We start from the raw sequence: 288,358 nt of genomic DNA on the forward strand, positions 1-288,358 counted from the left end.
CCAGCCCTGTTATTGATATTTCTGATGTAAGTCAAGTTCACAGGTATGAGAATGGCAAAATAAAAAGACTTTTCTATATTTTTTGTGGGGGAATCCCCCTGGTGGTGCTCAGGGATTACTCCTGGTTCTGTGCTCAAGATCATTTCTGCCAATGTTGGGGGACCATATGGGGTACTGGGGATCAGATTTAGGTCAGTTGTATGCAAGGCAAGCGCTCTACCCTCTGTACTATCTCTCTGGCCCCTATAAAAACGTTTTTCTAGTGGAATTTTTGGGGAATTTCCCAGCACTGCTCACAGGCATAAGAATACTTCTAGAGGTACTATGCCAGACAGGGTGGGCTTGACCATCAGGTGCTTGGACCTGGAGATGTGATTGTCTTAAGCCCAGTAGTGTTGAATGGGGGTACTGAGTGGGGGAAGGGAGCATACATATTTACAGGAATTGAACTTGGGGCCTCAGATGTGCAATACAACTGTCTATCTCTTTGAATTATGTATCAGGATCCTATATGAAATTAAAATTAATTTAATTTAATTTATTCCCTTTTCCTCACCTCATTGTTTATTGTTTTTTTGGGGCGGTCCACACCAGCAGTGTTCAGGGGTTACTTCTGTTTCTTCACTCAGCAATTACTCCTGGCGGTGCAGAGGAAAGCCATATGTGTTGCCTGGGATCAAACGTGAATTGGTTGAATGCAAGGTAAGTGCCTTAGCCGCTATATTATTGCTCTGGACCCTCATCTCATTGTTGTCATGATGACAGGTATTCTCACACTTGGGTGCAGGTAGTGCTTATACATGTGCATGGCAGGGGGCTCATACTTTTTTAAAATTTGCGTTTGGACCACACTCAGTTATGTTCAGGGATTACTCCTGCCTCTGAGCTTGCAGATCACTCCTGGCTCCACTCTCAGCACCTCATGGCGGTGCTTGGGAAATCATGAGGGGGAGGGGCATGGATCAAACTTAGGTTTCCCATCACTGTCACTGTCCTCCCATTGTTCATCGATTTGCTCGAGCGGGCCCAGTAACATCTCCATTGTGACACTTGTTACTATGTTTGATATATCAAGTACATCATGGGTAGCTTGCAAGCGAGATACTCTCGGTAGCTTGGTGGGCTCTCCGAGAGGGGCAGAGGAACCGAACCTGTGTCAGCCAGGTCAGCAGTATGCAAGGCAAACACCCTACCCGCTGTGCTATTGCTCCAACCCAGGTTTCCCATGTGCAAAGTAAATTTCCTACCTGTTGCACTATGGGTCACACTTTAATTGCAGGGTCAGCACACACTTTATTGCAATTTGGCAGAGACCACGCCCTATTTTTGTGGCACTGGGTGGGTCCCAAACAGAAATGCCAACAGGATTGATGGGCTCATATAGGGTGGTGCTGGGGATAAAACTTATAGCCTTAAGCTTTCAAGGTAGGTGCTTGCCACTGAGCTATCCTTGTCCTCCCTAAATGAGTTTTTGACAATGCAGCTCTGCCTTCGTATGTATTTGTATTTTGTTTTCTACCTTTTGGTTTGGGGATCACCGGCAGTCCTCAGGGATTACTCCTGGCTCCGTGCTCAGGGGAACCCTATATAGTGTTGGTAATCAAACAAGTCCAGCTGCATGCAAAGCACACACCTTATCTGCATACTATCTCTCTGGTACTGGCTCCCTGTAGGATAGCATTGGTTTGTCATTTCTCCTCTGCTGCAAGGAGTTTAGGTTTATTGGATTACACCCATCACGGTGCTCCTGAGGCACTCCCATTCCTCTGTGTTTATATTTAACCTCTCCTCTGTGCTCTGCTTCCCCTATCTGTGAGTCACCACTATCCCCAAATCAGACACTATTTTTTGATTTTTTGGGTCATTCCAGGCAATGAACAGGGGTTACTCCTGGCTCATGCACTCAGGAATTACTCCTGGAGGTGCTGGGGGGACCATATGGGATGCTGGGAATCGAACCCGGGTCAGCCAAGTGCAAGGCAAATGCCTTATCCACAGTCCTATCGCTCCAGCCCCCAGGTCAGATTCTTCTAAGGATTATAAATTTTGTATCTGTAAGTGAAATATTGCTTTTCTCTTTCCCTTATGTTCTTTGCATAGTTTGCTTTAGAGCAATGACCTTTTTGTATAGACACAGGAAGACAGTTAATGCCATGCTTTTGTAATTTGGGAGTTAATTGACTCCAAACAATATTTACTCATGAGCATCTGTCATATTTACTCAACTTAAGCCTTAGTTGCCCTTTGTTCCTAGCACCCCAAAGCAGGGTCCCGACGAAGGGACTAGATGGATCCAGGGCAAGCTGTAAGGTAACCTGGCATTGGAATGGGACAGGTCAAGTGCCATAAAGCTTATAATAAGTTAAAGAGCACAGTTGTGGACGAATTCTGTCATGATTGAAAGAAAAGTGACTGGAGAAGGACCCTGCTAGGGTTAGGAAGGACTAATTTGGCCTAAGAACTGTAGCCTGGGATCTATAGTGAGATGTCCCCAGGAGAGCCACCCTATAAGCTTAATGTATCTCTTACTGGTTCATACAAAAATGACTAGAAAGATTATTAAGAAGTGAGTAAATCTAAGATGATTGTTTATGGACTAAGGAAAAGAGAAGTGTGTCCTTAGATGAAATTCTGCCCTTGAGCAGATCTCCCAGCAGGAGATCTTTGTCTTAGAAGAGCTTCCCCAGAAGAAAGGAAAGGGTTTCATAGGCTGACTGTGCTATCTGACCTAGATGCAGTTGCTACCCGCAATACTTGGAGGTTGGGCTCTAGATGAAGGCAGTGAGACTGGGTGCAGGGAGAGGAGCATGGGGGAAAGTAGGAGACAGGAATGAGGAGAAATATAGGAGTGAGTGAGACGGAAGGAGGCAGAGGGAGATGAGATTGGAATAAATGGCAACTTATCACCAACCAGCCTGGTGGCCCTGTTCCCTACTTCATGTGTCTGTTGGTGGTGGCAGTAGCAGGCCAGTGTGGGGAAGCAGCTCATGGCCACCGAATGAATGCATGTGGCAGGAGAGAGCGCTGTGTCACTCACTTATTTTGTGATTACACAGCTCCCCCTTTATTCCAAGTCAAGTTGTAAAAGCACACAGATGCTGTGTGCTTTGGCCTTGATTGCCTCCTTCCCTGGTCTTTTCAGTTTTCCTCAGGGATCACTATCTTCTTGGTTCATTGACTCAGTACTGCTAGGAGGAAGGCTTCCAGCCCCACTTCAGAAGGCTGTTTCCTCAGGCATCCCCATGACTCACTCGCTGGTTTTCTTTGAATGGTCTAAGGTCACTTTATTAGTGAGGAGGTCACTGATCACTGTCTGTAAGTTGTTATTCCAGGGCAGCAACTGGCTCAGGGTCTTAAAATACTTGCCCGCAACATTAGTCTATGAGCTCAGGCCTCGTGCTCCTTATGCGCTGAGGTCATCTCGCTAGCTCCAGTGTCTGGGGATTCCTGGAGAGGGAGGAAGATTGCATTTGCCACCTTCTTCCAGAAAACCTTCGGTTCCTTTCCCACTTCTTTTTACTCTATGGTGTTTACGACCTTCTAATATACAGCTTCTATTACCTTCAACTCCTCTTTTGCAAACCACAGCACCCAAAAGGAGAGAGAGAGAACAAAAGGGAGTGCCCTGCCACAGAGGCAGGGTGAAATGGGGGATGGGGGGGGGGTGGAAGGGATACTGGGATTAGTGGTGGTGGAAAATGGGCACTGGTGGTGGGATGGGTACTCGATCATTGTATAATTGAAACCCAAGCACAAAAATTTGTTAAGTCTACAACTGTACCTCATGGTGTTTCACTAATAAAAATTAAAAAAAAAAAACCCTAAACTTAGAGAGTCAGTGTTTCCTATTCATTCGACCAAATGCTCAGTATCTTCAAATTTCTAATGTTTCTCTTTTTCAGTTTTGGGGGCCCTACCTGTGAAGCTCAGGGAATACTCGAAGCTCAATGCTCAAGGGATGATCCTAGTGGTGCTCGGGGGACCACACAGTGTTAGGGATCAATTCTGGATTTCTTGCGTGAAAGGCATGCAATTCAACCTATTAAGTTATGTCTCTGGCCTCAGAGGGATAATTTTACTTGTCTCTTTTATTTGTTTGATTTTTGGCTTTTGGGGTCACACCTGGTGATGTTCAGGGACTACTCTTGGCTTTGCACTCACTTGAACTAAGGAATTACTCCTGACAGTGCCCGGGGAGAAGGGGGAACCATATGAGATGCTGGGATCAAACCCGGGTTGGCCAAATGGAAGGGAAATGTACTACCCACTGTACTATTGCTCTGGCCCCAAAACCTGTCTCTCTTTTGGGGGCATTGTTTTGTTTTAGTTTCCGAGCCACAAATGGTGATGCTCTGGGATCATTCTTAGTAATGCTTGGGAACCATTCGGCGCTAGGGATCTAATTTTTTGGAAGGGGCACAGGGAGCACACCTGAACGTTCTCAGGGCTTTATTCCTGGTTCTATGCTCAGGGATCACTTCTGACAGGGCTCGGGGTACCATTTGGGGTTTCAGGGTTTGAACCCAGATTGGTCACATTCAAGGCAAACATTCTACCTACTGTACTATTGCTCCTGCCCCAAGAAGATGAATTAAAAATTTTTATTATCATTTTGATTATCATTTGGGAGGATATGAGCTATGAGCCAACTTACTTCTGGCTCAGTGCTCAGGGATCACTCCTAGTGCTCCTCAGCCTATCATACCATCCTCGCTGGGGATTGAACCCTGCGAGGCCACGAGCAAGCTTGTCCCCTGTATTATCTCTCTGGCACCAGCATGCTGGGAATCTAATTTATGAAAACTGTTGACCTTGAGAAACAGCCAATAATTTGTAAGCTAATACTTAGGAATTGATTATGTGCCAAGCAGTGTTCTCAACACTTTAAAAATGTCATTTCATTTATACTACAGAACTCCTTAGACGTAGACATCATTATCATCATCATCATCATATCATCATCATCAACAACAACAACAACAACAATAACAACAACAGCATCAACACTTGCCAAGCTGAGGCAGTGAGACATGAGGGAACCCAAGCAGTCTGCATCTTCAGAGTGATTTTATTGGCTACGATGTCATACTTTCTATTTTCAGTGGGGGTGCTTTCCAAGTAGTGCCTAGAGGCCCTGAGGTCACTCCCAGAAATCCTTGGTCAATTGTGTCAGATGGTTCGATGTTCTGGCCAGATAATGCAATCCTTCTGGGACCCAGCACTATTGGTAGAATCCAGGGTGAACCCCGATGATTCTGGTGTGGGTGGGAATTCTATGTGTTCCCAGGGATTAAAGTGGTGACCTTGCATGCCAGCCCTTTCTTTTTTGAAATGCCTTTATTCAGTTACTATGAAATTACAAAGCTATTTGTGGTTGTGATTCAGGCATACAATGTTTCAACGCCTCTCCCTTAACCAATGTCCGCATCCCTCCACCAAAGCTCCACTCCATCCAACAGTTCGCTTCTACAAAAGAGAATTTTTTTATGTAGGAGTACTGCTATTTATTCAGCCACTGGTTAGCTGATTGAATTGTGCATGAACTCCACCTTACTTTTTTAATTTTTTATAATTTTATTTATTGAATCACAGTGAGAGCAGTTACAAAGCTTTCGGGTATAAGTCTCGGTCATACAATGAAACACCCATACCTTCACCAGTGCCCATTCTCCACCCCCAATAACCCAGTATACCCCCATCCCATACCCTCCCCCTACCTGTGGGGCAGATGATTTCCACATTACTCTCTCTCTACTTTGATCACATTCAATATTTTAACACCAGACCCACCATTATTATTTGAGATTTTACCCCAACACTCAGATCTGCTGAAAAGGCAACAGTAGACAATTTGTTTTCTTTTATTTATTTATTTATTGAATCGCTGTGGGAAAAGTTACAAAACTTTCAGGTTTAGGTCTCGGTCATGCAAATATCAATCACATTTCCCTTTACCAATACTTTCACCACGAAGTACCCCAATAAACACCCCCACCCCCCAATGCCTGTGGGGCAGATGAATTCTAGTTAACACTCTATCTACTTTGACTAGCTTCATTGTTTCGATAAAAGTTGCACCATTATTATTTAGACTTTACCCCCCCCCCCAATCAGTCATGCTGAAAAAGCATTGTGGAATGATTTGCTTTCTACAGCTGGGTTCAAGAATTAAATGATGTCGCGATAGCGGCCCGCGCTGTTTTGGATTTCTGCTATTTTATTTATTGACCCTGGAAGTATTTCTACTGAGAGTCAGATAATTAAGAGATTGGTTTCTGTGCTTCGACAATTTGGTTTCTATTGCTAGTTATGAATAACATGATGTCGCATGGCTGCAGCAGTGGCCGTGCGATTTTGAAATTCCAAAATTTTGACACTTAAATCTGGAGGGATTTATGCCAAAACCTGCTGGGTTCCAAGGTTTGCTCCTGAGTCTCTGGGATCATGGCCATTAAGCAGCTTGATCAGGAGCCAGAAAGGCCGTTTGTGAGCGATGACTTGGGGTCTCATTGGGGTGGGGAGGACAGGACCGGCTCCACCCCCATCCCATGAGGCCCAATAAGTTTCATCACTGCAGTTCCAAGCCTGACTTTCCAATGGCCTCTGGAGGATGATGGCCACTGAGCCACCAAGGGGGAGCAGGTGGAGTGACAACACCCTTTCCCCCCTGGGGTGGCATGGCAACAGTAACTTAGTGTGGGGTTCGACGCATTTCTGCCAAAAGCCACTGGGTTTTGAGATTTGTTTCTGAGTCTCTGAGATCATGGCCATTAAGCAGCTTGATCAGGAGCCAGAGAGGCCATTCGTGGGCGATGACTTGGGGTCTCATTGGGGTGGGGAGGACAGGACTGGCTCCACCTCCATACCATGAGGCCCTGCGTGTCTCGTTACTACGGGCCCAAACCTGACTGTCCAGTGGCCTCTGGAGGATGGCGGCCACCAGGCCGCCAGGGGGAACAGGCCAAGGCACAAAACCTATTCCCACCTGGAGTGGCCCAGTACCGTTAATCTACTGCAGGGACCGGACGCATTTCTTCAAAAAGCCGCTGGGTTTCGAGGTTTGTTTCTGAGCTTCTGGGATCATGGACATTAAGCAGTTCAATCAGGAACCAGAGAGGCCATGCGTCCAATTATATAGCTGAGTTGTGGGTGTGTTTCCCACATACCTAACTTTTGGCCGTTTACTTTCTTGGTAAACTTTGCCCCAAGTTTTTGGGGTCTGGCCAAAGGCACAGCAACAATTTTGGGGTATCTGGAAGTCTGAAGGCGCCTTCAGGCTGCTGATGCACTCGTCTCACAGGTACAGATTGACCTGCTGGTGGCATCATACCCCCAAAAAGGGAATGTTTTTTAAGTTAAATCATCTTTTTTTCCCCACAGTTATAAAGTCGTTCATGGTTGGGTTTCAGTCATATAGTGTTCCAACACCCATCCTTTCACCAGTGTACATTTCCCACCACCTATGTCTCTAGTTTCTCTCCCACAACCTCCACCCACCTGCCTCTATGGCAGGCACTTTCTTATCTCTCTCTCTCTCTCTCTCTCTCTCTCTCTCTCCCTCTCCACTCCTCCCTTTGGGCATTATGGTTTGCAATACAAATATTATTTATAAGATGTTTTTCATTGTGGTTTATAGTACTGTCAATGATAGGGTTTCAAACACAACAATTTCCCACCTTTCAGCACCACTTCCTCTTGGTTGAGTGCTCCCCTTCACCAAAGATGTTGTTCTCTCCCTGTCCTATCCAGCCCTCTCAAGTGACATGGCAGATTAGGGGGTTCTTTAATTTGCCCACATACCAAATTCCGCAGGATGGATATGTCGTTCCCAACTTTCTCCCTTCCACAATCCAACACACCATTTCGTTGGTAAAGAACCGAATAGCACCAGGCCCAGACAAGGTCAGACCTGAACACCTGAAGAACCTGCCATCAGTACTCATCAATACACTGGCTCAGCTCTTCACATGCTACCTGTCTGAATGCAAGGTTCAGTCCCAGTGGAAAACCAGTAGGGCTGTACTACTGTACAAGAAGGGAGACATCCATGACATTGGCAACTATCTCTTGATCTGCCTATTGTCTGTCATCTACAAGCTGTTCACTCGAGTCATCCTGAATAGGATTGGCAGAACACTGGATGAAGGGCAACCATGTGAGCAAGCTGGGTTCTGCAAAGGATTCAGCACGATCGACCATATCCACATGGTAACCAAGCTCATTTAGGTTTCTCGGGAGTTCAAGATGCCGCTCTGCCTAACGTTCATTGATTTAAAGAAGGCCTTTGATTCTGTTGAGACGGAAGCAGTCATCGAAGCCCTAGCCAATCAGGGCGTTCATACTCAATACATCAGGATCCTCCGTGAGCTGTATTACGAATTCAGTACCGGGATTTCACCATTATACAAAGAAGTGATCATCGATGTCAAGAGAGGTGTTCGGCAGGATGATACCATTTCACCAAAACTCTTCAGTGCCACCCTCGAGAACGTCATGCGGCGACTGGAATGGGAAGGATTAGGAGTGAAGAGAGATGGTTGGCAACTACAGCATCTCCGCTTTGCTGATGACATCATTCTAATAACACCAAACATTAGCCAAGCGGCACAAATGCTGACCAACTTCGACCGTGAGTGTGGAAAGGTCGGACTCCAGCTGAATCTCACGAAGACAATGTTTATGAGAAACAGTCTCGTTCCTGACATTCCATTCTCTCTTAGCGGAACGACCATCTCCAAATGCAACAATTATGTGTACCTAGGTCTAGAAGTCAACATGATGAATGACCTGGCACCTGAGTTGTGCAGGAGGAAGAGAGCAGCTTGGAATGCCTTCAAGAGTGTCGAAGAAATAGCTAAGAGGATGAAGAACCTCTAGCTCTGGGCACATCTCTTCGATTCCACTGTTCTTCCTGCATTAACATACGCCTCAGAGACCTGGGTCCTACGAAAACAGGATGAGAACTCTATTCCAAAGAGGAATTGAAAGAGCTATGCTTGGAGTATCATGTTTCACTGAAATGAGAGAAAGAATCTGGAGTTCCGACCTCCATTGACAGTCAAGAATCAGGGACGCTGTCTTGTTTGCCAAGGTTTCGAAAATCAGATGGGCTGGACACGTAATTATATTTGGAGACAACCACTGGACTAGAGCCATTACCAACTGGATTCCACGGGACATCAAAAGACCGCGTGGACGCCCACTTACAAGATGGTCAGACTCTTCGTCAAGACCCTGAATGATCGGTTTGAGACTCTTCGTGTTCCTAGAATAAACAGACGCCATTGGGCTACACTAGCACGTGACAGGGACAAACAGAGACGTTACTGGCGCCCGCTCGAGCAAATTGATGATTAACGGGAAGTCAAGTGATCAAGTGATCAGCACCACTTCCTCTTGGTTGACTGCTCTCCTTCACCACAGACGTTGTCCTCTCCCTGTCCTATCCAGCCCTCTCAAGTGACATGACAGATTAGGGGGTTCTTAAACTTTTTTGAATTTTATTTTGGAATTTTGGTCTACACCTAGCAGTGCTCAGGGACGGCTCCCTGTTCTGTGCTCAGGAGTTGCTCACAGCAGTGCTTAGGGGACCATGTATCAAGAGGGATAAAACCAGGCAAAGCAAGTGTGTTAGCCCCCGTACCATCTTTCTGGCCCCTAGTGTTATCTTTTAGGCTCAGAACCAGGAACAGAGTCCTTGCAAACTCATTTGCTCTGTCTGTGGAAGGTCACATATATTAGCAGAACCATATGGCTATTTACACCTTCGAGTTTCCAGGGGTAAATGGCTCATAACATCCGGCCATAACCTTTTCCTGGTGTTTATCAACTTCCATTGTCAATAATGACTTATTTATGTTTAACTCACATATCTCAATGCAATTCAATCCATTTCCTATTACTCTTTAGATATGGAGAACAGATGGTCAGTAGACTCCTTACAGAAAATAGAAGTTACTCATTGAAGCCCTCCTCCTCAGGTCACTTTTTTTTTCTCACCAAAGAATTCCAACTTCTTTCTTCTTTTATCTGCCCAAGTTTCTCTCTTATTGTCAATTATTTCATTTGCATTATACTATATTTTTGAACAAATCAGTGGCTTATCTTCAAAGAATGAACACATGCAAATGATAAAAATTCTAGCAGCACAAAAGCTGATATAGGAAAATGTTTCCCTCCAATTCAAGATTTCTCAGTCTCTCCTAGAATCAGATGTTCTCTCAACAGCATCTTCTTCCAGAGCACTCTCTTGACATGTCCAAGTATAGATTAATATATTTTTCTCTAAATTCTTATTTTCCTTTTAGTTTTTGTTCATGCCTGGTGGTGTTAAGGGGATATTCCTGACTCTGTGCTCAGGAGAATATTTGTCGTGTTGGGATTGCACTGGAGTCAGCAGCATTCAAGGTAAGCACCATAATTCATGTATTATTTCTCTGGCCCCTTCTCTTAAATTCTCTTCCTTTAACTTGAGATGTTTATGTTCATATATACATGGGGCATTTTGGGGGCCATATAATTTTTTTAAAAATATTTTTAATGAATCACTGTGATATGCAGTTACAGACTACAAACTTTTTTGATTATGTTTCAGTCATACAATGATCAAGTACCCATCCCTCCACCAGTGCCCATCTCCACCACCAATGTTCCCAGTATCCTTCCCACCATCCACTCCCATTCCCAACCCCGACTCTGTGGCAGGCATATTCCCTTTTACTCTCTCTCTCTCTCCTTTTGGGTGTTATGGTTTGCAATACAGGTAGTAAATGGCCATCATGTTTGGTCTATAGTGTACTTTTAGCACACATCTCCCATCCTGAGTGAGCCCTCCGAAGGTGGGGGGGCATATCTGGTGGCGCTTTGGGGCTGCTGCTGATGCTATGCTTTGGAGGCCAGAGGTGCCAGAGATTTAATCGAGGTTGGCACCTGCAAAGCAAAAGTCTTAATCCTTGTACTATTTTTCTGACCCATCAATTCAACAACTATTCGTTAACTACTTTTCTATGTACTAGGCACTGTGTTAACTCCTGGGGAAAGGTGTAGAATTTACTTGGGGAGAAAGGAATAGTCACTCATTTACCAAATATTGATTGAGAACTCTCTGTACCAGGAAGTGTGTGAAGCCCAAATACCAGGTAATTCCTGTCTATCCAGAGCTCAGAGTGTTATGGGGAAGAGGGAGACAGACCAATGAGTAGGGCATGGTGTGAAATGGAAACCAAGAACAGGGAAGTGCCAAAATGATCATTCTAAGTTATCCCACATGCTTCCCCTCTATAAGCTGTGTGGGGAGAGGGTGACAAAGGCCAAGCCTTATGCCCAGTGGAAAGGGAAGGAGTGAGGTTCTAGGTAACAGCAGTGGCAGCAGAGCCCTGTGCCAAGCCAGAGACTCAATGTTTCACATCCTGTATCTCGCATGATCTTTACACACACACACACAAATACGCACACACACATTCACACACGCGCTCCTGTGTGCATGCACACACATGAGTACCATCAGCCATACTTTACAAACGAGCACACTGGGGCTTCCTCTCATCCAATGATTGATGGTTGGGGACTGGTCCTGAGTCACACAACTAACATGCAGATTCAAGTCTGTTTCTGGACTCTTAGTCACCATGAGCTGAGCACCATTTCTGGGCTTGGGGATGAGTGGTGATTCTAAAACACTGCCTCTTATTCCTTTCATGACAGGGAATACGTTGACTCAACATCTTGTGAGGATGCAGTTTCCCATTGATATTGTGGAGGTGGAAAGGAAGATGTGGTGTCTGGAAGTATTTGGCCCTTGGCTCTAGCTCTTTTGCCAACTCCCAAACACTAGGATCTTGGATATGGGCCAGGTAGGATGCTTGCCTTGCATCTAACTGATCCTGATTTAACCCCCATCATCTGATATGGTTCCCAGAGCCCGCCAGGAGAGATTTCTGAGTGCAGAACCAGGAGTAACCCCTGAGCACTGTTGAGTGTGCCCCACTCCAAAAAAATTCAAACACTAGGGTCTTGAGCAAGTCTCTCTCCCCTCTGCAATTCTGGATTCTGACCTCAGAAGTGCAGAGGCTGGTGTGGATCATTGGTTGCTTAAAGGAACTTTAACATTTTACTTATTTATTTTATTCAAAAACTTCTTTGGGTTTTGGGGTAAATCTGGTGATGCTCAGGGGTTACTCCTGGCTCTGAATTCAGGAATTTCTCCTTGCAGTGGTTGGAAAACCATGCAGGATGCCGGGGATTTAACTCCTGTTGGCCTAATGCAAGACAAGTGTACTCTCTCTCCAGCCTCAAAGGATTTGATATTTTCTTTTTCCTTTTTTGCAGGGAGAGGGAATGGGTCATACTCAGTGGTACTCAGGGGGCTATTCCTGGCTCTCTGGTCAGTAATGACCCCAGGTATTGCTTAGGGGGCATATAAAGGGTTAGGGATCAAACCTGGCTTCACCACACAGAAGGCAAGCACTTTAACCCCTGTACTATCTTTGTGGCTCCAGGATTTTATATTTTTATCATTCTCTGAAGAGGTTTAATAATCCTTTCTGGGGAACAAACTACTATTCAGTTCAGGCCATCTATTTATTTTCAAGGCCACTTGAAGACTGGATAGGTGCTGAGGAGATAATAGGAGGCTCCCCCTGACTGAGCCTGGGCTGTGTGAAGTTTTCCTTGGCCTCCCCTTTCTGCTCAGAGTTCTATACACTTCCACCTCTCTAGCTTCTCAATAAAGTGGAAAGAGCCTTGGCTGAATGAGCAAGTGCCCGTTTAATAGATCCCAGGTAATTAAAGTGACAATCAACTAGTGAAGGGAGGTAATCCTTAGGGAGAACTGCAAAAGAGCCCTCAGAGTGATGGCTTATGGCAGGCATGTAATAACCCAGGAACTTTGCTCATGTTGATTTCATGCTTGAGAGAACAGCCCCATGACGTGTCATAAGCCACAAAAAGAGGATCTGCTCTGGTCAATCAGCCCCATAAACTCAGAGCAGAGAGGGTGGTTTGATCCAGAAAAGAGGGTGACGGGGCATGGCCAACGTATAACGAGTCTCTTGGGTTTTGTTTTGGTTTTATTTTACTTTTTTTTACATTTCTAATCAAACGAAGGACTTTGGATACCAGAGCTGCTTGACCATTTGCAAAGCAAAATCTTTGGAACCCCTGACAGTGACGTTAAAGGAGATCAAGTCTCAGGTGAGTGTCTTCCTCTCTTCCTCCCTTCCCTTTTCCCTTCCCCCCTTAAAATGTTCAAGAGGCTGGAAAGATAGTACAGGGAGTAATGTGTTTTCCTTGATTCAATCCTTTAGCACCGCATATAGTCCCCCAGAGCATTGCCAGGGGTGATCTCTGAGTACACAGCCAAGAATAAGCCCTGAGCACCATCAAGTGTGGTTCCACTCCCCTCTCTGCAATGTTCCTTTAGGATTGGGGATAGAAATGGAGCACATACTTTGCAGACAGGATGCCTGGATTTGATCCCTGGTACCGTACAGCTCTTTACTTCCAGGACTTGACCACCCTCCCCCCCAATCACTAGGCCAGAAGTGGTCTCTGAGCAATGCTTTGTGTGGTGGACCTGCCAATTGTTCAATGAGAAAATTAATAAATACTTGCTGACCTGGGTTTGATTCCTCCGCCCCTCTAGGAGAGCCTGGTGAGTTACCGAGAGTGTTCTGCCTGCGCTGCACCAAAGCCTGGCGAGCTCCTTGTGACATATTCGATATGCCAAAAACAGTAGCAACAAGTCTCACAATGGAGACGTTACTGGTGCCCTCTCGAGCAAATTGATGAACAACAGGAGGACAGTGCTACAGTGCAACTCATCATAAAAGAACCAAGTAGGGCTAGGCATGTAGCTGAGTGGTAGTACATGCTTCAAACATGTGATGTCCTGGGTTCCATTCCTGGAACCCTCCCTTTTAGAAATCTAAATCAAATTTTATATGCTTATCTGAGGTATAAAAGTTATTCTCTTTCCATCTACCTTACCTTTCATTTAAAAAATATAAAAGTGATAGATGCTAATCATGAAATTAATCAAAGAATAAATAATAGTATGAGGTATGAAGGAACCTATTAATCTTTTGCCTTTTCTAGATCTCTTTCCCCATCCTTCTTTGTTCCTTCCATTTCTTCCTTTCTAATGTCTTTCGAGTTTAAAAAATGCTACAAGTAACATGGGAACTGAAAGAATCAAGCAGTACATATTTTGGTGGCACATGAAGGAAAAGTGATCCAATCCCACTCCTGTTCCCTGGCCCACCCATTCATGCCTGAGCAACCTAGCGTCTTACTTTATTCTTTTTAATGGCTGCATAGTATTCTGTTGTATAAATATCCCATGATTTATTTCTCAGGTGCCAGGTAAATTTAGGAAACCTACCTTGGAAATTGTTATACAAGTTTATAGGAAATGCAGGAGAGATATAAATTGGATTTTTTGCGGCTGAAAATTCCATTTTATAGATAGTGATCATATCCATTTCTATAGCACTTTATACTCTGAAAATTGCCTTCAAAATATCACCTTATTTGATCCTCGTCTATAGGAGCTCGCGGAAATAGGAAGATCATTATCAATCTCAATTTTTACAGATAAGGAAACTGAGGCCCAGGGAAATGACGGCACAGAAACATGGTCTCACAGCTAGTTACAGATTCTGAGTTGGGTCCTCATACAGCACTGTAAATTTCAGCTGCATTTCATCTTGAAAGCCATAAAAGATTTAGATGCCCCCTTCCTTCTAAGCATGTGGTTTAGAAAATCCACCCAAATCATACAAATTCCCTTATTATTCTAATGAGAATGGCAGTAGAACACTTGGTAATATGAAAAGCCTTATTAATGGATAGTGCTCAGAGCAAACCCAAGATTCATTTGGCTTCCTAATTGGCTTCTGTTACTTTAAATGTAAAGCGAGTCTATTCACGCCAAAACCCACTTACAAGTGAAAGAAAATACAATATGTTGCTTGATCCTATAGGAAAAGAACATTTTCAATCAGCAGTAAATCATTTGGAAGTATATTTTATTTAAAATCAGAACCTGCCCAACAGCACCCTACTGCCAAGCTTCCCTAATAGCTTTCTTCCCTAATAGATTCGTAGTTTTAACACCACTTTGGTTGGAGAAAGGGGGCTTTCTAGTGTATTACCCAAATAAGCAGCTTTGCTCGGAATTCTTTAAGGAGAGAAGCTAGGTGAATGTAATGAGATGGTCAAATATCTGCTTTAAAAGTATAAAGGTTATGATGATAACATCTTAAATAGAGCTACCGTCACAAAGTTTCAGATTGGAATGGAGAGATAGTAAAACTGATAGTAAAACTGAGACACTTACACACAGCTGACCCCAGTTTGTTTCTTTCTCTTTATTTTGCTTTTTGAGTCAAACCCAGCCGATGAACAAGGGTTACTCCTGGCTTTGCACTCAGGAATTCCTCCTGGTAGTGCTTGGGGGTGGGGGAACCATATGGGATGCAGGGAATTGAACCAGGATCGGCCGCGTGCAAGACAAATGCCCTACCCGCTGTACTATAGCTCCAGTCCCAAAACTGACCCCAGTTTGATCCCTGCCTAGCACAATATATGGGAGTACCTCCAGGAGTGATCCCTGAGCATAGATACAGAAGTAAATCCTGAGAACTGCCAGGTGTAGCCCCCAAACCAAACTAAAACAAAACAAAAAGTAAGAATCATGAAAACTTTAAATTGTTAGGTTGAAGTGTGCATTCAAGTTGCAATGTTAATGACATTTTGTAGCTCTGCACTCAGTGTCCACATAATGCTTCTGATGTCCCAAGAAGGCACAGGTCTTTGCTTCCCACCACCCTATTCTCAGAGTATAGCAGTCTAGCATAGTAGCTACTCAGTAAAAATCATTTAATACAAAGGCAACAGAAACTGAGAACTGGTCTTTAGTAGGAAGCTACTACAGTGAATGGAAGGGGGAATAGTATGGAAGGGACACTGTGGCAATAGTGGAAGACTCTAGTCACTTTGGTGGAGGCTATGGTGCTGGTGTGTGTTAGGTACAAAACACTACCAGTAGCAATATACAATGCAAACCACAGTGCCTAATGGAAACAATTAAATACATAAATAAATAACTAGGTGTTGTCTTTCCTGGGTCCGAAAAAAAAAGTTGTTGAACAGATAATGCTGACAAATCAGCCAGTGAAGCTTTGGCTAGGCTGTGTAAATCAGGCAAGCATCTATTTGGCTGCAATATTTTTATACAATGAGCAAAAGCTTTGCATGGGTTGCATAAACACGTGGCTGCTGACACTTAGAAATTGTTCCGAGTCTGAGCCCCGTCATTATTTCTGATTTGTTGAACACAGGTTTGGACAATGAAAGAACACATCACATATCAGAGGCTTTCTGGATTCATTCTCATGTCCAGTTTTATCTTTCTTTCAGGTAAGAAAATGTATTTATTCTTTTTTTTTTTTTTGGCTTTTTGGGTAACACCCGACGACTCACAGGGCTTACTTCTGCCTCTGCACTCAGGAATTACTCCTGATGGTGCTCAGGGGACCATATGGGATGCTGGGAATTGAACCCTGGTTGGCTGCATGCAAGGCAAACACACTACCTGCTGTGCTACCGCTCCAGCCCCAGGAAAACGTATTTCTTATGCATTCTTTCAATGTCATCTGTGTCATCAGTTAGAGAAACAACCGACAATTAGAAAAATTTCTGGGCTGTCTCTCAGTGGCTTTCTTTGGGTCAGTGTAGCTCTAAGACAAGCTGGAGCATCAGCAAATTAATTCATTGACTCAGGACTGCAGCACTGTCCTCCCGTTGTTTATTGATTTGCTCCAGCAGGTCCAGTAACGTCTCCGTTGTGAGACTTGTTGTTACTGTGTTTGGCATATCAAATAAGTCACGGGTAGCTTGCCAGGCTTTGCTGTGTGGGCAAGATACTCTCGGTAGCTTGCAGGGCTCTCCGAGAGGGGTGGAGGAATCGAACACAGGTTGGCCTGGTCGGCCACTTGCAACGCAAACGCCCTACCCCCTGTGCTATTGCTCCATGACTCAGGACTATGCATGACTAATGGCAAACTGGTCTCAAGCAGACAGTGGCTTGGGCTACTGCCTTTGACATTTCTTAACGTGACTTTGAAGTGCCTTTTGGTGTCTAATGCACACCTCACAGGAGCTTTGGGTTTTCTTTGGGACTGTTTTCTCTTATGTGTAATGCTTTGCTGAAAGCCCCCTGGAACATTCTGATATCATCTTTCCCTCTCCATTATATGTATCTGACAACAATCATGGACTGTAGATGGGGAACTGAGGTGGCCTGAATGTTGGTGGCAGATTCGCCGTGATAACATCTGTTTCAGGGAGGCGCACACGTGCAATATTATTTAGGTTTCAGGTGTACCACACGATCATTCAGCATTTGTACACTTGTAAAGTGACCAACACAATCAATCTATTTCTCCTCTTTTTTTGTTGCAAGTTTCAAATGAAGAACACCCTATTATTGACCATGTTCCCCATCCTGTATCTTATGTTTCCTTAACTTAGTTACTACAAAAAGATTGTGCCACTTGTTCTCCTTCTTCTCTGTGTCTAACCCATCTGCTAGATTATTTGTTTCTATTTTGCATTATAGATGATTAAGACAGTTAAACAGAAGTAACTGGTGATTTGGAGGTTTAAAGACAGGGTTGTCTTAGAGTACTGCGATCTTGTCAATGTTAAATAGATTCTGTTGATAACATTCCTTATTTAGGACATCAGTCATGAGCTAAAAGGTCATACATGCCAGTGAGTGACAAGTCCTAATGAAATAGACCTGAGTTTTAATTTGAACAGCTCTCAGATTTGAGACTTAATCTTCTAGAAAAATACCAAATCATAGTCCCCCTCAGCCAGAAACACTGACTGGTGTCCTGTTGTGTGCAGAGCCTGATGGGAAATCATGTTTCTCATAATAAAGGTTGAAATGGGACCGATGGGGCACAGTGGCAACTCTGTCACCTGGCTTTGACTACCTGCTAAGATGTTGATTTATCTTTTCCCAGCCTGTTTCGTCAGATACCAGGAACTGTTTTCTTTATTTCTTTGGCCCAGACATCCAAAATTGGTCTTGACACATAGGTTAGGCACTCAGTACATAATCACTGATTTAAAAAGTGAATGTAGGGGCCGGAGTGATAGTACAGTGGGTAGGGCATTTGCCTTGCATGCAGCCTACCTGGGATTCAATCCCCGGCATCCCATATGGTCCGTCAAGCACTGCTAAGAATAATTACTGAGTGCAGAGCCAAGTAACCCCTGATCATTACTGGGTATAACTTCCAAAAAAAGAAAAAAGAAAAAAAATGAGTGAACTTTGAAATTCTAAAACTCAGGGATGCCTGTATTGTGGTGGGGTAGGTGATCCAAACCCTTGCGGGTTTTTCGTTTGTTTTGGGGTCATACTTGTCAGTTCTCAGGGCTGATTCCTGGCTCTGCACTCAGGGATCACTCCTAGAAGGGTTGCGGAACCATATAAGATGCTGGATATAAAACCTAGGTTGGCCGCATGCAAGACAAACACCCTACTCACTGTACTATTGCTCTGGCCCCTCTAGTGACTTTTTGGGTGAAGGATCCAGGACAAGGAATATAGGGTTCTCAATGAGGCAACTAGGGCTCTTAAGAGTGGTGATAGAAGAAAAGGTGGCAGACTAGGCTGCACTGGGAAGTTGTTAGGGTGAATTTTCTGAGGATTGTCGACTGGTGAATGAAAAGGATGACAGATGTAAAGATTCATTATGTGTGGTGCTGTGGACTGAACTCAGGACCTCATACAGGTAAGGTAGGTGCTTTTTCACTGAGCTTCCTGCCTTGTCCTGATGTGCAGATTCTTTTCGTTTATTTATTTATTCTTTAGTTTGGGGCCACAGATGAAAGTGCTCAGAAGCTCCTCCCAACTTTGTGCTCAGAGGTTTGCTCCTGGCCATGCCAAGGATCATGAAGTGCTGGGAAATCAAACCACAGTTAACTACATGCAGAGCAAAAGACTTAATTCCTATACTATCTCTTTAGCCCCTTATGTACAGATTTTAAACTTGAACAAATCTCTTTAAAATCTCTTTTACACTTTTGGAATAAAATGTGCTGTTTTTATTTCACATACAAAAACATAGTTTTAAGTATTAATCTCTCTGAAATAAAACCAAAATGATCTCATACCAATTGGTAATGAAAACCACGAAAGCGTATCTGAACAGGATGTTCTTGCTCATCCAGCAACAGGTAGAAGTTTTTAATGTTAGGTATTTCCAAGAAAAGAAGCATTTTGTTCCTTGAAAGTACTGTACAGAGAGAATTTCTAATATTAATTAAAAGCTCAGTGCACAGTGTAAAATGAAATTTTTATAGAAATAATCTTACGTTTTAATATACTCCATCCTTAGAAATGAATTGCATGCAAACAGTAGATACTAATTAGTGCTGCATCTTTATTTTTATTAGTGAATTACCGTGAGGTGCAGTTGCAAACTTACAAGCTTTCATGTTTGCATTTCAGTCAGACAATGATCGTTTACCCATCCCTCCATCAGTGCCCATTCTCCTCCATCAATGTTCCCAGTATCCCTCCCACCACCCTCACCCCATCCCCCACCACCCCACCCTGCCTCTGTGGCAGGGCATTCCCTTTTGTTCTCTGTCCTTTTGGGTGTTGTGGTTTGCAATAGAGGTATTGAGTGGCCATCATGTTCGGTCTACAGTCTACTTTTGGCACGCATCTTTCAACTCGAACAGGTCCTCTCAACATCCTTTACTTGGTGTTCCCTTCTCTGTCTGAGCTGCCTTTTCCCTCCAGCACGTGAGGCTGATTTCCAAAGTGCTCTAAATTTAAAAATAGGGAATACTTCAGAAATCTGCATGCCATCCTTGTGCAGGGCTGTGCTATTCTTCTCCATATAGTTCTTATATTAGTGTATGTGTTGCTGAAATGAGCGCAGTCACAAAGTAGTTGTCCTAATTGTTTTTATTGTGTGCTTTTGGGGTCTGTTAAGCAGTGCTAAAGGGTCTAGGGGTTATTACCGGCTCAGGATCAGCAGTGATAAGGGGCCATGGAACCACCTTGCTTGTACTCAGTGGGAGACCTTGTGGTACTAGGAATAGAACTCAGGGTTTCCTTATGGCACATAAGTTCTTCTACCCTTTGAGATATTTCCCTGATCTAAGGAAGTCACACAATTAAAAAAATATATTTATTTTCATTTATTTAGATTTTGGGGTCACACCTGGTGATGCTTCATGGTAATTCTTGGCTCTGTACTCAGAAATTAACCCTGTCGGTGCTGAGGGGACTATATGGGGTGTTGGGGATTGAACCCAGGTTGGTTGCATGTGAGACAAATCTACCTACCCACTGTACTATTGCTCTGGCTCCTAGGGAGTCACAAAATTTTGAGGCCAGGGTTGTGGCTAAACATTGGAGTGCTTGCCTTGCATATGTGAGACCCTGAGATTGAGCTCAAATGCTGCAAGAGAAAAAAGTCACAAAAAGTCACCATCCTGGGAGGATCCTCCCAACACCCTTTATTTGGTGCTCCCTTCGCTATCTGAACTCCCTTTTCCCCTAGCATGTATAGCTGGCCTCCAAGCCATGGAGCAAAATTCCTGGTACTAATCTCGGCCATTCTTGGGTGTTAGTCTCCTATTTTGTTACTTTATGTTCCCCAGATGAATGCAATATTTCTATGTCTATCCCTCTCTTTCTGACTCATTTCGCTTAACATGATACTTTCCATGTAGTACCACTTGTATGTAAATTTTATGACTTCATCTTTTCTAACAGCTACATAGTACTCCATTGTGTAAATGTACCAAAGTTTCTTTAACCAGTCATCTGTTCTAGGGCACTCAGGTTTTTTCCAGATTCTGGCTAGGGGAAAAGAGTTCAGATAGAGAAGGGAGCACCAAATAAAGGGTGTTGGGAGGATCCTCCCAGGATGGGAGAAGCATGCTGAAAGTAGACTATAGACCACACATGATTGCCACTCAATGCCTCTTTTGCAAACCACAACACCCAAAAGGAGAGAGAGAATAAAAGGGAATGCCCTGCCACAGAGTCAGGGTGGGATAGGGAGATGGGGGGTGGGAGGGATACTGGGATCCGTGGTGGTGGGATATGGGCACTGGTGGAGGGATGGGTATTTGATCATTGTATAATTGAAACCCAAGCACAAAAATTTGTAAGTCTACAACTGTACCTCATGGTGTCTCCCTAATAAAAAAAAGTCACCAAGATTTGGATTGATAGTACAATGGGTAAGGCATTTGCTTTGCATGCGGTTGACCTGTGTTAAATCCCTGGCAGCCCAATATGGTCCCTCCCACTGATCCTGAGCAAGAGCCAGAAGTAGACCTTGAGGACCACCCCTTGTGGCTGAAAAATCCCAAAAGAAAAAGTTACCCAGTTCTTTAGAAGGTTTTAAATCCCTGATTTAATGATTCTGTTCAAACAATAAGGCACAACTGTCTTTCATTTAGTGAGAAACTCATTATCTTTTTCCTGGCAAAGTGATGACGGCTGTGAAACAATAACTGAGATACAAGTTCTTTAGGTTCCAAACGAATTGCCAGCCTCCAACTGTGAAGGTCATGGTGGGGGAGATCTGCAGCCAGATTCTGGCAGAGGGTGACTCAGAGGTTCTAATCGAAAAGAAATGAAAAGAGTGGGAGGGAGCTACTTATTATGTACAGAGACAGAATAATCCCCAAAGTGAGCAGGTATGAGCCAAACGTGCCATGGGGTCTGAGGGCTGAGAGCAGGAGCCGTAAGAGTGGGTGAAGACCGAGGCTGGGAGGTGAAAATTTGCTAAATGAACCAAGGGTAAGAAGTAAACAGTGATGAGAGGGGAGGACCTAGTACCCTTGAATAGCAGGACTTAGCTCCCTCCTCAGTGATTTGTCTCAAAAATTAGTGCTACATTTTTAGCTTCCATTTATCTCCTTTGGTGGCGAAGGCACACACAACAGGTGTTCAGGGCTTTGATCTTCTTTTGTTTCTATTTTTTGGACCACACTCAGCAATGCTGAGGGGTTTTGCGCCCAGGAATCACTTCTGATGATGCTCAGCATCCATATGGAATGTTGGGGATCAAACTTAGGTCAGCGCATGCAAGGCAAGTGCCCTACCCTCTGTACTGTTGTGCCAGCCTCTTAGGGCTTATTTCTGACTTTGTGCTCAGAGATCACTCTTGGTGGTGCCTGGGGTGGACCGTATGTGGTTCCAGGGATCCAAGTGGCACCGGCCATATGTAAAGGAAGTGCTTTAACCCATGTACTGTCTCTCCAGCCCTGACTCTTTTCTTTTTATTTCTATAGATATATTTCCTTGAGCTGATACACTCTGATGCCATTGTAGCAGGCATAGTACAGATCAGAAAAACTCAACTTACCTATATGTTGTTTCAGTGACTGGGCCTGTCATTTTAGCAGGCAACAGACTGCAAACGCCCTACCTGCTGTGCTATTGCTCCAGCCCCTCTATTCTATCTTTGACACATACTACTATTTTACCCCGCTGCATAGATAAATTTTCCAGAGTCTCTTTGGCTTTATGAGTAAGAACATCTATTGTGTTGGGTGAGATATGGATCTTGAACCCAAGAGTTGAAGGAATGACCACATTGCCTCTACAGGGGTAATTCCTGTGCTGCTTATTCCAAGAAGAATGGTTAGCAGGTCCCATGTCTGGTCAGCAGTCAGCCGATGGGAAGTGTTGGATAACTGAATAATGACAGAAATGAAGTTAAAAGTTGAATGCTTTTCTAGAGGCGAATCTGTTCTATCCAAAGCTAAGCTGGTGACCCACGAGATCATTAGGAAGTACAGGTTGTTGGTGACAGATAGTGACTTATATTATCTGCTTTGTTTGCATTATGGCCATGTTGACTTGGGGCACAGAGCTCTCCAGTTTCAAACAATTTTAAAAAATGAAATACCCTTCAAATACATGCTGCTACACCAAGACCATCACCCAGGTAGCAATAACCCTCTACCATAGTAAAGAGGGAGATCTGGCGAGAAACGGAGAGAACGCCTTGTGATGAATTAAGGTGGGGATTGGGGTAACTGAATAGAAGCCATGGAACACCTGTGGAAAGATAATTAACTTACAGAAATAGAAATTATCAGAAGATAGGAGAGAGATCCAAAGCACATTTTCCCTCAGAAGGGAATCAATACTACTGATACTTTGTTTTCAGAGTTTCAGCCTTGGAAACGATGAGAGAAAAGCTCATGTGACCTGTGTTTGACTGCATAACAGTCACAGATTTGGGGCCAAGTTTTTGATAAAAAAATTGGGGGGGCCAACCATTATGTGAGGCTTAAAATCTTGTGTTAAAAACAGGATATGATGAGTTTGTGGTGGCGATGTTATTCAGTTAAATCTGGCAAACTCCCCAGTTTGTGCTACTCGGTTCTAGAAGCTGTAGCAAATGAATATACTCTGCCATGAATGCTCAAATAGGCTCTCTGGATCAGAAATCTGGGGTGAAAGAGAGGAAAGTCGGTCACCTAATTGGGAAGAAACAGTGTTTCTCCCATTGATCACATCCAATGTGATGCCTTTGCTTCCCCTCAGACAGCCAGAGAAATGCAGGGAGAAACACAATCCTTATACTCCATCTCTTAACACTTAAACACTAAAAGAGAAGCTTTGCCAAGAGGACAGAAATACAAGGCCAGAAAATACCAGGTGATTGCTTAGTGCTGTCTTCAAAAAATAAAGGGACAGGGGCTTTAGTGATCTTATAGAACGGAGGGCGCTTGCCTTGCATGCAGCCAACCTGGATTCCATCCTCATCATCCTGTATGGTCCCCAAGCACTGCCAGGAGTGATCCCTGAGCACAGAGCCAGGAGTCACCTCTGAACACTGCTCGAGGTGGCCCTGAAATGGAAAAAAATGAAACAAAGGTACCTTACTGAAATTTTAAAAAACATTGCTCAGTGACTTGGGGCTGGAGCAATAGCACAGCGGGTAGGGCATTTGCCTTGCATGCGGCCGACCCGAGTTCAATTCCTCCGCCCCTCTCGGAGAGCTCGGCAAGCTACTGAGAGTATCTCACCCACAGGCAAAGCCTGGCAAGCTACCCGTGATGTATTTGATATGCCAAACACAGTAACAACAAAGTCTCACAGTGGAGACACTACTAGGCCCGCTCCAGCAAATCCATGAACAACAGGAGGACAGTGCTACAGTGCAACAGTGCTCAGTGATGTAGAACACCTACCTTGCAGACATAAAGTCAGGAGTTGAATTCCTGGTACTCCTACAAGAATAATCTTGGTAGCTCTGCTGTCTGTGCTGCAAACCATTTTCTGGCACACAGCCAGGTATATATGAACACCTAAACAAATGGACACAATTCCCTGCAACCACCGTAAAGATGTGTGAGCATCAGGGCCAGAACATATGTGATCACTGAGAGATCCCAGTGAGTCCTACAACCGGAACGTGTGTGAGCAGCACAACTAGAGTCTGACCCCTAGAGAGTACATGTGCAAGCGCAACTGAAAAGGAGTACAAAGTTGGGAGAATACAATTGTGTGGGCATAGTCCCCAATGAGCACCACAATTTATTGTGTGAACACGGGGCAGGAGCAATAGTACAGTGAATAGGGAATTTGCTTCTCGTGTGACTGACCTGAGCTCCATCCCCTGGCACATTATTTGGTCCCTGAAGTTCCTCCAAGAGTGATCCTTGAATGCAGAGCCAGGAATAAGCCTGAAGTACCACCGGGTTTGACCCCATAACAAAATAAAGAAACAAAGGAAACAAAACTAAAAATAAATGTGTAAGTACTGCAGCCACGTCTGTGTGTATGTATGCGTATATGTGTGTGGTCAGCACAACACCATCATCAACAATAGGGGTTGGAGAGAAAATACAGTGGGTAGGGTGCTTGCCTTGCACATGGCCAGCCTGGGTTTAATCCTAAGCATGTCAAACGGTTCCCTGAACACCACTAGAAGTAATTCCTGAGTGCAGAGGTGGGAGTAACCCCCCAAAATCAAAGCCAAAAACAAAACCAAACCCCCACAACAATAGAGGGAAGGAGAGGGAAACAATGTCAAAAATGCAAAAGAAAATTTGGATTATAAGAGTTTTCAAACTTTTACTCATCGAATTTTTGTTCTGTTTTATTTTGTTTGTTTTAGCCACACTCATCAGTGCTTGCATGCTTTGGAGCTATGCCCAGCTCTGGGGTTGGAGTGTCAATCCTGGCGGTCTCAGGGCACCACGCAGTGCCAGGGATGGAACCCAGGCCTCTAACATGCAAAGCATGCATTCAGCCTTTGCAGCTCTCTCTCTTCCTGGCCCTCTCACTGACTTTTCCAACAAATTGTGGGTCCGTGGTAAAGTGCACACCTTACATGCATGAAAACCAAGTTCAATTTCAGCACAGTAAAAAAGCAAGAATTGCAATTTTTACTTTCTTTTGCCAATAGTTCTCTGAAACAAAAATTAAATTAGGTTAGTTTGACATCCAGAAGTGCCAGTGCAATGCCAAATAATCCACCCACATTCCTGATACCTTTGTACAAGGGGCAGAACTCCCAGCATCCTCCAATTTGCAGCCTTTTCAGTGATTATTTCAGTGGCTATTTATAAATTACCTTTAATGTGCTAACCATTATGTTGAGTATTAAGCACTGACAGTAGAAGCCAAGTCTCTGGTTGTGTCAAGCCTATTGCCTTTATCAGATAGAACAGCATATCTATAGGTACTTAAAGGGCAGTTTCTTGGCACATAGACAATCCTGGTTTTATCTCTAGCATCCCATCTGGTCCCCTGAACCCCTCCAGGAGTGATCCCTGAATGTAGAGCACCGTCGAGTGTGAACACCCACCAACAAATTACAATATCAGATAATACAAGGGTCCAGTGAGGTAGTAGAGCACTTGTCTTGCACATGCCAACCTCAACTTGATCCCTGGCACCACATATGGTCCCTCAAGTCACACTGGAGTCATCCCTGAGTACATAAAGGTAAAGGTAAAGACCCTCCCGTTGATCGTCAATTTGCTCGAGCGGGCCCAGTAACGTCTCCATTGGAGACTTTGTTGTTACTGTGTCTGGCATATCGAATACTCTCGGTAGCTTGCCGGGCTCTCCGAGAGGGGCGGAGGAATGAACTCGGGTCGGCCATGTTGGCCGCTTGTAAGGCGAACGCCCTACCCGCTGTGCTATCGCTCCAACCCTGAGTACATAGTCATGAGTAAACCCTGAGAACCATCAGCTTATCCCCCAAAAGATAACAGGAAGATTTTGGTGGAGGCTGGATATTTAGGGCCTGCGTGAGTAGCTCATTGGATTAGAATACCCAGCTTTCAAGTTTGAGATCCTGAGTTTTATCCCTGGTGTAGCCACATGTGCCCAGGGGAATAATGGAAATTCTTCTATTGTGATTCCTGGCACTTCAAGTTATTTATAGCCACACTGTTGTTGGGAGTATGTAGGAGTACAACAACAAAATGACAATGAGTGAAAGCTAAGTGAGCAACAGTGGTAGGAAGTGTGATGCCCGGTGAGCAACTAAGCAAGCACTACAGTGCCCCTTCTGTGAGCACTGCAGGCAAAATGTGCATGCGCAGAACTACCCAAGAGTGTGAGCCCAGCACCCCATTCCATTCCCTCACACAGTGGAAGTAGTACAATCCTCAGAGAGGATCCCAACAATCATTAGAGTGCCAATATTCTTGCACTATGGTTTCATTGATACGAATCCTCCAGAATACGCAAATCCACAGAGAAAGAAAGCAGAGTAGTGATTGCTAGGGGCTAAGGGAGGAGCAAAAGGAGAGTGACTACTTAAAAGGTATGGCATTTCCATGTCATTATAATCTTCCTTTTTTTGTTTTGTTTTGGGGCCACACAGTGATGCTTGGGGATTACTCCTGGCTCTGTACATAGGAATTACCCCAGGTGGTGCTCAGGGTGAACCCGGGTTGGCTGTGTGCATGACAACCTGTACTATTGCTCTAGACCCTTCATTATTATATTTCATTTATTTAATAAAATTGGGAGGGGCTGCAGCAATAGTACAGTGAGTAGAGCACTTGCCTTGCACACGACTGATCCAGCTTCAATCCCTGGCATCCCATATGGTTTCCTGAGCACTGACATGGGTGCAGAGTCAAGAGTAAGCCCTGGGAATCTCTGTGCATGACCCCCAAAACAAAAATAAAACAATTTTTTCTTTGGTTTATGGACAACCATTCTCAGTGCTCAGGGCTTCCTCTTGGTTCTGTGCTCAGGGGTCACTCCTGGTACGGGTATGCACTGTCTGAGCTCAAACCACATGCAAATAAAGTGTCTTACTCACTATATTATCTCTCCAATCTCAGTTTTATTATAATTAAGGTAACATGGTTGGTGATAGTCTTTTATGCACTTGGTGTAATAAGTTATTGCCCCTCCACCACCAAAGTGTTCAAGACCTCTCACTTCTTTCTTGTTACCACTTGTATTCAACCCCATTCCATTCCCTCCCAAACCCCAAATTTCCTCTCCACCTTTGGGGTTTCTGTTTTGGGGTGATGATGATGTCTGGGACTAGATAATGATGCTTTTCTTCAAACACCTATTTAACGCCACAGCATTGTACACTTGAAAATGGTGCAAAGGGTGTGTCTCATGATACACGAACTTTCACATTACAAATAAAATAGGGCCTGTGGGGGCAACATCAGCAGGTGGGGGTCAGTTGGATGGAAACTAGACCTTGGGGTGCCAGGAGTGGTGTAATCTTCTCAAGCGCTTTCGTGAAGTACTGGTGGATTGAGTTAAGACATTTGTTGCTAGGAGATCTGGGTGTTTTGTCAACCTCACAGACTATGGTTATTCAAACCAAGATGGCATAGCCCAGGACCCACCCAGATTTTATGTAGAGACCACAGTTGTACACTTGGTCACTGGGTGGTCAGTATGTTGATAAGTGGTGCATGGCTTGTATAGAGACGTAGAGTGGAATCTTAGTCAATCTTGTAAACTAGGGCCTGAAATATGGCTAAAAGCAGGAAGCCCCAGTCCATGTGGCCTCCCAAGCACCACTGGGAACAACCTGGAGGAATATGCCAAGAGTAACCCTAAACAATGCTGGGTGTGGCTCAAAAAAAGCCCAAAAGTGTGTAAATCAATGATATCTCAATTATAAAAAAAATTAGGGGGCTGGAGAGATGGCTTAAAGTTCTCATGCTTTGCTTGTTGAAGTCCTGTGTTTTATTCCTGGTACTGCATCTTTCCCTGAACACCTTCTAGAATTAACTCCAAGCACCAAGCTTAAGAGTCAACCCTGAACACAAAAACTAGGTGTGGATCTAAAAGCATTTAATTGTTGGTGCATGGAGTTAAAGTGGTAGAGCACATGCCCCTCATGCTCGGGACCTTGAGTTAGATTCCTGGCACTATGCCACTAGACCAAGCACTGAACCTTTACGCTCCCAGTGCCAGGTTAAATATTGGTGGGAGAGGGCCACCCGTTACCCCCTCTTATTAAAGGTGTCTGACACTGACACTCTTGAGATTGTATCAAGGCCTATTTTTTTTTTTGCTTTTTTGGGTCACACCTGTCAATGCACAGGGTCACTCCTGGCTCTGCACTCAGGAGTTACTCCTGGCGGTGCTCAGAGGACCATATGGGATGCTGGGAATCGAACCCGGGTTGGCCGCGTGCAAGGCAAACGCCCTACCCGCTGTGCTATCTCTCCAGCCCCATATCAAGGCCTATTTAAATGAAGGTTATGATAAGAATTTTTTTTCTAACCGAAGACACTTGCACTAGAGTGAAGTGAGGAAAGGGAGTACCAAGTTTATCCTACAGTGTGATCTCAGAAACATAAAAACAATAGAATCTTGTGTTCAAGGGGAATAAATCCCAAAGCACTATATTAAACACTGGAGAGATAGTACAGTGGGTAAGGCACTTGCCTTGCAAAGAACACACCTGAGTTGATTCCCTTTCTCTCCCCCTCTTCCCTGGGAGTGATCCCTGAGCTCAGAGCCAGGCATAAATGCAGAAAAGGGTCAGAAAAGTGCCAAGTGTGGCCCCAAACAAAAAAAATCCAAAAGAATGATACCAATATGCAGATAGTGGTTTTCCCTAGCTGGTGGAACTTTGGCAGTCTTTGTTTGCATCTGAATCATTTCTACATTTTCTTTCCAAAAGCAGATAGGATGTTACTTGTAGAATGGTAGTGGTGATGGGAGGGTTCAGTTGACTTTGTGTTAAGAGCTGAAACAATAACTGCAACCTAAAATGAAAAAGGATCTAGGATCGAGGTGAAGAGCTACTGAGGACCAAAATCGGGAGATAACATGCTTCAGGGGAGCAATCATGCAATTTGGACTTGAAAATTGCCAGGGAACAGATGGCTGCGTCCAAGCAGACATCTGCAATGGATAGTTAAATCGTATTCAAAGACACAAATGGCCTTTGGAGCAGACCCTGGAGAGGTCCCAGCACAGTTCCCTGCTTGCTTGACCAAAAAGGAGCACAAAGCCCCTGGTCCATCTTCTCACTGGCCAGCCTCCTCCAGCCCCCGCTGCAGGGATGGAGGCCGCTGCAGACTCAGTGGACATGCAAGGGTGTCACAGGGGCTGAGAGAGGCTTTTCGTGCTGACAAAGGTAAACATGGCAACTGACATTTACTCAGAGACTTGTGATTTATAAACAGTCTCACATTCCACAGCTCGTTCGTGATTATTGCTTCATCTTGCACAGTGGCCCTGTGACCCAGGTAATTAATTCTTCCATCTCCCCGGAGTTCAGAGCTCTGATGAACTTATTTATTGTTTCTATAGCGCTCAGTAGAAACCAACCACTGTCGTAATAGCACTCAGGTGCAGGAATTGCCCATGTACTTACATTCAGTAAGGGGCGGGTTTGGGATTTAAGTCAAATCTGATGTGTGTGTGTGTGTGTGTGTGTGTGTGTGTGTGTGTGTGTAGGGCATGGAACTCAGTTCTTCTTCTTTGCGAGGCATATGCCCTGACACTGAGTCACATCTCTGGCCCCTGTAGGCTGGCTCTTTGGACTCCACTGTTAACACACTCTGTTTGTATCTAAATAAAATTTACTCTGCAAAATCTCAAGAAGGGTAACTAGTGGTTCTCTCTCTCTCTCAGGAAATAGATAGTTAAGTCATATGCAAAGACACAACTAAAGCAGACCCTGGAGAGGCCTAGCACAGAACCCTACTTGCTTGACCAAACAGGAAGACAAAGTCTCTGGTCCACCTTTTCACCCTCAGACTCCTCTAGACTCTGCTGCAGGGCTAAATGCTATAGCAAACCCTCTCTTCTCCCACAGACCCTTTGACACCTTTGCACATTGCACATCTGGTATAATATGCATATCTATATGTGTGTATTAAAATACTCAAAGATTTATGTACCAATGTTTACAGTAGAAATATTTCAAGAGTGAAGAGTTGATGAGTATGTCATCAGTGGCCTTTTACATGATTATATTTTATAATGAAACTTTTTGAGTCACACCCGGCGATGCACAGGGGTTACTCCTGGCTCATGCACTCAGGAATTACTCCTGGCGGTGCTCAGGGGACCATATGGGATGCTGGGACTCAAACCCGGTCAGCCGTGTGCAAGGCAAACACCCTACCTTCTGTGCTGTTGCTCCAGCCCCTATAATGAAATTTTTATAGCTTAAGCATTGTGATCTACAAAACAGTTTATATTAGAGTTAATGATAGAGCCTATCCATCCATTTTATATATCACCTACCTATTTTTTATTTTTAAATTGTATTATTATTATTATTTAATGAATCACTGTGAGATACAGTTACAGACTTACAAACTTTCGCGATTATGTTTCAGTCATATAATGATCAAGTACTCATCCCTCCACCAGTACCCATTCTCCACCACCAATATTCCCAGTATCCCTCCCTCCATCCCCTTCCTCCTCCCCTACCCGTGTGCCTCTATGGCAGGCACATTCCCTTTTACTTTCTCTCCTTTTGTGTATTATGGTTTGCAATACAATACCTACATATCTATTATTTATCCATTTATCTTCTTCGCTCCAAGTATTCATTCTTAGTTTTCTGGTTCATTTCATTTCATTTCATTTCATTTCATTTCATTTCATTTCATTTCATTTCATCGTCCTGTTATTCGTCGATTGCCTCGAGCAGGCCCCAGTAACGTCTCTTTCATCCTAGCCCTGAGATTATATTCAAGGCTCTTTAGGAGAATGAGACCCATCATTGTTACTGGTATTTGGCATATTTGGTACGCCACGGGGAGTTTGCCAGACTCTGCCCTGTGGGCAGGCTACATTCTATAGCCTGCAAGTTTGTCCAAAGTAGGAATGAGATAATAAGATGTCATAAAAAGATGTCCTGAAAAGACGTCGGACTGGAGTCGAGCATCTTCCACCCAGATCCTCCAAATCCCAGTAGGCGGGGGTCACACCCACCACCTGGCCCCCTGGCGCCGTGTAATCCCATCAACGGCCAAGACTCAGAGACTATAAAATCCAGCTCCCGGACGAGAACAGTGCAGTCTTCTGCCTCCGCGCCTGGCTGTTCCTTGCCCAGACCCCTTGGAGGGGAGCGGGTTGAGCTTTCCTCCCCGCCCCGACCAGGGCTCCGGCAGCCGAAGACCTCCAGGACCAGCCACCACCATGCTGAGACCACTCTCCGCACACATGAAGGTACTGGCAGAGGACCAAAGCCACGCGGGTTCCGGGGCTGAGATCTCCAAGCCTACTCGGACTGGAGTCGAGTTTTCTGGTTATAAATACATAATTATATTAAACATGCAAATATTACCATAATAAGTTTTGTAAAAAGTGAAAATCCTTCAAATCACACTTTTAAAGATTCTCATTCCTTTCTTTCTTGGCGGGTTCTCATATGACGGTGCTCAAGTACTATTCCTGGCCCTGTGATCAGGGATCACTCTGGATACTGTGCTTGTAGACCCTGTGGTGTTGGGAATTGAACTAGGGTTCTCTACATGCAAGGCAAAGATCTTATGTTTTTTTTTAATTAGTGAAACACTATGAGGTACAGTTATAGACTTACAAGTTGTTGTGCTTGGGTTTCAGTTATACAATGATCGAGTACCCATCCCACCACCAGTGCCCATTCTCCACCCCCACCAATCCCAGTATCCCTCCCACCCCCCCATCCCCCATCCCACCATGCCTCTGTGTCAGGACACTCCCTTTTGTTCTATCTCTCCTTTTGGGTGCTGTGGTCTGCAGAAGAGACATTGGGTGGCAATCATGTTCGGTCCATAGACTACTTTCAGCAGGCATCTCCCATCCTGGGCAGATCTTCCCAGCACCCTTTGATTGGTGCTCCCTTTTCTGTCTGAGCTGAAAGGCCTTATGTTTTATACTATCCCTCCAACCCAAGATTCCCAACTTGAAAAACATTTTATATTGTTTTTTAATCCAAATTGATCATTAGATAATCTACTTGATAGGGCTGGAGCGATAGCACAGAGGGTAGGGAGTTTGCCTTGCACATGGCCAATCCGGGTTCAATTCCTTCATCCTGGCAAGCTACTGAGTGTATCCCGCCCACACGGCAGAGCCTGGCAAGCTCTCTGTGGCATATTCGATATGCCAAAAATATTAACAAGAAGTCTCAGGAGACGTTACTGATGCCTGCTCAAGCAAATCAATAAACAGCGGAAGGATAGTGCTAATTGATAGGGATTAGAGAAGGAAGCAAAAATAACTTATGTAAGATATATATTCATATATAAAGATGTTATAGATCAATGTTAATAGTAGAAATATGTTAAAAGTGAAGAGTTTTCTTCTTGTGGAGTTTAACCAGTATTTTGTATATCCTGGATATCAACCCCTTGTCAGATGTGTATTCGGCGAATATCCTTTCCCATTCTGTAGACTGTCTTTGTATTTTGGTCACTGTTTCTTTGGAGGTGCAGAAGCTTCTTAGTTTAAGATAGTCCCATTTATCTATCTCTGTTTTCACTTGCTTGGCCAGTGGCATGGCATCTTTGAAGATACCATTAGCTTCAATATCATGGAGGGTTTTGCCAACTTTATTTTCAATGTACCTTATGGTTTCTGGTCTGATGTTGAGGTCTTTAATCCATTTTGATCTTACTTTTGTACATGGTGTTAAGCAGAGTTCTGAGCCTATTTTTTTGCATGTAGCCGTCCAATGATGCCAACATAATTTATTAAAGAGGCTTTCCTTACTCCACTTCACATTACTCGCACCTTTATCAAAGATTAGATGATCATATGATTGAGGGGAGATGTCAGTGTATTCAACACTGTTCCATTGGTCCCATCCAAAAATGGGGCAATGAAATGAACAGAAACTTTCTCAAAGAAGAAATCCGAATGGCAAAAAAGCACATGAGAAAATGCTCTACATCATTAATCATCAGAGAGATGCAGATCAAAACCACAATGAGATACCATCTCACACCTCAGAGACTGGCCCACATTCAAAAGAACAAAAGCAACCAATGCTGGCGTGGATGTGGCGAGAAAGGGACACTCCTTCACTGTTGGTGGGAATGTCCACTGGTTCAGCCCTTCTGGACAACAGTATGGACGATTCTCAAAAAATTAGAAATTGAGCTCCCATTTGACCCAGCAATACCACTCCTGGGAATATATCCCAGAGAAGCAAAAATGTATAGTCGAAGTGACATCTGCACTTGTTTGTTCATTGCAGCACTCTTTACAATAGCCAGAAACTGGAAGAAACCTGAATGCCCAAGAACAGATGACTGGTTAAAGAAACTTTGGTACATCTACACAATGGAGTACTATGTAGCTCTTAGAAAAGATGAAGTCATGAAATTTACATACAAGTGGTACAATATGGAAAGTATCATGCTAAGCGAAATGAGTCAGAAAGAGAGGGATAGACATAGAAAGATTGCATTCATCTGGGGGATATAAAGTAACAAAGTATGAGATTAATACCCAAGAATAGCTGAGATCAGCACCAGGAGGATTACTCCATAACTTAGAGGCCAGCCGGGTATCCTAGAGGAAAGGGCAGTTCAGATAGAGAAGGGAGCACCAAATAAAGGATGTTTGGAGGATCCTCCCAGGAGGGGAGATGCATGTCGAAAGTAGACTATGGACTGAACATGTTTGCCACTCAATGCCTCTTTTGCAGACCACAACACCCAAACGGAGAGAGAGAACACAGGGGATTGTCCTGCCACAGAGGCAGGGGAGGATGGGGGGATGGGGGTGGGAGGGATATTATCCATGGTGGTGAAAAACGGGCACTGGTGGAGGGATGGGTATCTGATCATTGTATAATTGAAACCCAAGCACAAAAAAAATTGTAAATCTACAACTGTAAAAAAAAAAAAGTGAAGAGTTTTATGGGTATGTCACCAGTAGCTTTCTATGTGGTTATAGTTTATAATGAAAATTTTATAACCTTGGCATTGTAATTTACAAAACTGTTAATAATAGTTTCAGGAAAATAGTTTTCCAATTCTAAACCAACCATAGTTTCAGTGTCTCTCAATCAATCTCCAATGGTTCCTCCCCTTCTCCCCAGTCCACCTTCTTAACAGACTCATTTTAAGGTTTAATTATAGTCTGGGTTCCATGTTTGCAATAGGGTTGGCTCTAATAGTTCTGATGTATACAATTTACTCACCTCTACTACACATAGCTAAATATAGCTAAAGACCCTGACCATTGCCCCTATGTTATCTCCTATCTGCCACACTTCCTCATTTTACTTGTAGGCTTCACTTCTTTTTGTCCTTGATATTCTCATTTCTGTAAGGGCAATCAATTTAAACTGTTTTATTTGTATGCTCCTAGACCTTTCTGTGTATATGTTAAACATATTTTCTCTTAATTTTAATTAAGTTATTTATCTGTGGGGCTTAGGGGTGTACCTGACTGTGGGTGTGGCTTATTTCTGGCTCTGTCCTCATGATGGTGCTTGAGGGACCATGGTGCGGGGGTTTGAACCTGGTTGACTGCATTCAAGGCCAGCACCTTACCTGCTGTACTATTTCTCTGTTCTCTTATTTTATTTTTCAGTAGGAAAATACTGCATCAATACTTACACATCTACAATTTAAAATAATATTTAGCCCTGGACATGTCTCCATGACTACATAGATCTGCCTTGTTTGTTTGAGTAACAATTGCTTATCTAGTCGCTTATTGATAGGCATACAGATTTTTCTATTTTCTCAAATACAAACAAGGCTGCTATAAATATCCTGGTACTTGCATGTTTATATACTTTTGTGTATGTTTGTCCAGAATAAATCAATAGAAATGGAATTGTTGTATCAAAAGTACATACACAATTAGAAAGTTCATGGGTGTTGGCAAATTGCCAGACAGAGAGAGAGAGAGAGAGTGAGTGAGAGAGCAAACAAGCAAGAGAGAGTTCAGTAATTGGTACTCTCACCAGTAGTGTATAAAGGTGACTTGTTTCCGCATAGGTTCATCAATACTGGATATTGTCAACCTAAAATGCTATCATTCTATCGGGTCAAAAGGGCATCACTCACTGCTGCTGCATCATGTGCTTTAAAAATAATGAGGTCATCTTGTTATATTATTGATCTTACATTTCTGGGTTTGTAAGTTGTGAATTCAGGTTTTTTAGCACTTAGGTTTTCATGAGTGTGTTGCTATACAGTCTGGTAGACTATATAAAATTATAATGCATTCTTCCTGCCACAGAGGCAGGGTTGGATGGGGGGGATGGGGGTGGGAGGGATATTATCCATGGTGGTGGAAAATGGGCACTGGTGGAGGGATGGGTATTTGATCATTGTATAATCGAAACCCAAGCACAAAAAATTGTAAATCTACAAGTGTACCTCATGGTGTTTCACTAATAAAAATTTAAAAAAATACAGTAATAAATTTTGTTTGACAAATTGAAAAAAATTATAATGCATTCTTTTTTTTGCTTTTTGGGTCACACCTGGCAATGCTCAGGAGTTACTCCTGGCTTTGCACTCAGGAATTACTCCTGGTGGTGCTTGGGTGACCATATGGGATGTAGGGGATCGAACCTGGGTCAGCCATGTGCTAGTCCAATACCCTACCCATAGGCTAGGCAAATGCCCTACTTTCACTCTGGCCCCATGCATACTCTTTTAATGGACAAATAAGTCTTGAAGATTTATGCTCACAATAAAACTTCTTAAATGATATATTTGATGTCATTTTGCAGGTAGAGCATAGAAGCAATATTAAACAACCATAATGGAGACTTGAGATCCATAGAAGTTATGATTTTAAGGATTAACTTGTGATTGTGAAAGTTGATAAGATAATATTATCACGTAAGGCAGGAACAGACTTAAGGATTTGCTCATCTACCATGGACAATTCAGAAATAGGCTCCTGGCAGGTGGACAGTATGAATTCAAGCACATACATGTGTGATTGTGTGAACACATGCATATGTGTATATGTTTGCGAATGTGTGTGTGGAGGGCAGGAATATACTTGTTTGATTTTATAAGATGTTTAGAGAAGTGATGGAGGGAGAGAAGACCATAGAGCCAGAGAATATCTAGAATTTTTCAGTAGAGAGGAGCTTCTCCCAGAAACAAGGAAGAAGCCACTTTCTTCCAGCCTGTGTAGTGTGTTGGAAGCAGCAATATTTTTGAATGGCAATGCCTGGGTGGCAACCCTAATTCAGAGAGAGGTTGGAATCCTATTATGCCTTAACACCTTTTATGTTTCATCTTGGACAGTGCTGGCACTGGAATCAGGTCAATGTTTGTCAATCCTCAGATATTTGCCTGGTGGCCTGGTATATAAGGTTTGGGACAGTGACATCCCCATTCATCAATAATTTTCTATGAAAGGCCATAGATATAGATATTTTGTCCTTGCGCGCATTTGGACAAAATTCAATTCCTGGCACTGCATGGTCTCCTAAGCCAGGATTGATTACTAAGAATCACAGAGCGTGGTTTAAAATACACAAAAAATATTTTCCTGTGTAATACAGAGCATATGCAATTCTAGTTCTCCTAGGTATTGCCAAGTTGTCCACCAAAAGATTAACCATGGGCTGGTAATAGAGCTTAGTGGGGAGTAGATAGTTCATATGTATAAGATCCTTAGTTTGATACACTCCCCTCAAAAAAAACCCCTTACTCTTTGAGGATTTGTATACTCCATTGCAATCCATTTTCAAACAATCTTGTAAGGTCAGTAGCTAGGGGTTTTATGGAGCATCGAATCTAAAGTGACTGGTGGCCCCTTGTGCTGTGCATGCAGACTCTAGTGGCTCTGAAGTTCCATTTTTTTTTTTTGCTATTTGGGTCACACCTGGCGATGCTCAGGGGTTATTCCTGGCTAATGTACTCAGGAATTATTCCTGGCGGTGTTCGGGGGACCATATGGGATGCTGGGAATCGAACCTGGGTTGGCCATGTTGGCTGCGTGCAAGGCAAACACCCTAGCTTCTGTGCTATCGCTCCAGCCCCTGAAGTTCCATTTTTGGAAGCAAACATTGAGGCATGGGGAGATTAAATTACTTGCCCAAATTAACACTCTTGATGAGTCGGAGTTGGGATTTCAGCCCAGGCTGTCTGACTCAAGAGCCAGTGGGTAACTGGACCTCTGACCATTTATAACTGCTTCAAGCTGCCATAACCCCTCTGAAGGAGGGAATCAAGTTGTACTCGGTGTGATGCCTTTTCTCCCATTCCTGAGTACCAGCAGAAGTCCTGGGGTTTCAGTGTTGTCTAGTTGGTCATTCTTCAGGTCTTTGTCAGTATTTTCCATGAGTAACTGTCTCCAAGGACAAAATAAATCAGGTAATTTGACTCAGGCAAAGACATTGGAGAAATAAATTGCTGTTGTACCATGAATATAATAAGGCAGTTAGATAGATGGAAATAGTTATATTTTGATTATATGAGTGCAGATTATGTGTGACAAATTTTCAGTTGAAGCTGCCTCTTCATTGGCCTCTTCCCTGACCTCCCTACTAGTCACATACTTCTAACTGCTTCCACAAATTGTCCAGTTGGCGTGTGCTTTGGGAACACTAACTTTTCATATTAACCCAGGCAAAATATAGTTAATAAGAACAAAAATAGTACCAATGGTAATGTTAAGAGATTATTTTTTATATAAAAGCTAGTTTAACTCCTTTGCATTGTTATTCACTTAAAATAGTATGATATCACCTTGATTTAAAATATGATTAACAAATTATGACCTGAAATTTCTTTTGTTTTTTCTCTCTCTCTGCTTCCTGATATTTGGACAGATGCCCTTTCACTACAAGGGAAAAGGCTGGATTTTTATGGCAGAGCAGACACGTATGTAACCCTGACCAAAACAGTTCCTGAACTCTGTCGATTCACAGCATGCATTGATCTGGTGTTCATGAATGACACCCCAACTGATTGGATGGCCTTCTACTACATTATTAATAGTACCTTTCCGGGACAAGAAACCATTGACTTGGGACTTGCTGGTGACCATAAAAAGCTAATATTATACAACTTGGGCAGGGTCTTTTATATCCATTACCATCTGACTCCTTTACGGTGGCACAGGCTGTGCTTGATGTGGAATGGGGTGAAAGGCCGTTTAGAGCTGTTTCTGAACAAGAAAAGGATACTGGTCATGATGGATCAACCACAGAAGCTGACATCTAATGGGACTCTAGTTCTAGGACATTTTCTCAAAAACAAAGACAGCCTAATTAAGATGACGATGCGTACCTACACCAGCAGCTTGTACTATTTTCAACTCTGGGACCACATCCTGGACAGTGAGGATCTCATGAAGTGTATGGGCGGCAACATAGTCAGTTGGGAAGAAGATGTTTGGCTCGTCAACAAGATTGTTCCTACAGTTGACATGAAACTGCGTTGCTGTGAGTAACTTGTGCATTGGGATCCTTAGTGCAGATGATGGTATTGCGGAAGACTTCAAGTCAGTCACTCCTAACACAAGACTGTGTCTTCCTCAGAGGGCCCCCAGGTTTCCATAGTTTTGCCATTTGTTGGAGGAAGTTCCTAAGCAGTTTTAAAAGAGTTTGGAAGTCACTTTCAGTGGTATTCAGCTATATGGGCCAGATGTCCCAGTGCTTGGTCCCAGAAATGTGGTGTTGCTCCTGCTAGCAGGCACCAGGGCCATTTTAGTGGTTCTGGGGGGTGAAGGAGAGGCATGAGAGACTGGGAATTGAGTCCTAGGCCTGCACATGGAAAGTATTCACTCAGATCTCTGTATTATCATTTCAATCCCTGTCATCTTTTTTTGCCTTTTGGGCCATGCTCGGTGATGCTCATGGGTTATTCCTGGCTCTGCACTCAGTAATTACTCCTGGCAGTGCTCAGTGAACCATAGAGGATGCATGGGATCGAATCCAGGTTGAGCTCATGCAAGGAAAATGTCCTACCTGCTGTACTATCGCTCTGGCCCCTGCTGTCATCTACTTTTTTGGGTTTTTTTGGGGGGTCACACCCAGAAATGCACAGGGGTTACTCCTGGCTCTGCACTCGGGAATTACTCCTGGCGGTGCTCAGGGGACCATATGGGATGCTGGGAATTGAACCTGAGTCGGTCATGTGCAAGGTAAACGCCCTATCTGCTGTGCCCCATAATCTACTTTTTAAGTATAGAGAAAATACCATTCTTTTTTTAAATTTTAATTTGGGTTTGATTTAAAGCTTAGAGAACAATGGCAATATTAGGACAAAGAACTTCAATGTATACTTTACTCAGATTTCCCGACTGACAGTACTTTCCAAGGATATTTTATCATTCTTCTCTTTATTTTCTTCACCCTCATACAAACACATAGTAGGTACACAAACATGGGCACATGCATGGTTCTCAGTAACTTGAGAGTAAGATGCAGACATAATGCCTCATTAGTCTTACATACATCAGTATGAATTCCTAAGAATAAGGACGTTTTCATCCATAATCACAGTACAACGATTAAAATCAGGGAAGTGGGGCCAGAGTAGTAGTACAGCAGGTAGGGCACTTGCCTTGCATATGGCTGACCTGGGTTCAATCCCCAGCATCTCATATTGCCCCCTGAGCCCACCAGGAGTCATTTCTGATTAGAACCAAGAGTAACCACTGAGCACTGCGGGTATGGCATCCCCCTCCCCAAACAAACAAAGAAACAAGTAAATAAAATCTGGAAAGTTCACTTGGATGCAATACTCACAGCTAATTCAGTCGATATTCAAACTTGAGCAGTTGTTTTATAATGTCATTTATAGCTACCTAGTTTGGTCTCAGACTCAGTTCAGAACTAAATGGTGCATTTAGTTATTCTTATGTATCTTTGGTTTCTCATCTGGATAGCATCCTTGTTTTTTGTGTTTCATGATACCAGTTTGTCCCATTACTGCTGCTGATCTCTGATCAACAGAGATCTCTTGATTGAAGAGAATCAGTTAGATGTCTTCACTTTAAGGTTTCTGCTTTTTCCCTTGAAATGAATTAAGTAGTTTTCTGGGGAGATATTTGGAGGCTGTGTAAATATCTCATTCTTATCAAACTTTTTACCCAGTTGTGGTATATCTATTGATGGTTCTGGCCTCAATCACTTAGTACTATGATGATTGCAAAGACTGGCAGGGGGTTGTCTCATTAAGTGGTACTCATGGACTCTGTGCTCCTGGGTCACTCCTGGTGATACTCAGAGGACTATATATGGTGCAGGGGATCAGGCAGAAGTTGACCACATGAAAGGCTACATGAAAACTCTCACCCACTATGCTATCTCAGGCCCAAAGCAGTGATTGAAAAAACCTCTATTAGTTGGGCCTACTTAATAGTCAGTATTTTATTGTAAGGAAGGAAGTTCTTTTCCTTAACATCTCCTTATTTATTTATTCATTTTAAATATATTTATATTAGCATGAGTTAGTGAGTTCCAATTTTATTCAATGGGTTCCAATCTGTCACTGCTTTTTTCTTCTTATTTATTCATTTATTTTTGCTTTTTGGGTCACACCGGTAATGATCAGGGGATATACCTGGCTCTGCACTTAGGAATCACTCCTGGTGGTGCTCAGGGGACCATATGGGATGTCAGAGATTGAACCTGGGTCGGACACATGCAAGGCAAATGCCCTTCCCGTTGCACTGTCACTCCGGCCCCTGTCACTACTTTTGATGCTCAAATTGGCCCAGATATGGTTGCTGCGAGTCCTTAAATTTGGTGATTGTGTCATGTTGACATGTGCCCATAATTTTCTGAGCACTTCTTTACTTTCTAGTACTATGAAATGTGACAGGCTCATCTTCTACTGTCCCTGCTAGGCCTAAGAATCAGGCCTTTTACTAAAGAGCATAGGTTCCTTTTAGTGGGGAATGGTATTAATAAACTCATTTTTCTTTGGATAGCAATGATGATGTGGAGAACAGTTTAGAATGAAGTTCCTATAAGATAATGGATTTTTTTGGATGCGTACCCCCACCCCTATCAGTTTTAAGAAGAAAATGCAGAATCCCTCCTCCTCAAATTTAATCTTCTGTGAAATCAGCCGCAGAAATTCAGAAGTATCGGGAAAAGTTAGTGATAACAGCAACAAGATAGGACTTTTTTCTTATTTCCTGAAATATCCACTTTCTCTAAATGGGGGCTGATTTATTGCTTTAATGTATTTGGGGCTTAAATACATACCTAATGGGGTCTCACATTCTCTGGAGCTAAGTTTTTTAGGGGTTCTCACCTAGAGGTGTTCAGGGCTTACTCTTGGCTCTAGGCTCAGAGGTAGGTGTTTGGGCAACTATACATGGTGCTTGGGATCAAACTGGGATCACAAGGCAAGCATCTTAACTCTGTCCCCTGGAGGTGTGTTTTCATGAGTTAAAGGCAAGACACAATCCATGCAGTTTCCGTGTTTGAGATCAGGCTAATCCAAGCGCAGGAGAGAGTACAAGAGGGTAGGGTTCTTGTCTTGGACACAGTCAACCCGGGATCTATTCCCATCACCTCCAGGGGTGATTCCTAAGTGCAGCATCAGAGTAACCCCTGAGTACTGCCAGGTTTTGTTACCACCAAGAGTAATATCCTTAGTGCAGAGCCAGAAGTAACCCTGAGTACCACTGGGTGTTGTACCAAAACCAAAGATGAGGAAATCCTTTCTTTGATGCTACTACCTACAGGCATTTGTCTTTCCTCTTTTAGGTGATGAAACAGAGTACGTCTAGCTGACTCTGATTACAAAATTGAGCTAAGCATTAATAGGTTAAGCATGAAAGATTACCTCAAACAGTTTAAGAGTTACTTTATTATTATTTATTTGAAGAAGCATCTGCAAGCGGTGCTCAGGGGACCTGGGGGATACTTGCAATTCATGAAGTGCCAGAGGTTGAATGAGGGTTGGTTGCATGCAGGGCATTTGCCAAAACCTCTGCACTATATCTCTGGCCCCTAAAGTCACTTTTTTGATCCAAAGAATCAGAGGAATAGCCATGTTAAATCCACATACTAAGCAGTGGTCTTTGAAAATTGAATCTTACAAAAGAATTGATTACCATGGCTTTTCTTTTCACTTTGCTGGTAAATAGCTAAATTGAACTGATGTGTTCAAATGCTAAGTAATTATTTTACTGTTTTTTCCACTTCTTTGTTTAGGGCCACACTTGGAAGTCTTCAGGGACTACTTCCAACTGTGCTTGAGAGATCATGAGGTGATGAGGATCAACTAGAGGCTTTTGCGTACAAAGCAGGTGCTCTAGTCCTCTGAACCATCTCCTGGGCTCCCTCTTGTACACATTTTCATGTTCAACCCATCCTGTTCATCTGATTAGTTCCTGAAAGGAACAAGGGATATAAGTAACCCAATTTATAAGTAATCCAATAAGGATTCCAATTTAATAAACAAATAAGGTGGGAGAGTTGGGGCCACAGACATAGTACAATGGTAAAGCGCTTGCCTTATACTACAGCCAACACAGATTCAATCCCTGGCACCGGATATGGTACCTTAAGCCCATCTGATGTGACCCCTGAACACAGAACCAGGAGTAGGCCCTGAGTGTCATAGTGTGTGGCCAAAAAAAGAAGGGAAGGAAGAAAGAAGGAAAGCAAGAAAAAAAGGAAGGAGGGAGGGAAAGAAGAAAGTAAGGAAGAGAGGAAGAAAGGGAGGGAGGGAGGGAGGAAGGAAGGAAGGAAGGACGGAAGGAAGGAAGGGCCGGAGCAATAGTAGAACGGATAGGGTGCTTGCCTTGCATGTGGCCAACCCAAGTTTAATTCTCCAGCATCCCATATGGTCCCCTGAGCACTATCAAGAGTAATCTCTGAGTACAGACCCAGGAATAACCCCTGAGCCACACGGTGTGTGGCCCAGAACCCCCAAAAAATTTTGAAAGAGATACAAAAGAGATGGAGTGATAATATAGCATGTAGGGCAATTGCTGATCTGTGTATGGCTGATCTGTGTTTAATCTCCAGCATCCTATATGGTGCACCAAGCCCTGACAGAAGAGATCCCTAACTGCAGAGCCAGGAATATGCCCTTAGCACTGCCGGGTGTGGCTCAAAAAGCACACAAAAAAGAAAAAAGAGAGAGAAAAAGAGAAAGAAAAGGAAGAAAGGAAGGAAGGAAGGAAGAAAGAAAGAAAGAAAGAAAGAAAGAAAGAAAGAGAGAAAGAGAGAAAGAAAGAAAGAAATCTAAAATGGCAACCAAGCCGAAAGGTATAGGAAATTTTGACACTGTGAGTTTTAGGTCTCCTAAAGTGTTCTTTCCAAATCTTTGACCAGTGTCTCCTAATCTAAGGTTCAGAATGACTTTGAGGAGGCAGCATAGCCCTTGAAATTGTGTGTGTATTGCTGGAGATTGAACCCAGAGTCTCATATGTGCAAAGCAAGTGCTTTATCACTGATATAATCCCTGATCCAGTTGATAAAATTGTATACAATATGCTAAAAGTCTCTCCAGAGCGATAGCACAGCAGGTAGGGCGTTTGCCTTGCAAGCGGCCAACATGGTCGACCCGAGTTCGATTCCTTTGCCCCTCTCGGAGAGCCTGGCAAGCTACCGAGAGTATCTCGTCCGCATGGCAAAGCCGGGCAAGCTCCCCGTGACGTATTCGATATGCCAAACACAGTAACAATTGTCACAATGGAGACGTTACTGGGCCTGTTCGAGCAAATCGGTGAACAACGGGAGGACAGACAGTGAGTGACAGTGATGCTAAAAGTACAAAGTGAGAGGCCAGAATATTAGTGCGTGCATCCTGCCAACCCTAGTTTGAACCCTGAGTACTGCATATAATCCCTTAATCATCACCGGGGTTAGCCCCTGAACACAGAGCTAGAAATATTCCCAGAGCCCTGCTCGGTTTGGTTCCCCCAAAATACAAGGTTAATTTTTTTTTTTATCTGACGATTGCATTAGTCGGGCTGGAGCAATAGCACAGCTGGTAGGGTGTTTACCTTGCATGCGGCCCATATGGCCAACCTGAGTTCAATTCCTCTGCCCCTCTCGGAGAGCCTGGCAAGTTACTGAGAGTATCTCGCCTGCTTGTCAAAGCCTGGCAAGCTACCCGTGAAGTATTTGATATGCCAAACACAGTAACAAGTGTCACAATGGAGACATTACTGGGCCCGCTCGAGCAAACCGATGAACAAGGGGAGGACAGTGCTGTGCAGATTGAATTAGTAGTTTATATCACATTCTATCATAGTATGATAATTGCTGCCATTGCCTTTTTACTATGTTTCAGGTATTTGATTGATAGGGTTAGAGTGATTCCAAGAGATTAAATAAAACGTGTAAGTGTCTCCAATAAGTAGTAGATCTGGGGCATTTTTTTGTGGGGAGGGTCTGTTTACCCGGGGAAATTTGGTTCTCAACTGTAGTCACTGCCTGCTACCCACTGAGGGAGCTGTCACATCTAGAATTTCCCTTAACTCCATCTGGTCATATGACATCTGGGAAAAAGGGGAAAATTATATGAATAAATAGGAGTGATTACAACATGTCTAGCTTCAGCTTCTGCCTAATAAATTGCTGTTTATGATCTATAGAAGGATCATGACCTTTAAAAAATAAATTTTAATGAGCACATTTCTAGGATACAAATCTCAATAAATCTATTTACCCATGAATTATATATGTATATATTTATATATTCATGAGAGCAAGGCTTTGGGGGAACATTTGCTGAAAACCATGAACCCTACCGAGTTTAATAAACAAGTGTGACTATCTTTGGAGATGGCTCAAGAATTTTTAAACAGCACAGGTATAAAAAATAGTAATAGGAAAGTTGCTCATCATTAGTAACTTGATTTTAGAGTAACTTTTCTTTTTAAATATCACAGATGCACTATCATATTACAGTAGTGAATAAAATAAACTTAACTCAAAACTGCATGAAGTATCAAATAAAATTTATCCTGCATCTCTTCCACAGAGATGACTTTTCCCCAGATTCTTACCTATGGATTTATAAGTATGTGTAGATGGTTGTGAATAGATTTGAAAAGTAAAAATAACATATACATGCATATTGTGCAGAATTGGATTTATTTTAGTGTAATAATATTATGACCACATCACTGCATTTAGATCTACCACATACATTTTTAGGGCTGTGTATGTCTGCCCTACAGATATACTGTAATTTATTTAACTAACTCAACATTGGAGAGATCTCATATTGTTTACAATTTTGTGCAGTTAGAAATAACACATTTTGATATACATGAGCTTACCATTTCATAGGACACATCAGTAAAAGTATAATTTTAAGGTAAATAGATATAAACTTTCACAATTTAAGTTGATTTACCATTTGCACTAGCATATTAATATAACTATTCATTAAAATTGATTTTTAATACAAACATTTTAGATATGCATGATAAAATCCAAACAATATTTAAAGCTGTAAGTTAAAAGTGAAAGTCTCCTTTTTCTTAGATCCCTTACTTCAAGTGCCTCTTCCCCTGGACAAGGATTGTTAATATTTTCTGTTTTTATTTTTTGCTTTTTGGGCCACACCCAGCGATGCTCAGGGTTTACTCCTGGCTCTGCACTCAGGAATTACCCCTGGCGATGCTGGGGGACCATATGCGATACCGGGGATCGAACCCAGATCTGCTGCGTGCAAGGCAAACACTCTACCTGCTGTACTATAGCTCCGACCCAATAATTTCTTGAGTATTTTTGCAGAAATAATTTAAAACTTGATTTGACAAATTAATGTTTTTGTGATGCTGAGTATTAAACTGTGGGCCTCATGCATGCAAAGTAAGTAATCTTTGGCTGAACTATATCATTGGACCCCCTTCATGTAAACATTCTTTGATTTTCTTTTTTGGGAGAGGTATTTGGGTCACACCTGGCTGTGCTCAGGGCTTAATCCTGGCTTGGTGCTCAGAGATAACTCCCATAAGTGCTCAGGGGAGTATATGTGATACTAGGGATCGAACTTGGATTGGCTGCATGGAAATCATGCCTTGAATTTTTAAATAGTACAGTAATCATTACTAATATAAACAACAACAGCAGCAACAACAACAACAACAATAATAATAATAATAAGAAGAAGAAAGTTGGTATCTTAAAACTAAGCCCTATTAACTGTAATACCTCTCTGGACCTATATGTTTTTCTTTTTCACAGTTGGGATCATCATTATATATAGTCTTTTTTTCTTTATATTTAATAATATATTTTGGAAGCATTTCCATATTAGAAAATACAGAGCTGTCTGACTGTTGGAGAGAGATTCTAAGCAGTATGATCAAATTGGGATATGACATGATTTATTCCATAATCTTATTTAAAAGGGCTTTGAAATTGGTTCTGTTTTAAGCTGTGGCAAAAGTCTATAATATTTTTGTTGTGGGTATGGGTGTTTGTAATGTTGGGGATAAAACCAGGGCCTCATACATGCATGGCAAACATTCTACCACTGAGATTCATCCCTGACTCAGAAGCCTACAATATTTTATTATTATTTAGTAGGGAGTGTATTGGGCTACACCTGGCAGTGCTTAGGGGCTACTTCCAGTTTTGTGTTTGGGCATTGCTCCCAGTGATGCTGGAGATCAAACTAGCATCAGTCAAAATGCAAGGCAAGTGCCTTAACCTGCATACTATCCCTTTAGCCCCTACAGGATGTTTTTTTGCTTTTTGGGTCACACCTGGTGATGCTCAGGGGTTATTCCTGGTTCTGCACTCAGGAATCACTCTTGACAGTGCTCGAGGGACCATATGGGATGCTGGAGATCAAACCCGGGTGAGCTATGTGAAAGGCAAATGACCTACCCATTGTACTGTCACTCTGGCCTCCACAGGAATATTTTAATGGAGTATATGATGATGGATATTTTTTATAAGATCCAATAAGGGCTGTAGTTCCTTTTAACGTGGGTTGAGTGTAGTCTCCTAATCTCAGCTCAGACACATGATCTAATAAAAATGTTTGTTCTGATTTGCTACTGTCTTCAGAGGAAAAGTCTTCCTAAAGGTATGGGCAGAGTAAATTATGCTTAGGCATTTGAGAAGTCTTCTCTTTGAAAAGAGTAACAGTAACAGGAAGTGATCCATCTTGGAAGTCTCTACAGTCTCAAACCATAGGGTCCCTCTACCTGTGGAATTACTTATTTGCTAACACGTATTAGTAGATCTACTGTTCCAGACTCTTTGAATTACTTTATGAATTACCCATTTCCAAACTATTCAGACATTGATTACACAGTTTATATATTTTCTAGGGCCTTTGTTCAGTCCACTATTAAGTCCATCACGCAGTGATGAGATGATAAAACTTCTCTATTGATAGGCTCTCCCCAGCTAAGAGGCAATTTGATTTTGCCCTTGTACATTATTTCCCTTTGCTATCTCAGATTTTATCATAAAAGTCAGGCACGAGCTGTTTGTAGTGTGTGCAAACCTTCTTGTTTGTATTCTCTTGCACAGGTCCTCCTATAGATTTAGAGATGTAAACTCTTGTCCATTTCTCTTCCCATCACATAATTTATCATTTATTTTTCATGTCCTTGCCTGCAAACTGAATATACACATCATTCTGAAATGTTTTCCTGATCATCTTAAAGATGCTTATTTCATATTTTCCCCTACCCCACAGGGAGATCTGTCTGTGGCTGTTTCTGGTCACCATTATCTTGCCCAAATCTAATAAATATGCTCTAAATTATATTTACAAGGGTCGTGATTGAATGACAAACCAGATGCCAAACGTGGGCTAGAAAAACACAAAAAATTAATATGAGGTGATATACCCAAATCACAAGCCAAACTTGGTACCTTAGCAAATGTTCTACTTAATATTCTGTTGGCAGGTACATCTGCAACAAAGCGTCTTATAAATATTCAACTACTCTATACCTCTGTTCTCCAGCTCTAATGATTACAATAATACAATTTTGTCTAGAGTGAAAGAGCAAATGGCAATTAAACCCACAGGCCTCTGTGAATTAACATGGATTATCCCCACTTTAGAGTACAGAGACAACAAGTCGTTTGTGCAATGGATCTCTTGTTCATTAGTGAGAACATAGGGAATGTGGCACAATATATTCAAAGTTGGAGACCAGACCCCATGGCTCCTGTGGCCCCTCCAATATGACAAATGGACATTCAGTTATTGTCCAATTGCTACCATAGTATGGACTTTGGCATTTGCTTTTTGAAATTATCATTTTTGGCAGGGGTTTTTGGCCACACCTAGAGATTCTCAGAAGCGATTTCACGTTCTGTCCTTAGGGGCCATATGTGCTGTCAGGATCAAACCAGGACCGACTGCTTGCAAGGCAAGCCTCTTACCCTTTGTATTATCTTTCTAGCCCCACGAAATTAACTTTTAGTAGGATAATTATATATATGTATGAAACTGAGATCCCTTGAATATTTTTATATTTGGCCCCAATAGTATAATTTTGAAAAGATATAATTTATCAACCAGAATAATGACATTGATATAATCCACCAATCTTTTTTTTGTAGGAGTACTGCTATTTATTCAGCCACTGATTAGCTTAATCCACCAATCTTAATCAGAGTTTTCTAGCTTTACTTGTACTCATTTGTGTGTAGTAAGTGCTATACAATTTTATAACTTGTGTTATCTGTTATATCTTTTACCATAGAAATATATTGATTGGCTTCAACACAAGGATCCCTTGTATTGCCTTTTTATAAATATACCTCCCCCCATCCAACTCTTTCCTTGTTCTATATCCTTAAGCCTTACCACTAATCTGTCCTCAATTTCCAAAATTTTGTCATTTCATGGGATCCTAAGAGAGACTTTACTGGGTAGGGCACTTTCCTTGCATGTGGACCACTGGGGTTCAATCCCCGGCATCCCATATGGTCCCCCGTGCACCACCAGGAGTAATTCCTGAGTGCAGAGTCAGGAGTAATTCTTGAGCATCACTGGGTGTGTCCCTAAAACAGAAAAGTCATTTCAAAAATGTTTATTACATGATAGCTTTGGAATTATATAATATTTGTGGTATAATCAATGTTTTGAAATAATATAAATAAAATAAATAGATTGAATAATATTTATACTTATGCAATTAATTGTAATTGACTCTTTAAATTTCAGCATAGTTCTCAGAGAGTCATTCAGGTTGTTGCATGTATCAATAGTTTGTTCCTTTTGATTGCTGGGTAGTATTCCATGGCATAGATATATTATATTTTGATTAACCATTTGTTTGTTAAAAGGCATCTTGTGGGGCCAGGTATATAATTAGTGGTGCAGTACTTGCCTTGCTTTTGTGAGACGCTGGGTTCAGTTCATGGCATTCCCCAAAGGAACTGAGCAGATGTTAAAAATGGATAGGGTTCATTTGTATATGCAGGATCACCCAATTTGCTCACCAACACTTCAGAGTCTCATGAGCATTACTAGGTGTCTCCCTCTCCCAACAGTGAAAGGAGGTTTTTCAACTTTTTTTACTATTACTAAGAAAACTTCCTACTGTGAGCATTTGTTTATAGATTTTTGTATCAACATACATTTTTATTTCTCTAGGATAAATGCCCAAGAATGCAATTGCTGGATTGTATGCTAGTTGCACGTTTAATTTTACATGAAACTATTAGACTGTTTTCCAAGGTGACTTGCCATTTTATACTCTGATTAAGAATGTATGAGTGATACAGTTCCTATGCATCCTTGTCAGCATTTAGTGTTGTTACTATTTTTATTTTAGCCATTTTGGGCAGCACGCAGTGATGTTATGTTTGATTTGAATTTTCCTGAGTTCTATTGATGTTGAGCAGTTTTCCCTGTGATTATCTGCCACCTGCATCTCCTCTTGGGTATATTTTCTATTCATGTCTTTTGTTCATTTATTAGAAATTGGATATTTTGCTCTTGAGAATGTAAAAATATATATCATGGTCACTCATGGAATATTTTCAAAATGTTTTTCTTGTAGTTTGTAGATTTTTTCTTCCTTTTTACATGGGCTTTCACAGAACTATTAATTAATTAATTAATTAATTTTTGCTACACCATGTGGTATTCAAGATTATTCCTGTTTCTGTACTTAGGAGTGACCCCTGGAGGTGCTCAGGTGAACATATGCAGTGCCAGGGGTTGTAAAGCAGGGTTGCTCTCATGCAAGGCAAGCGCCTTAACTAGCCCTCACAAAGCTCCAGCCCTCACAAAGCTTTCAAGTTTTGATAATTTAAGTTTTTCAGATTATCTCTTTGTGAACCATGTGTTTGTTGTCAAGATTGAGAACTTTAGTGTCAGTTTTAATGTATCCTATGTCACCTTACTACATTCACTTTTAAGTTCCAGGAGGTTTTTGATTTTTGGGTTTTGCTCTTCTTGTTTATTCCCTTGGGATTTTCTACAAAGTAAATCGTGCAATCTGCAGTGCTTTTAATTTTTTTCTTTTAGGGTATTTTTATCTTCTAGTACTATGTGCTATCGCTGGAGCGATAGCACAGCGGTAGGGCGTTTGCCTTGAACGCAGCCAACATGGCCAACCGGAGTTCGATTCCTCTGCCCCTCTTGGAGAGCCCGGCAAGCTACTGAGAATATCTCGCCCGCGCGGCAAAGCCTGGCAAGCTCCCCGTGATGTATTCGATATGCCAAACATAGTAACAACAAAGTCTCCAATGGAGACATTACTGGGCCTGCTCGAGCAAATCGATGAACAACGGGAGGACAGTGACAGTGACAGTGACTATGTGAATAATACTTGTGAGAGTAGATATGCTTGCACAGTAATCAGTCTTAGAGGGAAGGCATTTAATCTTTCACCATTTTGGTTAATGTTAGCTATAGATTTCTTGGTAATGCTCTTTATCAAGTTAACATAAATACATTGTATTATGAACTTGCCAAAATTTTTTTACTTAGTATTTTAATTGTATTTATTTACTTTTGGTTCCTGGGTCATAACCATGTGTGCTTCAAAAATGCATATTTTGCTTTTGTTGATGAAGCATTTTATGAATGTCATCCAAATCCTGTCACATGATTGTACTGTTCAGAGCTTCTACCTGATGATTTTCTGTCTAGTAATTTTATGTTTCTGAAAGTGGAGTCTTCTAGTATTCCACTGTAACTAAATTTGTGTATTTCCCATTTCAGCTATTTGAGTTTTGCTTCACATATGTTGAGGTTCTACTCTTTGGAATCTGTGTGTGTGTGTGTGTGTGTGTGTGTGTGTGTGTGTGTGTGTGTGTGCACGCATGCGCACATATGGGCATTTAGGAGCATCATGTTTTTTCCTGGTAAATTATTTCTCTTATCATTACATAGTATCCTCCCCTTGTCTCAGATAATTTTCTTTGGCCCACATCTACTTCATCTGATAGTAGTGCAGCCATTTCTACTTTTCTTAAAATTACTCACAGCCTGGAATATCTTTTTCCATGCTTTTACTTTCAACTTACCTTTATCATCTTACTTGAAGTGCATTTTTATAAATAACAGCCTGTACCTTACTTGAACATATTTTTGGATGTATTTTCCCACTCAGGTAGTCATAACAAAGCAATACACACTGGGAGACTTTAACAATAGAAGTTTATTTTTTCACTGTTCTGGAGGTTGGAAATCTGAGATTAAGGTGCCTGATTTGGGATCGACAGTCAGGGGAGAAGATTGATTATTATTCTGCAGAGACAGAGGGACCTCCTGAATTTTCTTTTATTGGATCTCTTTTCCTACTTGTGCATTCTCTCCTAGGTGTTTCTGAGTGGGACAGTGCAAAAATAATCTTCGTAGCCCAGGTTCTGCTCTGTTCCTGGGCCTTCTGGTGGGAAGGGGAGACCCAGGCCTGGTTAGTATGTGGAACACTTCCTCTGGCCACTTATTAGCAAGTCTTCCTTGTCTACCCCACTTCCTGGCTCACACTGTCAGAGGAGTTGCTATTGGATCTATGGGAGAAATAAGTCTCCTTGGGCTGCCTTCTATCGCTAGACCGAGGGATAGAAATGTGCATTACCTTTTCATGTGGAAGAGGAAGAGCAAGATGTCCTGCTGCCCTAGGACTTCTAATCAGTGTACTTTCTTCTGACCACCTTTTATATTGTCTTTTATATCACTTCCAAGGCTTGTAGATGCATTTATTGGTGGAGGAGTGGAGGGAAATAGATTTATGCTGTTTCTTCAACCAGAAAGTCTATATTTCTTTTTGGTTTCTGGGCCACATCCAGAAATGCCTTGGGACTACTTCTAGCTCTGTGTTCAGGGGTATCTCCCTGTGGTGCTCCAGACCTCATGCAATGCCAGAGACCCAACAAATCTGCCCAAAAATCATATGCTCAACCTTTAAAATATCAACCTTCCCTTACATTTGTCTTGAGGGGGTCAGAGCCCCCACTTGTTGGTGCTCAGGGACTTTTGGCTTTATGTTCAAGAATGACTCCTTGTGGTGCCGGGGATTGATCCCGGGTTGGCCACATGCAAGATAAGTGCCTTAAGTCCTGTACTAGGTATCTTTGTATTTCTAGCCCCACTACATTTTAAATGAAAATTCTTGGCAGCAGAAGCATTTGTGTACATGTAGACAAATGAGGTGCAGCAAAATGACAGAGCCAAGAGCTGATATAATCATATTACAGTTGTTCCACTCTTCTTCACAAGTTTCTTTACTGGGTATAGCTATAGCATTTAAGTACAGCAGAAAAAAGGCAGAGCAGGAGAGATAGTTTAGCAGTTAGGGTGCTTGCCTTGCATGGGCCAACCCAAGTTCAATCTCTGGCATCCCATATGGTCCCCTGAGCATCTCCCAGGAGTAATTTCTGAGCGCAGAGCCAGGAGTAACCCCTGAGCATAGCTGAGTATGACTCTCTCTCTCTCTCAAAAAGACAACAAAAAGGAAAGAAAAGAAAGGAAAAGAAAAGAAGAGAGGAAAAAGGAATCCCCACCACATACAGAAAAAGAGTAATATTGACAAGTGGAGTGAATTGTGCTTTTTTTGAAATGATGAATGAATGAGCAGAAAGTTTGAGTTGCTGGATTTGGAAAAATTAAAGTTTATGAAGATTAAGATGAACAGTACACCAATAAGTACATTTTCCAGAAAACCTATAGTCATTATCAGCCTACAGTACACAATAGTGATCTTGAATTGGTATGCTAACTCTGTAATGAATTTCTAGATTTAAGGTTTGAAAGGATATTTAATTCTGATTGACACTGGTTCAAACACTACTGATATTTGACTAGCTTGCCTTTTATGGGGGGATATAAGTGATTCTTCAGGGTCAATGCTGTTCCAAGGATGATCACTATTTAAGATCCCCATTGAATCCTAGGGTTGCTAGGACAGTTTATTGCTTTGATTTAGCTCTGTGATGCTCTCTTCTCTGGGTTATGTCTTACCAGGCTGGGTGAGTGTTGTTCGTTCATTCATTCGTTCAGTCCTTCCCTTCTTCCTTTCCTCCCTCCCTCCCTCCCTCCCTCCCTCCCTCCCTCCCTCCCTCCCTCCTTCCCTCCCTCCCTTATTATGCTTCTTATTGAGAACCTTACTGGAAGAGTTAATAATAATTAGCATCTATTGTTCAACCCTCCCTCCCTCCCTCCTTCCTTCCTTCCTTCCTTTCTTTCTTTCTTTCTTTCTTTCTTTCTTTCTTTCTTTCTTTCTTTCTTGTTTTTGGACCAAACCTGAATGTAATCAGGGGCTAATCTTGGCTCTATGTGTGGAGGGACTGTATGGTGCTAGGAATCAAACCATGCCCCCATCCCAAAGCATAGTCTCTAGTCCTGTACTATCTCTCTGAGACTTAATTGCTGATTCATGAGTTTCTTCCGCACTTGCATAACTTGGTTTTTATTATCTAAGTTTGTCTTTCTTTGGTTCTTTTAGGTAGAGTCTCTTTTCCTGAGTATATGTTGGTTTCTGTGTAAAGTTAGAAAATGTACTTAGGGTACTAGATATTTCAGGCACTGTCACCTAATAGTTTACTTATTCTTCATATATTTCACTCATGGAAATACCATATTATCAACACAGAACTTTCTGGGGCCTCATCTTTAAATAAAAGGATTAAATACAATCTCCCAATCTGGTCTAAAATTATGTAATTCTAATTAAAGAGGACTTGAGTCTTTATTAAAAAACTTAAAGGAAAAACTCAATGCAGTAACTCCTCTGGGGGAAAAAACCTTTCACTTGAAATATTCAACAAGACGTTTGCCAAAGTATACAAAGCTGGATTTCATATTTAAAATGAAGCAACGTAAACTGCATTATTTCCTAAGAGATATCTAGCTCTTAAAATGCCACCTGCTAGTCAATTTTGTTCAGCTTATTTTTTTTTCTAAATCTTATGCTTCTTATTGAGAACCTTACTGGAAGAGTTAATAATAATTAGCATCTATTGTTCAACCCTCTCCAGATAAAATATCATGCTTCCCATACTTGTTTTCTAAAGGAATTTCCCACCACTCACTATGGATTGTCTAATAGTGCTTCTCGAGTGTTTCATCAAAGAAGACATTTTAGGCTTTTATAGTATTCAGTGTTTTATAGTTTTCCCCAAAAATGAATGCAGCTCAATCATCAATTCTTTGTAAAGGAGTGAGAACTGTGAACCCTTCTCTCAACAATTAGTACATTCAGAGTCATTCAATCTCTGGTATGCCACACTCCTTAAATGTGGTGTAAATACCACTTTAACAGGTTTGCTAAGGCAATTGGCTGTGGTAAAGCCATCTGCAAAAACCAATATGCTGGAAGTTTTCCTTTTATATAGTTGTAGACAAATATAAAGGCAGAATGCTTGAAATAAATATTGTGTCACTTAATTATGCCAGCTTCTTGATAAGGCCTAATGGAATGTGAATCTTTGGTAATTGAAACGTTGTAAAATTAAGCACAGAACTGCTTCTTTTGTAACTTGCACTTTGTCCTTATAAACACATATGATTTTGTCAACCTGTCTATTTAGTTAATTTCAGGCTCGTGATTAGCAGTCATTCTACTAACTAATGACCACAAAATCATAAAGAACAACCTACACATCACAGAATCTCTAGGTGTGTAAGCTGAAAGTTATTTTAATGCTTAAGACAGTGAAACAAGTTAGTAGTTTGTCTACCCACCATAGAAATTCTTACATCGCAGGTAATTTGCTTCTCAATCGAATAAATTCAAAATGTTAACTTCCCCCACCGACAATATGTATGATTTCATTTTGGGTAATTTAAACTGAGCTAAATTATGACTCAGTCTTGAATTTTCTCCACACCATTTTCACTTGGCTATCTAACTATCAAATTTCACTTATCCAACTTTGAACTAGATATTTTCTTTCTCTTTTGTGGGGAGTTTCGGCACCTCATCTGCCTGTGTTCAGGACTTAATCCTAAACATGTGCTCAGGGGTCACTCCTGACAATGTTCAACCCCTGTACTATCTCTCTGACCTCCCTTTTTGAGGTGGTGGGGCTTAGGCTGTACCCTGCAGTGTTCAGGGATTATTCCTGGCTTTGTATTTAGGTATCACTCCTGGATATGCATGGGGGACTATACGTGATGCTGGAGATTGAACTAAAAGGGTTGGCCACATGCAAGGCAAGTACCTTAACTCTGTACTATCTCTCTGATTCAGGACTGGGTATTTTTCTTCTGCATGAAACTGCTTTCTCATGTTTCCTATTTATATGTGTATCACTAATGTTCTCCAGGTTACGCAAAAGCAAATTTTGAGTTCTCTATCTTCTTGATCTCCCTTTGGTACCGTACCTTGTCAAATCTTCCTTTCCAATACTTATACAACTAAGAATATTCACAGTCCTCTCAACTTATTTAAAGTCCTCATAATCTCTCCTTACTTAGCTTTCACATTTATTAGGCATTTGCTCTGTTCCAGGCAATATATGAGGCACTGAGAATGCAATAATAAGCGAATAAAAATTAGATCTTTACTTATGCACTTGCAAGGCAGATATACATTAATATGCACACAAATAAAAATTGAAGTTGCGATAAATACTATGAAGAAGTATGAGGTTTATAAGAGTCTTGAATGGATGTTTAACCTAGCAACGGAAAGCAAGGGCATTGGTTTTCCTGAGGAAGCGATGCATGAGATGAGGTCTGAAGGGTGGGTAAGAGTTAATGAGATGAAGAGATTTGGAAGACCATTCTAAATAGAGGCAACAGAATATGCACTAATCTTGTGGTTGGAGAGAATGCCAGCCATTGGTAGAATAAACTAAGACTGGTAGGCTAAAGCTCAGAAAAGGGGGAGAAACCACACTTACTGTGGCTGGAAAGGAGGTAGGATCTAAACCATGCATACATTGTTTTATAAGAAAATGTCTGTATGGGTGTTAGAATTTTTTTATAATTTTATTTATTTATTTATTTATTTTTTCTTCTTATATTTATTTATTGAATCACTGTGGGAAAAGTTACAAAGCTTTCAGGTTTAAGTATGGGTCATACAATGATCAAACACCTTTCCCTTCACCAGTACTCATTTTTCACCACCAAGAACCCCGGGCTGGAGCGATAGCACAGCGGGTAGGGCGTTCGCCTTACAAGCGGCCAACATGGCCGACCCGAGTTCGATTCCTCCGCCCCTCTCGGAGAGCCCGGCAAGCTACCGAGAGTATTGGATATGCCAGACACAGTAACAACAAAGTCTCCAATGGAGACGTTACTGGGCCCGCTCGAGCAAATCGACGATCAACGGGAGGGCCTTTACCTTTACCTTTACCCTCCCAATGCCTGTGAAGCAGATGATTTCTACTTAACTCTTCTCTACATTGATTATATTCATTATTTCGACAAAAGATGCACCATTATTGTTTAGAATTTCCCCCCAAACAATCAAAATTGCTGAAAAGGCATTGTGAAATACTTTGTTTTCTATAGCTGGTTATGAGAGTCATATAATGTCAGGCAGCCGCGATTTCTGCAAAGAGCCAGATAATTATGAGATTGGTTTCTGTGCGTCTGGTATTATGGCCATGCCGAAAAGCCACTTGTGGGGGGCAACTCGTGACCTCGGTAGGGGGTGAAGGACGAGCTGGTACCACCTCCCTTCCCATGAGACTGCAGTTGCACCATCACCACTGGCTCATACCTGCCTTTCCTATAAGCTATGAGGTGGTGGCCACCTTGCTGTTGGGGAGGAAAAAGGCGGAAGGGAGCAACACCCTTTCCCTCCCAGGGAGGCATGGCGCCATAGTTTAACACATGGTTCATTCGCTTTTCTGCCGCAAGCTGCCAGGCTCAGGATTAAGTACTTTTGCCTCTGGAGCCATGGCCATGCCAGAGAGCCACTAGTGGGGGGCAACTTGTGACCTCAGTAGGGCATGAAGGATGAGCCAGTACCGCCCCCCTTCCCATGAGACTGCAGTTGCCCTGTCATCGCTGACTCATACCTGGCTTTCCTATAAGCTCTGAGGCGGCAGTCACCTTGCTGCTGGGGGTGTGGGGGGGAAAGGCGGAAGGGACCAACACCCTTTCCCTCCCAGGGAGGCATGGCACCGTAGTTTAATGCATGGTATATTTGCTTTTCTGCCACAAGCTGCCGGGCTCTGGATTAAGTCCTTTTGCCTCTGGAGCCATGGCTGTGCTGGAGAGCTGCTTGTCGTGACCTTGGTAGGGTGTGAAGGACAAGCCAGTACCATCCCCCTTCCCATGAGACTGCAGGTGCCCCATCACTGCTGGCTCATACTTGGCTTTCCAATAAGCTCTGAGGCTGCGGCCACCTTGTATGCAGTCCAGATGCATTTCCGCCAAATGCCACTGCGTTTTGAGATTTTTCTGTGAGCCTCTGGGATAATGGCCGTCAATCAGCTTGATCAGGAGCCAGAGAGGCCGTTTGTAGGTGGCTATTCGGGGTCTCGCTGGGATGGGGAGGAAAGGGCTGGCTCCACCCCCATCTGGTGAGGCCCCACAAGTCTCGTCGCAGCAGACCCAAACGTGACTGTCCAGTGGCCTCTAGAGAATCGTGCTCACCGGACTGCCAGGGGGAACAGGCCAAGGCACGAAACCTATTCCCACCTGGAGTGGCCTAGCGCCAGTAACCCACGGCAGTAACAGGATGCATTTCTGCCAAAAGCCTTTGGTTCTGAGATTTGTTTCTGAGTTTCTGGGATCATGGCTGTTAAGCAGTTCAATCAGAAACCAGAGAGGCCATGCCTCCAATTATATAGCTGAGCCGGAGTTGGTTTGTGGGTGTGTCCCCCACATACCTAACTTTTGGCTATTTACTTTCTTGGTAAACTTTGCCCCAAGTTCTTGTGGTCTGGCCAAAGGCACAGCAGCAATTTTGGGGTATTTGGAAGTCTGAAGGCGCCATCAGGCTGCTGATGCAATCACCCCACAGGTACAGATTGACCTGCTGGCGGCACCATACCTCCCGGGTGTTTGAATTTTGAGTTGAGTCTGAGGGTATAGCTCAAGTGGTAGTGCACATCCTGAATGTGTGTGAGGCTCTGAGTTAAATCTCCACAACTGCACACATTCTTGAGCACTGCTAGGAAGTGATGGCCCTTAAGTTCCATAAGGAGTAGCTCTCTGTGTCCACAGAACTGCCAGATGTGACTCTAATTAGAATTAATCAACATAATTCTATGAGTAATGGAAGGCCACTAAAGGGAGATGAGTGGGTGAATGTGTGGGTGACATGTTCAAACTTCCATCTGAAAAAGTCTTTGTGATTATCTTATGGAATAGACTGGAAGAGCTCTAAAAGTAGAGTCAGAGTCTAGTTGTGCGACAATGGCAGAAGTCCAGATGAAAGATGATGGTGTTTTGGTCAGGACGGTAAGTAATATAGATGAAAATAGATGATTTCAAGACATATATAGGAGATCAGATCTAAAGGACGAGATTATGGGTTGACTATGGCAGTTGACAGAACAAAGAGAGATGGTGGGGAATGGTTTTGCTTTGCACAATTGGATATCTAATAATGTCATTCACTCAAGAAAAAATAAAGGGATCCATATTGGAAATTTGCTTGAGCGGGCCCAGTAACGTCTCCATTGGAGACTTTGTTGTTACTGTGTCTGGCATATCGAATACTCTCGGTAACTTGCCGGGCTCTCCGAGAGGGGCGGAGGAATCGAACTCGGGTCGGCCATGTTGGCCGCGTGTAAGGCGAACGCCCTACCCGCTGTGCTATCGCTCCAACTATTAAAATTAAAATCTGTTAGACAATGAGTTTGAGTTGACGTATATTGAGCTTAAGGTGATCATGAGAGATACAAAACAGTATATCAAGCAAGCAATTGGTTATATAAATGTGGGGCTCAGAACAGAGATGTCCCTAAGGCTATAACCTTAGGATTCAGTTAGCTCTGTGAAAATTAAAATCTTGGATATGGAAAAAAATTATATAGACTAAGAAGAGAAAAGTTTTGCTGGGACCATCTTGGGAGAACACTGATGTTTACTCTTCAGCTCAAGTAAAAGAAAATCTGCATAAGACATAGAAGTGAATTGGCCAGAGAAGTAGAGTTGGAGAATACCCAAGAACATGTTATATCATGGAAGATAGAAGTCAATTCAAAGAGGACAACAAGAAGGGAGTGGTGAAAGTTGTCCAAAATTGTTGAGCAGTCAAGTAATACGATGACTGAAAATGGGTTCATAGTATTTATCTGTATGGACAACACTAGTGACCTTAGTGACTGCTGTTGACATTTCTACACAGCATAGATGGAAATGGAGTGAGTCACACTGTTTGAAGTTAATCCAAACAAGACAAGAGAATTGAAATAAGAGTATTTGGAGAATTTGAAATGAGTTCCCTTCTCCTGAACAACAGTCTATATGCCATCTAAAAAAGAAAAAAAATGAAGAAATTCGGGTGTGATGGGAGAGAGAGAAAGAACAATATGAAGGTATGCAGAAATTTAGCTTTTTATTGCAAGAGACTGGAGCATTATCAGGAGGGAAAAACTCCTTAGAACAAGGAAAGTTGGGGCTGTTAAGGCACTTGTCTTGCATGTGGCCAACCTGGGTTCAACCCCTCGCACCTCATATGATTCCCTGAACCCCACCAGAAAAGATTACTGATCACAGGAGTAAGCCCTGAGAATTTCTGGGCATGACCCCAAAACCAAAAACAACAAATAAAGATGGATGAGAGATAAAATAGAAAATAAGGTTCTTGTCTCACTCTCATCTGACTTTGGTCCATTCCCAGAGCACAGGCAAAGTTTATTTCTAAGCACAGAGCTAAAAGTAAGCTTCGAGGACAGTTGGGTATGCCCTCCAAACAAAACAAAAAAAAATAAAAGAGAAGGGTTATTAAAAAACGGAGAGGAACTGCTGCTGTATGATTTCTGAGATGCAACTAAGCTTCTGGCTGATGATTTCAATGATACTTTTTATTTAGTTATTTATTTTGCTTTCTGGGTCACACCTGGCGATGCACAGGGGTTACTCCTGGCTCTGCACTCAGGAGTTACTCCTGGCAGTGCTCAGGGGACCATATGGAATATTGGGAATCGAACCTGGGTCTGCTGCGTGCAAGGCAAATGCCCTACCCGCTGTGCTATTTCTCCAGCCCCGATACTTTTTCTTTCTTTTTAATTTTTTAAAATTTTTTTTATAGTTTTTCTTTAAAGAGGCCTGGGAAAACAATTTAAGAGTTATTGCTAAGAGCTGAAGGACAAATTGACCAGAGAAAAGTAGGCAGGGTAGTGTGAAATTCTTAATTTGAGGCTGGTCATTATGATTTTATAAACATATTAATTTCCATGTCCAACAATGCTTGCCTACTGAAGCACAAGTATATAGTTTGGAGAAAGAAGGAAGCATGAGAACTCTACTAGGCCCTTAAAGAGTCTTCTTAGATGAGAAGATAGCTTATAGGGCTGGAATTCATGCCTTGCAGTGCAAAGCCCAGAGTTTGATCATCGGCACTGCAAAGCCTCCCTCCTCATTCACTGTCACTCTCACTGTCATCCCATTAATCATCGATTACTCGAGATGGTGCCAGTAGCATCTCCATTTGTCCCAGCCCTGAGATTTTAGCATCGTAAACGTTATGGTCTCTCTCTGCAGATGCAGCACGCCAGCTGGATGTCCTCTTCCTTCCCAACTCAGCTGGAGACTCCTTCAGGGTTAGGGAAATGAGACCCATTTTAACTACTGTTGTTGGCATATTTGGTACGTCATGGATGGCGTGCGAGGCTCTGCTGTGCGGGCTGGATACTATCGGTATCTTGCCGGGCTCTCCGGGGGAAAGATGGATTCTTTTGGGGAGATCTCTAATCCTCCCTGCAGGTGTTCCCAGTCTACTGAATGTAAGCTCCTGGTGACCCGCCTGCTGTAACAATTTATATACTGACAATACGCATCTGCCTGAGTCTCCGGGCAGTATCTGGGTCATCTGTGGCCTCAGGTTGATCTCCTTGAGGTAGATGGGGTGTGCCCGGAGGTTGTCGAATAGCTAGCAGAGGAAGATCTCATCGCATAGGGTCTGTGTCAGGTCAAACACCTCTGCAGAGTCCCAAGTCACTCAGTGGTTGGCGGACAGCATCCTGCAGTGGACAAATCATTGCACGGTATCCCTCCGCAATATCATGTGTAATTTAGGACCAAACGGTATCACATTGCCTTTTGGTCTTGTTGCTATGTCCTGCAGGGAGTGATCCAGGACTGCCTGCCCACTGCTTGGGAGAACCCCTCTGCTTTTAAGTTCCTTTCCTTAGCCATGTTGTAGGCTGTCGAAAAATTAATTTTCCTTAAACAGTACTCTGGTCTGGAGACCCCACCAGTGATTGTCAATTGGATGCCAGGCTGCTCAGGTCCTGCTGTACCAAGGATTCTTGGGTCACTCTGGTGGTACTGGGGTCTTCAGAGCCACATTAAATGTTTCTCAAGGATCTCCAGAGCTGCACCCTGAGATATTCAAGGGTAACAGGTGATACCGGACATGAAACCTGGATTGGGCACATATTAGGCATGTGCCCTAACCACTGTACTATCTTCCAGGCCCTAAAGATTATTTTTTATCAACTTATTCTTCTTACCTAAGATTGTACACCCTTCCAAATAACATGGATGGAACCAGAAGGAATCATGCTAATTGAGATAAATTAGAACAAGACAGGCAAATGCTAGCTAATCAAACTCATATGTGGCATATTTAGAAATAAACCAAGTGAGTCAACACTGTTCAATGAAAACAAACCCTAAGACACGAGCCACAGAAATTAGGTTATCAATAGTGGGCAGAATGACTTGAAAGGGTCCAATAGACATTGTTGGAGGTATATTGGCATTTTGGTGGTAGGTGTAATGTGGTAACACTGTACTTTTAAAACATATATTTACACTCTTATAAACCAACAGTACCTTAATAAAATAAAATTTCAAAAGAAAGAATGTATACCCTTCCAAATGGTTTTAGTGGTTAAGAGCACAAAAGAAAGGCCTTGATTGAATTTCCAGTGTGAAATGAATAACTAAAATAGTATACATAAGACTTGCTAATTTAATTGACTTGAATTGAGGTATACATTATGGTCTAATGGTCTTCAAAGCAGGGTGAACAATTCTAGCGATCAGACTATATATACATATGTGTGTGTGTGTATAATTACATGTTAAGAAATTTTTGTTCTATCGTTAAAATTATTTTTATTTTTTATCATTCACTTCCCTTTTGTTGCCATTTCAATGAATGGAAGCTATCTGCACTTGGCTACAGTACTTACACACTTGATTGTAGTATTTCCCAGAGATTGTACTCTTTAGTTGTGGTGGGTAGGAGATTGCACTCGTAATTTTTACTTTTTTTTTTTTGGATTTGGAGCCACACCTGCCTTGAGGGTTACTGCTAGATCTGCCCACAGGAATTACTCTCGGAAGTGCTAAGGGACCATATGGGATGCCAGGGATCAATCCAGGGCTGGGCACGTGCAAGGGAAGTGCCCTACTCACTGTACTACGTCTCCAGCCCCAAGATCACACTCTTTATTGTGACAATGGGGATCTATTGAGAAATTTTGCTTTTTTGCTTTGTTTCCAGGGTCATACATGGCAAGTGCTCAGGGTTCACTACTCTCATTGATGTTCAGGGGACTATGTGTACTTGGGATCAAACCCTGAACTCCAGCATGCAAAGCATGTGCTCCAGTCCTTTGAATCATTGCCTCAAGCCCGTTGACAAATTTTCCTTTTTTAAAAATTTTTTAAATTTAATTTTCTTTTATAAGTTTTTTTACAATAATTTATTGCTTTCAATATTCCAACAACAATCCCACCACCACTATTTTGAATTTTCCCAAACACCAACCAAGCCTGCCCCAATAGCAGGCCATAAATAATTTATTTTCTATTGCTTGTTATGGATGATTCTCAAGAAAGGATCAAAAAATATTTCCTTAGAAGAAAGTGTGTAAAGATTGTTGTATCTCAAACCTGGAGCCATAGAACCCCTGTTTAAGAAATTACTAACATGTTGTTACAGGTTGAGCATTATGTGCTATTATTTTTTAATTGAGATTGATAGCCTTTTACCTTACATACTATATAACGTGTGTTACTCCCGGTGCTGACAATTTTTAATCTTGACATTCCACATAAAAATTTTTTAATCTGAATAGCAGAAATTTGACCAATTCTAAAGTGTCAAACTTTTATGAACAACACTTTTTGGAGTATTTACCTGTGTGTCAGTCACTATTGGAAGCAATTTAAATCCCTTAAATCACTTGATTATCAAAAAATTATAGGAAAACATTAGAAAAGAATAATTGAAGCTTGATATGTTGATTAAGAAATTAGTCTATTACATAATGAGTAAGTGACAGGACAAGGATTCTATTTATCATTCTTGTTTATTACGGTAGAGTGCTGCGTCTTATTTGGCAGTGCAGAGGGGCTACTCCTAGCTCTTTGTTCAGGCATAGGTTTTGATGGTGCTCATGGGACCATATGCAGTGCCAGGGATTGAACCAAAGTTGGCTGCATGAAAGTAAACAACTTAACCCGTGTATTATCTCTCTTGGCCTGAGCCAGGATTTTAAATTACAATTATTTTAATTCAAAGCTATTCTTTTTTGGATGAATTTTTACAATTCTGTCCAATTTCTTTAGTAGATATAGGACTATTTAAATTACCTACTTCTTTTTAAGTGGGCTTTGATGACTTTTCTCTTTAAAGAAATTGGCCCATTTCCCAAAGCTAATCTTTTTAATCAGCACACCATTCTAGCATTCATCCTCTTTCAGGAGTGCCTATTATTATTATACAGACACTGTGAAATGGCTGTTTTTTCTACTTGTTGCTTAACCAGGGCACTATGAGAGTCTCATAAAGATTCTTAAAAGTAGAAAATCACGTTAAGAAAGACCACGCAATCAAATGATTTGATTATATTCTATTTAAAATATGTGAAAAAAGCATAGGGCTCTTTCATAAAGAATTCTTTTTGATTTCTGTAGCTGAATCCAAATTAACACAAGTCCTAATTTTTCGGTTTTTTCTGAAAGTAAAACAATTAAATAAATACATTCTTCACAACAAATATATTTGAAAACTTCATCACTAATTAGTGGACTAAACTCACGCAAAGACTGTATTCTACAAAGATACCAAAATTAAAAGGATACCTGGGCCGAGGGAATAGTTTAAGCGTGAAAGCACATGCACTGCATGTGGAATACCCTGAGTTTGATCTCCAGTACCACATGGTCCCTGCTCCCATCTGTGGCCCCAGACCACAGTTAAAGTACCATACTGTCAATGAGCATGAGTCCTTATGTTAAAAGATCACTGTATCACTGTCATCCCGTTGTTCATTGATTTACTCGAGCGGACACCAGTAAATGTCTCCATTTGCCCCAGCCCTGAGATTTTAGTAGACTCTCCTTACTCGTCTTTCCCAACGATATTGGAGGCTCTTTCAGGGTCAGGGGAGTGAGACCCATTATTGTTACTGTTTTTGGCATATCGAATACATCACAGGTATGTTAAAAGATAATAACAAAAATGCATCTTTGTATTTGGAACTGATTATATTACCTTATCATATCTCAATACAGCATCGCCACTTTTGGAAGAAACAACTGCACCAACATCTTTAAAGACACCCACAACTGAAACAGCTATATTTACTGCAGATAGTTTATCTGCTTCAGCAGTCATCACCCTGCCTGCGAAGAGTACTTTGAAAGGAAGTACTACCAACTCCATGAAAATAACTAAATCCCCATCTTCTGTGGTAACAAGGACAACAAAAATGACTGAAATCATTGATACTGAGACTTTTTATCCAACCACAACTACTAATTTCTTACACACAACTGGATATGCCAAGAATTCATTTGCACCCAAACCTTCAGTGACTAGACCTCAGTCAATCCTTATAAAGACAACACCTTTGTTCTCATATATTGAGTCAAATTCCATGTCCACAACACCCTGGCATAAACAAAAATCCACAGATATGAGAACACTTCCTATCTCCACAGCTGGCCAGGAGTTCATGGCATCTACAGCTACTGAAACCAAACCTTGGTCTACGGTGGGAAAGATTTCAGCTATAAGTACTCACACTGGGACTGCATCAACATTACCACCCGAGTCTGTGCCCAGCTCTGCAGAGACTCCAGTGTCTACTGTATTTCCTAGAGATCACACAGCATCTATATTGGCAACATCAGATTCTGAAATAGCAGTAACAGTCCACTCAGTGACACACCCAACTAGGACCATTGACATGACATCTCAGCTAAGAACAGCTGAAACAGAATCAACCTCTGTGAATTTCCAGAAGGTCTCTTCACCTGAAGTAGAGGATATAAAATCTACTTTTGTACCCAAAGAAACCTCTACTACATCCCCTTCTTTTGGGAAATCCTCTCCCTTTACTAAAGCTCAGAGTGCACAGACAGTTACTAATGTTGAGACAACACATACAACCTTGACTCCTGGAGTCACACTTACACCTACAATGGTTGAAACTATGCTTCTCCCCACAACCAATGGGCCAGCATATACCCATAATACATCTCAAGGAAGTGACAACATGCTTCCTTTGCTTTCCACTAGATCAGTTTACACATCCATGACATCTGAATTTGGTTCCAAATCAATAAATTCCAAAGAACCCCATCAGTTTTCCACCAATGCAGCCACATGGACTTCCAAGCCTGACCAAACCCTGTTGACATCAGCATTTCATGGCAGTACTTCTAATATAGAACATTCATCTACAGTTACTAATATTATCATCTTACCAGAAGCAGCCACAAAGGGTGTGTCTACCACAACCACTGATACTATTGTTACTGCTGATGTTACTACAGACAGATATACAACTCTATCTAAATTACTGTCTCCATGGTTTGCTAATTTCTCCACAGTTTCTGAAACCACATCTATAACCAAACTTCCTGGATGTAAACTTAACACCACAATAGTAAAAACCACCCCTTTGTCCACATTAGCCAGGAATGAACTTTCAACATCAAGGGGGACAGTTATTCCACCAATAGATAGAGTATCTACTTTGACTAATGTTGAACTAAATTTTTCTTCTACTGAGAGTGCCTCTGAGACCACACAAACAAAGATAAATGGAACAATTGCATTTAGAGAGACATCGGTCCCTATTCCAGGGTCTGAAACAACACGAAGATTTGAAACTACTGTGACAAGGAAAGAAACAACAACCTCCCATCATCCTAATGAAACATCCACAATGGCCACAACAGCTGAGAATTCTCCATTCACAGCAATGATGGAAGCAACAGCAGATGAGTCTGTGCAAATAGTGACAGTTTCTGTCACTGTTTCTCCTTTTCCTGACATAGAGAAGTTGAGTACCCTGTTGAATAATAAAACTGCAATGACTGAAGTGAGAGAAAGTTGGCTTTCTACAAAATCAGTGAAAACCACACATAATAGCTCACACAGTAGAACTGAAGAAATCATTAATTCCCCTCAGACCTCCACCACATTTTGGGTCTCAGGGAGTGTACCTGATGAGAACTCAATTCCATCTATCACTTCTGGAAACAAGCATACATTCTCTGAATCCTTTGGTGATTCCACCACAAAAATATTTGGGACAAGTTTTGCCACTACCCCTACAGACAGGACAGTTATATCTTCAGCTGTTGGTGTCTTGCCTCCACAGCCTACGGCTCACCATTCTTCAGCAACTCCTGTGCCTATCACTCATATGTCCTCACTTTCAGCTAATGTCTCTTCTGTAACTTCTTTGCGGGTGTCTGAAGTTACTATGCCCGAATATTCTACACTGGCCAGGGCTGATTCTACATCACTGCCTTCATATGTCTCAATGGCTACAGTGACTGCAACATCAGTGCCACCATTGGCTCAGACTGTGTCCACAACCAGTAAAACTCCTACTCACAGAGACTCAAGTCCCACCATTTCAGAAGCCAAAGTTATCTCTGTCAGGATGACACCTACTGCAATTCCTTCTCATACAGAAATTCCAATCTCCTCAGTGACAGTGAGGCCTGTCACTCCCATAGCATTTAAGCCTGGAACCACACTCCCCTCCTCATCAGTTGACAGAGTAACCCCATATACACATACTCTTACCTGTTCCAAATCTCCCACTGACATTTCAGTTGTATCTGTCACTCATGTAACCTCAACAATGTCTATGCCAAAATCAAGCCAACCCACATCTCAAATGGAGGAGACTTCTACACATGCTTTCAGCTCTCCATATACTTTAAGTGGTGCTGGAGATGTTGGTTTGGTTATTGATACCACAGAAACTTCCATTGTTGATAATATCATGCCTTCACACACCTCTGCCAACAAGTTTACTGCTTCAGTTGGTGGTCATACATCTCAATTTTCCATAAGTCCTGTAAGCACACCAGTTCCCACAATATTAGTGACCAGCACCTCTACCTTATCTTCTGACAAAGAACAGATGACTACCATCCTAGGAAATACCCCCAGAACTATGAAGGTGACAGAAATAACCACATCAAAGAACCCTTTTATTTCAGATTCCCAGAGTACTTCACCCTTGGAAATAACAGATACAGGATTTTATAAGACCACAAAAATTCCCAGTCACCAAACACAATTACCTTCAGAGAGTCCACTTGTGACTCTACTTGAGCAGATTTCAGCTTCATCTACTTTGGGGAGTACAAAGACTATACCTAGCTCTACCTCAAGTAACACAGTAGATATATATAGTTCTGAAGCAGCTTCCAGTCTTGGGGAAACAGTTCTTTCTTCACAAGTTCCTGTCACAAGCACCACATTATCTCCTGAAAAAGGAAGCATGAGTGTCTTGTCAGGATATACTCAGAGTATTGACAAAATGATAGCAAGTTTCACATCTGTTACTAGCTCTGTCTCATACTCTGAGGATAGTTCATTCAAAGATACCACAACATCTGGGACAACAATAATATCAAATCCTGTAAGCAGCAACACAAGTCTTTCACACTTCCTTTCACCTATAACTCAACCTGATGTGACATCCATTGCCTCTCCTATCTCTGAAAACACACAAACTTCTTCAGAGTTCCTGTCTTATTCCACAACTGGACTATTTAGTGGAAATTTTACAGTGATCTCTACTGGTAAGACCACTATGACTCATCCTACTCAAAATGTACCTACAGTATTTCTTGGAAATACCTCTATGACAACATCCATTCCTATTTACCAGATGTCCTCATTGCCAGTTAATGTTGCTGCTTTCACCACCAAAAGAGTTTCTGACACATCCCCAACACTAATGACTAAGTCTTCTAAAACAACACACCCAGATTGTTTGAAAAGTTTCTCTACAGCTGCATCTAGATCTATGTCTGAAATGTCCCCAATGTCAGTTAATGACTCTGCTTTCTCACCCCCTGCTGTCTCTTCTGATTCTTCTACAACAGTTGGATTGTTCTCCAATTTATTGTCTTCAATCACTTCTAGGTCTACTATGACCATAAATCCATCTACATTGGATGTTATACCCATGGCATCTGCTGGACCTACTTCAAAAAGCACAATGATTTCCTCTGTATTCACTACCTCAGAAATGGCAGAGGTATCCTCCAGGATCACAGATACATCTTTTTCCTCTCCAACAGAGTCAATGTTTCCCTCTCCGACAGACGTCCCAGCCATTAGCATGACTGGGATAGTGACCCCTTTTTCAAGTATCATGGACTCCCCTCAATTCAGTTCTAAGACTACCGAAGTCATTCCTTCTGTTCCGAATAACACATTTTTACCACTTTTATCAACAACCAAACAATTATCCCAAGGAGATAAAGCTACAATTATGGGCATGTTATCTGGGATCACTAACAGCTCACAATCCACTGTACCCAGGAATAGAGGGACAGTTCTCACAAATCCCTGTTCTAGAACTACTACCCCAGAAACTGTACTTTCATCTACTTCTTCAGATGACCTCCATACTTCCACAAATACTCAGGTTTACCCATTTTTTACTACATTTAAGAGCACCCATGGACCCACAAAGGGTGTGAAAACTACCAGTTACTTTTCCTCAAATACAGAAAAGATGACTTTGTCAGAAAAAAACACAAAAGCTGAATTTACAAAGCGTGTCACATCTATTTCATATCCTCCGCAGGCACCATCCAGTACAGCTCCAGTGTCTTTGACATCATTTCACTTTTTACCAAATAGTACTGAAACTGAGCTCTCCTCTACAAAGACTTCTCTTCCTCCTACATCCCAAATGGCTGAATTCCCAGACCTGGGAGCAAGAACCACATCTAGGAATACCCAGTCTCTTATTATGACTTCTTGGAATGCCCCCACTAGTAAAGATTCTCAATTTCCAATTTCTACCTCTACTCATGAACCTACACTCAGCAAGATGGAAACAGAAAACCCATTTTTTGTTCCTGGGTTTCTGTCAACACACTCAACCTCTCAGATTGTAACTGAAGATATAGGAATGTCATCAATTTCCACATCAGAAATTTTTCCTACCCTTGGGATGCCTGAGAATCCATCTATATCATCAAGATCTACACCTACCACTTTGCCTAACATTAAACACACATTTGAGAAGACAACAACAACTTTAATGCCTGGGATCACACTCTCATCAGAATCTATAATTTCGAAGCCCACGGCTTCACCGATGCTTACATGGATCTTATCTAGTTTTCCCTCAGATTCTCCTCTGGTATCCATTTCTAATACTCCTCACATAACTTCTTCTACCCTAGAAGTGTCAAAACCCACATTTCTGACTTCAAACATGAGACCAACACACCAATTTACTAAGTTTACTTTGCAACCCTTTGACAGTGCAAGCACCATATTTACCAAAACCACTCCTACACCTATAGTGGGCACTATCCCTACTAGTTTCTTAGCTTCCATCCCTACATCTGTAAAAACTACAGATAATAGTATACATACTTCCAAATCTCCTGAGGCATCTTTCAGAACCACAAGGACTGTCAACTCCCAGACTATATCTCAACCTCCACCCATTACCCAAATGAGTAGGTCACCTCTTACACCTGATCACACATTATCGGTTGGTCACAAGCCTTTGACTAGTGCTACAATAACATCTGCTTGGAGCAGTAGAATCCCAGCTGCATCAGCATCCTCTACTTCAGTACTTCCTAATCCAGCACAGGATTCCTTTCCAAATATAACTACCACTACATCCAATATTACTGGAGTCTCATTTCCATTCACAGCTACTGGAGCTACACATCTCTCAACAGCTGTCTCTTCACTACTTTCCTCCTCTTTTGAGACGACTTGGCTTGACTCCACATCTTCCTTTCCATCTACGGAAGCATCAACTTCACTTATTCCTGAGGAGTTCGAAGGTATGTTCCTCAATGTATGCAGCATATAACTAAAAGAATTACATGCACAACAGTCCATGTGTTCACCAGGATGGCTCCTTCTCTGAAGGTACAAAAAGATAAAGAGGACTACTGGTGTTCATTATTTTGTTAAGACAGTGAGTAAAATGAGTACATTATCCAAATGGAATTTTTCAGTTAGCTTGCATATCTATGTGGATTTTTTGAAACATAATGCAAAAGCACATTTTCATTTTGGGTCACACCTGGCATTGCCCAGGAGTTACTCCTGGCTCATGCACTCAGAAATTACTCCTGGCAATGCTTGGGGGATCATATGGGATGTTGGGAATCGACCCCTGGTCGGCCGCCAGCAAGGCAAACACCCTACCCGCTGTGCTATTGCTCCAGCCCCTCATTCATAATTTTGTAATATATATATATATATATATATATATATATATATAAAGATTTATGGGATCAGATCCGGCATCTTTCAGGGCTTATTCCTGGCTCTGTGCTCAGGGATTACTCTGGTGGTGCTTAGAGGACCATATATGGTGCCAGCAGTCGAATCCTGGTTGGCTGTGTGCAGGGCAAAGGCTTTATCGACTGTACTATCCCTTCAGTAAGATATTTCTTTTTTAAATAGATTTTTTAAATAGAATCATTGTGAGACAGACCCTTACAAAGCTGTTCACGATTAGGTTTCAGTCACACAGTGTTCCAAAACCCATCACTCCAACAGTGTACGTTTACCAGCAACAGTGTCCCCAGTTTCCCTCCCTTCAACATCCCCTGCCCCCCCCCCCCCCCCCCCCCCGCACACATAGCCTGCCTCTATGGCAGGCAATTTCCTTCTATTTCTCTTTCTCTCTCTTTCTCACCTCTTTTGGGCATTCTGGTTTGCAATACAGATAGTAAATGGTTATCATTTATTATCATTTATATCCCTTTACCTACTTTTAACTCTTGGTTCTTGTTCAGTGTGATCATTTCCAACTATTATTATCACACTGGTCCCTTCTCTATCCTCTGCCCCACACATACTCATGGCAGATTCCCACCATTGACCAGTCCTCATAGGCCCTGTTTTCCTTGGACTTCTGTATTAATCTTCTACTATTTTTATGTACCACAAAGGAATGCAGTCATTCTATATCTGTCCCTCTTCTCTGACTCATTTCACTAATCATGATACTCTCCATGTCCATTCATTTATAGACAAGTTTCATGACTTCATTTTTCCCTAACAGCTGTGTAGTATTCCATTGTGCAGATATGTCATTGTTTCTTTATCAATTTGTCTGTTCTCAGGCACTCAGGTTTTGAACATGGAAGTAAAAATGGCATTTTTGCTGTGTGTTTTTAGGCCCCCAGAGTATATTCCCAGAAGCAATATTTCGGGTCAAATAGGAGCTTAATTTCTCACGTTTTGAGGAATGCCCATATTGTTTTCCAAAAATGCTGGGTCAATCAGCATTCCTACCAGCAATTATTTATAGTCCCTTTCTTCCCACATCCATGCCAGCACTGGTTTTTTTTTGCATTAGTAAGATATTTCTGAGCTTCCATTTCACTTGTTTCATTCCTGATGTCCTCACTTTTATTTTGTCAATGTGAACATGAATCAGGAAATTACCCTTTTATTTAGTGAAAGGATTAGGTGGTCTTAGAACCAACATGTTGACCATATTCTAGAAGACACCAGAAGTTTTTCAGCTTGCCATTTTAATTTCTTTGATGTAGGATTCAACCTTTTTCGGTCTTTATATCCAGCTGGTTAGGAAAGCTTATCATTGATCTAGGAATATATGTCTTCAGCTTTTAATAGCTTTTAACAACCTCTCTGGAAATTTGATAGGATAGATAAGAGAAATGAGGAAATAAAGGGAGAAAAACCTAATTCTGTAAAAAAAGTCATAGGAGTAAATTAATATTTTCTCAGTACAAATGATCTTGTGATAAAATGTTTATCATAGCCAATGATTGGACTAAAAATCTGTTGACCAATGAAAATTGAAGATTTGTAGAATGTCTGTGCACTGTGTAGAAACCAGAGAACTGTTAAAAATTAGAACAAAATGAGATGGTACATCTTGCTTTGCTTTTGAATATGGAGCCAAAGTATTACTTCTTAACTCTGTAGTTAAACAAAATTTAAAAGTTATACTTTATTGTTTGGTTTCCTTAAAATAAAGAGTACTTTTGACCAAATTTATAGAAGCTAAATTTCTTGAACTGCATAAATGAAATGAATCTCCTCATTTTACAGTTTCCTTCTACAATATTGAAATGAGCTTCTCTATCTTTGATGAAAAGCCAGGCATCATTATTACCAGTGTTGCAAAAGAATATGCAGAAAACTGGGTAAAATAATCTTTTGAATATTTATAGTACTTATAAAACATGCAAATAAAGATGATAGATACATGTACATATATATGAACTAAGTAGATTAGAACTGCATAATAATACAACAGCGAATGAATTTTGATTGGGGAGGGCAAGGTTTTGAACCATACCTGGTGATGTTTTAAAGCTTCTCTGAGTTCTATGTTCAGGAGTTCAGTATTCTTGGAGTTGCTTCAGGGACCATGTGCTGCTAGGTAATTGAAATGGGATCAATCACGACAAGGTAAAAGATTTTTAACCCCTGTACCATCTCTTTGATCCTAGTTTTGATTATTTTTCTGAAAATCTACCCACTCTTTAAGAGACATCATGAGGATGCATGTAGTCTCATAGTGCCAAGACTGAAGGTTTTTATGAGGTGTTATTATTTTAATTTGCTTAGAACTATGCAGTTTCTTCCACAAAACAAATTGCGAATCTCTACAACTTTGTCAAATTTTCCTATTTGAAGAAAGGAGGAGTGCAGTAACAACAAAGTCTATGTTATTGTATTGAAATAATTTTGGTAATTTTCTCTCTTTCCTACACACTGTTTTATTTGGGCTTACATTTTCCTGATCAGAAGACTAATATATTTCCTCTAAAACCTCAGATATTAGGGTTCAGTATTTAGCCCCATGGTAGAGCACAAATCTCACATGTGTAAAATCACTGTATTCTACCCTTGGCACCAAAAATATATTCAAAACTTGGCACCTGAAATTCGGTATATCCTCTCTAATATCATCCTTGTATAAAATTCTCTCAGTAGTTTGAGGTATAGTCTTTTATATTTTTGTATAAATATAATGACGTTGACACATGTATACTCCTTCATGGAAAAAATAGAATGATCTAGTTATGCCATTCTGTACATTTCCTTTTTTCATTTAACATACATCTTTGAGTATAATCATACTGGTAATTTTAGTTCTACTTCATACATTTTAGAATATACATAGGATTTTACTACATGACTATGATTTACTATTTTAATTTATTGGCTTTTGGGGTCATATCTGGAAATGCTCAGGGGCTATTTCTGGCTCTGTGCTCAGGAGTGACCTTTGGAGATTCTATGGGGGACCATACATAGTGTAATAGATTGAACTGGGTCACTTGCATGCAAGGTGTCTTAATCCCAGTACTATATTTATAGTCCCAAATTTGCCACTTTAAGTCTAAGCATCAATTGGTGTACACTGATTTTTTTTTATTTACCCTCTATTTGAAAGCAATATGTAGAAGAATATCTTCACAATAAGATGTGGAGTATTTGAACACTTCTATAGAATAACTTGCTGGAACTATGTCAGAGTACTTGAACATTCCACATTTTCTTAGTTATCACTAGGTGGCCTCCCCACATAGGTGATATAAAATGTGCAAACCGCCAGCAGTGAAGGATCACGTCTGCTTCCTCTTCTCCCCAGCAGTATTTATTTTCCAGTCCAAATGACATAATTATAAGGGTTTGAGAATCGTGGGTGTATGGGTCCACTCAAAGTGCCATAACAAAATACTACAAGCGAGAAGATTTACACAACAGACATTTATTTTCTCAGTCTGAGATTAAGGTATAGGCAAGGCGGGTTCTGTTGAAACCTTTCTCCTTGGCTTGTGGAATGGCAAACCACTCTTTCTTGCTGTAACCTATCCAAAAGAGATCTCTAATACATCGTCCTCTCATCTTACAAGAATCCCACTCCTGGGATTGAAGAGATAGTACAGGGGTTAAAGCACTTTCCTTGCTCATGGTCAATTCCAGTTCAACCATATAGTCCCCCAAGCACCACCAGGAGTGATCCCTGAGCACAGAGCTGGGATTAAGTGCCCTGAGCTCTGCTGCATGTCACTCAAGCTCCCTTACTTACTCCCCAAAAGAACTCCACTCCTTTGGGTTTAGGATCCTACTTTATGACTGCATTTAACTTTAATGAACTCTCCAAAGACAGATTTCCAAATTCCATTAGCTAGCTACCTAGAATATATGTATTTGGCAGAGGGTGGGGACACAACTCAGTCTTTACTGGTAGGTAACAAGCAAACTGATACTGAGTGGAGTAGATGGTAGTGTTGAAACCACTAAAGGAATGAAGACACCTTAGTGATGCTGTCAGCTTTGCTTGGATAACATAGAGAAATGGAACAAGGGAGTCTTGGGGAATCCCGAGAAGTACCCGGAGTGGCCCCCATAACTAACTACAACAGAGCCAGAGCTTGAAGAGTTAAACTAGGCATACTAAAACTCACCTTTTTCCCCATTTTGTTTTTTCAGTTGAATTCTGTATTTCGGGGTAGTGAATTTGCCCTTGCTAATCTAGCTGTTGAGCTGAAAAGCAGGTGAGTCTCATTTACTCTGGATCCAAGGTCAGTTTGAGGGCATTCTGTGTCTGTTCCCATCCCGGGAGGCTTTCCTTTGTTTTTGTCTAAGATTTGGGGGGTTGCTTTGTTTTGACTTGCATCTTCTCTTCTGAGTGTAGGTTCACTTTGTAATGAGGCAGAAATTGGTATTATTACTGTGGGGGTATAAAGCAAACAGGAGAACAAAACAGAAAGAAATGAGTAAAGAAAAACAGTAGAATTAGACTGAGTCACCTCAAATGTCCCTTCAGTGTTAGAATGCTGTTATTCTGCGACTTAGGAAAAAGCCATGCCTATGGAAAAGGGTGGAAATATAGGGATGGCCAAGAAAGAGGACTTAAAAATCATCCCTTTTTGTTTCAGTGAAGATAGTTTGAGGAATCTGAAATTCCAAGGGGACCTTGCAATGTGGAAAATGAAGAATGCTGACCAGAGCACAGCTTGCTGGGGGTTCTCATAAGGAGGGGCAGGTGGTAAAATTAACAGACGCTGAGTAGTATCAAGAAGGCCATGACAAAGGAATTTGGTCATCTGAAAAAGAATTCCTCTGCTATTGCCCTGATTTTTCGTACTGGTCCTCTGTTAAAGGAACATCCAAAAGTTTCCCTATGCAGAATAGATCTGGCTCTGGTATAGCATGCCAAGCTGGTTTTTAAAACATTAAATGTCACTGCTTATGTGACATTAGACTGGAATTTCGTTTATTCCTACAAGTTTAAATATAAATAGTTTCAAGAAGATTCATGGGAAATAATAGAAGTAAATCCATCGTAGGTTATTAAAAGAAAATTGGGGATGCTTGGAGTATACCGCATTCTTTTTAAAAATGTGTCTATTATCTTTCCTTATTACAAAAGCAATAGGCGACCATTCTAAAACTCTTAGAGTTTTACAGAAATATATAATACAGATAGTGAAAAACTCCAGAAGCCTGCTTTCACTCTCCTCCTCCAAGAAATCTGTTTAACAGCTTATTTTCTATTTCTCTAGATTTGTTGTCAAACATTTACCAAGCGAATGGGAGCCTATTCTACTGCTTTACAGCTTTCTTTTCTTCATTTAGAATGCTTCCTGTTCATCTTTTCAAGCCAATGCATAAAATTCTACCTTACTCATCTTTTTATTTGTTTGTTTTGGGGCCACACACCCGGCAGTGCTCAGGCTTACTCCTGGCTCTGTTCTCAGGAATTATTCCTGGTAGAGCTGGGGGTGTCAGAGATCAAAACCAGTTGGCCATGTGCAACGCAAATGCCCTACCTGCTGTACTATCACTACAGCCCCTCAACACCCCTCCATGAGCACATTCACTGCTACTATCTCAGTGAGCAAATGAGATCAAACCCAGGTTGGCCGCATGCAAGGCAAGCACTCTGAGAACTGCACTAACTCTGTGGCCCCTAGTTTATTCATCTTAAGGACTGATAAGAACCCTTTGGTATCAGTGCATCATGATGTATTTAACCAGTTACCTAGTGAATTACATTTCAATTATTTTCACCTTAGTACATATATTTAGTTGTGCATCAGTTGTGTTGATACTATTATGGACTAGGAAGTGGGACTGCCTGTCTATGGCCTGCTGTCATTTTAATATGCAAATAGTGACTATTGAATTAGACTCACAAGAGTCTGCTATTAAGCCTTGTAGTTGTCTTTCTTCTGAGCTTGTATCCTTTTGTGTTTGATACTGTATTTTATTTTTCTCTAAATCTGTGGTACTCTTGATACAGAGACTCTTCTGAAGAAGAAATAAACACAGATCGAACTTTTGTAAGTACTTTTTCAAAATAGATCTACTTGTAACCCACCTTATTTATACCTAAGCAGATGTGAGCTTTTCCACCCACATATAACTTATCAGACAAAGTTCAATTGTGCTAATTGAGGGTCAAATTACATTACTTTCTTTGGACTCCACACAAAAACCCATCAAGAAAACAAACCTCTGCTTTTCTGAGCTCTCTGTGTGACAATTTTTGAGGCATGTTTTATGGGCCATGTGTGTGTTGGGGGGAGGTAGAAAATCATTTGGGGATTGCAAATAGGAAATGGAATTTCTTGGTTGTAGACATCTTTTTAAAAATTAATTAATATTTTATTGAATCACCACGAGATACACAGTTACAAAAGTTGCTCACAATTGGGTTTCAGTCATACAATGTTCCAACACCAATCCGTTTTCCAACACTGATGTATCCAGTTTCCCTTCTGCCATGCACCCCATCTCTACAGCCTGCCTCTATGGCAGACATCTCTCTCTCTCTCTCTCTCTCTCTCTCTCTCTCTCTCTCTCTCTCTTTCTCTCTCTCTCTCTTCCTTTGGGCATTATGGTTTGCAATACAGGTGTGTAAAAAACTCTGAGGACGGCCAGGGGATGGCCCCGACGGCTCTTCCCCTGGCCGCCCAGGTTCTGGGGGGCCCAGGCCGCCCTCCAGCCGGTGCGGCCTGGGCCAAGGGACAAACGGAGGAGGAGACAAAGGCCAAGCAGGCTGATTGATCAGATGCCAGATGCCGTTTGTTCCATTCTTCCCATGCGCCTGCACCTGCCCTAGTCTCTCTGAGCCTCCCATTCTAGTCTCTCACTGCCTCTCATTCCCGTCTCCTTCTGTCTCTCCTGCCCATCTCTCTGAGCTCCATCTCGCAGCCTTGGCTCTCTCTCTCCACGTGCCTGCTCCTGTATTCTTCTACATTCTTCTCTCACTGTCCCCCTAGATATTCTCTCCGCGGTTTTTCTTGCCGCCCTGCTCTCTCTTACTCTCCAACTCTCTTGACGCTCCAACCCCCCAGCACTCTGGGCTGACTTGGCACCCAGTCAGGTAGCAAAATCAACATAAGAAAGCCCTTCCTGAGACCTGAGGTTCAAAGGGAACACCACTTAAGAGGTATTCCAAAGCCGTTCCTGAGTGCCCTAGGGCAAAATACCCCTTAAGGTGTTTTTCTCTTTTCCTTAGTCCATTAACTCTATCAACATCTTAATACTAGTTATTTTTGTATGGACACAGTAAGAAATACTTTAAGCTTATAAAATTGCTCTCCTGGGGCCATCTCAATCTCAGACTACAATGTTCGGGCCAGATAATCTTTCCTATCTCTAGCAGAGTCCTAGTCTCATTGTTACTTTTGGATCATGACAGCATTTGTCTATGATCAAACTCTTAACTTATGGTTAAGAATTGTGGCACTTTGGCCTGACCCATTTCGATGCCAGGATAGCTCACAGCTTGCCCTGGGTCCATTCAGTCCCTCGTCAGGACCCTGCTTTGGGGGTGCTAGGAACTAAGGGCAGCTGAGGCTTAGGTGAAAGAACAGATGCCCAGGAGAAAAATATCACTGAGAGTCACATAACAAAAGCATAGCATATACTGTCTTCTTGTGTCCATACAAAAAGTACAGTGCTCTGAATAAACTATATAAAGCACTTTGGGAGAAGAGAAAAACAATATTTACAAAGAAAGAAGTTACAAATAAACATAGAGGAATGAGTACTGTGATTGGAGCAACCCAATAAACCTAAATTACCTGAGGCTATGCAGGAAGGAGAAAACAGTTGTTATCCTACACAGGTGCTAATTTTTTTTTTTTGCTTTTTGGGTCACGCCCAGTGATGCTCAGGGGTTACTCCTGGCTCTCCACTCAGGAATTACTCCTGGAGGTGCTCAGGGGACCATATGGGATGCTGGGAATTGAACCCGGGTCGGCTGTGTGCAAGGCAAATGCTCCAGCCCCATAGGTGTTAAAATTTTATCATGTATATTCCTTTACCTCCTTTTAGCATTTGTTTCTGAGACATAAAAAACACTGTATGACAGTAATACTTACAGAAAGTAGAAACAAGGGTCATGAGGACTGGTCCATGGTTGGAAGCTTGCCACAACTGAGTGGACAGTTAGGACAGAAAAGAACCTCTATGACAATAATAGTTGGAAATGATCACTCTGTATATAGACATCTTGCTGAGCACCTTTGGTTCATGCCACTGTGACATGATTGTTCTAAGACTAAAATTCACATAATAAATCCACCCTCTAACTGTATAGATTTGATGAAATTTTTTTCTTGTTTGGGATCACTCCTGGCTGTGCTCAGGGCTTACTGCTGGTTCTGCACTCAGGAATCATTCCTGGTGGGGCTCGGGGGACCATGTGGAATTTCGGGGATTGAACCCAGGTCAGTAGCATGCAAGGAAAACTCCCTACCTATAGTACTATCGTTCGAGACCCAGATTTGATGGGATTTTTTTGTTTGTTTGTTTGGGGGCTTCACCTGGTGGAGCTCTGGGTCTATTCCTAACTTCGTCCTCAGGGGTCACATACTTCAGTACTAGGGAGACCATGCGGTGCCAAGGGATTGAACTTGGACCTCCTTCATGCAAAGCATGTGCTTAAGCCTATTGGGTTATATCTCCTGCCCAAATGTAGAGATTTGAAACCAGGGTGTGACAAATCTATCTCCCATCGCCTCACTCCAATTCTCCATTTTTTTCCTACTGCCACAAAGTTTTAATGTTAATCTTGGAAATTATTAGTGAGTACACAGTTTATTATTATTATTATTATTATTATTATTATTATTATTATTATCATGGGATGCCGGGGATCGAACCTGGGCCTGCTGCGTGCAAGGCAAATTCCCTCCCCGCTGTGTTACCGCTCAGGAGTGATAGCACCGTGGTAAGGCATTTGCCTTGCATGCAGCCAGCCCAGCCGAGGCGGGTTCGATTCCTCTGCCCCTCTCTGAGAGCCCGGCAAGCTACCGAGAGTATCTCGCCCACACGGCAAAGCCTGGCAAGCTACCCGTGACGTATTCGATATGCCAAACACAGTGACAACTCTCAAAATGGAGATGTTACTGGGCCTGCTTGAGCAAATCAATGAACAACGGGAAGACAGTGTTTGTTGTTGTTTGTTGTATTATCATCATCATCATCATCATCATCATCATCATCATCATCATCATCATATCATCATCATCATGTTTCCGCACTGTAATTTACAATACTGCCAATGACTTGGTTTTATGCATACCACACCCTCCTTCAGTGTTGCCACACCCTTGCCACTACCATTGTCTCAGTGTCTCCCTTAACTCATCCCCCTCATCTTCCTCTTCCCAGCCCCCACCCAAGAGAGATAAGCTCGTTTCTGTAGACCAGTTCTCAGTTCTTGTTGCCTTTGGCTATTTGTTACTTCCCTGTTATGCTTCTTTATATCCCACATATGGGAAAAATCATTCTGCATCTGCCTCTCTTCTTTTATTTCCTTCTGACAAGCACAGTTTTTAAGGTGTTTAAATAGGGGACACATATTTTTACTATACAAAATACAGTCTAATCTACAGCATATTCCAAATGTTCTGCCTCCTTTTAAAACAATTTCTGTAAATAGCTGGGCCTGAATTTGTTTAATTTAATACATTTTAGATATTGCGACACACCTAAACTTCCTCTTAAATAATAGAGGTGTCTTTTGGTAACTCTGAGGCACCTAGAATCAAGCTGAGTGGGTTGGAATCCCTACTCTTTCACTTTCTCCTGTGAGACCATGGGCAACTTAATTAACCTCTCTGTATTTGTTTCCCCACCTGTAATATGGGAATAATCATGGTAATGTTTCTTGCAGGGCTGTTGGACAGATGAAATGGAGTAATTTGTGTAAAGTGCAGAGCACAAAATAGAATGAGGAATATATGCTTGAGAGTGTTTACAATTGTCACCACCACATACCCATATATAAGGTTTCAGGATCCAGGCCCATAAAGTTTCGATTCTTTTCCAAGTTCTGTGACTTGTGAACTGTGTGATATGAGGCAGATTATAGAACTTTTCTGAAACTTAGCTTCCTCATCCAGGAAATGGTATGACAAGTCCCTGCATTATCCTACAGAGCTGGTGTGATGACTCACTGAATTAATTTTTGGGTTTTTTTTTTACTTTGGGGGGATACACCTGACAGTGCTCTGGGCCTATTTCTGGTTCTGTGCTCAGGGATCATTCCTGGAATTTCTCAGGGAATGATATGTGGTGCCTTGGATTGAACGAGGGCAAGGCAAGTGCCTTACCTCTTACTCTCTCTCCAGTCCCTGCATTAATGTTTTGAAAGTGGTTTGCAGAGGGCAATGTATTATCTAAGTATTAAGAATAATTACAAATGTTGTTAACAATAATCCCTATTGCCATCTGTGATGCCTTAAAAATGTCAATGACCTATACCTTTCTTTCGCATTATTTGGAACAGAGAGATGGACAAGAAATGATGACAATTCCTCATGTATCATACAGGTAGGAGCTGAGTTTATTCCTAGCAGGTACATTTGGTTCTGATTTTCCTTCCATTTAATTCTGTATGTGCAGCCTGTTGGTCAGACTTGTCAGAAGGAGATCAAAGTACCCAGTGGTTATTTTACAGATGCTGTAATTAGGCTCTTGCCTTCATGAAATAAGTTGTTTCATTTGGTCACGGCACAGACTAGCAGCTGCCTCTGCCTCTTTGTAGTGAAGAGAAAATGGGGTCCAAAGTGGGCCTAATTTGGGTATGGGGGGAATAAAGTATTTGTTGTCATAAAAAAAAGTCGATGAACTACTGAGCAGAGAAAATGCAAAACAACATGGAAAGCAGCCTCACTTCTGTTTAGACTTGTGCTCCAGCTCCTCCCAGAATCCTGGATACTATTGGTTGCCTTGATGTGACTTTAGAAGGACATATGCCAAACACAGTAACAACACGTCTCATGATGGAGACGTTACTGGGCCTGCTCGAGCAAATCGATGAAAAACGGGAGGACAGTGCATATAGTCTTTGACCATAGTTAAAGTCTTTGACTATAGTCAAAGACTATATGCACTGCCACCGAATTGTTCAGGATTCTGGATCAGAGGATCTTTGGAGCCACAGGAAGGGTCTTCTCGGACTGATAACATGAAAGTTGAGAAAAGGGTCTCTAAAGTAAAGGAAGGGGCGGGAAAACAGACAGGTCAGCAAAAGTGGAAGGGAGGCATGATTTAGGTTGGATCGAGAGAGAAGTTTTGAGTAAACACAGGCATATCTAATGTTTAACTACTCTTAGCACCTAAGAAATGTGTTCTTGAAAAGCTTTTGTCTACAAAGGCAAATGGAGAAAAAGTATAAATAGGTTTGTGAACCTTAAGTGTGCTCTATAGCAGAATATTAGGGGAATTTTGACTGTTGCAAGTTATCAATTCAGAGGTTGAGGTCATGAACAGCTCTCTTCATTCATAGGCAGAAAATTTCATGGGCAGAAATGAAATATGGAGGACTTGTTATCTTGATACACTTCATCTCTCTAAAGCTCAATTTTCTCATCTGTAGAATGGGGATGACAGTCGCTAGCTATTAGCTACCTTGTAAAGTCACTATGATGAGAGAATCAAAATACATTGAGAATGAGCTCTTCACAAATTCCTTTGTCTCATTATCATTACAACAGCTATTAATCTATTATAGAAATAGACCTTCTGCAAGGAACATCTTTCTAGATTAATTGAGCAAGTGCCTATTTGCCCTATTACAGGCAAATTGGAGATGGGAAGGATGAAAGTTTTTTTTTTCTGGAGTGGTGAGCCCTGAGTACCCTCCACCACTATCATTTTCTGCACTATTGGTCACAAAGTTGTAGACTTTTTTTTTAACATCATATGAATGCTGCTCCTCATTCTTTTTGTGTTGCTTGTTTTGGATAGAAAACATTTTTTAGGAGATTTCAATATGCTCTCTGCCATAATTTCTTTTGATAGTCACTAAAGAACTGTAAATTTTTTGCTATTCATGGGCAACTTATTACGTAATCTGTAAAGAATTTTAGTATCACAGGCCAAATTGCCTGGTTACATAATGGCAATGTATTTTTTCCTTTGCTTCGCTTTTCAGCTGTGTTTGGCAGGTCATTATAAAAGCCAATTCTTATTTACCATCCACCAAACTGATTCCCAGGATCAAAGGTAAAATAAAGAACAACCTCAAGCAAGGAAACTTTACATCACATAAGTTGAAGTTATCAGTAACATCTGAACATATTCTAGTGGAGAAATTAGGTAAGTTGGGGGAGAGTATTTTCATCTGAATCTATTCCCTTGAAAATAAGGTTCATAATGTTTATATAGTACGGGGTACTGGGTTCAGAGGGAAGAGAGGTTGTCTTCATCTTTTCTTTTCTTTTTTGGGGGGTGGGTGGGTCACACCTGGCTCTGCACTCAGGGATTACTCCTGCCAGTGCTCAGGGGACCACATGGGATGCTGGGAATTGAACTCTGTTGGCCGCTTGCAAAGCAAATGCCCTACCTGCTGTGCTATCACTCCAGCCCCTGTCTTCATCTTTTCTAAGCCTCAGTACCCACTTATCCTGACAACCTTTCTTCTAACATAAAGAACTGATGAAAATCCAGGGGATGACTCAAGGGGCTAAAGAACATACTTTGCATGAAGGAGATCCCCAGTGCTGTTGGCTCCCCTGAGTAGCACTGGGAGCTGCTCTCAAGCACTGAGCTGGAAATAGACCTTGAGTGTTGTTGGATGTGACCCCCAAACACAAGAAGAACTAAAAAAGAAAGTAGGAAACTAAAAAAAGAAACTCTACCCAAATTAGCAGCTAGACTTTGATAAAAACCATAGTGCTCACTGAAGGAAAAGGAGAAGGTAAGGGAGGACAAGTTGAGAGAATTTTTAGTAGTGAAAAATTTTGGTGGTGGATACACTGAGCCTTATACACACAGAGAACTGTGAAGTTATGTACCTGGAGTTCCATAATATTGTGTAAACCAATTAAGAAATGATTTTAATTGGGTCAAAGAGGTCAAGTATATGGTTTAAAATAGAATTGGATTTTTGATTATTTTGAATTATTGGGGAGGGGGTTGGGGCCACACCCAGTAGAGCTCACGACTCTGAGGTCGGGAGTGATCCCTGGAGGATCATATGTGGTTCCATAGATTTGACCCTGGATCAGTGGATTGCAAAGAAAGCACCTTATCTTTTGTTCTTTTTCAATTATTAAATCACAGTGAGATACAGTTACAAAGCTTTAATGTTTGACTTTCAATCATACAATGATCCAACACCCATCCTCCACCAGTGTACATTTTCCACCACCAATGTCCCCACCACCCCCACCCAATCCCACCCCCTGCCTCTATGGCAGACAATTTTCTTCTTACTCTCTCTCTCTACTCTTGGGCATTATGTTTTGAAATACAGATACTGAGAAGCCATCATGTTTGGTCCTTTTTCTACTTTCAGCACATGTCTTCCAGGCCGTTTGATATCTCTTTGGCTTCTAGAATGGAATGTTTAGTGGAAAAGTTAATATAGATTATGCAGATGGGCTGGAGCGATAGCACAGTGGGTAGGGCGTTTGCCTTGCATGCGGCTGACCTGGTCGGCCTAGGTTCGATTCCTCTGCCCCTCTTGGAAAGCCTGGCAAGCTACTGAGAGTATCTTGCCTGCACAGCAAAGCTTAGCAAGCTCCCCTTAACGTATTCGATATGCCAAACATAGTAGTAACAAGTGTCACAATGGAGATGTTACTGGGCCCGTTTGAGCAAATCGATGAACAATGGGAGGACAGTGACAGTGACACTGACATTATGCAGATATTGAATTAAAGAGAAGCGCACCTGAAACTTCTTTATGTTATCATGCAGTGTTGTGTCAGTAAAAAAGTACTTTTCAGAACAGTACCAGATATGTTACCAGAAATGGCTGGTCAGCTATGTATATAACCAATGGCTGGTAAGAGTTTTCTCGTCTGCAGAAATACCCAGAGACGAGAACAGATTTTGTATTGCCCAAAAGACATTTCCTAATTTATTGACTGATTCAATCAACCAATTACTGATGTGGCAATAGTCCAGAACTTCTATTGTGGGCATTTTCTTTGCAAATTAGCAAGACTCGAATGGTAAACCAAAAAGGTCACTCCACCTCCTTCACATTGCTTTCCAGCTTTCTTCCTTTTTGTTCTAGAGTCAGACACTGGTAGGGCACTGCTAGCCCAGATAATCTGCAGAGGCATCAGAGCACAGTTCTTACCGCAAAATGAATCTACTGGCAGAGGGTTGGCCATGACTACCAAAGGAAGTGAGGGAGATGGAAGACATCAAAGGGCTGAAGCCCTGGGCAGAGGCCATCAGGCCAAGGAAACAAGTGAAAGGTCATCCTGAAATCCAAGAGCAGGCCCCTTGCATCCTCTCAGATAAACAGTGGTGAGGCCAGAACAAATCTGAATGAGCCATTCCATGGGACAGTGTGAAATGGTTTCTGGAGTCAGAGTTCCACACTCATTGGCTGACGAATAAAAATTGGGAACTGAAGCCAGAGAGAGAGAGAGTACTGGAAATAATGCACTTGCCTTGCATGCGGTGCATCAGCTACCACCCAGTTCAAATCCCCATCACCACATATGGTCTTTGAGCATTGCCAGGGATCACTTCTGAGCACAAAGTCAGGAAAAGGCCTTGAGCATTGCCAGGTCTGCCACCTCCCCTCCGCCCCCAAAAGGAAGCTGAGAATATATCCCTAGACCTTGCCCAGGGGATAAATCCATCTATCCCTTCATGGGACAACACTTGGCAGCCAAACCTTGCCCTTGGCACTACTCTGTCAGAACAGGACACCCTTATCAGTACTGGTGATGGAATATATGCTAAATTAACTAAAGCTAAATTCATGGCAATCAGTCCATTAGGAAGAAAGGAACCATCCAGAAAGAGGAGTTAACCTTTCTCCTGCCATTGCCCCAACACTATTGATGATGACTACTTCAGATTTTTGGCTGGCTTGGCTTTTTGATTTTCACTCTAGACCCTTTTGGGTCTTGAACTTTCTCAATATATTTGTATCATTTTAAGAAACCAAACTCAAATCCTGTCCTATCCAACTGCTGATTTCAATGAAAAGGTCTAAATATTAGGATAAATTGGGAAGCTTTATTTTTTTTTAAAAAGGAGGAATCCATTTAATGTTATTTTCAGTGAAGCTGGGTAGGAAAAGTTTGCTCTTTTATTCACTGATGTTTATGTGCAGGGTAATAAGTGATGGGTTGTAATGGATGTTCTTGATACTTTTAAGTGCCTTTTGCCCTTTAAAATGTGCATACATTTTCTCTTACAGAGCCAGGGAAGTGCAAAGCTGATAAAACAGCCTCCAAATACAAAGGGACTTATAAATGGCTCTTAACCAACCCTACAGAGACAGCCCAAACTAGATGCATAAAGAATGAGGATGCAAATGCTACCAGAATCTGGTATGTACTGGCTATGTTTGAATTGATAACCCAGCAAAACCAAGTTCTGTTTCACAGAGGAAACTTGTGTTCTTGGGTCATTTGTCTAAGCAAGTTCTCGCCCTTCACCCCACCTACTTTGGTTTGTCTTTCTTCCTTACATTGTAAAAAAAAACATTTCAAGAACAAAATAGAACAAAACCCTTCACCCCTTAACTTCCCACTTGAAAACAGCTGCCTCTGTGGTGGATTCGGTCCTCTAGACTTTCCTTATATACCTCTAAGTTTCTTTTCGGTTTTTGTCTTAGTTCGGGGGGTGGGGGCATACCCAGCAATGCTCAGGGCTTACTCCTTGCTCTGATCTAAGGAATAACTCCTGGCAGTGCTCGAGGGACCACATGGGATGCTGGCAATCGTCAAATCCTGGTTGGCTACATACAAGGCAAACACCTTACCTACTGTTCTTCCTCTGGCCCCTATGTCTCCAAGTTCCACCTGGGGGGGGTCATTACCGTCCTCCTATCAATAATGTTCTTTTACCCTTTCACCAATGGCTCATCAAGCACTTCCCCTGTTTTGCATTTATCTCCTTAAGAACCATTTCGAAAAATTGCCCCCAAAGCTCCCCTGATGATGGAGCATAACAATTTGCCAACTCACTTTTACATTGCCACTTTTACCATTTTCCTCTTTAAAATCATCAGCCCCTCCTCCTTTACTCTCTGCTGTTTATCGCTTATGCCATTAACTTAAGTGGGGAGACCAGAGGGGCAGAGTCTTTGACAGAGGCTTACAAAACTCTCTCTGCCAAATAGATAAAAATTAATAAATCACTCTCTTTTCTGAGGTGACCTCTTGACATCCGTGGACCGTGCGGTTTTAAAGGTTGCATTCAGAGCTCGCGTGTAGCTTTTCCTTCCCGATGTCGCTAGTTGGTGCAGTCCCCTGCTGTTTCTTGCCTACTGGTAATTTTTTCTCTTGACCATGCTGGGGATCAAACCCAGAGTCTTAACCCCTCCCTACAAAGTGTGTGCTCTACCGCTGAGCAGCCTCACCCCTGGTCTGCCTGCTATTACTTTTCAGTGGTCTGCCTGCTTCTATGACCTCCCAACTAGACTTTCTGCTGCTGGCAAGATGGTTTCCCCTCAAGAATTAATTCCAACCCCCTAAGTAAAGTACTAAAACCCCACAGGCTCCTTACTTAGCGGTTCACATCAGCTCAAAGCGGCATTGCCATTCTGACCCAATGGGTGCTCCCGACGCTCTCCTCCGCTGGTGCTATTTGTTCTGTCTGCAGAGAAAGGATGGCTTACCCTATCTCTGTGTTTTTAGTGTCCCGCTCAGCTCCAACGCTGCAAAACGAAAGTTCTTCTTGGCTGGGTATTTGAATCAAGTTCGTTTTCTTTATTCAGCTCTTCTTCTCCCTTTCTTGCCTAAACAAGAAAGTTGCAGTTACAGTCTCCAATCATCAAGTTCCAAACTCTCTGAATAAGCCCCCTGTGTGTCTGCACATCCGATTACCGGTCCTAGAGCACAGTAGGCGCTCAGTAACGGGTTAGCGGGTTAGCGGACCTAACAGGAAACGAGCTGAATTGGATAAAGCCCCGGGGGTGGGTAGATGGATAATGAGGGCCAGTGAGCTACAGAGGGCGCTGTGCTAATTGTAGTGGATGAGTTAGAAATAGCATCCCGATGGGAATTTCCTCTTAAAATCCGTCTACGGAAAGGAAAGAGCACAAAGGGGCAAAATCTTTGCATGGAGACTTGCTAGGCTGAATATTGCGAGTCTTGTGCTAGACTCTCTCCGGTGTCTGTAAAACAAGCATGTTGCAACAAGCATATGCTTTTTTCCCATTCCTCTCTCCTCTCTTTCAGCTCAATCAGTATCAAAACTGGCAAATCTCGGTGGGAAAAACCCAAGTTTAAACAGTGCAGATTACTTCAAGGACTTCCTGATAGGATTGTGGATCTGGCTAATATTACTATAAGCGACGGTAAGTCGGTTTCGACACAGTTGAGAAATAATGAAATGTCTGTTAATTCGTCTCTTTCACCCAAGAATAGAACGGCTGGTCAAACCTCTAAAAAATCTACCTGACAACAATCCAATTTTAGAAGCTGTTGTTGATAATGGGAGCAAGGGAAGTTAGGATGGCTAGTGGCTTTGTTTAGCTTTATGGTGCTTTAAAGGGAGCTTCATAATGCTTTATATTTTAGACACTTCCGATACTTATTTTTCCTACGTAGGTTTTCATTTTATTTTCATTTTCTAATTTTTCGTGCTTAATCATAATCCCTCACACAACTCAAATATTACAAATAAAATGACATGCAATAAAGTGGCTACGGAGATAGCTAAAGCATCTGGAGCATATGTTTTGCTTCTAAGAGTCCAGGGTTTGATTCTTTGCACCACATGGGTGTTGGGCACCATAACGAAGGATCCCTGAGTGTAGAGACCATGAGCACGGCTAGGTGTGGCACCCCCAAACAAAAAAAGTATGATAGAGTATAACATCTCTCTACTGTTGACCTCAACCATTAAATTACTGTCCACAGAAATGTTTTGTTTATCTATAAGGAAATATATTTATATTGTATATAAACATGAATGCATATTTTTTTTTTGCTTTTTGGGTCACACCCAGCGATGCGCAGGGGTTACTCCTGGTTCATGCACTCAGGAATTACTCCTGGCCGTGCTCGGGGGACCATATGGGATGCTGGGGATTGAACCAGGGTCGGCCACGTGCAAGGCAAACGCCCTACCCGCTGTGCTATCACTCCAGTCCCGAATGTATATATTTTATATATGTATTTTCCCTCCCTTGTTTTGGACCATGGTGCAACATGCTATAATGCCATTCTGCACCTTTTGAATTTTCATCTTAACAATGTTACAGAAATCATCATATTAGTATATAAAAATCTTCTTCCGTCCTTTTCCTGCATTGTATAATATTGCAATGATATATCATAATTCATTCCTTTAACTTGTCTACTATGCATGGGTTTGTAATTTGTTAATATCATTATGAAATTAAAAAAATTATTTTGATGAATCACCGTGAGATATAGTTACAGACTTACAAACTTTCGTGATTATGTTTCAGTCATACAATGTCACTGCTGGTGAGAATGCTGACTGGTCCAGCCTTTTTGGAAAACAATATGAACGTTTCTCAAAAAACGAGAATTTGAGCTCCCATTTGACCCATTATGGAATTTTTTAGGGAAGATGTTATAATGGGCTTGGGACATGTGGGTTTATTTGAATCAAAAATTCTTAAAAGGAGAATTGTGTCAGTCATATCTTTAATGGTGTCAAAATGCTCTCTGTGATAGTTACACCAATTTGTACTTCCACTCTGCAAGATATGAAAGTGCCTGTTTCAGATCACTTTCATCATCACAGCATGTTATTAGACTTTTGGGTCTTTGATGATATTATAAACAGAAATTGCTATCTCAATGTAGTTGGGAACTTTTATGGAGATATTCACATATCATTAAATCCAACCATTTAGTGTATTTAACTCTGTGGTGTTTAGTATATTTACTAGCCTCTGCAGTAACATGTAAGTTCCAGAACATTGAAATCCCTCCAACAAGAAACTCATTATATGCTAGCACTTACGCTGCATTCTTTCCCTAGGTCACTAGAAATGTTGGACTTACTTTTTTTTCTTCTTTTAGTTTTTTATTATAAATTTATTTATTGAATCACAGTGAGAACAGTTACAAAGCTTTTGTGTTTAAGTCTCAGTCATACAATGATCAAAAACCCATTCCTTCACCAGTGCACATTTTCCACTACCAAACCCACAGTATACCCCCCCCATTCCACCCCTACCCCTACCTGTGTGGCAGATAACTTCCACATTTCTCTCTCTCTCTTTCTCTCTCTCCTTTGACTACATTCAATATTTTGACACGAGTCCTCCCATTATTATTTGGAATTTTCCCCCAACACAGACCTGCCAAAAAGGCAACATTAGAAAATTTGTTTTCTATTGCTGTTTATGATGTCACGAGGCCACAAGAGTGGCCGGGCGACCTTGGAATTCTAAAATTTTAATAATTAGGTCTGGAGAGATTTCTGCCAAGAGCTGCTCAGTTCCTAGATTTGGAGATTCGTTTGTGTGTCTCTGGGATCATGAGCGTTAAGGAGCTTAATACGTAGCCGGAGGGACCGTTAGTGGGCTGCATCTTGGGGTCTCATCGGGGTGCGGGAGGAGAGGGACCAGATCCACTCCTATCTCGTGAGGCCCCACGTGTCTCGTCACTGCTGGCCTGTACCTGGATTGTCCAATGAGCTCTGGAAGATGGTGGCTGCTGAGCTGTCAGGGGAATAGGCGAAGGGAGGACACCTTTTCCCACCTGGGGTGGCTCAGTGCAGGTGGCCTAATGCAAAGTCTGAAGGCATTTCTGCTAAAAGTTGCTTGGTTCCAAGATTCGTTTGTGTGTCTCTGGGATGATGACTGTTAAGGAGCTTAATAAGTAGCATCTCGAGGTCTCGTTGGGGTGAACTCTTCTTTTAGTTTTATCTTATCGTAATTAAAGCACTTTGCATGAGATCTGCTCTTGACAAATTTTTGAGTGTACAGAGTCTCCTGCCCCCGGGCCTGGCTGTCCTCGCTCGGGCCCCTTGGAGGGGAGCAGGTTGAGTTTCTGTCCTCGCCCCGACCAGGGCTCCGGCAGCTGAAGACCTCCAGAACCAGCCACCACCATGCTAAGACCACTCTCCACACGCATGAAGGTACCAGCAGAGGAGCACAGGCATGCGGGTCCCGGGGCTGAGATCTCCAAGCCGACTCGGATCGGGGTTGAGCATCCTCCACCCAGATCCTCCATATTCCAGTAGGTAGGGGTCACACCCACCAACTGGCCCCCTGGCGCCATGTAATCCCATCAACGGCCAAGACCCAGAGACTATAAAACCCAGCTCCCAGAAGCGCGCGGCCGCATTCTCGGCCGCGTGACATCTTTTTCTTTATATATATAATTTATTTATTTTATTGAATCACTGTGGGAAAAGTTACAAAGCTTTCAGGTTTAGGTCTCGGTCATGCAAATATCAAACACATTTCCCTTTACCAATACTTATTTTTCACCACGAAGAACCCCAATAAACCCCCAATCCCCACCCCTCCCAATGCCTGTGAGGCAGATGAATTCTAGTTAACACTCTATCTACTTTGACTAGATTCATTGTTTTGATAAAAGATGCACCATTATTATTTAGAGTTTACCCCCCACCCTAAATCAGACATGCTGAAAAAGCATTGTGAAATGATTTGCTTTCTACAGCTGGGTTCAAGAATTAAATGATGTCACGCAGCCACAATTGCGGCCACGCAGTTTTGGATTTCTGCTATTTTACTTATTAACCCTGGAAGTATTTCTACTGAAAGTCAGATAATTAAGAGATTGGTTTCTGTGCTCTGGAGTCGTGGCCGTGCTGGAATGCTGCTCGTGGGGGGCAACTGGTGACCTCGGTAGGGCATGAAGGACGGGCCGGAACGCCTCCCTTCCCATGAGGTTTTAGTCGCCCCAACACCCCCGGCTCATACCTGCTCTTCACAAGGCTCCCATGGGGCCGCCATCTTTCTTTCCAGAGGGGGGAGGGCAGAAGGGAGCAACACCCTTTCCCCTCGGCCGCATGACATCTTATTATCTCATTCCTACTTTGTAGAAACTGGCAGGCTACCAAATGTAACCTGCCCACACGGCAGAGTCTGGCAAACTCCCCGTGGCGTACCCAATATGCCAAATACCAGTATCAATGATGGGTCTCATTCTCCTAACCCTGAAAGAGCCTTGAATATGGCACTTTTTAAAAAATCTCAGGGCTAGGACGAAGGAGACGTTACTAGGGCCTGCTCGAGACAATTGATGAACAACAGGATGGCCGTGATAGTGATTGTGACATTACTATTGAATCTAGGTACTGTGTTGTTTAGCAGATCTGTAGAATGTATTCATCTTTTTTTTATTTTTGGGGAAGGGAATTGGCTACATCTGGCTATACTTGGAGGCTACTCTTGGCTCTTCCATGGGTCTTTGTGATACCAGGGATCAAACTGGGATCAGCAAGTGCCTTAACACCTATACTGTCTGACCCCTTCGCAATTTTGTTCTTGCTTATTTATTTAATTTATGATTTAGTCATCATGAAATTGCAAAGTTATTCATGACAGTGTTTCAACACCAATCTCTTCACTAGTGTCCACTTCCCTCCACCAACACCCATCTTTGCCTCCCACCTACCAGTCTGCCTCTATAAGAGGTGACATTTTTTTAATGTAGGAGTACTACTAATTATTCAGCCACTGATTACGCTGGTTGAATTGGGCATTAACTCCACCTTACTTTTTTTCTGTGAGAACAGTTACAAAGCTTTCGGGTTTAAGTTTCAGTCATACAATGATGAAACACCCGTCCCTTCACCAGTGCCCATTTCCCACCAACAAAACCCACAGTATACCCCCTATCCCATACCCTCCCCTTACCTGTGGAGCAGATGATTTCCACATTACTCTATCTCTCTTTGATTACATGAAATATTTCGACACCAGACCCACCATTATTATTTGGGATTTTACACCAACACTCAGATCTGACAAAAAGGCAACTGTAGACAATTTGTTTTCTATCACTGGTTTTGAATAACATATGATGTCACACGGCCTCAGTAGTGGATGCACGATTTTGGAATTCTGAAATTTTAACAATTAAATCCGGAGGGATTTTTGCCCAAACCTGCTGCGTTCTGAGATTTGTTCCTGAGTCTTTTGGATCATGGCTGTTAAGCAGCTTTATAAGAAGCCAGAGAGGTTGTTGGTGGCCGTTGGTGGTCAGGGTCTCCTTGGGGCAGGGAGGAAAGGGCCGGCTCAACCCCCATCCTGTTAGACCCTGTGTGCCTTATCTCTGCGGGCCCAACCTGGCTGTCCAATGGCCTCTGGAGGATGTGGCCACAGAGCCACCAAGAGGGAGCAGGAGGAGGGACAGCACCCTTTCCCCCTTGGGATGGCCTGGCACTGGTAATCTACTGTGGGGACCAGAAGCGTTTCTACCAAAACCTGCTGGGTTCTGAGATTTGTTTCTGAGTCTTTGGGATCATGACTGTTAAGCAGCTCTATCAGGAACCAGTGAGGCCTTGTCTCCAATTATATAGCTGAGCCAGAGGTGGTTTTTGGGTGTGTCTCCCACATACCTAACTTTTGGCCATTTACTTTCTTGGTGGGCTGGAGTGATAGCACAGCAGGTAGGGCATTTGCCTTGCATGCAGCCAACGTGGTTGACCCGAGTTCGATTCCTCCGCCCCTCTCAGAGAGCCTGGCAAGCTACTGAGAGTATCTTGCCCGCATGGCAAAGCCTGGCAAGCTACCCATGTTGTATTCGATATGCCAAACACAGTAACAATTCTCACAATGTTACTGGGCCTGCTTGAGCAAATCGAGGAACAGTGGAATGACAGTGACAGTGACAGTGACTTTCTTGGTAAACTTGGCCCCAAGTTGTTGGGGTATGGTTAAAGGCACAGTAGCAATTTTTAAAAATTTTTTTTTTAATTTTTTTTATTTTTTTCTTTTTTTATTAGTGAAAAACCATGAGGTACAGTTATAGGCTTACACATTTTGTGCTTGGGTTTCAGTTATACAATGATCAAGTGCCCATCCCTCCACCAGTGCCCGTCATCCATCCCCATGGGTCCCAGCATCCCCCCCATCCCCCCCCCGTCCCATCCCGCCTCTGTGGCAGGGTATTCCCCCTTGTTCTCTCTCTCTTCTTTTGGGTACTGTGTTTTGCAAGAGAGGCTTTGAGTGGCAATCATGTTTGGTCTATCGACTACTTTTAGCATGCTTCTCCCACCCTGGGAGGACCCTCACAACACCCTTCATTTGGTACTCTCTTCTCTATCTGAGCTTCCTTTTCACCTAGAGCCTGTGGCTGGCCTTCCATTCATGGAGCAAAATTCCTGGTACTAATCTCAGCCATTCCTGGGTGTTACTCTCCCTTTTTGTTGCTTTATGTTCCCCAGATGAATGCAATCTTTCTGTGTCTATCCCGCTCTTTCTGACTCATTTTGCTTAACATGATACTTTCCATGTAGTACCACTTGTATGTAAATTTCATAACTTTATCTTTTCTAACAGCTACATAGTACTCCATTGTGTAAATGTACCAAAGTTTCTTTAACCAGTCATCTGTTCTTGGGCACTCAGGTTTTCTCCAGATTCTGGCTATTGTAAAGAGTGCTGCAATGAACAAACAATTGCAGATGTCACTTCGACTATACCTTTTTGTCTCTCTGGGATATATTCCCAGGAGTGCTATAGCTGGGTCAAATGGCAGATCAAATTCTAATTTTTTGAGAGTCGTCCATACAGGCACAGTAGCAATTTTGGGGTATCTAGAAGTCTGAAAGTACTATCAGGCTGCAGATGCACTAGCCTCACAGGTACAGATTGACCTGGTGGAGGCAGCATACCCCTGTAAAAGGTGACTTTTAAGTAATTTTTTTGCACTGTGTTTTACAGTACTGTGACTGAAAGGGTTTTTCACAGAACAATTTATCACCTTTCATCACCACCTACTCCTCCCAGCACAATTCTCTCCACCATTGTCATTGCCTCATCTCTGTCCTATCCCCCAGAAACCCCCTCCAAATGGAGTGTTGTCTACTGAAAATCAGTTCTCATGTTCTTTGTTTTCATTGTCATTGGGCATTTGTTCTTTCACTATTATGTTTCTTCATATCCTGCATATGAGAGAGATAATTTTGTGTCCATATCTTTCCCTCTGACTAACTTCATTCAGCACAGTATGTTCCAGATCCTTCCATGTAGCAGAAAATTGCTTGATTTATATTTTTGATTATTGCTGAGTAATATTCCACTTTGTATATGCACCATAGTTTCTTTATCCAGTCATATATTTTTGTACACTTTGGTTGTTTCCAGATTTTGGCTATTGTGGATAGTGCTGCAAGGAACATACGGGTGCCGGCATCTTTTCTCCATTTTGTTTTTGGGCCCTTGGGTTATATTCCAAGAACTGGAATAGCTGGGTGAAGTGGTAGCTTATCTCCCAGATTTTTTAGGAATGTCCATATTATTTTCCAGAAATGCTGGATCAGTCGACATTATCACCAGCAGTGAATGAGGTTCCCTTTTTACCCCTTCATCTACACCAGCGCGCTGGTTGTTTCTGTTATTTTTGATATATGCCAGTGTCTTTGGCATGAGATGATATTTCATTGTTGTTTTAATTTGGATCTGTCCAATGATTAGTGACGCCGAGCATTTTTTCATGTGCCTTTTGACCATTTGTATTTCTTCTTTAAGGAAATTTCTGTTCATCTCTTCTCACCATTAGTAATCTTTCTTAATCAAATATTTAGGCCTATTGATTATTTTTATTGAATCACTGTGAGATACAGTTACGAAGCTTTCATGATTAAGTTTCAGTCATACAATGATGGAACACCCATCCCTCCACCAGTTATATTTTCCACCACCAATGTTCCCAGTATCCCTCCTGTCAACTCCACCCCACCCCACCTCCAGCCCTTATGGCATACATTTCCTTCTTTTTCTCTTTCTCCTTTTGGGCGTTATGGTTTGTAGTACAGATACTGAGATAGGCTTATTGGTTAGAAAATTCCATCTCCCCCTTCCTCAGCCTCTGGAAACTACCATTCTACTCTGTGCTTCTATGATTTTAACTATTTTTGACTCTACATATAAATGAGACCAAAGTAGATTTTTTCCTTGTCTGACTTACTTCACTTAGTGAAATTCCCGCATGGTCCTTGCAAATTGCAAGATTTCCTTCTTTCTGTGACTGAATAATATCCTTGCTTTTCTTTCTTTCTTTCTTTCTTTCTTTCTTTCTTTCTTTCTTTCTTTCCATCTTTCTCTCTATTAACTCACCCACTCATTGATCCATCTACTTATAACCTGTCATAATTTCTTTATCCATTCATCCTTGATGGCCATTAGGGTTTTTTTTTGTGCCTTGCCACTATAATTAACGCTGCAGTGAATTTTAAGGTACAGATGCTTTCAAGTAAGTGCTTACCTTTATTTCAGCTAAATACTCAGAGGCAGAATTGTTGGATCATATCAGTACTCATTTTTTCTTCAGGGAGGGGGATTGGGCCACATCTGGTACCGTTCACGTTTTACTCCTGGCTCTGTTCTCAGGGATCAGTCCTGGTGTTGCTCAGGGGACCATATGCTATGCTGGGATGGAATTAGAATTAGCCACATGCAAGGGAACTGTCTTAATAGCAGGACTATCTCTCCAGTTCAGTACTGATGCTTTAGTCTGTGTTTCCTACTGTATTGTAATTATGAACTATCAGTTTTATTGCTGATTAATAATAAAAGAATAGAGGGGGAAATGCTTAAATGAAGTATTTGTACTAAATGGAGGGCAAACGATAATATCACTTAATCACTTAACTTCCCGTTAATCGTCGGTTTGCTCGAGCGGGCACCAGTAACGTCTCCATTTGTCCCTGTCGCGTGCTAGTGTAGCCCAATGGCATCTGTTCGCTCTGGGAACATGAAGAGCCTCAAACCGATCATTTATGATCTTGACGAAGAAGTCTGACCATCTGGTAGGTGGGTGGCCACGCAGTCTTTTGACATTCCGTGGAATTCAGTCAGTAACAGCTCTAGTCCAGTGGTCATCTTTAAATCTCATTACGTGACCAGCCCATCTGATTTTTGACACCTTGGCAAATGAGACAGCGTCCCTGATTCTTGATCGTCCACGGATGTTGGAACTCCGGATTCTGTCTCTCATTTGAGTGAAATGTGATATTCCAAGCATAGCTCTTTCTATTCTTCTTTGGGAGACCTGAATAGCGTTCTCATCCTGTTTGCGTAGGGCCCAGGTCTCTGAGGCATATGTTAATGCAGGAAAAACAGTGGAATCAAAGAGATGTGCCCGGAGCCAGAGGTTCTTCGTCCTCTTAGCTATTTCTTCGACGTTCTTGAAGGTGTTCCAAGCCACTCTCTTCCTCCTGCGCAGCTCGGGTGCCAGGTCATTTGTCATGTTGACTTCTCGACCTAGGTACACATAGCTGTTGTATTCAGAGATGGTCGTTCCATTGAGAGCGGATGGGGCATCAGGAACGAAGCTGTTTCTCATAAACATTGTCTTCATAAGATTCAGCTGTAGTCCTACTTTTCCACACTCATGGTCAAAGTCGGCCAGCATTTGTGCCGCTTGGCTGATGTTTGCTGTTATTAAAACAATGTCATCAGCAAAGCGGAGGTGGTGTAATTGCCGACCATCTATCTTCACTCCCATTCCTTCCCATTCCAGTCGTCGCATGATATTCTCGAGGGTGGCACTGAAGAGTTTCGGTGAAATGGTATCACCCTGCCGAACCCCTCTCTTGACATCAACGATCACTTCTTTGTAGAATGGTGAGATCCTGGTAGTGAATCCGCAATACAGCTCACGGAGGATCTTGATGTATTGGGCTTGAATGCCCTGATTGGCTAGGGCTTCAATGACCGCTTCCATCTCAACAGAATCAAAGGCCTTCTTTAAATCAATGAACGTTAAACAGAGCGGCATCTTGAACTCCCGAGAAACCTCAATGAGCTTGGTTAATCATGTGGATATGGTCGATGGTGCTGAATCCTTTGCGGAACCCGGCTTGCTCGCATGGTTGTCCTTCATCTAGTGTTCTGCCAATCCTATTTAGGATGACTCGAGTGAACAACTTGTAGATGACAGACAATAGGCAGATCGGGCGATAGTTGCCAATGTCATGGATGTCTCCCTTCTTGAACAGTAGTACGTTCCTGCTGGTTTTCCACTGGGACGGAACCTTGCATTCAGACAGGTAGTGTGTGAAGAGCCGAGCCAGTGTATTGATGAGTACTGATGGCAGGTTCTTCAGGTGTTCAGGTCTGACTTGTCTGGGCCGGGTGCTGTTTGTTTCTTTACCAACGAAATGGCATGTCGGATTTCGGAAGGGAGAACGTTTGAAACGACATATCCATCCTGTGGAATTTGGTATGTCGGCAAGTGGACATGGCTATCGAAGAGATTTGAGTAGAAGTCATGGATAATCTTCTCCATTGCTGTTCTGATTGCGCACAGTTGACCCACCCTACCCAGATAAATACCCCACTGGCAGACTTCCACTATCGACACTTCCTCCACTACCCAGCCATCGCCACACTCCAGGACGCTTTCCGGACCCGCGTGGCAGCTCTGGCCAAGACTCACGCACGACTGAAGACCCACAGAACAAAATAAGCGGAACTCTCTGAGACCTTGGACTCCAGCTCGGCAGACCCAGGAACAGAGTTTCTCTGCTTGCTCCCACCAACCACAGGTGACAAAGGGATTCTAATCAGGAGCCCCACCCTACCCTGCTCTGTCTGCTTCCATCAACCACCCAGGGATCGGATTGCGCACAGAAGACCCACCCTACCCAGATAAATACCCCACTGGCAGACTTCCACTATCAATACTACCTCCACTACCCAGCTGTCGCCACACTCCAGGACGCTTTCCGGACACATCATAAGACACTAAATACCCATCTTCCGGAATTGTCATATCATATTTGATAGGGTTCAAATATGTTAACACCTACAAGGGTGATTAGAGGTCGCCCCAAAAGCCTCTATCCCTCTTGGAAAGACTGGCAAGCTACCGAGAGTATTCCGCCCGCACGGAAGAGCCTGGCAAGCTATCCGTTGTGTATTCGATATGCCAAAACCAGTAACTACAACTGGTCTCATTCACCTGACCCTGAAGGCTTCACTGACATGGCAGCACTGAGAAGGATGAGAAAGGAGAGGCCGACAAAATCTCAAGGCCGAACTAGGCTGCCACAATGAAGGAAGACAAAAATGATCGTCTGTACTTTCAATGCACGTATGCTAGCATCAGATGCATCCATCGAGGACCTGATGGTACAAGCGCGAATGATTAAGTGCGACATCATTGGTCTGACCGAGACAAAAAGGCACGAATCTCACCATGCCGTTTTCGACACTGGAGAAGAATTGTTCCTCGGAACATGCGATAAAAGAGGTGTCGGAGGCGTCGGTGTCCTTGTCAACACAAACTTGGCCATGAGCATTGATTCATTTGAATGCCTAACAACCCGAATCGGATGTTTACATTTGAATAGATGTGGCTCACTGCCTGCAGTTTCTATCTTCGTTGTCTACGCACCAACATCTCATTATGATGAAAGAGAAATCGAGAAGTTCTACATGGAGCTGGAGAAGTTCTATAAAGAAGACCACACCTTCTACAAGATCATTGTGGGTGATTTTAATGCCAAGATAGGGCCGAGAAGATCAGCTGAAGAACTTCACATCGGGACCCATGGCCTAGAATGGAACGAACATGGTGAGAGACTGTCTGAGTTCATCATTTCGACCAGGACCATCCATGGTAACTCACAGTTCCAGAAGGCATAATCTAAACGTTGGACATGGGAGTCTCCTGGTGGACGATTCCACAACAAAATTGACCACATCATATTCAATCGATGATTTTGCCTGACCGATGTTGCTGTTGTCCCAAAATTTCGAACGGGATCGGACCACCGTCTCCTTCGTGCAAAATTCTACTTCACAGAGCGGGGAGAAAGGGCTGCAAAGTTCAAAAAGAGAACTCCCAGAACGACCACCAACTGGGAACTCTTTGGCACTATTGCGGCAACATGGGAAGATGCCATTGTTGAGAACATTGACCAAGAGTATGATTGGTTCAGCACCTCCATGAATGTGCGAGAAACGCCAAGAGAGAGATAGCCACAAAAAAACGCCTGTCTTCGAAAACTCTTGAGCTAATTCGCCAGCGTGGTTTGGCACATTCCTCAGGCAACCGCAAGCTAACATCCGAGCTCGCAAAGCAGTGCAGAGATGCAATCAAGGAACACCTCAAAGAGAGAAGAGCAGAAGTACTGGTAGATGCGGCAAAAGCTGGGAAAATTATTCATAACGCCCGCCTGTCCTTCACCAATTACAAGACCAAGATGACTGCCCTCCGACATCCTGATGGATCCATCACATCCTCCAGAAACGATAATATGGATGGCAGTAAAACAAAAGTACAAATACAATTTTTAAGATTGTGATTTTATTTATTTATTTTATTTATTTCTTTGGGATAAGTATACACAAGTGAGGTTGTTGAATCATTATAGTATTTCTGCTTTTAGTTAGGGGGAGAGTTTGGGGCCATACCTGAGAGTGCTTAGGAGCTACTCCTGGCTCTATGCTTGAGGGATCAATGGGATGCTGGGTATCAAACTGGCATCAGCGACATGCAAGGCAAGTGCATTAACCCCTGTAACATCTCTCTGATCCATTTGCTTTTAAATTTTGTTTTTAGGCTGCTCTGTGGCAGTGCTCAGGGCTTACTCCTGGCTTTGTGCTTAGGGATGAATCCTAGCTGTGTGTGCTTGGGGGACCATATGGGTTAGTGAGATAGAACTGAATTGCAAGGCAAAAATCCTACCCTCTGTACCATCTCTCTGGCCCCTGCTTTTAATTTCCTTCCTTCCTTCCTTCCTTCCTTCCTTCCTTCCTTCCTTCCTTCCTTCCTTTTTCTCTTTCTTCTTTCCTCCATTTTTCCTTTCTTCCATTCTTTTCTCCTTCCTTCCTTCCTTCCTTCCTTCCTTCCTTCCTTCCTTCCTTCCTTCCCAACTGGATGTATTCAGGGATTGCTCCTGGCTCTGAGTTCAGGGATCACTCCTTGTGGTGCTTGGGGAACCACATAGGGTTCCCAGAATCAAATGCAGGACAGTCACATACAAGGCAACAGACTTCTCTGATGTACTATCTCTATGGTTCCCTTGCTCTTAATTTGTGAGGAATCTCTACGCTATTTTCCATAGTGGTTGCACCAATTTACATATGTTATCCCCAACAGTTCACAAGTATCACCATTTTTTTAAATGGGGAGGGATGAGGCAATACCACTGTCTAGTTCAATGCCGTCTATTTCCCCTATGGTGCACACCTCTGATACTGCACCTTAGAATATGGAGTCTTAATTGACCAAATATGATGGCCACTTACTAACTATATTGCGAACCAAAACACCCAAAAGGAGAGGGAGAGAGTAAAAGGGGATGTGCCTGCCAGAGAGGCAGGGGGGATGGGGTGGAGGTGGTGGGAGGGATACTGGGAATGTTGGTGGTGTAGAATGGGCACTGTTGGAGGGATGGGTACTTGATCATTGTATGACTGAAACGTAATCACGAAAGTTTGTAAGTCTGTAACTGTATCTCACGGCGATTCATAAAAAAAAAAAAGAATATGGAGTCTTGGGCATGCATGCATTTTCCTTGATCACCAGGGGAGTCTTTATAAAATTTATTTTTAAATTTTTTAATGAATCGCCGTGATATATAGTTACAAAGTTTTTATGATTGAGTTTCAGCCATACAGTGATCCAACACCCATCCCTCTACCAGTGGACATTTCCCACCACCAATATTCCCCATATCCCTCCCACCCCCTGCCTCTATGGCAGACAATTGCCTTCTTGCTCTCTCTCTACTTTTGGGTATTTATGGTTTGCAATACAGATACTGAGAGGCCATCATGTTTGGTGCTTTATCTACTTTCAGCACACATCTCCCATCCCGAGCAATCTCTCAACCATCATTGACTATGTGATACTTTCTTTATTCCAGCTGCCTTTTCCCCAAGCTCGCAAGGCAGGCTTCCAACTGTGGAGCAATCTCTCATACCAGAGGAGTCTTTGCTTCTGGGTTGACTCTCTCTCTCTCTCTCTCTCTCTCCTCTCTCTCTCTCTCCTCTCTCTGTCCTTTTCTCTGATCTTTCCATTAAGTTTCTGGCTGGTCTGCCTCTACAGGTGTCATACTCAACTGTTATCCTTAGAATTGCTCTTCTGTTTTTGACAAAAATTGCTTTGTAGTCTGGTTCAAATAAAGTCTGTTTTCTTGGCAGAAATCATACTGCCAAACTTTTATGGGGAAGGGGTCCACACCCAGCAGTGTTAGAGGGTTTGATGCTTGGGGGTTGCTCACTATTTTTCAGACTGTGTGATGCTAGGGACTGAAACTGGGGCTCTTAAATACCAAGCACATACTCAGCCCAGCCTGGGGCTGGAGCGAAAGCACAGCGGGTAGGGCGTTTGCCTTGCACGCAGCCAACATGGCTGACCTGAGTTCGATTCCTCTGCCCCTCAGAGAGCCCGGCAAGCTACTGAGAGTATCTTGCCCGCATTGCAAAGCCTGGCAAGCTACCCCTGACGTATTCAATATGCCAAACACAGTAACAAGTCTCATGATGGAGACGTTACTGGGCCTGCTTGAGCAAATCAATGAACAACGGGGAGGACCGTGACCGTGATACTCAGCCCATTGAGCTATCTTCCCGGCCCCTATTACTAGCCTTTGAAACCTTTTTCTACCCTCCTTTGAGCAAAGTATCTATTCAATCAGGCAAGAGCTTGAAGGAAAAGGTAATTAGGCAGTAAACTGTTCTTCTGAGTGGGGCTTTGAGGTCACACCCAGTGTCACTCAGGCTATTTCTGGCTCTGTGCTCAGGAGTGACCCCTGGTGGTGCTTGGGGGAATGCAGTTCTGGGGGTTGAATTCAGGTACTATCACAAGTGCCTTAAGTGTATTACCCCTGTACTCTCTCAGGTCCCTGAACAGTTCTCTTTATCAGAGAATTCACCAGAATCTTCCAGGGGCTGTGAGTGCATTAGGTGGGGGGCAGGGGGGAAGAGGGTGGTGTTACTGCTGGCATTCAATTGCCACCACTGCCCATTGTGAATCTTACACTATCCAGAGTTGAAAAGATAAGAACTGTCAATATTCGCTGGTTGACAAACCCACCACAGTAGTTCTTCCAAACCAGGAATCTAGGAAAAAATGGTAAGTGCCTCTCTTATCCAGCTGAAGGGTACAATTCTGTGACCTAGCAGAGCTGTGGAGAGTGGATCTGTAGCTCAAATGCATGCAATGAACTCCAGTGATCCTTAGCGAGTTTCTGGAGATTCCTGTTGAATAAATACATCTTGGCTTGTTACTAGCTCTCCAATTATCTTTTTCTCCAGAGACCTTGGATAATTGACTCATCTAATTTGTCCTGTGTCATAGATAGATATCTCTCTTGATAAATATTTTCATAAGTCCCTTTGTCTGACACCATTCAGAAAGTGTGTTCTGAATTCATTTCAGTGTTTTCTTCTTGGTCTTCTTTTGGGGCCACAGAGGATGGTGCCCCGGAGCTCAGTGCTCAGTGATGCTAGGAGATCATGTGGTGCTGAGGATTGAATCTGGGCCTCTCAAATGTAAAGCATGTACTCCAGCCCATGGAGTGATTACTCCAGCCCCTCATCAGTGTTTTTCTTTTAGAAGGTAAGGTAAAGGCCCTCCCGTTGATCGTCGATTTGCTCGAGCGGGCCCAGTAACGTCTCCATTGGAGACTTTGTTGTTACTGTGTCTGGCATATCGAATACTCTCGGTAGCTTGCCGGGCTCTCCGAGAGGGGCGGAGGAATCGAACTCGGGTCGGCCATGTTGGCCGCTTGTAAGGCGAACGCCCTACCCGCTGTGCTATCGCTCCAGCCAGCTCTGGTTTCTCTTCAGATCGTATAAATCTTACTTTTAGAAGTAAAAACAAATTTCATTTCGAAGTTTTTAAGATAGATAGATAGATAGATATATAGATAGATAGAAAGATAGATAGAATAACATACTCAAGTCAGTCCTACACTTGACCCAAGCCTTTCAGGTCCTTGATTTTTCCTCACAGGAAAGAATTTCAGGAAGAGATGAGCAATGAAGTAAAAACAGGTTTTATTTTGAAGTTCTGGGGATGAGGAGGGAGAGACAGGGCGAGAAAGAGAATAACACTCTCAAGAGAGAATTAAGACTTTTCCAAAGGCAGAGAGAGCCCCAGTCCACATCCCATCATTAAAATATAAAAGTTCAGATCTCAAAAGGGAAGATGTGAACAACATGTGCTCAGGCACCATGTCATAGACTGGCAACACCATGCACACCTTACATTATTTTTAAAAATTTTATTGAATCACCGTGAGATAGTTAAAAGCTTTCATGTTTGGGTTACAGTCACACAATGATCAAACACCCATTCCTCCACCAGTGCACATTCCCCACCACCAATATCCCCGGTATACACCCCTTTTCCCACCCTACCCCTGCTTCCATGGCAGACAATATTCCCCATACTCTCTCTCCTTTTGGGAGTTATGGTTTGCAATGCAGATACTGAAAGGTTATCATGTTTCGTCCATTATCTACTTTCAGCACACATCTCCCATCCCGACCTGTTCCTCAAGACATCATTTTGTTAGTGAGGCCTTCTCTATTCCAACTGCCTTTCCCCCTTTGCTCATGAGCCCTTAAGCTATGGAGAAATCTTCCTGTTCCATGTATCTACCATATGATCCTGCAATACCACTCCTGGGAATATACCTTGAGGATGCAAAAAAACACAGTAGAAATGACATACAGATGTATGTCTGTACCTGTATATTCATTGCAGCACTGTTCACAATAGCTAAAAATCTGGAAACAACCCAAGTGCCCTAGAACATATAACTGGTTAAAAATACTTTGGTACATCTATACAATGGAATACTATGCAGCTGTTAGGAGAGATGAAATTTTCTTATAAATGGATAGACATGGAGAGTATCATGCTAAGTGAAATGAGTCAGAAAGAGAGGGACAGACATAGAAGGACTGAACTCATTTGTGGAGTATAAAATAACAAAACATGAGGCTGACACCTAAGGATAGTTATCATTATTTTTTAAGTGCACAAAAATATTTACTTTCCTCCACACCTTCTCAGGCATAGTTTTACTGCACAAAGTGGGTTCCTCCCATGAGAGTCATAAGAAATTGAGGTGCAGTTACTTCTAGGTAGAAGGTCCAGGACATGGCCTCAAGGCCATGAGCTTCTTCAACTTGTCTTGTTTGCTGAAACTATGACTTGGAGATCTTTGCTAAGAGCGATCGAGGAGAATTAGAAAAGTCAGCCCTACTTCGATGGCTTCTAGCTCCGCAATCATGAGTCAGGGCAATAGAGGGGTTGCAGTTTGGAGGAAGTGGGAGGTGAGATAGACAGGGCTGTGTTTCCCGCTGACCTCCTCCTTCGGAGTGACACATTTTTCTTAGACACGCTAATAGATTTTTCTCTGAGGAAGAAAACGTTAACAAACAATCATGACAGCAAGAAAAGCTCCACATTGGGTTGAGATTTTTTAGAAAATTAACTGTCAGAAGTCACTTTGTAAAAAAAATGACTGCAGAGGAAGAGAGAAAATAGGTAGATGTTGACAGTAATGTAGTTAACTGGAAAATACACTCCCTAGTTTATCAGCTTTAGAGGAATTGTCTTTTTCCTAAGTTAGGAGTTTAATGAAAATGAGTACTATGTAAAGGCAAGAGAAATGTGCGGCCAGAGAGATAGTACAGATGGTAAGGCACTTGAGTTGCACGTGGCCATCCCTGGCTGGCTCCCTAGCACCCTGCTCCTGTACGACCAGGGGTCACTCCTGAGCACAGAGCCAGAAATAACTTCTGAATACCGCTGAGTATGACTTGAAATAAATAAATAAATAAATAAATAAATAAAACGAAAGTAAATCACATTCACTTTTTTCCCTTTTAGTTTTCAATGTGCTGGAGCGATAGCACAGCGGTAGGGCGTTTGCCTTGCACGCAGCCAACATGGCCGACCCGAGTTCGATTCCTCCGCCCCTCTCGGAGAGCCCGGCAAGCTACCGAGAGTATCTCGCCCGCACGGCAGAGCCTGGCAAGCTCCCCGTGACGTATTCGATATGCCAGACACAGTAACAACAAAGTCTCCAATGGAGATGTTACTGGGCCCGCTCGAGCAAATCGATGATCAACGGGAGGGCCTTTACCTTTACCTTTTTTTAGTTTTCAATGTTACTGGTGAGCATGGGAGATCTTGGTTGGAGCAGAGCTCTTTAGCTTCCCCATTTAAAAGCTCAGGTTTCTGGCCACCCCTCAATGTCACAGAGTTGGGAAAGGCAACCTTATTTCAAAATTATGTGGGGACTTTCCTAAGCTTAACTTTTTATCTCCGATGAAGATGCACCCCATGCTAAGGAAATTGGTAGAAAATGATCACAACATTGCCTCTTCTCTGTGTCACTCACCCTGTGTCTGGGCTGTAGGACAGGTATGATGGAGAACGAAAATGCAATTCCCAGAATGTCAGGGAACATTACTCCAAAGTACTCATTCCAGCCTCCCAAACCATGGGGGAAAGAGACAAAGGCACAGATGAGATGATAGGAAGTGTGACTGAAGAACCCAAGCTCTGGATTAAAATAGGCCAGGGTGTTGGAGAGATAGTTCAATGGGCTGGAGCACATGCTTTGTGTGCAAGGGGCCTTGGTACAGTCTGTGGCATTGCACAGCTGGGAGCAACTTTCCAGGAGAGCCAAGAATAGCCCCCAGAATTGCCAGGTATGTCTCACAAATATTTATTTATTTTAATAAATAAGTGGGCTGGAGCAATAGCACAGCGGTAGGGCGTTTGCCTTGCACGCAGCCAAAATGGCCAACCCGAGTTCGATTCCTCCACCCCTCTCAGAGAGCCCGGCAAGCTACCGAGAGTATCTCGCCCTCACGGCAGAGCCTGGCAAGCTACCCGTGATGTATTCGATATGCCAAACACAGTAACAACAAAGTCTCACAATGGAGATATTACTGGGCCCGCTCGAGAGGGAAATATGAACCAAATTATATAATAAATCTACAATATACAAAGTGTATAATATTCATATCCATCACTTAAAGTTACTCTGATCATTACATGGGAAAATACATAAAAAGTACCTTGTTATGAAATCTTGTATCCAAAATACCCACCTTCCTTCCTTGTCAATTAGGAGTTGATGAACCTGCTTTGTGACTTAGCCCGATAGAATGTGGTGGTAGTGACTCCGCCAACTATGGGGCTTAACTTGCTAAAGGACTGGGAATTTCTGCTTCCTTACTCTTGGATACCTTCACTCGGGATTCTTCTTCAACAGCCATCTCAATATATCAAAACAAAATAAGCAAGCAAAGACATTTGCAGATTTCCTTGGTATGCCACTGTCACATCCTCCCCTCCACATGGTGGAATCTCAGCTATAACATCAGTTACAGACCATGAAGTGGATAAGAAATGCACAGACAGATATAGTAGATGGAAATAATCGCAAAAGCATCCACTATTAAAATATAACAAAATAATGCCGGTCGTTAGTTTTGAGTGTTGCCATTGTCTGGGATATAATTTAATTAAACGTTTGTGTATTTTATTTATTTATTTATTTATTTTGGTTTGGGAGTCACCCCCAGCAGTATTCAGAGGCTATTCTTTCCTCTGTACTCTCGAGTGACCCTGGTGAAGATTGGGGAATAATTTGTGGTGCTGGGATCAAATCAGGGTCAATTACATGCAAGATCTACACCACACTTTCTGTATTATCTCTCTGACCCTCTCATTACATTTTGGAGGGGTCCTTTATATTTTTATTTTATTTTTTTGTTTCTGGAGCTGAACTTGACGATTCTCAAGGCTTATTGCTGGCTCTCTGCTGGGGGCCACTCCTGGTGATGCTTGGGGCACCTCATTTGGTACTGGGTATTCAAATTGGGATCCACCACATGCAAGGCAAGCACTTTAATCCCTGTCCTTTCTCTCCTACACCAAGTCTATGACTTTAATCTTGAATTATGCCTGTGTTTAACATCTATCATGTAAACTTCGTAGAAATTTCATGATTGGTTCTCAAGAGTTAGTACAAGCTCATTGTAGTACACTGTGAACTGGGTGGAGTCTTCCACTGAGCCCAAGTCATGAGGAGAGGCCAATTACAGGAAACAATCTCAGGCGATCCAAGTGAATCTCAAGTGAGAACAGTTCCAACTCACCAGTCCATGATCACATCCCATCCATCTTGTGGGTGAGCCTTCTTGAAGCTCCAGCCCAATTTAGTCCTCTGGTGGCTATACTCCCTCCCACTTGCCATTTGATTACAACTATGTGAGATCTCCAAGAGTTTCCCAGATAAACCAACACACAAAACCAGAAGGGTTAAGAACAGATTGTATATGAAGCTATTACATTTGAGGGTGATTTGCTCTGTGACAATAGGTCTCTAGACTATGGGTTCACAGAAATTTCTCAATAAATAACAGCTATGGGATAGATTGTTGCAATCACTGGCTGATTAATTGAAACTCTTTTAAGCATTGGAGACCTATTTATTTTCCAATGAATAAAAAAGGGCTCCCTTGATTGCTTTGCTTGGGGACATAGAATTTTGACATGTGCATAATTTGCCCTGATTTTTACTTAAAAACACATCACCCTAGATGAAATGTCTGTAGCTCCTTTCCATATTATAGTTCTTGTCCCTGACTAACTAAAACTGATCTCCAGCAATTGGCTGGTTGTTTACTTTATTCCTGCCACAGCAGGGGCTGTTGGAAGTGAAGTCACACCATCGAAGCCCAAAGAATAATGACCCCAGGTAGGCACCTCTGGCACTTCCATTTACAGCAAATCCTGTTCAATTTAATAAGAACAGTAGAAAGATCCGTGAAAGGCACACTATATTTTCCCCATACTAATCTTATTATTTCCTTGGTTTCTTTAATTGGCCAGAAGACAAATGTCACAGGGACTAAAGACTAATTTAGAAGTAATTACAACCCCATTTAATCTCCACCTTCCTTCCCTCTCCTCAGAGAGAATTCTTTGACAGAGTTGGAATGATAGTACAGCAGGCAAGATATTTGCCTTCCGTGTGACAGACTCATTTTCCATCCTCCTCACCCCCTTAGAGTCCCCAGAGCCAACTGGAAGTGAGCACTGAACACAGAATCGGGAGTAAACCCTGAGCACTACAGGGCATGATCCCCCAATTTTTCATTAAAGGAAGGGGAATTATTTGACAACAATTTATTTCCTATGTAAGACTTTTCTGGGAAGATTGGTAGGAATTGTGGGGGGCATTGAGAGGAGCTAGGTTTATGAGCACTTGATTCACAAAGACTAAGAGAGAGAGTTGTTTGCAAAATATACTTTATACTTTTTGTAGGCAGGCTGTATTGGGGTAAAGTTGTGGAAATCCGGGAGTAGAAGAAAATGATTTGGGAAGAAGCTATTAACTGTGATGGGTATTTTAAAGAGGGACTGGAAAGAGTATAAGGATTAATATGGTTGCCGTGCAGCTCAGTTCAAATCCCTGCACAGCACTGGATCCCCTGAGCTCCAGCACGGATCACTCCTGAGCACGAAAGCCAGGAATATTTTGGAGCACCATTGGAGGTAGCCCAGAAATGAAAGTGAAAGGAAGGAAGGAAGGAAGGAAGGAAGGAAGAGGGTAAGAAGAAAGGAAGGGAGGGAGGAAAAAGGAAGATAAAAGCTGGAAAGAAAGAATAAAAGAAAGAAAAAGAAAGAAGGAAGGAATCAAAGAAGGAAGAAGGGAGAGAAGGAGGGAGGGAGGAAAAAGGAAGATAAAAGTTGGAAAGAAAGAACAAAAGAAAGAAAGGAAGGAAGGAAGGAAGAAAGAAGCAAAGAAGGAAAAAGGGAGAGAAGGAGGGAGGAGAAAGGAATATAAAAGATGGAAAGAAAGAGAGAGGAAGAAATAAAGGAAGATAGAAAGAAGGGAGGGAGGAATGAAGGAAGGAAGAAAGGGAGGAAGAAAAAAGGAAGAAAGAAAAAAGAGAGAGAAAGAGGAAGGGAGCAAGAAAAGAAAGGAGGGAGGGAGGGAAGGAGGAAACAGTAAGATAAAAGATGGAAAGAAAGGAAGGAAGGAAGGAAGAACGAAGGAAAGAAAGAAAGAAAGAAAGAAAGAAAGAAAGAAAGAAAGAAAGAAAGAGATGGGCTGGAGCAATAGCACAGTGAGTAGGGCGTTTGCCTTGCACGTGGCCAACCTGGGTTCAATTCCCAGCATCCCATATGGTTCACCGAGCAACGCCAGGAGTAATTCATTAGTCAGGAGTAACCCCTGTGCATTGCCGGGTGTGACCCAAAGAGCAAAAAAAAAAAATAAGGAGAGAGAAATAAGAAGGAAGGAAGGAAGGAAGGAAGGAAGGAAGGAAGGAAGGAAGGAAGGAAGGTAGGAAGGAAGGGAGGGAGGGAGGGAGGAGGGAGAGAGGGAGGGAGGGAGGGAGGAAGGGAAGAAAAAGGAAGATAAAAGATGGAAAGAAAGAGAAAGAGAGAAAGATGAAGGGTGGAAGGGAGGAAGGAAGGAAGGAAGGAAGGAAGGAAGGAAGGAAGGAAGGAAGGAAGGAAGGGTTGCAGGGAGGGAGGAAGAGAGGAAGGGAGGGAAGGAGAGAAAGGAAGGAGGGAAGGAAGGAAGAAGGAAGGAAGGAAGGAAGGAAGGAAGGAAGGAAGGAAGGAAGGAGAATGGTTTATTTATTTGAGGGGAGGATTGAAGTTCATATTTGGCGTTACTCATCTATTCTCGGTTTTGTGCTCAGGAGTAACCCTTATCAGTACTTGGGGTATTATATTTAGTGCCTGGGGAAGGAATGTAGTGAGCTGTTTTACCCCCTATACTATAATCTCTGGCCCAAGAGAAAGATTGTTAAATTTATTTATTTATTTAGCTTTTTGGGTCACACCCAGCTATGCTCAGGGGTTATTCCTGGCTCTGCACTCAGGAATTATTCCTGGCGGTGCTTGGGGGACCATATGGGATGCCGGGGATTGAACCCAGGTCGGCTGCATGCAAGGCAAATGCCCTACCTGCTGTGCTATCACTCCAGCCCAAGATTGCTAAATTAAAAAAAAAAATTGTGGCTATGACAAATGTCCTTTGCTTTAGAGATACATGCTAAAGAATTTATAGATGAGAGTATGTGATGCCTGGGATTTGCTTTAAAATAATCTGGGGTTGGGGGAAGGTGGGTGGGAGTTTTGAGAAAATAAGATTAGCACTTCACTGCCACTTGTTGAAGCTAAGTGATTCATAAAGTACATCGGGATTCATTCTACTATTCTTTCTACCTTTGTTCCTGTTTGAAAATTTCCATAATAAAAAGTGAAGGAAATAGTGGGCGAGTTAATAGCTATTGTTCTTACTCCCTAGAAAAATTTAAAGTACGTTGCTTTTTATTGTTTTGTGGTCCAAATTTGCTTATTATCTGTGAGCTGCTATTTCTTAAGAGATAAAAACCATCATCACTACTCTTGATTATGGAAACATCGACTGAGTGTTTGCTGATATTTGAGTGCAGGTGGGACCTACTTAAATCAATACAATACTCAAAAGTCTTAACTCAATTAGAATCTAATTACAAGATAATTCTAGTGACACAACGTTTCCCTGGTGCATTTGAAAAAGGATTTGATGAATGAAAACTGGAGTATGCGTTACTTTCCAGGGCTCCATTTAGTACAGAAATTGAGTTCCAACAGTTTCTTTCTCTAAATTTTATTACCTTGATATTTCTGTTTTTCTTTACCGTTTTAATTTTTGTTAAGATAATTTAGGTAACACAGCTATAATAGTGTTAACAGTCTGTTTCTTTTCATGATTTCTTACTTCTCTTACTTTAAATATTTTTGACATTTTATTGTGTTGTATGATACTTTTTATCCCTTTGTTAGGGGTTGAGAAAGTGGGGTACACCCAGCAGTGCTCAGCCTTTACTTCTGACTCTGTGCTCAGTAATCACTCCTGGTGGGACTCAGGGGACCACACCGGGGATTGAACATGGGTCAGCCACATGCAAAGCAAGACTCTTGTCTGCTGCACTATCTCCCCAGCCTCTTAAAGTATATGATATTGATGTACAAAGCTACTATATTCTACCACCACCAAATGCCCAATACTTCAACATTTGTCCTTGTGTTCCTTCTAGTCCTCCTCTTTATTCATTCCTATTTCTACCTTCTGCTTGGTAACTGACTTTGTATTCCACGGTGAAGGTAATGATCTGTCCTCTTTCCCCTCTGCTCCCCTCCTGTATTCCCCTACCCTATTCTCCATTCTCTTCTCCTTCTCCTCTCCCTCCCCTCCCCTCCCCTTGCCTCCCCTCGCTATCCCTCTCATTCCCTCTCCTCCCCTCTCCTCTTTATCATCTTTGACCCCATTCAACTGCTGTGCTCAGAGGCTATTCCTTTTTTTTTTTTGGGCTTTTTTGGTCACACCTGCTGATGCACAGGGGTTACTCTTGGCTCTGTAGTCAGGAGCTACTCCTGGCGGTGCTCAGGGGATCATATGGGATGCTGAGAATCGAACCCGGGTCGGCCACGTGCAAGGCAAACGCCATACCCACTGTGCTATGGCTCCAGCCCCTCAGAGGTTATTCTTTTTTTTCCTTTATTTTTTTTATTAGTGAAACACCATGAGGTACAGTTGTAGATTTACAATTTTTTGTGCTTGGGTTTCGATTATACAATGATCAGATACCCATCCCTCCACCAGTGCCCATTTTCCACCACCATGGATAATATCCCCCACCCCCATCCCCCCATCCCCCCCTGCCTCTGTGGCAGGGCAATTCCTTGTGTTCTCTCTCTCCTTTTGGGTGTTGAGAAAGTGGGGTACACCCAGCAGTGCTCAGCCTTTACTTCTGACTCTGTGCTCAGTAATCACTCTCAACCCCAAAAGAGGCATTGAGTGGCAAACATGTTCAGTCCATAGTCTACTTTCAACATGCATCTCCCCTCCTGGGAGGATCCTCCAAACACCCTTTATTTGGTGCTCCCTTCTCTATCTGAGCTGCCCTTTCCCCTAGAATGCCCGGCTGGCCTCTGAGTTATGGAGTAATCCTCCTGGTGCTGATCTCAGCTATTCTTGGGTATTAATCTCATATTTTGTTACTTTATATCCCCCAGATGAATGCAATCTTTCTATGTCTATCCCTCTCTTTCTGACTCATTTCGCTTACCATGATACTTTCCATGTTGTACCACTTGTATGTAAATTTCATGACTTTTCTAACAGCTACATAGTACTCCATTGTGTAGATGTACCAAAGTTTCTTTAACCAGTCATCTGTTCTTGGGCATTCAGGTTTCTTCCAGTTTCTGGCTATTGTAAAGAGTGCTGCAATGAACAAACAAGTGCAGATGTCACTTCGACTATACATTTTTGCCTCTCTGGGATATATTCCCAGAAGTGGTATTGCTGGGTCAAATGGGAGCTCAATTTCTAATTTTTTGAGAATCGTCCATACTGTTTTCCAGAAGGGCTGAATCAGTCGACATTCCCACCAACAGTGAAGGAGTGTCCCTTTCTCGCCACATCCGCGCCAGCATCGGTTGCTTTTGTTCTTTTGAATGTGGGCCAGTCTCTGAGGTGTGAGATGGTATCTCATTGTGGTTTTGATCTGCATCTCACTGATGATTAATGATGTAGAGCATTTTCTCATGTGCTTTTTTGCCATTCGGATTTCTTCTTTGAGAACGTTTCTGTTCATTTCATTGCCCCATTTTTGGATGGGGTTGGATGTTTTCTTCTTGTGGAGTTTAACCAGTATTTTGTATATCCTGGATATCAACCCCTTGTCAGATGTGTATTTGGTGAATATCCTTTCCCATTCTGTGGACTGTCTTTGTATTTTGGTCACTGTTTCTTTGGAGGTGCAGAAGCTTCTTCGTTTAAGATAGTCCCATTTATCTATCTCTGTTTCACTTGCTTGGCCAGTGGCGTGGCATCTTTGAAGATACCATTAGCTTCAATATCATGGAGGGTTTTGCCAACTTTGTCTTCGATGTACCTTATGGTTTCTGGTCTGATGTTGAGGTCTTTAATCCATTTTGATCTTACTTTTGTACATGGTGTTAGGCAGAGTTCTGAGCCCATTTTTTTTGCATGTAGCCGTCCAGTGATGCCAGCACAATTTGTTAAAGAGGCTTTCCTTACTCCACTTCACAGTACTTGCACCTTTATCAAAGATTAGATGATCATATGATTGAGGGGAGATGTCAGTGTATTCAACCCTGCTCCATTGGTCTGCAGTTCTGCCTTTGTTCCAGTACCATGCTGTTTTAATTATTACTGCTTTGTAGTACAGTTTGAAGTTCGGGAGGTTGATTCCTCCCATTTTCTTTTTCCCAAGAATTGCTTTAGCTATTCGTGGGGGCTTATTGTTCCATATAAACTTCAGGAGTGTTTGCTCCATTTCTTTGAAGAATGTCATGGGTATCCTTATAGGGATTGCATTGAATTTATACAATGCTTTCGGTAGTATTGCCATTTTGACAATGTTAAGTCTCCCAACCCATGAGCAGAGGATATCTTTCCATTTCCTGATGTCCTCTTTTATTTCCTGAAGTAGCATTTTGTAGTTTTCTTTGTACAGGTCCTTTACTTCCTTAGTTAAGCTGATTCCTAGGTACTTGATTTTCTGGGGCACAATTGTGAACGGGATTGTTTTTTTCATGTTGCTTTCTTCTCTCAGAGGTTATTCTTGACTCTGTGCTCAGGCATCACTTCTGGCGTTGCTGTGTGGGTAGGGAGGGCTTGTCACTTGTCATCCTGTTGATCATCGATTTGCTCGAGCGGGCGCCAATAATGACTCCATTCATCCCTGTCCCGTCTAGCGTAGCCCAATGGCGTATTGGGAGCACTTTCAATGTCAGTTGAATGAGGTCCATTATTGTTACTGTTTTTGGCATATCGAATACGCCACTGGTATCTTGTCAGGCTCTGCCGTGTATAGGGAGGGCTATATGAAGGTAAAGAGCATGCAAGGCAAAAGCCTTAACCTCTCTACTACCTCTCTGGCCCACAGCTTTCTGTTTTAAAGCGACCAAGGCAGGCCATCCTGGCTACAAAGGAAAGAATACACATTTTACTTTCTATTTTGTTTCCTCAGAGAATGCGGATGATGTTGCAGAGCATATTTTAAATTTGATAAAAGAATCCCCCATTCTGGATGAAGAAGAAACAAAGATTATTGTTTCTAAAGTATCCGATATTTCACACTGTAATGAAATAAGTATGAATCTAACCCAAATGATATTACAAATAATCAATGCTGCTTTGGAAAAGCAGAACAATTCTGCTTCAGATCTGCATGAAGTGAGCAATGAGTAAGTACTTATACTTTGGTAAAATAAATTATTTCACAAAATTTCAAATATGTTCTCAGTTCTTTGGCGTATAATGCTTACTTTTAAAATGATCTGCTTAATTTATTTTTCCTATTCCTTTATTGCTGTCATTATTGCAATGTTGGTGGTCAAACAGTTGTTGTGATGCTCTAGGGAATCCCAAGCACTCTGTGATGTGGTGGAGTGCTGGGGTTGGGATATGTGGCCTCAGACATACAAGGCAGGTGCTCTACCACTGAACCACATCTCTGGGATTTGGATGCCCATCATCAATTTTGAAGCTCAGTTAGTATAATGCAATGGTTCATCCAACTCAAATTCCAGTTGTGAAAGAATACATTTAAATCATAACCGAATCTTGTTAATAACAACGTTTCAAATGAATAGTAACCCCAACTAAACCACTTATCCATTTCCCCTTCCTTGGTGCATTTCCCAGCGTATTCCATTTCTATAAAAAGTATACATTGGTGCTTAAATTTAATAAACTTAAGAACGCTAGCTTCCTCCTTGTATCTCAGAAGCCAATCAAAGTCTTCTATGAAGCGTTGTATTCAACCCATTTAAATGTTCCTGGAATTTTTCTCCTCCCCTCCAACATCACCATAGTCCTTACCCTTCATCGCCTTCTAAAAGAAGAAATTAATCTCTCTGTCTCTCCTCTGGCCAGTTTATGATATGTCTTCTAGATAGTAGTTGCAATAAGCTCAAAATGTATGCAGTATCTTAACACTTGAATATGTTCATGAAAAACAACTTTAAGGGAAACAATATGAATGAAAGCAGATCCTCCAGTAATATCCTTTGATTCAGTGTTAGCTGGGATTGCTTTCTCTCCTCAGTGCTGTAATAAGACAACATTATTGAAAGACCTGCTATAAATCATATCATGTCATTCTCTTACTTTTAAAACCACTCAGTGCCTTTCTATCACATGTAGAATTAAGCCTAAATTTCTTGGTCTATGAAGCCCTGTAGACAACAATTTTATTTAATCTTTAAATTAGTTTTCAGGGGTGAGTGCTAACATTACCTCTGCCTTTTCAGGTGAGGATACTGAAGCTCAGCGGGGCTATTTGATTTTTCCATACAGTTAGAAATGAGAAGAGTTAAGATTTAAACCTCAGTTAGTATGACTCCGAAGCCAGTCCTCTTTTATATAATAATTCAGAACAATATAACAATCATAGTTAAAACTCCAAGTCTTTAGTTTATGTGTACAATTGTCACCACTCTTCCAGCAAAGTTCCAGGGCCATCCCACCACCAAAAGACACCTCTCCTCATTCCTCCTACTTCCCTCTTTTTGCCTCTGAGAGAAAAATCATAATTTTTACTGAGGATAGGAGATGGTTTTGTTGTTTCCTGCCAGTTTCTTTGCTTTTGGAAGTCATGTTCCACATAGGAGTAAACACATCCAGTTTCACTTTCATCCTGGCTTACTGTTTCACTCATCATAATCACTTGCAGATTAATTCCTTTTGTCCCAATAGGAGGGCTGGAGTGATAGCACAGCGAGTAGGGCGTTTGCCTTGCACGCAGCCAACATGGCCAACCTGAGTTCGATTCCTCCGCCCCTCTCGGAGAGCCCAGCAAGCTACCGAGAGTATCTCGCCCGCACGGCAAAGCCTGGCAAGCTCCCCGTGATGTATTCGATATTCCAAACACAGTAACAAGTCTCACAATGTTACTGGGCTCGCTTGAGCAAATCGATGAACAACGGGAGGACAGTGACAGTGACAGTCCCAATAGGTTGATTTTATCTTTTTAAAATTTTATTTCCCCCTTACACCTTATATAAACACTGTGGTTTACGAAGTTGTTCATGACAATTTGCTGCAGACATTCAATATACCAACACAAACACCACCACCATTGCACCTTCCTGCCACCATTATGTCCAATTTTCCCAACCACCTCTTAAGCCTGCCCCCGTAGCACTGTATCACTGTATCACTGTCATCCTGTTGTTCATCAATTTCCTCGAGCAGGCACCAGTAACGTCTCCATTCGTCCTAACCCTGAGATTTTAGCAAGTGCCACATTGGAGGCTCTTTAAGGGTCAGGGGAATGAGACTCATCATTGTTACTGGGTTTTGGCATATCAAATACACCACGGGGAGGTTGCCAGACTCTGCCGTGCAGGCAGGATACTCTCGGTAGCCTGCCAGGTTCTCCAAGACTGAGAACTAGACAATAAGAGGTCGCATGGCTGTAAATGAGGCCACGCTTCCCAGAGCTGGGTTTAATAGTCTCTGGGTCTTGGCCATTGATGGGATTACACAGCACGAGGGCCAGTTGGTGGGTATAACGCCTAGCTACTGGAAGATGGGGGATCTGGGTGGAGGAAGCCAAGTCCTGAACTGAGCAGGCTTGGAGATCTCAGGCCTGATCTCGCACACCTGGGTTCCTCTGTGGGTTCCTTCATGCATGAGGTTCATCCCTCACTGTTTTATATTGATTGTTATAATTTTCTAAAAGAATGATCAAAAATGTTTCCTCAGTAGAAAGTTGGTGAAGATTGTGTATCTCTCCATGGAGTTATTAAGCCCTTGTATAAGAGATTACTAAGATGTTATTACAGGTTAAGCCTCTGTGTTGATATTTTGATAATCAAGATAGGATGCCTTCTACATTCCATTCCATCCAATCTGGTATACTACTCCTTCTTTATCAGTGTTGTAGAGTTCTAGTTGCTATAGAAAGTCCAAAATTTTTAATGAGGTGATACAACTGGAGTTAAAATTTTAATTGGGTGGTGTTTTGGGGGGTGTGTGTGACCTCAGGGACTTCCAGAAATATAGGAAGATGGGGGAGGCAGCACATGGGGGAGGCAGCCCATCCCTGACTCAGTGAAAGCCTGGAGATTTCAGTCACAAACCCTGCATACCTGAGATTTTCAACAGATTAATTTTTGGATTAGGTTCGTCCTGAATCAAACCTGTAGCATGGGGGGAGATTGTGAAGCGTGGGGCTCTGTTTGGGCAGGTGTTGGCCTCCCCCACACTCTCTGGGGTATTCCGGACAACTCAGACTTGTGCGGGTTCAGAAAGAATCTTGCAACTTGTTGATCTCTTTCGAGTTTATTTATGAATCTCTGATTTTATCTTTTTTTAAATGACAAAGGAATGTTCCATGAGTATTTAGACCACGGCTTCTTTGCCCAGTCATTGGTAGATGGGCCTTTAGGATGACATTTTATAAGGAAGATGGACTTTTAAAAATAAAACAGTAAAAATGACTCTTCTCTTCTGGTGGTTTCTTGTAGAATCCTTAGGATTATTGAACGTGTTGGTCACAAGATGGAATTTTCTGGGAGGATGGCGAATCTAACAGTGGCCAACCTTGCTATGGCTGTTCTGAGAGTGGACCACATTTTTGAAGGCATGACCTTTAATATTCGCTCTTATGAAAAAGGCACAGATCCTGAGGTGAGTGTTGCTCAGGGAATGGAGAGTCAGTCTCGGGAGGGAGAGGTGGTACTTTATATCACTTGTATCACTTGTCATCCCGTTGCTCATTGATTTGCTCAAGCAGGGGTCAGGAACGTCTCCATTCATCCCTGTTGCATGCTAACATAGCCCAATGATACTTTATATAGGTTTTAATTTTCAGGGCACCTTTATAAAATTAGTCACCATGGAATTCATGATTTGGTTTCAAGGCATACAATGTTTCAACACCAATCACTTCACGAGTTTCTGCTTCCCTCCACCAACGTTCACTCAACCCCATTTGCCTCCCACTCCCCAGTCTGCTTTTAAGAAAGGCATTTTTTGCTTTTTTAACACACCCAGCGATGCACAGGGGTTACTCCTGGCTCTGCACTCAGTAATTACTCCTGGCGGTGCTTGGGGGGCCATATGGGATGCTGGGAATCGAACTCGGCTCATCCGCCTACAAGGCAAATGCCCTACCCGCTGTGCTATCACTCCAGGCCCTGAGAGGCATTTTTAAAAATATGTTTTTGCACTGTGATACTGTTGCTGATAGGGTTTCATACCTAACACTTTACCACCTTTCAGTATCACCTCCTTCTCCTGGTTGAATGCTTCTCTCCACCATATATGTTGGCTCTTCCCTGTGCTATCTCCTGGCCTCCTCAAGTGGTATGTTTCCTACTGAGCACCAGTTCTCCATGTTCTTTATTTCCATCTTCCTTGGGTGTTTGTTATTCCACATTTATGTTTCTTTATATCTGGCAAATGATAGAGATCAAAATATACATATTTCTATGTATATATACCTCTGATTAACTTCATTCAACATGATACTCTCTAGATCCCTTTATGTAGCAGTAAATTTCATGCCTTTATCTTCTTCTGATGGCTGAGGAATATTCCATTGTATATATTGGAATATTGAAATTATGGTACCATAATTTCTTTATCTAGTCATGTATTCTTGGACACTGGGATGGTTTCCAGATTTTTGGCTATTGTGGGTAGCGTTGCAAGTAACATAGGGGTGAAATGTCTTTTCTCCATTTTGTTTGAGCCTTTGGGGGTATATTCCAAGGACTGAAATTGCTGCATCAAATGGAAGCTCATTTCCTAGATTTTTTAGGAATGTCTATATTGTTTTCCAGAAATATTGGACCAGTCAACATTCCTATCTGCAGTGATTGAGACTCGTTTTCTCCTCACAAACATTCCAAAATTGGTAGTTCATGTTCTTTTTTATGTGTACCAGTCTCTGTGGTGTGAGGTGATATTACATTGCTTTTCATTTTCATCTCCCTGATGATACAGAATGATGCAGAACATTTTTTCATGTGCACCCTATGAAAAATACAAATATCTCAGGGAAGATACATATATGAAAGACTAACACCTTGTTTGGAATTGTTATTAGAGTTGTGCATTTTGACCCTGTGACCGGAAATCGTCTCATGTCTATTTATTATTAGAAACCATTTATGGAATACTTATGCATGATGGAACTGCATCTGTTTCCCTTGTACAGATAAGCAAACAGAGAAGTAACTTTCTTAAAGACACATAGAGATGGCAGGATTCAAATATATGTCTTTGGCTTTAAAGTCTATATACTTTGCCAACCGCTGCTCAAAACAATTTGGGAGAACAACATTTTTATAGTTTTATAGTTAAAGACTATAAAACATGCATAATGGAAAATGCAAAGTTTCTATGTATATATTATATGTACATCTGCATGGGCTGGAGCGATAGCACAGTGGGTAAGGCATTTGCCTTGCACGTGGCAGATCCGGTAGACCCAGGTTCGATTCCTCCACCCCTCTCGGAGAGCCCAGCAAGCTACCAAGAGTATCTCACCCGCACGGCAAAGCCTGGCAAGCTACCCGTGACGTATTCAGTATGCCAAACACAGTAACAACAAGTCTCAAAATGGTGACATTACTGGGCCCGCTCGAGCAAATTGATGAACAACTGGAGGACAGTGCTACAGTGCTACATCTGCATAACTCAAACACCTATTAAGATACAGACCATGTCTACCTATGCTATAAATCTTCTCATGTCTCCTCACAGTCAATTCCTGTAAATCCTTCCTCCATTGGTAATCATTATTTATTTCTATTTCTGAAATTTAAGTAACTGGAATCATGTAATATGTACTCTCTAGTTTATTTTCTGCCATGTAGCATAATGATGGGTATTTGTGAGATGCATGCTTTTGATTTTATTGTTTGTTATCTTTTTCCCTGAATAATTGTCCGTTGCATGGATATGTCACAGGTCGTCTGTTCTTTTGTTGTTGAACTTTGCTTAGTTTTGAGCTATTTTAAATATCACTGAGATGAATATTTGTGTAACACATATGTTGAAACTTTGTGTGCACATATGTTTTCAATATATCTTGAGTAAATAAAATACCTGTTTAAATATGTAAAATCCCATAAAATGATTGTACAGTGGTTCATTCTATGATGTGGTTTTTCTTTTTTTGTGTTGGCTCCTTGCTCATCCCTATTAGTGAAGTACCTGTTAACATCTTTTCGCTAATTTTAAAACCGGGTTGTTTGTCTTCTAGCAATTGACTTGCAATTATTTTTTTACATATTCTGGATACAAGTCATTTATCAGAAAAAGTCAAAAAGTATTTTCTCTGGGGCAGTACAAGTGTTAAGGTACTTGCCTTGCAAGTGGCCAACTTTGGTTCAATCCCCATATTGGTTCAGAACCATATATAGTCCCCCTAACACTGACAGGAATGATCTCTGTTTGAGCCTTGAGCACTACTGGGTGTGATTTCAACACACACACACACACACACACACACACACACACACGTACACTACATTTTCCTCTGTGATTTGCCTATTCATTTTCTTTTTCAATTTTTTCCCTTTTTGGTTTTTGGGACATACCTGGCAGTATACTCCCAGAGTGATGCTTAGGGATCATTCCAGTTGGTGTTTCAGAGACCAAGTAGTTCTGGGATTGAACCTGGGTCTTGAGAATGCAATGCATGTGTACCAGCCCTTTATTTTTATTTTATTTTTGTTATTGATTCACCGTGAAGTACAGTAACAAAACTTCCATGTTTGAGCTTCGATCATACACCCATTCATTCACCAGTGCACATTTTCCACCACCAAAACCCTAGTATTCCACACCCCCCGCCCCATTCCACACCACTCACTGCCTGTGTGGCAGACAATTTGCACAATACTCTCTTTCTCTTCTTTAGTTACCTTCAACATTTTGAGAACAGTCCCACCACCACTCATACCTGCCAAAAATGCAATGCTCAGCAATGTGTTTTGTATTGTTTGTTATGAATAAAATACACCGTTGCACGGCTATGAAAGCAGATGTGCACACTCTAGGAATTCTTAAATTTTAATAATTAAGTTCTGAAGAGATCACTGCAGCAAGTTGCTCGGGTTCAAGATTCGTTCGTGTGTTTCTGGATCATGGCCTTGTGGGAGCTTAAGTAGATGGTGGCTGGATGTGGCATCATCTCAGAGTCCCATCAGGGTGTGGGGGAAGGAGAAGGGCCCACACTCCTCCCCGTCCCGTGAGGTTTGGCGTTTGCCTCCACTGCCACTGTACCTGGAGCTTTTCACTGACTTCTAGAAAATGGTGGCCGCCAGGGCCTAGTGGGCAGGTGGAAGGACAGACCTGCCCCCATCTGGAGAAGCCCAGGGGAAATGGCCTATTGCAAAGTCCAGAGCCATCTCTGCAGCAAGTTGCCTTGGGTCCGAGATTCGCTTGTGTGTCTTTGCTCCAACCCTTTAAACTCTTTCTCCAGACCCATATTTCTTTTCTTTTTATTGAATATTCATGAGATAGCCCCTTATAAACCGTTCGTGATTGGGTTTGAGTCATATAATGATCCAACACCCATCGCTCCACCAGTGTAAATTCCCACCACCAATGTCTCCAGCTTCCCTCGAACTACCCCCCATCCCCCCCCACACACACACCCAACTGTCGCTATGGCATGCCCTTTTCTTCTTTCTCTCTCTCTCCTTTTGTGCATTATGGTTTGCAATCAGGTACTAAGAAGTTATTGTGTTTTTTCGGGTATTTAGTATTTTTATTGGGATGGTAAGGTTGGAGTAGCTTTTTTTTAAAAAAACTGGATGGTAGCTTTGGGGTGTGGATGTGACTGCTAAGGTTTCCAGATGTACAGGAAGGTGGGGGAGGTATCCCATTCTGACCCCAGGAAAGCTTGGAGATTTCATTCACAAAATCAGCATACCTGAATTTTCAGCAGATTATGTTTCCGTGAGGTCCATCTGGAGTCGGCAGAGTCCAGCCGAGGGCAGAGCCGCAATTTTGGATTGTGGAGCAAGTGGCTGCCAGGGTCTCTGCTTTGGTGGGCACCAGGCTAATCAGCCCCCCTCTAATTTACCCTGGTCTATTCAGCCTTGTGCCGGTCTGAGATTAACTGTGGTTTTTGATCTCTTTCGAGATTTATTTATGGGTCTCTAAAGCAAGGCTGATAAATGAACTTGTATAGCTGAGCCGGAGGTGGTTTGTGGGCATGATTCCCACATACTCCCACATCCTAACTTTTGGCCTTTTTAATTTCTTGGGAAACTTGGTCCCAAGTTGTTGGGGTCCAACCAGAGAAACAGTGACAATTTTGTTGTATCAGGAAGTTTGAAGGCACCATCAGGCTGCTGATGCACTTGGCTGTGGGTACAAGTTCACTTGCTGGCAGCTCTGCACCCACTCATTTTTAATAGTGACTTTTGATGAACTTTTGATAGTATCCATTTTTCTCTTTTCTGAGTTTTCTAAGAAATCTTTGCCTTCCATCAGGTAACAAGAATAATATTTTGTGCTTTCCTATAGACGTTTTAATGCTTAGGACTCTATCCTAATTCATTTCATTACATGTTGTGGTTGGTATGAGATATTGTGTGATGTATGTGCTTTGGAGTTCTTTTTGTTTCACATAGATACCCATTTATTCCAGCACCGTTTATTAAAGACCTTTCTCCCCCCTCTAGAGTGCTTTGACTTTTTTGACAAAAGGGCTGAGAGTTTGTTTCAGTAGTAGTATATTTGTCTTGCATGTGTGAACCTCCCCCACTGAAAAGTACAAACAAATCTTAAACCAAAAAAAAGCAAATGAAGTGTAGCTTTATTTCTGAAATTTTTTGTTTAATTTATACTTATTTGTAGATTATTTTTTTAATTGAATCAGCATGAGATACATTAGTTACAATGTCATTCCTGATTGGGTTTCAGTCATCCAACAGGGTCTCTTTGTATACATTTCCCACCATCAATGCCCCTGTTTCCCTCCTTCCATTCCCTAAACCCCCCACCCCTCTGCCCCCAGCCTGTCTCTACTGCAAGCAAACACACACACACTCTCTCTCTCCCTCCCTCCCTCTCTCCCTCTCTCCCTCCTTTTGAGCATTATGGTTCACAGTACAGGTTTTTGTAGATCCTTATATCACATTGTCTTGATTGCTGTAGTCTTGAAGCCAGGTTCTTGAATCCTTCAAAATTCAGTTAATTTTTAAGATTGCATTGGTTATGCTAGGCCTTTGGCACAAACAAATGATTTTTTCTGGTTACAATTTTTTTGGGGGCACACCCTGTGGTGCTAGAACTTACTCTTGGCTCTAGGTTTAGGGGTCATTCCTGGTGGGCTCTAGGGCCCATATGGGGTGCTGAGGATTGAACCTGGGTTGGCCACATGCAAGGCAAATGCCCTTTCTGTATACTATTGCTTTGGTACTCGGTTATGAATTTGTACAAAAATCTTATTGAGATTATGATTAAAATTGAGTTGAAGTTATTGATTGTATTGGTTGGGGTAGAATTAATTCTTAATAATATGTGTCTTCTAATATAGGGACATTTATTTTGGTCTACTTTAATTTCTTTCAACATTTTGTTTGTAAGTGGAGAGGTGGTACACATGTTTTGTTAAATATATTTCTAAGTTTGTGGGTTTTTTTGCTTTTCCATCACACCCGGCAATGCTCAGAGGTTACTCCTGGCTCAGTACTGAGAAATTAATACAGTAGTTGCTCGGGGACAATATGGGATGCCAGGGATCAAACCCTAGTAGACCATGTGCAAGGCAAGTGCTCTACTCACTGTACTATGTCTCTGGTTCCATAAATGTATTTCTAAGTCTTTCTGTCTTTTGATGATGCAAGTGAAATAGTTTTATTTTAATTTAATTCTACAATTGTTCATTGCAAGCATATAAAATACAATTGATATTCTATGCCTATATCTATTTTTATTATCATTTTATTTTTGTATCTGACTGAACTTGCTAAACTCACCAATTCTAGTAGTTATTCTCATTTTTTTCCGGAGGGGGCACATTCAGCTGTACACAGGGCTTGCTTCTGGTTCTGTGCTGAGGGATCACTCCTTGTTGGGCTCGGAGGACTATATGGAGTGATGGGGATCAAACCTGTGTGGGGCACTTGCAAGGTAAATCACCTACCTGCTGTGCTGTTGCTCTGGCCCTTCTAGTAGTTATTTTAGAGATTCCTTGGGATTTTCTGTAAGCCAGCATTACCTGACAACAGAGTAACTTTTGTGTTTTCCTTGTGCTTTTTGTTTGTTTTTTCTTCTTTTTGGGTCACACCCAGCGATGCTCACGGGTTACTCCTGGCTCTACACTCAGGAATTACTCCTGGCGGTGCTTGGGGAACCATATGGGATGCTGGGGATGGAACCTGGTTCAGCTGAGTGAAGAGAAACGCCCTACCCACTGTACTTTCACTCCAGCCCCTTCCTTATGTTCTTTATTCCTTTCCCCCTTACTATGTTGTTAATATGTCCAATAGAATTTTGAATGGAAGCGGCTACAGTGGACATTGTCTAGTTCTCGATAGTAGGAAAAATTATTTTACCATTTAATGTGACATTAGACACTACTTTTGTTTGGCTTTTTAGGTGCTCTTTATTTGATTGAGGAAGTTACCTTCCTTTCTTGGTTGGTTGAAAAAAATCTTACTATAAATGGTTGTCAATTTTTTTCAAATCTTTTTCTATACCTCCTACATTAATCTTTTAACTTTTCTCCTTTATTCTTCTAATATGGTAAATGGTGTTGATTTTAAAATTTTAAACCAATCTTGTATTCCTGGAAGAAACCTTTCACCATTTTTAAATATTGCTATTTTCAACCTGTTTATATTTTCTTAAGTGTTTGGGCAGTTATGTTCATGAAAGATGTTCATCTGAAATGTTCTTTTTTCTAGTTGTTTTCTCCATCAGCTTTGGATTATGGTTTCGCTAACTTTATAAAAGCTAGATGGAAAATTGTACCTCTTCGACTTTTAGAATTTGTGGAATATTAGTGTTCTTTCTTCGTTTAATGCTTGATAATGTTCACAAAGAAACTCTCTGGGTCTGGAATTTTTGCAGGAAGTATTTTGATAGCAAATATAATTTAATTAGAGGATATAAAGCCATTCAGATATTCTGATTACATTTGTGTCTCATTTGATTGGTTTTATTTTTTCTAAGAATTTGTTCCATCTAACTTGTTGGGCTTTGTAGCAATACTTATTTACAATATTTCTTATTATTTATTAATGTCTGTAGGATTCACAGGAGTGATCAGCATTTTTTTCTCTAAACATCAGATAGTAAATATTTTAGGCTTATTTAACTTACAGGCGGGATCTGTCTGCTGCACATTTTATTTTCTTAGTCTCTTGTCTCTCTCTTTTCTCTTCGTTTTCTTTTTTTTTTGCTTTTTGGGTCACACCCAGCGATGCACAGGGGTTACTCCTGGCTATCCACTCAAGAATTACCCCTGGAGGTGCTCAGTGGACCATATGGGATGCTGGGAATTGAACCCGGGTCAGCCGCATTTAAGCAAACGCCTTACCCGCTGTGCTATTGCTGCAGCCCCTCTCTTCTTTTTCTTTACACTCTTTAAAAATTAAGTGCAAAAGTCATTTCCAGTGGATTTAGACCAAGTAACCAATCTGTCAAACTTTGTAGGAATTTTTAAAAGAATTCTTACCCCTTATATCATGTTGAGTGAAGTAATCCAGAAGAAAGACAAACACAGGATGATCTCACTTATCTGTAGTATATAGAATACTGGATGAGGAAAAGTATTGTACTAAAGGGGGCATATCTAGATCACCCTTGACCCCAGTGTTTACAGAAAAGGACAGAGAAGGGGGGAAAAGAGAACAGAAAGTAATAGGTGAACAGGCATTAGGGCTTCAGTTATACTGGTGATATGGGTGAGAGCTATAGCCATATATCCAAAACACAGACTTAACAACACTGAAAACATGAGATTTAAGCTGCAGTCACTGAGACTTTGTAATGTGTCTGTCAAGTTGACAGAGAGGGATGTGGTGGGGGTTTAGGATGAGGAGAGAATATGGGAACATTAGTAGATGGAAGTTGACACTAGTAGTGGGATCGGTGTTGAAATATTATCTGCCTAAAACTCAAGTATCAATACCTTAATAAATCAGTTTAATTAAATTAAAATTTTTATTTAAAAATAATTCCATCTTAGTCACATGGTTTATAATTTTACCATATTATCAATGATAGGGTTTCATAAATTAACATCCCAACAACACCTACCCCAACGAAGAGTGTCTGTTTCCCTCCAGCATTTTTTCAGAGTCCCTCTTCCCTCTCCTCTCCACCTTTCCTGTCTCAACACCTTCCTTCTCCTGCCCTTCCACATCTCACTGCCCTGGTAAGCTCAGTTCCATAGACTAATTCTTGGATTCTGTTGCTTTTGTCCTTTTCAAAACATTTAAAGTTTTTTATTAAGGTACTCTGATTTATAAAGTTGTTCATAATAGAGTTGTTTCAGGCATATACTAACACAAATCCCAGCACTAGTGTGACCTTCTCTCCACCAATGTCCCCAGGTTCCCTCCTATCCCAAGGCTTCCCCATTGGCAGGGACATAACAAATTACACTGCTTGCTCCAACAGAACATAAAGGAATGGCAAATGTAATTATCAGACAAGAAATAAATAGAAGTCAGTTTGGGACCTTTTGTTGTTCCCCTACTATGCTTCTTTATACTGCACATATGAGAGATAATTGTATGTCTCTTTCTGACTGACTTCACTCAGCAAAATACCCATCTACAGAGTTCTATCTACAGAGTGTCAAATTGCATCATTTCCTCTTTTCTTACATCATAGTAGTGTTCCATTGTGTGTATATATCACAGTTTCTTTGTCTGGTCATTTATTCTTGGACAACTAAGTTGGTTCCAGATTTTGGCTTCTGTAAGTAGCACTGCAACAAACATAGGAGTACAAATGTCCTTTCTTATTAGTCTCTGGGCCATTGGTGTAGATGCCCAGGAGTAGAACTGTTAAGTCATATGAAAGTTCAATTCTTTGTTTTCTGAGGAGTTTCCATACTGTTTTCCAAAAGGCTTAAACCAATCGGCATTTCCAATGAAATTTTTATGGCAGTTTCAGGTATTGAACCTAGGACCTTAAACATGCAAGGCAAGTACCCTACCACTCTATCCCAGACTCCAAATTTCCCTGTCTCTGAGCTCTGATCCCTCATTTATTATTGATACTGATAATATCTTTGCTTGCACTCTCTTTTGTTTTGATCAGTGTAGCTAAGGGATTTTTTCTACTTTTGAGTACTGTACAACACCCAACTTTGGTTTTGTTAATTTTCCTATTATTTGTTTTCTATTTTGTTAATATCTATGCTTATCTTTATTTCCTTCCCTGAACCTACTTTAGGTTTGTTTTACTATTCCTTAGTTTGTTAAGGTGGGTTCATAGGTTTTTTATTTGAGACCTTTCTTCTCTTCTTTTCTAATATCATCATTAAAAGCTATAAATATCTTGCTAAGTTTTGCTTTAGCTGTGGTCTGCAAATTTTAATATCTCATTTTTATAGTTTAAATACTTTCTATTTTTTAATGTGATCAATGGATTATTCAAAAGTATGTTCTTTAAATCCCAAGTATCCAGGAGGGGTGTATCTAAGATATATTATTATTGATTTCTTGTTTATTTGCTTTGGTCACAGAATATACTCAGTGTAATTTCAATCCACTTAAATAGAGACTTGTTTCATAGCTTAGTGAATAGTGTTTTAATATTTTTTGTTTGTTTTGGGGGGCCACACCTGTTGGTGCTCAGAGTTTACTCCTGGCTGTGTGCTCAGGGATCACTTCTGGAGGTACATGTGGTGCTGGGAATCAAACCTGGTTCAGCCACATGCAAGGCTGGTTCCTTACCCTCTATGCTATCTTTCCATTCCCTATTTTTGTGTATCATGCACTTGAAAGTCTTGTTTCATGTGTACTTCAAAAAAGTCCATTGTGGCCTGTGAGATAGTTGGGGTGAAGGTAATTATAGTGCATGCAGCCAACTCCAGTTTCATCAGTGGATCTCAAGATAGTTGATATTTCAACCCATGTACAATCCCTATGGCCCTTTTATTTAGTTTTAATGTCATGCCAATCTTCTTATGCTTATTGTATATATATATATATATCCTACATATAATGTAACTTCCTATCATTATCTTCATAGTTAAATCACACTTCTTTTAGATTGTATATAGTTTGTGTTTCACTTTTTATTTATCTTCCAAATATCTGCATTTTAATTGTCAAGTGTAGTCCTTTAACACCTGATGTGATTTTTGGTAGCTGAGGACTACCATTCTATTTTACTTTCTCTCTTGTTTTTGTTCTTCTTATCCTCCTTAACTGTTGCCCCTGGGTTTATTTTTAATACTTTACAATTGCATTTACTGATATATTTAATCTTTAGTTATATCTAGTTGCATTATTGTCTAAATGGTTATATCTATTTGCATTATTGTCTAAATGGTAGCTCAACAGATTACAGTATGTATGGTTGCGGGTGATACTTGGTGGTTCTTAGGGTTTGTTCATGGTGAGAGTAAGGGGACCATATTCAGTTCTTGGAATTCATACTGGAGTCAGTTGCAAGGCAAGCACCTTATCCTCAGTACTATCTCTCTGGCCCTGCAACTTTGCATTTTGCTTTGATATTGAGTTCATATTGTAACATTTCACATAAAATCTAGCAACTTTCAAAATGCATATTCCTCACAACCTGCGTCCCTCAAGCTGTAGTTGTCATCTACTAATATTAGAAATCTCAGAAACCAATGTTTTAGTCATTGCTTTTAAAAGTTCTATGAAATCGAGGGAAAATAGTCTTTTATTATTAACTTAGACACTTTTCATTAAATGTTCTTCATTCCTTCCTAAAGGTCAGTATTCTGTCTGGTAGTGTTCCCTTCAACTTAAAAAGCTTCATTTAGCATTTCTTAAAGTACCAGGTCTAATGAAAATTAATTTCCTTAGTTTTAATTTGTCTGAGAATATTTCCGTTTCACCTTTATTCTTTGTGGTGCTGGTGGTGGTGGTGCCAGAGAGAAAAAAACAGGGCCTTATACAGGCAAGATACACTTTATCACTGGGCCAAATCTTTGGCTGCCTTTATTCTTGAAGATGATTATGATATATTATAAAATTTTGAATTGGCACAATTTTCCTACAGAATTTTATATGTGTTGTTTCACTCTTTTCTGACCTGTATATTTTCTTATGATAAACCAATAATCATTTTAATTTTTTTCTATGTGATGTGTAATGTATCATTTTTCTTGTATTGTTTTCAAAATTTGCTATTATTTTTACAGTTTCAGAATAATGTTTCTAGGGCTTTTTTTGTGTTTAGCCTTTAGGTTTCTTTGCTTCTTGAATCTATAAATTTATATCTTTCACCAAATATGGCAAGATTACCATCATGATTTCTTAAAATACTGCTTCCTCACAGTTTCTTATCTTCTCTCCTTTGGGGGTTCCAATAACATGCATATAGACTTTTATTTATACTATCTCTGAAATTCTGTTCATATTTTAGATGCTTTTTATTTGTCTGATAGCATAATTTCTATTGATCTTCAAGTTTACTGACCCTTGCTATCTTCATGATACTATTGAATCCATGTGGTACTATTAGAATTTTCCATACTATATTTTTCTCAAATTTCTTTTTTTTCTTTTTGGGTCACACCTGACGATGCTCAGGGGTTATTCCTGGCTTTGCACTCAGGAATTACTCCTAGAGGTGCTCAGGGGACCATATGGGATTCTGGTAATTGAATCCGGGTCAACCTTGTGCAAGGCAAATGCCCTACCTGCTGTACTATCACTCCAGCCCCTCAAATTTCATTTTTATTAAAGAACTATGAGTTACAAAGTTATTCATAGGTGGACTTTTGACATACTAAGTTCCATCACCGATCCTCCCACTTGTGTCAGCTTCCCTCCAGCAGTGTTCCCAGGCTCCCTCTCCTACTTCCCGTCCCCACCACAGCCCCAGCCTGCAATCTTGACAGCTATTTTATTTAAGTCTTGTTCTTAGATTTCAGTGCTGTGGACTCTGTGGTTTGATTATTTAGCTGTATATTTTCTTAACATCATCGATGTATCTAAGTACCCTTGACCACGTTGCTTCTCATCTATCTCTTCTCCCCTTCCCTTTCAATCGATTTATGTCCTTCTTCTCCCTATAGTCTGAGACCAAGGATACTAAGCATTGCCCCTTTAAACCATTGTATTTCCTCATCCAGTTACTCTAACTACCACAACCTTCTCCTGGCTTATTTCATTTAACATGATATCTTCCAGTTCCAGCAGTGTTACAATATATTATATTTTAAATTCTGCAATTATGCTTTCATTTATTGCTTCTGTTTCTCTATTGCTATTTACCATGTCACATATCTTTCAGTCATATGTTCTCTTTAAATATGAGCATATGGAACAGAGAAATACTACAGAGAGTAAGAATCTTTAAATTTAATCTTTTTAAATCTCTGTGAGACACACAGTTATAAAGTTGTTCATGATTGGGTTTCAGCCATGCAATGTTCCAACACCACCTCTTCACCAGTGTACATTTACCACTACCAATGTGTTCAACTTCCCTCCTGCCACCCCGCACCCCATCAGCCTGACTCTATGGCAAACTTTTATTTTCTCTCTGACTTTTAAAATAATTGAATCGCTGTGAGATACTCAATTACAAAGTTGTTCATGATTGGGATTCAGTTATACAATATTCCAACACCCATCTCTTCACCAGTATATATTGCCCACCACCAATGTCCCCAGTTTTCCTTCTGCCACCCCTACCCCAGCATGCCTCTATGGAAGACACATCTCTTATCTTTCTCTCTCACTCTTTCTTTCTCTCTCTTGCTCTCTATCTCTTTCCTTTTGAGCATTATGGTTTGCAATACAGGTACTAAAAGGTTATCATGGTTTGCAATACAGGTACTAGAAGATTAGCATTATGGTTTGCAATATAGGCAGTAAAAGACTTACAGAAATTAAGATTCTTGCCTTGCATGTGGCTGACACCATTTTGATCCTGAACTGAACTGCATGTGGTTCTCCCCCAAGCATCACCATGATTTAACCCTGAGCACAGAGACAGGAGTAAGCCCTGAGAACCTTGGGGTATGCCTACGCCACCAATGTGAGCATAGTTATACCAGTTGCATAAAATAGATTACCGTGAACATCTGAGGTATTTGTAGATTGATATCCATATTGTTATCCAAGATTGGTACTCTTTTTTTTCCAGTTGTGTTTTTTTAATAATTTATTTATTTATTGAATCACTGTGGGAAAAGTTACAAAGCTTTCAGGTTTAGGTCTCAGTCATGCAAATATCAAACACATTTCCCTTTACCAATACTTATTTTTTTACCACGAAGAACCCCAATAAAACCCCACCCCACCCCTCCCAATGCCTGTGAGGCAGATGAATTCTAGTTAACACTCTATCTACTTTGACTAGATTCATTGTTTCGATAAAAGATGCACCATTATTATTTAGAGTTTACCACCCCCCCCCAATCAGACATGCTGAAAAAGTGTTGTGAAATGATTTGCTTTCTACAGCTGGGTTCAAGAATTAAATGTTGCGGCCGCGCAGTTTTGGATTTCTGCTGTTTTACTTATTAACCTTGAAGTATTTCTACTGAAAGTCAGATAATTAAGAGATTGGTTTCTGTGCTCTGGAGTCAAGGCCGTGCCGGAGAGCCGCTCGTGGGGGGCAACTGGTGACCTCGGTAGGGCGTGGAAGATGGGCCGGAACGCCCCCCTTCCCATGAGGTTTTAGTCGCCCCGACACCCCCGGCTCATACCTGCTCTCCACAAGGCTCCCATGCGGCCGCCATCTTTCTTTCCAGAGGGGCGAGGGCAAGATTAGTACTCTTTTTATTATTGAAAATGGGTTACATTTGTTTGGGGTTTCTTTATAAGGCAGGCAATTAAGGATTATGTACTGAATATTGTCAATGTTGTACTCATTATTGTACTGAATATTATACTGAATATAGTACCAGATATTAAAATTATTTACTGAATATTATGAATATGGTTAATGGATTCTATGTTATTCCTTTAGAGAATAATGATATTTTATACACTCATTTATTAAATTAGTTGAGATAAGAGTACATTCCACCTCTGTTTGGCAATTCAAATCTTAGTTAAGTTCTGTGTCCTTTTCTGGAGTTTGTGCTATACATATATGGTTCATAGTTTGCTTTAATCTTTGTTTTCTGTCTCTTCAAGCCAGAAACAACACAGATTTTCTGTCATGATATTGAGTGCCCTTCGCAGAGTTGTTTTCAACTTGCCATCAGGCTAAAAGCTGAAAAGCAGGCAACTTATTTTGCGACATTACCTTTTTCTGAATGTCTACTCTTCTAGAGAATTTAAGAGCTGTTCTCATTTCCAGTCATGACCAACCTGTGAAGTTGTTATAAGCAGAAGGGTCAATGCCAGTAAGAGCTAGTCAATCATAATCAAAGCATAAGTTCCCATTGCATTTGGTTTAAAATATGGGGTTTTCTATTATATACCACATGGGAGAAACAATACAACCAACCTGATTGTCGTCTTGGTACCAAACTCCATATACGTTGAAGCTAAGTCATAACATCTTGGTGATATTCAGTTGTCTTAAGGGATTTTGTGTCAGAAGAGTCATAAAAACTTTAGGGCTCACTAGTTATTTTGTTGGAAATATTATAAACTTCACCTTCCATGACACATGAGCGAGAAATATAGGTAATGTGGTCCTAAATTATATATATATATACATACATATATGCATACATACATATATGTGTTTATTCAGCTACATCCCAGCTGCATTACATTGGACAGAGTCACTTAAGTTTTCTTTGCATCAATTTCATTGGCGGGGGGACTTTTTGGGTCACACCTGACAATGCTCAGGGGTTATTGCTGCCTCTGCACTCAGAAATTACTTCTGGAGGTGCTCAGGGGACCATATGGGATGCCCAGCATTGAATCCGAGTTGGCCACATGCAAGGCAAATGCCTCACCCACTGTACTATCACCTGGCCCACTCTGCATCAATTTCTTGATCTCACAATGCAATGCACTCTTCAGAGTTTATACAGGGATTAAAAGAGAAAATGCACATAATGGTAACCAAACAGCTCACTTTTCCCGAGGGAGTCTATATTTTCAGCTATGATGCCAGGGTAATAATTAGTAAAGCTTCTTTGCAGGATAACTCTGTTTTGTCCTTCCTCAAGTAGCTTATGTTTATTGGGTCACACCCATCCCAGGGCACTGAACTTGTATTATAAGTTAATATTGCCTTTCTCCTCTCCTTATGTCTTTTGAATAGTTTACCTTAAAGCAATGTCCTTTCTGTATGGACACAGGAAGAGATATTATGCTTTGTAACTTGGGAGTTGATTGACTCCAAATAATATTATTCCTGGGTATCTGTTTTCTTGACTCAGTTGCCCTTAGTTCCTAGCATCCCGAAAGCAGGGTCCCAACGAGGGACTGAATGGACCCAGGGCAAGCTGTGAGCTACCCTGGCATCGAAATGGGCCAGGCCAAAGTGCCACGATACTCAACTATAAGTTGAGGGCATGATCATGGACAAATACTGTCATGATCCAAAAGTAACGACGAGACTAGGACCCTGCTAGAGCTAGGAAGACTAACCTGGCCTGAAGGACTGCGGAATATATAGTGAGATGTCCTCAGGAAGAACCAAACTCTAAATTTATATCTCTTACTGTGCTCATACAGAATGACATTGCCACAAATATTAGAAGTAGATTTACTACAACTACTTTAGTGGATTAGTAGCTGAGGAAAGAACACACCCTTGTTGGGATCCCACTCTTGAGCAGATCTCCTAGTAATCTGTAGTAATCTCTTTAGATGAGATTTTATCCTTGAGTTAATCTCCTGAGGAGTGGTTTTACCTCTCTTTGTTGATTTGTTAATGTTCAACCCACCTTTGTGTCACCGCCTTATGTGATTGCTATATAAACTAAGACTGTAGGCTTGAGAGGGAGAGATCCAGAGTCAGAGCGAGAGGGGCTCAAGATTGAGAGAGAGAACAGCTGTCCTGATCCAGGCCACACAGAGGGCTCAAGAGCACCGAACGCGGGCAGTGAGACAGAGCAGTCCAGAGAGTCCGTGAACACACAACCTTCGGCGTGCATAACATTTTACACTCCTGTTAACTCTCAGAAATGTTTTATTACCAGGGTTGGAAAGATAGTTTGGGGGGAAGGCGCTTGATTGCAGCCAAACCCAGTTTAATTTATGGCACCACATATTATGGTCTCATAGCACTGTCATGAGTGACTCCCTGAGTACAGAGCCAGGAGTAGCCCCTGCACACCTCCAAGTATAGCCCTCAAACATTCCAAAATATTCTGGTATTCATCATATACTATTGTCAATAAAATTAGTAATTTTTTCTGATCGTAAGCTTCTAGCTGATTTTTTTAAGGTTTAATGGTTCACTTTTTTGCCCGACTCTTTAAAAATAATTATTGTTACCACAATTAAAACGTTTAATTATTTTTTGGTCTTTGGGCCATATCCATGGGGCTCTCAAGGGTTTTTCCTGACCGTGCTTAGTCGTGAACCCTACAGTGCTCGGGAGACCAATATGCAGTGTCCGATATAAAAATAGGGCCAACCACATGCAAGGTAAGCACCTTAAATGCTGTACTATTGTTGTGGCACCTTTAAAAAAAAAAGGTAAATAAACTATGGTATAAGTTCACTGTCACTGTCACTGTCACCGTCCTCCCGTTGTTCATCAATTTCCTCGAGCGGGCCCAGTAACGTCTCCACCGTGAGACTTTGTTGTTACTGTGTTTGGCATATCGAATACGTCACAGGTAGCTTGCCAGGCTTTGCTGTGCGGGCGAGATACTCTCGGTAGCTTGCCGGACTCTCCAAGAGGGGCGGAGGAATCGAACCCGACTCGGCCATGTTGGCTGTGTGCAAGGCAAACGCCCTACCCGCTGTGCTATGGCTCCATCCCAGTATAAGGTCAAAATGTTATTATATTGGGTTTCCCCATTTTTATTCCCCTCTCAAGGACTAATAGGAGAAAGTAAGTGCCCTGCTTTTGAAGACTCATCTTTATTTCTGAGATTCATTTCAAATTACCTATTTCATTATTCCTCTTTCTACCTCTCTAAATACTCAGGTGAAAACAGATTGAAGCGAGTGAAACTCAGAAACAAGGTCCGTTTTTTTCTTTTATATAACTGAATGACTTTCTCACTGTGAGATACAGTTACAAAGCTTTCATGATTGAGTTTCAGTCATACAATGTTCCAACACTCATCCCTCCACCAGTGTACATTCCTCACCACCAATATCCCCCATATCCCTCCTGTCACCCCCTCCAGCCTGCTTCTATGGCAGGTACTTTCTCTCTCTCTCTTTCTCTCTCTCTCTCTCTCTCTCTCTCTCTCCCCCTCCTCTTTTGGGCATTATGGTTTGCAATACAGATGCTGAGAGGCCATCATGTTTGGTCATTTGCCCACTTTCAGCACACATCTCCAGTCCAGAGCAATCCCTTCGAACCATTGTTGTCGTAATGATCCCTTCTCTGTCTCAACTAGTCTCTCCCCAAGCCCATTGTCCATTCATCCTGACCCTTGTCAGAAACAGGTTTAGCAAGGAAAAGGAACGTGTGTCTCTGTGTCCTTGTGCACCAGTGTCAGGTGATTCTGTGTATGTGCATGCATGCATGCATGTATGTTAAAAGTATATCATACACTATGGAAAACTATGGAGAATAACGCAAAAATTAAAAATTAATTACAATATGATCTACTAATTCCACTCCTAGCCTAGGCATCTATCTGAAAAGCACACAAATATTAATTCAAAAAATATATACCCATCTATGTTCGTTGCATCCCTATGTATAGTTGCCAAGATCTAGAAACAGTCCAAGTATCGAGTAGCAGATGAGTGGATAGAGTTATGGTATATATACACAATAGAATACCACTCAACTAACTATAAGAAAGATGAAACCGTGCCTTTTGGCTACAACATGGATGGAACTGAAAGATGTCACACTAAGTGAAATAAATTAGAGGAAGAAAGATAAATACCAATGATCTCATTCTTCTGTAGCAAACAAAGAAACAAAGCAAGGGAACAGAAAATGTCCAGTGAAAACAAAGCTTGAGACTCTGACCACAGAACTGAGGTTCTCAAAGGGAAGGGTTAGCTTGGATTGAGAGGATACAAAGGACTGTGGTGGGAGTATATTGACACTCTAGAGGTGAACATGAGTGATCACATTGCACCCCTAAAACACATAAATATTTAGAGACTAGAGAAATAGTACAGTGGATGGGCACTTACCTTGCACATGGCAAACATGGGTTCAATCTCCAGGTGCCCTGATCTCTCCAGGAGTGATTTATGGGCATGGAGTCAGGAGTAACCCTTAAGGACCCCCAGGTGTGGCCCAAAACCAGAAAAAAAATTATCTGCATAGCATAGCTTGAGGAATTAGTCTCTGCAGCTGGGACTTGGGTGAAAGTAGTAACAGACTTCATTCTGATGGGGCAAGGTCGCACTTTCAATTTTCTGGTTTTTTTTTCTTGTCAGATTCTCCTAGGTAATGTCCCTCCAGGTCGGGCATTGGCTTCCATACATTTGCCTAAATCACTGAGGGGAAGAATTCCTCCTAACGGTCTACAGACAATCTTGTTCAATTTCTTTGGCCAGACTTCACTCTTTCAGGTAAGTTTTTGCTTCTAGTGACTGTCATAGACTAGCACATTGTGACTCATTGTGTAATTATGAACTCTTCATATTCTCACGATGTTCTGTTTGTTTTAGAATATTCTCTCTGATTCCTCCTACAGTCTTTTAGCACAAATCTTGGCCCTCTTTCTCTCTCTTATATCAATGTTTAATTTGCGCTACAGCTTTTAATTTTCAAAGCTTCTTCACTTTGGAAGGGATATTAAGGACTATGTGTTGATCAAACAAAGGCATATAGATATTTTCAAATTAAGGAACAATTAGTTCTTCTGAGGTAATGACGTTTCAGCATATCAGCTTTCTCAAATCTCCCCTGGCTCCTCAAAGCCAATGTTCTGACTCTTGAGGCATTCTATTTCTCAACACGCTAAGAATGTCCAGAAGGACACTTGCCCTCGGTGGTGCTTATTTTTTTTTGTTTTTGTTTTTGCCTTTTGGGTCACACCCGGTGATGCTCAGGGGTTACTCCTGGCTCTGCACTCAGGAATTACTCCGAGGTGGTGCTCGGGGGACCATATGGGATGCTGGGAATTGAACCCAGGTCGGCTACGTGCAAGGTGAATGCCCTACCCGCTGTTATCATTCCAGTCCCTCGGGGGTGTTTTTAAAGACTTTACCCACTTTGGACCTCTTTTTTTTTTATTTACTTACTGGGGCATTTGGCCACACCTGGGAATGAACTGGGGCTACTCCTGGCTCTGTTCTCAGGAATGACCTTGGTGATGCTCAAGGGACTATATGTGGTGCCAAGGGCTTGAACCAAGTTCACAGCTGATATGACTGCATATGGCCTTACCTTCTGTATCCTCAGACCTCTTTTTTTGTTCTTAGCTGTGCTTGAGCAGCAAAGTTTCTTTTTAATATTCTCTTTATTTTCTTTTTCTTTTTCATTTTTTATTGAGTCACTGTGAGATAGTTACAAAGCTTTCATGTTTTAGTTTCAGTCATAAAATGATTGAACACCCATCCTTCCACCAGTGTACATTTTCCACCAATGTCCCCAGTATTCCCCTACATCCCACCACTCCCCTTGCCTCTATGGCAGACAGTTTCTCTCTTACTCTCTCTCTAATTTGGGGGAATTATGGTTTTCAATACAGTTACTGAGAGGCCATCATATTTGATCCTTTATCTACTTTGTCCGGAAAGAACAAAGTCTTTACCCACTTTGGACCTCTTTTCTTTTTTATTTACTTACTGGGGCATTTGGCCACACCAAAGTCTTTCCGGACACATCATAAGACACTAAATACCCATCTTCAGGAATTGTCGTACCATATTTGATAGGGTTCAAATATGCTAACACCTACAAGGGTGATTAGAGGTCGCCCCAAAAGCCTCTATCCCTCTCGGAAAGACTGGCAAGCTACCGAGAGTATTCCGCCCGCACGGAAGAGCCTGGCAAGCTATCCGTTGTGTATTCGATATGCCAAAGCCAGTAACTACAACTGGTCTCATTCACCTGACCCTGAAGGCTTCACCCACATGGCAGCACTGAGAAGGATAACAAAGGAGAGACCAACAAAATCTCAAGGCCGAACTAGGCTGCCACAACGAAGGAAGACAAAAATGATCGTCTGTACTTTCAATGCACGTATGCTAGCATCAGATGCATCCATCGAGGACCTGATGGTACAAGCGCGAATGATCAAGTACGACATCATTGGTCTGACCGAGACAAGAAGGCACGAATCTCACCATGCCGTTTTCGACACTGGAGAAGAATTGTTCCTTGGAATATGCGATAAAAGAGGTGTCGGAGGCATTGGTGCCCTTGTCAACACAAACTTGGCCAAGAGCATTGATTCATTCGAATGCCTAACAACACGAATCGGACGATTACATTTGAATAGATGTGGCTCACTGCCTGCAGTTTCTATCTTCGTTGTCTATGCACCAACATCTCATTATGATGAAAGAGAAATCGAGAAGTTCTACATGGAGCTAGAGAAGTTCTATAAAGAAGACCACACGTTCTACAAGATAATTGTGGGTGATTTTAATGCCAAGATAGGACCGAGAAGATCAGCTGAAGAACTTCACATTGGGACCCATGGCCTAGAATGGAACGAACAGGGTGAGAGACTGTCTGAGTTCATCATGTCGACCAAGACCATCCATGATAACTCACAGTTCCAGAAGGCAGAATCTAAACGTTAGACAAGGGAGTCTCCCGGTGGATGATTCCACAACGAAATAGACCACATCATATTCAATCGACGGTTTTGCCTGACCGATATCGCTGTTGTCCCAAAATTTCGAATGGGATCGGACCACCGTCTCCTTCGTGCAAAATTCTACTTCACAGAGCGGGGAGAAAGGGCTGCAAAGTTCAAAAAGAGAACTCCCAGAATGACCACCAACTGGGAACTCTTTGGTACTATTGCGGCAAAATGGGAAGATGCCATTGTTGACAACATTGACGAGGAATACGATCGACTGGTTCAGCACCTCCATGAATGTGCGAGGAACGCCAAGAGAGAGATAGCCACAAAAAAACGCCTGTCTTCGAAAACTCTTGAGCTAATTCGCCAGCGTGGTTTGGCGCATGCCTCAGGCAACCGCAAGCTAACGTCCAAGCTTGCAAAGCAGTGCAGAGATGTGTTCAAGGAAGACCTCAAAGAGAGAAGAGCAGAAGTACTGGTAGATGCGGCAGAAGCTGGGAAAAGTATTCGTTACGCCCGCCTGTCCTTCACCAACTACAAGACCAAGATGACTGCCCTCCGACGTCCTGATGGATCCATCACATCCTCCAGAACGGCAATGGAGAAGATTATCCATGACTTCTACTCAAATCTCTTCGATAGCCATGTCCACTTGCCGACATACCAAATTCCACAGGATGGATATGTCGTTCCCAACGTTCTCCCTTCCGAAATCCGACACGCCATTTCGTCAGTAAAGAAACAAACAGTTCCCGGCCCAGACAAGGTCAGACCTGAACTCCTGAAGAACCTGCCGTCAGTACTCATCAATACACTGGCTCGGCTCTTCGCTCGCTACCTGTCTGAATGCAAGGTTCCGTCCCAATGGAAAACCAGCAGGACCGTACTACTGTTCAAGAAGGGAGACAATGATGACATTGGCAACTATCGCCCGATCTGCCTATTGTCTGTCATCTACAAGTTGTTCACTCGAGTCATCCTAAATAGGATTGGCAGAACACTAGATGAAGGACAACCATGCGAGCAAGCCGGGTTCCGCAAAGGATTCAGCACCATCGACCACATCCACATGATAACCAAGCTCATTGAGGTTTCTTGGGAGTTCAAGATGCTGCTCTGTTTAACGTTCATTGATTTAAAGAAGGCCTTTGATTCTGTTGAGACAGAAGTGGTCATTGAAGCCCTAGCCAATCAGGGCATTCAAGCCCAATACATCTAGATCGTCCGTGAGCTGTATTGCGGATTCACTACCAGGATCTCACCATTCTACAAAGAAGTGATTGTTGATGTCAGGAGAGGGGTGCGGCAGGGTGATACCATTTCACCGAAACTCTTCAGTGCCGCCCTCGAGAACATCATGCGACGACTGGAATGGGAAGGAATGGGAATGAAGATAGATGGTTGGCAATTACACCACCTCTGCTTTGCTGATGACATTGTTTTAATAACACCAAACATCAGCCAAGCGGCACAAATGCTGGACGACTTTGACCATGAGTGTGGAAAGGTAGGACTACAGCTGAATCTGATGAAGACAATGTTTATGAGAAACAGCCTCGTTCCTGATGCCCCATTCGCTCTCAATGGAACGACCATCTCCGAATGCAACAGCTATGTGTACCTAGGTCGAGAAGTCAACATGACAAATGACCTGGCACCCGAGCTGCGCAGGCGAAAGAGAGTGGCTTGGAACGCCTTCAAGAACGTCGAAGAAATAGCTAAGAGGACGAAGAATCTCTGGCTCCAGGCACATCTCTTTGATTCCACTGTTCTTCCTGCATTAACATATGCCTCAGAGACCTGGGCCCTACGCAAACAGGATGAGAATGCTATTCAGGTCTCCCAAAGAAGAATAGAAAGAGCTATGCTTGGAATATCACATTTCACTCAAAAGAGAGAAAGAATCCGGAGTTCCGACATCCGTCGACGATCAAGAATCAGGGACGCTGTCTCATTTGCCAAGGTGTCAAAAATCAGATGGGCTGGTCACGTAATGAGATTTAAAGACGACCGCTGGACTAGAGTTGTTACTGACTGGATTCCACGGAATGTCAAAAGACCACGTGGCCGCCCACCTACCAGATGGTCAGACTTCTTTGTCAAGATCATGAACGATCGGTTTGAGGCTCTTCATGATCCCAGAGTGAACAGATGCCATTGGGCTACACTAGCACGCGACAGGGACAAATGGAGACGTTACTGGAGCCCGCTCGAGCAAATCGACGACTAACGGGAAGTTAAGTGATTAAGTGATCTACTTTGAGCACACATCTCCCATCCCGTCTCTCAGGCCTCATTCCTCAGGTCTCTTGAGATACCTTTTTACCTGAGGAATTATTACATGATTCCAGCAGTACAGGTACATACAATAGGTGTTAAATTCAACATTGGTTACTGATAAATCATTTAAAGTAAAGTAAAGTAAAGTAAAGGCCCTCCCGTTGATCATCAATTTGCTCGAGCGGGCCCAGTAACGTCTCCATTGGAGACTTTGTTGTTACTGTGTCTGGCATATCGAATACTCTCGGTAGCTTGCCGGGCTCTCCGAGAGGGGCGGAAGAATCGAACTCGGGTCGGCCATGTTGGCTGCGTGCAAAGCAGACGCCCTACCCGCTGTGCTATTTAAAAAACATTTTTTAAAAGTTTGGGGTCAGGGGTAAAAGAGGATGCCAATATAAATCTTTGCCCCAGTGTATAGAAAGGAGGAAGACAGGGAAAGAAAGAAGTCTGGGCAAGGGAAGCAAGAAGATGAGGAAGGGAAGTAATGGAAGATCAGGGGTCAGGGACCTTGAGTACACCAGTAGTGTGTGTGTATGTGTGCGTGTGCATGTGTGTGAGGTGAAATATCTATCTATCCAAACCACAGACTCAGCAACACTGAAAACATAGATCCAAACTACAACCACCAAACTTTAAAATGTGCCTGTCAATATGCCAGGCTGGTGGGGTGGGCATGGCAGAGGGAACTTGGGAACTCTGGTAGAAAGATGTTGACACAGGTGGTGAGATTAGTGCTAAAACATTATAGGTTTGTTTTGTTTTTGCTTTTTGAGTCACACCAGCGATGCTCAGTGGTTACTCCTGGCTCTGCACTTGGGAGTTATTCCTGGCGGTGTTGGGGGGCCATATGGGATGCTGGGAATAGAAACCAGGTCTGCCACATGCAAGGCAAATGCCCTACCCACTGTGTTCCAGCCCCAACATTTTATGTTTGAAATGCAACTATCAATAACTGTAAATCATGGTTCTTTAAAACATATTTTTTAATTTAAACTTCGAGTCAAATGGCCTGCTGACCCACAGTCTTAAAAGGTAGGACCTACAGGTTTTTATTTCTCCTTCCCTCCATCTCCATAGAACCTTTTCCAAGAGCTGAAATTACTAACTATGTTTATAGCACAGAGGTAGAACTGGGTATTAAGCATAAATTTTGGGTCCAGGATGGTTGAATTTAATTCTGACTGTGCAACTCTCTACCTGAATATGTTGGGAAGGTTCTTTAGTCACCATATACTTTAATTTCCTCCTGTGTAAAACTGGAATGTTGAAGGATTAAAGGAGTTAATACATGCAATGTATTCAGAACATTGTCTGGAACCAGATCAGTGCCAAGTCACTCTTTTTGTGGCTATAATTATTTGCCTCTCTTGGAGTCTTGGCTTAACAAAAAGACCATTCTTTAGTGCCATGGTTCCATCAGCTTTGGGGGAAGAGAGCAACCAGAGTTTGCATGGAGTTGTGGATTATGGTTGCTATTAATTGCTAATTATCACATCTGCTTAGGTGACACCTAACATGGTGACATCAAATATTTGCGTCCCTGGTAACTGAATTCTTGTGTTGAAATGTCCCTTTTATCCTGTGGGCACCCACCGAAAAAAGTGCCATATATGACCCACAGAGCTGGCCTTCACCATACAGACACTCTGTTCTTGGACTTCCAGACTCCAGAACTGTGCAAAATAAATTTGTATTGTTTATAAGTCACCCAGACTATGGCATTTTGTAATCACAGGCATGAACCTGAACCTGATTTGTTCAGTGTTGTTTATTTGACGGGGCACGTTTGGACCACACTGGTTGATGCTCAGAAGCTAATACTGGCTCTGTGTTCAAGGATGATTCTTGGCAGTACTCAGGGAATCCTAGCTGTAGCCTTCACTCCTGTGCTATCTCTCTAGTCTGAAGTCAAGTTATTTTGCCGGTTGCTCCAGAAAGTCCAAATTTTTTAAAGAGGTGATAATAGCTGGAGTTAAAATTTTAATTGAGTTGGGTTTTGAGGTGTATGTGGCTTCAAAGGCTTCGAGAAATATAGGGAAATGGGGGAGGTAGCCCATGGGGGGAGGCAATCCATCCCTGACTCAGTGAAAGTCTGGAGATTTCAGTCACAAACCCCGCATACCTGAGTTTTTCAACAGATTAATTTTAGAAAGTGGCAGAGCTAAGACTCAAGTCAAGACTCTCTGACTCCACAGTTCAAATATCTGAGAGGTCATTAACTTGCCCAAATATGTTTGCATTTTCTAAAATTCTCATTAACTTGCCAAGTGATTTTGTAGTTTGTTACTTTTCTAAATTTCATTTTCTAAAATTCACACTAAGTTTCCCACATTTATCTTAACTTGCCCAAGTGTGTTTGGGCTGGAGAGATAGCACAGCGGTAGAGCGTTTGCCTTGCACACAGCCAACATGGCCGACCCGAGTTCAATTCCTCCGCCCCTCTCGGAGAGTATCTCGCCCGCGCGGCAGAGCCTGGCAAGCTCCCCGTGATGTATTTGATGTGCCAAATACACTAACAACAAAGTCTCCAATGGAGACGTTACTGGGCCCGCTCGAGCAAATTGATGAATAACGGGAGGACAGTGACAGTGCCCAAGTGTGTTTACATTTTCTAAAGCCTATTCAAAGTAATGTGTTTCTGATGGTCAAATATTATATATATATGTAATATACTTATTACACAGCAACTTAAGTATATGGCATTATCTTCCACTATGTCGATAGGATCTTGTGTTCTGCAATTCTCTAGCCTCTTCCTTATAAATTCTATTTATAAATTTACTATAGAAATTCTATTTGTTGCTATGGGTTAACCTCAAATTCCACTTAGGAAGCTTCTCTGGAGTTTGGAACCCCTTGGTCTCTTCACCATTATGCTTGTGTTCTTATCTTACAGTTTTGCCTAGGTCCTAGACTGGTTTTCCCAAGTAGGTCCTGACATATGCCATAGTGTAAAGTATTTTATTTTTGTAGCTACTGAGATGTTTTCCATAGATATGCATTTACTCTGTGCCTTTTTACTGGACAAATTTTAGTTTGGACACAGGACAAGCTGGTTAATGAACAAAATTTTTAATAAAAATGGACAACGTGATTCACAGCACTCTGAGCCTTTTAGTCATCTCATAATTCTCGGTAACATCAGAGATGTCATTATTTTTGTCTTAATCTTGCTCCTTTCTTCATAGAGCTTTGATTGTCTCATAAAATAAAAGATAAACTTATTTTGCATAGATTTCACACATAATAAGTAATTTTTATTCACTAACATCTTCCAGTGAAAGAGATTAAAGATCTTTGCCAAAATTAGCCTACAGACGTCATAGTGCCAGATGAAGAACTAGCCTGCCCTCAATTTCAGGGATGGAAGGGCCACCATGCACATTCTATCCCATCATTATACCAGTGAGGAAACTGAGACCCAGAGAAGGAAGGAAACTTCTAGAGGTGACACTGTTTATTCATTTATGCATGCAGTTATTTATTCTGTCTAAAATGTTCCTACTGTGACTCTAGACCAAACATGATTGCCACCCAATGCCTTTTCTGCAAACCACAGCACCCAAAAGGAGAGAACAAAAGGAAGTGCCCTGCCACAGAGGCAGGGTGGGATGGGGGATGGGGGGTGGGAGGGATACTGGGATTGGTAGGGGTGGAGAATGGGCACTGGTGGTGAGATGGGTACTCGATCATTGTATAACTGAAACCCAAGCACAACAACTTGTAAGTCTACAACTGTATCTCATGGTGTTTCACTAATAAAAAAAAATAAAATAAAATGTTCCTACTGTGTGTCTCATATGGTGCTGGATGCTGGGGATACAGAGGTCAACAAAAAAGAACATGGCATCTTTCTTCGGGGAACTTAAGTCTGACAGAGGAGAAGAGAGACCTAAGATTTACAACGTTGATGTGGTGAACCAAGAATTGAACCTATCATTATTGGGAAGTGAACAAATACTTCCAAGAAAAACAACCTGTATCTACCTTTTCTCCTAGCCCCCAAGTCTTTTTAAAAAATTTTTTATTAGTGAAACACCATGAGGTACAGTTGTAGACTTACAAATTTTTGTGCTTGGGTTTCAGTTATACAATGATCGAGTACCCATCCCTCCACCAGTGCCCATTTTCCACCACCACGGGTCCCAGTATCCTTCCCACCTGCATCCCCCCATCCCACCCTGCCTCTGTGGCAGGGCATTCCCTTTTGTTCTCTCTCTCCTTGGGGGTGTTGTGGTTTGCAAAAGAGGCATTGAGTTAGCCCCCAAGTCTTATAGCCTTGCTTTCACACTACTTTCTGTCACATCTTTTGATCAAAACACCAAGTATCATTGCAGCATGGCCCCCTGAAAATGGTTGACAGGATAACACAAATGGAAAACAAATCATTCCTCTTCCACTCTGCCACCAGCAGTGTAGGTCATGGGGATAGCGACAAATTTCTAGGCAAGTACCATAACGCACAGGGGTTCTGGGAACATAGTGGAGGACACCTACCCTTATCTGGTAGATCAGAAAAGGTTAGAGAGTATTAGAGAGTATCAGATAATAGCCAAGACTATAGGAGCTAGAGGAAAGAGGGTGAGGGAAGGAGGGAGAAGTGTTTCAGGCAGACAGAACAGCTTCTGTAAAGGTTGGAAAGCGAACTAGGTAAAATCTGAACATAGAGAACAAAGGCTGGAGTAAGAATTGATTTGTTTCTGTCCCTGTATGGCCATAGCTTTGTAGGTGACAGAAATAAAAGCAGAGAACAGGTTCATTAAGTCTTGCCTGTGTTTCTCTTCCTTTGGTCTTTCCGCCACAGAAAACAATCTCTTAGTTTAAGTTGTGAGGGATGTGAGATATCTGTCCCACCTTCCTTCCTAATGGCCCAGAAAGAAGGGACTTTTCAGGGAAACCAGAAGGTTTGGTCCAGCTCTGAGTTTTTTAACTGTAAGTCAGGGTCTTTTGTACTGTGTCTCATTGCATGTTCACCTCTGCTGCTGGCTACCCCAGAGGAACTTCTCTGGGAATGGAGCCCTGATCCAGCTTTCTGGAAAAAAGGACGGAACGAATCAGGAACAGGAAGTGCTTGCTTTCTAAGTGGAGCCCCATGATACATTCACAATTATCCAGTTCTCAGTGGCTCTGGGAGTGGAGTCTGAACTATATGATGGCCTGGTATGTTATAAGTAGCCAGCAGGATCATTTAGAAACATCACCTGGTTCACCTTTTCTAGTATGTCTTTCAAAAACAAACATTTTTTAAAAATTAATTTTTAGCAAATCACTGTGAATTACGAAGTGACAAAATTATTTATGCTTTTTCAGGCATGCAACGTTTCTTTTTTTACTTTTTTTCTTTCTTTTGGGGTCATACCCAGCGATGCTCAGGGGTTACTCCTAGCTCTGCACTCAGGAATTATTCCTGGCAGTGCTCGAGGGACCATATGGGATGCTGGGAACCAAACCCGGGTTGGCCGTGTGTAAGGCAAACGCCCTACCCGCTGTGCTATCACTCCAGCCCCGCGTACAATGTTTCAACACCAATCCCTTCACCAGTGTCCACTTGTTTGCACCAGTTTCCCGTGTTTCTTTTTTTAAATTTTTTTTATTAGTGAATCAACTTGGGGTACAGTTACAGACTTACAAACTTTGGTGCTTGCGTGTCAGTCACACAATGATCGAGTACCCATCCCTCTACCAGTACTACCAGTACCCATTCTCCACCACCAATGATCCCAATATTCCTCCCACCACCCCCACCCCATCCCCCCCACCCCACCCGCCTCTGAGGCAAAGCATTCCCTTTTGTTCTCTCTTTCCTTTGGGTGTTGTAGTTTGCTCTAGAGGCATTGAGTGGCCATTGTGTTCAATCTATAGTCTACATTTGGCTCTCATCTCCCATTTTTTTTCTCTCCCATGCCCCAGCCTACCCCCCACTACACCCCCCCTCACCCCTCCCCCCTGTCAGGCACTATTTTCCGTTTCTTTTTCCCTCTCAGGCATGGTGGTTTAAAATACTGTTACTGCGTCTTCTAGTGTTTCTTGGCAAGTGCTCAGAGGATGAGTTTCCCTTTCCTTTTCCCAGAGTCTGCGGCGTCTCTTCATGCGGCTCCCAGAGAGGCAGTCTTTCAGAACTAGCTTGCAGCTTTGAACTGTGGTGGCGGTTTGGCCCCGTTAATTAGCAAGCTCCACATCTGAATGGCTACATTCTAATTTGTTTACTTTAAAGCAACAGTTAAAATAAATTATAGAGCTACATTCAGCAGCTCTGTGCAGATAGTGTGTGTATGCGTGTTGTGTGTGTTTGTGCTAATTTGTTTACTTTAAAGCAACAGTTAGAAAAATTATAGAGCTACACGCAGCAGCTCCGTGCAGATGGGGGGGGTGTGCGTGCTAATTTGTTTACTTTAAAGCAACAGTTTAAAAAAATTATAGAGCTACACTCAGCAGCTCTGTGCAGATAGGGTGTGTCTGTGTGTGTGAGAGTGAGAGAGAGAGAGAGAGAAAGAAAGAGAGAGAGAGTGGTGGCTTAGGATTCAGCAACTCCCAGAGATGCTCAGCATACAGCCTAATGGTGTTGAGGAAAAGGACCACACTGTTTTAGGGTGTATGGAAGATTAGTGCAGGGGAAAAGCATTTAATGAAGTAACTGACAAACTGACTACAAAATATACTTGCTGGCTGGAGAGATAGCACAGTGGTAGGGTGTTTGCCTGGCAGAACCGGGTTCGATTCCTCCACCCCTCTTGGAGAGCCTGGCAAGCTACCAAGAGTATCTCTCCCGCACGGCAAAACCTGTCAAGCTACCCGTGATGTATTCGACATGCCAAACACGGTAACAAGTCTCACAATGGAGACATTAGCCCGCTCGAGCAAATCGATGAACAACAGGAGGACAGTGCTACAGTGATACAGTGCTTTAGTCAAGACCCTCTTCAGGACACCCAGGCAAACTATGCTGAGGCTCTGGTCTCAGAGTTCATCGCTTTCAGAGCTCAGGCCCCTTCGGGGAAGGTATGATTGTCCTTGGCAACTTGTTCCCAGCTTGATATTCATCAATTTCCTTTCCAAGCTCTCCCATCTCTCCTCAGGACTACACAGGAAGTACCTTAAAAGGAACTCATGATGAAGTTACGTTCTGAGGAGGGGCTTCCTAAAATAAATGGAGAGACTTGAGGTTGCAACCAGAAGACTTAGCAATAGTCAGGGCCTGGATTGAAATCAAAGTAGGGAATCAATTCACTCTGTCGCTAGTGCAGTGTTGAGTTGAAGATTCCACACACAAGGTTTGATCATTGAACAAACCTTGGGATGGCTGTCTATTACTGGGTTGTTCTAGTGTGGTATAATCAACAACTCGTGTGACGAAACAAGATGAACTAACCGATCTCATAGAACTCCTTGTTCATGTGTCATTTTCTTTCCCATTTTCTGAAACTAAGCTATGCATCACTTCAAAACTGATCGCTGACTCTTTCCCCCATCCTGCCTTCTTCCTTCCTTCTTGGCTGTTGTTGCAATAACCAGGCTTGCAGTGTTTATATGCTTTAGGTCAGTGATCACGAGAGCTTACACTCTTGGTTGTGATGCCAGTGCACTTTGTTGTGGTTCTCTTGAGGGGTTGCTTGCTTTGGGACTTTCACCTGGGTGGGGGTCTGTGCCAGAGATCACACACTTTGTTTGGTGCCAGGGATCCCAAATGACAATGTCAGGCTGAAGAGACTGCACAGAGGTTAAGGCCTTGCCCACTGCCATCTCAAGTTCAATCCCAGCACCATAAATGGTCTCCCAAGCACCACCAGGAGTGACCTCTAAGCACAAAACCAGGAGTAAACTATGAGCACCACCAAGTGTAGCCCAAACCAGAAAAGCACCAAATGGCATTACCCCCAGTACCACGCTCATTCCTCTTTGGGGGTGGTGGGGATCACCCTTGTGGCCTCATGCCTGCCAGATAGGCACTCTACTTATGATCTATCCCTGGGTCCCAGGATTTGTAACCTGTAAGAAATTCAAAATTTAGGAACTGAATTCTTCTTTCTTATATACTTCACCTACAGATCAAAAATGTCAGCAAAACATTAACCACATATGTTGTGAGTGCCAGCGTTTCAGACACGTATATTCAGAACTTGGCTGACCCAGTGATTATAACTTTGCAGCATATTGAAGGAAAACCGGTAATATATCCATTTTCACCTCAGAATCAAAAGGCCTCAAACAAACCTACGTGATTTTCTTGCTAAAAATAAATACCTAGTTACAGCTCTGATTCTAAGACCTAATGAAGGTTGTCCCATTCCAAGTAGCAGAGGTGAGTTGTAATTGGAGTCTTCTAGAAATAATGCTTTAACTTAAAACTATAACAAATAATGAGCTTCTAGCACTGTTACAGGTTGGTATGGAATTGTGTGAAACAGATGATCTTATAGTTCTTCCTTTACAATGATTTATATTTAAATCCATATATTTTCAATTAAAAATAAATTTTAGGGGGCCAAAAATATAGTAGGGCATTTGCCTTGCATGCAGCTGACCCAGGTCCAATCCCTGGTAACCAATATGGTCCCCTCAGCCCTGCAAGGAGTGATCCCAGAACACAGAGCCAGGAGTAAGCCCTGAGCACTACAGTTATAACCCCCCCCCCCAAAAGCAAACAAAAATGCTACATATGGTACTGGATACATAGTACAGGGTTCAAGGTACTTGCCTTGCCTTAAGGCACTTTTGTTTATTACTCAGCACCTTATCGTCCCCATAGAACTGTTAGGAATGACCACAAAACTCAGAGCCAGGAGAATCCTCCAGTAATGATGATGTAGCCCACCCTCCCCCAAATCGGTTTGAACTGGTGCCACAACTCTCCAAACATGCCAACAACCAATTTCTTATTGTCTCTACTTCCCTGGGAAAAATATTTGTGTGTAGTTGTTATTATGTGATAACTTTAATAAGAAATGGTGTTTACCTGTGATTTTTCTTTTTTTCTAGAAACATGATCAAGTTCAATGTGCCTTTTGGGACTTTGGGAGTAACAGTAAGCATTTTTCTCAGTCAGCTTTGTCTTTGGTTCTCAGTGAGACATTGCTCCTCATCATTGTTTTCCTATATGACATTTGAATGGAAGGGAGTTGAACTGAAGCTTCCATATTATCAGATCCTCCAGAAAACTCTGACCAAGATCATGATCATGATCACGATCATCCTGTTGTTCGATGATTGCCTCAAGCAGGCACCAGTAACGTCTCCTTCGTCCTAGCCCTGAGATTTTAAAGTGCCATATTCAAGGCTCTTTCAGGGTTAGGAGAATGAGACCCATAATTGTTACTGGTATTTGGCATATTGGGTCCGCCACGGGGAGTTTGCCAGACTCTGCCGTGTGGGCAGGTTACATTCGGTAGCCTGCCAGGTTGTCCAAAGTAAGAATGAGATAATAAGATGTTGTGTGGCCGTGAATGCGGCTGCGCACTTCCAGGAGCTGGATTTTGTAGTCTCTGGGTCTTGGCCATTGATGGGATTACACGGCCGTTGATGGGATTACACTGACCAAGATATGTGGATTTATATCTAATTAGGTCACGGGGAGTTAAAAAATTCCTTTTTTTTAAGAGCCTTTGGAGAACAGAAAAATCACACAACTTATGAGTAAGCAAAGTAGAAAGAAACATCTAGTGCAGAACCTGCTCTTGGAAGAAAGTTGAGGACTGAATAACCAGCCTCTGCTTGCCCACAGAGATTTGCAGTCTATTGTCTCCTTCGCTCCTTCCTCCTATTTCTTCCATACTTCTACCTCAATCAGTCCATCGACACTCTTAAGCCTCCAATCGTTTTAACTTTTTTTTTTTAACTTTTTAATGAGAGGGTGAGATTTCTATGTTGGGGACTAGGGAAATAGTACATGGGTTAATGTGCTTGCCTAGTACATTGCTGATCAACTCAGGGTCAATCTCTGACACCATTTATGGTTCCCTGAACAACATCAAGAGTACTCTCTGAAGCGACAGCACAGCAGGTAGGGTGTTTGCCTTGCACGCGGGCAACCCGGGTTCGATTCCCAGCATCCTACATGGTCCCCCATCACCACCAGGAGTGATTCCTGAGTGCAGAGCCAGGAGTAACCCCTATGCATCGCCGGGTGCGACCCAAAAAGCAAAAAAAAAGTGCTCCCTGAGCCCAGATCCAGGGGTAAGTACTAAGCAGTGCCATGTGTGGCCCCAACACCCTCCTCCAGTGTTTTATGAGTTAATCTCTAAGGCTGGTTAGGTGTGGATATTTGGACAGAGAAAAAGGGTTAGGGATGGGAAAGTCTGAGTTTCTTCTATATTTCCCTTACTCCTGGAATGTCTAATATTACTAATTAATAATTACTAATTACTAGGTAAAGGTAAAGGTAAAGGTAAAGGCCCTCCCGTTGATCGTCGATTTGCTCGAGCGGGCCCAGTAACGTCTCCATTGGAGACTTTGTTGTTACTGTGTCTGGCATATCGAATACTCTCGGTAGCTTGCCGGGCTCTCCGAGAGGGGCGGAGGAATCGAACTCGGGTCGGCCATGTTGGCCGCTTGTAAGGCGAACCCCTACCCGCTGTGCTATCGCTCCAGCCCTTACCAAATCTCAGAATTCCCGGACAGAATCAGTTTTCCATGGAACACTGTGGATGACCATACAACCAGTCATTTTACCCCCAATAACTCTGTCTAGGGACTTTTCCTTTTTCAGGACACTTAGAATTTAGGGACAAAGGGGAAATTATTCTATTCAACTCCCTAGAGTGTGAGAATACTACTCTTTTCAAGGAATAGATGTAACACTAGGTATACATAGAATAGTCTCTGAGCCTTGGCCGCTGATGGGATTACACGGCGCCAGGGAACCAGTTGGTGGGTGTGACCCCCACCTACTGGAATTTGGAGGATCTGGGTGGAGGATGCTCGGCCCAAATCCGAGTAGGCTTGGAGATCTCGGCCCTGGATCCCACATGACTTTGTCCCTTTGCCAGTACCTTCATGTGTGCGGAGAGTGGTCTCAGCATGGTGGTGGCTGGTCCTGGAGGTCTTTGGCTGCCGGAGCCCTGGTCGGGGTGGGGAGGAAAGCTCAACCTGCTCCCCTCCAAGGGGCCCCGGCGGCGAGGACAGTCAGGCGCGAGGGCAGGAGACTGCACTGTTCTTCTGCCGAATGTAGCCTGCCCACACGGCAGAGTCTGGCAAACTCCCTGTGGCATACCCAATATGCCAAATACCAGTAACAATGATGGGTCTCATTCTCCTAAAGAGCCTTGAATATAATCTCAGGGCTAGGATGAAGGAGACGTACTGGGGCCTGCTCGAGGCAATCGACGATTAACAGGATGATTTGTGATTTGTGATTTGTGATACATAGAATAGATATAGTCCTTTCCTGGTCCTTTTCAGGTCTCTCAGGATAAAATTCCTGGGACAAAATGTTTGGCTTCCCCCCTCACAGACACAATAAGTTTATTTGTATTTTCATTAATATCAGCTTCTGGGCTATTTCCATGTTCCCACTTACTCCCACATCTCTTACAAAGAATCTAGAACTTCTGGAAACTCTGCAGTTATCCGTGATGGATACATCTTGACTAAACTGCCTGTCCTGAATTCTAGCCCCTATCTTAAAGGCTATCCTAAAAAGTTCTACTTTAAGACTGGTCTATCACTGAGGATTTGTGGGTTAGGAAGTGTATGAGTTCTAGAACCACAGACAGATGTGCTCAGGAGTAAGAAACAAAGCACTTGTAAAGTAGATCAGAGGTTTTAACTGGACTAAAGGAGCCCAGATCATGGTCTCTTGTGTACAGTATACCTAAGACCATTTGAATTCTGGATTGAACTGTCTGTTTCCAGTGTTATTACAGTTACTGAGTAGTTTTATATTCCATTGATCTATGTTCTTTAAAAAGTTATTTCTGTTCCCTATTTGTTAGTTACTTCCAAAACAGTTACCACTCTGTCTGTCATTCTGAGCTATTGTTCATGATTATTATCTGTCCTAATCTGTAGAGGTATGTAACAATAAGAAAAATAAGAGTCAAGAAGTTATGACATCTACAAAGTCCCCCAAAAGTCAATTCAGCCTATTAGATTTCATTTAATTTTAGTGTTTAATTATACCTCTATCTTATTGTCTTAACAAACAATGCTAATTATAACACACGTTCAGAAGTTTCATATAATGGGAAGTTAAACATTTCTGGGAAAAACAAAATTGCTTTGAAATTCCCTTCTGTCTCCTGCAGATGGGCAAGGTGGATGGAATTCATCAGGCTGTAAAGTAGAGGAAACAAATGTAAATTACACAATCTGTCATTGTAACCACCTCACCCATTTTGGAGTCTTAATGGTAAATTGTCTCTTAATTCTTCTTGGTAGAATTTTGATAACTTTTATTTATTATAGACCCGTAATATGTATGTATATGAATTAAGTTATGGAAAGTTGCATTTAGGTGGGATAAAAAACCTTCCCTTTATTTATCTAAAGTACAGAAAACTGAAACAAATATTTATTTCTCTTCTTATAAAATGAATACCTCATCACCCAAATTCAAACATTCCAGAAAAGTTCCTATAATCACCCTCCCAAAGGATTGCAATCTTTAACACACATATATCTTTTATTTCTTTTTATAAGTATATTGATATATGGTTTTGATTTAGAAAATGAAATAAAATTGTTCATACTGCATTTATCACTTGTATTTATTTTACTCAGCAATATATACTGGGTAACTTTCAAGAAAAGACATATCCATTGACTTCAATTTTTAAGTATCCTTATAGCATTCTATTGTATGGATTTAATGCAATCGATTTGACTAATCCCCTAGAGGTAGAGATTTTGGTTGGTACTGTTTTTCTCCATTATAAGCAATGGTGTAACATTAATTTTGTTTGTTTTTTCCTAATGATAGTATATTTTTGTGGGATAAATTGATGAAGATATAATTGCTGGATGTACTCATAACAGATTTTAATTTTAATAGTTACAACAGATTGCAGAGTAGGAAATACGTATTTTAAAATACTTGCAGGTTTTAATCTAATGAGTTATTTTATTAATTTTTATATATAGGTTTCACACCTCAGACTCACCATAAACTCTTCTGTTTCTGTCAATTCCTATGGTTATCCCTAACATTAGAACTTGCTGTTTTTTCCTTCAAAAAGGCTCTCAAGTGTGCCCTTTTTATTTTCTTACAGACCCCAACTCCTGAAGACTTTTAGAGTTCTGTTAAGTTACTTTCTGGCATATGTAGTGAAACATACACTATCATTTCAATATGTCATGGGTGAATTTTTCCTACTAATTGTAAGCTTCTGAAGTACTGAGAATCTATTTTACATTCTTTTTAATTTTTAAAATATGTTATGGGTTAATTTTCCAACTAATGTTAAGCTCCTGAAGGACTGAGAATATGTTTTACATTTCTTTTTATTTGTATACCTATTTATTCAAAATATAAGAGGTGCTCAAATGAAGTATAAGTGATTGTAAGAATTTTGTTTAGTTCCATCCACATTGGTTAGAATATTAAAGCAAGAGTCAAAAGACCAAGGTCCACTCTGCAGCTGCCACTGCCTACCTATGCAATCTTGGTCATGTTGTTTCCCTTGTTTTCAATGCAATGTAGATGTTTCTTTTGAAATGTTTAAGATTGCTGTAGACTGTAGTTTCTTAACCTTGACACTATTTATATTCTATTGTGAAAAAATGTTTTGTAGAATTTTAGCACCATGCCTCACCTCTAAGTCCAAATTCCAGTAGGATTCTCACCTGTCATGATAACCAAAAATGTCTCCTGATATTGCCCAATGTCCCTAGGGTGGATTAATCACTTCCTCTTGAGAACTACCAGAAAATATCAGGACCTCCTTACCTATTCTGAGTTGTCAATCTCTAGAATCATGTGAAGAAACCTAGGGAATTTTCTCCCAGAACAATAAACACATCTATTCAAGGATTTTATATATGATTTCATGTCTTTTATACTCCTCGTATGAAATTACTAGACTATGTGATCCTAAAGGTCTATTTTGTCCTATAAGTTTATGAAATATGTTAAGGACAAAGGAAAATAAACTTTTTTTGGTTCTTTTATGTCCTACAGTGTTTGGGATGTTCATTTTAGATCATGATTCAATTTGCATCCCAAATTTACATCTATAAGTTCATTTATGTTTTAAGTGTAGAACACATTAATGAAAATCAAACAGGATGAAATGTTCTTCTGGTTTTGTGGTTGATTCTTTGTGATTGTACATAGGAAGTTTCCTTAAGCATATTCAACAACAGCAACAGAAATCACAATTTAAAACCATATATCCATCCATGTGCTCTGGTGTTAGAAGAGCTGTGGTGGAAATACTATAGATCCTGAGAACTTCCTACAAGTGAGCACTGGAAGATTTTTGCCATCAACTTATTCTAGTGACTTAATATCCCACACATTACATTCTCTAGGATTTTTCCAGGTCTGCAGTGGATGCAGTAAATGAACGGATACTAACACTTATAACATACACTGGATGTGGAATTTCTTCCATTTTTCTGGGAGTTGTGATGGTGACATACATTGCTTTTCGGTAAGTTGATAGAATATTGTTCTGAGTAAGTTTTATTTGGTTTTATGGATGAGGTTGTTATTGCAACCTTGTTAATTCCATGTTAATTTCATAAAAGGTTCCTATTTATTAAAATAGGAAGAGGTCATATTCATTAGATTATAAAGTGGACAGGTTTAAAAAAACAAGACTCCTCTTAAAGAAAATACCATAATTGTTTTTTGAAAAGCAAGAAGATTGGGAAAGAAAAAATATTTCTCTAACAAGATATAAAATCTCTAACCATGAAATAAAAAGTGGATAAATTGGACTTAATTAAAATTATGAACTTCTTTCATTAAAGAACACCATTAAAACAGTGGAAAGTTAAACCACAGACTATGAGAAAGATATTTTCAGTGCACTATTACAAAGGACTTGATTATGAAATATATTTATTTGCATATTTACTTTTCTAATATTTATTTAGTTTTGTTGCAGTTGGGGCTGGAGTGATAGCACAGCGGGTAGGGCATTTGCCTTCCACTCAGTCAACATGGCCGACCCGAGTTCGATTCCTCCGCCCCTCTCGGAGAGCCCGGCAAGCTACCGCGAGTATCTCGCCCGCACGGCAGAGCCTGGCAAGCTACCCGTGACGTATTCGATATGACAAACACAGTAACAATAAGTCTCAAGATGGAGACGTTACTGGGCCTGCTCGAGCAAATTGACTAACAACTGGAGGACCGTGACCGTGATTTCTGTTGCAGTTGAGGTAACATGATTACAATAGTTTGGCATTACAGTTTTGATATACACAGTTACTGTGCCTCTATTATCACCACAGTGCCAAAGCCACTCCACCACCTCCCTGATGTCACTTCTAGTTTCCTCTTCCCACCACTTATCCCAGCTCACTGCTTGATCACCACAGTTATATTTTCCAAGTCCAAGAGTTTGTTATCAGGAGAGTGTCCATTCCCTTACTTAATGTACAAAAGATTTTTAAAAACTCCTACAAATATGCAATAGTCAGGGCTGGAAAGATAGTATGGGGTGAAAGTGTTTGCCTTGCACATCATTAAACTAGTTCAATTCCTAACATTGTATATTGTCCTAAGAACACTGTCAGGAATGATTCCTGAGCATAGAGCCAGGAGTAAGCCCTGAGCACTTCCAGATGTGGCTCCAGAACAAAATAATATGATTGAAAACAGGGAAAAAGACTAAATGGGCATGTCCCTGCATAGTCTTGTTCTTTGTCAAAATGGTCAGCAAGTATATTATAACGTTCTCAAAATCATCAGTAGCAGAGAAATGCTGATTCAAGCCATGTGATATTTCAAATGGGAGTCTCCCGGTGGACAGTTCCGCAACAAAATTGACCACATCATACCCAATAGATGGTTTTGCCTGACCAATGTCGCTGTTGTCCCAGGATTCCAAACGGGAGCGGACCACCGTCTCCTTCCTGAAAAATTCTACTTCACAAAGCAGGGAGAAAGGGCTGCAAAGCTTAAGAGAAGAACTCCCAAAATGACCACCAACTGGGAGCTCTTTATCACTATTGTTGGCAACATGGGAAGATATCGTCATTAACAACATTGATGAGGAATACGATCGACTGGTTCAGCATCTCCATGATTGAGCAAGGAATGCCAAGAGAGAGATAGCCACAAAAAGACACCTGTCTTCGAAAACTCTTGAGCTCATTCGCCAATGTGGCTTGGCGCAAGCCTCAGGCAACCACAAGTGATAGTCTGAGCTCACAAAGCAGTGCAGAGAAGCCGATCAAGGAAGACCTCAAAAAGAGAAAAGCAGCAGTGCTGGTAGATGTGGCAGAAGCCAGGAAAAGCATTCGCAATGCCTGCCTGTTATTCGCCAACTACAAGACCAAGATAACTGCTCTCCGACGTCCTGCTGGATCTATCACATCTTCCAGAAGGGCAATGGAGAAGATTATCCATGACTTCTACTCGGATCTCTTCGATAGCCACATCCACCTGTCCACATACCAAATTCCACAGGATGGATATGTCATTCCCAATGTTCTCCCTTCCGAAATTCGACATTCCATTTTGTTGGTAAAGAAGTGAACAGCATCTGGCCCAGACAAGGTCAGACCTGAACACCTGAAGAACCTGCTGTCAATACTCATCAGTACACTGGCTTGGCTCTTCACATGCTACCTGTCTGAATGCAAGGTTCTGTCCAATGGAAAACCAGCAGGACTGTACTACTGTACAAGAAGGGAGACATCCACAACATTGGATGTCTATTGCCCGATCTGCCTGTTGTCTGTAGTCTACAAGCTATTCACTAGAGTCATCCTATATAGGATTGGCAGAACACTAAATGAAGGACAACCATGCGAGCAAGCCAAGTTCCGCAAAGGATTCAGCATGATCGACCATATCCACATGATAACCAAGCTCATTGAGGTTTCTCGGGAGGTCAAGATGCTGTTCTGTCTAACGTTCATTGGTTTAAAGAAGGTCTTTTATTCTGTTGAGATGGAAGTGGTCATCGAGGCCCTAGCCAATCAGGGCATTCGTACTCAATACATCAGGATCCTCAGTGAGCTGTATTACGGATTCAGTACCGGGATCTCACCATTCTACAAGGAAGTTATCATCTATGTCAAGAGAGGAGTTTGGCAGGGTAATACCATTTCACGGAGACTCTTCAGTGTCACCCTCGAGAACATCATGTGACAACTAGAATGGGAAGGAATGTAAGTGAAGATAGATGGTCGGCAACTACACCACCTCCACTTCACTGATGATATCGTTCTAATAACACCAGACATTAGCCAAGTGGCACAAATGCTGGCCAACTTCGAACATGAGTGTGGAAAGACCAGACTAGAGTTGAATCTCACAAAGACAATGTTTATGAGAAACGGTCTTGCTCCTGATGTTCCATTTGCTCTCAAAGGAACAAACATCTCCGAATGCACCTAGATGTGTACCTAGATGTGTACCTAGATCGAGAAGTCAACATGATGAATGACCTGGCACCTGAGTTGCGCAGGAGAAAGAGAGTGGCTTGGAATGCCTTCAAGAGCGTCTAAGAAATAGCTAACAGGACGAAGAACTTCTGGCTCTGGGCACATCTCTTCGATTTCACTGTTCTTCCTGCATTAACATATGCCTCAGAGACCTGAGCCCTATGCAAACAGGATGAGAACGCTATTTGGATCTCCCAAAGAGAAATTGAAAGAGCTATGCTTGGAGTATCATGCTTCAAAGAATCCAGAGTTCCGACCTCCATCAACGGTCAAGAATCAGGGACACTGTCTCGTTTGCCAAGGCATCAAAAATCAGATGGGCTGGACACGTAATGAGACTTGGAGACGACCACTGGACTAGAGCCATTACCGACTGGATTCCATGGGATGTCAAAAGATCGCATGGCTGCCCACCTACGAGATGGTCAGACTTCTTCCTCAAGACCCTGGACGATCAGTTTGAGGCTCTTTGTATTCCTAGAATGAGCAGACGCCATTGGGCTACACTAGCACGCTACAGGAATGAATGGAGGCATTACTGGTGCCTGCTTGAGCAAATCGATGAGTAATGGGATGTCAAGTGATCAAGTGATATTTCTTTGAAACCGCCAGAATGGATAAAATGAAAAATACTGAAAATAGCAAGTGTCAGCATGGATGTTTTATATGTGGGACTCAAATGTTTTTGATAGGAATGCAAAATGGCACCAATACTTTGGAAAATCATTTGGTAAATAGAAGTAAAGATAAATATCCATCTAGTTGTTTACCAAAAATTTCATTTTCAAGAGAGAAATAAGCACATCTGTCCACTGAGATCTATGTATAGGAATATTCACAATAGTTGTGCTCACTTTGGCAGCACATAGACTAAAGTTGGAACAATACAGAGAAGACTAGTATGGCCCCTGCAAAAGGATGGCATGCAAATTCATGAAGCATTCCATATTTTAAAAAAATTACAAAAGAATATTCACAGCATTCATTGTTTCTGTTAATTAGAAATAACCCTAGTGTATATAAATTGTTGTGTATTCATAAATTGAATGCTTCCTAGCAGTTAACAAAAAAGGAACTTTTTCTCTACAGTACAATCACTGTCACTGTCCTCCCGTCATTCATCGATTTGCTCGAGTGGGCCCAGTAACATTGTGAGACTTGTTACTGTGTTTGGCATATCGAATATGTCACGGGGAGCTTGCCAGGCTTTGCCGTGTGGGCGAGATACTCTCGGTAGCTTGCCGGGCTCTCCGAGAGGGGCAGAGGAATCGAACTTGGGTCAGCCATGTTGGCTGCATGCAAGGCACACGCCCTACCCGCTGTGCTATTGCTCCAGCCCGTACAGTACAATATAATATCTAAATCTCATAGACATAAGCACAGAAAGTTAGAATAGGTAGAGAGTATACCGTATGATCCCTCTTTTTTCATTTTCAATTCTGCAATGTTAGGGATTAAATCCAGGGCCTCACAATCTCAAAGCAAGGCTCTCTTGCTGAGCTACATCTCTGATTCCTTGTACATAAAGTTTTGAAGACAGACAAAACAAAATCTACAGAAATAGCAGCTAGAACACTGACATCTTCCAGTTGTAGGTATTGAATGGGATAAGGCACACAGGCACTTTCTGAGATATTTCCTCTCGATCTCTATGGAAGTTCCTCAGGTACAGTTATGTATAAAGATTCACAGAGTTGGCCCAGGTGCTGCCTGTGTCCATATGTCATCAACATTTCCCCTCTAGAGATGTGTATTTTCATATATTCATACTTTAACACCAGGATGTATAGTGGGGTTCCCTCTCCACTCTGCACAACCACTTGTTCTCTCCTGAGCAGGTTTTATTCTTACCCCTGCATCCTTAAAACTATAAATTAAACCTACTCTACTTTAAAAAAAATCCACTGAGTCATATTATTTTTTAAAAAACTGTGAGATACACAGTTACAAAGTTGTTCATGTTTGGATTGCTGTCATACAATGTCCCACCTCCCACCAGCCTCCAGCCTTCTCTCTCTCTTTCTTTTTAGATACTGTGGTTTGCAATACTGTTAGTGAAAGCCTATCATGTATATAACTTAGTGTTATATTCTCAAGATTTGTACACTTTATCCTTTACCACAATTTGAAAAACACACAAAATGAAAATTATCAAATTTTCACCAATAAATATTTTATATAGATGAAAAAAATCTTCATTTTGAAACACTGGGTTCATTTTAAGAAAGTTCAATTGTGATCACTTAGTGAAACTTAAAGGCAATATTTTCATGATGCTGAAGATCTGAATCTTTGGAAATAGCCAAGTAACCGTGTTGGGAGTATGAAAAGAATGTCCCTTATGAGTTCAAGGCCTTAGATTCTATTTCTGACACTGCTTATTGTTCTCCCCAGAACTGCCACTGGTTGTCTTGCATCCCTTCAAGCATCACTATGTGTGATCTCTACAAAAATAGCAGTAACTATCAAAAACAATTTTTAAGGGGCTGGACCGATAGCACAGCAGGTAGGGAGTTTGTCTTGCACACGGCCCGACCCAGGTTCAATTCCCAGCATCCCATATGGTCCCCCGAGCACGGCCAGGAGTAATTCCTGAGTGCATGAACCAGGAGCAACCCCTGTGCATCGCTGGGTATGACCCAAAAAGCAAAAAAAAATAATATTTTTAAAGTTAAAAAATCTAAGTAATCGTATAAATAGTTCGATGCTATCCTACTATTGGAGTCTATGTAGATTTAGGCTTGACCATACTGAAGGGAAAATGACAGAATTGCTGTATTTTAAAACATAAAAAGGGAAACTGTCTAGTTGAGAGGCTATTCCTACTCCAGGGACAGTCACTATATTTCAGATACCTTAACTGTACTTAGACAAGGATGGTGGAGTTCTAGAATTCAGTATGTGTAAGGTAGCATGAGTAATTTCATTCTATTGAACAGAAAAGATGTGGCAATGTTTGGTGAAAATCAGAGCTCCCACTTATTGTAAGAGTTTTTTAATGCAAAAAGGTTGGGATTGGAAAAGATTCCTTGGACAGGCTATGAAAACACTAACCAAAAAAGAAAAAGTTAATAAATTGGAATTAATTCAAGGGACTTTTTGTGCCTTTTCTTTTAGCAAACTTCGAAAAGATCATCCCTCTAAAATCCTCATCAACCTATGTACAGCACTACTGATGCTAAACCTGATGTTTCTGGTTAATTCCTGGTTATCATCATTCCAGAAAGTGGAACTTTGTATCACAGTTGCGGTGGTGCTTCATTACTTCCTGCTGGCTTCCTTGACTTGGATGGGCTTAGAGGCAGTACACATGTATTTTGCTCTGGTTAAAGTCTTCAACATATACATTCCAAATTACATCCTTAAATTTTGTCTAGCTGGTTGGGGTAAGTATATCTGCCCTTGTCCTTGATGTCTCTGTGTTAAGCTTGTGTGCTTTTCTAATTCTAGCTTTATTATGCAGATTATTCTGAACCTAATTTTGTTATTGTCATAGGTAAGGAATGCCTCCCTGGTATTTGTCTTGAAGTTCTTTTTCTGTCTCTATTGCTCTATAAATCCAACTTCTGTGGGCTAGGGGTGCTGCTGCTCAACAGTACATGTTCCATACATGCCCATGCCTAGAATGTGTGTGACTCTGGGATTGATTCCTGGCACTATGACAACAAAAATTCTTATACTTATGGGGAGGAAGTGGTCTACAGATATTGAACACTTGCTTGTGCACTATCTTTTTGCTTTTCTAAACCGTCCAGAGCTTAGTCACAACAAATATTTCCCAATAGATGAGGCAACACTTTAGCAGCAGTCACGTGTTCAGTCACTGCTCAGTGTTTTCTGTACTCCTCACACTGTCTCTGGGAAAGGTTCTGTCAGTATTCCCCATTTAATTTGTGAGGGCTCTGAGGCAAAACGAGATTAGTCAATTTGCCCAAACAGTTAGTAAGGAGCAGAGCTGACATCTGAACCAGGGAGTCTGACTCCATGGTTTGAAGGTTTGTTTTGTTTTCTGGGGAACTCCCAAGCACTGCTTAGGAAGCCTGAAGGCCCCACTGGAAATTCTCTGTCAGCCGTGTTGTTAGTTCAGTGTCAGGCTTGAGGATGCCATGGTACTTGGATCCTATGGCATTGGCACCCTCCGAGGCCACACTTGGTAATGCTTGGGGGAGGGTGTCTCTGGGTCACGTTCCCGCACAGGAGTCGAATCCAGGTTGGACACATGCTAGACATGCATCCGAAGCACTGCATTATTTCTCAACCCCATGAATTGGACTTTTAACTTCGCTGATATACCCATTTTGTTGAATAGACAGGGAACAGATTGCAACGTGTACAAAGAATCAGCTGTGTCTTATTCTTTTTTCATTACATGCCTGGCCCATCACCTATTGAGGCAGCCAGGGGGGAATGAACACAGTAGTAATACATTTGATGGAACACACCTTTTATTGGTTTACTCTTCTGAGTTTTTAACTGACAGCTCCCCCTTCCATAGTCAAAAGAGATTTGAGATTCAGAAAATAACTTGGACACGTAGTATACACACAAATATGTATATACATACATATATAATCCCCTTTTAATGAAGTTTAGGTAACATGGTTATAATAGTGCTAACTTTCATGGTTTTGATGAACAAAGTGACCACACTTTCACCACTGCCAACATGACCAAGACCCTCCACCACTCTCTCTGTAACACCCCTATTTCACCTTTTCCTTCCCCCATTCCCATAATTACTTGTGGAAAACTAGACATAAGTGAAGATTGAGTAGGATATCTGAGATACATCGGAGATAAAGTTAGTTTTTTAAATTTATTGTTGGGTTCCAATTTTATGGACTTAATTTCACCACATATTTGTATCTAAAACTCATCACAACTTTCTCTAACATTCCAGTGCCATTCCACCTCTTGTTTTGAAATAGAAAGGCTAATTGGAAAGTAGAAGGGTAAGGGAAGGACACTCCCCAACTAGAGAAGAGCTTAATATAGGACTATGTTGACTATCCCACATCTTAAAAGACTTTTCTACTCATTTCTTCCACCTGCATTTCTTTCTATTAACCATATCAATTTTCACAGAATCTAATGGCTACTTCAGTGACATTTTGCTTCAGTAAATTAATATTCCACATAGGAGCAAGATCATCTTGTAATTGTCTTTCACTTCCAGATTTAATTCACTTAGCAGTTTCATTTCATATTCTACCCATTTTGTCCCACAGGGCACAATGTCATCATTTTAGTGGAAGAGTATTCCACTGAGTATTTAGACTACGGCTTCATTATTTCGTTATTCATCAGTGCACATTTGCATGGATTCCATGTTTTGGCTATTGTAATAATACACCATGAACACTGGGGTGCAACAACCATTTCAAATTTTCTTTCCCTTTGAATAAATGATGTAGAAGTGGTTTGCCAGATCATAGGGATTTTTCTGAAAATGTTTTATTTGTTGGGGGAAATGTTGTAGTCACACCATGTGGTACTTGGGGGCTATTCCTGGCTCTGTGTTCAGGAGTGACCCTGAACACAGGGTCACTGTATTTGGGCCACCCTATGTGATGCCAGGGATGGAATCATGATCAGACACATTCAAGGCAAGTGCTTTAACCCCTGTATTATCTCTCTGGACCCCATTTTCATTGTTTTAATGGAATCACCATGAGATAAAGTTGTTGACGATTTGGTTTCATTCATACAAGGTTCCAACAAACTTCTTTTCACCAGTAAACATTTCCCACCACCAATGTCCCAGATTCCTTCCCACCCCCCACCCACTCCTACCAGCTTACATCTGTGGCAGGCACTTTTCTTCTTTCACTTTTTCTCTCTCTTTCTCTTACTTTTTTTCCTCCCTCTTTCCTTTTTGGCATTGTGGATTACAATACAAGTGCTGAAAATTTATCATGTTTATCCCTTTACCTACTCTCTGCACTCAGTTCTTGTCCAGAGTCATCATTTACAGCTATCACTGTCATAGTGGACAATGGACAGTGTACTTCTTTATCCTAGCTGCCCTCCCCTTTCCACTACTTGTAGCAAGTTTCCAACTGTGGGCCAGTCCTCCTGTCCATTGTTTCTACTGTCCTTGGGTATTAGTCTCATACTATTTTTTAATGTCCTACAAATAAGTGCAATCATTCTTTGTCTGTCCCTGTCCTTCTGATTGATTATTTCATTCAGCATCATACACTCCTTGTCCATCCATTTATAAGCAAATTTCATGACTTCATTTTTCCTGGTGCTGAACAGTATACTATTGTGTAGATGTACCATAGTTTCTTTATCCAGTTGTCTGTTCTTGGGAACTTGGGTTGTTTCCAGATTCTGACTATTGTGAGTAGTGCTGCAATGAACATAGATATGCAGATGGCTTTTCTGCAGTTTGCTTTGGGCCCCCAGAAGTGGTATTGTTTGGTCCTATGGAAGCTCAATTTCTCCATTTCATTTCTCCTTTTCATAGAAATATTTATTTCACACTGTTTTTGCAAAAAAATAGCTTCTCAAATCCCCGAAATCCCATAAGATTGTACATCAATGGATTTTTTTAATTAGAAAGCAAACAGCTTCCCAATTAGCTCCTCATCCTTTTATTTTTTTGTTTTATTTTATTTTTGGTTGGTAATCAGTCGCTGTTTATTCAAGTCTCACAGGGTTAGTTATAGAGAAGTCATCAACGGTTGGGATAGCAATTACACATAGGTGTGGTTGAACATTATCACAAACAATGAACAGATGTAAAGTCTTTCCTATCAGAGGAAGTTCTAGGAGATTAACTCCAGGACAAAATCCCATCCTGCTAGGAGATCCACCCAAAGGTAGAATTTCATCTAAGGGTGTATTACTCTCCCCTTTCCTTAGCCAGTATCCATTTAAACAGTCATCTTAATTTATTAATATTTCTAGTCATTTTTATGGACACAGTAAGAAATATATTAAGCTTAAAGGGGACATCTCATTCACTATATATACCAGACTACAGTCCTCAGGCCAAATTATCTTTCCTAACCCCAACAGGGTTCTTATTCAGTTATTTCTTTTTTGGGTCATGACAGGGTTTATTCCATGACCACGCTCTTATCTTATACTTTTTATGGCACTTAGCCTGTCCTTTTTTGATTCAGGATAACTTGTGGCTTGCCCTGAAGTTGGGGTTGTTAAGAACTAAGGGTTACTGAGGCTTAAGACAAGTAAATACAATGAACACCCAGCAATAAATATTATTCGGAGTCAATTAACTACCAAGTTACAAAAGCATAGCATTAACTGTCTTCCTGTGTCTATACAAAAAGGACATTGCTCTAAAACAAACTATGCAAAGGACTTAAAGGAAAGAGAAAATCAATATTTCACTTATATACACAAAATCCAAAGCCCTCAGAAGAATTTGACTTTATAAGTCACAGTGTCTAATTTGGGGATGTGATAACACATAGGGGAAGAAGATCACAAAGGAGAGGTTAAAGATAAACACAGAAGATTGGGAGTGCCTAATGGAATTGTGTGTGCCTCAGGAGCACTGTGGTGGGAGTTACTCAATGAACTTAAACTCCTGAAGTGGGGGCAGAGGGTAGGTTAAACAATATTATCACTTATCACTGACTTCCCGTTAGTCGTCGATTTGCTCGAGTGGGCGCCAGTAACGTGTCCATTTGTCCCTGTCGCGTGCTAGTGTAGCCCAATGGCATCTCTTCGCTCCGGGAACATGAAGGGCCTCAAACCGATCGTTCATGATCTTGACGAAGAAGTCTGACCATCTGGTAGGTGGGCGGCCACGCGGTCTTTTGACATACCATGGAATCCAGTCAGTAACAGCTCTAGTCCAACGGTCGTCTTTAAATCTCATTACGTGACCAGCCCATCTGATTTTCGACACCTTGGCAAATGAGACAGCGTCCCTGATCCTTGATCGTCGACGGATGTCAGAACACCAAACATCAGCCAAGCGGCACAAATGCTGGCCGACTTTGACCGTGAGTGTGGAAAGGTAGGACTACAGCTGAATCTTACGAAGACAATGTTTATGAGAAACAGCCTTGTTCCTGACGCCCCATTCGCTCTCAATGGAACGACCATCTCCAAATGCAACAGCTATGTGTACCTAGGTCGAGAGGTCAACATGACAAATGACCTGGCACCCCAGCTGCGCAGGAGGAAGAGAGCGGCTTGGAACGCCTTCAAGAACGTCGAAGAAATAGCTAAGAGGACGAAGAACCTCCGGCTCCGGGCACATCTCTTTGATTCCACTGTTCTTCCTGCATTAACATATGCCTCAGAGACCTGGGCCCTATGCAAACAAGATGAGAACGCTATTCAGGTCTCCCAAAGAAGAATAGAAAGAGCTATGCTTGGAATATCACGTTTCACTCAAGTGAGAGAAACAATATTAAAATTAAAATAATGTTTAGAACTGTAATCCACAAAAGTCTGGTATCTCTCGCCTAAATCATCACTTGAACTTTGAACTCTGTTTTCAGGAAGTTGCACAATATACTGGTACTTTGTACAGAAAACTGCTCTAACAATCTCCTCTAAGAGTAAAATTTGAAAGGGAGTCACTTCTGTGGATTGATCCATCAGATGCCACAGCAGTATAGCATACAAATTACTCAGCCACCAGCAACAGACTAGTCTGCTTAGCAGCAAGGAATCCACAGCCGATCTCAGGGGCAGCATGAAGAAGTCACACGACTACCATCACTGTGGACAGCACTCTTTTCAGAAGAACCTCAAAAATAATGTATAGAAAATTTAGCCACAATTAAAATCATTCTTAGAAAAAATTTTAAATGCTATTAGGTAACATCTTGTATGTGTTTTGCAACTGGCAGCATTTCCTTCAGAGGCAGGATGAGACCAATAATTACAACTGCTAGGACATTGTCTCCTTCTTCATAGTCACAGAACATTTATCCAGGTATTATTTTATTAAAATAATCTAGAGAGATGAACATTGTCACCTTCTTCAAGTCTTTGTAGCTTTGACTTGCTGGTCCAGCTAGGTCTCTACCTTGCCTTGGCCTAGGCCTGGTTGTTTTCTCAATATGCCCCAAGTAATTTCTGCCTTTACATACTAATTTAGCCTTTTCTGCCTTTCCCTGGACAGCTTGGGAAGGGGATATGGAATGAGAAGATCAAAGAGCTAAGAGTACTGTGAAACCAGAACTTTTAAGGAGAAAGTGAAGGAAGAGGGCCTGAAAAGGAAGTGTAAAAGTTTTAATAAACCCACATCCAAAAGAACAAAAGCAACCGATGTTGGTGCAGATGTGGGGAGAAAGGGACTCTTCTTCACTGCTGGTGGGAATGCCGACTGGTTCAGCCCTTTTGGAAAACAGTATGGAGGATTTTTAAAAAATTAGAAATTGAGCTCCCATTTGACCCAGCAATACCACTCCTGGGAATATATCCCGGAGAGGCAAAAAAGTTTAGTTGAAATGACATCTGCACTTGTATGTTCATTGCTGCACTGTTCACAATAGCCAAAATCTGGAAAAAAAACCCGAATACCCAAGAACAGATGACTGGTTAAAAAAAACTTAGGTACATCTACACAATGGAATACTATGCAGCTGTTAGAAAAGATGAAGTCATGAAATTTGCATATAAGTGGTTCTACATGGAAAGTATCACACTAAGTGAAATAAGTCAGAAAGAGTGGGACAGACATAGAAAGACTGCATTATTCTGGGGAATATAAACTAACAAAATGGGAGACGAACCCCAAGAATAGCTGAGATAAGTACCAGGAGGTCTGCTCCACGGCTTGGAAGCCAGCAGCAGATGCTGGGGGGAAAGGCAGCTCATATAGAGAAGGGAACGCCAAGTAAACGGCATTTGGAGGATTCGCTCAGGATGCGAGATGCGTGCTGAAAGTAGACTATAGACGAAGTAGACTATAGACGATGGCCACTCAATACCTCTATTGCAAACCACAATACCCTAAAGGAAAGAGAGAGCAAAAGGATTCAAAGTCAATGGATGGGGTCTGGGAGACTAACGGATAACAGCTACATCACAAAGGTATTGCCCTTTCCTCAGAGGCAGGCTAAACTATGGAGCTTGGTAAGTGACATGGATAGAGGGAAACAACAGTGCCAGAAAACGGGAAGCATGAAGCAGTTTAATCCAGTTTAGATTCTCGGGAGACACTGAAGCTTCATGTTCTTGGCTTAGGTGAGAAAGCCAAGTAATTCCACCATGCATATGCAGCTGGGAACCTTGACTGTGTGCATTTACTTTGCATATATGCATACACAACTGATTGGTAGACTTGAAGACAAGATCTGGTTTCACAGTACTCCCCTTCCCAAGCTGTCCAGGGAAAGGCAGAAAAGGCTAAATTGATACGTAAAGGCAGAAATTACTTGGGGCATATTGAGAAAACAACCAGGCCTAGGCCAAGGAAAGGTAGAGACCTAGCTGGACCAGCAAGTCAAAGCTACAAAGTGCTGCTTTCAGATTTTGTTTAGTGCTCATGGTGATGGGGAAAGCTAGAGATGTTGGATCCTTGGGCCCAGCCCTCCACCCTAGACAACAACATCCAAACAATAGGGGACACAACAGTGCTGAAGGGATTGGTGTTGGCGTATTGTATGCCTGAAACTCGAGCACTTTCTAACTTTGTAATTTATGCTGATTCAATAACTAAACTAAAAACTAAAATTTAAATGCTGATTGAATAAAAAATATAGGTAACACAGGGTCACTATGCCATTTGTGAGATTCAGTGTGGCTGAGGAGCTGGTTCTGATTCTGCCAGCTCTATTCTGAGGTGGACAGGGTGTAGAACCCCACATGTCCTTGGCGTCAGGGAGGGAAGGAAAAACTGTCTTTCAAGAAAGCCTCTGGAAGGTAAGGAGACATGATCTCCTAACACCCTCTGGAAGGTAGGGAGAAAAAGTCTCCCAACAGACTTCCAGAGGAGAGAGGGAGATTAATGGAAGTTGACTTCAGGAAAACGTAAGCTTTTAGCCTTCTTGAATTCTCAAAGATGATCAAGGCACCACAACATTCACCTTAGCCACTAGCAAGGTCTCCAGTCTACCCCACAAGTTTTCTTTTCTTTTTTTTTAAATTTTTACTAGTGAAACACCATGAGGTACAATTGTAGACTTACAAATTTTTGTGCTTGGATTTCAATTTACCCCACAAGTTTTCTGCTCCAAGGAGCTTGAGAGTCTGCAGCTTAGGATGCAAATGCAATCAATTTTTAGGAATTTAATATTAGTATATTGTTTGAAGCCCTATCTTCCTAACATAAATAGGTTATATTTCTTTACTTAAATCCCTGCCCAAGGAAAGAACTGTGTCCAGTTTTAGAAAAGAACAGCCAGGAGGGGTCTTCTTGCCACTAGTTAGCAAAGGAGAAGCAGCTTGGAGATTACCTTACAATTGTCATTCTAAAGGTGAGGTATCCTTGCATCTCTCCCAAAAGGCATTTTTTAAAGAACATGTGCATCAAATTAAGCACTAATAGGTATGTGATCTATAAATATGAAGGTTTTGTCTTGTTGAATACAGAATCTGACATCAGTGGACTTTTCTAGAGAGGAGGTAGAAATAACTTTGTAAAGTATTTCCTGATTGTGGGCTGGAGCAATAGCACAGCGGGTAGGGTGTTTGCCTTGCACGTGGCTGACCCGAGGTTCAATTCCCAGCATCCCATATGGTCCCCTGAGCATCGAAAGGGATAATTCCTGAATACACAGCTAGGAGTGACCTCTGTACATCACCGGGTGTGACCCAAAAAGCAAATAAAAAAGTATTTCCTGATTGTGTGTAGATGTATAACTCTTTGTTTAGGAGAAATACTGTATGAGAAATAAATAAGTTGTGCATATGAATCAGTGGTGGAGCCCATGCCTCTTATGTGTGAGGCCCTGGATTTGATCCTAAGCAGTGCAAAAAGAGCCATTTAAGTTTTACAAATGTACAAGAAATTGGATTTTTAAACCTCCTATCTATACTCACATCACATTAGGCCACTTCAACTGAGCTGATTGCTTTATTATAGCCTTGCTGAATCGACTGGTTGTTAACTGTTCGATCTAGTCAAAATGCCAATCTGGTAACAAGTATGGAAACAGCCCCAGTGTCAAAAAAAAAAGCACTGTCAACTGCTACTGATTGCTGGGCTCCTTCCTCCAGGGTGACAGAGACTAAAAAGAGATCGAAAACTAAAGAGCAATATGGAAAGGGACAAAAAAATGGGACAAAAAAAATGGCGTCCCATCATCTAAGAGGAACTGCTTCATGCAAAAATGATGAGCTAGCTACTTCTATTGCCAAGTTGATTTTTTGGCACTCGGGCTATTTTCTATAACCAGTGGCTGTTGTAGGGGAACCATTGGCATGCTTCTTAGTTTTTCAGATTGGAGGGAGAACTCCTAGCAGTGTTTAACTTGGAAGGCTTCACAAACGTTTTGCAAACAATGGTATTTGGATGCCCACACATCTGTGGCTTATTTAAACAGTGTCTTAATACATCAGCTCCCACAGACATTGATGAGGCTCACTTCTCTGCTGTCTCATGGGACTCTTCTGGCTTGTTTCTCCACTCTAGGGATCCCAGCAATTGTGGTGGCCATCATACTTGGTGTGAATAAAGATCTGTATGGAACTCTAAGCCCAGCCACTCCATTGTAAGTATTGGAGCCTTTGCTTCTCAGTTGGGGGTGGGTGGGCTCTTGAGTAAGCAGCATAAACTGGGCTGTTCCTACTGGCTTTAGGCAAGAGCAAGCCTCAGTGTTTCTGTCTACACATTGTGAAGGACACACACATACGATGATTACATTTCAGGCTGTGCATGACCTTGGACAAGTTATCTTTCCTTTGACTTTAATGTCTTCCTCTGGCAAAAAGGTCTTACCATGTTTGCTTTTAACATTGCATACAAATGAAAATGACCTCGTTAATATAAAGCGCTCAGAATGTGGCTAGTTCCATGCTAAGTGCTGTGTAACTAGTGGCCTTTCCGATGGGAAAAAAAAAACTCATTTGGAAAGCAATGAAGCAGCCACCATCAGAAAAGCAGAGACAAGTGGCAAAACATTTTCTGCCTTTCAACAACTGCGTCTCCCCTGAAGAAGACATCACCACTCTTTTTTTTTTTTTGGTACACTGGTTCCAGCTTTTTTCCCCCTATGATTTCTTTTATTCTTTCTCTTTCTTTTTTCTTTCTTTTATGTATAAAGCCATCTCTTTGGCTCTTTCATCCGTGACCACAACAGAGTAGCCTTTCACTTCATGCCACCTTACCAGAGCTTTCTCTGATAGGCTTGGAGGCAGTTACTGTGCAGTTCTTTAGGCAGCCCAGTCTCATTTACCTCGTTGATTGTTTTTTTTACTTACCCATATTCGTTCTGTTTATCACTGCCTCTCAAGGTTTTTTTTTCATTATAGATTTCCTCTCCCACTGGACTGGAATCAAATGAAGGAGGTCTTGCCCCCAAGACTCCTTCGCCTTTCATATTAAGATGACAGTTTCCAGAGGGTCAAATTTATATTGCCCTTTCCAGTAGATGCTTTCTAATTAAAATTCCTTACTATCTTTTCTTTCTTTCTCTTTTTTCTTCCCTTCCTTCTGATTTCCTCCTTCATCCTCCCTCCTTGCCTGATTTAAAGGGTCCCCTGTGCCTACTTAATGGTGATTCTTCTTCAGAGATCAAAAGCAAAAGCAAAAGCAGAAAAAAATGACTCCATCCCCTCAACCCCCGCCTCCAAGAGCCCTTTCATATGTGAATTGGTTGGCAAGAAGCAGTGTTCGAAGAGTTTTTAATATTTTGAAGCAGTAATACACATAGTACAGAATTCAAATGCACATAAGGGTAGAGAGAGGATGAAAGGCAAGACTCACTCCCCTACCCAGATACCCAGTTTTTATTCCTTAGTGCAACCTTTATCATCAATAAGTAAATAGGTATAGAGATTATCTTGTACACTGTAACCCAAATGTCAGATGCTTGGTTTGGTATTTATCAGTATCTCTTGAAGATGATTTTATATCCAAATATAGAATAATGCCTATTTTGAGGTGGGAGTGGGAAGTATTGGATATACCTGGAAGGTTTACTCCTGGCTCTGTCTATACTAAGGGATCACTCCAGTGCAAGGAAAGGGACTGAACTCGGGTCCATGCATGCAAAGTAAGCACCTTAACCTCTGCACTATCTCCCTGATCTCAGAGTGCTGCCTCTTTTTAAGAATTTTCCATAGAGTTCTTTAAGACTGAGTATGTACCCAGTGAACCTTATTACATTCATTAGAAAAATTAAAATTAAATGCGCCCCCTACTCCTTCCAATACACACAAGCATACATGAAAGCTTCCCAAATAACATGAACAGTATGACTAACAAGGGATTATCTGATTTTAATAAAGAGGTTTCAGCTAACCTGACATGCAATTAAATTAGTGAAGTTTGTCTGTGTTTAAAAATCAGAGATGAGGCTGGGGAGATAGTATAGTTATTGAACCTTGCACATAGTCAATCCCAAATTTATCCCCAGCACCTCATATAGTCCCACGAACACTTCTAGGAGTGATCCCTGGGTACAGAACAAAGAGTAATCCCTGAGCACAACTGATGTGGCCCACCCACTACCACGACCACCACCACCAGCAAATTAGAGGTGGTACCTCCAGTAATTGCAAATACTATTTAGTATCTGCTCTTATGAACCCACATATTTTTTGTTTTCAATAAAAGTTCTAGGACCAGTAGTTAGCCCAGGAATCAATGTTTCATCTGACTATTGCAGATGAAACCTGTACCTGCAGTGGGAGATTTAGAATATGCATCACATTTGACACAATGCAAGTAGAGCTGTCCCCTTTCTGTTGCATTTTCTTTAACATTTATCATCTCATTATTGTTTGCTGGGCTGGAGTGATAGCACAGCGGGTAGGGCATTTGTCTTGCATGCAGCCAACCCGGGTTCAATTCCTCCGTCCCTATGGAGAGCCCGGCAAGCTACCGAGAGTATCCCGCCTGCACGGCAGAGCCTGGCAAGCTCCCCGTGGCGTATTCGTTATCCCAAAAACAGTAACAACAAGTTTCACAATGGAGACGTTACTGTTGCCTGTTCGAGCAAATTGATGAACAACGGGAGGACAGTGCTACAGTGCTACAGTGCTATTATTTGCTATAACATTCGAAAACACCGATCACTGTTCACATCCTGTTACTGTGATCTCTATCACAGCAAGCATAACTCAGTCTGCCAATAAAAACTCAGACCTTAAGTGGTGGGGTGGGTGATAAAAACTTTGTTTTCCTTTGTTTTCTGTGTGCAAGGCAAGCGTCTTAACTCCTATACTAGCTCTCCTGTTCCCAAAACATTAATAAGTAACACTGATTTTCTTCAAGGAGGAGAAATGGGTCCTTGAGGGGGCACATCAAGAGGGAGAATTAGGGTAGGGCGTTTGCCTTGCATTCGGCGGACTAGGCCAACCCGAGTTCAATTCCTCCACTCCTCTCGGAGAGCCAAGCAAGCAACCGAGAGTATCTCGCCCACACGGCAAAGCCTGGCAAGCTACCTGTGAAGTAGTTGATACGCCAAACACAGTAACAACAAGTCTCACAATGTTACTGGGCCCGCTCGAGCAAATCGATGAACAATGGGAGGATAGTGTTACAGTGCAGTGCTTTCTGCTATTGAAGAAAAATATAGTCTCCTAGGAATTGGACTGAGAGCGTTCTGAATATAGAGGACAAAAGGAGCCCATAGGATTTCTGACTCAGTGGCGGAGAGAACACGGAACTAGGTCTCAGGAAATTGGGGGTCCTAATTCTGGCTCTGCCTTTAATGGGTTGAGTGAAATCTATTGAGTCCTTATTATAGAAGTGAAACTCAGTACATGATCTTCAGAGTCCGGCTGCAACCAAGGAGTTTGTTTCTTTACCTCACAATGGTCTTTTTTTTGTTTCTTACAGTTGTTGGATTAAGGACAATTCTGCCTTTTACCTCTCAGTTGTGGCTTATTTTTGCCTCATATTTCTTGTAAATATCTCCATGTTCTGCACTGTTCTTGTGCAGCTGAATTCTATCAAAGCCCAAAGCCACAGGAAGAGACAGAAGATGATGCTGCATGACTTCAAAGGCATCATGAGCCTAACATTCTTACTTGGCCTCACCTGGGGGTTTGCCTTTTTTGCCTGGGGACCTGTGAGAAACATTTTCTTGTATTTTTTTGCTGTTTTTAACACTTTGCAAGGTAACTGATGCTTCTTTGTCCTTACTGTGACTAGCAAGTCTTTGCCTCCAGCAAAGTCTCTGCTGCCTTGAAAATAATCTCATCTTTTAGAGACTCAAAGGAAGAATTCTGCTGTTAGTGAGTTGATAGGCAACCATTGGCAACTTTAGCTAGATGTAAGGATTTCATTAATTGAATACTCAATCCACTGTCTAACTCAGAATATATGAAGAAGCCCAGAGTGCTGAACTGACTGCCACTAATTGGCAATGTCTATTACAATTCGACTTGCAATATTTCTTATAGCATCCATGACATAAACATGCATGCTCATAAGTGTACAAATACATAGTTGTGTCAACATTTTGAAGTGCACTCAAAGGAAGAAGTAACTTAGCAATTACTCAACACGAGAAACTAAGCTTTTGATCCTAAAGGCTGGCTGCATCAGATGCCCTAATATTATGGGAATGATCCAGGCTAAGAAATGAGAGAGTCATAAGAGAAGTGAATGTGAAGATCAAAGAGGTGTGAGTCAAGGCAAAGATCAAAGTTCGAATTTTGCTACAAACCAACTTTGAAAAAGTCTGAAATGTTGATTGAATGAGATCATTCTAAACTAATAGCTTCGTAGCTCTTGAACCACCTTCCCATTTTCTGTTGAAAGGAACAAGTGTTCAATGATGTTTTAAGTGGTAGGACAAAGATAAGATGAAAAATAAAAAGGCTAGAATTCTGAGTACTAGACCACTGAAAAAATTTTAAGGTTCTTGTTGACCTTATTTTACCTAATAAAAAATTCTTGGAAAGGGCCAGAGAGACAGCACATGAATTAAGGTGATTGTTTTGTGTGTAACTGGCCCCAGTTTGATCTCCAGCACTATGTATGTTCCGCTGGAAACCTCCAAGAGTGAACCGTGAACACTGCTGAATGTGGTCCACCTGGCTTCAGAAGTCTTGGGAGAAATAGGCATTCACTCGACTCAATGCTCTTAAGCTTCAGGTTGGCCATATTCATTTGGGCTAATGAGGCTGGCTGTGTGTTGACTTGCACGATGCTTTATTTAGGGTCTCCTTTACTTACAGCTCTTAAATATTCATCCAATAAACCCTTTTTTAAAAACCAAAGTACTCTCTCCTGGGGAGTTCTTGGTAATGCTCCAGTGAGAATAGGGCTATGTGGTCAACAAAATTTGGAAAATGAGGCAAATGTCAAACTCCATTCTTGAAAGGGAACAATAAATAATTGCATGTATTTTTTTAAAAAAAACCCTTTGAAAATTATTTTAATGCATAATTTCAAAGACCCTAGAACCCTTTGCATTGGGACTCTTAATATCCGAAGGACCTTAGAATATAAACAGGTGTTTAGTCATTACATGCCGGATATTTTATGTGTTACAGAGAGAGGGAGGAGCAATTCAGTACAAATAACTACTTTCTTATTGCCCTTTTAAAGTTACGAATATATGTTATTCTTTTTTAAGGCACCATGATTTACAATCGTATTCATGACAGGGTTTTATGTATATAATGTTTCAACAACACACACTCCACCAGAGTGTCCACTTCCCTCCACCATTATCTCCGGATTCTCTTCTTGCCTTCCCCAAGTCCATGCCGTAGTAAGCTCAGTTTCTGTAGATCAGTTCTCAGAATTGTTACCTTTGGCCATTTGACAGTGCATAGTTTTTGCCTAGAATCATATGGTTTTTAGTTTAGTTTTTTTTTTGGAGGAGGAGTAGGACTATACCTGACAATGTTCAGGTGATACTGTTTGGGGGCTCTGTGCTCAGGGGCCACTCCTGGTCATGCTTGCTTGGGGCAACCATACACATTACTGAAAATTATGCCAGGGATTGAATCAGAGTAGACCTCTGCTATCTCTCTGGCCACACTAATTTTGGGGTTTTGCCAAAGAATTTTATGATTGAAAAATCCACCTTATTTTGTAGCTATGATGTGTAGCAACTGAAACATTCTGTCCCACCAAAATCAGTTGACTTTACATAGAGCCATATTCTGATTGAAATGTGAAATTCCAAGTATGGTGTTTTCCTCCATGTGCCATTTGGATTTCTTTCTGTGGCAGAGACAGTATTTTTAGGAGTGCTCCCTATCACTCTCAAATGGTTTCCTTTGAAGCTACCAGAACTTGATTATGTCTTAGATTGGGCCTGAGGCCTTGGTGGTGGTTTAGACCAGTGATTTCAGCCTTTATATATACACCTATCTATAGATTTATAATTGAAGATTTCTGGTCTATACCAGTGTCTCCTAACCTTTGCCCATCTGTGGCCCCTTGTACCTTTTTTCTGTTCCCCTCTCCCATCATTATCTCCTTGTCTCATTCTGTGACACTCATATGATTTTCACCTAGATTATCCCTGGAGATATTACAGCCTTGGAATTTCACCCTTGAAAATCTCTGGGGAATGGTTCCTTGATGATAAATTTGGTCTACAAGTACAACCTCTTGAAGCTTGTACTTGTACTGAGTTATCCGGTTCTCACCAACATATTGTCTTGGTGTTGAATGTCCATTGAAGTGGTTTAGGAGCCAGATACAAGTGTTCTTCTTCAGCAGTTACCCCAGGCTTCTCATTGTGTCACTAATTCTGAAGGGAAACATGTTCACCCATGAAACGTGGTATTAAAGTAAAGCAACTTAAACACAAGAAAGAAACACAGTTGAGGATTTAAAGGGGAAGAGGTATTTTCCCCACAGTGAGGGTTCTTTTTTATGGTGTTATGGAAAAGGTTATTTCAGCAAAAATTTCACATGAGTAGAAGGAGGATCAAGTTGGGACTCCCTGGTGACTAAAACCAATGTCTCAGAGATCTAGCATCTCTTGGTCATCAGCTGGGTGTCAATAAAGAGCCAAACATTCCTTTTTCTTTGTCCTGCCTGCCAGACAGAATACGTCATCTTGTTGAGAGAGGGTTTTCAGAGCCCTGAGTTTCAAACTCATGTTATAGACTTCCATGACTCAAATACTCAAGACAAGAATGAAATCAATCCAGCGATCAAGTCAGTTATTTAAAAGCCAGAGGACAGGTTTGCAGTTCTGAGATAAGGGGTTGCCCTTTTTAAGGTGTGAAAACACTTATGTTCATGAGAGTCATTTCTGAAAGATAGTTGCACAAATTTATTCAGGTGATGGGGGCTGGAGAGAGAGTACAACAGGTAAGGCATTTGCCTTGCACGTAGCCTACTTGGGTTCAATAGCTTGCACTACACATGGAACCCCGAGCCCAGCTAGGAGTGTTCCTTAATCACAGAGTCAGGATTAAGCCCTGATCACAGTCAGATGTGTTCCCCCCTCAGGTGACAAAAACCTGCCATGGTCCATTCACTGTCCATGCTCCAGTGAATAAGCAGATCAATCTGTTACTGGGAAGAAAAAGGAAGGCTGGCAGAAGAATGAGAGAGTTGGCAGGTAGCTCATTGGAATTCAAAGAATAACCTTTAAGTCTGAGAAGGAATGCAACCCCATCCTGGAATCAGAGCAGTAATAGGTGCTGTTGTCACAGGTGCCCCTTGCATACGTTGAAGTGGGAGAGTTTTACCTGCGCTGACATGAAGGCTTTACTCTCATCAGTCGCTGCACCGGCCTCCTGGTGGTTGTTGCTCAGAAAAAAATGTGAACAGGGTCTAGTTTCAGCACCACAGTATTTTTTATTATAAATGAAGTAAAAGCCCTCCTGTGAGTTAGTGAGCTGGATCTTTCCATTTAGCTTCCAGATTGCTGCCTCCCATCTGGAATTGGAGAGTCTCACAGGGCTGGGGCCAGGGAACAAAAATCATCCGCCTCCAACGTCCTATCCAGGGAAAGAAGTCACTTGCTTCCACCTGAAACTTTCCAGAGATAGAGCTCGCTATTCTATAAAGTTGAATGTTCAACTTCCACCCCACTATCCTCTCTCTCCTTCTATCCTTTTTCTTCCCTCCCTTTTTCCCCCATCCCCCTCCTATCTCTTGCGCGCGCTCTCTCTCTCTCACACACACTCACACTTGCATTGATTTAAGGTGTACTATGTATGGGAGTGGCTTCTAATCAACTCCGAATCCTTGGCAGGGCAGCCTTCCCTGAGGTTGGATAATGTAGTGGTTATGATCTTGAGCTCTGCAATAACACTGCCTGCATTCAATCCTGACATAGCTTGATGACTTAGATTGGTGTCTAGGCCAAGGTTTCCTAAGGCTCTAAGCCTTGGTTTACTGGAAGCATCAAAGCCTTGTCTTCTTTCGAAAAAGAAGACAAATAGCAAGACCAATAATCCAATGCCTATAATGCAGTCATTGCTTAGTAAATACTAGCTGTGATTTATTTTGTAGCTGTTCTGTACCTTTCTCCTATTTCTGCTAGTTCTAACCTGGCATCCAGCCAGAATAAGCCTAATTTGTCCTTTTCATGACAGCCTTTTCACAACTTCAATTATTGCTGCCATCTCTACCTCTATTTCCCACTCCAAATTTTCTCTTCTCCAGATACAACTCCTCACGGTTTTCAACCTATTCTTAAGTTCATTCCATTTCTTGTCCACTGTAGAGAACTTTGTTTTGTTGTCAGCCTCTTAAAACAAAGTCTCCCAAACTCAGGCTTTGTCTAGATGTGCTGGGAGAAAGAAGAATCAAACCTGGACAGAACGGCAAGGACCACTCACCTGCTTTAACATTCTTTGCTACTTGGCTTGGAGTGATAGAACAGTTCAATCATTTATCTTGCATTCAATGATTTTGGTTTGATCCCCAGCACCACATTTGGTCCCCTGAGCACAGAGTCAGGAGTAAGCCCTAAGAACAATTGGGTTTGCCCCCCAGAACAAACACAAAAGATTCCCACAGGCACTACCAGAAATGAGCTTTAGAAGCATTTACTTCTGGGTCATTCTCAACCTCAACTTACAATGAGTTAAAATCCAGGACTAATCACTGACCTTTGAAGCAACTGGCCAATGGGGAGATAAGCCAAACCTGCATAAAAAACAAGGGATTCCAAAATGCACTTGGGCCCAAAGAAATATTTTAGGGGAGGGATACTCGGATCAAAATCAATATTCTAAAGAGTGGGGGAGCTGGTATAGGAAGTTATTGTGCTGGTCTTGCAAACAGTAAACTACAGTCAAGTACAGTTCAATTACCTGCACTGCATATGGTGGGCCGAGCACCACTGGAGTGATACCTTAGCACAGAGTCGGAAGAACGTTCAGATATGGGCCAAACCCTCCTCAACAAAAAGGGAAAATGAAATATTTGGAGGGGTCACACCTGGCAATGCACAGGGGTTACTCCTGGCTCTGCACTCAGGAATGACTCCTGGCGGTGCTCAGGGGACCATATGGGATGCTGGGAATCAAGCCCGGGTCGGCCTTGGGCAAGGCAAATGCCCTACCCGCTGTGCTATCGCTCCACCCCGAAAAAATGAAATATTTAAGACCCCAAAAAGTATTACTAAGGTAGAGAAGATAAAGAATTTGTGTATGAGGTACTTGAAGTTTAAGATAAGAAACATATTGAGCTGCTACATTTGAAACAAAGGTTGAAGTGATATAAAGGTGAAAAAAATGAAAAAAAAGGTATTTCTCTTTCAAGAACTTGACAGCTGGTAAAAGAGATGGAAAATATATGGAGAATGGCAAAATCAAACAGAACAAATTTTACATAAAGCTAAGAGTGATGGGAGTTCAGACATGGGAAAGATAGGTTTCACTGGTAAGACTGTGTATAAAAAAGAACTTTTACCATTATTGAGCGTCAAGCTGTTGATGTGAGATATTTTAACCTCATTCTTTTGGAAATACAGGATCATCTTGAGTCCCACTTTTATCCTCCAAGGTGATATTGTAGAATGTGGGAGTGAGAAATGCTTTTATTGTTGGTAGAGATACACAGCACCTTGATTCCACTTGCAGCACAAAATCAGTGGAAGATGAGGGCACTACATTTGTGTTTCATGCAGTTTACTTGTTCTCTTACACTATTAATTTTTATGAAAAGATTCTTCATCTATAGCCTGAGGGAATTGCACTTCCCAAAGTCTAAGTTCTAAGTCTAAGTTCTCTTTGTTCTCTAAGTACTCTTGAACAAGTACTCTTAGCACAGAGTCAGAAGAACAAGAACAAGTACTCTTGTTCAAGAGTAGAGCATGAATAATTGTTATCTATTGCTACATCCAAAATCCCCCCCCATTATAGTAGTCAATAAATATGTATTTTCTTCCATGTTTTCTGAGGGTCAGAAGCATCTTAGCTGGGTGGTTTGGCTGAGAACTCCTGTGACATTTCATCACTCTGTCAGTGTTGAAATAATCTAAAGAGTGAACTGGGGCTGGGGAATGTCCTTTTAGGAAGGTTTAGTTACAGAGTGCTGGACAGGATACTTAAGTTCTTTGCTATATGAGTGTAATCACAAGGCAGTCACTGTGACACTTTAGTCTTATTAGCAAAGGCCAGAGAATTAATACAGTGAATAGGGTGTTTGCTTTTTATGCAGCCAACCTGGGTTCTATCCCTGGCACTGCAAACGGTCCCTTGAGCATGGCCAGAAGTAATCCCTGAATGGAGTAAGCCCAGAGTACCACCGGATGTGACTCAGAAACAAACAAAAAAAAAGACATACAGGAATTGTCTTTTGGAATGAGTGATGAGAGAGAGAGAGAGGGAGGGAGGAAATAGAGAAGTCATAGAAATACGAATATATTTTAATATTGGAAATCTTGGGTGTGAACATCCCATTACTTTTGCTCTATTCACTTGGTACAATGTGAGAATGCAATGTGGGATGTACACAAGGATGTGAATATTAGTGATCACTGGGAACCAATTGGCTACCATGACAAGTCTGGTCTGCCAAGTTTTAGAATGAACAGCAGTCCAGAGTGAAAGCTATGGTTGTCATGAGCCTTGATATAGACCTTCTTGACACCACTGCCTTGGGAAAAGAAACTACAAAGATGAGTACAAAATGCTAGAATGGTTCTTGGGATCTTAGAAGGGGGAAAGGGTTTCTGTGATGACAAGTATAGGTTTGAGTTGGGACATTGATGACAGCAAGTGAAAAAGGTTGAAAAAGACTTTTTTTATCACTTAGGATTCCTCATTTTTGTGTTTCACTGTGTGATGAAGGAGAGTGTGCGGGAACAATGGCAGATACACCTCTGCTGTGGATGGTTGAGACTGGATAACTCTTCTGGTAAGATATCAGTTTGGATACAGTTTTGTATTTCACAGGTTTTACAACATGGATCAGATGAACTTGTTCCTCTTAACTTGAGTTCATATAAAATCGGCATCAACATGGAGGCAGTTTATTTGTGGGGAAAGTGATTTGTTCGTGGGATGAGATGAATGAAGTCAAGTGAAAATGCTAACTTGGGCCATATTTTAACTTCGTGAACTTTTCTTTTGGTCCAGATTCCTTAAGTTGTTTTTTATTGCTGTCACATTAGTCCCAATTCAATTAAAAGAACATTGATTGAGTGCTTACTGTCTTCCAGGAAGAGATGATGTCTGGCCACTATCCAACAGTGGATTGAATATAATGACTGTGGAGGTGGAAAGAATTTGTCAAAACACCTAAGATGCCTGGCTAGTTGGCTGCTTGGGTGTAGCAGTAGCCCTTACTGCATAGAGGGAGATGTATTAAACTCTGAGTTTGCTCCAGAGACTATCTCCAGTTTAGGCAAATGGATTTTCTATGTGTCAAATGGCTCTTCCAAATAAGGCAGGGAGATTCTGTTAATCTCAGTACAAAGCCCAGCTTATTTCCTTTATGGAGGCACTTTTGAACCTGAAGAGTCTATAAATAGCACCAGGATCCACCGGCTTTACCCTAGGCAGATGTGAGGGCACATGCTAGGCCCTGTGTTGGGTTCCAGATGAAGTAAATAGGCATCCTTGGTAAGAGAATTGGTTCTACCTGTACCACATATTACAGTTCAAAGATAATTCTTTTTTTTAATTAAAAAAATTTTTAATAGTGAGACATCATGAGATACACTTGCTAACTTACACATTTTTGTGCTTGAGTTTCAATTATACAATGATCAAATACCCATCCCTCCACCGGTGCCCATTTCCCACCACCACGGATCCCAGTATCCCTCCCACCCCCCTTCCCCCCATCCAGAATATATATTCTTGTGCGTTGGGCTTAGAAAAAAAAACAGGATGATTGAGGTATACTTAATATACTCTAAAATACAGCCATTTGCATGTAGACTTTTATTCATTTTGTGTTTTCAGATGGTGGTAGCAGGTGTGGTTTAAATGATGGATTTAAACAGGAGAGACTGAAGAAAACTTTTGAGCACAAACTCTTGGCACCATCCCTAAAGTCTACTGCAACTAGTTCCACTTTCAAATCTCTAGGCTCTGCTCAAGGCTCGCCTTCAGAAATAAGCTTCCCAAATGGTGAGAGAATACATTTTGTCGTCTACACTTACAGAGACATTGAACTAATATATGACCAGCTCTGTGCCCCCAGAAAATATTTCCTCCTTGAACATAAATGCTTGATGCATGTATATACCTGGGCTCTTTCTGAGTTGGGAAAAGGCATAGAGGCACCTGGTGAACTTTGTAAATACCAGTCTAGTGGTTTACTCAAGTCATGTAGAAGAGGCTAGAAGTTAAAAAAAAGTATGAGTAATTTTTAAAAAATCAATGTTGGCCATTAAAAACAAAGGAACTTTTGGACTTTGAGAAGTGCAATTCTCATAGTGTAATATGTGCACAAGTATCCACTGCACTTTGCACCAAAGTTCTAGTGCCATCCCACATTCCAAAAGACCCATCTACTCATTACCTCGTCCCCTCCCCTTTCCCTTTAATAACCATACCATTGTAGAGTTCACCAACATGAGTAATTAGTTTGGTGGTTTTTGCCTTTTATCCTGCTTGAGTAATTTATATTCCTCATATCAGTGAAACCATGTAATCGTCTTTCATTTTCCAACTTATTTCACTTAGCATAATTACCTGGTTATTCCATTTTTTGCCCCACGGAGCATGGTTTCATGGGGGAGGGGCAAGATATACTCAGTGGTGGTGTTCAGAGGATTATGCAGTGCTGGGAATCCAACCTGGAAATTCTGCGTGCAAAGTATGTACTAGAGTCCTTGAGCAGTCTCCCTGACGCAATTTGAGATTATAGACCACAGTTTCTTTATCTAGTCATCTATTGATGGGCATTTATGTGAACTCTGATTATTATCTGTTGTCAATAATGCTGCTATGAGCATAGCAGTGCAAATAATCTTTTCAAATTAGTGTTTTCATAGCCTTTGGAGAATGCCTGGGTAGACCTTGGTTAATCATATTGAACTCCATTTTTAAGGACTCTCCATACTGTTTTTCTATAGAGGCTGTGCCATTTTACATTTCTAGTGACAGTGTACTGGAATTCATTTTTCTCCACATCCTTGCCTACACTTATTACTCCAATCTTAACTATTGGTCATTATCACAGATTTGAGGTGAAAACTCATTGTATTTGCATTCACCTAACAATAAGTGGTGTTGTACAGTTGTGTGTGTGTTTGGGAGAGTGAGAGCAGTTGTCTATCTACACTGGAGAAATTCAGATCTTTTGTGCATTTGCTCACTGGTCTTATTTTTATGTTGTGAATAGGTGTGGGTTCTTTGTGTATTTTGGATATAAATCCCTTGTCAGATCTATGATGTGCAAATATGTTCTCCTCATTACCTTTTTGCTCTTGTTGTGTTTAAAAAAACTGTGTAGAAATGTTCGCTGTCACTGTCACTGTCCTCCTGTTGTTTATCTATTTTCTCGAGCGGGCACCAGTAACATCTCCATTGTGAGACTTCTTGTTACTGTTTTTGGCATATAGAATATGTCACGGATAGCTTGCTAGGCTTTGCTGTGCGGGCGGAATACTCTCGGTAACTTGCTGGGCTCTCATTTTACATAATTGTATTTGTTTATGAAATCCTTTCATATTTTGGTTTTGAGCCACAATTGGCAGTGCTCAGGGATTACTCCTGGCCCTGTGCTCAGGAGTTACTTCTGATGGGGCCTGGGGGACCGTTATAGTGCCAGCGATTGAAGGAGGATCAGCCACATGCAAGACCCTACCCACTACCCTATCTTTCCAGCCCCTATTTGTGGAGAATTGGTCAGGGGAAGTTTAGACCACACTCAGCTGTGCTAAAGGCTGAATTCCAACTCTGTTCTCAGGGATCACTTCCAGCGGATCTCAAATTGGGTACTGGGTATCAAACCTAGGTCAGCCACATGCAAAGCAAGCACCCTACACTATACTATCTCTCCAGCTACCTTGTTAAGAAAGAAAACTGTCTCATGGACAATCACTCAGCCCAGTAGCAACATAATACCCCCTAAGATTCAAAGTACACTGAGATTCTCATCTTCCTCCATTGAAAGCTAATTGCCTAGGTAATGAGACAGCTGTTTAGGTGATGATGGGTATTGGGAGGAATGGGCTAGAATAAGTGCTGTTCTAAGTGCCTAAAGTAAACATAAAGGCAAAGAGTTAAGAACTTCAAGTTGATGTGATAACTGTGTTTGGTACACCCATATGGACCCAATGTAGTTGCCTTTGGTAGCATTTCTGAAACCCAAAGTAGGCCCCAAGTAACACACAGAGAAAATTTCTCTACTGGCTTGACTGTAGTCATTCTCCTATCCCCTCAGTGCTTGTGGCAGAGCTACCTCATCTGATGTCATTTCTATTATGTTAGCTCCAGGAAGCAACATGGCAACTTAAAATAAAACAAAGCAAAACGACAAAACTTGGGGCCAGAAAGCTTTTGACTTGAGTCGCTAACTTTGTGATTTGGGGCAAATCACGTCCCTGTTCACAGTTACACTCTCTCTGTTTTCAATATGACTGATGCTGTGACTGATATCCAATATGCTTTCGAGTTTTAAGATTGGAGGATTCCCCTCTATTTTTCAGTTTTACAGGTGCATCGGCCAGTCAACAGAATCTTAGAATTTTTCCACAATACCAGTTTATGGAATCTTCATTTCTCTATAGTGGTACACGTGTCTAAGATATTTGGAGAAACTAAACAGACATAAATTTAAAAAAAAGAAGGGGCTGGAGAGATACTACAGCAGGTTAAGGCATCTTCCACGCACTCACCTACCTTGGGTCTAATCCTTAGCATACATATGATACCCTGAGCACTTCTAGAAGTGAACTCTTACCACAGAGCTAGAATTGTGGACACAGCCAGGTGTGGCCCAAAAAAACCCTAAAACAGAAAAAAGAAAAAGAAAAAGTAAAGCAGTGTTTTACTACCATGATAATAACTATTGATCTTTTGACCAGTATTCAGGGAAAGTGGCTGTTTCAGATCAGTAGAATAGAGAACAGTTGAGACTTTTCTTTGCAAGAGTACTTGAAAATGCTGTATTCAAGATTCCTCTTCCTCTATTTTGAGGCCATACCTGCTGATGCTCAAGGCCTATTCTTGCATCTGTGCTGAGAAGTGACTATTGGTGGTGTTAAGGGACCATACATGGTGCTTGGGTTAGAACCAGAGTTGGTCACATGCAAGGCAAGTGCCTTAACTCCTGCACAATCTCTCCAGCTCTAGATGCAAAGTGTTAAAGCCTTGCCAAACCATCGACTATGAGAACCTGTGACTGACAGTGAGTCCCACTTTTTGAGCCGTGGGTCCTAAAAGTGCACCCTGCAGGCTTCCAGAAACTTGACTTCCTTCACTTGGAATGAAATGGCCTCCCCTAACTACCACTTTATACTCTTGGGGTTCAGAAGCAACTTAAACCTCTAAGACTATCATATTGCTAGGGCATCATGTGTGTGTTATCATTTAACATGATTGCTTCCTAAAGGCCTTGTCCATGAATATCCTTCAAGGATTCAAGGATTATCCATGAATATCCTCCCAAATGCAAAGGTTACTGAGAATAGCTTTTCCGGCTACTCACAGTGCTCGAAGAACATATATATGTTTAATCAGTTAAATGGTGGTGTCAGGATGAATGAATCTACCCAGACTTACATGACATTAACCATGGAAAGCTTCACAACTTGCAGTTTCTAATCCTTCTATTAATTGCTTCATTCAATGAATATTTTGTTTTTGTTTGGTTTGGGGACTGCACCTGGTGCTGCTAAGGGCTTACCGCTGGTTCTGCACTCAGGGATCACTCCTGATGGTGTTCAGGGGACCATATGTGATACCAGTCACTGAGCAAAAGGTCAGCTACTTGCAAGTGCCCTACCTGCTATACTATCGCTCCTGTCTTTCAATAAATATTTCTTACATTTCTTCTATGTGAAAAGTCCCCAGTGCCCATGACTGAAATTGTTTTTTTTCCCTTTAACATAGGTTGCTTTGATGAAGATCCCTACTGCTTCTCTCCCTTGAGTTGTGAAGTTGTGCCTAATTACGTGAGAAGAATTTTACCTGTGGAAATCCAAATGAATTTCATTCACAAACAAAGATATTTTCAATAATTCCCAGCAGAGATGCCCTAATTCTTCCCCCCACCCCATGCATCTCCCCAATCCCAGACTGGTAGAAATGTCGAATTTCTGAAGCTTTCTGCTTCAACTTTGTAGTCACAATATTATTTTGGAAGGGACAAAATGAGATAGCATTTAGTGAATGTTCAATTGATAGTAATACATATTTAATTCATTAGTTGTTCCTTTGTCTTATTATATTAAATGTGATAGTGTGCACTTATTAGGAAATAAAGATCTGCAGCATGAAGATTTTCTGCAGAAATTATTTATTTTGAGAGGGGTTGTGTTAACCAAAACCAACAATGCCCCAGCGCTCTGTGCTCAGGAGTGACCCTGGCCATGCTCAAGGGACCGTATGCCTTTCTAGGGATTAGAATCTGGTTCAACTTTATGGGAGGCAAGTTTCTTAACTCTTGTACTATCTCTCTGGCCCTGTTTCAGGAAAAGAGAAAGAAAGGAACAAAGGAAAGAAAGAAGGAAGGAAGAAGAAAGGAAGGAAGGAAGGAAGGAAGGAAGGAAGGAAAGGAGGGAGGGAGGGAGGGAGGGAGGGAGGGAGGGAGGGAGGGAGGGAGGAAGGGAGGGAGGGAATGGGAGGGAGGAAGGGAGGGAGGGAGAGAAGGGAGGGAGGCAGAGAGGGAGGGAGGAAGGGAGGAATGAAGGAAGGAAGGGAGGGAGGGAGGATGGGAGGGAGGAAGGGAGGGAGGGAGAGAAGGAAGGGAAGCAGGGAGGGAGGGAGGGAGGGAGGGAAGGAGGGAGAGAGAGGGAAGGAGAGAGAGAGAGGAAGGAGGAAGGAAGGAAGGAAGGAAGGAAGGTAGGAAGGAAGGAAGGAAGGAAGGAAGGATCAGGGTCTTTAATGTTCTAAGATGAAATCAACTTCATGTGGCTGAAGTTTCCAGTCCCTGTGTGTCTGACACCCAGGAGATTGCAGAAGCCAGAAGGTCATACCTTGCATGGGGTAAAGGACTCTATACTGTCGGCCTATCCTGATAAAGCACCTGTACACCATATTATTTAAGCCACTCTTTTGATTGAAGCCCTGTGTTAAAATATAAACACGTTTTGTGGGAAAGGTGGCTCATCAATCCATAGGCCCTCGTGAATTCCTGAGTGGGATGATTTCTCAGCCAAGACAGTTCCTGAGGAAAGTAACAGAATAGCTGACAAAAACTGCTGGGTATCTCTAGGTAGCAAAGGGCAAGTCAGGGCAAGCAAGATGGTAGAGGGAGGGAGGAAAGAAGAGGCAATCAAAAGCAACAGTGAGCATTGAAGATAAATTTAGTTTGCTTGTTTGCTTTTTCTGTCTTTCCTTCCTTCCTTCCTTCCTTCCTTCCTTCCTTTCTTTCTTTCTTTCCTTCTTTCTCTTTCCTTTCTTTCTTTCTTTCTTTCTTTCTTTCTTTCTTTCTTTCTTTCTTTCTTTCTCTCTTTCTTTCTTTCTCTCTTTCTTTCTCTTTCTCCCTTTTTTATTCTTTTTTCCTTTCTGTCTCTTTCTCTCCCTCCCCATCATTCCTTCCTTCTCTCCTTCCTTCCTTCTTTTATTCTTTCCTTCTTTTTCTTTCTTTTCTTTATTTCTTTTTTTTTTCACTTGTCACACCTAGAAGTGCTCAGGGACTGTTCCTTGCTCTGTACTCATTAGTGACCCTTGGTGGTGCTCAGGGGACGCTATGTGATGTTAGGGATCAAACCGGGATCAGCCACATGCAAGGTAAATCATCTTACGCCACTGAATTATATCTCTGGTCCATGACTTGCTTTATTTTTATACTCTGTGGCTGTACACAATGGGCGTCTTTCCTATTCCAACCCCAAATCTTACTACTGAAATTTTCCAAGCAGGCAGGTTGCTTCCATTTGGTTGTGGGTAGAAATGAGTAAAGAACTGACCATTGTAGAAGGATGCACAAGCAGCTACTCTCAGTGACTGTTGTCAGGAAGGGGAAGGGAGATTTACTTTTCATCCCACTTCTTTATATATTTAAAATCTTGTAGTGTGAATATATCACCACTTCAATCAGTAAATATACAAATATATAAATCAATAAAGACTATCGGATATTTCCAATGAGAAAGAAAGATAAAGTTTTAGGTTTCAATATCCTAAATCAAGTCCCTCATTGCCTTTGTGAATATGTATGGTGCGATGAGCTGTGGAGAGAGCAGAGCTGGGTTCAGATCCCAACTCTGTCTCTCCTAGACATGAGACTTGGGGATGGAAGAATAATGTTACATCCATCATAGGGTTGAAATAAAGAGATAAGTTCGATAAATTTTGCAGCAGTATAAAACCCAGCATGTCTTTACCCTATTTTCTTTCTATCCCTTACTCACATTTCATTCTCTGAGGACAACACTCGCCATGTCTGCTCTATTCCATCCTCTAAGCAACATTTAACTCGGAGTACTAAACAGTCTGGGACATTGGTGCCATGGTGGTATCAAGCTCTCAGGTGCCTCTCTGCTCCCTCTCCCACCCCTCATAACATTTAAAAAGCAAGCTTGCCCTTAATCCTCTCAATATCTGAGTTAATACTCTTGATCGAGAATTTGATGGGGAGGCAGGTGTTGGTTGAGGCCACACTGGCAGTGCTCAGAAGCTATTCCTGGCTCTGTACTAAAGAGTGACTCCTGATAGTGCTCAGGGGACCATATGAAACCCAAGGTCAAGGCTAAAGTGACAGCATTTAAGGAAAGTGCCTTACATCCTGTGCTATCTCTTTGGCCCTTGCCTTTGCAATTTTGACCTGAGGAAATCCCCATCCATTATTACCCATAGGACTTTATATATCCATTTTCTTATTTTCTTGCAAGGGAAGGTGAGGATCTGTGTGGTGGGATATTGAAGGGTGGGGTAAAAGACCTAACATAAATGATGAAAAAAGTGTCCTGAATGTTAGAAAATGTCTTTGAATGGACACTATCAATTCACCTCTATTCTAAAACCTGCGCTAAGAGTAAATTTTGGGTGGACTTAAGAAATCTAAAAATATATACATTCTACAAATGTTTTGATTTATTTGGGAATCATTTGTCTGTAAAAAGATGTCCATGATTATATTTCCTTTCAGTGTGTAATAGGACTGATTGTTCGGCGGCTGCCAGAGTGATGAATGTGCCGCCGGTTTCTAATGATCTGACATGCTGTCAAGAACAGAAACATTATTTTATAGCAAGTCCGTGATTCCGGTCATGACTCCTGTTAATGAGTAAAACATGTTTTTTTCCACAAAATCGACAACAGTTTGAAATTGTAGGGAAAACATTAAATTTACTGCTTGTTTGTTTGTTTGTATGAGGGCACCTAAGTGGTGCTCAGGAAATCTGGGAGTCACTCCTGGAGATTCTCACCGGGGCCAAGGTTTTGGTGGCCTACGAATACCACACTGCATGGTGCTGGGAGCCATCAAGGACGCCACAACAGTGCTCAGGGTGTCCCCAGGACCACACCCACTCCAGGGCCATGTAGATCAAACTGGAGTAGGGAACATGCCTCTTGTACTTGTACTTCTAGCGCCCTTTGGTTTGCTTTTTCTGGATTTACAAAATGGCTGAAACTTGTGTGAAGATAGACCCAAGTAATTTAGAAATCCTCAAATTTGTGGACTGCTTTCAGCCATCACTTATTCCCCACATATTTGGTGTTTTATTTTTGGTTTGTTTGTTTCTGAGCCATATCCAACCATGCTCAGGGCTTACTTCTGGTTCTGTTGCTCAAGGATCACTCCTGGCTGTGCTCAGGGGACCATATGTGGTGTTGGGGTTAAATAAGGGTTGGCTTAGTGCAAGGCAAGTGCCCTAACCTCTGCACTATCTCTTTGGTCCAAGTACGTACTTATTGAGAGAAGATGCAAATATACTACACTTAGGCCACTAACTTCAACAGCTTATAGTTTACCTGGGCAAACAAAATACAACCATTGGAGTGGTGAATGATTAAATCCAGAATACAGCAGATAAGAAGGTCTCCGTGGGCAAGAAATGATGTCACATTTAGTCAGACTGAGGATGGAGTATGCCAGGTTTTCCAGGGGTAGCACTGTAGCACTGTCCTCCCGTTGGTTCATCGATTTGCTCGAGTGGGCACCAGTAATGTCTCCATTGTGAGACTTGTTGTTACAAGTGTTTGGCATATCGAATATGCCATTGGGAGCTTGCCAAGGCTCTGCCGTGTGGGTGGGATACTCTTGGTAGCTTGCCTGGCTCTTCAAGAGGGACAGAGAAATCGAACCCCGGTCAGCTGCATGCAAGCCAAATGCCCTACCCGCTGTGCTATTTCTCCAGGGATAGCTTGGGTAAAATTTGACCTCATTTATCAAGTCCAAAAATAGATGTTCTTTATTAAATACCCCCAATAAATCTATCAAGTCCTTTGGGATTTTAGCAAGCAGTGTTTTTTTCCCCTTCCTGTGCTATGCCCTAGATGCCCTGTGAACTAGCTGGCAAACACTAAATTCCACAAAATTCCCTCTGTAACAAGTTTGCCCAGAACTATAATCCTCACTTTTATTAGAAGTCCCAAAAGTGAGAGTGCCCATCTGTGATCCCATGCAGTGTTCTGGATGGGAAGGGGAACAGGGTGGAAGGGTAAATGGAAACAAGACTTGGAACATCAGGAAGTCAAACTTATAGTTAATTGCTTCTGGCCCTGACCATTCCACATTTGGTGCAATAGAGAAAGGACTTAGTTATATTTAACCAGGTAAAACAAATGAAGTGCATTATCTTCATAATTATAATGTCTGACACCTTGTGGAAACCCCACAAATATTTGCCTGTGCACTGTAGCACTGTCCTCCCGTTGTTCATTGATTTGTGTTTGGCATATCGAATATGCTACAGGTGGTTTGCCAGGCTTTGCCATGCGGGCGAGATACTCTCAGTAGCTTGCTGGGCTCTCCGAGAGGGGCTGAGAAATCGAAGCCGGCTCGGCCGGGCCAGTTTCACACAAGGCAAACGCCCTACCTCTGTGCTATAGCTCCAGCCCTTTTGCCTGTGCACGAAGGTTTAAATGGTTTAACTATACAAATATATGAAAGTAATGGCTGACTTCTAATCTAAGCTTTCTAAGTACTGAGAAAATCCATCAAACAAACACTGTCCTCCCGTTGTTCATCGATTTGCTCGAGCGCGCCCAGTAACGTCTCCATTTTGAGACTTGTTGTTACTGTGTTTGGCATATTGAATACATCATGTGTAGCTTGCCAGGCTTTGCCATGCGGGCAAGATACTCTCGGTAGCTTGCCGGGCTCTCTCTCTGAGTGGGGCGAAGGAATCGAACCCAGCTCGGCCGGGCTGGCTGTGCGCAAGGCAAATGCCCTATTGCTGTAGGGCATTTATAGCTCCAACCCTGCTATCACTCCAGCCTGAAAAAATCCATATTCTCCACCAATATGTAGGCTTTCTCAGGGCAGGAACTTTATCTTGTTGACTGCTGTAGTCTGTGTTTTAGTCAAGTTCCTTTGGTTGTCAGCAACAGAAATCAAATATGTTTGAACAGACATTATTGTCAGTTCCAGTTATCCAAGGAAATGAGAACTATAGAAATGGTGTTGGAACATAAAACAATTTAACATAAGGTTAAAAAGGAAGACTTGCAAAAAAGCACAGAGACTTACTGATCAGGAGCTACAGGCATAGTCTCTATTGGGGAAATTTCTTATGAGGGCAATACTACTGGGAAAAAACTCACAGATTTCTACTGTCTTCATATTACCAATTTAAGTTAGAATCAGCAGACTGCTTCAAAGCAGTTGAGCTGAAAATTTTTGCTGTATTGAGTAGCAACAATCACGATCACGACCATCCTGTTGTTCGTCGATTGCCTCGAGCAGGCCCCAGTAACGTCTCTTCGTCCTAGCCCTGAGATTTTTTTAAAAGTGCCATATTCAAGGCACTTTCAGGGTTAGGAGAATAAGACCCATCATTGTTACTGGTATTTGGCATATTGGATATGCCACGGGGAGTTTATCAGACTCTGCTGTGTGGGCAGGTTACATTCAGTTTGTCCAAAGTAGGAATGAGAAAATAAGATGTCGCGCGGCCGAGAATGTGGCCGCGCACTTCCGGGAGCTGGGTTTTATAGTCTCTGGGTCTTGGCCATTGATGGGATTACACAGCGCCAGGGGAACAGTTGGTGGGTGTGATCCCTGCCTACTGGAATATGGAGGATCTGGGTGGAGGATGCTCAACCCCGATCCGAGTAGGCTTGGAGATCTCAGCCTCAGGACCCGCATGCCTGTGTTCCTCTGCCGGTACCTTCATGCATGTGGAGAGTGGTCTCAGCATGGTGGTGGCTGGTTCTGGAGGTCTTCAGCTGCCGGAGCCCTGGTCAGGGCTGGGAGGGAAACTCAACCCGCTCCCCTCCAAGGGGCCCTGGCGAGAACAGCCAGGAGCGGGGGCAGGAGACTCTGCACAAGGAGGTGGCAGAAGAAACTTCCAGAGTGCGCTTTGGTCTTGATAGTCGTAGGACAGGAACTTAGAATATCCAAGAATGTCCACACTGCGAGAAAAATAATTCTTCAACAAGAAATCATGATGCAGTCAGAAATGGACAAGAAGGTGAGTGAATCCCCCATATATATGCCTATGATAACGATTTAGGGGCATACTTTGGAATTCTTCAATGACAGTGCAATACTGCTTAGAGGAGTTTTCACCTTCATTCTCTTGCTTCATTCTTACAAGGTTTACCAAGATATATTGAGAAAACTAAAGTTTTCAAGCAAAACATCCCAAAATGATAGATAAGAATGCTGTTATAAAAGGTGAATTTTACAGCTTGGAAGCCAACCTCACGTGCTTGGGGAAAAGCTCAGATAGAGAAGGGACCATGAAGTAAAGGGTACTTGGAGGGCCCGCTCAGGATGGGAGATATGGGCTGACAGTAGACTATAGACCGAACATGATGGCCACTCAATACCCATAGTGCAAACCACAACACCCAAAAGGAGAGAGAGAGAGATAGCAAAAGGGAATGCCTTGCCACAGAGGCTGCGGGGGGGGGGATGGGGTGGGGGTGGTGGGAGGGATACTGGGATCATTGGTGGTGGAGAATGGGCACTGGTGGAGGGATGGGTACTAGATCATTGTATGACTGAAACATAAGCACGAAAGTTTGTAAGTATGTAAGTGTACTTCACAGTGATTCAATTAAAAATAAAAAAATTTTAAAACCCATTAAATTAAAAATAAATAAAAGAAAAGGTGAATTTTAGAACTCTTGATACATGGGTGTATCTCACTTTACAGAGAATCGGTATATGAAAATGAGCTTCATTATTTGCCTGTGGTATTGCTTTATCTGTCTCCAGCAGAGTCCACAACTAATTATACTCTTTTGTGAAGGCACTTCTCCCCACAGCTTTCTAAGAACCCCCCCAAATCTAAAAATACATTTTGATCCCAACTTCCAGAGACCGTCAGCTCTAATTAGAGAGGGCTCAATTGTCTCAGAAGAAAAGCGAAGAGGAATGCTGCTACCAAGTCTCCATGTTACCATGCTAATGGTATGATTTTCACAAAGTGATATTCACAGAAACGATAGGGGAGTCATATCGCATTCAGAGCCTTACATTGGGGTACCCTAGTGTGAGAATAAAAATTCGGATCCAAAATGGATCAACAATGAGAAGTAACTTTAAATATTGAAAAAAATCATCTCTAAGTGCTTAATAAAACTACAGATGTTTTCTTAACTTATGCAGTCCTATGCAAATTATTATGTAAATTAAGAAAATTGTAAGCGCTGCAAATTCCCAATTTTCCAAGATTTACTTGTGTAACCTAGTATTCATCATCATGGAAACAAGGTTGAGGGATTCTGCTTACACCCCATATCACTTAGACATGAGAGAAGATTAGACTGAAGGATATGCTATATTAATAGGTGAAGGCATTCAAATCAGGGGACATGCTAGATAGATGGGTAGAGGAATAGATACTTTTTTCACCTTCGAAATGTTAGCCAGCTCATCCATCATGCTTAGTTGGTTGTGGGCAGCTATGGGACTAGAAATGGAAATGAATCTGAGTTGCAGTGAATTTTGATGAAGGCCTAGTTCATGCAAGAAAGATTTGTTGGGGAAAAATCCTCAGCCCACAAATTCCCAGAGGAATGGAAAACTTTAGAGGGAATTACAACGGGAGAATAAAGATCTAGTATAACAGGCTCCATCACATCTGCAGACATGGGCTCCTTCGTGGGTTAAGACAGAGGTGCACTTTGGTTTTTTTTCAACCTTATTTAGGTACTGTATACTACAGTGCTATTAATGCTGACTTCATGAATACATCATTCTAACACCATGCCCACTTAAGCATAGGGGTATACTTTAGACCAGATTCCCTGGTTGCCTCAGCAGGGAGTTTTATTGAATTTAAGAGATCATTGAGGCTGACAGTGATCTGGGTCAGACTCTAGTCATCTTTATAGCCAGAAAACATTACCCATTCATGAATCTCAAACAGTGATGTAATATACACATACTCCTATGCAAGTTGATTTTGGGTTATGGTTTTACATTTAACAATCCTCAAGACATGAAGAACTGCTTTACCAAAAGACTTGCTGTATTCTAATGTATGGCTCTACCATAACCCTTCCAGCCCAATTTTTTTCTTTTTTTTAATTAGTTAATCACCGTGAGGTACAGTTACAGACTTACAAACTTCCGTGCTTGCATTTCAGCCATACAATGATCTAGTACCCATCCCTCCACCAGTGCCCATTTTCCACCACTAATGGTTCCACCATCCCTCGCACCACCTCCACCCCGTCCCCCCTCACCCCATCCCGCCTCTGTGGCAGGGCATTCCCTTTTTCTCTCTCTCTCCTTTTGGGTGTTGTGGTTTGCAGTAGAGGTATTAAGTGGCCATCATGTTCGGTCTGTAGTCTACTTTCAGCGTGCTCTCCCATCCCAAGCAGGTCCTCCTAGCACCCTTTACTTGGTGATCCCTTCTCTATCTGAACTGCCTTTTCCCCCAGCATGTAAAGCCAGCTTCTAATCTGTGGCATAATCCTCCTGGTACTTATCTCTATGTTCTTGGGTGTTAGTCTCCCATTCTGTTACTTTATATTCCACAAATGAGTGCAATCTTTCTATGTCTGTCCCTCTCTTTCTGACTTATTTAACTTAACATGATACTTTCCATGTTGATCCACCTATATGCGAATTTCATGACTTCATCTTTTCTAACAGCTGCATAGTATTCCATTGTGTAGATGTAACAAAGTTTCTTTCCAGCCCAAATTTTTATTTAGACACTGTGACGTAGAATACTACTACTAATAAAACATAAGATTTACAATTTTACAACTCTATACCTACCACCAGAGTGTCAGCATCCCTCCACCAATGCCTCAATATCACAACATTTTGGAGGGACAGGGGTACACTCTGGGGGTTCAGTAGCTATTCCTAGATATATGATCAGGAGTGATCCCCGGCTCTGGAGGACCATATATTGTGCTAGGATGCACAGTAAGTTTTCTATTCCCCATGTTAGCAAATATCACAAGTTTTAAACAGGTTCTCAAATCATAATTTCCAAAATTGTGCTACTATAAAAAGTGCTGCCATAGTCTTTTTTTATTGAATCACTGTGAGATACAGTTACAAAGCTTTCATGTTTGAGTTTCAGTCATAACATGATCGAACACGCATCCCTCCACCAGTGCACATTTTCCAACACCAATGTTCCCAGTATCCCCCCCCCCCATCCCAACCCTCCCTTTGCATCTATGTCAACAATTTCCCCCAAACTCCCCCTCTCTACTTTTGGGCATTGTGGTTTGCAATATAGATACTGAGAGACTTAGATACTGGGAGACTATCATGTTTAGTCCTTTATCTACTTTTAGCACACATTTATCATCCCTAACGATCCCACCAACCATCATTGATTTAGTGATCCATTCTCTATTCCAGCTGCCTTCTTCCCCAGCTCATGAGGCAGGCTTCCAGCTATGCTGCCATAGTCTTATACATGATTTTAAAAACAAACGTAAATCAGGTTATGGGCTTGAATTTGGGGGGATATTTCCTGGTATTGGAGCCAGTGGTTGTGAGGCAGGTGAGTGGTAGAAGATCCCACTCTCTCTTTTCAACTCCATAAATGCCAGCATAGAAAGGCTTTATATTATAGTCTGATCTGTCATTGAGCCAAATAAAGCAAGTTGGTTATTATAGGCCCTTCCTTTCACCCAGGTAAGGACAACAGAAGATACAGTCTTGTTTAAATCACAATTACCCATACCAAGTTGTGTCTGTCATTGTGAAAATTAAAAACAAAATAAAAGTTAAGTAAAGATATGCAATTAATGCATGCAACTATATACCTGATTATAAACTTATATGTAAAATATAGAAGTACTATCCTCCCGTTGTTCATCGATTTGCTCGAGCGGGCCCAGTAACGTCTCCATTATGAGACTCGTTGTTACTGTGTTTGGCATATCGAATATCGAATACTTCACGGGATAGCTTGCAACGCTTTGCCGTGCGGGCGACATACTCTCGGTAGCTTGCCGGGCTCTCCGAGAGGGGTGGAGGAATCGCGGAGGAATCAAACCCGGCTTGGCCAGCTGGCCATGTGCAAGGCAAACGCCCTACTGCTGTGCTATCGCTCCAGACCATGTAAAATATGTTAATTTGGGCTGGAGCGATAGCACAGCAGGTAGGGCATTTGCCTTGCACGCAGCCAACATGGCCGGACCCGAGTTCGATTCCTCCGCCCCTCTCGGAGAGCCCGGCAAGCTACCGAGAGTATTCGATATGCCAGACACAGTAACAACAAAGTCTCCAATGGAGACGTTACTGGGCCCGCTCGAGCAAATCGACGATCAACGGGAGGGCCTTTACCTTTACCTTTACCTTTATGTAAAATATATAATTAATTATATATTTGCTTATGTAATTTTTATATGTGTACAATGAACTGGAACACACATGTATTTATCTTTTCATTTCAAATTATGTGTCCAGTCTACAAATAAATATGAACATTTAAGCAATTAGACAAAGAAAGCAATTAAATATATTTGAATTAAAATGAAGTTTAGAAAAAGGAATTTTTTAAACTCAGAAAGAAAAATTCAATAAAAGTGCAGAAATATAAGCCACAGATTTCAGTTATAAAATGCTTAAAAACATGTCTAGTCCATACAAAGAATTATGAACTCCTGTGAGCAAATTATATGCAAAATTTTCTTTGTCCTTTTTAAAACCTCTTTTCTATAAAGTTGGTCAATTTAAAAAAATCCACACCAATAATAATTTGTCCACAATAATACATTTACACTTCAAATTGTGTGATAGAGGTGTTAGTGCAAAAGCGGGTTTTCCTATGTTGGTGGTTCTTGAATATTGTATAAAAGATTTGCATAAAAAACTCAGAAGATTGAAAATTAGTTTATTGTAAAGAAAATGTAGATTAGTCCGGGTACCTCAGCATATGTCCAGGCCTTTTACACATAAACGAGGTCTCCAGTCCTGTTCCTGACACTGGTCCTGTGGACGACTTTCCTGTTTGTCCCGCAGAGTCCACTCGCCTTCTGTGGATGATGACCAATCCTGTCCCTGCGCTGCTCTCTCTATCACATGTACACTTTTGCTTTCCTCAGTCTCTGGTCACAGTCACAAGAACTTGGACAAGAATCTTGTGCTCTATACCCATCACTGGGTATCCCAATTGTACCCCAGCAGTTCCTGTCATCCTGTCTGGGCTTTCTTAGTCTCCAGCCTTGGCCACGTGTGCATGGGTGAGACTCTTGTGCTCAGTACTGTGTCACTACCTGGGTCTCGAGGTCCTGCCTGTATACTTCAGCTCTCATGGACATCTGAGCCCTGCCTGTATTGTACATGTCTGGCCCGCCTGTAGTGGACTCCATATTTGGGTGCACAGCCTTACCTGATCCGGGGAGAGAGGAGACAGTGCAGAGAGCATATGCTTAAAGAGAGAAATAGAGAGGTGGGACTGGGGGTTCCCTTTCATCTGCTGCCAAATCCCACCCCCAGCCATCCCATTCTATATTCTGACTGGTTACCAGTTCCATGGCTGGAGAATTAAAGTGACCTGGTGCTCCACACTTCTACTCCTGCTATGTCATTCTCCACTCAGGGAGTGGTTTTCCAAAATTCTTTTAAGGAATGGGGCAAAGGTCCATCTTCTGAAACTATTGCCTGCTGGCATGTTGTCGCTGGTCTCCCTTGGGGCCCCTAGGTACCATTCCTGTTCTCTAACCAGTGTGGTTGTAGAGGAGCCAGATTCTAGATGGCTGATCAAGTGTTCATTAGGGTTCCAGAACTTTGAAGAGATAGACATGGTTTAGATATGTGACAACTAAAATCATTTCACTATGATTATGGAATATTAGAGAAAGTATTCCTGTATAAAGAGATAAAAATATAAAGAAATCCCTTACACCCGTAGAAAGATATAGAAGAACTACTTACCAGTGAATGACACACTTAACTAGTTGCCTTGAATAGATTTTTCAGATTTTCCAGATGTGCTTCATACTTCTTGTCCTTGTGGTTGGCGCCGGAATCTAGGTTTATTTCCACTGGAGTAGAGCTGCCTTTTTCAGAGTCTTCAGTGTCCAGATGTGAGGGAGCTACCCATTTCTTTCCTCTCGAGTGATGAATTCAGCTAGTATTTCCTGGAACTTTAATGGCAGTTGAAGGAGAGAGAAGGACCAGTAATTGTCCCTTTTAGATAGGGTGCAAACCTGGTTGGTCAATTCCACTCCTGTTAGTCTTAACTAACACAAGAGTTCCTGGAAAGTATAAAGGTTCCCACGTTGACATCTGGGGCTCGGGGAACACCTGCTGTCCAAATTCTCAGAGCCTGTTGAAAAGAACTAAGGGAGAGAGCATGCTTCGGCAGCGAGGCATACTGAGTCCAAAAGCACATCAGTGTGAATAAATGGCCTTTCACAAAGAGCTTCAAAAGGACTGAGCCCCAGATCTGTGCAAGGAGCAATGGGCAAACAAAGCAAAGCCGAAGGAGGAACCTGTTTCCAGTTCTGAGAAGTGTCTTGATAGTTTCCTGATCTGTGTTTTCACGGTCTGATTCATGCTTTCTACTTTTCCTGATGAATGGGGTTTCCAAGCCGACTGTAGATAATGCTATATTCCTAACGCTTTGGCTATCTGTTGAGTTATTTCTTCAGTGAAGAAAGGATGATTATAATTCTGTAAATTATGGGGTAGTCCATATTGGTTAAGTGCCTTAGTCACTTCCTGTGCTTTTTCAGACCTGGTAGAAAACGCTTGTATTCATTCAGTGAAAGTGTCAACTATTATCAATAATTATTGGAAAGCACCCTGTGTGGGGGGAGGTGGAGATTGAGTAAGGTCTAGCTGCCAATCTTCCCCAAGATATGTACCATGTCTTTGTGCTGCTGATAAACTTAGGAGGCATAGCTACCTGGGGGTAACTGCAAGCACAAATTTCACAACTCTGGCAAACTTGTTCTACGATCTTAAACAGCCCTTTTCCACTCAGACAGAACTTCTGAGAAAACGAAGTTTATCCCTCCTTAATGACAAGAATCTTGTAATTCCTTTATGGCCTTCCACTGGAGAGGTCAGGGAAAATGTAACATGCCACCTTTCCAAATCCATCCTTCATTATCTTCATATCTGCTGAATAGTGCCCATGATCTCCCTTCCTCTGTATAAGAGGGGTAGGTGTCCCCAAGATCTAGACTAGGGATCAGAGCCATGACTTTATCAGCTGGTTGCACACTTTCAGCAGCCCTCTTGGCTTCCATATCTTCCCTCTGTTTCCTAGTGTCACCTCAGTATTGTCTCACTGGTGGTTTCTGCAAAACGTAACTGCTGCCCTTATGGGCAGGTGCACTGCGTTGAGTAATTTGAGCGATAGCACAGCCAGTAGGGCATTTGCCTTGCATGCAGCCAACCCAGGTTCGATTCCTCTGCCCCTCTCGGAGAGCCTGGCAAGCTACCGAGAGTATCTCGCCCGCACGGCAAAGTCTGGCAAGCTACTCGTGATGTATTCGATATGCCAAACACAGTAACTTATGTCACAATGGAGACGTTACCGGGCCTGCTTGAGCAAACATCAATGAACAACGGGAGGACAGTGACAGTGACCTTCCCAAAATCTAATTTGAGAATCTGAGATTATACTTAACCATACACATAGAACCATAGAACCATACACATAGTCATTTTCTCAGAGTCAGCATCTCATTAACTAGAAGTAGAAGTTCACTTCCCCAGAAATAGAACTGCACCAGCCCGAACCTTTGAATAATCTTCCTTGAACCTGTCATATCACCAATGCAGTGCCAAGAAAGCAGAATTAGATTTTGTTTATACATTGATTGATGTGCCTTCACTTAGCTCTAGGGCTCTGGTCAAAGTTATGAGTTCAGCTAGCTGCACTAAATGCCCTGCAGTCAAGGCACCACTTTCTTCCACAGTAGTGGAGGGTACCATGGTATACTCAGACTTATATATGCCCTGTTCCACAAAGAGCCTACCATCTTGGTGGATGTAGCAACAGCTTTCCTTTGAAATCACCCACATTAAGTCAGAGGTGTCTGTAACATTTCTTTTTTTTTTTTAATTTATTTATTGAATCACTGTGGGAAAGGTTACAAAGCTTTCAGGTTTATGTCTCAGTCATGCAAATATCAAACACATTTCCCTTTACCAATACTTATTTTTTACCCTGAAGAACCCCAATAAAACCCCACCCCCCACCCCTCCCCGTCCCTGTGAGGCAGATGAATTCTAGTTAACACTCTATCTGCTTTGATTAGATTCATTGTTTCAATAAGATTCACCACTATTATTTAGAGTTTACCCCCCCCCCAAATCAGACATGCTGAAAAAGCATTGTGAAAAAATATGGAACGCTTCACGAATTTGCGTGTCATCCTTGCGCAGGGGCCATGCTAATCTTCTCTGTATCGTTCCAATTTTAGTATATGTGCTGCCGAAGCGAGCACTGTCTGTAACATTTCTAAGAGATATCATGAGAGATTAGGGCTGGAGTGATAGAACAGCGGGTAGGGCATTTGCCTTGCACGTGGCTGGGTCAGCAGACCTGAGTTAGATTCCTCCACCCCTCTCAAAGAGCCTGGCAAGCTACCGAGAGTATCTTGTCCACACAGCAAAGCCTGGCAAGCTACCCGTGACGTATTCGTTATGCCAAACACAGTAACAACAAGTTTCACAATGCTTGTCTGTGAGCCTCTAGATGCTGTCCATGTCCATGAGGGATGGGGTCAAGGATCAAAAATGCCTTTTACTGGATCTTTGCATCTGTGTTCATCAAGGATATCAGACTTGATATCTTTCTCTTCTTTTGTGGTGTCTCTGTCTTCATTTTTTTGGTATTAGAGTGATATTTTTTAAAAAAGGGATTAATTTGTGGAATATTATAAAAAATTGTATAGGACCATTTCCAAGGCCAAGGAAAACAGGGGCCAGCAGGACTGGTCAATGGTTGGAAGTTACCACAATGGTGCATATTCGGAGAGGGGAGTTAAGATAGAGAAAGTCCAGTATGACAATAATACCTGGAAATGATACTGTGGACAAGAACTGAGAAATGAGTGTTGAAAGTAGGTAAAGGGATATACATGATAAACTTTTAGTGACTGTTTTGCATACCATAATGCTCAAGAGGGGTGCGGGGAGAGAGGTGCCTACCATAGAGGCAGGCAGGAGAAAGTAGTTGGGAGTTGAGGATGGGAAAATGTAGATATTGGTGCTGGGAAATGTACACTGTTGGAGGGATGAATGTTGGAACATTCCATGACTTAAACCCAATCATGATCAGTTTTGTAATGGTCTATCTCACAGTGATTCAAAAATAAATACAAATTTTTAAATGCCTTCACCTTCACTGTCAGGGAAACCTTGTTGTATTCATGGAAACCTGATATGTTCTTGTAAAGTTCACTTGAGCCAACTCCCTGTCCACTGCTGAGTTCTGAAGCTGGCACCTATTAGACCACTCTTTGGCCTGCACGCTACAGTCCTGAGCAGACCTGAAGGTTGCCCTTCTGGTTGACAAAGCTAAGCTGGTGGGCACTGCAGTGCTGGGAGCAGCCCTGTGCCAAAAGTACTCAAAGCCCAAGTCTTCTTGTCTCTGTGAACATGAGTCCAAGTCTGAAAATAAAAGAGAAATAGGGTGCAGCCATGCACAAAACAGAACTGAGTTTGAGTGCTCATCCCAAGACTGCACCATGATCAGAAAACTGTCTTCCAAACAGAACTTGCATTGGGGGGAATGCCCCCTTCCAAGAACTTGTCATTACATCTGTGAGAATAGAATAAACAGTCCCTGAGTCAACAGCCCCTGCCTCTGCCATCATCACCTGGGAGGGCCCAAGAGCTCTACTCTTGTGTCTGGGGCACATCTCTGGGGGACAGTCTACAGAAATTTCCTACTTGAAAACCTGATTTCCACCTGTCCTACCCAGGGAGGAATCAAGAGCTACCTTCGCATGCCTGGGGCTCATCTCTGGGTCTGGGCCATTGCAACTTCCCCGCTTAGAAACTTGAAAGCTGCATGTAACCCCCGACTCTAGAAGCCATTTCTCTGGTGGGGTTCAAACATATCCTGGCACAGGAAGCCACCATCAATGTCACTGTCACTGTCACCCCATTGTTCATCGATTTGCTTGAGCAGGCCCAGTAATGTCTCCATTGGAGACTTTGTTGTTACTGTGTTGGGCATATCAAATACATCACAGGTAGCTTGCCACGCTTTGCCGTGCGGGCGAGATACTCTTGGTAGCTTGCCGGGCTCTCCTAGAAGGGCATAGGAATCAAACCTGGGTCAGCCACCATACCCTAAAATAAATAGACTTTTTCTTTGACTTGATGGGACACTGTACAAAAAGATTTCTGTAGCGTGGTGGGCTACAGCCCCAACTTGCTTATCCCTGAAGATCCATGTTCTAGTGGATGCTGTCTCAGTGTGAGACTATTTCAGCAAAGTCATGAAACTTGTGTGCCAAGCACTGAAATTGCCCCCTGTACCTGGAGTCTCCCTTAGAAGTATTTCTACTGAGAACCTGTTAGTTGCTTGGCAACCGTATCCAAGCAAGCCAGGAGCCAACATGCCAGCATCTGAGTTTCCAGATAGGGCATGGCTAGAAACTGCTAGCCAGCTACTAGAGATGCACTTCACTGTTAAAGTTAACTCTTGTTAGAACAGAACCATGCTTCAGTACCTTTTGTTCAAACATAGATCCTACATTTCTTGCTTTTCTCATGAAGAAACAGACTTGGCCACACCTTCTGTAAAGGCAAAACCTGAATGTTTTCTCTTCAAGCAAGACTCAACAAAAAAGTTCTTTTGCACACATATAACCATTAACCTTCATTTTCTTTCCAATGACATAACCCGAAGTTACTAACTTTTGTACCAGGACACATTCTGCTTTTGTTGCTTCCATAGTAAACACAGAGGTACCAAAACATTCTTCACGTTGGAAGCAACAACTTTAACCATTTTTTCTGTTAGACTTGAAACCCAAATGACTTCCATTCTTTGCCAAAGGAAGGTGAAATCTACCACTCCTTTTGGAAAGGTAGCAAAACTTCTTGCCTAGGACAAAATGCACCAAAACATCTCTAAAACTTCCTTCCCCAGATTTAAAACTGTCTCATAGGTGTATTGCTCCAGGGTAAAGGCCTGGCTGTTCCTTACCTGCCCTGCAGGGTTCAGGGAGAGCTTGGATTTCCCTGCACTGTCTGCCTGCCCGCACTTCCCCAGCAAACCTTTTGCCTCTGAAAGGAGACTCTTTTCACCAGAATTATGAATAAAGCACAAACCTGAAAATTAGGAGAAATATAGTGTCCTGAACCTGGTGAGAAGTAATCCCTGAGCAATCCCTGAGTAATCACTGAATCAAGCCCAAAACTTCCCCTGAAAATTATTCCTGGCTTTGAATCTGGAAAAAACCTGAGTGCCCGAGAACAGATGAATGGTTAAAGAAACTTCGGTACATTTACACAAAGGAGTACTATGTAGCTGTTAGAAAATATGAAGTCATGAAATTTACATACAAGTGGTACTACATGGAAAGTATCATGTTAAGCGAAATGACTCAGAAAGAGTGGGATAGACACAGAAAGATTGCATTCATCTGGGGAACATAAAGTAACCAAATAGGAGACTAACACCCAAGAGTGGCCGAGATTAGCGCCAGGAATTTTGCTCCATGACTTGGAGGCCAGCCACACGTGCTGGGGGAAAGGGAAGCTCAGATAGAGAAGGGAGCACCAAATAAAGGGTGTTGGGAGGATCCTCCCAGGATGGGAGAAGCATGCTGAAAGTAGATTATAGACCAAACATGATTGCCACCCAATGCCTCTCTAGCAGACCACAGAACCCAAAAGGAGAGAGAGAACAAAAAGGAATGCCCTGCCACAAAGGCGGGGTGGGATGGGGGGATGGGGGGTGGGAGGGATACTGGGACCCGTGGTGGTGGAAAATGGGCACTGGCGGAGGGATGGGTACTTGATCATTGTATAACTGAAACCCAAACACAAAAATTTTTAAGTCTATAACTGTACCTCATGGTGTTTCACTAATTAAAAAAAAAGAAAATTATTCCTGGCTCTATATAGTAACAGGGATTGCATATCTTCTTGTCAGCTGGATGCAAAGGAAGCACCCTACCTGCTGTACTATTGCTCCAACCCCTACTCCTCCCCAATTACTAGACTAAGAGTTTAGGAATGATTGTAATCTCTGTGCAGGTTCTGCAGACTTAAACTGAACTTGATTTCTAACCAAAATTTCTCTATTAACCAAACATAAGTTTCTTCCTTTGTTTTATAATCCTGTGCGTTCTTCAATTTGTATTCTTCCAATATTAGGTATATTTGACTCTTATAATAGTCATTCATCTAACACTTTTCTATCTTCTGGTCTTTATAACCAAACTGTAAGTTTTGGGAGGTGGTTAATGAGACTGTTCAGTACCAGTGTATACATAAAGTTCATAAATAAAAAGCAAAAACCCTAAAGACTTATAAATAAATAAATGAGTGGATAAGTAAATAAATACATAAAGTCCTGGCTGTTACAGGTCAAAGTCCTAGAACAAAACTCTTTTTTGTTATGTTCAGAGTCCAATGCACTTATTTCCAACTCCAAGGATTGAATAAAAACTGGAAAACGGAGTTGCAAAGTTACTACAAGAGTCCAAAGAAAAAATATTTATCATGACCTTGCTGAATTTATCTTTGGTCACTTCAGATATTTTTCCAATGGAGGATCATAAGTTTGGACTGAACTAATAAATTCCTTTTCTGGAGGAGGTGGAACAGGCCAGGAATACAGTCACTGAGTCTGAGACGCTTCTTCAATCTAGGGATCTGCATTTTGCTCTATCTAACTGGTATTGAGTTAAAGTTTCACTGTCACTGTCACTGTCCCATTTTTCATCAAGTTGCTCAAGCGGAGTCATTAACGTCTCCATCGGGAAACTTGTTGTTACTGTGTTTAGCATATCGAATATGTCACGGGTAGCTTGCCAGGCTTTGCTGCGAGAGCACGATACTCTCTGTAGCTTGCCGGACTCTCCAAAAGGGGCAGAGGAATCGAACTCGGGTCCGTCATGTCGACTGCGTGCAAGGCAAACCCCCTACCCGCTGTGCTATTACTCCAGCCCATATGAGCAAATGCGCTTCTGTTACTTTCAGCCTGCTCAAGTTTTCTATACACTTATAATATCTTTGTAATATTTGTTCCTGTTCTATTTCCCAGCTCTCTAGAGGTCCTGACCTTGCTGTGCCTATTGTGCTCTTGACTTCCCACTGACTTGGTCCATCACTTATCACTTAATCACTTAATCCCCGTTATTCATCGATTTATTTGAGCGGGTGCCAGTAACGTCTCCATTCATCTTGGAATGATGAATACATGGATCATACAATGATCCATACAAACTTGGTCCATATGTAGAAAAAAAGCTATGGTGAAGGAGGGGCCGGCTTATATCTCTGGTTTCATCACATTCCCATGCTTGCAAACTGGACTTAACTAGCGGCAAAATCAAAGCTTCCTTTCTCCTGCTTCTAGCTCTGGAGACAGTAATAAAAACAGTGCCTTTAAGTCCTTACTTGTTCCACTGGCTGCTTCTCTGTTTCCTGTGGCTGGTTTCTGTACAACTCTGCACTGAGTATGCCATCTGGGTCGCCAAATATGTTAGAGTGAAAGAGAATTTCCCTGCACTGGTGGGTTCTGGAGAATAGTATGAATGATTTGCATACAAAATTCGGGAGATTGAAAGTTAGGTTATTATATAGATAAAGTCGAGGGGTCCAGGTTCCTCTCTAGAGGTCCAGGCCTTGTACCAGTGAATGATGACCAAGTTCTGTCGCTGTGGCACTCTCTCTATCCTGTGTACACATTCCTCAGTCTCCATCCACGGCCACATACATCTGGGCAAGATTCCTATGCTCTGGACCTATCACTTGGTGCCCCAGCTGTACCCCAGCAGTTCCTGTCATCCTGTCCAAACTTTCCAGCCATGGCCACATGAGCGTGAGTGACACGCTGGTGCTCATTACCTTGTTACAACTGGCTGTCCCATCCGTGCCTGAACCTGAGCTTTTCTGGGCATCTGAACCCTGCCTGTGTTTTGTCCCTGTCTGGCCCTGATTCGCCCACCTGTACTGGGCCCTGTGTCTGGGTACGCTGCCATACCTGATTCCGTGATGGAGGACAGAGTCCAGTGAGCATGTGCTCAGGAAGGGAACGGGGTAGAGGGGACTGGAGGCTTACTTTCATCTGCTGCAAACTCCCACCCCAGCCATCCCATTCTACATTTAATCGACTACCTGTTCCATTTCAGGGTCAGGGGAATGAGACCCGTTATTGTTACTATTTTTGGCCTCCAATAAGGCACTGTTGGGAAGGAGGAGTAAATAGAGGCTGCTAAAATCACAGGGCTGGGACAAATGAAGACTTTACCGGCACCCGCTCGAGCAAATCGATGAACAATGGGATGACAGTGATATAGTGATACGTGTTCCATGGTAGGAGATTAAAAGTGATTTGGCACTCCACACTTCTGCTCCTGCTGTATCAGAGGGGCCAGAGAGATAGGACAGGGTTAAAGTTGATTGCCTTGCATTCTTGTAGACAACAGAAAAAAATGAAGTCATGAAATTTGCTGACACACGGTTGGACATGGAGAATACCATGCTGAGTGAAATGAGTCAGAGGGAGGACAGTCATAGAATGATCACACTCATTTATGAAATATAAAGAAACATAGTTGAAGAATAACCAGACAATAGAAGCATAGGGCCAGAGGATGAGGTCTTAGTAGAAAGCTTGCCACGGTGGGGGGAGGGCAGTTAGGTCAGAGATGGGACCACTGTGACAATGATAGTGAGAAGTGATCACCCTGGACAAAAACTGGTTTGTGAAAGGAGGTAAAGCTATATGCATATACTCTATCAACAACAGGACTGCAAACCACAGTGTGTAAAGGGAAAAAAGAAAAAGTGTCTGCCATAGAGACAGGCTGAAGGGCAAGAGGAAACTGAGGACGGTGTGGAGGGAAGTTGACACCAGTTAAGAAATGAATGCTGCAAAAGCAACCGGTGCTGGAGTGGATATGGTGAGAAAGGGACCCTCCTTCACTGCTGGTGGGAATGCCGACTGGTTCAGCCCTTTTGGAAAACAGTATGGACGATTCTGCAAAAATTAGAAAATGAGCTCCCATTTGACTCAGCAATACCACTCCTGGGAATATATCCCAGAGAGGCAAAAAAGTATAGTTGAAGTGACATCTGCACTTGTTTGTTCATTGCAGCACTCTTTACAATAGCCAGAATCTGGAAAAAAAACCTGAGTGCCCGAGAACAGATGACTGGTTAAAGAAACTTTGGTACATCTACACAATGGAGTACTATGTAGCTGTTAGAAAAGATGAAGTAATGAAATTTACATACAAGTGATACTACATGGAAAGTATCATTCTAAGCGAAATGAGTCAGAAAGAGAGGGACAGACATAGAAAGATTGCATTAATCTGGGAAACATAAAGTAACAAAATAAGAGACAAACACCCAAAAATAGCAGAGATAATTACCAGGAGGTTTACTCCATGGCTTGGAGGCCAGCCACACATGCTAGGGGAAAAGGCAGCTCAGATAGAGAAGGGAGCACCAAATAAAGGATGTTGGGAGGATCCTCCCAGGATGGGAGAATCATGCTAAAGGTAGACTATAGACTGAACATGATTGCCACTCAATGTCTGTTTTGCAAACCACAGCACCCAAAAGGAGAGAGAGAACAAAAGGAATACCCTGCCACACAGAGACAGGGTGGGACGGGGGGGGGGTGAGGGGGGTGGGAGGGATACTGGGACCCGTGGTGGTGGAAAATGGGCACTGGTGGAGGGATGGGTACTTACTTAATCATTGTGTAATTGAAACCCAAGCACAAAAATTTGTAAGTCTACAAATGTACCTCATGGTATTTCAGTAATAAAAATTTTTTTAAAAAGAAAAAAAAGAAATGGGTGCTGCCTCATTTGTGGAGTATAAAACAACATAACATGAGGCTGATACATAAGGATAGTAGATACACGGGACAGGTAGATTGCTCCATAGCTGGAAGCCTGCCTCATGAGCAAAGGGGAGAAGGCAGCTGGAGTAGAGAAGGGATCACTAAGAATAAGATGGCTGGAGGAATCTGCTGGGATGGGAGATGTGTGCAAAAAGTGGATAAAGGACCAAACATGATAACCTCTCAGTGTCTGTATTGCAAACCATAATGTGCAAAAGTAGAGAGAAATTATGGGGAATCATGTCTGCCATGGAGGCAGGGGTAGGGTGGGAAAGGGGGAGTATACCGGGGATAATTGTGGTGGGGAATGTGCACTGGTGGAGGAATGGGTGTTTGATCATTGTGTGATTGTAACCCAAACATTAAAGCTTATAACTATCTCATGGTGATTCAATAAAATTTAAAAAAAAGAAATGGGTGCTGGAACATTGTAGGACCGAAACTCAGATGTGAACAATTTTGTGACTTTATATCTCACATTGACTCACTTAAAAATGCTCCAAAAATAAAAATAAAAAAAACTGGTGCTAGCATATGACTGACCTGGTTTGGTTCAATCTCTGGCACTTTGCAATCTCATGAGCACTTCCAGGAATAATCTCCAAGCACAGAGACAAAAGTAACTCCTGGATATCACTAGATGTGGCCCAAACTCAACCCCTAAATTATGTGGTGAAGACTAAGAGACTTATTTAACTGCAGTCACTCAATTATGAATCTAATCCTACAAAGACTTACTGTAGATATACTGAACACGAGAGAGACCATTCCGGCAACTGTGCAGAGACACAGACAACTAAATGTACAATAACAATGTGGTACTTAGTGAAAATAGTATCAGTCACTATTATTGGAGGTTTTGAGTCATACAACTTATCAGAGAATGACCAGCTATAGTCTCTGGAAAAATGTTCTCTAGTGCTAATGAAAGGTTTAAAAAGCTGCATATTCTGCACCTCAAAAGAAATGGTGACCAAGATACAAACACAGCCCAAAGAATGGGAAAAATTAACCAATACCCATCTGAGAAGGAGTTAATATCCAAGATATATAAGGCACTAGTAAAACTTTACAAGAAAAAAATCCCAACCCCGTCAAAAAAGAGGATAATAAATCAACAGAAACTTCCTCAAAGAAGGAATAAAATGGCCAAAAGGAACATTAAAAAAATGCCCTACATTACTATCATAAGGAAGATGTGTAGTGCAAGATGCATAGATGAAAGACAACAAGATGTCATCTCACACTACAGAGACTGGCACACATCCAAAAGAACAAGAATAACCAGTGCTACTCTTGGTACATCAGTGGTGTAGAGTATGTGAGTTCACGTGGCTGTATTTGTGGTCGTGCACTACAGGAATTCTAAAATTTCAAATATGATTATACAGAAGATTCACTCATGGGTGAAGCCTATGTTGCTCTCTTCTGGGAAGCTTTATTTCTGAGTCTCTGGATCATGGCTGTTGATGAGATTATATGGCTGCCAGGGGCAATTTGTGGGTGTGACTGCCAAGAGTAGCACACAACATTTTATTGGGTTTAATAAACATGTTAATAATACAATGGTTTAATGGCTCCTGGATTAAATACAACAGTCCTCACACACTTTCCTCTAAGGAAACTTTGTTAGACCATTTTTAGCAGATTATTCATAACAAGCAATACAAAAGTAATTGTTTCAGATCTGCTTTGGGGGGCACAGTTTGGGATTTGGGGTTGAAACATTCAAAATATGGTGGTGGGAAGGTGCAATGGTGGTGGAATTAGTGTTTGAATATTAAATGTAATGAATTACTGTGAACAAATTTATAAAAATAAAATTTAGCTTAAAAAAAAAAGAATAAGCAGTGCTGGTGTGGATGTGGGGAGAAAGGGCCTCTCCTTCATTGTTGGTAGAAATGCTGACTGGTCCAGAATTTTTGGAGAACATATGGGCATTCCTCAAAAAGCTAGAAATTGAGCTTCTATATGACCCAGCAATAATACTTCTGGATATCTACCCAGGAGAGCAAAAACACACTGCAGAAATGCCATCTGCACTTCAATGTTTATTGCAGCACTATTCACAATAGCCAGAACCTGGAAACAAACTATGTGCCCGAAACAGACGACTGGATAAAGAAACTATGGTACATCTATACAATGGTATACTACTTAGCTACCAGAAAAAATGAAGTCATGAAATTCTCGTATAAATGGATGGACATGGAGAATATCATGCTGAGTGAACTGAGTCAGAGGGAGAGAGACAGAGAAAGAATGATTAAACTCATTTGTGTTATATTTAAAAAACATAGTATGAGACTAATACCCAAGGACAGTAAAAACAAGGACCAGGAGGAATCGTCCATGATTTGGAAGCTTGCCACAAGTGGTGTGTGTGTGTGGGGGGGGGGGGGGGGGAGGGCAGATGGGATAGAGAAGGGACCACTATGATAATGATAGCCAGAAATGATGACTCTGAACAAGAACTGAGTGCTGAAAGTAGGTAAAAGGGCAAACATGAAAACCTTTTATTACCTGTATTACAAACCAAAATGCCTTAAAGGAAAGAGAGAGAGTAAGTGAGTGAGAGAGAAGAAGGGGAGGGGAGCAGGAAGGAAACTGGGGACATTGGTGGTGGGAAATATACACTGGTGAAGGAATGTGTGTTGGAATGTTGTATGACTGAAACCCAATCATGTACAGCTTCTTAACTTTGCATCTCATGGTGATTCAATTAAAAAATAAATAATAAAAATAAAGTGCAGGGATGATTTAAAATCATCCTTTAGAGATACATCAATCGGCTGAGCACATGCATTGCATGTGGGAAACCTGATTTGATCCCCAGCACCATATGATTGCCTGAGTACCCCCAACTGTGACCCCCCAAACTTCAAGATAGGAATAGTCCCTGAGCAACACATAGTGGGGCCAAAATTCAAACAACAGACAAAAAAGAATATGGACTTGAAATGTCACTCCTAACTATATAACTTTAAGAAGTACAATCACATTCATAAAAAGATTTGTACATAATATTCAGAGTCACTTTATACAAAACAGTTGGGAAAAGTAGGAACACCAAAATACTTATCAACAGGTGACTGGAAAACCCAAGTCTGGGATGTTCATACAATGGAATACTACCTAATAGTTGACCAGAATGAATATGGATGCATACAACAAGGATGCATGTCAAAAGAAGTGCCAAGTGACTGGGTACATGAAGAAAAAAAGGAAAGTCTCTTCAAAGAATGGTGTTGTAAAAACTGGATAGTTACTCTGCCACAGAGGAAGGGGTAGGAAGTGGTGGGGGAGGTGGGAGGGATATTGGGAACACTAGTGGTGGAGAATGGGCACTAATGGAGAGATGGGTACTCGAACATTGTTTGACTGAAACGTAATTATGAAAGTCTGTAAGTCTGTAACTGTATCTCATGGTAATTCATTAAAATAAAATCAATTAATTAATTAATTTAAAAAATTGGATGGTCACATACAAAATATTAAACTGGATCCTTGTCTCACACCATACATAAAAAGTAATTCAAACTGGATTAAGACTTTGATAATAGAACAGAATCCACAAACAAGCAGAACTCTCTGGGATATGGATCTCAGAAATGACTTCAGCATCAAGGATTCAGTGAAAAGAAAAGTCATGCCATTCTAGTAGGAATGCAAATTGGTTTGCCCTCCATAGAAATTGGTATGGAATTTCATTTAAAAAATTAGAATCAAAACTACCATATGAGCCTGTTATTCCTCTCTGGGAGAAAATGTAAACATGAATTAAAACTCCTGAAGAAAATGTAAACATGAATAATAACTTCCAAAGAAAATGTAAACATGAATTAAAACTTCCGAAGAAAATATAAACATGAATTTAAAAATATGCCTGGATGTTGGAGTGATAATACAGCAGGTAGGGCTTTTGCTCTGCACACAGCAGACCTTGGTATGATCCCCGCAGCCCATATGATCTCTCGAGCCCACCAAGCATGATCCCTGAAAGCAGAGCCAGGAGTAAACCCTGAGGACTGTAAGATGTGGACCCAAAATAAAACAAAACAATAAAATCTGCACCTCCATGTTCACTGTCGAATTATTAACAACAATCACGATATATAAAGTGAACATTGATTGATGTTAGATAAAGAAGTTATGACATGTATATGTATATATAATGAGATATTACTAGATCATAAGAAGTAATAAAAGCTGAGTAATTATGACAGAATATTATTTGATCCTAAAAGGTAATAAAATCTTGGTAATTGTGACAACATGAATGAAAGCATTTGAAAGCATTCGAAAGTATTTGAAAGCATTATACCAAGAAAAGTATGTCAAAAATAAATACCATTTGACCCCATCATATTTATTACCTAATAAACATTAAGTTCATAATGGTTGTCAAAGTGGTGAGGTCTGGGAGAAGAGTGATAAAGGACTCAAAAAGAGCAAATTTCCATTATAAAACAATTATAACAGGTATACAAGACAAAGCATGGAGATAATAATTAATAATACTTTTTAACAGTATGTTAAAGTTGCTAAAGAGTAAATCGTTTCTCTATATATTTTACTGAATCAATGCTAGAGAGACCTTTCAAAGCTGTTCATGATTGGATTTCACACAGTATTCCAACACCCATCCCTCTACCACTGTACATTTTCCAGCACCAGTGTCCCCAGATTCCCTTCCATCATCCCCACCCCCCAACCTCCAACTTGCCTCTATGGCAGTTGCTTTTCTTCTCTCTCTGTCTCTGTCTCTGTATCTCTCTCTTTCTCTCTCTCTCCTTTTGGGCATTGTGGTTTGCAATTTCGATACTGAAAGTTATCATCAAGAGTATCCCTTTACCCACTTTTAATACTCAGATTTTGTCCAGCATGATCATTCTCGATATTATTGTAATACTGGTCTAAAAAGTAAATCTTAAAAGTTTTTACAAGAAAAAAATGTTTTCAAGATACATGGTTAATATCTATTAACCATGTATCTTGAAACATCTTGGTGATATGATATTAACATCTTGGTGATCATTTCAGAATATACATAAATATTAAATTATATGTTTTATAGTCTTATATAATATAAAATAATTATAATCTAATGTACTATTATAAGTCAATTATGTTTCAATAAAAATTCTTTAAATATAATTTTAATAATGATAAAAAGATATACAGTGAAATTAGTTTCCTTAGCTTGGGAAATTATATAGCTAATGATCTCATTTGCTCACTGAGATAGTAACAGTGAATGTGATCAAAGAGAGGGTATTGAGAAAGATGGCAAAATCAGAGGGTAGAGCTACAGTACAGTAGGAAGGGCACTTGTCTTGCCTGTAGTCAACCTGGGTTTTATCCTGGTCCCTCCTATGGTCCCTGAGCCCCACCAGGAGTGATCCCCGAGTACTGAGCCAGGAGGGAGTCTTGAGTTCTGCCAAGGGTGTGGCTCCCAAACAAATAAAAAAGAAAGATGGCAAATTCAGTCTGGGACATCTGATTTTGAGATGTCTAGAATGGAGTTGTGTACATGAATTTTTAACAAAAGGGTGTAGTTGATGATAAAAATAAAGATTTGGGGACATTGATGGTAACCAAATTAATTATAGGAAGGAATGGAATTGCCACTGGGGAGTAGGTAGAGGAAAAATGGAAGCATATAGATCCAGAAATAAGGAACACCAGGGAACAGACAGAAGTGACACATCCTGCAAATAACACCTTATGGAATAACTAGAGAGGTTAGAAGGAAATTAGAAATATAAGTTTTTATGCAGTCAAAGAAAAAGATGTTTACAATGGTCCAAGTATTCAATAGTAATGAACATAAGCATAGTCAAGAATTGCTTCATGGTATTTGGTCAATGATGAATACCACCCTCAACAGTGATAAGATAAATCATATAGTCTTTTTAAAAAATTTTTATTAGTGAAACACCATGAGGTACAGTTGTAAACTTACAAATTTTTGTGCTTGGGTTTCAGTTATACAATGATCAAGTACCCATCCCTCCACCAGTGCCCATTTTCCACCACCACGAGTCCCAGTATCCCTCCCACCCCCCATCCCCTTCATCCCACCCTGCAGTGCCCAAAAATAGATGACTGGTTAAAGAAACTTTGGTACTTTTACACAATGGAGTACTATGTAGCTGTTAGAAAAGATGAAGTCATGAGATTTTCATATAGTCTTAATAGGCTAAATCCAAATAGGCTAGATCATATAGTCTAGTTGTGTAGTAGGCATATTGTCTAGGTGGGTAGTAGGAATACCACGTAAACCTGTGCAATTACACTGTGAGTTTCACACAACCATGAAATCATCTAATGATGCTTTCATTTCTCCAAATGTATGTCATCATTAAGCGACACATAACTATAAAAAGGAGACAAATGTGTCTTCCAGACTAAGTGACTTTGGTGAGGTCCATGAGTAATTAAGAAGTGGGGAAGAAGTGGGGGCTAAGATGCTAAACTGAAAGATTTGGTAGTGGAGACAAAGATCAATGGAAAGCATTGAGAATTAGAGAGATTTAAATATGTTATATCGAGATTAAAAGAAAAGTATTTGAATATAGCAAAATTAAACAATATATCAGAAATATTTGACATATGTACAGAGTGATTGATTGAAGTAGTCAAAGGACAGATATTTAAATATGAGGGGGATTATAATGGGACCAACAGATCAATGAAGGAAAGGTTGGGATCAATGATACAAATCAGACTCTTCGTAAACAGGAGAGACACACCAGCGCAATAGGAAACAAGGAGGAAAAAGTAGGTGGGGATGCAGGAAGATTTATAGATTTGGTAAGAGGAACTTAAGGGCGCTCTCCTTTGAGAGCATCTATTTTCTCTATGAAGTAGGAGGTGACAGTAACCTGCTGGGAGTGAGGGGAGAAGTGATAAACTAGAGAAGGTTTAAAATAGCTGTTATGAAGAACAAGCACAAGAGCTTAGTAGGAAAGCAAGAATTTGTAGATCTCATTAAAGTGCCACTTGAGGTCAAAGACCACAATCTATAATATTGAGAGTGGCTTTTGGAGGACATCTCCTGGAATGATAGTAGAAGCTGAGCATTCACATAATGTTCAAGTCCCTGACCAACTTGGTTCATTGATTCAAATAATTAGTCAATGCAGTACAGAAAACCTGTTAACATAGAAACTTGGCACCAATAGCGCTCAAATCATGATAACTGCTAAAGCATTTGGATTTAATTCCATCATCCAAGGCACTACAGCAAGTTAGAGAAAAGGAGACCTAACAGTAGCACTTCATCATTCTAATCACAGCTTAGAAGCAGCTCTCTTCTTATTTGCACGCTCACCTACAATTCTTTTCTAAATTGGAATGCTTCTTATTGCGGCATTATTTATGGTGACAGGGAGTCAGAGGCAATCTGGCATCCATCACCAAGGAATGGAGAGACAAGAAGTGGTAGATGCACATTTGGGAGTGGTTTTCAGCCATCAGAAGCAAGAAAGTGGATCTCCATGGAGCAGCATATATAGATTTTTAAAACAGTGTTGGGTGAAAATAAAAGTAAGCAGTAGAAAAATATATAGAGTAATAAATTTTACAGACATGATAAAGACATTTACAATGATTAGTGCACATTTTTCGAGAACAGATACAAACAAAAACACAGTAAATAAGCATAAAGGATTATTTCCAGTAAGGGAGGGATGTGAATATGAGTGAGGATGACAGAATAAATGAACAAGATACAAGGATGAGCTGTCATGAGCTGGGTTTGATGAACTAAACTTTCTGCAATGAAGGCACTAATCAAACACACACCTAAAGAAATCAATCAAGTGGGGCCAGAGAGAGTGTATAGGGAATGAGGAACTTACATTTCATGAAGTCAACCAGGTTCAGTCCCCAGCACCTCATATGCCCCCCAAGTACTACCAGGAATTAGTGACTCCTGAGCACAGAACCAGGAATATCTCCTGAGTAATTTGTGGGTGTGGTCCAAAATGCTTCCTCCCCCAAATTAAAGACAAATAAAGGAAATGTATCTAATGCTCCCTAACCTCTTTCAGACTTGGTTTCAAACACTTTTGGGGGTGGGTGGGTGTGTGCCTAAACAGTGCTTATGAGAATGAAGGAATCACTTGCAGTGACACTCAGCCAACCAGGCAGGGCTGTTCAGTGACTATACACAAGGATGTGGTACTGCTCAGACCCTGCAGTTCTGGGGACCACCACAGCTACACTCGCAGTGTCAAAGAACAATTTTATCTTCAATCCACCAAAATGCACTCACACAGCATCCTAGTTGAAAGAGAGCAATTTGTGTTAGCCAGGGCTGCCTTCATCACCTCACTTTATGTGTTAAGAAACTGAAGTCCTGGGAAGGGTCCCTACTTGGCCAAAGACACACAACTACATACAAGGCGTAGCTTGGATCCAAGTTGTCAGGCCCTAAGTACTCCCTCCTTACCACCGCACCCCCTCTCAGAAAGCTCATCAATTCTCTCATTCTTTGCTGCCCAAGTGAATGAATTCAACCCTATTCTACGGCTTCTCCTACCTCCTTTTTTTTTCTAACTGAAATATAAAACCAAGAGTTCTGGCAAAGCTAAGCAACAGATCACCTACATTGCAAATATGAGACTGGAAGTTCAAGACCACAGGTCCAAGTGAAATCCCTTCTCTTGTGGGATGCACTACTTTATCAGATCTCCAGCATGACAATGAAGTGTATACGATCCCCAGTCAAAACAAAAACAAAAATGAAAGGGAATGGGGAAAATTAATAAATATAAAAGCAGGAAGAAAGGCCCTGCCTTCCTACCAACTGAGGAAAGTGTTTAAAGTCAATGACGTTTACCTGATTCCAAGATTTCTCAATAATTTTTAAAATTATGATGCACTAAATGGGAGCAAGGAAGATAATGCAAGTAGTTGAGCACATGTCAGCCCTGCCAGGTGCAACCTAGGTAGTCCCCAAATACCAATAAATATGGCCCCCATAAAATTCTATGGTACATGGGGACTGGAGCAATAGCACAGTAGGTAAGGCATTTGCATTGCACGTGGCGGAGCCGGGTTTGATTCCCAGCATCCCAATTGTCCCCCGAGCACTGCCAGGCGTAATTCCTGAGAGCAGAGCCAGAATAACCCCTGTGCAATGCTGGGTGTGACCCAAAAGCAAATAAAAATATCTATGGTACAATTGGTTTGTTTGGAACCACATCTGTCAGCTCAGTACTTGGGGGCTTCTCCTGTGGTGCTCAGATCATGCAGTGCCAGGGATAGAACTAGGGCTTCCCACGTACAAAGCATGTGCTCAGTCCTTTGAGCTATCTCTCTGGCCCTATAGTATATTTTGTTATGTTTTTTGGGGGGGAGCGCATACCTGCAACAACTCAGAGTATTGGTGCTCAAGCGTCACTCCTGGCAGTTTTGGGTTCAGGAGGTGGGAGGGAACTATGCAGAAATGGGAATCAAACCTGGGACTGTAGCATGCAAAGTACACTCTCCAGTTCTTTACACTAACTCCCCGCCCTAAGATATAATTTTGAAAACTAGAAATTTTGGCAGCATGTAAGAAGGAATTTCAAATTGACCAAAAGAGTTGTCACTGTCACTATCCTCCCATTGTTCATCGATTTGCTGGGCAGGCCCAGTAACATCTCCATTGGAGACTTTTGTTGTTACTGTGTTTGGCATATTGAATACATCACGGGGAGCTTGCCAGGCTCTGCCACGCGGGCGAGATACTCTCGGTAGCTTGCCGGGCTCTCCAAGAGTGGGGGAGGAATCGAACTCGGGTCAGCCAGGTCAGCCACGTGCAAGGCAAACGCCCTACCCGCTGTGCTATCGCTCCAGACCAAAAGAGTTAGTAAAAATAATATAGTAGTTCCCATGCACAGCAATGATGGCTCAATGGGTCTCTAGAGCACAGAGATCAAGCTTTAGAGAATGATTCCTTGCTCTATCCACATTCTCTTTCAGGCTCTGGAGGCAAATGAACATGACCTTCTTTCTGTACACCTAAAGGATAATGCTTTGTGACATCCATTTGAAACTATTTGATCCAGCACTGGACACCGGACCTCTTCCATACATCAGGACTAATCAAGGCAATAGTCATTTTTAAGTGCTGGGGATGAAACCCAGGGCTTCACACATTGAACCACATCCCCAGCCCATAACGCATATCTCAATATCCTTTTCTTTTTCTTTTGGTTTTGAGCATTAATCCCAACACAGTGCTTGGGGCTGCTTGCCAGTGGTGCTCAGGTGACTGTGAATTGAACTCAGGGCTCCAAAATGCAACACTCCAGAATAGAGTGCCCAGGGCTTCCTTTTTCAAAGCTGATTATATAATTTTTAATTATAATATTGTTTTTGCAAGTGACAGGAAACAAACTGAGTCTCAAACATTCAAGACAAGTTCTCTACTGCTGAGCCAAATTTCCCAGCCATGGTCACTGTCACTGTCCTCCCGTTGTTCATCCATTTGCTCGAGAGGGCCCAGTAATGTCTCCATTGGAGACTTTGTTGTTACTGTGTTTGGAATATCAAATACATCACAGGTAACTTGCCAGGCTCTGCTGTGCGGGCGAGATGCTCTCGGTAGCTTGGTATTCTATTTTTTTTAATTTGCTGCACCCCATCCACTGTGCTTAGAGATTACTCCTGGTTCTGTGCCCAGAAGTCACTTCCAATGCTTAGGGACCATATGTGGTGCTGGAGATAGAATTCGGGTCAGCTGCATGCAAGGCAAGCATCTTAATTCCTTTTAATATTTCTCCAGACCCTGATTTTTTAAACAAAGGTCAGCATCACAGTATCACGATATCTTGTATTGCTCAGTTGCTGCAAAGATGCATTGTTTTCTTGACTCACAAGAATGGCTGTGGGTACACATGCTCGATGCTGCACTGGGAAGTAGTAGGATGGAGTCACCAAGGTAATGAGCTTCAGTTTTGTTTGGAGGCCACATTCAGCAGCATGCAGGGCTTACTCCTGGATCTCTGTTCAGGGATCACTTGTAGCATTGTGCTGGGTACCCTATGGGGTGCAAGGGATAGAACTTGGGTTGTCATGTAAAATACAAGTGCCTTGCCCACTGTTCTATTGCTCCAGACTTGGGCTTCAGTTTTTTTTAAATAAACTTTTATTTATTTATTTATTTATTTATTTATTTTTTATTAGTGAATCGCCATGAGGTACAGTTACAGACTTAAACACTTTTATGCTTGTGTTTCAGTCATAAAATAATCGAGTACCCATCCCTCCACCAGTGCCCATTCTCCACCACCAATGATCCCAGTATCCCTCCCACTACCCCCACTCCATCCCCCACCCCACCCAGCCTCTGTGGCAAGGCATTTCCTTTTGTTCTCTCTTTCCTTTTGGGTGTTGTAGTTTGCAATAAAGGCATTGAGTGGCCATTGTGTTCAATCTATAGTCTATATTCAGCACACATATCTCAACCTGAGCGGGTCCTCCAAAAACTCTTTACTTGGTGTTCCCTTCTCTATCTGAGCTGACTTTTCCCCCCAGCATTTGAGACCGGCTTCCAATCCGTGGAGTAAATCTCCTGGTCCTTATCTCTAATATTCTTGGGTGTTAGTCTCCCATTCTGTTACTTTATATTCCATAGATGAGTGCAATCTTTCTATGTCTGTCCCTCTCTTTCTGACTCATTTCACTTAACATGACACATTCCATGTTGAACCATTTTTATGCAAATTTCACGACTTCATCTTTTCTAACAGTTGCATAGTATTCCATTGTGTAGATGTACCAAAGTTTCTTTAACCAGTCATCTGTTCTTTGGCACTCGGATTTTTTCCAGATTTTGGCTATTGTAAACAGTGCTAAGCTTCAGTTTCTGAATGCTAGACCTGTTGCCCCATAATTCATCTTTGGCAAGATGTTTTTTGAGTTGTGATTGACATGTGGCTTTATATTAATTTGAGGTATTAAACTAGTTCATTATCAATGTTACTAATTTTTACAGGCTTGGCATGTGCAAGGAACTGTTGTAGGTGCTTGGGAGTCCCTTACTGACACAACAAAGGAAAACTTCAGCTCTCCCGGAGTTGGTCTACTAGGGAGAAAAAAAGAACAAACAATTAACATAATTAACATAAACTGGAGTTTTAGCTAGTCTGTATGATAAATGTGCCCTGCCCTCTGGAAAGAAACTATAACATTAAATGCCCACTTTCTATCACTTTCTCTTCCAACTCTTGATATTCTTCTAAATCTATACGAATTTCTGCATATTCTAATGAATTATAGTTGAAGTTTTTATTTTCTACTTATATCATTTGTTTCTAGTTGTTTTGCAAGAGTACTAAAACAATATGAACTTATTTTACCACAGACATGGTATTTTTAATTAAAATGGAAATGTTTTATAACAATGCGTATGGACTATAATATCTGCCTCCCATATCACATTGTGCTCCATTCTCTATTCGCTTGTAACTTACCAACCACACCTCTATTGTTGTTCCAAACTATTTTTCCTTCAGGATCATTACTATTTTTTCATTTACATGGTTTCTCATTTTCATTACATGATTTCATGTTGAAAAATAAACTATTTTATTATTTTAAAAATTAATAAATAAATAATAATTTAAATAATTTTTAAATAAATAATTTAAAAATGAAATCAATTTACAAGTGTGTTACTAAGTGTTATTGATACAGCAGGATCAGAAGTGTGGAGCACCAGGTCACTTCTTTCTCTCTCTCTCTCCCTCCCTCTCTCCCCTTCTTCCTCTAGCTCCCTCACTCTCTCCTCCTCTCAACTCCCCCTCACCCTCTCTCTCCTCTCTCTCCCTTTCTCTCTCCATCTTCCTCTATCTCCCTCTCTTTCCCTCTATCCCTCTCTTTCCCTCTCTCCCTCCCCCCCTCTCTCCTTCTCTCTCACGTCCTCTCTCTCCACTCCTCCCAGCACATACTTCTGACTCTCTCTCTCTTCCCCGACCTCCAAGATCAGGTAGGGAAGCACACCCTGACACGGGTTCCAGTAGAAGCAGGCACTCAGGACCAGACAGGGGCAGAACACAGGAAGGCCTCCAAAGTGCAGGAGAACTCAGGTACAGGCAGGTCTTGGATGCCCAGGTAGCGACAAGGTACTTAGCTCCCACATGCATGTTGCCATGGCCCAAGACTAGAAACGTCCGGGATAGGATGACAAGAACTTCTGGGGTACAGGTCAGAGGCCCAGCGATGGGTCCAGAGCACAGGGATCTCCCCCACGTGCATGTGATCGTGGCCGGAGACTGAGGAAAGTGTACATAGAATTGAGAGAGTGCCATAGGGAGAGGACTTGACCACCATTCAAGGGAGGCAAGTAGACCGCATGCGACAGGTCAGGGAAGTTGTTCACAGGGCCAGGCAGTGTCAGGAACAGGACTGGTGACGTCGTTCACAGGCAAAAGAGAGGTCTGAACATCTAAAGAGGGATCCAAACACCTCCATCTTTTCTGGAAAATAAACTAACCTTCAATCTTCCAAGTTTTGTATGTGAATCGTTCATACAAGTTTTGTATGTGATTCGTTCATACAATTCTCATGCACAGGAAAATCTGTTTGCTCACTAATATATTTGGCGATTATGAAGGGACATTCAGCATGGAGTTGTACAGAAATCAGCCACAGGAGCAGGAACCAGAGAAGCAGCCAGCAGAACAAGCAAGAGCTTAAAAGCACTGTTTGTATTACCATCTCCAGAGCTAGAAGCAGGAGAAAGAAAACCTGGACTTTGTCATCAGTTCATTTCAGCTTGCAAGCATGGAAATGCCATGGAACCAGAGATATAGGTGGGGCCCTCCCACACTGTGGTTTTTATCTACTTATGGACCCAATCAGTGGGAAATCAGGAACCTGACAGGCATGGCAAGGTCACGACCTCTGAAGAGCTGAGAAATAGAACAGGAAGAAATATTAAGAACATATCACAAGCATATGGAAAACTTGAGCAGGCCAAAGGCAATAGAAGTATATTTTGCTCATATGCGGAAGGAACTCAAAACCAGTAGCACTGTAGCACTGTCCTCCCGTGGTTCGTCGATTTGCTCGAGCGGGCACCAGTAATGTCTCCATTGTGAGACTTGTTGTTACTGTTTTTGGCATATTGAATATGTCACGGGTAGCTTGCCAGACTTTGTCGTGCGGGCGGAATACTCTCGGTAGCTTGCCAGGCTATCTGAGAGGGGCGGAGGAGTTGAACCCAGGTCAGCCGTGTGCAAGGCAAATACTCTACCCGCTATGCTGTCACTCCAGCCCCAAAACTGGTAGATACAACAAAATACAGAACAAAATACAGAAAAAAAAGATAGATGAAGAATTTAAGAAGCACATTGTACTCAGTAACTGTATTCCAAGTCTATTCCACCTCCTCCAACAAGAGAATTTGTTAGCTCAGCCCAAACTTATGTCCTTCCATTGGAAAAGCCTCTGAAGTGGCCAAAGATCAATTCAGCCATATCATAGAAAAGATTTTTCTCTTTGAACTTTTGTAGGAACTTGGCTGGTTTTGCAGTTTTGTTTAATCTTTGGAGTTGGAAACAAATGCTTCTGACTCAGCATGTAAAAAAGAGTTTTGTATTCGGACTACAAACCTGTAACAGCCAGGACATTAGCCTGAGGCAATATACATATGAGGTTTTACCAACAGGGAAGGAGGTTTTAGAGACATTTGGGTGCACTTTGTCCTGGGCAAGAAGTTTCCCTTCTTTGTGTCTAGCCCTTTGAAAAAGAATGGTAGATGTCCCTGCCTTTGAGCAAACGGTGCAGGCATTAGGGTTTCAGGTCTAACAGAAAAGTTAGTTAAAGCCGTTACTTCCATAGTGGATAATGTTTTGGAATTTCTCTCTGTGTTTACTAAGGAAGCAATAAAAGTGGAATATGTTCTGGTACAAAAGCTTGTCGCTTCAGGTTGTGTCCGTGGAAAGAAAATGGTGGATGATGGTGACATGTGTGCAAAGGAATGTTTCGTTGGGTCTGTGTGGAAAGAGGAAGATTGGTGTCTATGTTTGAACAAAAGGTACTGATGATTGGCTCTATTCTGATGAGCTAACTTTAAAAAAATGTTGTTATTTATTTTTATTGAGAGATTCAGCTGCTTGTCTGCAAGCCTCTAGGATGTTCTCCATGAGGGGTGGGGTCAAACATCAAAACTGGGGTCAAAGATCCCCACCACAGCCTGCCCAGACTACAGACACACACACACGCAGAGAGAGAGAGAGAGAGAGAGAGAGAGAGAGAGAGAGGAGAGAGGAGAGAGTTAACTTTAATGATGAAGTACATCTCTAGTAGCTGACTAGCAGTTTCTAGCCATGCCCTATCTGGGAACTCAGATGCTGGCATGTTGGCACCTGGCCTGCTTAGATACGGTTGCTGAGCAACTAACAGGTTCTCAGCAGAATGGTTTCTAAGAGAGACCCCAGGTACAGGGGGCAAGTTCAGTGTTCGGCATGCAAGTACCGTGACTTTGCTGAATTCAGGTCTCACACTGAGACAGCATCGCAAACCATGGATGGATCTTCAGGGCTAAGAGAGCTGGGGCTGTAGTCCCATCACAATACAGAAAGCATTTTGTACAGTGCCCCATCAAGTCAAAGAAACAGTCTGTTTATTTTAGTGTATGGTGGCTTCCAGTGCCACTATATGTTTGAACCCCACCAGAGAAATGGCTTCTAGAGTCGGGGTACATGCAGCTTTCGGGTTTCTAAGCAGGGAAGTTGCAATGGCCCAGACCCAGAGATGGGCCCCAGGCATGCGGAGGTAGCTCTTGACTCCTCCCTGGTCAGGACAGGTGGAAATCAGGCTTCCAAACAGGGAATTTCTGTAGACCCTCCCCCAGAGATGGGCCCCAGACACAGGAGTAGAGCTCTTGGGCCCTCCCAGGTGATGATGGCTAGCATCAAGTCCAAGCCACATCAGGAGAAGCAGAGGCAGGGGCTGTTGACTCAGGGACTGTTTATTCTATTCTCACAGATGGGACCACAAGTTCTTGGAAAGGGGCATTTCCCCCAATGCAAGTTCTGTTTGGAAGACAGTTTTCTGATCATGGTGCAGTCTTGGGAATGTGTGAGCACTCAAACTCAGTTCTGTTTTGTGCATGACTGCGCCCTACTTCCCTTTTGTTTTCAGACTTGGACTCGGGTTCCCAGAGACAAGAAAACTTGGGATTTGAGTATTTTGGGCACAGGACTGCTCCCAACACTGCAATGCCCACCAGCTTAGCTTTGTCAACCAGAAGGGCAACCCTCAGGTCTGCTCAGGACTGTCGCGTTCAGGCCAGGAGACGCCTAATAGGTGCCAGCTTCAGAACTCCGAGGTGAAAAGGGAGTTGGCTCAAGAGAACTTTGCAAGAAGCACATTATGTTTCCATGGTTACCAGAAGGTTTCCGAGACAGTGAAGGTAAAGGCATTTTTGATCTTTGACTGCATCCCTCATGGAGAGCAGCTAGAGGCTCACAGGCAAGTGGTTGAATCCAGGGGATGTGGAGCGATTCTGTATATGGGATATGCAGAACAGAGCTCTGCCCTCAATGGGCTTCAGGTCATGAGTCAAGATAAAAGTGAGGAATGTCAGCATTAAAGAGTTGTGGCGATTGGCCGTTTTGCACTGGCAAACCGAGCAGAACTTTGTTGAAGGGGTTCTACAACCCATGGAACCCTCAGTGAGGTCAAAGGTGGGGAAAGTCTTACCCAGTTTCTAGTCTTGATTCCCAAGATCATCTGCCAGGAACTTGATCTGGACAATGGGAGACTCTTAGACTTTTTTCTCAGAAAATAGGTGTTAAATGAGGTCCAAGGAAGGTTTTTAAAGGCTCAGGCTGTTACCATTTTATTTTTGAAGAAGTGAACTTAGACTCCTAATTCATGAGACACTGCCTTTGGGAGAAACAGCTTCAGGGCCAGTGGGTATGTGGTTATTCTCACACTTGGCAATTGCTTATTGACCCAGGAAGCACAAAGATGCCACATTCATGGATGCTCACCCACTCAGCCTTTACAGATACTGAGTCTGGTGAAGGATGGAAGACATTGTCATTAGGATATCTGCTCATTTGTGTATATGGTTATAGAATGGGCTACTTCAGATATTAGGAAAGATCTTCAAGTGAAGCTCTGTATAAGCTCTTCTAAATGCTCTAATTAGAAAGCTCTAATAAAGAGCTTCCAATGCTCTTAAGCAGTATGCAAGAAATATTGGTCTCACTTAGAAATGCTCCAGATATCTCTGACTTAGTTTGGGTAATTTCAAAGAAAAGATGTTGCTACATCTACCAGGATTGTTTATGGAAATAGGCACATGAACATTTGTATATACCATGGTAGCACTGTAGCACTGTCCTCCCATTGTTCATCGAGTGGCTCGAGCGGGCACCAGTAACATCTCACAACAAATTGTGAGACTTGCTGTTACTGTTTTTGGCATATTGAAAACGCCACAGGGAGCTTGCCAGGCTTTGCCGTGCGGGCAAGGTACTCTCGGTAGCTTGTCGGGCTCTCCGAGAGGGGTGGAGGAATCAAACCTGGTTCGACCGTGTGCAAGGCAAATGCCTTACCTGCTGGGCTGGAGAGCTAGCACATGTACCAGGGTAATCTCCACTACTGTGGGAGAAAGTGGTGCCTTGCCTGCAGGATATTTAGTGCAGCTAGCCATATAGCTTTGACCACAGCCTTAGAGTGGAATTAGGGCAAGTCAATGTATACACAGACTCTGATTTCTTGGTACTGCATGCTCATGCAGCCATTTGGAAGAAAAGGTGATTTTTTACTGCCAAGGACAATCCCCTTAAGTATCATCCTAGATTCTCAAATTACTAGATGCAGTGTACCTGCCCATAGGGTGGCAGTTATGTTTTACAGAAGCCACCAGTGACACAGTATTGAGGTGACACTAGGAAACAGGAGGGGAGATCTGAAAGCCAAGAGGGCTGCCGAAAGTGTGCAACCAGCTGATAAAGTCATGGCTCTTGTCCCTAGTCTAAATCTTGGGGACACCGGCCCCTCTTTACTGAGGAGGAGAGACCATGGGCACTACACAGCAGATATGAAGAGAATGAAGGATGAATTTGGAAGGGTGGCATGTTACATTTGCCCTGACCTCTCCAGTGGAAGGCTATAAAGGGTTTAACAATATTCTTGTCATTTAGGGAGGGATAAATTTCATCTCCTCAGAAGTTCTGTCTTTAGATTAAAAGTGCTGTTTAAGATCTAAGAAAAAGTATGCCAGAGTTGTGAAATTTGTGTTCACAGTAACCCCCGGGTACCTGTGCCTCCCCAGTTAATCAGCAGCACACAGAGATATAATACATATCCTGAAAAAGACTGGCAGCTAAACTTTTTTCCCTTACCCCCACAGGGTGGCTTCCAATGTTTAATGACAATGGTTGACACTTTCACTGGGTGGAAAGACGTGTTCCCTACCAGGTCTAAGAAAGTACAAGAAGTAGCTAAGGCACTTATCCAAGAAATAATTTCCAAAATACTTTGGACTACCTTATAGTTTACAGAGTGATAATGGTCCTTCCTTCATTGCAGAAAATAACTCAACTGCTAGCCAAAGCTTTAGGCACAAAGTATTTGCATTCAACTTGGAGACCTCAAATCACCTACAATCTCAGGAAAGGTAGAAAGCACAAATCAGACCTTGAAAACCCAGAACAGAAAACTATATCAAGAAATTTCTCAGAACTGGAGAAACGTTCTTCCTTCAGCTTTGCTTTGTTTGCACATTGCTCCTTCCACAGATCCGGGGCTGAGTCTTTTTGTTTCTTTGTTTTGTTTTGTTTTGTTTTGTAGATTTACAATTTATTGTGCTTGGGTTTCGATAACACAATGATCAAATACCCATCCCTCCACCAGTGCCCATTTTCCACCACCATGGATAATATCCCTCCCACCCCCATCCCTCCCATCCCACCCTGCCTCTGTGGATTGCAGGGCAATCCCTTGTGTTCTCTCTCTCCATTTGGGTGTTGTGGTCTGCAAAAGAGGCTTTGAGTGGCAAACATGTTCAGTCCATAGTCTACTTTCAACATGCATCTCCGCTCCTGGGAGAATCCTCCAAACACCCTTTATTTGGTGCTCCCTTCTCTATCTGAGCTGCCCTTTCCCCTAGAATGCCCGGCTGGCCTCTAAGCTATGGAGTAATCCTCCTGGTGCTGATTTCGGGCTAAGTCTTTTTGAAGCTCTCTGTGGAAGGCCATTTCTTCATACTGATGAGCTTTTGGACTCAGTGTGCCTAGATGCAGAAGCATGCTCTCCCCCTTAGTTCTTTGCAACAGGCTCTAAGAGTTTGGCCAGCATGTGTTCCCCGAACCCCGAATGCCAACATGGGGACCTTTATAACTATCCAGGTACTCTCATGTTAAGACTTACAGGAGTGGAATTGACCATCCAGGATTGCACCCTATCTGAAAGGGACAAATCCTAATCCTATCTTCTTCAACTGCTGTTAAAGTTCCAGAAAATCCAAGCTGGATTCATGACTCTAGAGGGAAAAAATGGGTATCTCCCTCAGCAGGATACCCAAGACTGAAAAAGGCTGAAACACCAATGAGCATTCAACCAGCTATCATAAAAACTAGCAGAAATCAGCACCCATTTGCCAGGAGGAAGTAGTTTCAGAAGACAGACCCTTGTTGCAATCCCCAAAAGAATTGTGAGTAACCACTTCTTCAGGGGGGAATGATACAGTGGGAGCAGAAGTGTGGCCTGTCAGGTCACTTTACATCTGCATCCATGGAACTCGTAGCCAATCAGAGTATAGAATATAGAATGGAATAGCTGAGGGTGGGATTTGGCAGCAGATGAAAGGAAGTCCCCAGTTCCATCTCTCTCTGGATCTGTCTGTTTCTCTCTCCAAACACACTCTCTCTCACACACACACACATACATGCTCTCTGGACTCACTGTTCTCTTCCTGGACTCCAGGCCCAGGCCCAGATATGTGGCCCAGACCTAGGGCCCAGTACAGGCAGCCACCCAGGGCCAGACAGGGGCAGAATACAGGCAGGCCTCCAATGTTCGGGAAAGTTCAGGGACAGGCAGGGCCTGGACACCCAGGTAGTGACAAGTTACTGAGCATGTGGCTGTGGCCACATACTGAGAAATGTGTACATGGAATAGAGAGCGCTGCAGGGACAGGACTTGGCCATTGTACAGGGAGGTGAGTACACTGCATGGGACAAGACAGGAAAGTCATCCACGGGACCAGGAAGCATCAAGGACTAGATCAGTGATGGGGCTGGAGCAATAGCAAAGCGGGTAGGGCATTTGCCTTGCATGTGGCTGACCCGGGTTCGATTCCCAGCATCCCATATGGTCCCCCGAGCACCGCCAGGAGTGATTTCTCAGTGCAAAGTCAGGAGTTACCCCTGAGCATCGTCGAGTGTGACCCAAAAAGCAAAAAAAGAAAAGGACTAGGTCAGTGACATTGTGTACAGGAAGCAAGTAGATAGACTGCACACAACCAGACAGGGAAGTCGTTAACAGGGCTTGGCAGCATCAGGGACAGGACTGCTGATGTTGTTCATGGGTAAAAGAGCTTCCTGGGCACGTGGAAGGGACCCAGACCTTATACCTTTTCTGTACAATAAACTTTCAGTCTTCCAAATTTTGTGTGAAAATCTTTATACAACTCTCAAGAACCCACCAGCTCAGGAAAACTGCTTTCACACTATCAGTGTTATAGCCTACAGAAAAAAATTTAACAGGGTTTTGGGGCATTGGTTGCTAGGGAGAGGCTACAGGTTGCAATATTAAACGGGGTATCCAGAGTAGACCTTGAGAACAGCGCACTTAAGCAAAGCAGAAAATGAATTAAGTACATAGCTGGCTCCCTGTGGCAGGCAGAATTAATCCTGATGATATCAAGGGTGGCAGTGGAGAGCATGGAGGAAGAGTTAATTCTGGATCTGTTTTGAATATGGATCCATCATGATTCCATGTCAGATTGGACAATGATCAGACCATTGAGAAAAAGAAATAGGTCAAGAATGACTTTCCAGAGGCTGGACCAATAGCAAAGCGGGTAGGGCATTTGCTTTGCACGTGGCCAACCCAGATTTGGTCCAGCAGCCCATAGGGTCCCCCGAACACTGCCAGGAATGATTCCTGAGTGCAGAGCCAGGAGTAACACCTGAGCATCGCCGGGTGTGACCCAAAAAGCAAAAATTTAAAAATTAAAAAAAGAATGACTTCCATATTTTGGAAGTAGGATAGAGGTATTGCCTATATTTGATGAAGGCCACATTTAGAGCAAATTTTCCTTCTTTCTTCTTTGTCATTGTGGGGAAACTCAGAAGATGTGTTTTCTACATGTTAAAATGTCTATGAGCAATCTTAGTGGAGGTGATGTTGAGTAGAAAGTTGTAACAATATGAATGAATCTTGAAGGCGTTTGCTAACATAAGCCAAGTAAAATTACTACATGATATCATTTATAAACACAGTCCTTAAAAAATTCAAACTCATAGAAATGAAGTGTGGCTCAATAGTTTCCAAAGACTGTGGATAGAGGGAATGGAGCAGTTTAAAAAAGTGTACAAACTATAAGATGAAAAAGGTCTGCAGACCTAATATAGAACACAGTGACTATCCTTGATTACAATGTGTTGCATAATTGACATTTTCTAAGAGAGTAATTAGGACTTAAATGCTCTGACTAAATAAAAAAAAAGGATCAATCAGTGAGGTGATTGATGCGTTAATTAACTAGATGGGGGAAAGCCATTCAGTGTATATGTATATCAAATCACCACTTATAAACTTCAACTGTCTTATAATTTTAAATGCCAATTATCTACCAAAAAGTTGAATTTATATGTGAATGAATGAAGAAAGAGGGTAGGAAGGAAGGAAGGAAGGAAGAAAGGAAGGAAGGAAGGAAGAAAGGAAGGAAGGAAGATATATTCAAGGGGAAAATCTGTGTTGAGTTGTAACTCTCTAGCATGTAGATATAGCATAGAGATGACTGACAGGGCCATCAAATTGGGAGAAACTCTGAAGAGAATGGAGTGGAGAAATAGAGGAGCTGTAGGATTGAATCCTAAAGCCTCAAAGCCTTGAGAAGCCAAAGCAGCACAACCTGCAAAGGAGAAAAAGGGATGTAAAGTGGAAGAAATTTCAAGACAATATGGCATCCTGTCTGCTAAGGTTAGGCAGCATATGAGGGAGGAGGGAGCACACTACTGTCTTCAGTACTGCTGATGGGTCAAGGAAGATGGTGGTTAAGAAATGAACCATGGATGCTCCATGTGGAGGTTTGGGAGAGACTTAAGTGGAGAAGATTTGATAACTTGGCGGAGACAAGAGCCTGGCTGGGGTAATTGAAAGAGGAAATTGGAGGCACGGAGTAAAGATCTGTTTTGTGATGTTTGCTGTGAATGGAAACAGACACAGTGGTAATTGGCCAACGAAGCCTTGGCTCCCTCCTCTGTAAAACAGATCAATAGTATTACCTGTCTCGGAGTGTTTTGATGTGTAGAGTTTGTTTGTTCTGAGGTGCTAGGAATCAAACCCAGGGGTTCACACAGGTGAGCTTTGTGCCATACCATCAAGCTATGTCCCCAACTCCTCCAAGTGTCACTGAATTTCTAAGTTTTAACAACTGAGATAGTGCAGGTAATGTGTCTCACAAAGTAGACTCTCAATAAATGGTGTCTGTTATTTTTATCATGTTTACACTAGAATTAAAAGCATATTCCAATACCCTTTTTTTGGAAGATGTTGGGTGGTTTATTTACAGCAGTCCACTTACTCTGACTAACACAGACATAAATAGTTTTCTAAAAAAGAAATTGCTTGGCTTCAAAGCTCACCAAAAAAACTTTCCGGGGATCATTTGGCTTCCTTGAAAGCCTCTAAGTAGTTCCTTTTTCTGGCTAATTAGGAAAGGCGAGCCTGGGTCCACTCCTGATTTTATTTTTGTAATATCTATTTTACCTATTGATTTTTACTTGGAGACACTTCTATACTGTGAGCTGGTGGTAGATCTTTTGAAATCAGACAGATTTTAATATCTTAGAGCAACAGATGAGTCATGATGTGGGGTAACAAAACAGTGCAGAAAAAGTCTCGCTGTGGTGCACATCAAACTGCATCTTGCAAGATGACTCTAAAGAACACATCTGGGAATTTTCATTACATTTGGATTCCCTAGTATGTAGTAATTACATATAACTGCCAAAGGCCTAGGCAAAAAAGTGCCTTTCAAATACTCAATCTTCTCTCCAAATGGAGATGCTTATCTCATTTAGCCAATGTATCTCTTAAGTGTGACAAGACCGTAAAGTTGCTTTTCTTTTTCTCTCTAGCCATTCTTTCTCATCCACCCCATCTCTCTACTTTTATCAGTTCAGTCAATGGATATCTGAGAATTTTCTCCTGTCCGCACCCTTGCTCATTGTAATGTCCTATTAAGATGGCAGAACAGAAAGCATTACACCAGTTCAAGTTCTGCAGACAGTGCAGATCAGAATAGAATTTGGTGGTGAAAGAAAACTTAAGAGTGACACGAGAGGTATGGATTGGGGCACATCATTCTTCAGGTGCTGTGTGAAAATTAGACATTACTGCTTAATTAGCAGTTGGAAGGAGTGATTCAAATTAGTTCTACATTTACACAGATAAACCTGATTGTCCCCTTTTTACTAATTTTCTAGTCACTAGTACTTCTATGACTGATGAAGATGTATTTTCCCCGAAAGACCACATCCTATTTGATTTATTTGTTAATTGTTGCTTATTTCAAAGGAGCGGTGTTTTTTCTTTCGACAACATGTCCTTCCTTAGCCCCTCAGGAACCTTCCCTCACCAATATCCTCCCATTACCCAAATCGGTCCCTCTCTGTTCACAATACCTAGACCTTCCCTTCTTTTTTATTTTTTGCTCTTTTCCATTAACTTCATAATTTATATCCCCTTATTTCTCAATTAGAGACTTATTATAATTATCCCCTTATTATAGCCTAAGTGATTTTCCATGTTATTAAAAATGCTTCAAAAACGTTTTTCCATGGCGACATAATACTTAATTACATCTCATCATTTTAGTATTCCCTTAATTTAAGAATGCCAATTTAGTTTTAGATTTGAGCGACCTAGTCTCTAGTTTCTCAGTTGTAGTGATTTTGTCTCCGCCACCCACTCTTGTCACCCCTGTACCTCTGACACCTGTTTGGTAGAGATTGCCAAGAATCTTCAGAATACCCCAACCTGATGATTTTCTTCTAGCCCTTGCCTTCTTCAACTTTTTGCAGTATCTCACATGTGAGATGAGCCCTCCATCCTGAAGCTTGGTTCTCTCTCCACTTGCTTGGTTCCATCATTCATGATTCTTGTTGACTTACCCCGGAGTTCTCTCTTCTGTTGTTCTCTTCTCGCTTTGTGAATTTTCTCTGACAGCATCCTTTCTACAGCATACATTCAGGCTGGAGCCATCGTAGAGTGGACAAAGCACTTGTGTTGCATGTGGCTCACCTGGGTTCAATCCCTAGCAATTTGTAGAGTCCCCTAAGCACCACCCAAAGTGATCCTTGTGCATATGTCTTGAGCACTACCAGGTATGCCAAAAATAGTAGCACTGTAGCACTGTCCTCCTGTTGTTCATCGATTTTGCTCGAGCGGGCACCAATAACATCTCACAACAAATTGTGAGACTTGCTGTTACTGTTTTTGACATATTGAATACGTCACGGGGAGCTTGCCAGGCTTTGCCGTGTGGGCAAGATATTCTTGGTAGCTTGCCAGGCTCTCCAAGAGGGGCAAAGGAATCGAACCCCGGTCAGCCGTATGAAAGGCAAACACCTTACCTGCTGTGCCAAAAATAGTCACTGTCACTGTCCTCCCGTTGTTCATCGATTTGCTCGAGTGGGCCCAGTAACGTCTCCATTTTGAGACTTGTTGCTACTGTATTTGGCATATTGAATATGTCACGGGTAGCTTGCCAGGCTTTGCCATGTGGGCAAGATACTCTGGGTAGCTTGCCGGTCTCTTGGAGAGGGGCGGAGGAATCGAATCCGGCTCGGCTGGGCTGGCTGCGCGCAAGGCAAATGCCCTACCACTGTACTATCGCTCCGGCCCAAAAATAGTAAATTAAAGTAAATAAACAGACAAAAATATATTCTGTTATAATTGACATTACATGTGATAGGGTGTTTGCCTTGCACGCAGCCAACATGGCCGACCCAAGTTCGATTCCTCTGCCCCTCTCAGAGAGCCTGGCAAGCTACCGAGAGTATCTCGCCCGCATGGCAGAGCCTGGCAAGCTACCCGTGATATATTCGATATGCCAAACACAGTAACAACAAAGTCTCCAATGGAGATGTTACTGGGCCCGCTCGAGCAAATCAATGAACAGGAGGACAGTGACAGTGACAGTGACACCTTCACTATCCCCAAAGTGCCCAAGATCCTCCATCATTGTTCATATATCACTTCTAGTCCATTCCCTTTTTTCTTCATCACCCAAATCCCTCTCATTCCACCTCTGCCTACAGAAACAGTGTTCTTCTCAGAGTCCAAGAGTCTGTTTTCTTTCACTGTTGTTCATTTCATTGTTTTGTTTCTTTATTTTTACCACAGATGAGTGCAAGCACCTCACATTTGTCCTTTTCCCTCTGCCTTATTTCACTTAACACACTCTAGTTCCATCCAAGTTGCAACAAAAGATAAAATTTTGTTTCTTCTAGCTTCTGCACCTCCAAAGAAACAGTGACCAAAATACAAAGACAGTCTACAGAATGGGAAAGGATATTCGCCGAATACACATCTGACAAGGGGTTGATATCCAGGATATACAAAATACTGGTTAAACTCCACAAGAAGAAAACATCCAACCCCATCCAAAAATGGGGCAATGAAATGAACAGAAACTTTCTCAAAGAAGAAATCCGAATGGCAAAAAAGCACATGAGAAAATGCTCTACATCATTAATCATCAGGGAGATGCAGATCAAAACCACAATGAGATACCATCTCACACCTCAGAGACTGGCCCACATTCAAAAGAGCAAAAGCAACCGATGCTGGCGTGGATGTGGCGAGAAAGGGACACTCCTTCACTGTTGGTGGGAATGTCGACTGGTTCAGCGCTTCTGGAAAACAGTATGGACGATTCTCAAAAAATTAGAAATTGAGCTCCCATTTGACCCAGCAATACCACTCCTGGGAATATATCCCAGAGAGGCAAAAATGTGTAGTCGAAGTGACATCTGCACTTGTTTGTTCATTGCAGCACTCTTTACAATAGCCAGAAACTGGAAGAAACCTGAATGCCCAAGAACAGATGACTGGTTAATAAACTTTGGTACATCTACACAATGGAGTACTATGTAGCTGTTAGAAAAGATGAAGTCATGAAATTTACATACAAGTGGTACAATATGGAAAGTATCATGCTAAGCGAAATGAGTCAGAAAGAAAGGGATAGACATAGAAAGATTGCATTGATCTGGGGGATATAAAGTAACAAAGTATGAGATTAATACCCAAGAATAGCTGAGATCAGCACCAGGAGGATTACTCCATAACTTAGAGGCCAGCCGGGTATCCTAGAGGAAAGGGCAGTTCAGATAGAGAAAGGAGCACCAAATAAAGGGTGTTTGGAGGATCCTCCCAGGAGGGGAGATGCATGTCGAAAGTAGACTATGGACTGAACATGTTTGCCACTCAATGCCTCTTTTGCAGACCACAACACCCAAAAGGAGAGAGAGAACACAGGGGATTGCCCTGCCACAGAGGCAGGGGGGATGGGGGGATGGGTGGGGGGATATTATCCATGGTGGTGGAAAATGGGCACTGGTGGAGGGATGGGTATCTGATCATTGTATAATCGAAACCCAAGCACAAAAAATTGTAAATCTACAACTGTAATAAAAAAAAGAAAGAAACAAAAAAAATTTTGTTTCTTCTTATGTTTCCCTCACCTATTGGATGCTTGCACCTAAATGCCTGTGTCCATGTCCAGAATCATTATTTCTATCCTCTCTGCCCCAACTTATTCCAGTTCCCAAACTAGAAATCTTGTGCAGGGGCTGGGGGAATCATGTTCAGTTCTCCCCGATGTCCCTGTCCCGCTGCCCACCATCAGCTTGTTCTTCACTTCTGAAATGACTTAGTAATCCTCATTCTCCTCCCTCTGCCCCCAACCCAGGTAGCAGAGACTTGATTCATGGGTACTGCATCTTGAACCTGAAAACTCTGTTCCCCTTCTCAGTCCTCCCCTCCACTGGATGATTTCCAAGACACTGAGTTACTTGTCCTTCCTTAATTTCCTAATACTCTCCTTCTACTAAGGCGTAGGTGGAACTTGCATTTCTACTATGTATTTCCTATGCTGTAGAAAGGGCCATCTGTGTTCTACCTATGCAGGCCCACGGCCAACAGTGCTCATAACTAAATATTCAGTGCAGGGAAGCTCTGGGGATGATAGGCAGCAGTGGGCTTTGTTACATGAGCAGAGTCCAGATGTACTCCCTTAGGGAAACAGAGAGAGGGAAGGTGCAGGCCAGGCCCCTGGCTCCCTGGCCTGCACCCTCCTCCCTCTGTTTCTCTGGATGTATTATACAGATGATGAAAAATAGACTAATGACTAGATTTCATTCAGGGGACTCCTGCCTTGTTCTTGGACCATGGGATTCTGAAAAAGGAAAATGCCCATTCTTTCCCCCAAAGGAAAATGGAACCCCATAGTGAGCTAGAAAAAGCAAGCCTAATTCTTTGCACTCCTTTTCCAAGTGAACCTCTCCTCAGCCCATTTGGAGAGAATGGATCTAATTGTGGTTCACTCAGGTCATTGTGAAGGATTATTCAGATTGGATAAAGGTGTGTTTTTAAAATGTGTGGGTCTCATTGTTGCATTTTCCTTTCAGACAAGAAATCCTAGCCTACTACAGTAATTCTTAGATCTCCCCCACCCCCCTTCTCCAAGCAGAGCCTAAATGCAAATCTTAACTACATCAGTCCTGGGCAATTAGAAACGTCTCTCCACCTCCTGTCTTAGCCTGCATGACTCCTCTGCTCTGAAACATTCGCTCATTTATTTGCTCAGCCTGTCCTTGGTCAGTCAATTAACAAGCATTAATTAACAGCTGTGCACTGGCCACTGTGCTCCTTCCTGAATGGGGGAAGGGGAAGAAGAGAGAAACTAAGCCAGTTGACCACTGAAAGGCTGCAATTCTCTGGGGAAAGGGGTGCCTCTGCCTGGAGAGACTCCACCTGGGCTCTTCTATTCTGTGAGCAATTCCTCTCATTTGCACATGCGATTCAGAAATCCTGGGCAGAGATGTTTGCTCCTCCTACTTGCCCCCATAGTCCTTTAAAACAAAGAAGGGTGGTGCAGAGAGATAGTGGCTAAGGCCCTTGCATGAAGCCAACCAGAGTTCATTCCCTGGCACCACATGTGGTTCCCCTATCTCTGCCAGGAGCCACTCCCAAAAACAGAGCCAGGAATAGCCCCCTGAGTAAGGCTGGGTGTGGCCCCCCAAATCAAAGAAATAAAGACGGGGACTGGAGAGATAGTATTGCTAGTAGGGTGCTTGTATGCACCCAACCCTGGTTTGATCCCCAGCATGGTGTGTTACTCCCTGATCGCCACCAGCAGTGATCCCTGAGTGCAGAGCCAGAGTTAGCCCTGAGCACCACTGAGTGTGGCCCCAAAATCAAATAAAGAAATAAAATGAGGAAATCCTGGACCAAGACCAGAGCTTCATACATGCAAGGCATCTGCTCTACCACTGAACCGTATCTCTGACTCCCCTTTAGCGCTTTGCTCACATCTTCACTGGGATGCTCATTGCATTGGATGGAATATTCTCTCTTATCTTGAAATAGTGACTTTCTTTTGGGGGGGAGGGAGGCGTGGCACATGCGGCATTGCTCAGGGTTTAATCCTGACTCTTTTATATGGATCATTCCTAAGGGGGTCCTATATACAATACCAAAGATCAAATCAAGGTCAGCTGCATGCAAGACAAGTGCCTTAAGTCCTGTTCTGTCTCTCTTATCTCTAGTGCCTTTCTTGAGAACAGAGGCTGTGACATCCTGTTCTCAAGAAAATTCACATGTAGGGGGTGTATGGTGTCAGTGATGGATGGCTCACAGAATATTGAAGAAAGTCACACTGAAAAGTGTACAAATTAATGCTAAACTGGATTCCAAGGGACCCAGAGAAGGCTCAAAGGTTGAGCGTGAGAGTGGAAGTTCGATTGCCAGCACCACCCTATATATATGCTGAACATGATCCTAGTGACATTGCCATTTGTTTGGGATACCCAGCACCACAACAAAGTATGCAATGACCAGTATACTCTAACCAAGCATGTGATCCCTGTTGAACACCACAACCAAGTGTGTGCAGCCCCTGGTCATCACAACAACAAAGAGAAAGAGGGGAAATAAACTGAGTGCCAAGCAGTGTGTTTTTCGTTAGGGGCCAGGGTTGTAGATCTTCGGTAGAGCACCACTTTGCATTTGTGAGACTTTGAGTTCAGACTCCAGCAGCCCCCAACCCCACACTCCCCACACCTCCATCCCTGCTGACAAGGTATAGTGTCATTTATCAGACTTTTTGTGTTTGCTTCACACCCAGCTGTGTTAAGAACTCACTCTGGAAGATTACATGCAATGCAGGGCATCAAACCTAGGTCACTTGAAAGAAAATCACCCTATCCATTGTACTATCTCTATTAGACTCTTCTTGAATCTCAGTGTTCTCTGGTGCAGCAAAGCCTATCAGCTATTCTATGAGTAACCATTGACTTTCTATTATTTGGGGGCCACACTCAGTGGTGCTTATGGCTTACTCTTGGCTTTGTACTTAGGGATCACTTCTGGTGGTGCTCAGGGGACTACATGTGGCGGTAGGACATAACTAGGGTTGGCCACATGCAATGTAAGCACCCTACACACTGCTCTGGCCCAAAACCATTGATTTCTTGACCTCCACTACCCAGAAACCCATGCCTGGTTTTCCTCCTGTATGTCACTGCCACTGTCACTGTCCTCCCATTGTTCATCGATTTGCTCGAGTGGGCCCAGTAACATTGTGAGACTTGTTACTGTGTTTGGCATATCAAATATGTCACAGGTAGCTTGCCAGGCTTTGCCGTGTGGGCAAGATTCTCTCCGTAGCTTGCTGGGCTCTCTGAGAGGGGCGTAGTAATCGAACTCCGGTTGGCCGTGTCAGCCGCGTGCAAGGCAAACACCCTACCCGCTGTATGTAGCCCAGTGATTTCATACTTGAAAGTAGAGGATCTTATCTCCAACCAACTGATCTAAAAATGAAGTCTGCACATTGAACAAGCTCCCAGTTGAAGCCCATGCTCTTAATCCAAGCAAGCACCAGCATTAAGCATTAGCTCCCCTTTTTAACCGGTTCGTAGGGTTTCCGGGTGCTTACATCAGGAACACCTTGTACAGTAATGTAGAAATGTCACCAACCGAGGTACCTGTGAAAGGGAGAGTGAGAGAGGAAATTGAAACTGAGTCCATCAAGCCCTGTGCCCTCTTATTGGCCACATCTATTGTGAGGAAAGGCCACTCCTCTTCTTTACCCTTCCCGAACAAAGGCTTCATAAGTTTAGAACACCACTAAAAACTTCACCAGGAGGAGACACCTTCTTTTGAATTCACACAGAGGCACTCTATGGCTAGCAAGCCTGGGCCATGGGTAACCCCCAATTCACCCACACCCTTTCTGCCTTGCTTCTCTCTGACTGATTACTCAAGCTAATGGCTACGCAAGCATTTTGATTTCGCTTTTTAAGCTTTGATATGTGACCTGCATTTGCTGACATAGGGAGAAGCATTCTCTCAGGACTTGGGCTTGCTCCTTGGCTCCGTTTCTTACTCACTTCCCGCCTTCAAGTAAGTAACCCAACCCCTAGGTTTCCTCTTTTCTCAAATAGGGATAGGGCAGAACTTCTAGGCTGGCTTCTCTGGGTTATTGTGAGGATAAAAAGTGCTAGCCTCCGGGAAAGTCCTTTGTAAATTGTAAGGTTCTGAACAAATGTTAAAGGTTATTACCAAGGAGTCAGGTGGCCTATCTTGAAATCCGTTTATAATTCTCCCCAGCTTGGAAGCACAGTGCCTTGTGGAGGGGGGGGGGGGACTTCAGAACCTCCTATCGAGTGAGCAACTACTGGAGAGGGAGTGCTCTTGAAATGTTTTCCCACAAAGCTCATCTTCCAACAATGAATAGTCCTGTGTGAAGAAACTGGAAAGAAATCCACCAATGTGTCGAGTCAGCAAAACAGACAACATCTGGAAGGCAAGCACGATGGTTTCTCGAGAAGGGGTCAATGAAGAAATACCAAAATAAAGCCACCAGATTCCTAATAGAGAGTTCCAGGGGTAATCTCCTGCTAATTATTTTGTTCTTGATTTTGAAGGGTCGTCTCACCTGTTTATATGCTAAAAAGAGCCCCCTTATTTTGATTTCTGAATTCTTTCTCTCTTAGTAGTCAAACTTATTATGGAATAAAACATTTTGATAATTGCTTTTTAATATGATGAAAGGTTGGAACCTTTTCCAATGACAAGGAAATGAGAGAATATAATGGAATGATGTCTTATAATTTTTATAACTTCCAAATAGCAAATGAGAGAGTCTTCATTTATTCACTGAAGTTTCCTTCCAGAATCACAGAATTACTCCTACACAGCAATTAGAAGGGGAGATGAATGTTTAAGCGTTAGCTGTAACTTGTCTTTCTGGGGAGGAGGGGACTAGGTTTAAGCTTTTGGCAATGGGAACATTAATTAACAAATAGAAAAATTTCCTTATTACTTCCCTGATTCGGAAAAAGGTTTTCTTAATTGAGGAGTTAAATAAACCATCATGGCAATTTCCAAGGGTTTTCTTTTTAAAGGGAAGACAAGGTACATAATCTAAGTGTTTATATTTTAATTAAAAAGTGATTTTGGAGCCAAAATACAGTGTGTAGAGCATTTACCTTGGATGTCAGGTTTGATCCCCAGCACCCTATATGGTTCCCTGAGCCTGCCAGGAGTGATCCCTGATTTCAGAGCCAGGAGTAAGCCCTGAACATTGCCAGGGATATCCCCAAAAGCAAAATAAGATATGGTTCTTCAATATAAAATAATAAATGGTTCTTCAAGGGGAGGTTTCTTATCTTCTTATCACTTGTCCAAATCCATGGGGATCCCAGTGGGTAGGAACCTAGAGCAACAAAGTTCAATCCTTGAATGCCACTCAGTTTGTCTCCTTACACAAGTCACAGTCGACTCTAATGGGTGTGTGTCATGACAGACATTTAGGAGGACTTCAAAGAGAGCTGTCTTCAATCCCCTCCCTCTCAATGCCACAATTTTTTCTTTTGGTAGCCTGTAGCACTGTCGCACTGTCCTCCCGTTGTTCATTGATTTGCTTGCATGGGCACTGGTAACATCTCCATTGTGAGACTTGTTATTACAGTTTTTGGCATATCGAATATGCCACTGGGAGCTTGCCAGGCTTTGCCTTGCAGGCAGGATACTCTCGGTAGCTTGCTGGGCTATCTGAGATGGACTGAGTAATAGAACCCCGGTTGGCCGCATGCAAAACGAATGCCCTACCCACGGTGCTATCGCTCCAGCCCTCTTGGTAGCCTACCATGGTAACCTACCATGGTATTCTACCGGCCTTCTTGGTGGCCTACCATGATTTATTGCCATCATTTCCTTCTGGCCAGACTGATTTCAGTATTCAATTGCAGCGACTGCTTTATCTTCAGTGCCCAGTCCATTTTTGTTCCTCCTCTCCTGACAGAGTTGGTGGGTTTTCTTTATATGAAGTTGGTGGAGGGTGACCTATGGCCAGCAGTGCTCAGGATTCACTCCTGGCAGCACTTGCGGAACCATCTGCAGTGCCAGGGATGGAACCAAGGTTGGCTGCATGCAAATCAGATGCTTTACTCCCTCCCTGTGCTATTTTTCTATCCTTGATTTTTCTTTTTTATCTTTTCTGGACCTGATTTGGCAGTCTGGTCTCTTATGTGCCCCTACATGGAAGCAAATCCCTTCAAACCTGATTTAGAACTTGGTGGCCATTTGCTTTAAATTCAATGGACTTATTTAACAGCATGGTCCCACAGCAAAATTAAGTTCCTCTTTGCCCTTGAAGCTTTATTTCTTTTTGTTTTATCACCTATGTATTTTCCCGATTAAGTCTGTGGAAGGAATAATAAAAATTTAAACAGGACAACTTGTAGGGTAGGTAAGATAGAGAAGGAACCAACACGACAATAATGGCTAGAAATGATCATGCTGGACAAGATCTGAGTCTTAACAGTAGCTAAAGGGATATACTGATAACATTTTAGCATCTATATTACAAACTACAATGCCCAAAAGAAGAGAGAGAGAGAGAGAGACAGAGAGATAGAGACAGAGAGAGAGAGAGAGAAGAAAAGGACCTGCCATAAATGTAGGCTGGGGGAAGGAGAGTGATGGGAGAGAAACCTGGGACACTGGTGCTGGGAAATGTACACTGGTGGAGGGATGGCTGTTGGAATACTGTATGACTGAAACTTCATCACGAACAGCTTGTAAGGGTCTATCTCACAGTGATTCCGTTAAAAAAATTAAAAAGTAAAATTAAAATAAACAGGACAACATGTGTGTTCATAGCCTGTACACAAGTGGTTTCATGAGCAACACTGCTTCATGCAGAGTGACTGTGCTTGTGCTGAGAGTGAAAAAACAGAAAATGGAATTTAGGAGATATATTTTTATTTCTTGCTGCTTTAAACCAAGAGATTACTTTGGCAACAATCTCGCTCATTCACTGTCCTTTGCAGCCGAGTCCTGATTTTTCTGCTGGCCTGAGTCTAAATATATGTGTTGTTCATGCCACATCAAATCCATTTTGGAAAAAGATGGGATGTAAATAAGATAGCTTTTTTTCTCACTTGACTGCTTTGATGTTCTATATGCCTTGGTTTGTCTCCATCATTCCTTCATGAACTCATCTTTCAGTAATCATTCATTCATTTAAGAAACATGTAGCAAGAACTTCATTTGGGGGCAGATCTGTGCCGGGCCCTGAGGATACAAGGACAAATATAAGATAAATATTTTTAAACCTCTGTATTCAAACATGGGGTGTAAGGGGAAAACAAATATACAATCCTAGGGCATGCACGTTGATAAGAAGTGCAGACATGTTCACAAATAACAGTGGTATAACATAATTCGTGTGCTATGCAGGAGACTAGTAAATTTGATGACAGCACAGATAATGCAGTGACTCAGTTACAGTCAGGGAAGATGAGAAAGTAAGAAAATCTTTTCATAGGAGCTGGACTTTCAGTAGATCCTTAAATGATAAGTTGGTTTCATTGGGTCAAAGTGTGGAAGAAAGGCTTTCCAGAAATGGACAATCTGAGGAGTGGACGTGTTTGCTGTTTCCCTGTGGTTAGGGGAGGATGATGTGGCAGGGAGGAGGTGGGAGCACTCAGGATGTTAGTAAGAATCATTCTATGTTCGAGATCCTGCTCCAGTGGCTGCTGATGTTCTTTCCCTTATGTCCTAATTGTCTTCCTTTTTCCTCCCTAGTTCTGCTGATGAGGAGCAGTCACCCCTAGTTTCCTCAGCTTGTTCCTTAGTAGATATTAAGGACTTATGCTTGTGTCTCTGCCTCTTGTGTTCCCAAATTTCTATATCAAGGCCTCTAGATCTTGGTATCCAATTCCAACCAGCATTGGCCTGGTTAATTCTCTACCCTATGTCCAACTTCCCTAAATTTCCAAGGAGCTATGGGTGGTAACGTGTTCTAAAGGGAGCTCTGTTCGAAGCATGGCATGTAGGACTCGTACTTAGGACCCTCCAAGTCTAACTTACTGTGGTGAAAGGCCAGAAGATTTCTTGTAACAAAAATCATTTAAAGAGGTACATTGAGAAGGCAATTCACATGATATTTTAGGACACTTAGGTTTTGGGTTTTTTTTTTTCATCTTTTTTTAGTGAAACACCATGAGATACAGTTGTAGGCTTACAAATTTTTGTGGTTGGGTTTCAGTTATACAATGATCGAGTACCCATCCCTCCACCAGTGCCCATTCTCCACCACCAATGATCCCAGTATTATTCCCACCCACCCCTATCCTCCCATCCCACCCTGCCTCTGTGGCAGGGCACTCCCTTTTGTTCTCTCTCTCCTTTTGGGTGCTGTGGTTTGCAAAAGAGGCATTGAGTGGCAATCATGTTCGGTCTATAGTCTACTTTCAGCATGCATCTCCCATCCTGGGTGGATCTTCCCAACACCCTTTATTTGGTGCTCCTTTCTCTATCTGAGCTGCCTTTACCCCTAGAGTGTGTGGCTGGCCTCCAAGCCATGGAGTAAATCCCCTGGTATTTATCTCGGCTATTCCTGGGTGTTAGTCTCCTATTTGGTTACTTTATGTTCCTCAGATGAATGCAATCTTTCTATGTCTGTCCTTCTCTTTCTGACTCATTTTGCTTAGCATGATACTTTCCATGTAGTACCACTTGTATGAAAATTTCATGACTTCATCCTTTCTAACAGCTACACAGTACTCCATTGTGTAGATGTAGAAAAGTTTCTTTTTTTTATTTAATCATTTTTTTAATTAGTGAAACACCATGAAGTACATTTATAGACTTATAAATTTTTGTGCTTGGGTTTCAGTTATACAATGATCAAGTACCCATCCCTCCACCAATGCCCATCCTCCCCCACCACGGGTCCTAGCATCCCTCCCACCCCCCATGCCCCCCGTCCCACCCTGCCGCTGTGGCAGGGCATTCCCCCTTGTTCTCTCTCTCTTCTTTTGGGTACTGTGTTTTGCCAGAGAGGCATTGAGTGGCAACCAGTCACTTGTTCTCAGGCACTCAGGTTTTTCCAGATTCTAGCTATTGTAAACAGTGCTGCAACGAACAAACAAGTGCAGATGTCACTTCGACTATACTTTTTGGCCTCTCCGGGATATATTCCCAGGTGTGGTATTGCTGGGTCAAATGGGAGCTCAATTTCTAATTTTTTGAGAATCATCATACTGTTTTCCAAAAGGGCTGAACCAGTCAGCATTCCCACCAGCAGTGAAGGAGGGTCCCTTTCTCGCCACATCTGCACCAACACCAGTTGCTTTTGTTCTTTTGGATGTGGGCCAGTCTCTGTGGTATGAAATGATATCTCATTTTGGTTTTGATCTGCATATCCCTGATGATTAATGATGTAGAGCATTTTCTCATGTGCCTTTTAGCCATCCAGATTTTTCTTTGAGAAAGTTTCTGTTCATTCCATCGCCCCATTTTTTGATGGGGTTGGATGTTTTCTTCTTGTGGAGTTCAACCAGTACTTTGTATATCCTTGATATCAACTCCTTGTTGGATGTATGGATCGGGAGAATTAACATTGTCAAAATGGCAATACTTCCCAAAGCACTGTACAAATTCAATGCGATCCCTATTATGATACCCATGACATTCTTCAAAGAAATGGAGCAAACACTCCTGAAATTTATGTGGAACAATAGGATACTTAGCTTTGAAACTAGAAACCACGTGATTCTAACAAGAAAGACAAATATATCAACAACAAGGTACCAGTGGCACCTTAGAAAACAATACATAAATGAGTGGCAATAAAGTTTATCTGATTCTCATCTGAAATGTATTTTTTAATCTTATATCAAGGGCAGGTAAAGGTTTAGAAACACTTTATTAACATCCTCAGGAACTTCAGCACATTCATAACTAGTCCACAGTCATTTTCTTTCACTTTCATTTTTTTCTTCCAGGTTAACATCGTGATCTGAGTAAGACAGATAGGAATTTGAGTTGAGTTTGTGCTATATATTAGTTTGGTGACAGCAGGCAGGCCAGTTTTGGAGCCTTAATATTTTCTTCTGCAATAAGGAGATAAATATGTTCCTGTATGACAGGGAGGTTGTTAAAATTAAGCAAGATATACATAAAAAGCATTGAGCACAGTGCCTGATACATAGCGAATATTTGGTAAATAGCTATTATTTCTCTTATCATTATAATTTTGTCACACCTCTTGTGAGATTTTCATGCCCAATTCTGTTTTTTAAATGTCATCACCAAGGTGACCAACAATAGGGAGTCTGAGAACAAAGTGGTTCAGAGACCTCACATATGGAAGGAAGTACATGGGTCATTGACTATCTCTACCAAGAAGTTCAGTATTACAACTCATATCAGAGAGCAACCACTGATCATCAAGTTTTCACTCATTGTCTGATATTATGCCCAAGAGATGAGCCGGGGTGAGTGATGCCCTATGATAGGTAACTGTCCTCAAACTTTTCCCTGCTCCCCAAATGTTCAGAGAGCTCAAGAAAATATATCCCAGACATAAGTAGGAAATACCAATTTTAAAATTTTTATTTGATCACTTGATCACTTGACTTCTCGTTAATCATCGATTTGCTCAAGTGGGCACCAATAGCATTTCCATTCGTCCCTGTCGCGTGTTAGTGTAGCGCATTGGCATCTGTTCGTTCTAGGAACATTCAATTAACTCTCAGGAGTTCAAGATGCTGCTCTGTCTAATGTTCATTGATTTTATTTAATTAAAGAACTGTTATTTACAAAGTTATTGATTGTTGAGTTTAGGCATACAATATTTCAACACCAATCTCACCACCAGTGTTAACTTCCCTCCACCAGTGTTTCCATGCTTCATCCTCTTTACCCCTTCCACCACACTTCAAGCCCCGCCTGCCAGCTTGACAGGCACATTTAAGTTTGTTTAATGCAGTCTAGAGCTCATGTTTTCAGTGTTGTTAAGTCTGTGCTATATATGATATATATATGTATACATATATAGCTACACCAATCTCCCACATCACCTGTATAACCGACTCCTGTTTGCTCATTACTTCTGTTTCTCTTCTTCCTTCCCCTTTTGATTTCTTCCCTTCTCTGTCCTTCTCCTCCCTGTACTCTGGGGTCAACAGTGATCTAGGCATACCCCCTTTACTACCTTATATTTCTTTGTTCAGTTATTCTATATACCACAGATAAATGAGATCATCTCATGCTTGTCTGTCTTCTTTTTCTAGCTTAATTCTTTTTTACTTCTTTTTACTTCTGGTTTTCTTCTTCTGACTTACTTCACTCAACATCATGTTCCAGTTCTATAATCTTCCAGTTCCAACCAGGTTGCAGCAAATTGAATAATTTCATCATTTCTTGCAGTTTCATAGTATTTCACTATGTATACACACCACATCGTCATAATCCATTCATCTGTGTTGGACACCTAGGTTGATTTCATATCTTACCTATTTTACTGCAATGAATAATGGTGTGCGTACATCCTTTTGAGTGAATGTTTTTCTGTCCTGGGGTAGATGCCCAAAAATGGAATTGCTGAGTCATATCAGCTCAATTCTAAATTCACTGAGAACTCTCCATTCTGTTTTCCAGGAATTGAACCAGACAGCATTCCCACCAGAAGTAGATGAGTTTCTTTTTCACCACATCCCCACCAACAAAGATTGTTCCTAATTTTTTTTTATTTTGGGGCCACACCTGATGATACTAATCCACTCAGGAATTACTCCTGGTGGTGCTGAGGGAACATATAGGATGCTGAAAATCAAACCCTAGTCTTCTGCATGCAAAGCAAGAGCCTTACTTGCTGTGCTAGTGCTCTAGGCCCTTTTCTACTATTTTTGATATGTGCCATTCTCACTGGTGTGAAATGATATCTCATTGTTGTCTTCAGTTTGATTTCCCAAATGACAAGTGATGCTGATGGTCAGTAGTTCAGGTGCTTACTGACCCTGCAACTGAGAGGTGTCTGTTTATTTTCTTGGTCCAGCTTTTGATAGGGTTTTTGGATTTCTTTTGTTGATATTTGTGAGAACTTTTTATATCCTGAGCATGAACCATTTATCTGATGTAGGATAACACTCTTTTGTCCTTCCTTAGGTAGCTTAGGTTTGTCAGGTCAGTTGATTGATTCCGAATAATATTTACTCCTGGGCATCTGATTTCTTGACTCAGTTGCCCTTAGTTCCTAGCACCCCAAAAGCAGGGTCCCAACGAGGGACTGAATGGACCCAGGGCAAGCTGTGAGCTACCCTGGCATCGAAATGGGCCAGGCCAAAGAGCCACGATACTCAAGTATAAGTTGAGGGCATGATCATGGACAAATGCTGTCATGATCCAAAAGTAAGTAACGAGACTAGGACCCTGCTGGAGCTAGGAAGATTAACCTGGTCTGAGGACTGCGGAATGTATAGCGAGATGTTCTCAGGAAGAACCAAACTAAATTTATATCTCTTACTGTGCTCATACAGAATGACATTGCTAGAAATATTAGAAGTAGATTTATTACAACTATTTAAGTAGATTACTAACTGAGGGAAGAACACACCCTTGTTGGGATCCCACCCTTGAGCGGATCTCCTAGTAATCTGAAGTAATCTCTGTAGATGAGATTTTATCCTTGAGTTAATCTCCTGGAGGAGTGGTCTTACTTCTCTTTGTTGATTCGTCAATATTCAATCCACCTTTATGTCACTGCCTTATGTGACTGCTATATAAACTAAGACGTAAGCTCGGAGAGGGGAGTGAGAAGCGAGAGAGCTCAGGCTCCAGAGATCCAGAGTCAGAGCCAGAAGGAGAGAGATTCCAAGATTGGGGCCCAGGAGAGAAGGAGGCAGAGAAAGACAGGAGTGAAGAGGATTGGAATAAACTACTATTGATATAGACCGGCCTGGCCCTCGTTTCTTCTTCCGTCTGCCCTTGGCCAACAGCCGTTCCAATCCAGGCCACACACACCAGCTCAGGAGCACCGAACGCAGGCGGTGAGACAGTGCCATCCAGTGAGCCCGTGAACACACAACCTTCAGCATGATAAGATTTTACAATCTGATGTGTTGAATGTTTTTCCCAGTTCAGTTAGTTATCTTCTAGTTTTAGCTCATGTTTCTTTTGTCATGCAGAAACTCTTTAATTTGCTATAGTCCCATATGTTTATTTTTTATTTTGTTGCTATTGTCAACGGCATCATATCATTGAAAGTGCCTTTAAGGTCGAAATCTTGGAGCATTCTGCCTATATGAAAACAGCTATTATATTTTAATTTATTTTTCATTAAAGAACTGTTATTTACATGACTTATATTTAAGATTTATGCATATAATATTTCAACACCAATTCCACCACCAGTGTCAACTTCCATATCCAATGTTCCCATATTCCCTCCCCACCCCAACCTCCATCCCATTTCTGCCTGTCAACTGACAGGCACATTGCAAAGTCTCAGTGGTCGTAGCTTAGATTTCATGTGGGATCACCAATTTTATTGATCAGTTACTAAAATTTAAGAACTCATAATTTCTGGTCCTCTGTGTATATGCCATGGGCTGGAGCGATAGCACAGTGGCGTTTGCCTTGCACGCAGCCAACATAGCCAACCCGAGTTCGATTCCTCTGCCCCTCTCAGAGAGCCTGGCAAGCTACCCAGAGAATCTTGCCTGCACGGCAAAGCCTGGCAAGCTTCCCATGACGTATTCGATATGCCAAACACAGTAACAACAAAGTCTCACAATGGAGATGTTACTGGGCCCGCTCGAGAAAATTGATGAACAACGGGAGGACAGTGACTGTGTATATGCCATTCTCACTGATGTGAGAGGACAACTCATTGTCATTTTGATTTACATTTACCTAATAACAAGTGACAAAAAAACACTTTTTCATATGCCTATTGGCTATCCAGGTGTCCTCTACATGGAAGTGTCTGCTCATTTTTGTCCCGTCCCTTTTGTTGTTGCTAATATTTGTGACTCTTTCATGTGTATTGGTTATTAATCCTTTATCTGATGCATGGTGTACAAATATTTTCTACCCTGTTGGAAGATATCTTTTTATTTTAATCTGATTCTTGTTTCTCTTTATTCTCTCTGACTTTGCCATGCACCCCCATGCCTGGCTGAAGTGTTTGTATATGTAGCTGTTGTGCTGACTAGGGTGTGCACATATAACAATTCAGTGCTCCCTGAGCCCTCCCCTGTTTTATTTGTGGTGCTTGCACATGTGTCCTCTAGGATTCAAACTCATTTTTATTGAATCACCATGATACACAGTTACTAAATTGTTCTAGATTGAGTTTCAGACATATAATGTTCGAACACCCATCCCTTCACCAGGACACATTTTCCATCACGAAGATCCCCAGTTTCCCTCCCACAATCCTCCTCAGGCTGCTCTATGGCAGATATTTTTCTTCTCAGTTTTTCACCTTTTTTCCTTTGAAGCACTGAGGTTTGAAATACTTTTACTGAAAGGGTATCATGTGTATCATTTTACTTCCATTCAGCACTCAGTTCTTGTCCAGAGTGATCATTTCCAAGTATCATTGGCATAGTGGTCCCTTCTCTGTCCTAACCTCTCTTCTCCCTCATTGTGGAAAGCTTCCTACCATGGACTAGTTCTCCTAGTCCTTGCTTTGTTCTCTTTGGGTATTATTCTCATACTATGTTTTTTTATGACCTGCAAATGAGTGTAATCTATGTCTGTCCTTCTCCATCTGACTCATTTCACTCAGCATGATACTCTCCATATCCAGTCATCTATTAGAAATTTTTGTTGTCATCTTAAAACCTTTTGAGGGCTCAGAGCAATAGTACAGTGGTAGGACGTTTGCCTTGCAGATGGTCGACCCAGGTTCAATCCCCACCATTGATATGGTTCCTCGAGCACTGTCAGGAGTAATTCCTGAGTGTAGAGCCAGGACTAACCCCTGAGCATCGTCAGGTGTGACCCAAAAAGCCAAAAATTTCTTTTGAGTTTAATATAGTCCCATTTGCCTTTATTATCATCCATTCCTTTTTTTTCAGGCCATGCACCTGGCACTGCTTAGGGGACAATATGTGGTACTGGTAATAGAACCAGTTCCACCAAATGTTCCAATTTTAGTATATGTGAGAAGGTGCCTTTCCTGTTCTATCTCTCCAGCCCCGATATTTAAAGTACTAAACAAACAAACAAACACTGTCCTCCTGTTGTTCATCGATTTGCTCAAGCAGGCCCAGTAACATTTCCATTTTGAGACTTGTTGTTACTGTGTTTGGCATATTGAATACATCATAGGTAGCTTGCCAGGCTTTGCCATGTGGGAGAGATACTCTGGGTAGCTTGCCGGGCTCTTTGAGAGGGGCGGAGGAATCGAAACCGGCTAGGTCAGGCTGGCTACGCGCAAGGCAAGCACCCTATTTTTTTTGTTTGGGGGCCTCACCTTCGCGGTGTTCAGAGCTTACTCCTGGTTGTGCTCACGAGTCACTCCTATCAAGTCTCAGGAGACCATGTGCTGTGACAGGAATCAAACCAGGGTCAGTAGCATGTCAGGCAAATGAATGAATCCCCGTACTGACTGTCCAACCCTTGTTTTTGTTACCTTTGCCACTTTATAGTGAAGTCACTGTTACACCTATAAGATCTGTCCAGTGGATTTTTACCTATGTTTTTTCCTCATGATATTGATGGAGTCTGGCCAAATCTTGAGGCATTTAGTTGACTTTCAATTTAATTTTTGTGTAAGGTTTGTGATACAGATCCTGTTTTATCTTTTTTTTTTTATGCATTTTTTCCCCCCTTTATTTTATTTTATTTTTTTTTAAAGTTGTAGATTTACAATTTTTTGTGCTTTGGTTTCAATTATACAACGATCAGATACCCATCCCTCCACCAGTGCCCATTTTCCACCACCATGGATAATATCCCTCCCACCCCCATCCCCCCATCCCCCCGTCTCTGTGGCAGGGCAATCCCCTGTGTTCTCTCTCTCCTTTTGGGTGTTGTGGTCTGCAAAAGAGGCATTGAGTGGCAAACATGTTCAGTCCATAGTCTACTTTCGACATGCATCTCCCCTCCTGGGAGGATCCTCCAAACATCCTTTATTTGGTGCTCCCTTCTCTATCTGAATAGCCCTTTCCTCTAGGATACCCGGCTGGCCTCTAAGTTATGGAGTAATCCTCCTGGTGCTGATCTCAGCTATTCTTGGGTATTAATCTCATATTTTGTTACTTTATATCCCCCAGATGAATGCAATCTTTCTATGTCTATCCCTCTCTTTCTGACTCATTTCGCTTAGCATGATACTTTCCATATTGTACCACTTGTATGTAAATTTCATGACTTCATCTTTTCTAACAGCTACATAGTACTCCATTGTGTAGATGTACCAAAGTTTCTTTAACCAGTCATCTGTTCTTGGGCATTCAGGTTTCTTCCAGTTTCTGGCTATTGTAAAGAGGGCTGCAATGAACAAACAAGTGCAGATGTCACTTCGACCATACATCTTTGCCTCTCTGGGATATACTCCCAGGAGTGGTATTGCTGGGTCAAATGGGAGCTCAATTTCTAATTTTTTGAGAATCGTCCATACTGTTTTCCAGAAGGGCTGAACCAGTGGACATTCCCACCAACAGTGAAGGAGTGTCCCTTTCTCGCCACATCCACGCCAGCATCGGTTGCTTTTGTTCTTTTGAATTTGGGCCAGTCTCTGAGGTGTGAGATGGTATCTCATTGTGGTTTTGATCTGCATCTCCCTGATGATTAATGATGTAGAGCATTTTCTCATGTGCTTTTTTGCCATTCGGATTTCTTCTTTGAGAAAGTTTCTGTTCATTTCATTGCCCCATTTTTGGATGGGGTTGGATGTTTTCTTCTTGTGGAGTTTAACCAGTATTTTGTATATCCTGGATATCAACCCCTTGTCAGATGTGTATTCGGTGAATATCCTTTCCCATTCTGTAGACTGTCTTTGTATTTTGGTCACTGTTTCTTTGGAGGTGCAGAAGCTTCTTAGTTTAAGATAGTCCCATTTTGTTTTATCTTTTAACTTGTGGCTATTCAGTTTTCCCAGCAGATTGTTGAAGAGGTTTTTCTTGTTCCACTTCGTGTACCCAGCTCCCTTAAAATAGATTAACTGTTCATATAGCTAAGTGTTTATCTCTGGGCTCTCAATTTTATTCCATTGGTCTGACAGTCTCTCATTATTCCAGTACCTCACCATATTGTTTACTCTAACTTTCTGGTATAATTGAAAATCAAGGAATGAGATTCCTCCCATATTTTTTCCCTCAGAATTTCATTGGGTATTCCTTTAGTTTTAAGATTCCATATAGTCACGCCACTGGCCGAGCAAGTGAAAACAGAGATAGATAAATGGGACTTTCTTAAACTAAAAAGCTTCTGCACCTCAAAAGAAACAGTGACCAAAATAAAAAGACAGTCTACAGAATGGAAAAGGATATTCGCCGAATACACATCTGACAAGGGGTTGATATCAAGGATATATAAAGTACTGATTGAACTCCACAAGAAGAAAACATCCAACCCCATCAAAAAATGGGGCAATGATACTAATCTCGGCCATTCTTGGGTGTTAGTTTCCTATTTTGTTACTTAATGTTCCCCAGATGAATGCAATCTTGGAGGCCAACCACACATACTAGGGGGAAATGGAGCTCAAATAAAGAGGGGAATACCAAATAAAGGTGTTGGGAGGATCCTCCCAGGATGGGAGAAGCATGCTGAAAGTAGACTATAGACCAAACATGATTGCCACTCAATGTTTCTTTTGCAAACCACAACACCCAAAAGGAGAGAGAGAACAGAGGTGAATGCCTTGCCACAGAGGCAGGGTGGAATGGGGGGATAGGGGGTGGGAGGGATACTGGGATCCGCGTTGGTGGGAAAATGGGCACTGGTGGAGGGATGGGTATTTGATCATTGTATAATTGAAACCCAAGCACAAAAATGTGTAAGTCTGCAACTGTACCTCATGATGTCTAACTATTAAATTTTTAATATAAATAAATAAATAAATAAATAAAAATGGGGCAATGAAATGAACAGAAACTTTCTCAAAGAAGAAATACGAATGGCAAAAAAGCACATGAGAAAATGCTCTACATCATTAATTATCAGGGAGATGCAGATCAAAACCACAATGAGATACCATCTCACACCTAAGAGACTGGCCCACATCCAAAAGAACAAAAGCAACCGATGCTGGTGCAGATGTGGCGAGAAAGGGACACTCCTTCACTGCTGGTGGGAATGCCGACTAGTTCAGCCCTTTTGAAAAACAGTATGGACGATTCTCAAAAAATTAGAAATTGAGCTCCCATTTGACCCAGCAATATCACTCCTGGGAATATATCCCAGAGAGGCAAAAATGTATAGTCGAAGTGATATCTGCACTTGTTTGTTCATTGCAGCACTCTTTACAGTAGCCAGAATCTGGAAAAAACCTGAGTGCCCAAGAACAGATGACTGGTTAAAGAAACTTTGGTACATATACACAATGGAGTACTATGTAGCTGTTAGAAAAGATGAAGTCATGAAATTTACATACAAGTGGTACTACGTGGAAAGTATCATGCTAAGTGAAATGAGTCAGAAAGAGAGGGATAGACATAGAAAGATTGCATTCATCTGGGGGATATAAAGTAACAAAATAGGAGATTAATACCCAAGAATAGCCGAGATCAGTACCAGGAGGATTACTCCATACCTTAGAGGCCAGCCGGGCATTCTAGGGGAAAGGGCAGCTCAGATAGAGTAGGGAGCACCAAATAAAGGGTGTTTGGAGGATCCTCCCAGGAGGGGAGATGCATGTTGAAAGTAGATTATGGACTGAACGTGATTGCCACTCAATGCCTCTTTTGCAGACCACAACAACCAAAAGGAGAGAGAGAACAAAAGGAAATGCCCTGCCACAGAGGCAGGGTGGGATGGGGGAATGGGTGTGGGAGGGATACTGGGATCCATGGTGGTGGAAAATGGGCACTGGTGGAGGGATGGGTATTTGATCATTGTATAATCGAAACCCAAGCACAAAACTTTGTAAATCTACAACTGTACCTCAAGGTATGTCACTAATTTTAAAAAAAGGGGATAAAAAGATTCCATTTAAAATTTGGGGCTGGAGCGATAGCACAGCGGTAAGACATTTGCCTTGCATGCGGCCAGCCTGGTCGAGCCAGGTTTGATTTCTCCACCCCTCTTGGGGAGCCCGGCAAGCTACCAAGAGTATCTCGCCTGCACAGCAAAGCCTGGCAAGCTACTCGTGAGGTATTCAATATACCAAACACAGTAACAAGAAGTCTCACAATGGAGACATTACTGGGCCCGCTCGAGCAAATCGATGAAAAATGGTAGGACAGTGCTACAGTGCAGTGCTATATAAAATTTGAGTGGCATTTATTCTAATTTCTTGAAAATGTCATCTGCATTTTGGTGGGAATTGATTACATAGAATCTGTATAATGTTTTGAGAATTGTCACTTTAACAGTGTTAGTTCTCTCCATTCATGCACATGGAATATTTTTCCAATTCCCTGTGACTCTTCTATTTCTCTAAGTAGTGCCTTATAGTTTTCGATGTGTAAGTCTTTTACATCCTTTGTTAACATGATTCCTAGGTTCTGGATGTTTTCGGACACAATGTGTTATGGGGTTGCCTTTTGATTTCTTTCTCTTGGTTCACTGTTTGCATATAAAAAATGAAACCATTTTATGTGTCTTTATTGTGTAGTTTGCTACTTTTCTTTGTTAGTATATTATTTGTGTTTTGTGTAGTCTTTAGTGTTTTCTATGTATATATTCATGTTACCCACAAATAATTACAGTTGAACTTCTGTTCCAATTTGCTTTGATTTCCCTTTGTCACCTGATATTGTAGCCAGAATTAACAAAAATATACAGAATAAAACTGGATATCATTGATATCCTTCTCTTTTGCCTGATATCAGAGATTTTTGTTGCCATTATAATGCTGTCAATGGGTTTGTTGCCTATAGCTTTTAGTATATTCAAGTATGTTACTTCTATTCCTCTTTGTTGGCAGGTTTTTCATTATGAACGAATGTTGAAACTTGTCAAAAGCTTTCTCTACACCTATGGACATTACATTAAATATGCACAGGAACTTCATACCCCACAACTGATGACACATTATTTTTGAGTGTACATGGAATATTCTGCAGAATAGACCTCATGTTGAAGTGCAATTCAAGTCCATTTACTGATCAAGATAAGGATCTTAAGTTTCAGAGATGCTTCCAGAACTGGTGTCAGACTGAGTTGTCTGGGACACTCTGGAGGAGGGCTGGTGAGGCCACCACCAACCCAAACAGAGCCTTGGCAGCCAAAAACCTCCACACTCCACAATTGCCATCATGTTCTCAGCCAGACTCCACTGCTCGGACAAGCCTCATCCGGAAATAGATCTGTTGAAAAACTCAGGTGTCGGGTTTGTGACTGAAATTTCCAGGTTCTCACAAAGTCGGGGATGGGCTATCTCCCCCATATCCCTGTTCTTCCAGAAACCCAGCAGTCATGCCCTGAATTGCCTCTGGCATCAAATAAGTTAATTAACCAGCCATGATCCAGAGACTCATAAATAAATCTCGAAAGAGATCGACAAGTTGCAGAGATGCTTCCATAATCTGCACCAGGTTCTGTCGTTAAGGGCACCCAAAGTTACCATACAGTTATAAACTTAACTCCTGCTGTATCATCTCATTCAAAATTTAAATCCTTGAGCACTGGCTGCATTCATAGCTGCATGACATTTCAAACTCTACACCACTTATAAACCAGGAGTAGCATACCACTTTTTTAGGGAATTTAAAGTAGAAGGCAACCAAACTTGGTTAAGAAAATATAAACACTCATAGCCTGCATGAAAGTCCAGGGGGTAGGGCACTTGCCTTGCACACAGCTGACCTGGGTTTGATCCCATATTGTCCCCTGAGCACCACCAAGAGTGATCCCTGAGTGCAGAGCCAGGAGCCTGAGCATTGCCAGCTGTGACCCCAAAAACAAAAAACCCTAAGATTTGTGATTTGAAAAAAATATATAGTTTCCCGCCCCGTCAAGACCACAAGTTGCCCCCCACGAGCGGTTCTTCCACCCGGCCATGGACCCAGAGGCACACAAACCAAACTCAGAACTATGCAGTTTTTGGCATAAATCCTTCCAGACTTCACGATCACGATCACGACCACCCTGTTGTTCGTCGATTGCCTCGAGCAGGTGCCAGTAACGTCTTCTTCGTCCTAGCCCTGAGATTTTTTTTTAAAGTGCCATATTCAAGGCTTTTTCAGGGTTAGGAGAATGAGACCCATCATTGTTACTGGTATTTGGCATATTGGGTATACCACGGGGAGTTTGCCAGACTCTGCCGTGTGGGCATGTTACATTTGGTAGCCTGCCAGTTTGACCGAATTAGGAATGAGATGATAAGATGTCATCTTATCATCTTATCTCCTTCCAGGAGCTGAGTGTGATGATCTCTGGATCCTGGCCGTTGTTGGAGTTACACGGCAGTTGGTGGGTGTAACTGTCTAGTTACTGGCAGGTCCAGTCCCAAACTGTACAGGCTTGGAGATCTCAGCCCCGGGTCCCACACACCTGGGTTCCTCTGTCAGTTCTTTTATGCGTGAGGCTCATCCAAGTGTGTGGAGAGTGCTCTCAGCAAGGCCTTGGCTGGGCCTCGGTGGTCTTCAGCTGTTGGGCCCTGGTGGAGACAGTCAGGCATAGGGTAGGAGACTCTGTCTTGTTCTCTCCCAGGAGCTGAGTCCTTCCAGACTTAATTAGTAAAATATCAGAAATCCAAAATCAATGATCATCATATGATCTTCATAACCAGCAATAGAAGACAATTACTTCACAATGCCTTTTCAGCAGGTCTGATTGTTGGGGTAAAATTCCAAATAATAATGGCACATCTTTTGTTGAAATAATGAATGAAATCAAAGTAGAGAGAGTTAAGTGGAAATCATCTGCCTCACAGGCATGGGGAGGATTGGGATGGGGGTATATTGGGGTTCATGGTGGTGGAAAATATGCTCTGGTGTTTGATCATTGCATGACCAAGACTTAAACTTAAAAGCGTTGTAACAGTTCTCATGGTGATTCAATAAATAAATTTAAACAAAAATTTTTAAAAAGTTTAAAAAGAAAATATAAACACACAAATATGAACCTGTAACAACATGTTAGTAATCTCTTCTACAAGGGCTTAATGGTTTCATGATGAGATGCAACAATATTCACAAACTCTCTTCTAAGGAAATATTTTTTTTCATTTTTAGTTAATTGTAACTTGTAACAAGCAATATAAAATAAATCATTCAGGGCCTGCTTTAGGGGCAGGTTTGAGGGGTGGTTGGGAAATTTTGAAGTAATGATGGTGGGAATGTGCAATGGTAATGGGATTGGTGTTGGAGTATTGATGAAATAAATCATGAACTACTTTATAAAAATAAAGAAATAAATTTAAAAATAAATAAAGATCTTTTCAAGTCATTGAGCTCTATTTTTAGAAGTTGAACAATATTCAGCATAATAATCATTGGGCTGGAGCGATAGCACAGCGGGTAGGGCGTTCGCCTTACAAGCGGCCAACATGGCCGACCCGAGTTCGATTCCTCCGCCCCTCTCGGAGAGCCCGGCAAGCTACCGAGAGTATTGGATATGCCAGACACAGTAACAACAAAGTCTCCAATGGAGACGTTACTGGGCCCGCTCGAGCAAATCGACGATCAACGGGAGGGCCTTTACCTTTACCTTTACCTTTAATCATTGGGCCAAAGAGGAAATTTAAAAAGTGATAAAATGACTGCCATAGCGGTAAAGACTGGACTGAATTCCACACAACAAAGACACAGACTATCTGAACCTATGAGACACAGTAAAAGCAGTAGAAAGGGATAAGTACCAAAACAGGCTTACATCAAAAATAAGAGAAAGATCAATCCAGCAACCTAGCTTCACAGATTGGGAAAGAAGAGAAAGAAGAGCAAATGAATCCCAAAGTAGAAGTAGATAAAAAGAATAAAATAGTCAAGTTAGACAAGAAACTAATGATATTAAAAATAAAAGCAAGAAAAATACTTCAAAAAGTGAATGAAAATAGCAGGTGCTTTTTCAAGATGTAAGAGGTCCTGAATGACAGGAAAGGGTCCAGGAAGTATATATGTCATGCAAGACAGACAAAATGATGATGGGAAAAGGTTGAGATTTCATTGCCACTGGAATTCTAGTTACTTCCAACCACTCCTTGAAATGTTTTACATTACTTCACAAAATTGCACAGTGGCCATGAATCTGGGTTCATTTGGAACCTCATTTTCCTGACAAGGAGTCTGAGACACAGAAAGCTATAGGAATATTTGGCCATATCAGTAAAGACTAGGATGAATTCAATGAATATATTTCAGGGTTGTATAATTTGGCAGCATCTGAGAGAATGCTGGCCTGGATATAAGTGATTATTCTTTCCCTAAGACAATCTATAGACATGATTTGAAGTATAGGTGCAATAAAAATGAACTATGCACATGACCAGGTAGGCAGAAATGACCTGGGAAATAGAATCATGGTGTTATTGGGCATTGTATGTCTAGTACTGGAGGGCCACTGAGTGTCCTCAGCTAAGGCCAGTCAGGTGAACATCTAAGGAACATAGTAGAAAAAAGTCACTTAGAAACATACTAGAAAATAAAGTCACATTTTGATCTTTTTAAAAATATTTTATTTTTTTTTTAATTTTTAATTTTTTTTCCTTTTTGGGTCACACCTGGCAATGCACAGGGGTTACTCCTTGCTCTACACTCAGGAATTACTCCTGGTGGTATTCAGGATGCTGGGAATAGAACCCGGTCTGACGCCTGCAAGGCAAATGCCCTACCTGCTGTGCTAGTTCTCCAGCCCCCGCCCCCGACTTTTTTTAAATTTTGGGGACACGTTTATTGGTGTTCGGGGATAGCTCCTGGCTCTGCACTGAGGAATCACCCCTGGCAGAATTTAGGGGACCATTTGGGGTTCCGGGGATCAAATCCCATTGGCTCTGTGCCAGGCAAGAGCACTGCCCGCTGCATTCTCTCTCTCTCAAGCCCCCAAAAGTCACGTTTCATTTCTGTGTGAAATGTACGCAAATGTAGACGTTTATGTTATGCCAAATGTGGACGTTAGGGAAGGCTTTATATTTCTATATATCTCTGTAAAGACACCATAATGCTGTGAGCAAATATACACAATTTATCTGGGTCTCGATGTATGCGGACAGGTTTCACTTTTGACCTGGAACACGTGGCCAGTGGGCGTGTCGATCATTCCAGTTCATCCAATGGTGATGCTGGAGACTGTATCCGATCACGTGGCATGTGCCGTTACCTTGAGCATGATCCGTTAAACTTCTTTTGGTGTGGGTTCTCCGAGGTGAGAGCACACCGAGACCTCTGTTTGACGCTCCCTGTTGTAAGTGTGACTTATTTTATCTTCTGTCTGTTGTCCGTAGGGCGATTTGAGAGAATCGGGTGGCAGTTGGGTCTCTGTTGTTGGTTTTTATTTGGTTTTGGGATCACGGAGGCTGTTTCCTGAGTGGCTGTGCACTCCAGCAGGGAAGGGTGGGGCCGCCATTTGCAGTGCCAAGGCGCTCGTGCAAGTAAACCGTCGTTATTGCCTGAACTGTCTCTCTCGGGCCCCTCTTCAGTAAAACAAGGATCAAAGTAGGCACTCTGAATTCAGAAGAGAAAATGGGCATCTGAACGGCTGGCACAGGGGTCTACAGTTGATTTTTATTTTTGTGGTCTTTAACGGATGCGTCTGTCTTTCTAATCTTACTTGAGTCCAGTCCGTGGTGTGCTTATGGTTCGAGGAGCTGTGTCTTGAAAAATGGAAACAGCAAGAGTTTTTTTGGGGTGACACGGGCTTTTCTTTTCTTTCTTTTGGTCTTTTTTGGGTAACACCGAGTGATGCTCAGGGGTTATTCCTGGCTCTACACTCAAGAATTACTCCTGGCGGTGCTCGGAGGACCCTATGGGATGCCGGGGGAACGAACTGGGTCTGCCCAGTGCAAGGCAAACACCCTACACGCTATAGCTCCAGCCCTGACACAGGCTTTTCATGTACACTCATACACAGTATTTCATATGCATTTTATGTACAGTATTTGAGAGAAAATTTTATCGCAGGGCATTTATATCAATTTTGGCCTTTAGGGGTTGCATTCTCCGTGAAAGGTTTCTGAATTTTCCATGTTTATTTGCGTGCGTTAAAAATAAAGCGGGGCGGAAGGGGCGGGGCGCTGGAGCGATAGCATAGAGGGTAGGTCGGTTGCCTTGCATGCGGCTGACCCAGGTTCGATTCCCAGCATTCCATATGGTCCCCTGAGCACCACCAGGAGTAATTCCTGAGTGCCAGCTAGGAGTAACCCCTGTGCATCGCTGGGTGTGACCCAAAAAGCTAAATAAATAAATAAAAATAAAGCGGGGGGGGCGGAGGGGTGGTGGCGGGGCGGGGGAGGGGTGGGGAGTGATAGTACAGCAGCTAGGGTATTTGCCTTGCATGGGCAAACCCAGATTCGATCCTCAGCATCCCATATGGTTTTCCGAGCAGTGCCAGGAGTAATTCCTGAATGTAGAGCCAGAAGTAACCCCGCAAAAGCCAATAAATAAATAAAGCTGTGCAACCAAGAGATACTACAGTGGATTGGGCACTTGGCCTTTAATGCGGCCAACCCAGATTCTATCCTCCAAATCATATATGGTCTGCCGCGCCATCCAGGAACGATCCCGGAATTAAAAGTCAGGAATAAGCCCTGAGCACTGTAGGTGTGGCCAAATAAAGAAATAATTTATTGGAGCTGGAGTGATAGTACAGCAGGTAGGGTATTTGCTTTGCACGTGGGGACCCGAGTTTGATTCCCAGCATCCTATATGGTCCCCCAAGCACCGCCAGGAGTAATTCCTGAGTGCAAAGCCAGGAGTAACACCTGTGCATCGTGGGAGTGACCCAAAAATTTAAAAAATATTAATATATTAATTACTTAATAAATTAGTAATAAAGTAACTCTGCTTTTGGAAATTTTTTTTACTGATTTTATTTCCATTCCAGTTAGCACGAGATATTGAAAAGATGTAACTTTTACCTTATTCCTTCTTGATAGAACCGTTTTCATAAAACATGAAGTTTTTGCTTTATAAGTCTGGCAGTTAAAAGTTTTGTTACTTGTGGTTGGAGCAATAGTATAGCAGGTAGTGCATTTGCCTTGCACAGGGCTGACATGGGTTTGATCCTCCGCTTCCAATATGGTCCCCTAAGCACCACCGGGAGTAATTCCTGAGTGCAGAGCCAGGAGTAAACCTAAAATAGCGCCAGGTGTGACCCAAAAAGTCAAGAATAAAAAATTAAGTTCGGGGGGCCATAGTGACAGTACAGTGGGTAGGGCATTTGCCTTGCATACAGTCAATCAGAGTTTGATCTTCAGTATCCATATGGTCTCCAGACTATCTCCAGTAGTAATTCCTGTGTTCAGGGCCAGAAGTTACCCCTGAGTGTTGTGGGTGTGATTCAGAATGCCAAAAAAATGTTTTAGTCCTGGTTGGATGGTAAAAGCACAACTCATTTTTTTCTTTGAACTTGTTCTTCTGCTGTGCTGAACACCGTTATTCCTGTGTCTATGTTTGACCTGGACATCATTTAGAGTTTTATTTTCAGAAAAATTCAGTCTCAGCTCTGATTTAATTCAGTGAAATATGGGTCTGATCTCTTCATAAAGTTTTTGGTAAAAAGTCTTCATTTATCTCTTCACAGATAAAGACTGTTTTCTCAATGTTGGGTCTCTGTGTTTGAAGTCAGTTACTGTTCTTAGGCTGCCAACTCACTAAAATTTCCATGTCTTTATCATAAAACTTTTTTAATATAAGGTTTTTGGCTAATTTTACAGGTTGATTATACCTGAAAAGTGTATTGAGATACAAATAGCATACATTGTCGCAAGACTTATTTGCACTGTTTTAGTTTAGCTTTATATATTTATTTTATTGTGCTTTTGTATGCCACATCTGACTGTGCTCAGGACTTACTCCTGAAACCGGTGCTTTAGGATCACTCCTGGTAGCACTCAGAGGTCTACATGTAGTGTCAGATTTCAAACCAGGCCCTGTTGGGTACAGGACAAGTACCTTAAACTCCGTACTATATTTCTGAACGTTATTTTCTTTTAATTAAGTATTTTTGTTATCATCTGGGTCACATTTTCAAATAGTGATAATGTGTATATTTCTTGTGTACACAGTTAACCACATCTCCCTTCCATCAAACAACCCACAATGTTCCTATTCTACTGGTTAACATAAAAGTTCCCCATTTCCCCAACAATAAAGATCTTGATTCGCATTGTCAGTATTATAATCCAAGGCCAAGATTTTGTCATCATTGAATATTGCCTATTCTCATATTTGCTTCATTCTGTAGCACAGAAAAGAGAGAGATATCAGTCATTGTGCTTACTCTTTGGTCTATATCATGTAACCTGATTTCCCCAGTTCATTATAATTTGCAGCCAACTGAATGATTTTATATCTTCTGTCTGTATAATATTCTACTAGTGTCTATAATAAATATATGATATGTTATGTATATGCATACACATGTATACACCCCACATCTTCTTTTCTCTGTTCATCTTCCATTGTCCATCTGTGATGTTACCATATTCTTTTATTCCTTTCATATTATTTGTTTTAATTTTATTAAAGAGACATGATTTACAAAGTTATTGATAGTTGAGTTCTGGGAATACATTAATTCAATAACAGTCCCTCCACCAGTGCCAACTTCTCTCTACCAGTGTTTCTGGATTCCCTTCCCACCTCAGTGCCCACTCCACCCCCACCTGTATACTCAACAGGCACATTACAGAGTTTCAGTGGTTTCTACTTAGATCTCATGTTTTTGTTTTTGTTGAATCGGTGTTTTGGATATAGGGCTCCCCTATATCTGCCCCTCACTCATGTCACTAGTACAACTGAAGCCCTGATGCTTGTTCAACCATTGATTCGCATTCTCTTCCTCCTCCCCTGATCTCTTTCCTTCTCTTACTCCTCTAAACACTGGGGTCAAGGGTGATCTAAGCATCCTCCTTTTACTACAGTACATTTCTTCATCCAGTATTCTATATTCCACAGATAAGTGAGATCATCATGTGTTTGTCTTTCTTCTTCTGGCTTACTTCACAGATCATGCTATCTTCCAGTTCCAACCATGTTGCATAAAATTGAATGATTTCATCATTCCTAGTAGCTGCATAGTATTACATTCTGTGTTTATGCCACACCTTCATAATCCATTCAGTCTGTTGTTGGACATCTAGGTTTATTCCATATCTTAACTATTGTACTGAGTGCAGCAATGAATACTGGTTTGTATATGTCATTTTGAAAGAGTATTTTTATGTCCTGGGGATAGATAACCAAATGTGGAATTGCTGGATTATACGGCAGATCAATTCTAACAGAACTCTCCACTCTGTTTTTCACAGGGATTGTACCAGACAACATTCCCACCAGCAGTAGATGAGAGTTCACCACATCCCAGCCAACACAGGTTTTTTTCTACTATTTTTATATGTGCCATTCTCTCTGGTGTGAGATGATATCTTATCATCTTCTTGATTTGGATTTCTCTGATAAGTGATGTTGAGCATTTTTCATGTGCCTACTGACCATCCTCTTGTATTTGTTCAGTTTCTTCTCCCCATTTGTTGATAGGTGTTTTGAATTTTTTGTTGATATTTGTGAGTACTTCATATATCCTGAATATCAAATCTTCATCTGATGTGTATAATTCAAATATTTTCCCATTCAGTTAGCTTTTAGTTTTTGCCCGTGGGGTTTCTTTTCCATGTAGAAGCTCTTTAACTTTATCTAGTGTCATTTGTTTATTTTTGATTATGTTGTCTTTGCCAGTGGTGTCAGATAATTGAAGGTATCAGATAATTGAAGGAACCTTTGAGGTCCAAGTATTGAAGTGTTCTGCCTATATTTTCCTCAGTGTACTTGATCTAGTCGGATCTCAAGGATCTCAAGGTCTTTGACTGACTTTGAATTGACTTGTGTGAGCTGTAAGATATGGACCCAACTTTAGTTTCTTTCACATGGTTATCCAATTTTCCCAGCACCATTTGTTGAAGAGTCAGTCTTTACTCTATTTCACGTTATTTTCTCCTTTATAAAAAATTAATGGGCACTGGCGGAGGGATGGGTATTTGATCATTGTATAACTGAAATCCAAGCACAAAATTTGTAAGTCTACAACTGTACCTCATGGTGTCTCACTAATAAATTGTATTCAAATAACAATGAAAAAAATTAACTGCCCATAGATGTGGGGTTTTTAATAAGGTATTTGATTTTGCCACGGGGAGCTTGCCCTCCCCATGCGGGCGGGATACTCTCAGTAGCTCCCCGTGGTGTATTCGATATGCCAAAAACAGTAACAACAACAGATCTCATTCACCTGACCCTGAAAGAGCCTCCAATCATTGGGAAAAGATGAGTGAAAAGAAGTTGCTAAAATCTCAGGGCTGGGAGGAATAGAGACGTTACTGGCGCCCACTCAGTAATCGAAGAACAAAGAGATGACAGTGATACAGTGATACAGTGATTTGATTTTGACCAATTGATCAGGGAGTCTATATTCCAGTACAATGCAGTTTTGATCACAATAGCTTTATAATACAGTTTTAGATTAGATAATGAAATATCTCCTCATTTATTTTTCAGTATGGTTTTGGTTATTCGTGGTCTTTTCTGATCTTATAAAAACTTTATTATTGATTTTTATATATCCTGGAAGAATGTTGTCTGAATTTGGATAGGGACTACATTGAATCTACATAATAGCTTAAGTAGAATAGTCATTTTAATAATATTGATTCTTTCAATCCATGAGCGTGGGATATTTTTCCATTTCATAAGGTCTTCCTCTGTTCCTTTTTTTTTTTACTAGTGAATCACCTTGAGGTACAGTTACATACTTACAAACTTTCGTATTTCTGTTTCAGTCATACAATGATCGAGTACCTATCCCTTCACCAGTGCCCATTCTCCACCACCAATGATCCTAGTATCCCTCCCACCACCCCCGCCCCATCCTCCCCACCCCACCCCACCCCACCCCACCCCACCTCTTTTGTTCTCTCTTTCCTTTTGGGTATTGTAGTTTGCAATAGAGGCATTGGGTGGCCATTGTGTTCTATCTATAGTCTACCTTTGGCACGCATCTCCCAACCCCAGCCGGTCCTCCAAACACCCTTTACATGGTGTTCCCTTCTCTATCTGAGCTGTCTTTCCCCCCAGCATGTGAAACTGGCTTCCAAGATGCGGAGTAAACCTCCTGGTCCTTGTCACTACTATTCTTGGATGTTAGTCTCCCATTCTGTTACTGTATATTCCACAGATGTTAATCTGTCTCTTTAAGTGATTTAAACTTATCATCGATTCCTCCGCCCCTCTCGGAGAGCCCGGCAAGCTACCGAGAGTATTCAATATGCCAGACACAGTAACAACAAAGTCTCCAATGGAGACGTTACTGGGCCCGCTCGAGCAAATCGACGATCAATGGGAGGGCCTTTACCTTTTTACCTTTATGGTATAGTTCGCTCATCTTTTGTTAATCTGTCTCCTAGATACTTGATATTTTAGATACTATTTTAAATGGAATAGACTCTTTGATTTCTTTCTCCTCAGATTCATTCTTTGTATATAAGAACGCGGCTGATTTTTGCGTATTGACTTTGTATCAGCCACTTTGCTGTACTGGTTTGTTGTTTCTAGGAGCTTTTTTGTGGACTCTTTAGGGTCTTCTATATATATTATCATGTCGTCTGCAGGTAGTGATAATTTGAGTTCTTGTTTTTGAATTTGTATCCCTTTGATTTGTTTTCCTTTACCTGATTGCTGTGGCCAGGACTTCTAACACTGATATGTTGAATAGAAGTGGAGAGAGTGGACATTTTTGTCTTGTACCTGATCTCAAAGACAATGCTTTCAGTTTTTCACCATTAAGTATAATACTGGCTGTAGGCTTATTATAGATGGCCATTATCTTGAGGAAGGTTCCTTTCACTCCTATTTGTCAAGAATATTTTTTCATGAATGGATGTTGGATCTTGTCAAAGGTTTTCTGTGCATTAGTTGAAATGAACATATGATTTTTATCTTTCCTTTTATTAATGTGCTGTGTTTTGTTAATTGATTTCTATATGTTGAACTGTCCTTGCATCCCTGGCATTAATCCCACTTTATCAGAGGGTATGATTTCCCTGATATGCTTTTTTGATTCATTAGCTAAGGTTAATCAGGGAGATTGATCTGAATTTTTCTTTTCTGAAAGTGTCTCTGTCTACTTTGGGTTTCAGTGTAATGTGTGAGTTCAAAATGTGGGTGCACAATGTGTGCATTCAGTGGCCAATAACAGCCTCCCTAGCCTCCCCAGTAGAGGAACAATGAGAAGGGGGGCCACAGACTGATGGTCAAAATGGCCCATTTAATACAGAGCATTTAGCACACTTGTTATAGAACATCTGATGGTTTTTGAGGTATAGGACTGCATGTAGGTGTGATTGATCATTTTTAGATGTAAGGCGTTTTGACAGAGTCAATTCTCTTCAGGGGTTTAACTCAAAGAGACAATCTATCTCCCAGGGACATCTATATTGATTTTCTCTTTCCCTTGCTACTAGTAAATATTAAACAATTTTATTTACTTCTTATTAATACTTGCCGTTATTTGCATAAACACAGTAAGAGATATAGATTCCAAAACTTAGTTCTATGGGCTCTGAGGGCAAGCAAGTCTATTATTGTAAATCCCTGAATAATTCTTCAGACCAGTTCAGCTTCTTCCTTCCCCCTGGGGGTCCTAACTATTAAATCATAATGGCTTGCATCAAAACCATGCTTTTATGCTTTCTAGACTGTCCCATTTCGATACCAGGGTAGCTTTGCTGCTTGCCCCGGGTCCATTCAGGTCTCGTGGTGGGACCTCCCTCCTTTTGGGGTGTTAGGGACTACAAAAACTAAGGCCTGAGTCAAGTAATTACAATGGATGCCCAGAAGTAGGTATATTTCAGAGTCAACTCCCAAATATTAGGATCACAGCATTAACGGTCTTTCTGTGTTTAAGCAAAGAATATTGCTCTATAGTAAAATATGAAAAGGCTATAGGGGAAATAGATAAGCAAGTTATTCACTACAAATACAAAGTTCAGAACACCTAACCAAGCCTGACTTAGGGAATTGTAAAGCACAAAGGAAAGAGTAAAGATAAACTCAGGGGATTAGGACTGCTTGTAAGAGCACTGTAAGCTTCCCGGGGAGGGGGGAAGGAGGGAGGAAAGGGGACAATTCACTGATTGTCCTAACAGAGGCAGGGGGGATGGGGGGTGGGGGGGATACTGGGACCCGTGGTGGTGGAAAATGGGCACTGGTGGACGGATGGGTATTTGATCATTGTATAATTGAAACCCAAGCACAAAAATTCATAAGTCTACAACTGTACCTCATGGTGTCTCACTAATAAAAATTAAAAAAACACTCAGGGTTAGTATCCAATCTAAGTATTAGCTTCACAGAAGATGTTAGGAAGAATTCCTGCGTCTTTGATATTTTAGAAATGCTTAAAGAGTATATAGCAGTAAATATTCTTTGAAGGATTGATAGAACTCACCAGTGAACCCATCTGGACTGGGATTTTTTTTCTTGGGGGAGATTCTTAACTATTGTTTCAATTTTGTTACTTGTAATTGGCCTGTTTAGATTTTCTGCTTCCTCCTCATCCAGCTTCCGAAGATCACATGACTCTAAGAATTTCCATTTCTTTTAGGTTCTCCAGATTAATAGCATAAAGTTGCTCATAGTGACCTCACATTTTGAATTTCTGAAGGATAAGGTAAGGTAAAGGTAAAGGCCCTCCCGTTGATCATCGATTTGCTCGAGCGGGCCCAGTAACGTCTCCATTGGAGACTTTGTTGTTACTGTGTCTGGCATATCGAATACTCTCGGTAGCTTGCCGGGCTCTCCGAGAGGGGCGGAGGAATCGAACTCGGGTCAGCCATGTTGGCCTCTTGTAAGGCGAACGCCCTACCCGCTGTTATCGCTCCAGCCCTTTCTGAAGGATATTTTGTAAAATTTCTTCCCTTCCATCTCTACACCTATTTATTTGGACATTTTCTTTTTTCCTTGTAGGTCTATCTAAAGATTTATCTATATTGTTTTTTGAGGTTTAAGAGAGGCAGGTGTGGCAGTCAGACATACTATAATCTCATATGACTGTCATCCCAATATTGTAGGTACACCAGGAATCAGACACTGAAGAGGAAGCCTGCTGCACTGAGATTCTGCCGCACTCACATTTTTTGAGGTTGGTATAGAATGGTTTTTAATTTTTTTATTGACTCACCATGAATTACAAAGTTATAAAGATGTATGATTGCGTTTCAGGCATATATTCTCACCAATCCCTTTACCAGTGTCCATTACGCTTCACCAATGTCCCCAGCTTCACTGCCACCCCCCAGCCTGTCTCTGTGGCAGGCACTTTTACCCTTCCCCATTATCCTAGTATTCCATTTCCTAACTTATCCCTCTCACTCCTGCCCCAGTGCCAAACATCCTACTGAATACCAATTGTCTGACTCTTTGTTTCTATTGCTATTAAGAATTTGATATTCCCCTACAAGTTTTCTCTATATCCCACATATAAGCGAGATCATTCTGAGTCTGTGTCTATTTTACGCTGGCTAATTTCACAGCATGATACTCTCTAGATCCATCCACATTGCAGTAAATTGCATGAGTTTATCATTTCTTAAGGCTGCATAATATTCCTTTGTGTATGTGTACCATATTTTCTTTATTCAGTCATATGTTCATGGGTATTTGGGTTGTTAATATATTTTGGCCATTGTATATAGTGCTACAATGAATATAGAAGTGCAGATGTCTTTTCTGATTTATGCTTTTTGGGCATTTCAGTACATCCCCAGTACTGGAATTGATGGGTTATATGAAAGCTCAATTCCTAAGTTTTTGAGGAATGTCAATGTTGTCTTTCAAAAAGATTAGACCAGTCAACATTCCCACCAGGCGTGAATGAGGGTCTCCTTTGCTCCACATCCTCACCAATACTGGTGAATGCCAGTCTCTGTGGTGTGAGGTAATAACTCATTTTGATTTGTACTTCTGTAATTATTAGTGATACAGAGCATTTTCATATGCTTTTCAACCATTTATTTCTTCTTTGAAGAAGTTCCTGTTCATTTCTTCTCACTATTTTTGATAGGGTTGGATTTTTTCTTCTACCAGTGCTTTATATTCTTGGATGTTAACCCTTTGTTGGATGAATGGTGGGCAAATAATTTCTCCCAGTCTGTAGGCTGTCTTTGTGTTTTGGTCATCATTTCCTTTGAGTTGCAGAAACTTCTAAGATTAAATGTAGTCCCAGTTCTTTATTTCTGTTTCTAATTGCTTACCATCCTTGAAGATGCCTCTAGCTTCGATGTCATGGAGAGTTCTGCCTATATTGTCCTATATTGTCAGACCACTTTCTAATACCATACACAAAAGTCAAATCAAATGGATTAAAGAACAAGGTATCAGATCGGAATCTATAAAGTACACAGAGGACAATATAGGCAGAACTCTATGTACTTTATAGATTCCGATCTGATACCTTGTTCTTTAATCCATTTGATTTGACTTTTGTGTATGGTATTAGAAAGTGGTCTGAGTTCTCTTTTAGTATGTGGCTGACCAGTTTTTCCTACATCATTTGTTGAACAGGTTTTTCTTACTCCACTTCATATTTTTGCACCTTTACCAAAGATTAACTAACCATGTACCTGAGGGTTTGTCTTTGGTTTTTCTATTCTATAATGTTGACCTGTGGGTCTGTCCTTATTCTAGTACCGTGCTATTTTAATTACTACTGCTTTATAGTACAGCATGAAGTTGGAGAAAGTGATAACTCCCATTTCTTTTTTTCCTGAGAATTGCTTTAGGTATTCGGGGGGAGGGGTTATCATTCCATGTGAATTTGAGGAGTGTTTGATGTATTTCTTTGAAAAATGTCATGGTATCCTTATAAGGACTTCATTGAATCTGTGTAACAAAATTTGGGGAGTATAGCAATTTTGACTATGCTAATCCCTCCAATCTATGAGCAGAGGATGTGTTTCCATTTTCTTGTGTCCTCTTATTTTTTGAAATAGTTTTTTTAGTATTATTTGTATAAGTCTTTCACCTCTTTAGTGAGCAAACTCTTAAGTATTTGATCATCTGAAACACAACTGTGAACAATATTGATTTTTAAATATTTTACTCTTCTCTTTCATTATTTGCATATTGGAAAGCTATGGACTTTTATGTGTTGCTTTTGTAGCCTGCCACTTTACTGTGCAAATAAATTATTTCCAGGAACTTTCTGTAGAGTCTTTAGGGTATTCTAAATATAGTATCAGGGCCAGAGCGATAGTACAGTGAGTAGGGAGTTTGCCTTGTACGGGGTTGACCTGGGTTCGATCCCTGGTATCTCATATGGTCATCCAAGCACTGCCAGAAGTAATTCCTGAGTACAAAGCCAGGAGTAACCCCTGGGCATCGCTGAGTGTGACCAAAAAAGAAAACAAATAAATATAGTAGCATGTCATCTGCAAATAGTGAAAGCTTGACTTCTTTCTTTTTTATCTGGATGCCCTTGATAAGTTTTTCTTGCTTAATTGCTATGGGAAGTGCTTCAAAACTATATTGAATAGTAGTGGAGAGAGTTGGAAAACTTGTCTTGTACCTGATCTTAAGGGGAAGGATTTCAGTTTTTCCCCATTGAGTATAGTATTTGCTGTAGATTTGTGGTAAGTGGCTTTGACAATGTTGAGGAAAGTTCTTTCAATTCTCACTTTATTGACAGTTTATTTTTATCATGAGTGGGTGTTAAACCTTGTCAAATACTTTCTCTTCATCTATTTATATAATTATATGATTTTGTTTTTTCTTGTTATGTATTATAGCACTGTAGCACTGTCCTCCTGTTGTTCATCTATTTGCTCGAGCAGACACTAGTAATGTCTCACAATAAATTGTGAGACTGGTTGTTACTGTTTTTTGGCATATCGAATATGTCATGGGTAGCTTGCCAGGCTTTGCCGTGAGGGCGAGATACTCTCAGTAGCTTGCTGGGATCTCTGAGAGGGGCGGAGGAATCGAACCCAGGTCAGTCACATGCAAGTAAAACACCCTACCCACTGGAGCGATAGCACAGTGATAGGGCATTTGCCTTGCGTGTGACCAGCCTGACCAAGCCAAATTTGATTCCTCCACCTCTCTCAGAGAGCCTGGCAAGCTACCAAGAGTATCTTGCCCACACGGCAAAGCCTGGCAAGCTCCCCGTGACATATTTGATATGCCAAACACAGTAACAACAAGTCTCACAATGGAGATGTTACTGGGCCCTCTCGAGCAAATCGATAAACAACGGGAGGACAGTGCTACATAATGTATTATATTGATATGGTGGTAATACTGATATGGTGCATTATATTGATATTGTGTAATACTGATATGGTGTACTCTTTTGATCGATTTGCATATGTTAAGCTATCCTTGCATACCTGGGATGTATTCTACTTGGTCATGGTATGTGATTTTCGGGGGATGTATGATTTTTAATGAGTTATTGTATCTGATTTGCTAGGACTTTGTTGACTATCTTTGCATCTATGTTCTTCAGGGGTATTAGTCTGTAATTCTCCCTTGTTGTACTGTCTGACTACTTTTGATGTCAAGGTAATGTTTGCTTCATAGAAACTGTTAGGGAGTGTTTCTGTTTCTTAGATTTACTCTAAGAGCCTGAAAAGGATTGCCAGTAAGTCTTCTTCAAAGGTTTGGAAAAACTCACTAGTGAATTTTTGGGCTTGGGCTTTTTGCTATTGGTAAGACCTTTGATTACTATTTCAATTTCTTCGGTAGTGATAGATGTGTTCAGGTATTCCATATCATCTTGGTTGAGCCTTAGGAGGCTAAAGGACCCCCAATAATGTATCCATTTCTTCTAGGTTCTCTCATTTCATGACATAAACAGTTTCAGAGTAATCTCTGGTGATCCTTTGAATTTCTATGATATCTATTGTGATGTCTCAACCCCCTTCATTTCATTTTCTAAATTTTATTTTTTTTAATTTTATTTTTATTAAAATTACCATTATTTACAAAGTTGGTCATTATACAGATGTTTCAAGAATTTAGTGTTCCAACACTACCCTTGTGACCTTCCTACCACTAATGTCCCCATTTTCCCTCCCATTCCCAACCAGTCCCCTTAGGCACATAAAAATATACTTTATATTAGTTATTCCAACAAAAAATTAAGAAATGATAAATAGAATGATCAGAAAATAAATCAATAAGAAATAATTTGTAATTGCTCTATGATTTTAACCTATGTAAATAAGGAAAATAAAACCGTTTAATACAATATAATGAAATGCTTATTCTCTTTTATATAAGTTTTGAGCTTTTGAATCTAAAGTATATTGCATTAATTTTTTTATATTTTGATTTCATTATGGTAGTAATAAAGTCTTACCAGTCATTAGTAAAACTCCTAAAGGAATTCTGTGCTAATATATTTTGGAGTTTACATGAAATGGTTAAGACCTGCTTATGTTAAATTTCCCACCTACACTTTATATAAACACTGTGATTTACAAACTTATTCATGATGAGCACAACGGGTAGGGCAATTGCCTTGCATGCAGCCAACATGGTCGACCCGAGTTCTATTCCTCTGCCCCTCTTGGCAAAGCCTGGCAAGCTAACCATGACATATTCAATATGCCAAACACAGTAGCAAGTCTCAAAATGTTACTGGGCCCGCTTGAGCAAATCGATGAACAACGGGAGGACAGGACAGGACATTCATGATGATATGTTATAGGCATTCAATATTCCAACATCAATCTCACTGCTATTCTCATCTTCCCTCCACCATTGTCTCTAATTTTCCCATCACCCCTCAAACCTGCCTCTATAGCAGGCCCACAATAATTTATTTTATGTTGCTTATTTTCAATAAGTTGCAAACAGAATGATCAAAAATATTTCCTTAGAAGAAAATTAGTGTAAATTGTTGTGTCACACTATAGAGACATTAAGTTCTTGACTGAGGGATTATTAAGATGTTACAGGTTAATCTTTCTGTATTATTGTTTGTTGCCTTCTATATTACATCCCATCCAATCTCATGAGTTACTGCTGGTTTATCAGTGTTGTAGCATTTGGAAATGTCTCATGAACGCAAATGTAGCCATGCACTCAGGAGGTCCAGAATTTTTAACTGGGTGGTACAGTTGGAGTTAAAATTTTAATGGGTGGTGGCTTTGAAGTGTGGATGTGACTGCTGGGGCTTCCAGAAGTACAGGGAGGTCGGGGAGGTAGCCCATCTCAACTTCTAGTAAGCCTGGAGATTTTAGTCAGAAAGACATGCATACCTGAATTTTCAGCAGGTTAATTTCTGGGTGAGGCTTGGTCCCAAGACAGTGGAGTCCTGCCACAGGCATGCCAGTGATTTTTCAGTGTGGGAGTGAGTGACTGCAGGAGATCTGTTTGGGTGGGCCAGCCCAGGGACCACCTCCCATTTAGTGCCCCATATTTCTTAGCCATAAGTGGTCAGTTGATCTCTTTCAAGATTTATTTATGAATCTCTGGAGCAAGGGTGGTAGATGAGCTTACATGGTGCCAGTTATGGTCCTCCCCTTTCATTTATGATTTGGTTAATGAGGGTATTCTCATTCTCTTTCTTTGTGAGTCTTGCTTGTGGTTTATCAATATTATATAATTTTCCAAATAACCAACTTTTGGTATCATTAGCCTTTTGGATTCTTTTAATTCCAATTCATGAATTTCTTCCCTAGGTTTTATTATTTTCTTCCTCCTTCTTGCTTCGGACTCCTTTGGTTGGTCATTTTCCAGTTTCTCAAGCTGTGCTGTTAGGTTATTTTGGACCCTGTCTTCCTTCCTTATGAGTGATTGCTTAGCTTTGAACTTTCCTCTTACCACGTTTTTTTTTTTTGCAATGTCCTTAAGTTCTGGTAGGTCATGTCTAAATTCTTATTTGTTTCCAGAAACCTTTTGATTTCCTCTCTGATTTCCTCTCTGACCCACTGGTTGGTACAGTAGTAAGCTGTTTAATTTACAGGTGTTTGAGTAGTTTCTCCGTTTCTGTTTGTGGTTAACTTCTATTTTCAGATCATTATGGTCTGAGAAGATAGTTGATATGATTTCTCTCTTCTTGACTTTATGGAGGTATGTCTTGTGGCCTATCATGTGGTCTGTTATGGAGAATGTCCTTTCTGCATTGGAGAAGAAAGTATATTCGCTTTTTGTGGATTAAAAGCCACATATATACATATACACTGAGCCCCTCTCTTCCATTTCTCCTTCCAGTCAACTATTTATTTTCTTGCTGAGTTTTAATCTAGTTGATCTATCAAGTGGTGATAGAGTGGTGTTGAAATCTCAAATTTTTACCATGCTAGCAATGTCTTCTTCAAGTCTGTCACTGTCACTGTCCTCCCATTGTTCATTGATTTGCTCGAGTGGGCCCAGTAACGTCTCCGTTTTGAGACTTGTTACTGTGTTTGGCATATCAAATATGTCACAGGGAGCTTGCCAGGTTTTGCCTTTGCCGTGCGGGCAAGATACTCTCGATAGCTTGCCAGGCTCTCTGAGTGCAGCAGAGGAATCAAACCCAGTTTGGCCAGGCTAGCTGTGCGCAAGGCAAACGCCCTACCACTGTTTTATCACTCCAGCCCAAGTCTGTCAAGTATTTTGTTTTAAGTATTTTGGTGGTTTCTTGTTAAGTGTGGGCTGGTGTGATAGCACAACGGGTAGGGTATTTGCCTTGCACGAGGCCGACCTGGCCAACCCAAGTTTGATTCCTCCGCCCCTCTCAGAGAGCCCGGCAAGCTACCGGGCACGGCAAAGCCTGGCAAGCTACTTATGACGTATTCAATATGCCAAACACAGTAACAACAAGTCTCACAATGGAGACATTACAGGGCCCGCTCAAGCAAATTGATGAACAACGTGAGGATAGTGCTAGTGCTAGTGTTTGTTAAGTGTGTATATATGTTTGGGAATGTGAGTTCTTTTTGATATAGTTATCCTTTAATCATTAAAAAATGGCCCTCTCTGTCTCATAACACTTTTTTAACTTTTTGGGTCACACCCAGCGATGCTCAGGAGTTATTCCTGGCTCTGCACTCAGGAATCACACTCCTGGCGGTGCTTGGGGGACCATATGGGATGCCGGGGATCGAACCCAGGTCAGCCGTATGCAAGGCAAACGCCCTACCCTCTGTGCTATCGCTCCGGCCCTGTCTCATAACACTTTTAATCCTGAAGTTGATGTTATCCGACAGCAATACGGACATGCCAGCCTTTTTGTAGAGATTGTTTGCTTGAAATATTGTCTTCTAACCTTTGACTTTGAGTCTGTTTGCATTTACTCTTCAAACGTATTTCTTGTCAGAAGCATAACTTTGGATTCAGTTTTTGAATCCATTCTGCCACTCTTTGTCTCTTAATTGGTGCATTTAAGGCATTACCATTGATATTATTGCCATGGTGTTTTGTGCCATTCTTCTTAAAAGTTTTGTGTGTTTATGAGATTTGTCTTACTTTTCAGTAGCCCTTTCATTTCTGTAGATATGCCTTCGAGTCTAAAGTCCTAAACTGTTGTTTATTTGTGAATTTGTTTATTGTTCTTTCAAATCTGAATTAAGAGTTTGCCTGGTTAAAATATTCTTGGTGAGGTGTTCATTTCATTGAGTTTTTAAACTATTTTCCACCATTGTCTTCGGACCTGGAGGGTCTTGTATGATAAATTTGCCATAAATATTTTTGATAAAACCTTTTTACACACAACACTCCTTTGTATGTAATTTCTTTTTTGATCTTGCTGCTTTAAGTATTCTATCTCTATTGCATTCATCATTCTGATTAGGATGGGGCTTGGAGTATTTTTTAATCACAGTGAGATACAGTTACAAATCTTTCATGATTTAATTTCAACCATACAGTGATTGAACACCAATCCCTCCACTAGTGTAAATTTTCCACCACCAATGTCCCCAGTATCCCTCCTACACTACCACCCCACCCCACCCGCTACCTCTATGGCAGATAAATTCCTTCTTACTCTCTTTCTACTTTGGGGCATTATGACTTGCAATACAAATGCTGAGAAGCCATCATGTTTGGTCCTTTGTCTATTTTCAGCACACATCTCCCATACTGAGCAATCCCTCCAACCATCATTGACTTAGTGGTCCCTTCTCTATCCGTACTGCCTACTCCCCCAGCACATGAGGCAGGCTTCCAAGTATGGAGCAATTCTCCTGGCCCTTTTCGCTAATGTCCTTGGGAGTTAGTCTCATATTATGGATTTTTATATTCCACAAATGAGTACAGTCATTCTGTCTGTCCCTCTCTTACTGAATCATTTCACTTAGCATGATATTCTGGGTCTTGGAGTATTTTTATTTTCATTTCTTTTAGTGGGTACCCACTAGCCTCTTGAATATGAGTGCTTGTGCCTTTCAGCTCTGGGAACTTCTCAGCAATGGTGTTTTTTGACTGCTGCTTCTTTATCACGGTTGTCTTCCTGTCCCTCCAGAACTCCAATGATTCTTATGTTCTTCCTCTTGAATTGATCCTAGACTTCTCTTGTTTGCTATTCATTTATTTTTACTTTTTCCATCTTCTGCTGTTCTTTGGAATTTTTCTACATTTAGTCTTGGAGATCACTGATTTTATCATCTCTGCTACTATTATACGAAGGCTACTGAGGCCTTCCAGTGAGTTTTATCATTTCACCTACCAAATTCTTTATTTCACTCGTTTCTGCTTATAGTTTTCTAATTTCTGCACTCATATCTTTTTGCATTTTATTGGCTGCCCGTTTCATTATTTATTTGAAATTTATTTCATTATTTATTCATTATAAATATCCTCATCATTTCCTTTCTAAAGTCCTTTTAAGAGAGGTTATATAACTGATTATGATTGGTTGACTCTTCAGGGCTACCATCTTCCATTATTAAGCGTGATGGTCTTCTGTGTTGCTTTCCCATTGTGCCTTTTGCTCCCTTGAGATGAGTTTTGTGTGTTATGTGGCAGAGTTAGAATGCTAGTGAATCCTCTCTGTGATATATGACAAAGTCCAGAAGTGCATGGTTGCATTAGCAGACGCTTCGGCCGAGGGCAAAATGCCATAGTTCTGAGTGCAGCTTCCTACCTGTGAATTCAAAGGGCTGGAGGTAGGGCCTTCTAGCCACTAGTGGGAGCCTTTTGTGGGCCTAGCTGGGCTGGCTATCATGATTGGGGGACCCTTACTCATGTGAAGGTAAAATGGCACAGTTTTCATTCTTTCTTCATTCTTCCTACCAGCTATCATCTTATGACCACACCTTTAAAAACATTCCTTGGGAATCTGCTGGCTTTCTTCCATAGCAACATCTCTTTTGCATCAAATGCCCAAAGTTAACTTAAACAACCAAAGAACAGTCAGCTGGAAACCTTTCTTTGGTCAATTCAAGATTGTCTTTCATGTTTTGATTTTCCTAGGTCACAGTTACCTGAAAACAGTGGCCAAAAGACTTGCTTGTTCTCCTCCTACCTTTTACTGATAGAATTCATTTCTTGTCAATCTTTCTGGTGGCAGACCGATCTGACAGAAAATTGATTTTTCTCGTTCTTGCCTTGGACCTCCATGAGGTCCACATCATCCAGTTTAGGATTCGTGGTTGTGGTTGCTCTCCTCCCTTCTTCATTTCTCTCCTGTTACTCAATCTCTTGTCGACGGATGACAGAGTCTGCAAAGGGGTGTTGATACTCATGCCTTTATGCTTTCAACCGTTTTCTCTTTCTCTGAGTTTAGAGTCAGCCCTGCTGACATAAATATTTGAGACTCATCTGTCCCGTCTTGACAGACTAGCCAGAGGTACTGAACCAAGACTTTAGGAACCCTTTGCCAAATTCTCATCAGAGTGCCTCAGACTGTCCCTTTGAGAAAAACCTCCTAGATTCCTGAGAGTTTATGAATTGGTTAAGGGGTGATTTCCACAGGTCTCCCAGTGAAAGATGCTGTTTCAGTCCCCTTCTATGTACTTCTTGAATCCACTGTTATCAGTGCTGCTGTTACTAACATATATGAGAGAAGAATAAGAAATTATTTTTGTGAATATAAAGACAGTAAATTTTGGAGAGAACATATCTATGTAAGTCTCAATCTGTAAATTAACATAGAGAGTTTAAAAGGTAAAGGTAAAGGCCCTCCCGTTGATCGTCGATTTGCTCGAGCGGGCCCAGTAACGTCTCCATTGGAGACTTTGTTGTTACTGTGTCTGGCATATCGAATACTCTCAGTAGCTTGCCGGGCTCTCCGAGAGGGGCGGAGGAATCGAACTCGGGTCGGCCATGTTGGCCGCTTGTAAAGCGAACGCCCTACCCGCTGTGCTAGAGAGTTTAGCATCAATGAAACTACCCATGTGATGGAACAAAGAGTTGGCAAACTGGACAGTTTTTGTCACATATAGCTTATATGTCTGTTGTTTAATGGTAAGTAGGAACGGACCTATAGAGAGCATGTTGATGAGGTCTGTGATGAAAAGGGGCAGAAATGCAGCTAATAAAGATTTGAAACAGGCTTGGATATGATAAAATAATAGATTTCAAGCCCGCAGTCTAATGCTTTTAATTCACAGAACAATATAGCACTATCAGATTTACTTTTACTTGTAATTCATTTTACTAACTTAGAATCTGAGATACATAAAATAGTAATAATTTATAGCCAGTAGTAATAAATACTGGGATGTGAGTTCAATGAATGTTGTCTCAATCTTGTGTAATTTGGGAGTGTATTTCAAGATTATTAGGTTACAAGTAAGTTATTCTTTCCATCCAAATCTGTGTGCATGATTTGGAGTATAGGTGTAACAAAAGTTCCAGCCTCCATCTGGTCTCTGGGCCTAGTGGCCACATATTTTATCTACCACAGATAGGGGCCATACCCAACAATACTCTGAATGCCACAAGACACTGGATCAGGGATTAAACTCCACCTCACATACACTAGGCACACACAATAACAGAGTAGACTTTAATATTCTCAGAATGATATATTAAAGGGTTGTTGATCTTTTGTTCTTCTTACAGGTGATAAGAAATCCTTCCAAATACTGTGACGGCCAAGTCTTCAAACATCAACTTTAACCACCAATATTTCTGCCATGTATCAATCCTTACCAACCAGGGCTAGAGTTTATGCAGATGTTAATGCAGAACGACCCAAAGAATACTGGGATTATGCATCCCATGTGGAAGTATGGGGAAATCTAGATGACTATAAACTGGGTAAAAAAATAGGCCATGGAAGCTCATGTGATGTATTTGAAGGTGTCAAAATTGCAACGAATGAAAAAGTTGCTATTAAAATACTCAAAGGAATTGCAGAGGTGAAAATTAAGCGAGAAATAACAGTTCTGGAGAATTTACGAGGAGGCCCCAACATCATAACTTTGCTAGCCACTGTAAAACGGCCTCAGTCAGAAACAACAGCCTTAGTTTTTGAATATGTAAACAATACCCATTACAAGAAATTATACCGTACCTTAACAGATTTTGAAATACGGTTTTACACCTATGAGCTTCTGAAGGCTTTAGATTACAGTCATAGCATGGGAATTATGCACCGAGATCTAAAACCCGAAAACATCATGATAGATCAAGAGAACAGAAAGCTATGGCTAATTGACTGGGGGTTGGCAGAATTTTATCATCCTGGCAAAGAATACAATACAAAAATTGCTTCCCGATGCTTCAAAGCTCCTGAGCTGCTGATTGAATATGACACTTACGATTATAGTATGGATATGTGGAGCCTAGGGTGTATCCTAGCAAGCCTGGTCTTTCAGAAAGAGCCATTTTTTTATGGTCGTGATAACAAAGATCAGTTGCTGAAGATAGTCAACATTATGGGAACAGAGCATTTTTTTGAGTTCATTGAAAACCAGAATATCTACTTAGATCCACGTCTCCGTGTATTCTTGGGCACGCATCTTCGTGTTCGATGGGAGCGCTTTGTCCACACTGACAACCAGCACCTTGTTAACCCACAAGCTTTTGATATTCTAGATAAGCTGTTACAATTTGACCCTCAATTAAGGCTTACTGCCAAAGAGGCCATGGAGCACCCCTATTTCAAAATTGTCGTGGGGCGCAAGGCTCTGCTATCCCAGGAATCTAGCAGTACATCTTCCACCAGTGATAGCAGTGCGCCAGGGACTTCTTCCACATCAGAGCCCCCACCCCCTACATCTAAGGCTGATCAAGTAGTGGCTGACACTCCCACAGTCCCCGAGAATCCTGGTCCGTCTTCAACAGATGCTCAGAAGTAATCACACCTGGTCTTCTGATGCTCAGGGAGAGGTAGGAAAGTTTGTGGTCTTCTTAATGTGGCCTAAGTCTGGTGACAGAGGGATGTAGCTGGTGGGGATGGAGGGAACTGGTTCAAACGAACTGTCTAAATTGTTTTGTACATGTGTGGTAGTTGGGCTGGAGCGATAGCACAGCGGGTAGGGTGTTTGCCTTGCACGCGGCTGACCCGGTTGACCTGAGTTCTATTCCTCCGCCCCTCTTGGAGAGCCTGACAAGCTACTGAGAATATCTCACCCGCACGGCAAAGCCTGGCAAGCTCCCTATGATGTATTCTATATGCCAAACACAGTAACAAGTCTCACAATGTTACTGGGCCCGCTCAAGGAAATTGATGAACAATGGGAGGACAGTGACAGTGACAGTGATGTATGGTAGTTAATTTATAAAGCTAACAAGCTAATCAAATGATTTTTCTTCCCTTCATCTCCAGGTTCTTTGATATCTGCAGCAACATTGATTCGTCTATTAAAAAAATTCAGCTCAGTGGGATTTGTGTTGACATTGCATGACTGAATTATTGTTCTGAGTAACTGTGTAAACCACAGTGCCTTAATAAAGAATAAAATTTTGGAGGTCTTGAATCATTTGTAATTAAATGTGTTATGTGCTTGGAGTCATCACTGTATTTGTTTCCACTATGGTGGCTTAAAGAAAGGAATAAATCAAGGACTGGAAGTAAGAGATAGAATATTGCTATATCTGGACTCCAGCGGATCATCTCAGAGTGCCACATCTGAACATTTAATGTAAAGAGGTGGAGGGTGGACTCCATTTGCTTTTTCAAAAGCATATTTATTTGAGTGAGAGAAAAAACCCACATCTTGTCATATAATCACTTAATTTTTAAGTGATTTTTTAATTGTTTGATTAATTTTTCTTCCTAAGAAAACTTTTTTTTACTAATACCGTTGGATAAAATACATTTACCAGAAAAACCCAAAGATCTATGTCTTTGATCCACTTTGAATTACTTATTGTGTATGGTGTAAGATACAGATCCAGTTCCTTTGTTTTACAAGTGATTATTCAGTTAGGAAAGGGAATTTCACATACAATTGGATCTTGGAGGACTATACAAGTTCCTTGGTATCCAGTCTGAAATCTAGAACCCAGGAAGTTTGTAGGTGTTTTTCAGTCTCAATCTAAAGGAATAAGAAGCAGCGAAGTCAGTGATTTACATTCCAGTCTGAGGACAGAAGAAGGTGGATTAAATTTTCAAGGCCAATACGATGGGAGAAAGGGCGGGAACACAATTTTTTCTCTGACTGTTATTCTATTTGGGCTTCATTGGATTGAAGATTGCCCACCAATAGGATTATTGGATTATTGAATTATTCCATTCAATATCCTTTTTTTTCTTTTAAATATTATAATTTTTCAGATTTATCATCATCCTGTTATTCGTCGATTGCCTCGAGCAGGCCCCAGTAACGTCTCTTTCATCCTAGCCCTGAGATTATATTCAAGGCTATTTAGGAGAATGAGACCCATCATTGTTACTGGTATTTGGCATATTTGGTACGCCACGGGGAGTTTGCCAGACTCTGCCCTGTGGGCAGGCTACATTCGATAGCCTGCAAGTTTGTCCAAAGTAGGAATAAGACAATAAGATGTCATAAAAAAAAGTTCTGTTAAGATGTCGCGCGGCCGCAAATGCGGCCGCGCGGTTCCGGGATCTGGATTTTATAGTCTCTGAGTCTTGGCCGCTGATGGGATTACACGGCGCCAGGGGGCCAGGTGGTGGGTGTGACCCCTGCCTACTGGAATTTGGAGGATCTGGGTGGAAGATGCTCGACTCCAATTCGAGTAGGCTTGGAGGTCTCGGCCCCGGAACCCGCGTGGCTTTGTCCCTCTGCCAGTACCTTCATGTGTGCGGAGAGTGGTCTCAGCATGGTGGTGAGTATATTATAATTTTTCAGATTTATAAACTATAATAATGTAATTCAATTTTAAATCATAGGATGACTGTTTTTAATTTTATTTTTATAAAATTGTTCAAAATAATTTATTACATTCAGTATATCAACACCAGTTCCACCACCATTATATCTTCCCGCCACCATTATTCTAAATTTTCCCACCACTAGCCAAGCCTGCCCCAAAGGCAGATAGATGCTAAATAATTTATTTTGTATTGCTTACTATTAATAATCCTCTAAAATGATTCAAAAATGTTTCTTTAGAGGAAACTGTGTGAAAATTGTTTTATCTCACCTTGGAACTGTTAAGGCCCCGTATAAGAAATCATTAACATGGTGTTACAGGTTGTACCTTGTGTGTTAATATATACATATCTCACCCACACGGCAAAGCCTGGCAAGCTACCCGTGACATATTTGATATGCCAAACACAGTAAAATGTTTCAATGGAGACGTTACTGGCTCCACTCGAGCAAATCAATGAACAACGGGAGCACAGTGACAGTGACATATATATATATATATATATATATATATATATATATATATATATATTTTAAGATTGGTTCCCTTCTACTTTGTACCCCATCAAATGTTTTTTGCTACTCTTGGTATATCAGTGGCATAAAGTATGAGATGTCGTTCCAGGAATTCTAAACATTTAAATAGGAATTCTATCACCATTTAAATGATAGAGCCAGAGTTAAATTTTTAACTGGATGGTGGGTTGGGGATCCAGAGGCATCTCTGCAGCGTGTCATTCTCTTCCAAAATTCATTTGTGAGTTTCTGGATTATGGTCATTAATAAACTTATATGGTGGCCAGAGGCAGTTTGTGGGCATGACTGCCAGACTCCCAGAAGCACAGGGAGATGGGGGTGTGTGGGAGGGCACCCCCATTCCCAATTCCATGCAAGTCTGGAGGTTTCAGTCACAAAACCTGCATACCTGGATTTTTCAACCTATTCAGTCTCATGTTTGAGGGGCTTGTCCTGAGCTTTTGAAGATCGGCAGTGAGCATATCAGTGATTGGGTTCTGGAGTTCGAGGCTATGGGATTCGGTTGGGGCAGGCAAAGGGACACTTCCACCCCCTTCTGATGAAGTCAGCCGGGTGCGGGGTGAGTTGAGGGCAATATCCTTTTAATAAAGCCACCATTTTAAATGTCAGTTTAGCACAAAAAAAAACCTTTGCAGATGTTTCCATTGTTTCCCCAGAAACATTGTGTAATCTTGTGCACCCCAGAGCCAGTTGAATTGACTCACAAATTATCCATTATAGTGGGTAAGTTTGATGTTACAACTATTGTGTAACTCTGTTTATACTATATACAATCTTTCTGGAGGTCAGGAGAGTTCTGTTGTTATTCTTCTCCCCCAGGCACTGTTGACTGTGAATGCACAAGCCAACAAACATCAGCCACCAACCTTAGTAGATAAAGGAGAGTTAATGTTGAAGAAGCTGTTTGAATTGATCAACTGGAAAACCACTCTATAAAGATGCCATTCTATAAAGAAATGGGCCTGCAGATTGAACTTGAAATCATGATGCGTAGCTCAACTGTGAAGGTCCCTTTCCTTTCTCCCTATAACAATGCTAGAAACTTTGAGAGGGGGAGCTAGAAACTTTTTGTGTTTGGGGGCCACACCCACTAGTGCTCAAGGGTTACTCCTGGCTCTGCACTCAGGAATCACTCTTGGCTGGCTTGGGGGATCCATATGGGGTGCTGGGGATCGAATCTGGGTTGGCTCCTTGCAAGGCAAGTGCCCTACCCACTGTTCTACCGGTTCTGGCCCCAGAGCTAGGAACCTGAAATCACAAAAAAAGTATGAGAAGATACTTGTGCCTGGGTTTTA

General features: G+C 41.8%; 2 protein-coding genes and 3 non-coding genes across 5 annotated transcripts; 3 read left to right on the forward strand and 2 right to left on the reverse strand.

Annotated features, from left to right (window-relative positions):
• Positions 1-19,856: 19,856 nt before the first annotated feature.
• LOC130038496 (U6 spliceosomal RNA) lies at positions 19,857-19,962 on the reverse strand. The gene has a single exon (XR_008794720.1). It is a non-coding gene; the product is annotated as a U6 spliceosomal RNA (small nuclear RNA).
• Positions 19,963-36,371: 16,409 nt separating this feature from the next.
• Positions 36,372-230,287, forward strand: ADGRG4 (adhesion G protein-coupled receptor G4). The gene is made up of 25 exons (XM_056130241.1): positions 36,372-36,408; positions 38,283-38,897; positions 65,428-71,265; positions 73,520-73,614; positions 75,917-75,981; positions 77,733-77,771; positions 82,226-82,279; positions 83,886-84,049; positions 87,123-87,255; positions 89,110-89,228; positions 116,112-116,328; positions 119,617-119,779; positions 138,787-138,921; positions 151,436-151,555; positions 152,367-152,412; positions 155,630-155,733; positions 157,854-157,975; positions 164,061-164,329; positions 173,515-173,593; positions 176,887-177,167; positions 184,240-184,341; positions 185,394-185,561; positions 189,495-189,556; positions 228,444-228,626; positions 230,201-230,287. Exons 1-25 carry the CDS (start codon positions 36,372-36,374, stop codon positions 230,285-230,287), a joined length of 9,297 nt encoding a protein of 3,098 aa, XP_055986216.1.
• On the forward strand, positions 161,790-161,896 carry LOC130038483 (U6 spliceosomal RNA). Its single transcript, XR_008794710.1, has one exon. It is a non-coding gene; the product is annotated as a U6 spliceosomal RNA (small nuclear RNA).
• LOC130038474 (U6 spliceosomal RNA) lies at positions 204,502-204,608 on the reverse strand. Its single transcript, XR_008794702.1, has one exon. It is a non-coding gene; the product is annotated as a U6 spliceosomal RNA (small nuclear RNA).
• Positions 230,288-279,791: 49,504 nt separating the features above from the next.
• On the forward strand, positions 279,792-284,543 carry LOC130038350 (casein kinase II subunit alpha-like). Its single transcript, XM_056130242.1, has 2 exons — positions 279,792-279,808; positions 283,400-284,543. Exons 1-2 carry the CDS (start codon positions 279,792-279,794, stop codon positions 284,541-284,543), a joined length of 1,161 nt encoding a protein of 386 aa, XP_055986217.1.
• Positions 284,544-288,358: the final 3,815 nt, after the last annotated feature.

Source organism: Sorex fumeus, unplaced genomic scaffold (genome assembly GCF_029834395.1).
Source record: "Sorex fumeus unplaced genomic scaffold, SorFum_2.1 ptg000075l, whole genome shotgun sequence".
Lineage (NCBI taxonomy): Eukaryota > Metazoa > Chordata > Mammalia > Eulipotyphla > Soricidae > Sorex > Sorex fumeus.

Excerpts from the sequence above, each read along its gene's own strand:
- ADGRG4 (XM_056130241.1), top strand. The coding sequence starts at position 36,372 with ATGGACAATTCAGAAATAGGCTCCTGGCAGGTGGACA. Across the intron at positions 38,898-65,427 it reads TGACATGAAACTGCGTTGCT|GCATCTTTGTATTTGGAACT; the intron begins GTGAGTAACTTG and ends AATAACAAAAAT. Across the intron at positions 184,342-185,393 it reads GAGACTGGATAACTCTTCTG|ATGGTGGTAGCAGGTGTGGT; the intron begins GTAAGATATCAG and ends TTGTGTTTTCAG.